Raw genomic sequence first — 288,358 nt, 5'->3', positions numbered from 1 at the left:
CATGTATATATTTTTTTTTTTAGAAGACATCCCAAAGTATTGATCTAGGCCCATTTTGGTATATTTCATGCCACCATTTCACCGCCAAATGCGATCAAATAATAAAAAAAAAATGTTCACTTTTTCACAAACTTTAGGCTTCTCACAGAAATTATTTACAAACAACTTATGCAATTATGGCATAAATGGTTGTAAATTCTTCTCTGGGATCCCCTTTGTTCAGAAATAGCAGACTTATATGGCTTTGGCATTGCTTTTTGGTAATTAGAAGGCTGCTAAATGCCACTGCGCACCACACGTGTTTTATGCCCAGCAGTGAAGGGGTTAATTAGGGAGCATGTAGGGAGCTTGTAGAGTTAATTTTAGCTTAAGTGTAGTGTAGTAGACAACCCAAAGTATTGATCTAGGCCCATTTTGGTATATTTCATGCCACCGTTTCACCGCCAAATGCGATCAAATTTAAAAAAAACTTAAATTTTTTCACAATTTTAGGTTTCTCACTGAAATTATTTACAAACAGCTTGTGCAATTATGGCACAAATGGTTGTAAATGCTTCTCTGGGATCCCCTTTGTTCAGAAATAGCAGACATATATGACTTTGCCGTTGCTTTCTGGTAATTAGAAGGCTGCTAAATGCTGCTGCGCATCACACGTGTATTATGGCTAGCATTGAAGGTGTTAATTAGGTAGTTTGTAGGGAGCTTGCAGGGTTAATTTTAGCTTTAGTGTAGAGATCAGCCTCCCACCTGATACATCAGAACCCTGATCCCTCCCAAACAGCTCCCTTCCCTCCCCCACCCCACAATTGTCCCCGCCATCTTAAGTACTGGCAGAAAGTCTGCCAGTACTAAAATAAAAGGTTTTTAATTTTTTTTTTAGCATATTTACATATGCTGTGGTGTAGCATCCCCCCTTAGCCTCCAGCCTCCCTGATCCCCCCCCAAAACAGCTCTCTAACCCTCCCCATCTGCCTTATTGGCGGCCATCTTGGGTACTGGCAGCTGTCTGCAATTATTTCACAGTCAAAAAAGTGTTTTGTTTTTTTAAATGTACACTACTGTTACACCAGATATGAGTGGTGGTACTGGGCAAGTGGGCACAGTATACGCTGTGAGGCTGACAAACACGCTGGCAGGCAGGCAACTGCAATTAGATTACACAGGAAAAAAAAAAAAGCAGACTGATGTTCTAGCCCTAAAAAGGGCTTTTTGGGGTGCTGTCCTTACAGCAGAGATCAGATGAGTCCTTCAGGACTGTAGTGGACACTGAATACACTAGCCTAGCTGTCGATTTCCCTATTAAATCAGCAGCAGCTACACTGTCCCTCCTCTCACTAAGAATGCAGCTTCCGAATGAATCTAAAATGGATGCTGTCCAGGAGGTGGGAGGGTCTGGGAGGGAGGATCTGCTGCTGATTGGCTGTAATGTGTCTGCTGACTGTGAGGTACAGGGTCAAAGTTTAATCAATGATGACGAATAGGGGGCGGATCAAACATCGCATATGTTCGCCGCCGCAGCGAACGCGAACATGCTATGTTCGCCGGGAACTATTCGCTGGTGAACTATTCGCGACATTACTATCTATAGGTTCATTCCTGTAATGTGAATGTGTAATATTAGGTTCATACCTAAAGTGAGTGTCTTTTTGTAGTCTATCATAATAGGACCTCAAACTTTGAGGTGTGTTTTTATAATTGGTGTTGAGATGCAATTCTTTGTGAATATGTCGCTGGGATCTCCCTTTGTTGTTATTGTAAAATTGTTTTCGATCAGTAGGGGCATTTTCCTAGCTGGAAATCCTCACTATCTCTAAGGTATTTTTTATATTTATTATCTCCCACTCTTTCATGAAATTCTTTTGCATTTTATTTTATTGTATGAAATTTATCTTTACATAATTTACATCTAAATGATATAATCTTCTATTAGAAGCACAGAACCAGAAACTTATCTCTAAAGAAGAGTTTGAATTTTTATATAGGGAAGATTAAAAAAAAAACTATTTTCTATTTCCTCCCTAAAGTACATAAAAATGCTACTAGACCACCAGGTAGGCCTATTATTAGTGGAATTGACTCACTCACCTCCAACCTGTCATCATTCATCGATTGTTTCCTTCAACCATATGCCCAGCATGTGGGTAACGATGGATGTCACCTCCCTTTACTCCATCATAGATCACCAAAAAGGTATAGAAGCAGCCAAATGGAAGCCCTCTAATGACCCACATTTATGACCCAGTCTCCTAGATTTCATTATGAGAGCTATATTTTACATCACAATTTCTTCTGGTACAATAATAAACATTATTTACAGATTTGTGGTACTGCCATGGGCATCAGGTTCGCACCAAGCTATGCCAACATCTATATGTATTTTTTTAAAGATAATAACATCTGGAATGGTGCTGAGCTTGGAGCGGACCTGGTGTCCTGGCATAGATATATTGATAATGTGCTATGTATTTGGAAGAGAGGAGAATCTAACCTCAACCTTTTTGTAGAAAAACTTAATAATAACAATATGTCCATTGTCTTAACCCTGAATATAACATCTGCACAATACATTTTTTAAACTTGACACTCTGGCCTCTAGTTATCAAAGTCTGGCGGACTTGATCCAACAGTGCGGATCAGGTCCGCCAGACTTCGCTGAATACGGCAAGCAATACTCACAAGAGCTGCTGGTGCAACGCCGCCCCCTTCAGACTCGCGGCCAATAGGCCGCCAGCAGGGGGGTGTCAATCAACCTGATCGTACTTGATCGGGTTGTATTGTGGCGCTGTGTGTCTGCCTGCTCAGAGCAGGCGGACAGGTTATGGAGCAGCGGTCTTTGTGACCCTTATGGAGCAGCAGTCTTTGTGACCACTGCTTCGTAACTGCTGTTTCTGGTGAGCCTGCAGGCTTGCCAGAAACACGGGGCATCAAGCTCCATACGTAGCTTGATACATATGCCCCTCTATGTTAAGGATAACACGATACACAGTAAAACTTTCTTTAAGGAATGTGATGCCAACACATAAAACATGACAGTTGCCATCATCCTAACTGGCTGAAAACAGTACCTAAGGGCCAGTTCCTAAGAATACGTAGAAACTGCAGCTATTAGATGATTATGACAGCCAATCAATTATGCTTAAACAAAGATTCTTGGAGAAGGGTTATAAAAATCACACATTAGAATAAGAGAGATTGGATATAAGAGGTAGAGAACGATCCAATCTCCTGAGTCAAACAAAGAAGAACAATCCTATGTCCAATTTCTCAAGATTTGTAGCAACTTTCAATAATGAACATTTCCTATTTAAAAAAAAAATTATAGAGAAACATTGGCATATCCTTAGGGATGATGAATTTTTGGGTCCCAATATACCAACAAAACTTACAATAATATTCAAAAAGGGTCATAATCTAAAACAAAAATGAACACCTTCCATGATAAAAGTTATGACACCCAAAAAACTGATGCAAATGAATGATTTAGTGGGCTTCTATACATGTGGGAGATTCAAGGGATGAAACTACACTAAAAGGACAAAAAAAACTTTTCCCTCTTCAGTTACAGGAAAGGTTTATGAAATAAAAGAGTTTATAACATGTAAAACCAAAAATGTTATATACCTGCTACAATGTGGGTGTAAAAGTCAGTACTTAGGACAAACTTCAAGATTCATTTAGACAAGGATATTAGAACACTTTAATAAAATAGATAAAGAACATACTGGTTCATTGTAACAATTGTCAATTTAAGATAAATTTATGTGGCTGGGAATAGATAAAGTTAAAGGGACACTGAACCCAAATTTTTTCTTTCATGATTCAGATAGAGCATGCAATTTTAAGCAATTTTCTAATTTACTTCTATTATCAATTTTAATTCATTCTCTTGCTATCTTTATTTGAAAAAGAAGGCATCTCAGATAAGGAGCCAGCAAATGTTTGCTTCAGGACCATGGACAGCACTTGTTTATTGGTGCTGACCAATCAGCAAGGACAACCCAGGTTGTTCACCAAAAATGGGCCGGCATCTAAACTTACATTCTTGCTTTTCAAATAAACATACCAAGAGAATGAAGAAAATTTGATAATAGGAGTAAATTAGAAAGTTGCTTAAAAATACATGCTCTATCTGAATCACAAAAGAAAATTTTTGAGTACAGTGTCCCTTTAAGGTACATTGGAGAGGGGGTCAGATATCTAAAGAGTTAGATCAAAGAGAACGTAAATGGATACATACACTCAAAACCTATGCACAGTGGGGCCTGAATAGGGATACAAACATTGCTGCCTTTGTCTAAAATTTACATTTGGAAAAAGATAAGGTAAAATGCATTATACATGTTTTGTTGTATATATATATAAACTGAATACCTGAACCCATAACATTGTACAAAATGCCTGCTAGTAAGGTTAAAAGTGTTTTATAAAACAACATATACATTACCGAAAAGATAAGATAAAATAAATATGTAATGTTACATTTTTTTTGTATTATTTTTTTGTATAAACTTGATAGAGTTATATCTTAACATGGACCAGTATGTCTATTGTCGACTTTATACAGTTGTGAATAATGCTTGTTAACATGCTTTTGTAAAAAAAAGATACATATTAACAAATAAGACAATATATATGAAAGAGTAACTCTGTTATATAAATTTGATACAGTTATATCTTAATATGTACTTTTGTTTGCCAAGTAAGAGTTAAACTCTGTAATGGTTAGAGGGGGAGGATATAAAAGGACGTTTGCTATATTTTTGTCCTCTGTAAAACTTATCTCCTTCTTCTCTGCTTATTAAGTCAGGCAACATGTTCGCATAAAACAAGATTAAAATTATTATCACATCTATTCAAAAATATGTTTTATACATATTTTTATTATGTTACAAATAACTTAACAAATATATTTTTTTCTTTTGGTGAAATTTTTAATGCTCTAGTTCAATACGGGACTCATTTGAAAACATTTTCTGAACTAACAACCATCCGCTTAATTCATTGGATGAACAACATCATGTGATTACGATACACAGAAACGGACCTGTTTGGGAACTCCAATACAGATGACAACTAGAAAGGGAACTGAGTGAGAAACAGAACGGTTCAGGATTGGTTTACACTGTTTATTTGAAATAATGTCATTCTATTGGAAATTTGTTTAATAATTGCTAAGTATACTTTAACTTAGACAAAATATAATAATTGTTTGTTATTTAAAAAAAATATATTCCAAACATGTGTTAATAATTTTTATACTCTGCTTTTATTATTTTTTTATGTCTTAAAATTGCGTGTAAATCTGACCTCAACCAATGAGGTATCAGATATATACTAGTACACTAAGCGCTAGGACTACCCCTAAAGCTTACTCACAGAAGTCCCCTAGTGGACAGCTAGTATCAGGAATAAGAAAAAATGGAATTAGTGAGTAAGCGCTAAAAGCTAAATAGGTTATGGCCACTCTATCTTAAAAGTGTGATTTAATACATACAATTAGATACAATGTAATACAGCAGGTAAATAGATAAAAACAATCCTAAAATCTACTTGGATCCATGATGATAAAATGTCTAATCTAATAATATATAAAACAGACAGATAAAGTCAAATGTGATAAGTCACACAACAATTTTATACAGCAATTTGAAATACAAATTATGGATATAAAGAATATCCTCAACAGGGGATATGTCAAAAATTAAGTGTAGATCAAATGGTGTCTAAATGTTCTCAAAAAAATGATGATGCAATAAATATAATGAACCAAACAGTGTTCAAGAAGATTGGCCAAAAGCAAATGAGTAGTCAAAATGTCTTACTAATATATAGTCCAACTACAATTTCAATAGGTGAGGATAAAGAAAAATGTGGCAATATAAAAATGATCCAAAATTGTGCCTTCAAAAAAATAATTAGCAATCCAACTACAATCCAACTAGGTGAAGATAAAAAAACAATGTGGCTGATGAAAAGTATGTGGCAGATAAAAATATCCAAATGTGCCTTTAAGAAAAATAGTAATCCAAAAGTGTGAAAAAAGTGCAAAATATGTATAGAAATAAAAAATCAGAACTGTTCCATATTTAGAACTTCATAGTGGTAATCCTAAAAATATGATGGTGATAGTTATATCCAATAGGTAATAGTGCGTGAAAAATAATTAAAAAGTAAAAAATGGATGTGAATCCTGTAATTAAACAGAAAAAAACAGAGATGTAGTATCAATCATAAAACCATGAGGTATCAGATACCGCCCAACGCCCATGATTGTGTATTTAAGGTCGCCTGCGAAGCGGTATTCTATATGACTTTTTGCAAGCCATACTGAGTTTTTAATAGCTCTTGAAAAAGACAATAAAGCCATTGAAACGTGTTGAGCCAAATAAACAACTATATTTTATCTAAAGATTTAGCTTTATTTATTCCTGACCGTTTTGTGGAACCCCCTGTGGAGTGTTTGTCTCACATTACAATAGCATGTTATTATTTGTATTTATTTTAAACTGTAATCTCACAGTCTCACATTACAATTGAATTTTCTTATTTTTATTTATTTTAAACTGGAGGGGCATTGCCCCATTTGCCCCTATAGAGGAGCCTCCACTGCATACAATGCCTTTAACATGATCCTTTGTGAGTAATTTATTGTGTGATCTCTAACCTCTCATTAATCTAAGTTTAAATGAGGCGCACCACTAACTATAATTATCTGCTAGTTCTCTCGTAGTTCTGTACTTTTACAAATATCACATAAAAATCTATTTAATTAACAAAGCTGTTAACTTTAATTACCTTCATTTTAGCAAAACTGACATTATTCAATAAAAAAAAAAAAAAAAATATTTTGGTGGTCAAGCTGTGATATGTGGTGAGGTCATTGGCCGGTGAGGCACTGGCTAGCATCAGAGTCAAATAAACACACAAATAAACCGAATAGAGATTCAGTTGTTGGATACCTAAAAATTTGCAGAAATATTCAGGCACACACAAACAAAAACATTCAAAGATACACACACACTTATAGACACAGACACACTCAGTCACACACTAACAAAGCATTCAAAGGTAAACACACACAATTATAGACACCCACTCATAGACACAAAAACAAAAGCATTTAAAGGTACACAAACACTTATGGAGGCCTACTTATCAAGCCGTCAACTATGCTGCATTCGCCAGCACCAATACGCTCACCTAACCACGCCTAACATCACGGCCGCGGACCTGAATACGCTCTCCATATTTAACAAAAAAGCTGTCAAAATGCTGTGCACCAAGTACGGGGCGATGAGCAGCGGACTGTTGTTAACTAACAGTCATCGATCTCACTGCTATTCGGCTTTTTCCCAGCTTTATTTATACCCTGTCACAAAACACCGCCACTATAATAAAATGTTTAACCTCTATCTCACCACTCCTGGACCCCGCCGCAATTAAATCAAGTTATTAACCCCTATCCCGCCACTCCCGGACCCCACCACAACTAAATAAAGTTATTAACCCCTATCCCGCTGCTCCTGGAGCCCACCACAACTCTAATAAAGTTATTAAACCCTATTCTGCTGCTCCCCGACACTGCCGCAACTAACTAAATGTATTAAACTCTATCCCTCTGCCCCCAGAGCCCATCGCAACTAAATAAATGTATTAACCCCTAAACCCCTGGCCTCCTACATCACTACCACTTACTAAACCTATTAACCCCTAAACCGCCAGCCCCTCACATCACCATAAACTAAATTTACTTATTAACCCCTAAACCTAATAACCCACTAACTTTATATTAAAATTATATCATCCCTATCTTATAATAAATTTAAACTTACCTTTAGAATTAAATTAAACTATATTAAACTACTAATTAACCTACCCTATTATACTAAAATTACATTAAACTATATTAAAATACTAATTAATCTACGCTAACTATTATACTGAAATTACATTAAACTATGAATTAAATTAACTATATTATATAGTTGAAAACCTAACCCTACTCAAATAATTTAAATCTACTATTAAAAATTACAAAGTTACAAAAAACTAACAACTAAGTTACACAAAATAACAAACACTAACGCCTAGATTTAGAGTTCTGCGTTAGCCGTCAAAACCAGCGTTAGGGGGTCCTAACGCTGGTTTTGGCCGCCCGCTGGTATTTAGAGTCAGTCAGGAAAGGGTCTAACGCTCACTTTCCAGCCGCGACTTTTCCATACCGCAGATCCCCTCACGTCAATTGCGTATCCCATCTTTTCAATGGGATCTTTCTAACGCTGGTATTTAGAGTCTTGGCTGAAGTGAGCGTTAGAAATCTAATGACAAGACTCCAGCCGCAGCAAAAAGCCAGGAGTTAAGAGCTTTCTGGGCTAACGCCGGTCCATAAAGCTCTTAACTACTGTGCTCTAAAGTACACTAACACCCATAAACTACCTATGTACCCCTAAACCGAGGCCCTCCCACATCGCCGCCACTCTATTAAATTTTTTTAACCCCTAATCTGCCGACCGCACACCGCCGCAACCTACATTATCCCTATATACCCCTAATCTGCTGCCCCTAACATCGCCGACCCCTATATTATATTTATTAGCCTCTAATCTGCCCCCCCCCCCCAACGTCGCCGCTACCTACATACAATTATTAACCCCTAATCTGCCGACCGGACCTCACCGCTACTATAATAAATGTATTAACCCCTAATCCGCCTCACTCCCGCCTCAAAAACCCTATAATAAATAGTATTAACCCCTAATCTGCCCTCCCTAACATCGCCGACACCTAACTTCAAGTATTAACCCCTAATCTGCCGACCGGACTTCGCCGCTACTATAATAAATGTATTAACCCCTAAAGCTAAGTCTAACCCTAAGCCTAACACCCCCCTAAGTTAAATATAATTTAAATCTAATGAAATAAAATAAATCTTATTAAATAAATTATTTCTATTTAAATCTAAATAGTTACCTGTAAAATAAACCCTAATATAGCTACAATATAAATAATAATTATATTGTAGCTATTTTAGGATTAATATTTATTTTACAGGCAACTTTGTATTTATTTAACCAGGTACAATAGCTATTAAATAGTTAAGAACTATTTAATAGTTACCTAGTTAAAATAATTACAAAATTACCTGTAAAATAAATCCTAACCTAAGTTACAATTAAACCTAACACTACACTATCAATAAATTAATTAAATAAACTATCTACAATTATCTACAATTAAAGGGCCACTGTAAGTAAATATTTTCTATGCCTGTTACTAACTAACTACCCCAAATACGCTTTTTATCAATAGCATTTCATTAACATATCTCTACCGTATATCAGAAATCTTGTCTGCAAATTTAATTGTTTTCCAAACCCACTCGGCGGGTATCCTTTGCTCTTTACCAATCCGTTTACAATACCTAGGTTTCAAAATGGCGCTTTAAACACAATTTCATTGGTTTAAGTATTTTGAACATGCAGTGCTGAAAATAGTGGGCAGGATAACGTGACATCATCGGCAAATAAAAGATATAACTTTTAGAACGTTATGAAACTTCGTTTTGGAGAAAATATAGGTCAGTAGGTTTTAATTAATGTTTATTAACTTTAATATGGTAGTTGTTTGGCTTAAAAATTGTAACAGAAAGTAATCCTTTAAATCAACTAAACTAAATTACAAAAACAAACACTAAATTACAAAAAAAAAAACAATCACTAATTTACAAAAAATAAAAAAAGATTACAAGAATTTTAAACTAATTACACCTACTCTAAGCCCCCTAAAAAAAACAAAGCCCCCCCAAAATAAAAAAATGCACTAGCCTATTCTAAAATAAAAATTTAACAGCTCTTTTACCTTACCAGCCCTTAAAAGGGCCTTTGCGGGGCATGCCCCAAAGAAAACAGCTCTTTTGCATTTAAATAAACATACAATACGCCCCCCCCAATATTACAACCCACCACCCACATACCCCTAATCTAACCCAATCCTTGATGGGGCATGTGGAGAGTGGAAAAATCATCATCACTCTTTATAGAAAGCCCATCTCAGGCAATAGTCTTCTACATGCTCATTCTCATCCAGACCGGCAGAAGTCTTTGTCCAGGCGGCATCTTCTATCTTCTTCCATCCGGAGTGGAGCGGGTCCATCTTGAAGACATCCGATGTGGAGCATCCTCTTCCATCCGACGGCGACTGAAGAATGAAGGTTCCTTTAAGTGACGTCGTCCAAGATGGGGTCCCTTCAATTCCGATTGGCTGATAGAATCGGAATTAAGGTAGGAAAAATCCTATTGGCTGATGCATTCAGCCAATAGAATTGAGCTTGCATTTTATTGGCTGATTGGAACAGCGAATAGAATGCGAGCTCAATCCTATTGTCTGATTGTATCAGCCAATAGGATTGAACTTCAATTCTATTGGCTGATTAAATCAGCCAATAGGATTTTTCCTACCTTAATTCTGATTGGCTGATAGGATTCTATCAGCCAATTGGAATTGAAGGGACGTTATCTTGGATAACATCACTTAAAGGAACGTTCATTCTTCAGTCGCCGTTGGATGGAAGAGGATGCTCCGTGTCGGATGTCTTCAAGATGGACCCGCTCCACTCCGGATGGAAGAAGATAGAAGATGCCACCTGGATGAAGAACTCTGCCGGTCTGGATGTCCTCTTCTGGCCAGATCGGATGAAGACTTCTGCCTCTCTGGAGGTCCACTTGTGCCAGGCTGGGTGAAGACAGCTCAATGTAGGGAGATCTTCAAGGGGGTAGTGTTAGGTTTTTTAAGGGGGGATTGGGTGGGTTTTAGAATAGGGTTGGGTGTGTGGGTGGTGGGTTTTAATGTTGTTGGGGGGTATTGTATTTTTTTTACAGGTAAAAGAGCTGAATACTTTGGGGCAATGCTACACAAAAGGCCCTTTTAAGGGCTATTTGTAATTTAGTATAAATAATTTTATTATTTTGGGGGGCTTTTTTATTTTATTAGGGGGATTAGATGTATAATTAGTTTAAAAAACTTGTAATTATTTTTTTTATTTTCTGTAATTTAGTGGGGGGGGGGTTTGTACTTAGTTTATTTAATTTAACTGTAGTTAATTGTAGGTAATTTATGTAATTAATTTAATGATAGTGTAGTGTTAGGTGTAATTGTAATTTAGAACAAAATGCTTTCACACAGGTGGATAGGATCCAGCAGAAAATGGACCGAGTAAATGTGTTTAAAAGTCTCTTTATTTTGTATCCATAAAAAGTATGCTGTGATTAATCACAGAGAATAATATTACAATATCACAGCCACAAGCGTGTCAGCCAAGCAGCTTAAGGTCTAATACTGCAACAGGTTTCGTGCTGTTACAGTGCAGTTACGAAGTGCTGTAACAGCATGAAACCTGTTGCAGCATTTTCTGCTGGATTCCATCCACGGTTGTGGAAGCATTTTGCTCATTTCATTTTTTTGAGCGGTTTTTCCTGGCACAATATCGCTTCCAGCAGCTTTGAAACACTCTCTCTTACTGGACGCCCCAGACACTGGCTACACCGACGGAAGGACAGCTTCCCATTCTCTGCATGTCTGTGACACACAGCATCCAAAGGCGTAAGTAACTGCTGATAAGAGAGCAATTCAGCCCCTGCATCTAATGAAGAAGGGCGAGTGAGTGTTTTGATTTTCATATGTTTGGACTTCCATTACCAATTACACTCTCAAAGACAGCCCTGCAATATTAACTGTGGGACCAGTCCATGTAATTGTAAAAAATTGTTGTGTTGTCAATAAGTTAGGGGGCATAGTTGTTACTAGAACATTTATTTTCTATACATATTACTTAATCTATGTAACCCCCTAATAAGGACAAACACTTCAAAGTATCAGAAGAAACCAAATATATGTTTTACTCCCTTAGGCTTGTATAGGACCGATATTCAAGTTAAGCTTTTTTGAATTATAATTGTAATTTAGGTTAGGATTTATTTTACAGGTAATTTTGTACTTATTTTAGCTAGGTAGCTATTAAATAGTTAATAACTATTTAACAACTATTGTTCCTAGTTAAAATAAATACAAAGTTGCCTGTAAAATAAAAATAAATCCTAAGATGTCTACAATTTAACTATTAGCTATATTGTAGCTATCTTACGGCTAGATTTAGAGTTCTGCGGCCAAAGGGGTGCGTTAGCTACGCATGCTTTTTTTCCCCCGCACCTTTTAAATACCGCTGGTATTTAGAGTTCACAAAATGGCTGCGTTTTCAGTGCGTTAGGCTCCAAAAAGGGAGCGTAGAGCATAATTTAACGCCACTGCAACTCTAAATTCCAGCGGTGCTTACGGACGCGGTCAGCTTCAAAAACGTGCTCGTGCACGATTCCCCCATAGAAAACAATGGGGCCATTTGAGCTGAAAAAAAACCTAACACCTGCAAAAAAGCAGCGTTCAGCTCCTAACGCAGCCCCATTGTTTTCTATGGGGAAAAACTTCCTACGTCTGCACCTAACACTCTAACATGTACCCCGAGTCTAAACACCCCTAACCTTACACTTATTAACCCCTATTCTGCCGCCCCCGCTATCGCTGACACCTGCATATTTTTTTTAACCCCTAATCTGCCGCTCCGTAAACCGCCGCTACCTACATTATCCCTATGTACCCCTAATCTGCTGCCCCTAACACCGCCGACCCCTATATTATATTTATTAACCCCTAATCTGCCCCCCACAACGTCGCCTCCACCTACCTACAATAATTAACCCCTAATCTGCCGACCGAACCGCACCGCTACTATAATAAATGTATTAACCCCTAATCCGCCTCACTCCCGCCTCAATAACCCTATAATAAATAGTATTAACCCCTAATCTGCCCTCTCTAACATCGCCGACACCTAACTTCAAACATTAACCCCTAATTTGCCGACCGGAGCTCACCGCTATTCTAATAAATTTTTTAACCCCTAAAGCTAAGTCTAACCCTAACCCTAACACCCCCCTAAGTTAAATATAATTTAAATCTAACGAAATAAATTAACTATTATTAAATAACTTATTCCTATTTAAAGCTAAATACTTACCTGTAAAATAAACCCTAATATAGCTACAATATAAATTATAATTATATTGTAGCTATTTTAGGATTAATATTTATTTTACAGGCAACTTTGTAATTATATTAACCAGGTACAATAGCTATTAAATAGTTAATAACTATTTAATAGTTACCTAGTTAAAATAATTACAAAATTACCTGTAAAATAAATCCTAACCTAAGTTACAATTAAACCTAACACTACACTATCAATAAATTAATTAAATAAAATACCTACAATTGGGGGCGGAGCTAATCCATGCAGGCTGATGGCGGTGTACTAGGAGAGCTCCTTAACCCACAAGCAGTACATCATGTTTTAATAGCACATTTTGAACTCCCCTACCTGTACCAACACACACCTGGGAACAGCAAACTTACCACCAACCCCCTGGCATAATTAGAGGCTGAGCCGCACAAAATCCCTGCAGACTATAAGAACAAACTTCAGCGGGGCAGACAACTCAGGCCCTGACTGCACTGCGGGGGGAACTTGCAGTAATGGAGCAGTCATCCGACCTTACCTTTACTGAGCATACTAAGAGGAACAGCAAACAGAACTCATCCCCCGACCACTGAAGCAAGCAGCAGTAAGACAGATCAGGCACTCACCAAGCCGCACGGGACAAACAAGTAGACCCCACAACTTGCCGCGCGGCAGCAATGGCCGCAGGGCCTTAGTACGCAGTCTCCTCTCCCTGGCCGCACACAAGTCCCCGGGAGCTACCGAATCACTTAGCTCCAATACAGAGGAGATTACACAGCTCCATTCTCTGCCGCACAGTGCGGTCTATGAAACAAAGCACACGCGCACTTAAACTGCTAAGCCCCATAGAGGAATTAAACACTACCCGGCCATCTTTATAGTGAGGTACACGAGGGGAAATTTAACAGCCACAGCTAACTAACCCAAGGGTCTCCTGGAGGACCACAACACTCCACAGAAAATAAGACAAAGAAACATACATAAAGATAATACAGCAAGGTAAAGACACAGAAAAAAAATAGGAAAAACGAAAAAGGAAAGGAAAGAAGGAGGGGTACAAAAAGAAAAGAGAAGAGAAGTGGGGGTAGACGGAAAGAAACAATAAAGAGACCCCTTGCATAATCTGGCCTCTATAAGTCACCCATACTTCACTCCTGCTTTGAGTGCAACAGAACTAGGCTAATTGGCAGACTGAGATAAATCTCCTCACCAGCCACAGAAATTATAGGACTATTCCCTAACTCTACCATAAATATAAACATACAATAGAGACTTTTACATACTGGAAAGAATTATTTTGGGAAATTAGCTCTTGCTTTCTGCCCTGCAAGCAAGGAAAATAATAAAAAAAAATATATATATAAATAAATAAATACATAAAACAAAATAGGGAAAAAACAAAAAACAAAAAAACAAATAACAAAAACCAAACAGCCGTCACGTGACTTACTTTGCATCCCTTCATAAGCACTCAGCTATATAACGTAACATAGAGAAAGTAATGCCACCCCTATAGATCTGAGTTTGCAACAGACTCTTGATATAGCGGTGAGAGAGCTGAGTGATGCCTTGCAAAAAACAAAACAAGGCTGATAAGAATACCCCAGTACGCACGCTTAACAAATACTTAAAACAAGTTGAACAGACACCTGCACGCCCTACGGACAACATGGAGGCACCCCAGAGTGATCACAATGTACACAAAAAGACCCCAGAAGCGCAGGGACAACATATAATCACAAAGGAAGATCTTCAACATCTCTCATCTAAAGAAGATATCAGAAATGCTGTCCAGGAGATGCGCAACTTATTTAACGACTTGAGAAGGGACATCACTGCCTTAGATTCTAGGGTCTCCCAAGTGGAAGCCAAGCAGCAGGAACACTCCAGTTCTGTCGAAGCAATGAGCTCTGATATCAAGGACAATTCAGAAATAATACAACAATTGTCAGACAAAATTGAAGATTTAGACAACAGGGGCCGACGGAACAACTTACGTCTCAGAGGCATATCAGAAACCATTCACCCCCCTGCCATTGACGGATATCTCCAGAGCCTGTTCCGCACTTTGAAAGACTCTCCTTCCTCGCCAGATATAGTAATGGAGCGCGCTCACAGAGCGCTTAGAACCAAGCCTCCACCTAAGGCTTCCCCAAGAGATATTATTATCCGCTTCTTAAACTACAAAGACAAGGAGGAAATCCTCAGATGTGCCCGACTTAAGCATCCAGTCCATCATGTGGGAGAGGAAATACAAATTTTCTCTGATCTGTCTCCCACCACCCTCCAGAAAAGAAGGGAACTAGGCCACATCACAGCGAAACTGAGGGCTCACAAAATCCAATACCGATGGGGCTTCCCAGTATCCATCATAGCCACCCATCAGAACAAGACAGCGGTATTCCTTCCAGGGACAGACGAAAAGATGTTCCTTGCAGGACTCTCCATAGGACCAGCCCAGACACGTCAAGAACCGATCCACGAATCAGCTCAGTAGGGAACTTGAAAATCCAAACATAGACTTAGATCTCTACAGACACGGGAACCCTGAGGCACTGAACCTCGAACAACTACAACTGTATCCTTTATAATTATGAATGTTACACTGAAAATTATGGGGTCTAAACAAGACCCACAGATTTATCTAACTTTGTGTATATAGTTTACAGGGGAGGCAGAGAAGCATATAAATCTATGTGAGTCCAAAAACTATAGTTTTCCAACAGATTTAGGTGAGAAATAGGGACTCAAAGACTCAAATAGTTATTCAAGTTATCTCAGCCAATAGAATTGTCTTCTCTAATTGTGCAATTGCACTCTGCCTCCTAGATGTCCTCTTGTACCTTGTTTGTTAAGCTAATATGATTGCTAGAATACTGTTTCATTTATGGACTTCCGACTTCATATGACCCTAATACAACTCCCCCTACGGGCAATCCCTGCACCTTACACCACCCCCCTCCCTTACTTCCCATTGCCTTTCCCCTACCCCCTTGTCTCTCCCTGAACACCCCCCTGCCCCTCCTACCTCCCACCTAACCAACCCCACCCTCCCTACTGATCAAAAGCCGCTCATCATTCCCCAACATTCCCAGGACAAAAGACACTAAGACTCTCAGGAGTTCAAAACATACTCTATAACTATTTATTTTCGTACTAGCTTGTGGGTTACTATCCCGTTCAAACTGTTTATTTTGCATCTTGTTGTTTTAGAATTGTTGACACATTTCTGTGATTAGAGGGGTCAGTTTGTTGTAAATGGTAACCCCCTCGTTCCAAATATATACACCGGGTCCGCTTTCCTCTCTGTTAATCTCCACCTCTCTTGTCTTTTCTCCCTAGACCTACCTAGCTACATTCTTCTTACTTTTACTCACACATCTTGCAACTCTTAACCCTTTCTTATACCCTAAGGGTTTCCACTCTTTCCTACCCTACTCCCTCCCCCCCTCCCTTTTTTTTTTTTTTTTTTCCTTCAGAATGAACCAACGGCCTAGCAGGTTCGGCTTGCACAGCCTGACGTTGACCACGGTCAACGCCAAAGGACTGAACAATCCAGGTAAGCGATCTGTCGCCTTTAGAGCCCTAAAAGACTTATACAGCCATGTGCTGTTTTTTCAAGAAACACACTTCCGGAAAGGAAGGGAACCGAAATGGTTCAACTCACAGTATCCCACAGCCTATTTTGCCTCGGGGCAATCAAAAAAAGGAGGGGTGGGCATCCTGATTCACCACTCACTACCCTTAAAAGTCACAAATGCTGTGAACGATCCAGAAGGCAGATATCTGATTGTGGTGGGAACACTATATGAGCACCCAATCACTTTAGCTACCTTGTACTGCCCAAACACTGACCAACACATCTTAGTGACTAAAGTTACAAAACTTCTACTAGACGTGTCGAAGGGCACAGTCTTCCTCTCAGGGGACTTTAACCTTACCATGGATGCCCAGCTAGACACATCAAGTGGTACTGCTAGCACTCCCCCCAGGGTACTTAAATCTGTAAAAAACTCAATCTTGAATGTTCAGCTTCACGACATATGGCGTACACTACACCCAACCGAAAAAGATTTCACATATTTCTCGCCACCACATAGCAAGTACTCTCGCATAGATTATTTCTACACAGACTCGAATGGTCTTGACATGGTCACTGGGTGCTCTATTGGCCCTATAACATGGTCAGACCATGCTCCAGTCACATGCACAGTACAATGGCCCGACCTTCCCCCCACGACTTACATTTGGAGGCTAGACAACTCTTTACTGAATGACCCTATCATCAAATTAGATATCCAAAAAGCGCTAGAAGAGTATCTTACGCATAACAATCCCCAGTACACATCATTCACAAATGTTTGGGAGGCACATAAATGCGTCATAAGGGGTGAATTTCTCAAACATAAAGCACGACTCACCAAGCAACATAGACTAAAACATACACAATTATTACAAACTATAACGCACCTAGAAGAATCACATAAAAAAAAAACGCTAGACACAGCCACCAAGACTAAATTAGACATTGCCAAAAAAGACCTTAATACGCATCTCATTGAAGCTTAACAGCGCAAATATTTACATATGAAACAACAATATTATGAAGAGGGCAATAGGCCTGGGAAATTGCTGGCCAGAGCAACACGAAGAAAGCAATTAAAAACACACGTACACCACATACAAACACCAAACGGAACAGTGATAAAAGGCAGCAAATAGATAGCCAGCTCTTTTCACACTTATTACCAAACACTGTACAATCTATGCCAAGCACGGGTATCACCAGATTCCTTAGGAGACTTGTCCAGTAAGGAACTAATGATAGACCAATGCATAGCTACCTTACAATTACCTCAATTGGAACCAGAGCAGAGAGACACCCTAGACTCCAACATCACTTTATCTGAGCTTAAGCAAGCTATTAAAGATTTCCCTACCGGGAAAAGTCCAGGTCCAGATGGTTTTTCCTTAAAATATTACAAACTTTTTGGCGACACATTAGGGCCCCTGATGATTCAACTCTTTAACAACCTGATAGAAACACCAACACTCCCTAACACAATGCTTGAAGCGCATATAGCTGTCATACCCAAGCCAGGCAAGCCCCCCAACTCCCCAGCGAATTTTAGACCCATCTCTCTGCTAAATCTCGATATAAAAATTTTAGCTAAAATATTGGCAAATCGTCTCAACGAATACCTTGCAGGCCTTGTCTCAACTGACCAAGTAGGTTTTATACCTGGCAGGGAGGCTCGGGATAACACCAATAAAATAATCCAGATTCTGAATTTTGCCCAAGTTGAGGGAGTGCCCATGGCACTTTTCTCGACGGACGCGGAGAAGGCCTTCGACCGGGTCGATTGGCTTTTTCTGCGCCGGGTCATGAAGGCCATGAACTTTGGAGACTCATTTCTTAACATGACCTTTGCCCTTTACTCGTCTCCCAATGCTCGGATTAGAGTTAATGGCACATTATCAAATACTTTCACTATATCAAACGGAACCCGCCAAGGGTGTCCGCTATCACCCTTGCTTTTTGCTCTATCGATCGAAACATTAGCTCAGAAAGTAAGGCTTAACCCTAATATCAAAGGTATCCAGATTGGAGATGTGGAACATAAACAAGCGTTATACGCGGATGATGTTCTCTACACCCTTACCAACATCGATTTGTCGATACCAGAGCTCCTCACGGAACTCGAGACATATGGTAAACTCTCCAATTTCCATCTAAACCTCTCAAAGTCTGAACTCCTCAATATAAATTCCCCGAATGAACACGTCCAATTCCTAGCAACAAATCATGAGGTCCCCATAGCAGTTAACAAACTGAAATACCTTGGTATTAATCTATCTGCAAAATCTTCCGATTTATTTAGAAACAACTACCTCGCCATTCGGAAAGAAATAATTAATGACCTATCTTCTTGGAAGAACAAAACGTTATCTTGGTTAGGCAAGATAGGCCTAATTAAAATGAACATACTGCCTCGAATCCTATATATAATGCAAACCGTGCCAATCCACTTACCAACAGATTTTCTCCCCCATTTAAAAAAGTCACTAGAACAATTTATCTGGTCAGGTGTCAGACCTAGAATACCCAGAAGGACATTATACCTTCCTAGAGATAGAGGGGGACTTGGGTTTCCCGACCTAGCACTATACAGAAGGGCCATACTCTTACAGAGGCTTACAGAGTGGGCACATAACACTAATCAAAAACAGTGGGTCAAAATAGATGGCCGAATTCTTTGTCTGAATAATGTCGCCTCACTGGCCTGGATCCCTGCAGCAAAACGCCCCAAATTACTAAATAAATATCATTTAATGACAGAAACACTCCTTGACTGGGACAGACTGATAGCCACCAGTACACACATATCCACCATCTCTTCACCAATGATGCCAATACTAGAAAATCCGGAGCTGCCTTACTGCGATTTAAGCAGGCGCATGTGCCACCCTTACAGCTTGAGACAGGGCATACTACACTTCGCACTAGCAGAGGGCAGACTACGTACACAGCAAGAGATGACAGAAACACATGGGAACATATTCTCATCCTGGCTAAGATATCATCAATTATCTCATTTTCTATCACATCATAAAAACAAATCTGAATTCCTTAGGACCCTTACTCCTTTTGAAACTCTGTGCACTGGGTTGACTCCACCAAAACGACTGATCTCAAAAATATATAAACTGCTACTCACCCCCCCTGACACACAGTTACGAACATACACCAGAACATGGAACAGAGATCTCAACAACACAATAGAGGAAGAGGAATGGCTTAAATCGTTTAGACTGGTGAGGTGATCTTCAGTATCGGCCACTGTCCAGGAAATACAACTAAAGTTGTCTACTAGATGGTACTACACACCCGCCAGACTCCACCGGTTCTATCTGGCCGCCTCCTCCTTATGCTGGAGGGGGTGCGAGGAGAGGGGCACACTCTTACATATATGGTGGGCATGTTCCAAACTGACAAATTATTGGGAGACTGTTATAGGGGAAAAGTCAAACAAGCTCAACACACATATACCAGTCACACCCGAGACAATACTATTCCTTTACCTTCCCGACACTCTGGGTAAGCACGAGCGGGCCCTTCTCCTAATCATGCTCACTGGAGCAAAGAGGATCATACCCAGACATTGGAAGACGGCGAGGGTACCCACTCTCGCTGAATGGCGCTCTGCTGTAGATGAGCTGCTCGCTCTGGAAAGACTACATTATTACAAGAGCAACCAATTAGACCAGCATGATATGATGCTGGCTACCTGGAACCCCACTCCTCAGCAATCCATATAACACGTGAATTCCACAAACAGATCTGACGCCTATTTAATTAAGACCATTTACCTGCTAAAAGACGCATGTTTTTTTTTGTTTTTTTTTTGTTCTCTTTCCCCCCACACACACCTACCCCTCCCCCTCCTCCCCCTCTATTACTCTCTTCTCACTACTTTTTCTTCTTCTCACAAACATACTACTTCTCTCCTCTTTTCCCGGTGTACGCAAGATGTATTTACTTGAATTCTTTGTTTATAAACAAATAATGAGGTTTGTATAGATGTTTGTTAAAAAATATGTTGAAAAATCAAGCTTTGTCCAATAGAGACCACTGAACTAGTGCCCAGGCGACTCACTCAATACATACCCAGGGGTGCCCCACAGACCTCTTAGAGGGGAATACCCTCACGTCAAGCTCAAGATATGGACATTATCATTTCGTACAAAGAAGGACTTTATCAATATCCCATATGGGTACTAGCTTCACTTAAATTACATGTAACGCATATTGCTCTATTTTTGACCTGTATGTTTGAATTCGCAATAAAGCTTGTTGAAAAAAAAAAAAAAAATACCTACAATTATATACAATTAAACCTAACACTACACTATCAATAAATTAATTAAATAAAATACCTACAATTATCTACAATTAAACCTAACACTACACTATCAATAAATTAATTAAATACAATACCTACAAATAACTACAATTAAATAAACTAACTAAAGTACAAAAAATAAAAAAGAACTAAGTTACAAAAAATAAAAAAATATTTACAAACATTAGAAAAATATTACAACAATTTTAAACTAATTACACCTACTCTAAGCCACCTAATAAAATAACAAAGACCCCCAAAATAAAAAAATGCCCTACCCTCTTTTACCTTACCAGCTCTTAAAAGGACCTTTTGTGGGGCATGCCCCAAATAATTCAGCTCTTTTGCCTGTAAAAAAAAACATACAATACCCCCCCCACCCAACATTACAACCCACCACCCACATACCCCTAATCTAACCCAAACCCCCCTTAAATAAACCTAACACTAAGCCCCTGAAGATCTCCCTACCTTGTCTTCACCTCACCGGGTTCAGCGATCGGTCCAGAAGACGGTCCGAAGTCTTGATCCAAGCGGCGGCTGAAGAACTCCATCATCGGGCTGAAGTCTTCTATCAAGCCGCATCTTCAATCTTCTTTCTTCCGGAGCGGAGCGGAGCCATCTTCTTCCCAGCCGACGCGGATCCAACCTCTTCAAGCGACGCCTACTCGCCAAATGACGGTTCCTTTAAATGACGTCATCCAAGATGGCGTCCCTCGAATTCCGATTGGCTGATAGGATTCTATCAGCCAATTGGAATTAAGGTAGGAATATTCTGATTGGCTGATGGAATCAGCCAATCAGAATCAAGTTCAATCCGATTGGCTGATCCAATCAGCCAATCAGGTTGAGCTTGCATTCTATTGGCTGTTCCGATCAGCCAATAGAATGCGAGCTCAATCTGATTGGCTGATCGGATCAGCCAATCGGATTGAACTTGATTCTGATTGGCTGATTCCATCAGCCAATCAGAATTTTCCTACCTTAATTCCGATTGGCTGATAGAATCCTATCAGCCAATCGGAATTCGAGGGACGCCATCTTGGATGACGTCCCTTAAAGGAACCTTCATTCTTCAGTTGGATGTCGGAAGAAGAAGATTGATCCGCGCTGGAGGTCTTCACGATGGAGCCGTTCCTCATCGGATGAAGATAGAAGATGCCGCTAGGATCAAGATGGTTGCCGGTCCGGATCGCCTCTTCTTCCCGGATAGGATGAAGACTTTGGAGCCTCTTCTGGACCTCTTCAGCCACCGGATTATGGATCGCCAGCCCCCGCTTGGGCTTGGATGAAGATTTCAGAGCCAGGACGGATCGGTGTGATACCCGGCGAGGTGAAGATAAGGTAGGAAGATCTTCAGGGGCTTAGTGTTAGGTTTATTTAAGGGGGGTTTGGGTTAGATTAGGGGTATGTGGGTGGTGGGTTTTAATGTTGGGGGGGGTATTGTATGTGTTTTTTTTACAGGCAAAAGAGCTGAATTCTTTGGGGCATGCCCCACAAAAGGTCCTTTTAAGGGCTGGTAAGGTAAAAGAGCTTTGAACTTTTTTAATTTAGAATAGGGTAGGGCATTGTTTTTATTTTGGGGGGCTTTGTTATTTTATTAGGGGGCTTAGAGTAGGTGTAATTAGTTTAAAATTGTTGTAATATTTTTCTTATGTTTGTAAATATTTTTTTATTTTTTGTAACTTAGTTCTTTTTTATTTTTTGTACTTTAGTTAGTTTATTTAAATGTATTTATTTGTAGGTATTGTATTTAATTAATTTATTGATAGTGTAGTGTTAGGTTTAATTGTAGATAATTGGAGGTATTTTATTTAATTAATTTATTGATAGTGTAGGATTTATTTATTTTACAGGTAATTTTGTAATTATTTTAACTAGGTAACTATTAAATAGTTATTAACTATTTAATAGCTATTGTACCTGGTTAAAATAATTACAAAGTTACCTGTAAAATAAATATAAATCCTAAAGTAGCTACAATATAATTATAATTTATATTGTAGCTATATTAGGGTTTATTTTACAGGTAAGTATTTAGCTTTAAATAGGAATAATTTATTTAATAATAGTTAATTTATTTCGTTAGATTTATATTTAATTTAGGGGGGTGTTAGGGTTAGGGTTAGAATTAGCTTTAGGGTTTAAAAAATGTATTAGAATAGCGGTGAGCTCCGGTCGGCAGATTAGGGGTTAATGCTTGAAGTTAGGTGTCGGCGATGTTAGGGACGGCAGATTAGGGGTTAATACTATTTATTATAGGGTTATTGAGGTGGGAGTGAGGCGGATTAGGGGTTAATAACTTTATTATAATAGCGGAGCGGTCCGGTCGACAGATTAGGGGTTAATAAGTGTAGGCAGGTGGAGGCGACGTTGAGGGGGGCAGATTAGGGGTTAATAAATATAATATAGGGGTCGGCGGTGTTAGGGGCAGCAGATTAGGGGTACATAAGTATAACGTACCTTGCGGCGCCGTGCGGACGGCAGATTAGGGGTTAAAAAATTTTAATAGAGTGGCGGCGATGTGGGGGGACCTCGGTTTAGGGGTACATAGGTAGTTTATGGGTGTTAGTGTACTTTAGAGCACAGTAGTTAAGAGCTTTATAAACCGGCGTTAGCCCAGAAAGCTCTTAACTCCTGTTTTTTTTCTGCGGCTGGAGTTTTGTCGTTAGATTTCTAACGCTCACTTCAGCCACGACTCTAAATACCGGCGTTAGAAAGATCCCATTGAAAAGATAGGATACGCAATTGACGTAAGGGGATCTGCGGTATGGAAAAGTCGTGGCTGGAAAGTGAGCGTTAGACCCTTTCCTGACTGACTCCAAATACCAGAGGGCGGTAAAAACCAGCATTAGGACCCTCTAACGCTGGTTTTGACGGCTACCGCCCAACTCTAAATCTAGCCGTTAGGGTTTATTTTACAGGTAGTATTTAGTTTTAAATAGGAATAATTTAATTAATTGTATTAATTTTATTTAGATGTATTTAAATTATATTTAAGTTAGGGGGGTGTTAGGGTTAGACTTAGGTTTAGGGGTTAATACATTTATTATAGTGGCGGCGATGTTGTGGGGGCAAATTAGGGGTTAATATATAAAATGTAGGGTTCGGCGATGTTGGGGTCATCAGATTAGGGGTTCATAAGTATAATGGCGGCAGCGGTGTCCGGAGCGGCAGATTAGGAGTTAATAATACAATACAGGTGTCTGCGATGTCAGGGGTGGCAGATTAGGGGTTAATAAGTGTAAGATTAGGGGTGTTTAGACTCGGGGTTCATGTTAGGGTGTTAGGTGTAGACATAATATTCCTTTCCCCATAGGAAACAATGGGGCTGCGTTAGGAGCTGAACGCTACTTTTTTGCAGGTGTTTTTTTTTTTTTTCAGCCGATTCTGCCCCATTGTTTCCTATGGGGAAATCGTGCATGAGCACATTCAGCCATCTTAATACTACCGTAAGCAACGCTGGTATTGAGGTGATACGTGCAGCTAAATTTTGCTCAACGCTCACTTTTCTGAGGCTAACGCCGGCTTGCAAAAAACTTGTAATACCAGCGTTGGCTTAAGTGAGCGGTGAGAAAAAAAAGGCTCGTTAGCACCACAGAGCCTTACCGACAAAAACTCGTAATCTAGCCGATTATAATTCATTGTCATGACATCTTTATTTAAAAAAGCAGGAATGTAAGGCAAGCTTAAAGGGATAGTAAACTCAACATTTTTCTTTCATGATTCTGCTAAAGCATTGAATTTTTAATCAACTTTTTAATTTACTCCTATTCTCAATTTGTCTTTGTTCTCTTGTTATCTTTATTTGAAAATGTAGGCTAAGGTAAGGAGCCTGCCCGTTTTACGTTTAGTATCCATTTAAGGGCTTTTCTATTCCTTAGAAAATTAAAGCTAGAAACTTTGTCCAACCAAGACCCAAGTATATTTATTTTTTGTATTATATATATTTTTGTCTTCTCATGATTTGAAAAAAAAAACTTTAACCAACTTTAGCTAATGGGGCACAAAGTTAGATTCAAACTTAAAGGGACACTGAACCAGACTTATTTCTTTTAAGCAACTTTCTAATTTACTCCTAATATCAAATTTTCTTTGTTCTCTTGGTATCTTTATTTGAAAAAACAGGAATGTAAGCCTATGAGCCGGCCCATCTTTGGTTCAGTACCTGGGTAGTGCTTGCTGATTCTTGGCTAAATATAGCCAGCAATCCCTCTCCAAGGTGCTGAACCAAAAATGGTTGAGTTTGTAAGCTTACATTCCTGCTTTTTCAAATAAAGATACAAAACGAACGAAGAAAAACAGATAATAGGAATAAATTAGAAAGTTTCTTAAAATTGCTGCTCTACCTGAATCATGAAAGAAATCAAACTGGGTTCAGTGTGCCTTTAAATATTCAGTTATAGTTTTTTAGTAGACTTTTTAATTTCTGTATATTATCAAATTCACTTCGAGCATCGCCGTCCTCATGCTTGTCTTGCGCAGTCTCCTCTACTCTCTACTGCGCATTCAGCGTTGTTATTTTAAGGCCAGGCATGTTTTTCTCGTGCTGCAGTCTCACTCTCTACTGCGCATGACGGCATCAGCCAAACATACCGGTCCTTTTATAATATAAATATAGGATTATTAAAGGACCGCTCGTGCAGTAGAATAAATAACATAATTAAGAAGTGGCTAATAAAAATACAATGCAATTAAAACACTTCATTTAAATGTATATTTTTTTTATTGTCCCCTGTATTATGTGACAGATATCATCCAATCAAAAACTAGTATGTACGTATGTATACCCTGTGAGCTTCTGCACATGCTCAGGATGATATTGCTTGACCTTAAAGTGTTTATATAAAAAGATTGTGGAAACATTAAGTCAATTATAAAATTAATTGACTTAAAGGGACATGAACCAACAATTTTCTTCCATCATTCATATAGAGAATTCCATTTTCATTAAACAACTTTCAAAATAACTTATATTATTTGTCTTCCTTCTCGTGTTATCCTTTGTTGAAAGGCTTATCTAGGCAAGCTTTGGAGCAGCAGAGAAACTAGTTTCTAGCTGTTGATTGGTGGCTGCATATACATATATATCGATTGTGATTGGCTTACCCATGTGTTCGGTTAGAAACCATTAGTGCATTGCTGTTCTTTTAATAAATGATACCAAGAGAATGAAACAAATTACAAAATAAAAGTAAATTCGAAATTTATTGAAAATTATATCCTCTATCTGAATCATGAAAGAACATTTTTGGTTTTCTTTTCATGACCCTTTAAATTTCAGAGTACCTGATCTGTCTGATTCTGAATCATAAAACTTTATTTTGACTTGATACGTATACATTTCAATGTATAACAGATAAGCAAACACTGTTCTAACTTGTTGGCAAAACAGATTTATTTGTCTCCATACATAAATCTTATATGCATATAAACTATTATAACCTGTGTATTTATCATCAGTAAATATCAGTATATACATATACAGTATACATTTATATTAATCTATACATATCTATATATTTATATATATATATATATATATATATATATATACAGTATACATTTATATTAATCTATACATATCTATATATTTATATATATATATATATATATATATATATATACAGTATACATTTATATTAATCTATACATATCTATATATTTATATATATATATATATATATATATATATATATACAGTATACATTTATATTAATCTATACATATCTATATATTTATATATATATATATATATATATATATATATACAGTATACATTTATATTAATCTATACATATCTATATATATATATATATACAGTATACATTTATATTAATCTACACAAGGCATAGTAATGGAAGGTGTCTATATTCCCTCAAAAGTTTTGCAGTGCTCCACCCCGCAGTTTGCAAGTAGCACATTATGTCAAAAAGTCCAGTCCAGGAATTCTGTCTGACTCAGCTAGCTACTCACCTGCATGTGGTAATTAACAGCAGGTGCTAATAAAATCCCCAATCAGGGGTTGAGATTTAGATTTGCCAGCAGTAAAGGAAAACTGCAAACACTCTCCTGAGAGACTGAGAGGAATTCTCTCTAAAGGACGAAGTTTGAAAGGTCTGTGCAATATTACTTTTGTGAAAAGCTACTTAGTGCAGACAGTTGTACTTGTTAGTAAGTGCTCAGTGGAGCAAGCCTCTTTTGTTTTGTTTATGTTTATTTTGCCTGTTTTTTTGCCAGACCTGATAATAAACAGACTGTATTTTATAAAGTTACAACCTTGTGTGGTGTTTCCAGCTTTGAGGACTGTGTGTTTCCAAGATCCCAGGTCACATATGGTGGAGGTAGCGGGCAACACACTAATAGTCTGTTAAGGAAACAATACCACACTTAAAATGGAGGAAGTTGTAAAGGCTTTACTACAGGCTACGGCCTCACAGCAACAGGCCACTGCCACACAGCAGCAAGCTACTGCCAGCCAGCAAGAAAATATTGCAGTGCTACAAAAACTGGTATTAACACAAAGAGAGGAACAGCAGAATATCACACGTACCATGCAGCAGGAGATTTGAGGCCTAGCTGAAAGACTGGGCAGGTGTGCTGCAGAAATTCCACACAGTTCTAAGACTCTGAGAGTGAGTAACTATTTGCAAAAGATGGTGGCTACAGATGATGTGGAGGCTTACCTGATGGCTTTTGAAAGGACAGCCGAAAGAGAAGGGTGGCCTGCGTCTGAATGGGCAAGTCTCCTTGCGCCATTTCTGAGTGGAGAACCTCAGAAGGCATATTATGATTTGGAGCCTGAGCAGGCCAGTGACTATAAAAAGCTAAAAACAGAAATCTTGGCCCGCCTGGGAGAAACGACAGCAGTAAGGGCCCAGCGATTTCACTCCTGGACTTACAGTCAAGACAAAGCCGTGCGGTCACAGATGTTTGACTTGATACATCTTGCCAGGAAATGGCTACAGCCAGAGGTCAACTCAGCTAGTCACATTGTGGAACAGCTCGTGATGGACCGGTTCCTGCGAGGATTGCCTGTTTCCCTGCGGCGGTGGGTCAGCCAGAGTGAACCTAAAACTGCTGACGGTCTAGTTGCCCTGGTGGAGCGCTATTTGACTGCAGGAGAGTTTCTACAAATCCCCAACCAGGAAAGACCTAGAACCCCGAAGATCCAGAGTCCCAGTAAATTGGGTAAGACTGTTCCGGGGAAAAGGGGGTATCAGGAGGAGCAGATGGGTTTTTACAACCCGAGGGACATTACTGCAAGGGACAAGAGTTTTGTGAGGCAGGAAGGGTCCACAATAGCCTCAAAGATGTTGTCTAATGCTAATATTAAATGTTTTCAATGTAAAGAGTATGGACATTTTGCAAAGGACTGCCCTGAGAATGATGTTGCTATGGAATGTAATGTTGGCAATATGAGAGACAATTATTCATTGTACACTCGCTCAGTATATGCAATTACCAAAAATGATTGTTTAAATGGCCACCCTTGGTGCACTGTAAGGGTGGAGGGAAATGAAATTAAAGCTTTGCTGGATTCTGGTAGCATGGTTACGCTCATAGACAGGGGTCTGTTGAGAAATACTCCTATTGATAATTACCAGAACCTAGATATTGCTTGTGTCCATGGGGACATACACAAGTATCCAACTGCTAAAGTACTTATTGAAACTCAAAATGGCCCTATAAATCATAGAGTTGGTTTAGTGGATAAATTAGTCCATGAAATGATAATAGGCAGAGATTTTCCCCATTTTTTTAATCTATGGGATGCTGCTGAGGAAAATTCACCGGATTCAGTAGAGGGCGCTGTTTGTGACTTTCCCTTTTCTGATTTATTGGGGGATGACTTAGACAAAATAACTCCTGCTAGATGGAAACACTCAACCCCTATGGAAACCCTAGTTGGAGGTAATACTGAACAGAATAATACAGGTCAATCTAATATATCTGAACCTGATGTAGAAATAACTGACCTAGAGGTTAGCCCAAGTAACTTTAGGGCTGCACAATGGGAGGATCCAACTTTAGCTGTGGCTAGAAACTATATTTCCATAAGAAATGGCACCCCCATTAATACTGATAAAGCGCTCACCTATCCATACTTTGAAGTGGAAAATGATTTACTGTACAGAGTTGGGAAAAAGGAGTCTGTCAAACAGCTGTTAGTACCCCAGGCATATCGACACACTGTATTAAATCTGGCACATAGCCACATACTTGGGGGGCACTTGGGGATTTAAAAAACCAGAGAGAGAATTCTTAGGAGGTTTTATTGGCCAGGTGTAATGGCATCTATCACAAACTATTGTTCTTCTTGTCCTGAATGCCAATTAACTGCCCCTCTTACAGCATACCGTAGCCCCTTGGTACCCTTACCCATAATTGAGGTCCCATTTGAACGCATTGGTATGGATTTTGTGGGTCCTCTTGTAAAGTCTGCAAGGGGGCACCAGTATATATTGGTAATAGTAGACTATGCTACACGTTACCCTGAGGCAATATACCCATGCATACTACTTCAGCAAAAGCAATTGCTAAGGAGCTAATGTTAATGTTCAGCCGTGTTGGGATTCCCAAAGAAATATTAACAGACCAAGGCACTCCATTTATGTCGAGAATTACAAAGAAGTTGTGTAATCTTCTTCATATAAAGCATCTGAAAACATCCGTATATCACCCACAAACTGATGGTCTGGTAGAACGATTTAATAAAACACTAAAGGCTATGCTAAAAAAAGTAATTGATAAAGATGGGAAAAACTGGGATTTCCTTTTGCCTTATTTAATGTTTTCCATCCGAGAGGTCCCTCAAGCTTCTACTGGGTTTTCGCCCTTTAAACTTTTGTATGGAAGACACCCCAGAGGGTTGCTAGACATAGCTAAGGAGACTTGGGAACAGGAGTCAACCCCTCACAGAAGTGTGATTGAACATATAACTCAGATGCAGGATCGCATGACAGCCATTATGCCCATGGTTAGAGAACACATGGAAAATGCCCAACAACACCAGCAGAACAGCTATAATAGAAATGCCAGGGTTCGTGTGTTTAATCCAGGAGACAGAGTACTACTACCTGGTTTTGGCAACATGGCCTGGGCCATATGAAGTCATTGACAGAGTGGGGGAAGTAAATTACAAAGTAAGACAGCCTGGGAGGCGAAAGGAGGTACAGATTTACCATGTGAATTTACTTAAACCGTGGAAAGAGAGAGAAACACTTGTGGCTATAAAAACAGCAGACCTCCCTACAATGGAGGAGAATGAACCCGTAGTCAATATCTCAGAAACCCTGACTATCCACCAGAAGAGGGAGGTAAAAGACTTCATCAGATTAAATAAAGATGTTTTCTCCTCAGTTCCAGGAAGAACTACGATAATAGAGCATGACATTGTCACTGAACCGGGAAAAAGGATAAATCTAAAGCCATATAGAATACCTGAAGCCCAGAGGGAAGCAATCAAATTGGAAGTAAAGAAAATGCTGGACCTTGGGGTAATTGAAGAATCCCAAAGTGACTGGAGTAGCCCAATTGTGCTTGTACCAAAGCCTGATGGCACAATCAGGTTTTGTAATGATTACCGGAAGCTGAATGCAATATCCAAGTTTGATGCATACCCCATGCCAAGGGTTGATGAACTTGTGGAGAGATTCGGGAGAGCCAGGTACTTTACCACATTGGATTTGACCAAGGGTTATTGGCAAGTGCCGCTTACAGGACGGGCAAATTAAAAGACTGCCTTCTCTACTCCAGATGGGCTCTTCCAATACAAGGTGTTACCTTTTGGCCTACATGGTGCTCCAGCAACATTTCAAAGAATGATGGACCGGATCTTAAGGCCACATGCTCATTATGCTGAAGCTTACTTAGATGACGTGGTCATACATAGCGAAGATTGGGAGTCTCACTTGCCAAAAGTGCAAGCTGTCCTTAATTCCATAAGAAATGCCGGTCTGACAGCAAATCCGAGTAAATGTACCATTGGCTTGGAGGAGGCCAAGTATCTGGGCTATTCCATTGGAAGAGGAATAGTAAAGCCACAACTTGCTAAAGTTGAAGCCATAAGGAATTGGCCACGACCTATGACGAAGAAACAGGTCAGAACATTTCTTGGGCTTGTTGGTTACTACAGAAGGTTTATCTCCAACTTTACTACTATAGCGGGTCCTTTAACTGACCTCACTAAAGCAAAAGCTCCAGTAATAGTGAAATGGTCCTCTGAAGCTGAACAGGCATTTCAAAATCTCAAGGAAGCCATCTGTAGACAACCAGTGTTAGTCACCCCTGATTTTTCAAAGGAGTTTGTTTTACAGACGGATGCCTCTGATGTTGGGCTTGGAGCTGTGCTTTCCCAGGAAACTCAAAGTGAAGAGCACCCAATACTATACCTGAGCCGGAAACTTCAACCTAGAGAAAAGAACTATTCAATTGTTGAAAAGGAGTGTCTAGCAATTAAATAGGCTGTTGAAACTCTCAAATATTATTTGTTGGGCAGAAAATTTAGACTAGTTTCTGATCATGGTTACTGATCATGCACCTCTCAAATGGATGAGTCAAAATAAGGATAATAATAGTAGAGTTACACGCTGGTTCCTTAGTTTGCAACCCTATCTCTTCTCAGTAGAACACAGGGCAGGAAGTAAACAGGGTAATGCTGATGGCCTTTCACGTATGCATACGCTTTTGGCCATGGTCGCTCACCCCACTAGGTCTGAGCTGGCGGGGAGGATGTGTGACAGAACCCAAGGCATAGTAATGGAAGGTGTCTATATTCCCTCAAAAGTGTTGCAGTGCTCCACCCCGCAGTTTGCAAGTAGCACATAATGTCAAAAAGTCCAGTCCAGGAATTCTGTCTGACTCAGCTAGCTACTCACCTGCATGTGGTAATTAACAGCAGGTGCTAATAAAATCCCCAGTCAGGGGTTGAGATTTAGATTTTCCAGCAGTAAAGGAAAACTGCAAACACTCTCCTGAGAGACTGAGAGGAATTCTCTCTAAAGGACAAAGTTTGAAAGGTCTGTGCAATATTACTTTTGTGAAAAGCTACTTAGTGCAGACAGTTGTACTTGTTAGTAAGTGCTCAGTGGAGCAAGCCTCTTTTGTTTTGTTTATGTTTATTTTGCCTGTTTTTTTGCCAGACCTGATAATAAACAGACTGTATTTTATAAAGTTACAACCTTGTGTGGTGTTTCCAGCTTTGAGGACTGTGTGTTTCCAAGATTCCAGGTCACAATATATATATATATATATATATATATATATATATATATATATATATATATATATATATATATATACACACAGTATACATTTATATTAATCTCTCTATATAATATATATATACAGTATACATTTATATTAATCTATACATATATATATATATATATATATATATATACAGTATACATTTATATTAATCTATACATATTTATATATATATACAGTATACATTTATATTAATCTATACATATATAATATATATATATACAGTATACATTTATATTAATATATATATATATATATATATATATATTATATAACTATTGAAAACTATAAACATCAGGGGTACAGGGCAGGCACTGGCAGTAATTTGCAATATGTTAAGCTCCATTGGTATTCTTTTCACGTTAAGATTCAGATGCTAATTGTAAAAAATCCTTATTTACAAATTTTTCATTTTTTAATTTGCTAACCAAAAAATGTTTTTATTGGATTTCTAAGTATTGTGATTGCAGGGAGCTGGTAAAGAGGGAAATGTCCCTAATGCACTCCACATCCAAGACGGTGCATTTTAACAGTTGGGAGATGCAGGTCCGGGACAAACTACTTCCATAGGGGGGTAGTTATCAACGTGTCAACTTTCCTGCCTTCGCCGGCCCAATACGCCCGCCTAAGCTCGCCTCACATCGCCGCCGCGGACCTGAAAAATTTCGCCTAAGTTATCAAATAAAGCTGTCAAAAAGCCGCGGGGCGATGAGCAGCGGTCTGTGAGAGTTATCACTCATCCGATCTCGCTGCTCTTCGGCTTTTTCCCAGCTTTATTGCTAGCCTGTCACTAAGCACTCACACTAACTACACTGTTCTACCCCCTATACCGGCACCCCCGGAGCCCCCCGCAACTAAATAAAGTTACTAACCCCTAAACCGCCACTCCTAGACCCTGCCGCAACTCTGATAAATGTATTAACCCCTAAACCGCCTCTCCTAGACCCTGCCGCAACTCTGATAAATGTATTAACCCCTAAACCGCCACTCCCGGACACCGCTGCCACCTACATTATACCTATTAACCCCTATCCTGCCCCCCCTACACCGTCGCCACCTATAATACATTTATTAACCCCTATCCTGCCCCCCACTACACCGCCGCCACTGTATTAAATTTATTAACCCCTAAACCTAAGTCTAACACTAACCCTAACACCCCCCTAACTTAAATATTAATTAAATAAATCTAAATAATATTTCTATTATGAACTAAATTAATCCTATTTAAAACTAAATACCTTTAAAATAAACCCTAATATAGCTACAATATAAATAATAATTATATTGTAGCTATCTTAGGATTTATTTTTATTTTACAGGCAAATTTCAATTTATTTTAACTAGTTACAATAGCTATTAAATAGTTATTAACTATTTAATAGCTACCTAGCTAAAATAAAGAGAAATTTACCTGTAAAATAAAAACTAACCTAAGTTACAATTACACCTAACACTGCACTATACTTTAATAACTTATTCCTATTTAAAACTAAATACTTACCTGTAAAATAAACCCTAAGACAACTACAATATAAATAATAATTATATTGTAGCTATCTTAGGATTTATTTTTATTTTACAGGTAACTTTGTATTTATTTTAGCTAGTTAGAATACTTATTAAATAGTTATTAACTATTTAATAACTACCTAGCTAAAAGAAATACAAAATTAGCTGTAAAATAAATCCTAACCTAAGTTACAATTAAACCTAACACTACACTATCATTAAATAAATTACCTACAAATAACTACAATTAAATACAATTACATAAACTAACTAAAGTACAAAAAATAAAAAAAGCTAAGTTACAAAAAATAAAAAAAATAGGTTACAAACATTTTTAAAATATTACAACAATGTTAAGCTACTTACACCTAATCTAAGCCCCCTAATAAAATAACAAACCCCCCAAAATAAAAAAATGCCCTACCCTATTCTAAATTAAAAAAGTTCAAAGCTCTTTTACCTTACCAGCCCTTAAAAGGGCCATTTGTGGGACATGCCCCAAAGAATTCAGCTCTTTTGCCTGTAAAAGAAAAATACAAACCCCCCCCAACATTAAAACCCACCACCCACATACCCCTAATCTAACCCAAACCCCCCTTAAAATAACCTAACACTAATCCCCTGAAGATCATCCTACCTTTAGTCGTCTTCACTCAGCCGAGCCACCGATGGAACTGAAGAGGAGACCCGGACCGGCAGAAGTGATCCTCCAAGCGGCGCTGAAGAAATCTTCCATCCGATGAAGTGATCCTCCAAGCGGCGCTGAAGAAATTTTCCATCCGATGAAGTGATCCTCCAAGCGGCGCTGAAAAAGTCTTCCATCCGGGCGATGTCATCTTCCAAGAGGTGCTGAAGAAGTCTTCTATCCGGCGATGTCATCTTCCAAGCCGGGTCTTGAATCTTCATCCCGCCGACGCGGAACATCCTTCTTTACAGATGGACTACCGACGAATGAAGGCTCCTTTAAGGGACGTCATCCAAGATGGCGTCCCTTCAATTCCGATTGGCTGATAGGATTGTATCAGCCAATCGGAATTAAGGTAGGAAAAATCTGATTGGCTGATTGAATCAGCCAATCAGATTCAAGTTCAATCCGATTGGCTGATCCAATCAGCCAATCAGATTGAGCTCGCATTCTATTGGCTGTTTCGATCAGCCAGTCGGATGGAAGATTTCTTCAGCGCCGCTTGGAGGATCACTTCTGCCGGTCCGGGTCTCCTCTTCAGTTCCATCGGTGGCTCGGCTGAGTGAAGACGACTAAAGGTAGGATGATCTTCAGGGGATTAGTGTTAGGTTATTTTAAGGGGGGTTTGGGTTAGATTAGGGGTATGTGGGTGGTGGGTTTTAATGTTGGGGGGGTTGTATTTTTCTTTTACAGGCAAAAGAGCTGAATTCTTTGGGGCATGCCCCACAAAAGGCCCTTTTAAGGGCAGGTAAGGTAAAAGAGCTTTGAACTTTTTTAATTTAGAATAGGGTAGGGCATTTTTTTATTTTGGGGGGTTTGTTATTTTATTAGGGGGCTTAGATTAGGTGTAAGTAGCTTAAAATTGTTGTATTATTTTTAAAATGTTTGTAACCTATTTTTTTTATTTTTTGTAACTTAGCTTTTTTAATTTTTTGTACTTTAGTTAGTTTATGTAATTGTATTTAATTGTAGTTATTTGTAGGTAATTTATTTAATTTATTTAATGATAGTGTAGTGTTAGGTTTAATTGTAACTTGGGTTAGGATTTATTTTACAGGTGATTTTGTATTTCTTTTAGCTAGGTAGTTATTAAATAGTTAATAACTATTTAATAACTATTCTAACTAGCTAAAATAAATACAAAGTTACCTGTAAAATTAATACAATTCCTAAAATAGCTACAATGTAATTATTAATTACATTGTAGCTATCTTAGGGTTTATTTTACAGGTAAGTATTTAGATTTAAATAGGAATAATTTATTAAAGTATAGTGTAGTGTTAGGTGTAATTGTAACTTAGGTTAGTTTTTATTTTACAGGTAAATTTCTCTTTATTTTAGCTAGGTAAGCTATTAAATAGTTAATAACTATTTAATAGCTATTGTACCTAGTTAAAATAAATTGAAAGATGCCTGTAAAATAAAAATAAATCCTAAGATAGCTACAATATAATTATTATTTATATTGTATCTATCTTAGGGTTTATTTTACAGGTAAGTATTTAGTTTTAAATAGGATTAATTTAGTTCATAATAGAAATATTATTTAGATTTATTTAATTAATATTTAAGTTAGGGGGGTGTTAGGGTTAGTGTTAGAGTTAGGTTTAGGAGTTAATAAATGTATTATAGGTGGCGACGGTATAGGGGGGGGCAGATTAGGGGTTAATAAATTTAATATAGGTTGCGGTGGGCTCCGGGAGCGGCGGTTTAGGGGTTAATATGTATAGAGTAGCTTGCGGTGGGCTCCGGGAGCGGCAGTTTAGGGGTTAATACATTTATTATAGTTGCGGCGGGGTCAGGGAGCGGCGGTTTAGGGGTTAATATGTATAGAGTAGCTTGCGGTGGGCTCCGGTTTAGGGGGTAATAACTTTATTTAGTTGCGGCGGTGTAGGGCGAACAGATTAGTGGTGTTTAGACTCGGGGTACATATTAGGGTGTTAGGTGTAGACAGTTCCCATAGGAATCAATGGGATGTCTGGCAGCAGCGAACTTGTACTTTCGCTATGGTCAGACTCCCATTGATTCCTATGGGATCCGCCGCCTCCAGGGTGGCGGTTTGAAAACCAGGTACGCTGGGCCGGAAAAGTGCCGAGCGTACCTGCTAGTTTTTTGATAACTAGCAAAAGTAGTCAGATTGTGCCGAACTTGTGTGCGGAACATCTGGAGTGACGTAAGAATCGATCTGTGTCGGACTGAGTCCGGCGGATCGATGTTTACGTCACAAAATTCGACTTTTGCCGGTCTCTAGCCTTTGATAACTAAGGCGAAACAGCCTTGCCACAAATGCACTGCGGAATTCCAGCGTATTTGAGGTTGACGGCTTGATAACTAGGCCCCATAGGCTATTGTCACAGGGGTCCGGAGCGTGAGTATGACAGATGAATCTGGCAGGCAACAGAGAGCTGGTGCATAAAATGAAATATACGATTACTAGTATATGCATGAGTGTGGAAATAAAAAAAAATAAATACGAGTAATAAAGTGGAAAAAAGACAATCTATTTCTCCTTTATTACAATTTACTATTCCAGATTTTTTTTTTTTATCCAAATAAAGAAAGACCCATATCTGTAAGGCAACGATCATGTATGATAATGATGGGAGTTGCTTTCTAGCATACATAGTTACATAGGCAATATCATAACTCAACTCCCATCATCCACATACATTCCTTGTTTATGTGATTTATGTATGTGAAAGATGTAAGATGCATTCATCTGGCATAGTTATATATGTCTGAATCCCATTTTATTTATCATCTCTCTCCATCACCATGGCCCTTATTTTGTGTTCCCCTCACTCCCCTATGCCCCGTCCTTTTTTTGGTCCCCAATATCCTTCCTCCTCATGTCACCTCTCTTCTCAGTCCCTCCCAGAGCCCTTTTTTAACACATTTCTTCTCCGTATGACCTTTATTTTCCCTTTCCTTACCTGGCCAATACCTGAACTTTACACGCTGTGGCCTTTGTATCCTTTTGGCTGTAATGTGACTTCAATCATTTAAAATAGCAAATATCGACCGTCACATGTAAATGCCGATTTTGGGCGGCGGCCAATATATTTTATATATATTTCACTACCCTGGATATGGTTGTTTGAAATCACTATGCATTTATCACTAATAACTATTCTTCACTAATACACGTGTTAGACCTACCTGTCTCTTCACCTTGATGCTTTCCAGATCACCAAAAATACTCTGCAGGGAGGTACCTAAATAGGAATAGAAACATGGGTTACTCCCAGAGTATGACAAGCAAATAGTACCCTGTCCCAGTTCCTTGGTAGTGGTCCAATCTGTCTAACCCTGTTACCTGTTTCTTGCCAAGTTTCCATGATCACGTGCTGTTCCTAAAGGGATAACGAACCAACGTTTTTCTTTAATGATTTCTTTCTAGAATCTGATAGAAAGAAACCTACTTTCTACTCAATTTGTCTTTATTCTCTTATTATCTTTATTTTACAAAGCATTAATGTATGCCTGGTACCTGGATATTTTTTTTTGTGTTTCCAAACCCTGCATAGCGGGATAGCACTTGCTTACATTCTTCATTTTTAAACTAACAATAAGAGAACCAAACAAATGTTATGATAGGACTATACATTTATAAAGTTGCTTTACATTTCATGCGCTTTCAAAATAGTGAAAGTAAAATATTTGTTTTTTTATCCCTTGTAGCACGATTTTCATCTACTGACTTTCAGCAGCCTGATGATGATTCTGCCGTCCATGCACTTGCTGAGACTATCAGCTGACCATTCTCAGCCAAATGTATGGCACACTATTCACCTTTTCAAGAAACTACATATCTATTTATTTATTTTTTAATTGCTTTATTACCAAAAATGGTTATTATGCAAAAGAGTATAGACTAATTAACTTTTGAATAAAAACCCTTATGAAGTGACATCAGTAGGTAATGAAAATGATGTAATTAAGATTTGCAAATGCACATGATCAAATAACACGTCATGTATTATAGTATAAATAGGCTGCCTGTGCAATATCTATTCTAAATGCGTCCCACTTTAAAAGTCTTAAAAAAAAAAAAAAAATTCAAATTGATCAAATTTAGTCTCAATTTTGCATTTCTCTCATTTTCATATGAACCTTTATGCACTATTTTGTGAATAGACTTTAATTATTGAATCTAAAGTTGTACAACATATTCAAAATATAACAACTAAGACTCAAATCAATATATTGATCCTAATTTTCATAAAAATAAAATATATACATAAATAAATAGTGGAAATGCAAAAACAATTTTGTAAAATAAAGTAAAATGATATAGTCCTTCAATCGGTTGATATTTCATACATATTATTTTGAGTTCTGTGTTAATCCTTGAAATAGAACTCATGTGAAAAAAAATATTTATCTGGATGAAAAATCAACCGGTCTGATTGAAGGACAAAATGCTTCACCTTTTTTTTTTACACTGTTAAAACTAAATATTGATGTCATCACACAAACTTATGTATAATTTGTTATACCTTGGCTTGGGCTGATTTTATTTTAGCTTTAACAGCAACTCAGATCCAACCAGCAGCAGCCTCTGGAAGTAGAGATGTGTCCACTACTCCTCCACGTAAGTTATGGCGAACTGCAAATATAAACAAACAGGACACCCAATCATTGACTGTACATTATAGTGAAAAAAGGATTTACTTTAGAAGACAACATCTACAATCAATTGATTACACAATATTTCTAAAAAAAATATCGAAAACTTAATATAAATTATGATTCAAAATTGTTTACAATCATCTAATTTTTTAGGTACCTGCTGCCAGGAGGGGTAGCGTAGAATTAGATTTGACAGACAGAACTAAAATATATCCATCATGGATATTAAAATATAATTGAGACTAATGTATAACATTTTGTAGATAGTCTGTTGCTGTGTTTTTTTAGATAGGAAATAAAACTTTTAGGGAGACTCTTTCTCTGTCTGAACAACATGGGCACAAATCCATTGGTTTGCATACAACAAAATAATAACATTTGATTACTGTTTCATCTATTTCAGAACTACAAGGTATGGCTGCAGGGGAAGCCATGCCAGCGAACTTCATTCACCAGTAAGTTCTTTAGAGGAAAGTGATAATGGAGAAGATATTTATCAAACAAGCTTCTCACCATCAACAGGGGGAGTTGTCCAACCGTCTGTCACAGATTATGCCCCCAGTGAGGAGGAGCATGAGCAGAGCTCCGCCTCCTCAACAGCAGCCAGCAGACCAGCCAACAGAACAGGCTACACACCATCCGTATAGCAGGACGGAGGAGTTACTACTTGAAAATGTAATAGCGACCAAGAGGTTGACACAAGCTGTGGAAAATATGAGAAATGATTTACATAGCCACATAGACCTTAGCCCGTGTCAACCAAGAACAGCGCCAGGCGATGGATCTTATGCGTCAATCCATTTTGTATGCTATTCATCGACAACGTCAACACAATGCTCCATCACATGATACATGAATAGAAGTTTTATATTAATAGTTTTTTTATGTCTCCCTCCCACCTTCTATGTACCTCATGTTTGGAGATCAGTGCTATGAAAATTTAAAACTGCACTTACATTGTTTTTGGTGTTAAATATTTGTCAGTTAATATATAATATATATATATTATATTATACATGAATGTTATTTGGATTTGGCAGCCATCTTTCTAATATTTGTAATAAAGCTGTACAATTTCTTGATCCATGTGTGTAATTTCATTTTCACAATTTAAATGGCCACTTATATATATATATATATATATATATATATATATATATATATACATTTATACATATATACTTACATAGTCAATGTAAAGCTTTCTTGACTGGATATATCTTCTGTCATCTTTCCAATGTATTTTAGAGGATGAATTGTGTCCCCTTATATCTACAATACATATGTTTTAAAACAAACAAAAAAAACATTCAGAATGGTTAGGTTCATTAATTAATCTGTCTCTAAAGTAATCAACATTAAAGCGATACTATTACTAAATCATGATTCTGAATAAGATACACTATAGTCCCTTTAAGGTCAAATTCAGTGCTATTTAAATAGGGTACCAACCAGGAGTCTTCAACTGTAAGAACGTATGGGTGCATTCATTGCATACTACATGCTCTTTATGGAACCTATGATAAAGGGCAATAATAGCGAATCGCATGAACAATAAATGTACCTGTAACCATTCTGCCACATGAGGTTTACATATGGGGGTCCATTTATCAAGTTCTGTACGGAGCTTGTGGGCCCGGGTTTCTGGTGAGTCTTCAGACTCGCCAGAAACAGCAGTTATGAAGCAGTGGTCTAAAGACCTCTGCTCCATAGCCCTGTCCGCCTACTCTGAGCAGGCGGACAGGAATCGCCGGAAATCAACCCGATCGAGTATGATCAGGTTGATTGACACCTCCCTGCTGGCGGCCGATTGGCCGCGAGTCTGCAGGGGGCGGCGTTGCACCAGCAGCTCTTGTTAGCTGCTGGTGCAATGCTGAATACAGAGATCGTATTGTTCTCCGCATTCAGCGAGGTCTTGCGGACCTGATCAGCACTGTTGGATCAGGTCCACAAGACCTTTGATAAATAAGCTCAATGGACTCACATATATATCTTCACCTTAATTGTAAACCGTTGCTCTGTTAATGATTTGTTTCCAAGAGAGTTACTGACGGTCTGTACTGCCTACTGCAAAGTTCAAATTCTGAATCTTCCAAATGTTTAACCTACTCAATGCTAATTGCTAATGATAACCCTTATACACATGGATGTACCTTCTGTATTATTGCCTTTTAAATCTTTAGTTTATCATGTATTTGTAATTATCTAATGATGGTGAAATTACTAGCTCTGATACTTATTATTTTACTGAGGTTTCTATTAAAACCTTCTTTAGACACATACGAGCACTCCATTAGCATTTCTTTTTAAAAAGGATGTGTACTGTTCTAATACTACTTACCGGTGAACTGCTTGTATCATCCTCTATGAGATCGTCTGTCTCCTTCTTCATCAACGTACGGTCTCCAGTGTTTCTTTAGTAATCTTTAACAAAACAGAGAAAGAGAGAGAGTAAGATATTAAGAAATGGAAATAAATGATAGAATGTAGATTAAGTGGTCAATTTACAAGTCTCTATTCTTTTCTTTATTCCTTCTTATGAGGAGCGGACTTCCAGAATGACAACACTGTGCTCTAGATATTAACTGTATGGTTTTGCATATGGTAGCAGTAGGCTGCTTGTTAAATCTATATTTGTAGCACTAATATTTGATCTTTGTGCTAAAAATTATTATTTATAATTGTTATTATAATATTTGAAATAAAAAATGAAAAGCCATTAAGTTTGTATCACAGTCTAACATACACCCACAAACAACATTTTTATTAGTGTCTTACCTCTAACTGTACCTAATGTGTGACAATGGTTAACAAAAGAAAGTTTGTATTTTTTTTTTAATAGGAAAAAATACAATTGTAAAATTTTCCTTAAGTTACAGTTTTTAATTCTAAAAGATTGAAAAACTAAATAAAATTTTTGATCAAGCTTGTTTTGGATAAATCAACATATATAAAAAAAAATTAAGAAAGTCATTCTAAAGTGGAAGTTATAACATCAAACATCAAACCCTTGTACAGTAAAATAGCAGTGAAGTAGAAAGGACTTTTTGGTGGGCATTCAATAAAAAATCATCACATAAAATTTCAATGTTTCTTCTAAAATATTCAAAGTTGAAGGTCACGTGATGTTACCTACAAATTACAAATATTAATGAAATGAGTGATATTTTTTGGCCTTAGCTTTTATGTTTAAATTATTTCACATTTTAATTTTTACAATTTTTTGCTACCCTGCTGTAGTAGGAATAATATTATGTTTCAAAGAGGGGTAACAATTTGACTCGGGTAAGTTACTTGATTGATGATATTTTGGTTTGGGAGCCATGTTGATTTGTCATGGAATGACAATCAGGCACACTGCACAAGTGGGTCAGCAGGAGAATATTTTTATTCGGAATCAAAACAGAGAGCACTGGGTAACCCAGCTTTGGTAGGTTTATTTTTAAAAATGTAATCTGCTCCATGAGTTGGGGGGACAACTGTGAACGACGAGGAGAAAGTGTATTTTCTGTGATTGAAAATACACGTTTACTGTGGACGGTAGTTGGGGGGCAGGAAAGTAACTCTTGGGCTACCAGAGGCAGGACAGGTGACAAAAACCTTTGAGGTGTGCTGATGATCCATCACCTCAGCATGTAGGAGAAAGGAGCGGTACCCCTTAGCTACTGCACCAGTCACTGCGTCTGAGGTTTTTGCCCCTGAACTTTTGGTGATATATCTGGTGACAGATTTGGCAGCCACCAATATGTCGTCAAAGACAGGAAGGCATGTTGGCCACTAGGAACACTCCACAGGTCAGTGATGAAGTGCACTGACTGCCCAACAGCCTGTTCCAGCTCCTCCTTCAAAACAACAATGCATGACCATTAAACTGAGGGAATTACAAATCTACTAAATGTGGTATGAGCTGGAACTTTATAATGGGGTGCAACAGTCTCCATAAGTTGTTTAAAGGGGTCCCCTTCCACCATATTAAAAGGAGCCCCTCCAAAGGCTATGAGCTGAGCAATGAGGTGTGTAATTTTTTGCACCTGCTGTCTTGACATCCTACTGGAAAGAAATCCACCAAAATGCTCAATAGTGGGCTGGGTGGATTTCATGTGATGTTGGCTGACACTCGGAGCAGCTGCACCAGAAGAGGCATGATCACCCAGTCCCTTGTGATTCCTACTGGTGGTGACTGTGTCACTGCTACTAGTAGTTTCCCTAGTAGACTCAATGTCAGGGCACAAACTGAGTAAACACAATGTCAGGGCAGATACTGAGTAGACTTAATGTAAGGGCAAAGACTGAGTAGACTCAATGTCAGGGAAAAGACCGAGAAGACTCAATGTAAGGGCAAAGACTAAGTAATCTCAATATCAGGGCACAGACTGAGTAGACTCAATGTCAGGGCACAGACTGAGTAGACTCAATGTCAGGGCACAGACTGAGTAAACTCAATGTAAGGGTAAAGACTGAGTAGACTCAATGTCAGGGCACAGCCTGAGTAGAATCAATGTAAGGGCAAAGGCTGAGTAGACTCAATGTCAGGGCAGATACTGAGTAGACTTAATGTAAGGGCAAAGACTGAGTAGACTCAATGTCAGGGCACAGACCGAGAAGACTCAATGTAAGGGCAAAGACTAAGTAATCTCAATATCAGGGCACAGACTGAGTAGACTCAATGTAAGGACAAAGACTGAGTAGACTCAATATCAGGGCACAGCCTGAGTAGACCCAATGTAAGGGCATTTACTGAGTAGACTCAATGTAAGGGCAAAACTGAGTAGACTCAATCTCAGGGCAAAAACGGAGTAAACTCAATATCATGGCACAGAATGAGTAGACTCAATGTCAGGACACAGACTGAGTAGACTCAATGTCAGGGAACAGACTGAGTAGACCCAATGTAAGGGCAAAACTGAGTAGACTCAATCTCAGGGCAAAAACGGAGTAAACTCAATATCATGGCACAGAATGAGTAGACTCAATGTCAGGGCACAGACTGAGTAGACTCAATGTCAGGGAACAGACTGAGTAGACTCCATGTCAGGGCACAGACTGAATAGACTCAATGTCATGGCATAGACTGAGTAGACTCAATGTCAGGGCATAGACTGAGCAGACTCAATGTCAGGGCATAGACTGAGTAGACTCAATGTCAGGGCAAAGACTGAGTAAACTCAATGTCAGGGCATAGACTGAGTAGACTCAATGTCAGGGCACATACTGAGTAGACTCAATGTCAGGGCAAAGACTGAGTAAACTCAATGTCAGTGCACATACTGAGTATACTCAATGTCAGGGCACAGACTGAGTAGGCTCAATGTCATGGCACAGACTGAGTAGACTCAATGTCAGGGCAAAGACTGAGTAGACTTAATGTCAAGGCACAGACTGAGTAGACTCAATTTTAGGACACAGACTGAGTAGACTCAATGTAAGGGCAAAGACTGAGTAGACTCAATGTCAGGGCACAAAATGAGTAGACTCAATGTAAGGGCAAAGACTGAGTAGACTCGATGTCAGGGCAAAGACTGAGTAGACTCAAGGTCAGGGCACAGACTGAGTAGACTCAATGTAAGGGCACAAACTGAGTAGACTCAATGTCAGGGCAAAGACTGAGTAGACTCAATGTAGGGGCAAAGACTGATTAGACTCAATGTCAGGGAACAGGCTGAGTAGACTCAATGTAAGGGCATATACTGAGTAGACTGAATGTAAGGGCAAAGACTGAGTAGACTCAATGTCAGGGCAAAGACTGGGTAGAGTCAATGTCAGGGCACAGACTGAGTAGACTCAATGTCAGGGCAAAGACTGAGTAAACTCAATGTCAGGGCAAAGACTGAGTAAACTCAATGTCAGGGCGCAAACTGAGTAGACTCAATGTCAGGGTACCGACTGAGTATACTTAATGCCAGGGCACAGACTGAGTGGACTCAATGTCAGGGAACAGACTGAGTAGACTAAATGTCAGGGCATAGACTGAGTAGACTCAATGTCAGGACACAGACTGAGTAGACTCAATGTCAGGGCAAAGACTGAGTAGACTCAATGTTATTGCACAGACTGAGTAGAAAGAATTTCAGGGCAAACACTGAGTAGACTTAATGTCAGGGCACAGACTGAGTAGACCCAATGTAAGGGCATTTACTGAGTAGACTCAATGTAAGGGCAAAACTGAGTAGACTCAATCTCAGGGCAAAAACGGAGTAAACTCAATATCATGGCACAGAATAAGTAGACTCAATGTCAGGGCACAGACTGAGTAGACTCAATGTCAGGGAACAGACTGAGTAGACCCAATGTAAGGGCAAAACTGAGCAGACTTAATCTCAGGGCAAAAACGGAGTAAACTCAATATCTTGGCACAGAATGAGTAGACTCAATGTCAGGGCACAGACTGAGTAGACTCAATGTCAGGGCACAGACTGAGTAGACTCCATGTCAGGGCACAGACTGAATAGACTCAATGTCATGGCATAGACTGAGTAGACTCAATGTCAGGGCATAGACTGAGCAGACTCAATGTCAGGGCATAGACTGAGTAGACTCAATGTCAGGGCAAAGACTGAGTAAACTCAATGTCAGGGCATAGACTGAGTAGACTCAATGTCAGGGCACATACTGAGTAGACTCAATGTCAGGGCAAAGACTGAGTAAACTCAATGTCAGTGCACATACTGAGTATACTCAATGTCAGGGCACAGACTGAGTAGGCTCAATGTCATGGCACAGACTGAGTAGACTCAATGTCAGGGCAAAGACCGAGTAGACTTAATGTCAAGGCACAGACTGAGTAGACTCAATTTTAGGACACAGACTGAGTAGACTCAATGTAAGGGCAAAGACTGAGTAGACTCAATGTCAGGGCACAAAATGAGTAGACTCAATGTAAGGGCAAAGACTGAGTAGACTCAATGTCAGGGCAAAGACTGAGTAGACTCAATGTCAGGGCACAAACTGAGTAGACTCAATGTCAGGGCAAAGACTGAGTAGACTCAATGTAGGGGCAAAGACTGATTAGACTCAATGTCAGGGAACAGGCTGAGTAGACTCAATGTAAGGGCATATACTGAGTAGACTGAATGTAAGGGCAAAGACTGAGTAGACTCAATGTCAGGGCAAAGACTGGGTAGAGTCAATGTCAGGGCACAGACTGAGTAGACTCAATGTCAGGGCAAAGACTGAGTAAACTCAATGTCAGGGCGCAAACTGAGTAGACTCAATGTCAGGGTACCGACTGAGTATACTTAATGCCAGGGCACAGACTGAGTGGACTCAATGTCAGGGAACAGACTGAGTAGACTCAATGTCAGGACACAGACTGAGTAGACTCAATGTCAGGGCAAAGACTGAGTAGACTCAATGTTATTGCACAGACTGAGTAGAAAGAATTTCAGGGCAAACACTGAGTAGACTTAATGTCAGGGCACAGACTGAGTAGACTCAGTGTAAGGGCCAAGACTAAGTAAAAACGGAGTAAACTCAATATCTTGGCACAGAATGAGTAGACTCAATGTCAGGGCACAGACTGAGTAGACTCAATGTCAGGGAACAGACTGAGTAGACTCCATGTCAGGGCACAGACTGAATAGACTCAATGTCATGGCATAGACTGAGTAGACTCAATGTCAGGGCATAGACTGAGCAGACTCAATGTCATGGCATAGACTGAGTAGACTCAATGTTAGGGCAAAGACTGAGTAAACTCAATGTCAGGGCATAGACTGAGTAGACTCAATGTCAGGGCACATACTGAGTAGACTCAATGTCAGGGCAAAGACTGAGTAAACTCAATGTCAGTGCACATACTGAGTATACTCAATGTCAGGGCACAGACTGAGTAGGCTCAATGTCATGGCACAGACTGAGTAGACTCAATGTCAGGGCAAAGACTGAGTAGACTTAATGTCAAGGCACAGACTGAGTAGACTCAATTTTAGGACACAGACTGAGTAGACTCAATGTAAGGGCAAAGACTGAGTAGACTCAATGTCAGGGCACAAAATGAGTAGACTCAATGTAAGGGCAAAGACTGAGTAGACTCAATGTCAGGGCAAAAACTGAGTAGACTCAATGTCAGGGCACAAACTGAGTAGACTCAATGTCAGGGCAAAGACTGAGTAGACTCAATGTAGGGGCAAAGACTGATTAGACTCAATGTCAGGGAACAGGCTGAGTAGACTCAATGTAAGGGCATATACTGAGTAGACTGAATGTAAGGGCAAAGACTGAGTAGACTCAATGTCAGGGCAAAGACTGGGTAGAGTCAATGTCAGGGCACAGACTGAGTAGACTCAATGTGAGGGCAAAGACTGAGTAAACTCAATGTCAGGGCGCAAACTGAGTAGACTCAATGTCAGGGTACCGACTGAGTATACTTAATTCCAGGGCACAGACTGAGTGGACTCAATGTCAGGGAACAGACTGAGTAGACTAAATGTCAGGGCATAGACTGAGTAGACTCAATGTCAGGACACAGACTGAGTAGACTCAATGTCAGGGCAAAGACTGAGTAGACTCAATGTTATTGCACAGACTGAGTAGAAAGAATTTCAGGGCAAACACTGAGTAGACTTAATGTCAGGGCACAGACTGAGTAGACTCAGTGTAAGGGCCAAGACTAAGTAAACTCAATGTCAGGGCACAAACTGAGTAGACTCAATGTCAGGACACAGACTGAGTAGACTCAGTGTAAGGGCACATACTGAGTAGATTCTGTGTAAGGGCAAAGACTGAGCAGACTCAATGTCAGGGCACAGACTGAGTAGACTCAATGTCAGGGCACAGACTGAGTAGACTCAATGTCAGGGCACAGACTGAATAGACTCAATGTAATGGCAAAGACAAAGTAGCAAGGCAGGTTTAAAAACGTCTGTGCTAGATTACAAGTGGCGCACTAAGAATAAAAATAAAAACTTATAAAACTATCACGCCCATGTTAACTTGCGTGCATATTACAAGGGAAAAGGTAACACAACCACACACTAAATTTGCACTCAGCGGGTTAGTGCAACTGAAGACCTTGGAAAAAAAGTGTTAGGGCTAAAAAAAATGACTTTAAACACAACATAAATACATCAAATGTAACAGCTACAGACGTATAAACCAGTGCTAATTCCGTTGACTAAAACTAAATCAAAATTTGCTGTCAAAATTAACACTTTATGCAATGTGTTATAATCAATCAATCCATATGTAATTAGTGCTCTTTTTTTTAAAAAAAAAAGCAAGACTATCTTCTTGTTTTTTTTAAGAAACTTGCGGCTAGTATGCGAGTTTTGCGTTTTACTGAAAAAGCCGCGTTATCACATTATAACGCTGCTTTTTCACTACCGCTGGTATTACGAGTCTTGCAGATTTTGGGGCACCACACACTTTTTGGCCTTACCGCAAATTAACTTACGCAAATTGCGTATATTCTTTTTTCAATGGGACTCACATAGCGCTGGTATTACGAGCTTGTCCTGGGAGACTAAAAAGTGAGCGGTACACCCTCTCCCGTCAAGATTCCTACTGCATTTTAAATTCAGTAGTTATGAGTTTTACACTACAAAGCTGTAGCATAAAACTCATAACTAAAGTGCTAAAAAGTACACTAACACCCATAAACTACCTATTAACCCCTAAACTGAGGCCCTCCCACATCGCAAACACTAAAGTAAAAATATTAACCCCTAATCTGTCGCTCCAGACATCGCCCCCACTAGAATAAACATATTAACCCCTAAACCGCTGTACTCCAGCCTCACAAACACTAGTTAAATATTATTAACCCCTAATCTGCTGTCCCTAACATCACAGCCACCTAGCTACATTTACTAACCCCTAAATCTAAATCTAACCCTAACCCTAACACCCCCTAACTTAAGTATAATTAAAATAAATATAAATAAAACCTACTATTAATAATTAAATAATTCCTATTTAAAAATAAATACTTACCTGTAAAATAAACCCTAAGCTAGCTACAATATAACTAATAGTTACATTGTATCTAGCTTAGGGTTTATTTTTATTTTACAGGCAAGTTTGTATTTATTTTAACTAGGTAGAATAGTTATTAACTATTTACTAACTACCTAGCTAAAATACATACAAATTGACCTGTAAAATAAAACCTAACCTAAGTTACACTAACACTACACTACAATTAAATACAATTACCTGAAATAAATACAATTAACTAAATTCAATAAAATTAGCTAAATTACCACAAAAAATACTAAATTACAGAAAATAAAAAACAAATTACAAGATATTTAAACTAATTACACCTAATCTAATAGCCCTATCAAAATAAAAAAAAGCCCACCCAAAATAATAAAACCCCCTAGCCTAAACTAAATTACCAATAGCCCTTAAAAGGGCCTTTTGCTGGGCATTGTCTCAAATAAATCAGCTCTTTTACCTGTAAATTTTTTTACAAACAACCCCCCAACAGTAAAACCCACCACCCACACAACCAACCCCCCCAAAAAAAACCTAACTATAAAAAACTAAGCTCCTCATTCCCCTGAGAAGGGCATTTGGATTGGCATTGCCCTTAAAAGGGCATTTATCTCTATTGCGGCCCAAAGCCCTAACCTAAAAATAAAACCCACCCAATCCACTCTTAAAAAATCCTAACACTAACCTCCGAAGATCCACTTACCGGGAGAAGTCTTCATCTAAGCAGCAAGATGTCCTCAACGAAGCCAGCAGAAGTGGTCCTCCAGGCGGGCAGAAGTCTTCATCCAGACGGCATCTTCTATCTTCATCCATCCAGTGCAGAGCGGGTCCATCTTCAAGACATCCGACGCGGAGCATCCTCTTCTTCCGACGGACTAATGACAAATGAAGGTTCCTTTAAATGACATCATCCAAGATGGCGTCCCTTAGATTCTGATTGGCTGATAGAATTCTATCAGCCATTCGGAATTAAGGTAAAAAATTCCTATTGGCTGACTGGATCAGCCAATAGGATTGAGCTTGCATTCCATTGGCTGATTGGAACAGCCAATAGAATGCAAGCTCAATCCTATTGGCTGATTGGATCAGCCAATAGGATTGAACTTCAATCCTATTGGCTGATCTAATCAGCCAATAGGATTTTTTCAACCTTAATTCCGATTGGCTGATAGAATTCTATCAGCCAATCGGAATCTAAGGGACGCCATCTTGGATGACATCATTTCAAGGAACCTTCATTCGTCGTTAGTCCATCGGAAGAAGAGGATGCTCTTCTTGGGTGGGTTTTATTTTTAAGGTCAGGGCTTTGGGCCACAATAGAGCTAAATGCCCTTTTAAGGGCAATGCCCATCCAAATGCCCTTTTCAGGGCAATGGGGAGCTTAAGTTTTTATAGTTAGGGTTTTATTTGGGGGGTTGGTTGTGTGGGTGGTGGGTGTTACTGTTGGGGGGTGTTTGTAATTTTTTGTACAGGTAAAGAGCTGATTACTTTGGGGCAATGCCCACTAAATGCCCTTTTAATGGCTATTGGAAGTTTAGTTTAGGCTAGGGGTTTTATTATTTTGGGTGCTTTGTAAAACATTATATAAATGTGGAACTATACAATTTAAAATGTAATTATCTTTCTGTTTTAATACTTAGATTATAAATTACTTGAGAAAACTTCACTTTATGACACCAGGAGGTGAAGAAGTGTATTTTGATGAAAAGGGAAGCGCTTTTGCTAAGTTTGATATTCTAAATAACGTTGTTCTATCAGACATGAATATAAGGAAGATTATAGTTGGAAGTATTTACTTATCTGCAAAACAAGAACTTCAAATCACCATCAACGACAGTGCCATTAAGTGGGGCCCAAACTTTAAAATGGTATGAACAAAAAACTGTATAATTTCCTTTGTTATGAATCAGTTGTCACATGACCCTACAACAAGCAAAACCAATGGCCATCTGAATCATATGAATCAGTTGTCACATGACCCTACAACAAGCAAAACCAATGACCATCTGAATCATATGAATCAGTTGTCACATGACCCTACAACATGCAAAACCAATGACCATATGAATCATATGAATCAGTTGTCACATGACCCTACAACAAGCAAAACCAATGGCCATCTGAATCAAATGAATCAGTTGTTACATGACCCTACAACAAGCAAAACCAATGGCCATCTGAATCATATGAATCAGTTGTCACATGACCCTACAACATGCAAAACCAATGACCATCTGAATCATATGAATCAGTTGTCACATGACCCTACAACAAGCAAAACCAATGGCCATCTGAATCATATGAATCAGTTGTCACATGACCCTACAACATGCAAAACCAATGACCATCGGAATCATCAGGCACTCGGGACATGTTGATAAAATAAGTATTATCCTTTTGAATTAGAGACATAAGATCCTTTCATTATTAAGTGGTAGTTTTGTTTGGACATGACGCAATGTAACTACTTAAGTATAATGGTGATCATAGTTGGAAGTATTTACTTATCTGCAAAACAAGAACTTCAAATCACCATCAACGACAGTGCCATTAAGTGGGGCCCAAACTTTAAAATGGTATGAACAAAAAACTGTATAATTTCCTTTGTTATGAATCAGTTGTCACATGACCCTACAACAAGCAAAACCAATGGCCATCTGAATCATATGAATCAGTTGTCACATGACCCTACAACAAGCAAAACCAATGACCATCTGAATCATATGAATCAGTTGTCACATGACCCTACAACATGCAAAACCAATGACCATATGAATCATATGAATCAGTTGTCACATGACCCTATAACAAGCAAAACCAATGGCCATCTGAATCAAATGAATCAGTTGTTACATGACCCTACAACAAGCAAAACCAATGGCCATCTGAATCATATGAATCAGTTGTCACATGACCCTACAACATGCAAAACCAATGACCATCTGAATCATATGAATCAGTTGTCACATGACCCTACAACAAGCAAAACCAATGGCCATCTGAATCAAATGAATCAGTTGTTACATGACCCTACAACAAGCAAAACCAATGGCCATCTGAATCATATGAATCAGTTGTCACATGACCCTACAACATGCAAAACCAATGACCATCTGAATCATATGAATCAGTTGTCACATGACCCTACAACAAGCAAAACCAATGGCCATCTGAATCATATGAATCAGTTGTCACATGACCCTACAACATGCAAAACCAATGACCATTGGAATCATCAGGCACTGGGGACATGTTGATAAAATAAGTATTATCCTTTTGAATTAGAGACATAAGATCCTTTCATTATTAAGTGGTAGTTTTGTTTGGACATGATGCAATGTAACTACTTAAGTATAATGGTGATATGAAAATGAATGATGATCATCTACACTTTTAGTTGAAGGAGATAACCTAGGGAAATATTGAGAGCTTTGTAAACCCTATACATTTTTCAGCAAATGTTAGAAGTCTATGAGTAAATTGCTATTCAGTAGGGCATCTTCATAGAGATAAGAGCGCATTTAGATGAGACGGTAGAATATACATTTATGTATCAAGTATATAATTTGTGTTAAAACATTTCTGCCAAATTTGTAAAAAAAACAAATGTAAGGTGAGGGACTGATGGCGTAACATCACAAATATTATAAGGTGGTAGATGACAGTGATCTGGGGAGGTAAAGGAAGAGAAACTGCTTGGAATGGGAAAGATACTGGCAAAAGAAAAAGCAAACAGAAGACTCAGAAGGGGAGATTTACCAAGAAGCAGAATCTGCTACTGTAGCTCCCTGCTTAGTTTGCGTATTTGCTGGAAACTGTCGTTAAGAAGCTCATTAATGGCGGACTGCAATCATCCCAATCAGATACGATCTGAATGATTGACACCTGCTGCTAGCGGCCAATTGGCTACTAATGAGCAGGGGGCCACTTTGCACAAGCGGACATGATTCCCTATAGACCCCAGAATATTCACATAACCTTTGGGATAAATAAATACTTCATGCCCAATGATTGAGAGGTCTCAGGGCTGGTGAGATCCCTAAAGATTGCTGTTAGTACTACTATTTCCCTTGTAATACTTTATAAGAATACTTCTAGTACTACTGTTTCTCTTGTTATACTTTATAAGAATACTGCTAGTACTACTATTTCCGTGGTGAGAGTCTATAAGAATGCTGTTAGTACTTCTATTTCTCTTGTAAGAGTCTATAAGAATGCTGCTGGTACTACTATTTCCCTGCTGGGAGTCTATAAGAATGCTGCTAGTACTACTATTTCCCTGGTGAGAGTCTATAACAATGCTGCTAGTACTACTATTTCATTGGTGAGAGTCTATAACAATGCTGGTAGTACTACTATTTCATTGGTGAGAGTCTATAAGAATGCTGCTAGTACTACTATTTCCCTGGTGAGAGTCTATAACAATGCTGCTAGTACTACTATTTCACTGGTGAGAGTCTATAAGAATGCTGCTAGTACTACTATTTCCCTGGTTAGAGTCAATAGGAATGCTGCTAAAACTAATATTTCCCTGATTGGAGTCTATAAGAATGCTGCTAGTACTACTATTTCCCTGGTGAGAGTCAATAAGAATGCTGCTAGTACCACTATTTCCCTGGTGATAGTATATAAGAATGCTATTAGTAATACTATTTCCCTGCTGATATTCTATAAGAATGCTGCTAGTACTTCTATTTCCCTGGTGAGAGTCTATAGGAATGCTGCTAGTACTTCTATTTGCCTGGTGAGAGTCTATAAGAATGCTGCTAGTACTTCTATTTCCCTGGTGAGAGTCTATAGGAATGCTGCTAGTACTTCTATTTGCCTGGTGATAGTCTATAGGAATGCTACTAGTATTACTATTTCAAAAGACATAAAGGGAAGTCTGCCTTAAAAAATCAGACTAAACGTGATTCTGGTTGCACTTTTAGTTTCAAGCACACAGTATATAAAAGAATGCTGCTAGTACTACTATTTCTCTGATTACATTTTATAATATTTCTTCTAGTATTACTATTTACCTGGTTAGAGTCTATAAGAATGTTGCTAGTACTACTATTTTCCTGCTGAGAGTCTATAAGAATGCTGCTAGTACTACTATTTCTCTGTTGAGAGTCTATAAGAATTCTGCTAGTACTACTATTTCCCTGCTGAGAGTCTATAAGAATGTTGCTAGTACTAATATTTCCCTGGTAAGAGTCTATAAGAATGATGCTTGTACTGTTATTTCCCTGGTGAGAGTCTATAAGAATGCTGCTAGTACTACTATTTCCCTGGTGAGAGTCTATAAGAATGTTGCTAGTACTAATATTTCCCTGGTAAGAGTCTATAAGAATGCTGCTAGTACTACTATTTCCCTGGTAAGAGTCTATAAGAATGCTGCTAGTATTAATATTTCCCTGGTGATAGTCTATAAGAATGCTACTAGAACTACTATTTCCCTGGTGATAGTCTATAAGAATGCTGCTAGTACTTCTATTTCCCTGGTGAGAGAGGCTATAAGAATGCTGCTAGTACTACTATTTCCCTGGAGAGAGTCTATAAGAATGCTGCTAGTACTACTATTTCCCTGGTGAGAGTCTATAAGAATGCTGCTAGTACTACTATTTCCCTGCTAAGAGTCTACAAGAATGCTGCTAGTACTACTATTTCCCTGGTGAGAGTCTATAAGAATGATTCTTGTACTGTTATTTCCCTGGAGAGAGTCTATAAGAATGCTGCTAGTACTACTATTTCCCTGGTGAGAGTCTATAAGAATGCTGCTAATACTACTATTTCCCTGGTGAGATTCTATAAGAATGCTGCTAGAACTACTATTTCTCTGGTGAGAGTCTATAAGAATGATGCTTGTACTGTTATTTCCATGGTGAGAGTTTATAAGAATGCTGCTAGTACTACTATTTCCCTGGTGAGAGTCTATAAGAATGCTGCTAGTACTACTATTTCCCTGGTGAGAGTCTATAAGAATGCTGCTAGTACTACTATTTCCCTGGTGAGAGTCTATAAGAATGCTGCTAGTATTACTTTTTCCCTGGAGAGAGTCTATAAGAATGCTACTAGAACTACTATTTCCCTGGTGATAGTCTATAAGAATGCTGCTAGTATTATTACTATTTCCCTGCTGAGAGTCTATTAGAATGCTGCTAGTACTACTATTTCCCTGGTGAGAGTCTATAAAAATGCTGCTAGTATTACTATTTCCCTGGAGAGAGTCTATAAGAATGCTACTAGAACTACTATTTCCCTGGTGATAGTCTATAAGAATGCTGCTAGTACTTCTATAAGAATGCTACTAGAACTACTATTTCCCTGGTGAGAGTCTATAAGAATGCTGCTAGTACTACTATTTCCCTATTGAGAGTCTATAAGAATGCTGCTAGTGCTACTATTTCCCTGGTAAGAGTCTACAAGAATGCTGCTAGTACTACCATTTCCCTGGTGAGAGTCTATAAGAATGATGCTTATACTGTTATTTTCCTGGAGAGAATCTATAAGAATGCTGCTAGTACTACTATTTCCCTGGTGAGAGTCTATAAGAATGCTGCTAGTACTACTATTTCCCTGGTAATAGTCTATAAGAATGCTGCTAGTACTTCTATTTCCCTGGTGAGAGAGTCTATAAGAATGCTGCTAGTACCACTATTTCCCTAGTGATAGTCTATAAGAACGCTGCTATTACTACTATTTCCCTGCTGACAGTCTATAAGAATGCTGCTAGTACCACTATTTCCCTGGTGAGAGTCTATAAGAATGCTTCTAGTACTACTATTTCCCTGGTGAGAGTCTATAAGAATGCTGCTATTACTACTATTTCCCTGCTGACAGTCTATAAGAATGCTGCTAGTACCACTATTTCCCTGGTGAGAGTCTATAAGAATGCTTCTAGTACTACTATTTCCCTGGTGAGAGTCTATAAGAATGCTGCTATCACTACTATTTCCCTGTTGAGAGTCTATAAGAATGCTGCTAGTACTACTATTTCCCTGATGAGAGTCTATAAGAATGCTGCTAGTACTACTATTTCCCTGGTGAAAGTCTATAAGAATGCTGCTAGTACTACTATTTCCCTGCTGAAAGTCTATAAGAATGCTGCTAGTACCACTATTTCCCTGGTGATAGTCTATAAGAATGCTGCTATTACTACTATTTCCCTGCTGACAGTCTATAAGAATCCTGCTAGTACCACTATTTCCCTGGTGAGAGTCTATAAGAATGCTGCTAGTACTACTATTTCCCTGCTGAAAGTCTATAAGAATGCTGCTAGTACCACTATTTCCCTGGTGAGAGTCTATAAGAATGCTGCTTGTACTACTATTTCCCTGGTGAGATTCTATAAGAATGCTGCTAGTACTACTATTTCTCTGGTGAGAGTCTATAAGAATGATGCTTGTACTGTTATTTCCATGGTGAGAGTTTATAAGAATGCTGCTATTACTACTATTTCCCTGGTGAGAGTCTATAAGAATGCTGCTAGTACTACTATTTCCCTGGTCAGAGTCTATAAGAATGCTGCTAGTACTACTATTTCCCTGGTGAGAGTCTATAAGAATGCTGCTAGTATTACTATTTCCCTGGTGAGAGTCTATAAGAATGCTGCTAGTACTACTATTTCCCTGGTGATAGTCTATAAGAATGTTGCTAGTACTTCTATTTCCCTGGTGAGAGAGGCTATAAGAATGCTGCTAGTACTACTATTTCCCTGGTGAGAGTCTATAAGAATGCTGCTAGTACTAATATTTCCCTGGTGAGAGTCTATAAGAATGCTGCTAGTACTACTATTTCCCTGGTAAGAGTCTTCAAGAATGCTGCTAGTACTACTATTTCCCTGGTGAGAGTCTATAAGAATGCTGCTAGTACTACTATTTCCCTGGTAATAGTCTATCAGAATGCTGCTAGTACTTCTATTTCCCTGGTGAGAGAGGCTATAAGAATGCTGCTAGTACTACTTTTTCCCTGGTGAGAGTCTATAAGAATGCTGCTAGTACTACTATTTCCCTGCTAAGAGTCTACAAGAATGCTGCTAGTACTACTATTTCCCTGGAGAGAGTCTATAAGAATGCTGCTAGTACTACTATTTCCCTGGTAATAGTCTATAAGAATGCTGCTAGTACTTATATTTCCCTGGTGAGAGAGTCTATAAGAATGCTGCTAGTACCACTATTTCCCTGGTGAGAGAGTCTATAAGAATTCTGCTATTACTACTATTTCCCTGCTGACAGTCTATAAGAATGCTGCTAGTACTACTATTTCCCTGGTGAGAGTCTATAAGAATGCTTCTAGTACTACTATATCCCTGCTGAAAGACTATAAGAATGCTGCTAGTACCACTTTTTCCCTGGTGAGAGTCTATAAGAATGCTGCTAGTACTACTATTTCCCTGGTAATAGTCTATAAGAATGCTGCTAGTACTACTATTTCCCTGGTGAGATTCTATAAGAATGCTGCTAGTACTACTATTTCTCTGGTGAGAGTCTATAAGAATGATGCTTGTACTGTTATTTCCATGGTAATAGTTTATAAGAATGCTGCTATTACTACTATTTCCCTGGTGAGAGTCTATAAGAATGCTGCTAGTACTACTATTTCCCGGGTGAGAGTCTATAAGAATGCTGCTAGTATTACTATTTCCCTGGTGAGAGTCTATAAGAATGCTACTAGAACTAATATTTCCCCGGTGATAGTCTATAAGAATGCTGCTAGTACTTCTATTTCCCTGGTGAGAGAAGCTATAAGAATGCTGCTAGTACTACTAATTCCCCGGTGAGAGTCTATACGAATGCTGCTAGTACTACTATTTCCCTGCTAAGAGTCTACAAGAATGCTGCTAGTACTACTATTTCCCTGCTAAGAGTCTACAAGAATGCTGCTAGTACTACTAATTCCCTGGTGAGAGTCTATAAGAATGATGCTTGTACTGTTATTTCCCTGTAGAGAGTCTATAAGAATGCTGCTAGTACTAATATTTCCCTGGTGAGAGTCTATAAGAATGCTGCTAGTACTACTATTTCCCTGGTAATAGTCTATAAGAATGCTGCTATTACTACTATTTCCCTGCTGACAGTCTATAAGAATGCTGCTAGTACCGCTATTTCCCTGGTGAGAGTCTATAAGAATGCTGCTAGTACTACTATTTCCCTGGTGAGAGTCTATAAGAATGCTGCTAGTACTACTATTTCCATGCTGAAAGTCTATAAGAATGCTGCTAGTACCACTATTTCCCTGGTGAGAGTCTATAAGAATGCTGCTAGTACTACTATTTCCCTGGTGAGAGTCTATAAGAATGCTGCTAGTACCACTATTTCCCTGGTGAGAGTCTATAAGAATGCTGCTAGTACTACTATTTCCCTGGTAATAGTCTATAATAATACTGCTAGTACTACTATTTCCCTGGTGAGATTCTATAAGAATGCTGCTAGTACTACTATATCTCTGGTGAGAGTCTATAAGAATGATGCTTGTACTGTTATTTCCATGGTGAGAGTTTATAAGAATGCTGCTATTACTACTATTTCCCTGGTGAGAGTCTATAAGAATGCTGCTAGTACTACTATTTTCCTGGTGAGAGTCTATAAGAATGCTGCTAGTACTACTATTTCCCTGGTAAGAGTCTATAAGAATGCAGCTACTACTACTATTTCCCTGGTGAGAGAGTCTATAAGAATGCTGCTAGTACTACTGTTTCCCTGGTGAGAGAGTCTATAAGAATGTTGCTAGTACTACTATTTCCCTGGTAAGAGTCTATAAGAATGCTGCTAGTACTACTATTTGCCTGGTAAGAGTCTATAAGAATGCTGCTAGTACTACTATTTCCCTGCTAAGAGTCTATAAGAATGTTGCTAGTACTTCTATTTCCCTGGTGAGAGAGTCTATAAGAATGCTGCTAGTACCACTATATCCCTGGTGATAGTCTATAAGAATGCTGCTATTACTACTATTTCCCTGCTGAAAGTCTATAAGAATGCTGCTAGTACCACTATTTCCCTGGTGAGAGTCTATAAGAATGCTGCTAGTACTACTATTTCCCTGGTGAGAGTCTATAAGAATGCTGCTAGTACTACTATTTCCCTGCTGAAAGTCTATAAGAATGCTGCTAGTACCACTATTTCCCTGGTGAGAGTCTATAAGAATGCTGCTAGTACTACTATTTCTGTGGTAATAGTCTATAAGAATGCTGCTAGTACTACTATTTCCCTGGTGAAATTCTATAAGAATGCTGCTAGTACTACTATTTCTCTGGTGAGAGTCTATAAGAATGATGCTTGTACTGTTATTTCCATGGTGAGAGTTTATAAGAATGCTGCTATTACTACTATTTCCCTGGTGAGAGTCTATAAGAATGCTGCTAGTACTACTATTTCCCTGGTGAGAGTCTATAAGAATGCTGCTAGTACTACTATTTCCCTGGTGAGAGTCTATAAGAATGCTGCTAGTACTACTATTTCCCTGGTAAGAGTCTACAAGAATGCTGCTAGTACTACTATTTCCCTGGTGAGAGTCTATAAGAATGATGTTTGTACTGTTATTTCCCTGGAGAGAGTCTATAAGAATGCTGCTAGTACTACTATTTCCCTGGTGAGAGTCTATAAGAATGCTGCTAGTACTATTATTTCCCTGGTGAGAGAGGCTATAAGAATGCTGCTAGTACTACTATTTCCCTGGTGAGAGTCTATAAGAATGCTGCTAGTACTACTATTTCCCTGGTGAGAGTCTATAAAAATGCTGCTAGTACTACTATTTCCCTGGTAAGAGTCTACAAGAATGCTGCTAGTACTACTATTTCCCTGGTGAGAGTCTATAAGAATGCTGCTAGTACTACTATTTCCCTGGTGAGAGTCTATAAGAATGCTGCTAGTACTACTATTTCCCTGGTGAGAGTCTATAAGAATACTGCTAGTACTACTATTTCCCTGGTAAGAGTCTACAAGAATGCTGCTAGTACTACTATTTCCCTGGTGAGAGTCTATAAGAATGATGCTTGTACTGTTATTTCCTTGGAGACAGTCTATAAGAATGCTGCTAGTACTACTATTTCCCTGGTGAGAGTCTATAAGAATGCTGCTAGTACTACTATTTCCCTGGTAATAGTCTATAAGAATGCTGCTTGTACTTCTACTTCCCTGGTGAAATTCTATAAGAATGCTGCTAGTACTACTATTTCTCTGGTGAGAGTCTATAAGAATGCTGCTAGTACTACTATTTCCCTGGTGAAATTCTATAAGAATGCTGCTAGTACTACTATTTCCGTGGTAATAGTCTATAAGAATGCTGCTAGTACTACTATTTCCCTGGTGAAATTCTATAAGAATGCTGCTAGTACTACTATTTCTCTGGTGAGAGTCTATAAGAATGATGCTTGTACTGTTATTTCCATGGTGAGAGTTTATAAGAATGCTGCTATTACTACTATTTCCCTGGTGAGAGTCTATAAGAATGCTGCTAGTACTACTATTTCCCTGGTGAGAGTCTATAAGAATGCTGCTAGTACTACTATTTCCCTGGTGAGAGTCTATAAGAATGCTGCTAGTACTACTATTTCCCTGGTAAGAGTCTACAAGAATGCTGCTAGTACTACTATTTCCCTGGTGAGAGTCTATAAGAATGATGTTTGTACTGTTATTTCCCTGGAGAGAGTCTATAAGAATGCTGCTAGTACTACTATTTCCCTGGTGAGAGTCTATAAGAATGCTGCTAGTACTACTATTTCCCTGGTAAGAGTCTACAAGAATGCTGCTAGTACTACTATTTCCCTGGTGAGAGTCTATAAGAATGCTGCTAGTACTACTATTTCCCTGGTGAGAGTCTATAAGAATGCTGCTAGTACTACTATTTCCCTGGTGAGAGTCTATAAGAATACTGCTAGTACTACTATTTCCCTGGTAAGAGTCTACAAGAATGCTGCTAGTACTACTATTTCCCTGGTGAGAGTCTATAAGAATGATGCTTGTACTGTTATTTCCTTGGAGACAGTCTATAAGAATGCTGCTAGTACTACTATTTCCCTGGTGAGAGTCTATAAGAATGCTGCTAGTACTACTATTTCCCTGGTAATAGTCTATAAGAATGCTGCTTGTACTTCTATTTCCCTGGTGAAATTCTATAAGAATGCTGCTAGTACTACTATTTCTCTGGTGAGAGTCTATAAGTATGCTGCTAGTACTACTATTTCCCTGGTGAAATTCTATAAGAATGCTGCTAGTACTACTATTTCCGTGGTAATAGTCTATAAGAATGCTGCTAGTACTACTATTTCCCTGGTGAAATTCTATAAGAATGCTGCTAGTACTACTATTTCTCTGGTGAGAGTCTATAAGAATGATGCTTGTACTGTTATTTCCATGGTGAGAGTTTATAAGAATGCTGCTATTACTACTATTTCCCTGGTGAGAGTCTATAAGAATGCTGCTAGTACTACTATTTCCCTGGTGAGAGTCTATAAGAATGCTGCTAGTACTACTATTTCCCTGGTGAGAGTCTATAAGAATGCTGCTAGTACTACTATTTCCCTGGTAAGAGTTTACAAGAATGCTGCTAGTACTACTATTTCCCTGGTGAGAGTCTATAAGAATGATGTTTGTACTGTTATTTCCCTGGAGAGAGTCTATAAGAATGCTGCTAGTACTACTATTTCCCTGGTGAGAGTCTATAAGAATGCTGCTAGTACTACTATTTCCCTGGTAATAGTCTATAAGAATGCTGCTAGTACTTCTATTTCCCTGGTGAGAGAGGCTATAAGAATGCTGCTAGTACTACTATTTCCCTGGTGAGAGTCTATAAGAACGCTGCTATTACTTTTATTTCCCTGGTGAGAGTCTATAAGAATGCTGCTAGTACTACTATTTCCCTGGTAAGAGTCTACAAGAATGCTGCTAGTACTACTATTTCCCTAGTGAGAGTCTATAAGAATGCTGCTAGTACTACTATTTCCCTGGTGAGAGTCTATAAGAATGCTGCTAGTACTACTATTTCCCTGGTGAGAGTCTATAAGAATACTGCTAGTACTACTATTTCCCTGGTAAGAGTCTACAAGAATGCTGCTAGTACTACTATTTCCCTGGTGAGAGTCTATAAGAATGATGCTTGTACTGTTATTTCCTTGGAGAGAGTCTATAAGAATGCTGCTAGTACTACTATTTCCCTGGTGAGAGTCTATAAGAATGCTGCTAGTACTACTATTTCCCTGGTAATAGTCTATAAGAATGCTGCTTGTACTTCTATTTCCCTGGTGAAATTCTATAAGAATGCTGCTAGTACTACTATTTCTCTGGTGAGAGTCTATAAGAATGCTGCTAGTACTACTATTTCCCTGGTGAAATTCTATAAGAATGCTGCTAGTACTACTATTTCTCTGGTGAGAGTCTATAAGAATGATGCTTGTACTGTTATTTCCATGGTGAGAGTTTATAAGAATGCTGCTATTACTACTATTTCCCTGGTGAGAGTCTATAAGAATGCTGCTAGTACTACTATTTCCCTGGTGAGAGTCTATAAGAATGCTGCTAGTACTACTATTTCCCTGGTGAGAGTCTATAAGAATTCTGCTAGTACTACTATTTCCCTAGTGAGGGTCTATAAGAATGCTGCTAGTATTACTATTTCCCTGGTGAGAGTCTATTAGAATGCTACTAGAACTACTATTTCCCTGGTGATATTCTATAAGAATGCTGCTAGTACTTCTATTCCCCTGGTGAGAGAAGCTATAAGAATGCTGCTAGTACTACTATTTCCCTGGTGAGAGTCTATAAGAATGCTTCTAGTACTACTATTTCCCTGGTGAGAGTCTATAAGAATGCTGCTAGTACTACTATTTCCCTGGTGAGAGTCTATAAGAATGCTGCTAGTACTACTATTTCCCTGGTGACAGAGTCTATAAGAATGCTGCTAGTACCACTTTTTCCCTGGTGATAGTCTATAAAAATGCTGCTATTACTACTATTTCCCTGCTGACAGTCTATAAGAATGCTGCTAGTACCACTATTTCCCTGGTGAGAGTCTATAAGAATGCTGCTAGTACTACTATTTCCCTGGTGAGAGTCTATAAGAATGCTGCTAGTACTACTATTTCCCTGCTGAAAGTCTGTCTATAAGAATGCTGCTAGTATCACTATTTCCCTGGTGAGAGTCTATAAGAATGCTGCTAGTACTACTATTTCCCTGGTGAGAGTCTATAAGAATGCTGCTAGTACTACTATTTCCCTGGTAAGTGTCTATAAGAATGCAGCTACTACTACTATTTCCCTGGTGAGAGAGTCTATAAGAATGCTGCTAGTACTACAAATTTCCCTGGTAAAAGTCTATAATAATGCTGCTAGTACTACTATTTCCCTGGTGAGAGTCTATAAGAATGCTGCTAGTACTACTATTTCCCTGGTAAGAGTCTATAAGAATGCAGCTACTACTACTATTTCCCTGTTGAGAGAGTCTATTAGAAATCTGCTAGTACTACTGTTTCCCTGGTGAGAGAGTCTATAAGAATGCTGCTAGTACTACTATTTCCCTGGTAAGAGTCTATAAGAATGCTGCTAGTACTACTATTTCCCTGGTGAGAGTCTATAAGAATGCTGCTAGTACTACTATTTCCCTGGTAAGAGTCTATAAGAATGTTGCTAGTACTACTATTTCACTGGTGAGAGTCTATGGGGCCCATTTAACAAGCTCTGTATGGAGCTTGTGGGCCCGTGTTTCTGGCGAGTCTTCAGACTCGCCAGAAACACAAGTTATGAAGCAGCGGTTCAAAGACCACTGCTCCATAACCCTGTCTGCTTGCTCTGAGCCGGCGGACAGACATCACTGCAAATTAACCCGATCGAGTACGATCGGGTTGATTGACAGCTCCTTGCTGGCAGCCGATTGGCTGTGAGTCAGCAGGGGGCGGCGTTGCACCAGCAGCTCTTGTGAGCTGCTGGTGCAATGTTAAATGTGGAGAGCGTATTGCTCTCCGCATATAACGAGTCTTGCGGACCTGATCCGTACTGTCTGATTAGGTCCGCAAGTCCTTTGGTAAATATGGGCGTATATAAGTTTACTGTTAGTACTAATATTTCCCTGGCGAGATTCTATAACAATGCTGCTAGTACTACTATTTTAATGATGAGAGTCTATAAGAATGCTGCTAGTACTAATATTTCCCTGGTGAGAGTCTATAAAAATGTTGCTAGTACTACTATTACCCTTTTGATACTCTAAAAGAATGCTGCTAGTACTACTATTTCAATGGTGAGAGTCTATAAAATTCTGCTAGTATTACTTTTTCCCTGCTGAGAGTCTATAAGAATGCTGCTAGTATTACTATTTCCCTGGTAAGAGTCTATAAGAATGTTGTTAGTACTACTAATTCCCTGGTGAGAGTCCATAAGAATGTTGCTATTACTTCTATTTCCCTGATGAGAGTCTATAAGAATGCTGCTAATAATACTATGTCAGTGATGAGAGTCTATAAGAATGCTGCTAGTACTACTATTTTCCTGGTGAGAGTCTATAGGAATGAGCTAGTTCTTCTATTTCTCTTATTAGAGTCTATAAGAATGCTTTTAGTACTTTTAGTACTAAAAGTACTAAAATCAAATCTATGAGCAAGGTTTAGATAATTGGCTCTTAGAGAGAAAGACTCTCAATATCAGCATTGAGCAGTTGCAGATTAATAGAACCAAATCTGAGCGAGGGTTAGATCATCTGTCCTTTGAGGAAAAGACTCTCACTATCAGCCTTGAGTAGTTACAGCCTAAGGGAACCAAATCTATGAGCTAGGTTTAGAACATCGGTCCTTTGAGAGAAAGACTCTCACTATCAGCCCTGAGGATTGAAACTCAATCCTATTGGCTGATTGCATCAGCCAATAGGATTTTTTACCCTTTAATTCCGATTGGCTGATAGAATTCTATCAGCCAATCGGAATTCAAGGGGCGCCATCTTGGATGTGGTTCCTTTAAAGAACCTTCATTCTGGAAGAGACGTCGATTGAAGAGGATGCTTTGCGCCAGGGTCTTGAAGATGGAGTCACTCCGTGCCCGATGGATGAAGATAGAAGATGCCGTCTGGATGAAGACTTTTGCCGGCTTGGATGAAGACTTCTCCTGGCTTCGATGAGGACTTCTGCCGCTTCATTGAGGATGGATGTCGGGTCTTCAAAAACTGCAAGTGGATCTTCGGGGGTTAGTGTTAGGTTTTTTTAAGGGTTTATAGGGTGGGTTTTATTTTTAGCTTAGGATTTGTGCAGAAAAAAAAGCTAAATGCCGTTTAAGGGAAAATGCCCATAAAAATGCTATTTTCAGGGCAATGGGGAGCTTAGTTTTTTTTAGATAGGATTTTATTTGGGGGGTTTGGTTGTGTGGGTGGTGGGTTTTACTGTTGGAGGTTGTTTGTATTATTCTTTTACAGGTAAAAGAGCTGATTTCTTTGGAGCAATACCCCGCAAAAGGCCCTTTTAAGGGCCATTGGTAGTTTATTATAGGCTAGGGTTTTTTTATTTGGGGGGGGGTTATTTTGATAGGGCTATTAGATTAGGGGTAATTAGTTTAAATATTTGATCATTTCTTTTTTATTTTGTGTAATTTAGTGGGTTTTTTTTTGTAATTTAGTTAATTGTATTTAATTAATGTAATTTAATTGTAGTGTAAGGTTAGGTGTTAGTGTAACTCAGGTTAGGTTTTATTTTACAGGTAAATTTGTATTTATTTTAGCTAGGTAGCTAGTAAATAGTTAATAACTATTTATTAACCAGTCTACTTAGTTAAAAAAATACATTGTAACTATTAGTTATATTAGTTTTAAATAGGAATTATTTAGATAATGATATTAATTTTTATTTAGATTTATTTTAATTATATTAAAGTTAGGGGTGTTAGGGTTAGACTTAGGGTTAGGTTTAGTGGTTAATAACTTTAGTATAGTGGCGGCTATATTAGGGACAGCAGATTAGGGGTTAATAAAAGTAATGTAGGTTGCGGCAATGTTAGGAACAGCAGATTAGGGGTCAATAATATTTAACTAGTTCTGAAGCTAAAAAGAGGGTTCCAATGGCACTGCCTGGTCGGTAGTTATGACTACACCCTTGATTGATTTCTTGTTATAATACATATAATCACAGGGTAGTTGGTGCTGTGTATTTATTTTAATTTCAGAAAGAAACATGGACACAAATGACCATTGAAGAATACACTATTAGCACTCATGTAGACTTTTTTGACACAAATTGTGAATATTTATTATGAAAAGATTGAATACCAAATGGTAAAGAGAGTTCGCTTGGATCATTTAAACATAACTTTTATTAAATATGCAAAACACAGGAGATAAAATAAAGGGATGTGCAATTAAAAACAATAGCTTACTGGGGTGTGATAGAAGACGATCTCTTATATCACATTAAATGCCTGGGTATGATGGCTAAAAGTTGTTGTGCATTATTGGGTATTCGTAATTTAACCTGCAAGTGTGTGTTAGCACTCTGCAGATAAAAATGATTAAGTTAACCAGTGTTATGTAAATAAACACAAGATAAATAATTAGCATGCAGAGCTTGTATTTAGCATCTATGCCTTGTAGGTTCAGAATGTGTGTCTAGTATCCTCTGAGTGTTACCAGAGTATATGCTAGCACAAATTACTGTTAATTTAGTTTAGCATCACGGTGCATAGAGCATAAATATTGTTCTGTTAAGAGATCAATGTTATAGTGCATACTTAGGTATCCATGTTAAATAATTACAGGCAACGCTGGGTTAAACAATATGGGGGGTAGTTATCAAGCCGTCTACTTTTCTGGCTTCGCCGGCCCAATACGTCCGCCTAAGCTCGCCTACCTTCGCCGCCGCGGACCTTGAATACGTTCGCCTAAGTTATCAAATAAAGCTGTCAAAAAGCCGCGGGGCGATGAGCAGCGGACTGTGACAGTTATCACTCATCCGATCTCGCTGCCCTTCGGATTTTTCCCAGCTTTATTGCTAGCCTGTCACTAAGCACTCACACTAAACTACACTGTTCTACCCCCTATACCGGCGCCCCCGGAGCCCCCCGCAACTAAATAAAGTTACTAACCCCTAAACCGCAGCTCCTAGACCCCGCCGCAACTCTTATAAATGTATTAACCCCTAAACCGCCGCTCCTAGACCCCGCCGCAAGTCTTATAAATGTATTAACCCCTAAACCGCCGCTCCCGGACACCGCTGCCACCTACAGTATACCTAGTAACCCCTATCCTGCCCCCCCTATACCGTCGCCCTCTATTATAAAATTATTAACCCCTATCCTGCTGATCCCGCACCTCTCCGCAACTAAATAAATAGTTTAACCCCTAAACCGCCGCTCCCTGAACCCGCCGCAACCTATATTAAACCTATTAACCCCTATCCTGCCCCCCCTACACCGTCGCCACCTATAATAAATTTATTAACCCCTAATCTGCCCCCCCTACACCGTCGCCACCTATAATAAATTTAGTAACCCCTATCCTGCCCCCCACTACGCCGCCGCCACTGTAATAAAATGATTAACCCCTAAACCTAAGTCTAACCCTAACCCTAACGCCCCCCTAACTTAAATATTAATTAAATAAATCTAAATAAATTAACTCTTATTAAGTAAATGAATCCTATTTAAAACTAAATACTTACCTTTAAAATAAACCCTAATATAGCTACAATATAAATAATAATTATATTCTAGCTATCTTAGGATTTATATTTATTTTACAGGTAACTTTCAATTTATTTTAACCATGTACAATAACTATTAAATAGTTATTAACTATTTAATAGCTTACCTAGCTAAAATAAAGAGAAATGTACCTGTGAAATAAATCCTAACCTAAGTTACAATTACACCTAACACTACACTATACTTTAATAAATTATTCCTATTTAAAAATAAATACTTACCTGTAAAATAAACCCTAAGATAGCTACAATGTAATTAATAATTATATTATAGCTATCTTAGGATTTATATTTATTTTACAGGTAACTTTGTATTTATTTTAGCTAGTTAGAATAGTTATTAAATAGTTATTAACTATTTAATAACTACCTAGCTAAAAGAAATACAAAATTACCTGTAAAATAAATCCTAACCTAAGTTACAATTAAACCTAATACTACACTATCATTAAATTAACTAAATAAACTACCTACAAATAACTACAATTAAATACAATTACATAAACTAACTAAAGTACAAAAAATAAAAAAAGCTAAGTTACAAAAAATAAAAAATTAAGTTACAAACATGTTACAAATATTACAACAATTTTAAGCTACTTACACCTAATCTAAGCCCCCTAATAAAATAACAAACCCCCCCAAAATAAAAAAATCCCTACCCTATTCTAAATTAAATAAATTTCAAAGCTCTTTTACCTTACCAGCCCTTAAAAGGGCCATTTGTGGGGGCATGCCCCAAAAAGTTCAGCTCTTTTGCCTGTAAAAGAAAAATACAACCCCCCCCAACATTAAAACCCACCACCCACATACCCCTAATCTAACCCAAACCCCCCTTACAAAAACCTAACACTAATCCCCTGAAGATCATCCTACCTTGAGTCGTCTTCACTCAGCCGAGCCACTGATGGAACTGAAGAGGACATCCGGAGCGGAAGAAGTTAATCCTCCAAGCGGCGCTGAAGAAATCTTCCATCCGATGAAGTCATCATCCAGGCGGCGCTGAAGAGGTCTTCTATCCGGGCGAAGTCATCTTCCAAGCCGGGTCTTGAATCTTCCTTCCGCCGACGCGGAACCACCTTCTTCACCGACGGACTACGACGAATGACGGCTCCTTTAAGGGACGTCATCCAAGATGGCGTCCCCTCAATTCCGTTTGGCTGATAGGATTCTATCAGCCAATCGGAATTAAGGTAGGAAAATCTGATTGGCTGATGGAATCAGCCAATCAGATTCAAGTTCAATCCGATTGGCTGATCCAATCAGCCAATCAGATTGAGCTTGCATTCTATTGGCTGATCGGAACAGCCAATAGAATGCGAGCTCAATCTGATTGGCTGATTCCATCAGCCAATCAGATTTTTCCTACCTTAATTCCGATTGGCTGATAGAATCCTATCAGCCAATCGGAATTGAGGGGACGCCATCTTGGATGACGTCCCTTAAAGGAGCCGTCATTCGTCGTAGTCCGTCGGTGAAGAAGGTGGTTCCGCGTCGGCGGAAGGAAGATTCAAGACCCGGCTTGGAAGATGACTTCGCCCGGATAGAAGACCTCTTCAGCGCCGCCTGGATGATGACTTCATCGGATGGAAGATTTCTTCAGCGCCGCTTGGAGGATTAACTTCTTCCGCTCCGGATGTCCTCTTCAGTTCCATCGGTGGCTCGGCTGAGTGAAGACGACTCAAGGTAGGATGATCTTCAGGGGATTAGTGTTAGGTTTTTGTAAGGGGGGTTTGGGTTAGATTAGGGGTATGTGGGTGGTGGGTTTTAATGTTGGGGGGGGGTTGTATTTTTCTTTTACAGGCAAAAGAGCTGAACTTTTTGGGGCATGCCCCCACAAATGGCCCTTTTAAGGGCTGGTAAGGTAAAAGAGCTTTGAAATTTATTTAATTTAGAATAGGGTAGGGATTTTTTTTATTTTGGGGGGGTTTGTTATTTTATTAGGGGGCTTAGATTAGGTGTAAGTAGCTTAAAATTGTTGTAATATTTGTAACATGTTTGTAACTTAATTTTTTATTTTTTGTAACTTAGCTTTTTTTATTTTTTGTACTTTAGTTAGTTTATGTAATTGTATTTAATTGTAGTTATTTGTAGGTAGTTTATTTAGTTAATTTAATGATAGTGTAGTATTAGGTTTAATTGTAACTTAGGTTAGGATTTATTTTACAGGTAATTTTGTATTTCTTTTAGCTAGGTAGTTATTAAATAGTTAATAACTATTTAATAACTATTCTAACTAGCTAAAATAAATACAAAGTTACCTGTAAAATAAATATAAATCCTAAGATAGCTACAATGTAATTATTAATTACATTGTAGCTATCTTAGGGTTTATTTTACAGGTAAGTATTTATTTTTAAATAGGAATAATTTATTAAAGTATAGTGTAGTGTTAGGTGTAATTGTAACTTAGGTTAGGATTTATTTCACAGGTACATTTCTCTTTATTTTAGCTAGGTAAGCTATTAAATAGTTAATAACTATTTAATAGTTATTGTACATGGTTAAAATAAATTGAAAGTTACCTGTAAAATAAATATAAATCCTAAGATAGCTAGAATATAATTATTATTTATATTGTAGCTATATTAGGGTTTATTTTAAAGGTAAGTATTTAGTTTTAAATAGGATTCATTTACTTAATAAGAGTTAATTTATTTAGATTTATTTAATTAATATTTAAGTTAGGGGGGCGTTAGGGTTAGGGTTAGACTTAGGTTTAGGGGTTAATCATTTTATTACAGTGGCGGCGGCGTAGTGGGGGGCAGGATAGGGGTTAATAAATTTATTATAGGTGGCAACGGTGTAGGGGGGGCAGATTAGGGGTTAATAAATTTATTATAGGTGGCGACGGTGTAGGGGGGGCAGGATAGGGGTTAATAGGTTTAATATAGGTTGCGGCGGGTTCAGGGAGCGGCGGTTTAGGGGTTAATACATTTATTATAGTTGCGGTGGGCTCCGGGAGCGGCGGTTTAGGGGTTAATATGTATAGAGTAGCTTGCGGTGGGCTCCGGGAGCGGCGGTTTAGGGGGTAATAACTTTATTTAGTTGCGGCGGTGTAGGGGGGACAGATTAGTGGTGTTTAGACTCGGGGTACATGTTAGGGTGTTAGGTGCAGACAGCTCCCATAGAAATCAATGGGATGTCTGTCAGCAGCGAACTTGTACTTTCGCTATGGTCAGACTCCCATTGATTCCTATGGGATCCGCCGCCTCCAGGGGTGGCGGATTGAAAACCAGGTACGCTGGGCCGTAAAAGTGCCGAGCGTACCTGCTAGTTTTATGATAGCTAGCAAAAGTAGTGAGAATGTGCCTCACTTGTGTGAGTCCGGCGGATCGAAGCTTACGTCACAAAATTCTACTTTTGCCGGTCTCTAGCCTTTGATAACTAAGGCGAATCAGCCTCGCCACAAATACGCTGCGGAATTCCAGCGTATTTGAGGTTGACGGCTTAATAACTACCCCCCTATGTCTTGTCCAGTTAGAGTTAACTGAGTATTACCCAGAGTGTTAAGTTAACCCAGAGTACCATGTATTCAGTTTAACACAGGATTGCATAGAGCATGGTTTGCATTTGGTTTATAAGATCAGTGTGATTGGTACATACTTAGGTATCCATATTTATCGATTCACAATAACACAGAGTTAAACATTTTGCCTTGTCCAGTCACAGTAATGGAGTGTGTAACCATTGATGAGGTATAATGCTATGACTCTTTAAGCAAAAATAGTTTCTTTGCAAGATGTTCTTTAATGATCTGGTGTAAATTCTCTTGCAAAGAGTTGCAAAGGATTTGCAAAGAACATTAATGCATTTGGCATATGTGATATATTGTGATTTATTTAATTACAGATATCCTTAACAGTAATTGGATTTGCACAGTACTGCTTCAAAGACAGCTATATTTATACCACAAACATATGTTCATTTAAAGATGGCTGACCTCAGCATAAATAGCGAGAATAATTGCCTTGCTATATCTCATATAGTAAGCATAAACCAGTATCTGGTACTGCGCTGTATTTAGTTACAACTAAAGTCTGTGTACACTATTAGGCATAAATAAACCCTTGCCCAGTTGATTTTTAGCGGTATAAATAGTGTCCCAGATTAATCTGTATTTCCACAACAGAGTATAATGTTTGTCTATAGATAATTAGTTAGCTGTGTAATGCAGTATGTGGTGCTTCACTGATCTTATTATCTGTTTAGCTAAATCGCACACTTAACCAAAGTAAACATATTACTATTACTATTATAATATTTTACTTTCCTAGCTACAGAGGGCCAATATTCAAGCTCAATACTGCCTGTATCACCGATTCACATGTGGTACAGAGACAAGCCATTAGCAATTCTTGTAGCAATTCATTTTATAATTTGCAACATACTAGGTCAGTAATATGTTTACTTTGGTTAAGTGTGCGATTTAGCTAAACAGATAATAACTGCATTACACAGCTAACTAATTATCTATAGACAAACATTATACTCTGTTGTGGAAATACAGATTAATCTGGGACACTATTTATACCGCTAAAAATCAACTGGGCAAGGGTTTATTTATGCCTAATAGTGTACACAGACTTTAGTTGTAACTAAATACAGCGCAGTACCAGATACTGGTTTATGCTTACTATATGAGATATAGCAAGGCAATTATTCTCGCTATTTATGCTGAGGTCAGCCATCTTTAAATGAACATATGTTTGTGGTATAAATATAGCTGTCTTTGAAGCAGTACTGTGCATATCCAATTACTGTTAAGGATATCTGTAATTAAATATTTTATCACAATATATCACATATGCCAAATGCATTAATGTTCTTTGCAAATCCTTTGCAACTCTTTGCAAGAGAATTTACACCAGATCATTAAAGAACATCTTGCAAAGAAACTATTTTTGCTTAAAGAGTCATAGCATTATACCTCATCAATGGTTACACACTCCATTACTGTGACTGGACAAGGCAAAATGTTTAACTCTGTGTTATTGTGAATCGATAAATATGGATACCTAAGTATGCACCAATCACACTGATCTTATAAACCAAATGCAAACCATGCTCTATGCAATCCTGTGTTAAACTGAATACATGGTACTCTGGGTTAACTTAACACTCTGGGTAATACTCAGTTAACTCTAACTGGACAAGACATATTGTTTAACCCAGCGTTGCCTGTAATTATTTAACATGGATACCTAAGTATGCACTATAACATTGATCTCTTAACAGAACAATATTTATGCTCTATGCACCGTGATGCTAAACTAAATTAACAGTAATTTGTGCTAGCATATACTCTGGTAACACTCAGAGGATACTAGACACACATTCTGAACCTACAAGGCATAGATGCTAAATACAAGCTCTGCATGCTAATTATTTATCTTGTGTTTATTTACTTAACACTGGTTAACTTAATCATTTTTATCTGCAGAGTGCTAACACACACTTGCAGGTTAAATTACGAATACCCAAGTATGCACAACAACTTTTAGCCATCATACCCAGGCATTTAATGTGATATAAGAGATCGTCTTCTATCACACCCCAGTAAGCTATTGTTTTTAATTGCACATCCCTTTATTTTATCTCCTGTTTTTTGCATATTTAATAAAAGTTATGTTTAAATGATCCAAGCGAACTCTCTTTACCATTTGGTATTCAATCTTTTCATAATAAATATTCACAATTTGTGTCAAAAAAGTCTACATGAGTGCTAATAGTGTATTCTTCAATGGTCATTTGTGTCCATGTTTCTTTCTGAAATATTTAACTAGTGTTTACGATGCGGGAGTGTGGCTGTTTAGGGGTTAATATGTTTATTATAGTGGCGGCGATGCGGGAGGGCCTCAGCTTAGGGGTTAATAGGTAGTTTATGGGTTTTAGTGTACTTTTTAGCACTTTAGTTATGAGTTTTATGTTACGGCGGTGTAGCATAAAACCCATAACTACTGAGTTTCAGTTTGCGGTATGGATCTTGATGGTATAGGTTGTAATGCTCACTTTTTGGCCTCCCAGGCAAACTCGTAATACCGGCACTATGGAAGTCCCATTGAAAAAGGACTTTTGGAAAGCTGCGGTAGTTACGTTGCGTTACGGCAAAAAAAGTGTGTGGTGCAGCTAAACCTGCAAAACTCGTAATAGCAGCGGTAGTGAAAAAGACCCTTAACACTGCTTTTTCACTCATACCGCAAAAGTAGTAATCTAGCCGTTTATTAATTAATTTAACAGATTAAGAACAGGGAAAAATTACCACCAAATACAATTTTATTTTTTATTTTTCATGCAGCACAGTCACTTTATTTCCATCCTCAGTTCTTGTTCTTGTGAGATTTCAGTGATATCCCATAAGATCACAATGTGAAATCAGCACTGATTGCTGATTGCAGGCTCCACCTGCTGACAGACTCCTGCAATGCAGCTACATTGAGAATGTGCTAAAGAAAAAGCACTCTACTGAACATGCAATCAGCACTGATTGCTGATTGCAGGCTCCATCTGCTGACAGACTCCTGCACTGCAGCTACATTTAGAATGTGCTAAAGATAAAGCACTCTACTGAGCATGCAATTAGCACTGATTGCTGATTGCAGGCTCCACCTGCTGACAGACTCCTGCAATGCAGCTACATTGAGAATGTGCTAAAGAAAAAGCACTCTACTGAGCATGCAATTAGCATTGATTGCTGATTGCAGGCTCCACCTGCTGACAGACTCCTGCAATGCAGCTACATTGGGAATGTGCTAAAGAAAAAGCACTTTACTGAGCATGCAATTAGCACTGATTGCTGATTGCAGGCTCCACCTGCTGACAGCCTCCTGCAATGCAGCTACATTGAGAATGTGCTAAAGAAAAAGCACTCTACTGAGCATGCAATTAGCACTGATTGCTGATTGCAGGCTCCACCTACTGACAGACTCCTGCACTGCAGCTACATTGCGCTAAAGAAAAAGCACTCTACTGAGCATGCAATTAGCACTGATTGCTGATTGCAGGCTCCACCTGCTGACAGCCTCCTGCAATGCAGCTACATTGGGAATGTGCTAAAGAAAAAGCACTCTACTGAGCATGCAATTAGCACTGATTGCTGATTGCAGGCTCCACCTGCTGACAGACTCCTGCACTGCAGCTACATTGAGAATGTGCTAAAGAAAAAGCACTTTACTGAGCATGCAATTAGCACTGATTGCTGATTGCAGGCTCCACCTGCTGACAGACTCCTGCACTGCAGCTACATTGAGAATGTGCTAAAGAAAAAGCACTTTACTGAGCATGCAATTAGCACTGATTGCTGATTGCAGGCTCCACCTGCTGACAGACTCCTGCAATGCAGCTACATTGAGAATGTGCTAAAGAAAAAGCACTTTACTGAGCATGCAATTAGCACTGATTGCTGATTGCAGGCTCCACCTGCTGACAGACTCCTGCACTGCAGCTACATTTAGAATATGCTAAAGAAAAAGCACTTTACTGAGCATGTCCGGTGGTGACATAACTGTGCAATTGTTAAGTATAGCATGTGCTTACTAACATTGTTTTCTTTAGATTAGTTTACCTATATATAACAACTGATATTGAGCATTTAGGAGACAAATATTTTAGCAAATACTGACTTTTTATTTTGCTCAGAAAACGTATTTATAGACAGCTCTAATCTATATCTCAGACAAATGTCTTGCAAGTTGGTTTAACTGTTAAACATTAGCTGTGATTAAAGTTTTTCACAGCGATCAAAAATCATCCTTTGCTCTAGCAAATATCTCAGAAACTATATAAAGAACGTTATACTTTATATTAGGCAGTTGAGAAGATATTGTAAAAATATAAAAACACACATTGAAGTAATTCTGAGGTTGATCACATTAAGGGTGTAAGTAACCTATTTCTAAAAAGTATTTCTAAGGTATCTATACAGGGGTAGTATGGGTACTGTTGACCTCAGCTATGATTGCACTAAATGTATACTACTAGTTTGTGATAGTCTTTAAACTTTGTTGTTTAGTTGTTTGCAATGGAAAGTTTTTGCGTTACGGAATATTATGCATTTTAGAATGGAATAATTGTTTTAGTTAGATATCACTTCAGAATAAGACTGATGACCTTCTCTTCTCTCCCCAGATCCCTCAGTCTATGTGTACTGACAGCTGCCGTCCTGGTTACAGAAAAGCCACTATAGAAGGACGGCCTAAGTGCTGCTATGACTGTGTCCCATGTTCTGAAGGAGAGATCTCCAATGGCACAGGTTATTACTCTTATTTTTATTTATAAAGCACCCATGAATGGGTAGAGGGCCCTGACATGAGTTGACAACTGTTGTAGATCAGCAGATAATAGAAAAGTTAATATAGATTGTATGCATCCCTGAACTGTGGAGTTTTTAAGAAACACTTTAAAGCTAAGGGAAGAGTTATGGAGTGAGGTGAAGATTTCCACAAGATTATGAGACATCTGGAAATTCTTTGTATCAGTAATATAAGGAGCCAACAAATGAGGAGGAGAGAATGAGGTAATGGGCATCTGGAGACAAAGGAACAAATATAGGAGGGAGCAGTATTATTGAGGGCCTTGAATGTTAGGGTCAGGATGTAGGTTTTTGTATCTGGAGGATAGGGCAGGGATTTGCATAGAGACGCAGCAGATGAGAAGTAAGGAATGAGTGTAAGGAAGAGGACAGAGAGGATGCAGTTGCAATAGTCAGGGTGAGAAATGAGGACAAAGTGGATTAGAAGTCTAAGTAGTGTCTTGTGTCAGTGTTTGTCAACTGCAGTCCTCAAATACCCCCAACCGGTCAGGTTTTCTTTATAGCTGAACTAGAGCAAAGGTGAAATAATCAGCAGACCAGTAACCACAGTAAGTAACCTGCTCTCACCCATCAGCTGATTATTTCACCTGTGTTCTAGTTCAGCTATAATGAAAACCTGGTCTGTTGGGGGTATTTAAAGACCACAGTTGAGAAACACTGTCCTGTGTGATGAAATTATGAATAAAAAAAAAAAGTGCAAACGACAGATATTAGTGAAGGATTGGATGTGAGCAGTTGATGAAAGATCAGTCAAGTGTGACCCCAATGTAATGGGCATCAAGGGTTGGAGTGATTATGCTATTTTCAAAAATTATAAAGCTGAGTGTAGCAATGAAGCCCATAGGGGTTAACTCCAAGGGACAGTCAACACCAGAATTTTTGTTGTTTTAAAAGATAGATAAACCCTAAATTACCAATTCCCTAGTTTTGCCTAACCAACACAGTTATAATTATACACGTTTTACCTCTGTGATCACCTTGTATCTAAGCCTCAGCAGACTACCCCCTTATTTCAGTTCTTTTGACAGACTTGCATTTTAGCCATTCAAAGCTGACTCCATGGTAAATTCACCTGCATGAGCTCAATGTTATCTATATGAAACACATGAACTTATGCCCTCTAGTGGTAAAAAACAATCAAAATGCATTTAGATTAGAGGCTCTTGTGAGCTGCTGGTGCAACGCTGCCCCCTGCAGATTCGCCGCCAGGAGGGGGGTCAAACAACCCGATCATATTCGATCGGGTTGAATTGCGGCGATGTGTGTCTGCCTGCTCAGAGTAGGCTCACCAGAAACACGGGCCCCATTGTGTAGTTCATTAACAAATCTAGACAGGTCACAAGGCTTGTTTTTCCCACAGAAAACCTCAGAATTAAATTGTTTCCTATGCAGCAAAGGATTCTGGGTAAGATATGCAAATTAGGTTCACAATGAAACATTTTTTTACTTCAAGTCTGCTTTTACGCCAAAGCATCGCTGTTCACACAGCTTATAATCTTATCTAGGGTTAGTGCAGTGATTCAGAACAATTCCAGGACAGCCTGTTCCGTGGTGTTTGCCTTTCGTGGTCCTTTGCTGCATTGGAAAAAATGTAATTCAGAGGTTTTCTGTGGGAAAAACAAGCCTTGTGGTCTGTCTAGATTTGTTAATTAACTACACAATGAGTTATTTTCTCTATATTTTAAATGTTGTTGTATTTTGCCCAGAAATCAACTTCACCCAGCAGTGATTCAAACCTTCTCCCAGCTGATGAGTGGCAAACACCATGAAACAGTCTGTCCTGGGATTGTTCTGATTCACTGCACTAACCCTAGCAAAGCTTATAAACTGTGTGAACAGCGATGCTTTGGTGTAAAGGGAGTCTTCGTAAAAGCAAAGTAAAAAAGTGTGTCATTGTGAACCTCATTTGCATATCTTACCCAGAATCCTTTGCTGCATTGGAAACATTGTAATTTAGAGGTTTTCTGTGGGGAAAACAAGCTTTGTTATTCTCTATATTTTGTGCATAGTGGAGGAATTTAAACTCACTTTTTGCCTCCCCCTAATTTTAAATGTTGTTGTATATATATATATATATATATATATATATATTTATAAATATTTCATCAATGACTCACAACTTTTCTTCTTTTTAAAAGCATTTATTTTCTAACATTTTGGCCCTAATTTGGGCCTTTGTCAAGTTAACGTATAACAAACTGTGCACACTTTGGGACATGATCCGATATAGCTGATCATGTCCGCCGCACATCGATAAATGCCGACAGCATATGCTGTCGACATTTATCATTGCACCAGCAGTTCTTGTGAACTACTGGTGCAATACCACCTCCTGCAGATTTGCTGCCAATCGGCCGCTATCAAGAGGTGTCAATCTGCCCGATCATATTCGATCAGGCGGATTGCTGTCCTCCAGTACAGAGGTGGCAGACGAGTTAAGGAGCAGCTGTCTTAGGACCGCTGCTTCCAAACTTCTGCTTCAGCCGGAACTGAAGCGGAGTGGGTCCCCCTTTATACCATATAGGTAAACTAAACCACACCCATAACCCAGGCTCATTACATCTATGCCATCTAGTGGAAAACTGTAGGTATTGCAAACGTTTGCTTCTTTAGGTAAACTTCCTGTATAAACTTCCTACTTCATTCGTTTTTTTCTTTCAAGATTTTTTGTCTTTCTAGCAAGATTAATGAATCAGTCTGTAAAAAGTGCACTCACATCGTCCGGGGTGTTAAGTGTGACGAAAGACAGTGTAGGGGTATGGACACACCTTCAGAAACCAAGACCACTTCACCTATACTCAGTGCTTCACTTCAATTACCGTGAGTATAGGTGAAGCGGTTTCGAAAAAGTCTTTATGGACTTATGAAGAAAGATATGATTATGTTACAGGTGTGATGGCTTAATATCTGTTTTCTCTTCTTGTAAGCGACCATCCCCAGATTGGAAGTGGTTCCACATCTATCACCTATTACCACTAAGTATCCTAAAGGGATTTTCTGCATATGTGGAGGTTACATTGGGTTGCCCCAGCAAGACATAGCTTCCTCTTTTTCAGTATACACAGAACTTTCCTTGGGCTCTATTAATCATTATTTTCTGAAATACGACTTTCAATTCTCCTATCAGTTCTCCTCAACTCACCCTTGGAGAGGCGCACAGGTGCGCCATTATTTATCATTAAAACGGTAGTATTTTAATGCCGATTTCAATTGGCGAGATGCGGCGGATTAATGATAAATCTTGTCATCATTGTTTAGAATGCGCCTTATTTATCATTAAAACAGCTTTGAATTTCGACTATTTGGATTCAATTTAATGTTTATTACATTTAAATCTTATTGTTTCTATTAACCTTTGCCCTGTTAAATCCCGAGTTTTGATACCAAATATATTTAAATCTAAATATTGAAAACCAAGACTTTCATAATGATTAATGTATATTTTTAAATATTGTTAAATACCACTTTTTGCATTGTTAATAAAGCTTCTGAATTAAATGTTTTTGTGGGTTTTAAAACAAAATACCTTTGACTTTTAACAAACCCCCTGAAGACTTATGCAATAGATAATAAAATCTCCCTTGCGTTAAAGACATTACAGCCAAAATTTGAATTGACATGTATGCATTTTGTTTTTTAAATAATCATTTTTTAAACATACATCTATTATCAATAATGCCTCTAATAAAAGCTCTAGCTGTTTAAAAAGTGTATTTAAGTATGCACCGTGCACCAGCATTTTATACACAACACTTGTTCAGAAAGCCGAAGGTGCTTTTACCATCTGGTAATGACTCATTTTGTAAATTGCTGATATGATACAGTCCCCACTGGCACTGTTGCAGCTGCAGTATTAAATGAGACTATCTAGCTGTGCTTCACATGCACATGCAGAGAAAAATGCTAACACTAAAACAGTGATTACTTTTACTAGAAGCATTTTTGAAAATACATGTATATTGTAAATATGTTTCTATTGAAATATGTAATTCATCTATGGACATTTAAATTTTGTCCGTACTGTCCCTTTAACTATCTTACGCCTAGATTTAGAGTTCTGCGTTAGCCATCCAAACCAGCGTTAGGGGGTCCTAAAGCTGGTTTTTACCGCCCGCTAGTATTTAGAGTCAGTCAGGAAAGGGTCTAACGCTCACTTTCCAGCCGCGACTTTTCCATACAGCAGATCCCCCTACGCCAATTGCGTATCCTATCTTTTCAATGGGATCTTTCTAACGCCGGTATTTAGAGTCTTGGCTGAAGTGAGCGTTAGAAATCTAACGACAAGACTCCAGCCGCAGGAAAAAGCCAGGAGTTAAGAGCTTTATGGGCCAACGCCAGTTGATAAAGCTCTTAACTACTGTGCTCTAAAGTACACTAACACCCATAAACTACCTATGTACCCCTAAACCGAGGTCCCCCACATCGCCGCCGCTCTATTAATTTTTTTTAACCCCTAATCTGCCGACCGCACACCGCCGCAACCTACATTATCCCTATGTACCCCTAATCTGCTGCCCCTAACATCGCCGACCCCTACATAATATTTATTACCCCCTAATCTGCCCCCCACCCCAACGTCGCCGCCACCTACCTACACTTATTAACCCCTAATCTGCCGACCGGACCTCACCGCTACTCTAATAAATGTATTAACCCCTAAAGCTAAGTCTAACCCTAACACCCCCCTAAGTTAAATATAATTTTATTCTAACGAAATAAAATAATTCTTATTAAATAAATTATTCCTATTTAAAGCTAAATACTTACCTGTTAAATAAACCCTAATATAGCTACAATATAAATTATAATTATATTGTAGCTATTTTAGGATTTATATTTATTTTACAGGCAACTTTGTATTTATTTTAACCAGGTACAAAAGCTATTAAATAGTTAATAACTATTTAATAGCTACCTAGTTAAAATAATTACAAAATTACCTGTAAAATAAATCCTAACCTAAGTTACAATTAAACCTAACACTACACTATCAATAAATAAATTAAATAAACTATCTACAATTATCTACAATTATATCAACTAAACTAAATTACAAGAAAAAACCCATATACAATACCCCCCCCCAACATTACAACCCACCACCCACATACCCCTAATCTAACCCAAACACCCCTTAAAAAACCTAACACTAAGCCCCTGAAGATCTTCCTACCTTGTCTTCACCACGCCGGGTATCACCGATCCGTCCAGAAGAGGCTCCGAAGTCTTCCTCCTATCCGGCAAGAAGAGGTCCAGAAGAGGGTCCAAAGTCTTCATCCTATCCGGCAAGAAGACGAGATCCGGACCGGCAAACATCTTCATCCAAGCGGCATCTTCTATCTTCTTCCATCCAGCGTGGAGCGGGACCATCTTGAAGCAGCCAATAGTTCCGATCAGCCAATAGAATGCGAGCTCAATTTGATTGGCTGATTGGATCAGCCAATTGGATTGATCTTGAATCTGATTGGCTGATTCAATCCGCCAATCAGATTTTTCCTACCTTAATTCCGATTGGCTGATAGAATCCTATCAGCCAATCGGAATTCGAGGGACACCATCTTGGATGATGTCCCTTAAAGGAACCTTCATTCATCGGAAGTCGCCGGAAGAAGAGGGTGGATCCGCGTCGGCTGCTTCAAGATGATCCCGCTCTGGGCCAGATGGAAGAAGATAGAAGATGCCGCTTGGATGAAGATGTTTGCCGGTCCAGATCTCCTCTTCTTGCCAGATAGGATGAAGACTTTGGACCCTCTTCTGGACCTCTTCTTGCTGGATAGGAGGAAGACTTCGGACCCTCTTCTGGACGGATCGGTGATACCCGGCGTGGTGAAGACAAGGTAGGAAGATCTTCAGGGGCTTAGTGTTAGGTTTTTTAAGGGGTGTTTGGTTTAGATTAGGGGTATGTGGGTGGTGGGTTGTAATGTTGGGGGGGGTATTGTATGTTTATTTAAATGCAAAAGAGCTGTTTTCTTTGGGGCATGCCCCGCAAAAGGCCCTTTTAAGGGCTGGTAAGGTAAAAGAGCTTTACAATTTTTATTTTAGAATAGGGTAGGGCATTTTTTTATTTTGGGGGGCTTTGTTATTTTTTTAGGGGGCTTAGAGTAGGTGTAATTAGTTTAAAATTCTTGTAATCTTTTTTTATTTTTTGTAATTTAGTGTTTGTTTTTTTTGTAATTTAGTTTAGTTGATATAATTGTAGATAATTGTAGATAGTTTATTTAATTTATTTATTGATAGTGTAGTGTTAGGTTTAATTGTAACTTAGGTTAGGATTTATTTTACAGGTAATTTTGTAATTATTTAACTAGGTAACTATTAAATAGTTATTAACTATTTAATAGCTATTGTACCTGGTTAAAATAAATACAAAGTTGCCTGTAAAATAAATATTAAAGGGACAGTCAAGTCCAAAAAAACCTTTCATGTTTTAAATAGGGCATGCAATTTTAAACAACTTCCCAATTTACTTTTATCACCAATTTTGCTTTGTACTCTTGGTATTCTTAGTTGAAAGCTAAAACTAGGAGGTTCATATGCTAATTTCTTACACCTTGAAGACTGCCTCTAATCTGAATACATTTTGACCACTAGAGGGCATTAGTTCACATGTTTCATATAGATAATATTGAGCTCATGCACGTAAAGTGACCTAGGACTGAGCACTGATTGGGTAAACTGCATGTCTGTCAAAAGAACTGAAATAAGGGGCAGTCAGCAGAAGCTTAGTTACAAGATAATTACAGAGGTAAAAAGTATATTTATATATAACTGTGTTGGTTGTGCAAAACTGGGGAATGGGTAATAAAGGGATTATCTTTCCTTTTAAACAACAACAATTCTGGTGTAGACTGTCCCTTTAATCCTAAAATAGCTACAATATAATTATTATTTATATTGTAGCTATATTAGGGTTTATTTTACAGGTAAGTATTTAGCTTTAAAAAGGAATAATTTATTTAATAAGATTTATTTTATTTCGTTAGAATAAAATTATATTTAACTTAGGGGGGTGTTAGGGTTAGGGTAAAACTTAGCTTTAGGGGTTAATACATTTATTAGAGTAGCGGTGAGGTCCGGTCGGCAGATTAGGGGTTAATAAGTGTAGGTAGGTAGCGGCGATGTTGGGGGGTCAGATTAGGGGGTAATAAATATAATATAGGGGTCGGCGATGTTAGGGGCAGCAGATTAGGGGTACATAGGGATAACGTAGGTTGCGACGCTGTACGGAGTGGCAGATTAGGGGTTAATAATAATATGCAGGGGTCAGCGATAGCGGGGTCGGCAGATTAGGGGTTAATAAGTGTAAGGTTAGGGGTGTTTAGACTTGGGGTTCATGTTAGAGTGTTAGGTGCAGACTTAGGAAGTGTTTCCCCATAGGAAACAATGGGGCTGCGTTAGGAGCTGAACGCTGCTTTTTTGCAGGTGTTAGGTTTTTTTTCAGCTCAAACTGCCCCATTGTTTCCTATGGGGGAATTGTGCACGAGCACGTTTTTGAAGCTGGCCGCGTCCATAAGCACCTCTGGTATTGAGAGTTGCAGTGGCGGTAAATATGCTCTACGCTCCCTTTTTGGAGCCTAACGCAGCCCTTCAGAGAACTCTCAATACCAGCGTTGTTTAAAAGGTGCGGGGGAAAAAAAGCATGCGTAGCTAACGCACCCCTTTGGCCGCAGAACTCTAAATCTAGCCGGTATATTGTTATTATATTGCTGTATTTACAATGAGAATCTGTTATCTTAATAAAAATGTATTAGGACACCGATACACCTTTAAACAATATATTTTTATTATTTACAAAAAAAATATCATGTTGTCTTCACATTCATAAAAAGATTATTAATATAATTTTTTTTTTTTTTTTTAAGCCACATTGCATGCAATATCGAGTAGTTCTCCGTGAGTCCTTTGTCAGCTTTAATTAACACCTCCAATAATTGTTTTGTATTAATCAAAATGTTTTGATCTTAAGGAACTGTAAAAAAAAATATATATATATTGAAATAGGAACATGATTTATAAAAACAAAAACATTTTTTTACATTGCATAACTATTTAAATAAATAAAATGAATCATTAAATGTAATAAACTGCCAATATACACAGTTATGAACATAGAAATATTTTAAAGCTTATTGGATTTGTTGTCATCATGAACCTCTCTGGCCACTGCTTCTTCTTGCATAGCTGTGAAATATAAAATTATATATTTTACTACCTTACAATCATTTTGTCTGATTGATATATATTTGTCTCCTTTTTTCACATATCTATCATTCACATATGAGAGAGAGAGAGAGAGAGAGAGAGAGGAGAGAGAGAGGAGAGAGAGAGGAGAGAGAGAGGAGAGAGAGAGGAGAGAGAGAGAGAGAGAGAGAGAGAGAGAGAGGAGAGAGAGAGGAGAGAGAGAGGAGAGAGAGTGAGTGAGAGAGAGGAGAGAGAGAGGAGAGAGAGAGGAGAGAGAGAGGAGAGAGAGAGGAGAGAGAGAGGAGAGAGAGAGAGAGAGAGAAAGCGAGAGAGAGTGAGTGAGAGAGAGGAGAGAGAGAGGAGAGAGAGAGGAGAGAGAGAGGAGAGAGAGAGAGAGAGAGAGAGAGAGAGAAAGCGAGAGAGAGTGAGTGAGAGAGTGGAGAGAGAGAGGAGAGAGAGAGGAGAGAGAGAGAGAGAAAGCGAGAGAGAGTGAGTGAGAGAGAGGAGAGAGAGAGGAGAGAGAGAGAGAGAGAGAGAGAATAACTCATTGGGTAGTTCATTAACAAATCTAGGCAGGTCAGAAGGCCTGTTTTTCCCACAGAAAACCTCTGGAATACACTGTTTCCAATGCAGCAAGGAATTCTGGGTAAGATATGCAAATTAGGTTCACAATGACAAACCTTTTTACTTCATGTCTGCTTTTCAGCAGATTCCCTTTACGCCAAAGCATCGCTGTTCACACAGCTTATAAGCTTAGCTAGGGTTAGTGCAGTGATTCATAACTATCCCAGGACAGACTGTTTCGTGGCTTTTGCCACTCATCAGCTGGGAGAAAGTTTGAATCACTGCTGAGTGAAGTTGTTTCCGGGCAAAACACAACAACATTTTAAATTAGGGGGAGGTTAAAGGTGAGTTTAAAATCCTCCACTACACACAAAATATAGAGAAAATAACTCATTGTGTAGTTCATTAACAAATCTAGACAGGTAAGTAGGCCTGTTTTTCCCACAGAAAACCTCTGGAATACACTGTTTTCAATGCAGCAAGGAATTCTGGGTAAGATATGCAAATTAGGTTCACAATGACACACCTTTTTACTAGTGATGTTGCGAATTGTTCGCCGGCGAATAGTTCCCAGCCAACATAGCTTGTTCTCGTTCGCAGTGGCGGGTGAACATATGCGATGTTCGATCCGCCCCCTATTCGTCATCATTGCGTAAACTTTGACCCTGTATCTCACAGTCTGCAGACACATTTCAGCCAATCAGCAGCAGACACTCCCTCCCAGACCCTCCCAGCTCCTGAACAGCAGCCATTTTAGATTCATTCTGATCCTGCATTCTTAGTGAGAAAAGGGATAGTGTAGCTGCTGCTGATTTTATAGGGAAATTGATAGCTAGGCTAGTGTATTCAGTGTCCACTACAGTCCTGAATGACTCATCTGATCTCTGCTGTAAGGACAGCACCCCAAAAAGCCCTTTTTAGGGCTAGAAAATCAGTCTTTTTTTTCTTTTTTTTTTGCCTGTGTAATTTTGACTGTGAAAAATCAGTCTGCTAGTGTAATCTAATCGCAGTTGCATGCCTGCAGTGCCACCATTCATATCTGTTGTAACACTAGTGTAAACTTAAAAAAAAAAAACTTTTTTGACTGTGAAACATCAGTCTGCTAGCTTAATCTAATAGCAGGTGTCTGCGTGCCAGCGTGTGTGCCAAGCCAACTTGCCAACTAGTGCCACCACTCATATCTGTTGTAACAGTAGTGTAAATTTAAAAAAAAAAACTTTTTGGACTGTGAAACATCAGTCTGCTAGTGTAATCTAATTGCAGTTGCCTGCCTGCCAGCGTGTGTGTCAGGCCCACTTGCCAACTAGTGCCACCACTCATATCTGTTGTAACAGTAGTGTAAATTTTGTAAAAAAAAACTTTTTGGACTGTGAAACATCAGTCTGCTAGTGTAATCTAATTGCAGTTGCCTGCCTGCCAGCGTGTGTGTCAGGCCCACTTGCCAACTAGTGCCACCACTCATATCTGTTGTAACAGTAGTGTAAATTTAAAAAAAAAACTTTTTTGACTGTGAAACATCAGTCTGCTAGTGTAATCTAATTGCAGTTACCTGCCTGCCAGCGTGTGCCAGGCCCACTTGCCAACTAGTGCAACATCTAATATCTGTTGTAACAGTAGTGTAAATTTTGTAAAAAAAAACTTTTTTAACTGTGAAACATCAGTCTGCTAGTATAATCTAATTGCAGTTGCCTGCCTGCAGTGCCACCACTCATATCTGTTGTAACAGTAGTGTAAATTTAAAAAAAAAAAACTTTTTTGACTGTGAAACATCAGTCTGCTAGTGTAATCTAAAAGCAGGTGCCTGTCTGCCAGTGTGTGTGCCAGGCCCACTTGCCAACTAGTGACACCACTCATATCTGGTGTAACAGTAGTGTAAATTTAAAAAAAAAACTTTTTTGACTGTGAAACATCAGTCTGCTAGTGTAATCTAATTGTAGTTGCCTGCCTGCCAGCGTGTGTGCCAGGCCCACTTGCCAACTAGTGCCACCACTCATATCTGTTGTAACAGTAGTGTAAATTTAAAAAAAAACTTTTTTGACTGTGAAACATCAGTCTGCTAGTGTAATCTAATTGCAGTTACCTGCCTGCCAGCGTGTGCCAGGCCCACTTGCCAACTAGTGCAACCACTAATATCTGCTGTAACAGTAGTGTAAATTTTGTAAAAAAAAACTTTTTTAACTGTGAAACATCAGTCTGCTAGTGTAATCTAATTGCAGTTGCCTGCCTGCAGTGCCACCACTCATATCTGTTGTAACAGTAGTGTAAATTTAAAAAAAAAAAAACTTTTTTGACTGTGAAACATCAGTCTGCTAGTGTAATCTAATAGCAGGTGCCTGCCTGCCAGTGTGTGTGCCAGGCCCACTTGCCAACTAGTGCCACCACTCATATCTGGTGTAACAGTAGTGTAAATTTTAAAAAAAACTTTTTTGACTGTGAAACATCAGTCTGCTAGTGTAATCTAATTGCAGTTACCTGCCTGCCAGCGTGTGCCAGGCCCACTTGCTAACTAGTGCCACCACTCATATCTGTTGTAACAGTAGTGTAAAATTTAAAAAAACAACTTTTTTGACTGTGAAACATCAGTCTGCTAGTGTAATCTAATTGCAGTTACCTGCCTGCCAGCGTGTGCCAGGCCCACTTGCTAACTAGTGCCACCACTCATATCTGTTGTAACAGTAGTGTAAAATTTAAAAAAAAAACTTTTTTGACTGTGAAACATCAGTTTGCTAGTGTAATCTAATTGTAGTTGCCTGCCTGCCAGCGTGTGTGCCAGGCCCACTTGCCAACTAGTGCCACCACTCATATCTGTTGTAACAGTAGTGTAAATTAAAAAAAAAACTTTTTTGACTGTGAAACATCAGTCTGCTAGTGTAATCTAATTTCAGTTACCTGCCTGCCAGCGTGTGCCAGGCCCACTTGCCAACTAGTGAAACCACTAATATCTGTTGTAACAGTAGTGTAAATTTTGTAAAAAAAAAATAATTTCACTGTGAAACATCAGTCTGCTAGTATAATCTAATTGCAGTTGCCTGCCTGCAATGCCACCACTCATATCTGTTGTAACAGTAGTGTAAATTTAAAAAACACAAACTTTTTTGACTGTGAAACATCAGTCTGCTAGTGTAATCTAATAGCAGGTGCCTGCCTGCCAGTGTGTGTTCCAGGCCCATTTGCCAACTAGTGCCACCACTCATATCTGGTGTAACAGTAGTGTAAATTAAAAAAAAAAACTATTTTGACTGTGAAAAATCAGTCTGCAAGTATAATCTAATTGTAGTTGCCTGCCTGCCAGCGTGTGTGCCAGGCCCACTTGCCAAATAGTGCCACCACTCATATCTGTTGTAACAGTAGTGTAAATTTAAAAATAAAAACTTTTTTGACTGTGAAACATCAGTCTGCTAGTGTAATCTAATTGCAGTTGCCTGCCTGCCAGCGTGTGTGCCAGGCCCACTTGCCAACTAGTGCCACCATTCATATCTGTTGTAACAGTAGTGTACAATTTGTAAAAAAAAAACTTTTTTGACTGTGAAACATCAGTCTGCTAGTGTAATCTAATGGCAGTTGCCTGCCTGCCAGCATGTGTGCCAGGCCCACTTGCCAACTAGTGCAACCACTAATATCTGTTGTAACAGTAGTGTAAATTTTGTAAAAAAAAAACTTTTTTAACTGTTAAACATCAGTCTGCTAGTGTAATCTAATTGCAGTTGCCTGCCTGCCAGCGTGTGTGCCAGGCCCACTTGTCAACTAGTGCCACCACTCATATCTGTTGTAACAGTAGTGTAAATTTTTTAAAAAAAAACTTCTTTGACTGTGAAACATCAGTCTGCAAGTGTAATCTAATTGCAGATGCCTGCCTGCCAGCGTGTGTGCCAGGCCCACTTGCCAACTAGTGCAACCACTAATATCTGTTGTAACACTAGTGTAAATTTTGTAAAAAAAAACTTTTTTGACTGTGAAACATCAGTCTGCTAGTGTAATCTAATTGCAGTTGCCTGCCTGCCAGCGTGTGTGCCAGGCCCACTTGCCAACTAGTGCCACCACTCATATCTGTTGTAACAGTAGTGTAAATTTAAAAAACACAAACTTTTTTGACTGTGAAACATCAGTCTGCTAGTGTAATCTAATAGCAGGTGCCTGCCTGCCAGTGTGTGTTCCAGGCCCATTTGCCAACTAGTGCCACCACTCATATCTGGTGTAACAGTAGTGTAAATTTAAAAAAAAAACTATTTTGACTGTGAAAAATCAGTCTGGAAGTATAATCTAATTGTAGTTGCCTGCCTGCCAGCGTGTGTGCCAGGCCCACTTGCCAAATAGTGCCACCACTCATATCTGTTGTAACAGTAGTGTAAATTTAAAAATAAAAACTTTTTTGACTGTGAAACATCAGTCTGCTAGTGTAATCTAATTGCAGTTGCCTGCCTGCCAGCGTGTGTGCCAGGCCCACTTGCCAACTAGTGCCACCATTCATATCTGTTGTAACAGTAGTGTACAATTTGTAAAAAAAAAACTTTTTTGACTGTGAAACATCAGTCTGCTAGTGTAATCTAATTGCAGTTGCCTGCCTGCCAGCGTGTGTGCCAGGCCCACTTGCCAACTAGTGCCACCACTCATATCTGTTGTAACAGTAGTGTAAATTTAAAAAAAAAAAACTTTTTTGACTGTGAAACATCAGTCTGCTAGTGTAATCTAATGGCAGTTGCCTGCCTGCCAGCATGTGTGCCAGGCCCACTTGCCAACTAGTGCAACCACTAATATCTGTTGTAACAGTAGTGTAAATTTTGTAAAAAAAAAAAACTTTTTTAACTGTGAAACATCAGTCTGCTAGTGTAATCTAATTGTAGTTGCCTGCCTGCCAGCGTGTGTGCCAGGCCCTCTTGTCAACTAGTGCCACCACTCATATCTGTTGTAACAGTAGTGTAAATTTTTTTTAAAAAAACTTCTTTGACTGTGAAACATCAGTCTGCAAGTGTAATCTAATTGCAGATGCCTGCCTGCCAGCGTGTGTGCCAGGCCCACTTGCCAACTAGTGCAACCACTAATATCTGTTGTAACACTAGTGTAAATTTTGTAAAAAAAAACTTTTTTGACTGTGAAACATCAGTCTGCTAGTGTAATCTAATTGCAGTTGCCTGCCTGCCAGCGTGTGTGCCAGGCCCACTTGCCAACTAGTGCCACCACTCATATCTGTTGTAACAGTAGTGTAAATTTAAAAAACACAAACTTTTTTGACTGTGAAACATCAGTCTGCTAGTGTAATCTAATAGCAGGTGCCTGCCTGCCAGTGTGTGTTCCAGGCCCATTTGCCAACTAGTGCCACCACTCATATCTGGTGTAACAGTAGTGTAAATTTAAAAAAAAAACTATTTTGACTGTGAAAAATCAGTCTGCAAGTATAATCTAATTGTAGTTGCCTGCCTGCCAGCGTGTGTGCCAGGCCCACTTGCCAAATAGTGCCACCACTCATATCTGTTGTAACAGTAGTGTAAATTTAAAAATAAAAACTTTTTTGACTGTGAAACATCAGTCTGCTAGTGTAATCTAATTGCAGTTGCCTGCCTGCCAGCGTGTGTGCCAGGCCCACTTGCCAACTAGTGCCACCATTCATATCTGTTGTAACAGTAGTGTACAATTTGTAAAAAAAAAACTTTTTTGACTGTGAAACATCAGTCTGCTAGTGTAATCTAATGGCAGTTGCCTGCCTGCCAGCATGTGTGCCAGGCCCACTTGCCAACTAGTGCAACCACTAATATCTGTTGTAACAGTAGTGTAAATTTTGTAAAAAAAAAACTTTTTTAACTGTGAAACATCAGTCTGCTAGTGTAATCTAATTGCAGTTGCCTGCCTGCCAGCGTGTGTGCCAGGCCCACTTGTCAACTAGTGCCACCACTCATATCTGTTGTAACAGTAGTGTAAATTTTTTTTTAAAAAACTTCTTTGACTGTGAAACATCAGTCTGCAAGTGTAATCTAATTGCAGATGCCTGCCTGCCAGCGTGTGTGCCAGGCCCACTTGCCAACTAGTGCAACCACTAATATCTGTTGTAACACTAGTGTAAATTTTGTAAAAAAAAACTTTTTTGACTGTGAAACATCAGTCTGCTAGTGTAATCTAATTGCAGTTGCCTGCCTGCCAGCGTGTGTGCCAGGCCCACTTGCCAACTAGTGCCACCACTCATATCTGTTGTAACAGTAGTGTAAATTTAAAAAAAAAAACTTTTTTTGACTGTGAAACAACAGTCTGCTAGTGTAATCTAATTGCAATTGCCTGTCTGCCAGTGTGTGTGCCAGGCCCACTTGCAAACTAGTGCAACCACTAATATCTGTTGTAACAGTAGTATAAATTTTGTAAAAAAAAATAATTTTTGACTGTGAAACATCAGTCTGCTAGTGTAATCTAATTGCAGTTGCCTGCCTGCCAGCGTGTGTGCCAGGCCCACTTGCCAACTAGTGCCACCACTCATATCTGTTGTAAAGGTAGTGTAAATTTAAAAAAAAAAAACTTTTTTGACTGTGAAACATCAGTCTGCTAGTGTAATCTAATAGCAGTTGCCTGCCTGCTAGCGTGTGTGCCAGGCCCACTTGCCAAATAGTGCAACCACTAATATCTGTTGTAACAGTAGTGTAAATTTTGTAAAAAAAAAAACTTTTTTAACTGTGAAACATCAGTCTGCTAGTGTAATCTAATAGCAGTTGCCTGCCTGCCAGCGTGTGTGCCAGGCCCACTTGTCAACTAGTGCCACCACTCATATCTGTTGTAACAGTAGTGTAAATTTTTTTAAAAAAAACTTCTTTGACTGTGAAACATCAGTCTGCTAGTGTAATCTAATTGCAGGTGCCTGCCTGCCAGCGTGTGTGCCAGGCCCACTTGCCAACTAGTGCAACCACTAATATCTGTTGTAACACTAGTGTAAATTTTGTAAAAAAAACTTTTTTGACTGTGAAACATCAGTCTGCTAGTGTAATCTAATTGCAGTTGCCTACCTGCCAGCGTGTGTGCCAGGCCCACTTGTCAACTAGTGCCACCACTCATATCTGTTGTAACAGTAGTGTAAATTTTAAAAAAAACTTTTTTTGACTGTGAAACAGTCTGCTAGTGTAATCTAATTGCAGTTGCCTGCCTGCCAGTGTGTGTGCCAGGCCCACTTGCCAACTAGTGCAACCACTAATATCTGTTGTAACAGTAGTGTAAATTTTGTAAAAAAAAAAACTTTTTTGACTGTGAAACATCAGTCTGCTAGTGTAATCTAGTAGCATTTGCCTGCCGGCCAGCGTGTGTCCCAGGCCCTCTTGCTAACTAGTGCCACCACTCATATCTGTTGTAACAGTAGTGTAAATTTAAAAAAAAAAACTTTTTTGACTGTGAAACATCAGTCTGCTAGTGTAATCTAATAGCAGTTGCCTGCATGCCAGTGTGCCAGGCCCACTTGCCAACTAGTGCAACCACTCATATCTGTTGTAACAGTAGTGTAAATTTTAAAAAAAACTTTTTTTGACTGTGAAACATCAGTCTGCTAGTGTAATCTAATTGCAATTGCCTGTCTGCCAGTGTGTGTGCCAGGCCCACTTGCAAACTAGTGCAACCACTAATATCTGTTGTAACAGTAGTATAAATTTTGTAAAAAAAAAAAACTTTTTGACTGTGAAACATCAGTCTGCTAGTGTAATCTAATTGCAGTTGCCTGCCTGCCAGCCAGCGTGTGTGCCAGGCCCACTTGCCAACTAGTGCCACCACTCATATCTGTTGTAACAGTAGTGTAAATTAAATAAAAAAAAACTTTTTTGACTGTGAAACATCAGTCTGCTAGTGTAATCTAATAGCAGTTGCCTGCCTGCTAGCGTGTGTGCCAGGCCCACTTGCCAACTAGTGCAACCACTAATATCTGTTGTAACAGTAGTGTAAATTTTGTAAAAAAAAAAACTTTTTTAACTGTGAAACATCAATCTGCTAGTGTAATCTAATTGCAGTTTGCTGCCTGCTAGCGTCTGTGCCAGGCCCACTTGTCAACTAGTGCCACCACTCATATCTGTTGTAACAATAGTGTAAATTTAAAAAAAAACTTTTTTTGACTGTGAAACATCAGTCTGCTAGTGTAATCTAATTGCAGTTGCCTGCCTGCCAGTGTGTGTGCCAGGCCCACTTGCCAACTAGTGCAACCACTAATATCTGTTGTAACAGTAGTGTAAATTTTGTAAAAAAAAAACTTTTTGACTGTGAAACATCAGTCTGCTAGTGTAATCTAATTGCAGTTGCCTGCCTGCCAGCGTGTGTGCCAGGCCCACTTGCCAACTAGTGCCACCACTCATATCTGTTGTAACAGTAGTGTAAATTTAAAAAAAAAAAACTTTTTTGACTGTGAAACATCAGTCTGCTTGTGTAATCTAGTAGCATTTGCCTGCCGGCCAGCGTGTCTCCCAGGCCCTCTTGCTAACTAGTGCCACCACTAATATCTGTTGTAACAGTAGTGTAAATTTTGTAAAAAAAAACCTTTTTTAACTGTAAAACATCAGTCTGCTAGTGTAATCTAATTGCAGTTGCCTGCCTGCCAGCGTGTGTGCCAGGCCCACTTGTCAACTAGTGCCACCACTCATATCTGTTGTAACAGTAGTGTAATTTTTTTAAAAAAAAACTTCTTTGACTGTGAAACATCAGTCTGCTAGTGTAATCTAATTGCAGGTGCCTGCCTGCCAGCGTGTGTGCCAGGCCCACTTGCCAACTAGTGCAACCACTAATATCTGTTGTAACACTAGTGTAAATTTTGTAAAAAAAACTTTTTTGACTGTGAAACATCAGTCTGCTAGTGTAATCTAATTGCAGTTGCCTGCCTGCCAGTGTGTGTGCCAGGCCCACTTGCCAACTAGTGCCACCACTCATATCTGTTGTAACAGTAGTGTAAATTTAAAAAAAAACTTTTTTGACTGTGATACATCAGTCTGCTAGTGTAATCTAATTGCAGTTGCCTGCCTGCCAGTGTGTGTGCCAGGCCCACTTGACAACTAGTGCAACCACTCATATCTGTTGTAACAGTAGTGTAAATTTTGTAAAAAAAAAACCTTTTTGACTGTGAAACATCAGTCTGCTAGTGTAATCTAATTGCAGTTGCCTGCCTGCCAGCGTGTGTGCCAGGCCCACTTGCCAACTAGTGCCACCACTCATATCTGTTGTAACAGTAGTGTAAATTTGAAAAAAAAAACTTTTTTGACTGTGAAACATCAGTCTGCTAGTGTAATCTAATAGCAGTTGCCTGCCTGCTAGCGTGTGTGCCAGGCCCACTTGCCAACTAGTGCAACCACTCATATCTGTTGTAACAGTAGTTTTTTAAAAAAAACTTCTTTGACTGTGAAACATCAGTCTGCTAGTGTAATCTAATTGCAGTTGCCTGCCTGACAGCGTGTCTGCCAGGCCCACTTGCCAACTAGTGCCACCACTCATATCTGTTGTAACAGTAGTGTAAATTTTTTTAAAAAAACTTTTTTGACTGTGAAACATCAGTCTGCTAATGTAATCTAATAGCAGTTGCCTGCCTGCTAGCGTGTGTGCCAGGCCCACTTGCCAACTAGTGCAACCACTAATATCTGTTGTAACAGTAGTGTAAATTTTGTAAAAAAAAAAAAACTTTTTTAACTGTGAAAGATCAGTCTGCTAGTGTAATCTAATTGCAGTTGCCTGCCTGCCAGCGTGTGTGCCAGGCCCACTTGCCAACTATTGCCACCACTCATATCTGTTGTAACAGTAGTGTAAATTTAAAAAAAAAACTTTTTTTGACTGTGAAACATCAGTCTGCTAGTGTAATCTAATTGCAGTTGCCTGCCTGCCAGTTTGTCTGCCAGGCCCACTTGCCAACTAGTGCAACCACTAATATCTGTTGTAACAGTACTGTAAATTTTGTAAAAAAAAAACCTTTTTGACTGTGAAACATCAGTCTGCTAGTGTAATACTAGTGTAAATACTAGTGTAAATTTTGTAAAAAAAACTTTTTTGACTGTGAAACATCAGTCTGCTAGTGTAATCTAATTGCAGTTGCCTGCCTGCCAGTGTGTGTGCCAGGCCCACTTGCCAACTAGTGCCACCACTCATATCTGTTGTAACAGTAGTGTAAATTTTAAAAAAAACTTTTTTGACTGTGATACATCAGTCTGCTAGTGTAATCTAATTGCAGTTGCCTGCCTGCCAGTGTGTGTGCCAGGCCCACTTGACAACTAGTGCAACCACTCATATCTGTTGTAACAGTAGTGTAAATTTTGTAAAAAAAAAACCTTTTTGACTGTGAAACATCAGTCTGCTAGTGTAATCTAATTGCAGTTGCCTGCCTGCCAGCGTGTGTGCCAGGCTCACTCACCAACTAGTGCCACCACTCATATCTGTTGTAACAGTAGAGTAAATTTAAAAAAAAAAACTTTTTTGTCTGTGAAACATCAGTCTGCTAGTGTAATCTAGTAGCATTTGCCTGCCGGCCAGCGTGTGTGCCAGACCCTCTTGCTAACTAGTACCACCACTCATATCTGTTGTAACAGTAGTTTTAAATAAAAAAAAAAAAAAATTTCACTGTGAAACATCAGTCTGCTAGGGTAATCTAATTGCAGTTGCCTGCCTGACAGCGTGTGTGCCAGGCCCACTTGCCAACTAGTGCCACCACTCATATCTGTTGTAAAAATAGTGTAAATTTTTTTAAAAAAACTTTTTTGACTGTGAAACATCAGTCTGCTAGTGTAATCTAGTAGCATTTGCCTGCCGGCCAGCGTGTATGCCAGGCCCTCTTGCTAACTAGTGCAACCACTAATATCGGTTGTAACACTAGTATAAATTTTAAAAAAACTACTTTATTGACTGTGAAACATCAGTCTGCTAGTGTAATCTAATTGCAGTTGCCTGCCTGCCAGTGTGTGTGCCAGGCCCACTTGCCAACTATTGCCACCACTCATATCTGTTGTAACAGTAGTGTAAATTTAAAAAAAAAACTTTTTTTGACTGTGAAACATCAGTCTGCTAGTGTAATCTAATTGCAGTTGCCTGCCTGCCAGTGTGTGTGCCAGGCCCACTTGCCAACTAGTGCAACCACTAATATCTGTTGTAACAGTAGTGTAAATTTTGTAAAAAAAAAACCTTTTTGACTGTGAAACATCAGTCTGCTAGTGTAATCTAATTGCAGTTGCCTGCCTGCCAGCGTGTGTGCCAGGCCCACTTGCCAACTAGTGCCACCACTCATATCTGTTGTAACAGTAGTGTAAATTTAAAAAAACAAACTTTTTTGACTGTGAAACATCAGTCTGCTATTGTAATCTAATTACAGTTGCCTGCCTGCCAGCGTGTGTGCCAGGCCCACTTGCCAACTAGTGCCACCACTCATATCTGTTGTAACAGTAGTGTAAATTTTTTTAAAAAAACTTTTTTGACTGTAAAACATCAGTCTGCTAGTGTAATCTAGTAGCATTTGCCTGCCGGCCAGCGTGTGTTCCAGGCCCTCTTGCTAACTAGTGCCACCACTCATATCTGTTGTAACAGTAGTATAAATTAAAAAAAAAAAAAACTTTATTGACTGTGAAGCATCAGTCTGCTAGTGTAATCTAATTGCAGTTGCCTGCCTGCCAGCGTGTGTGCCAGGCCCACTTGCCAACTAGTGCCACCACTCATATCTGTTGTAACAGTAGTGTAAATTTAAAAAAAACAAAACTTTTTTGACTGTGAAACATCAGTCTGCTAGTGTAAACTAATTGCAGTTGCCTGCCTGCCAGCGTGTGTGCCAGGCCCACTTGCCAACTAGTGCCACCACTCATATCTGTTGTAACAGTAGTGTAAATTAAAAAAAAACAACTCTTTTGACTGTGAAACATCAGTCTGCTAGTGTAATCTAATAGCAGTTGCCTGCCTGCCATTGTGTGTGCCAGGCCCACTTGCCAATGCCAACTAGTGCCACCACTCATTTCTGTTGTAACAGTAGTGTAAATTTAAAAAAAAAACTTTTTTGACTGTGAAACATCAGTCTGCTAGTGTAATCTAATTGCAGTTGCCTGCCTGCCAGCGTGTGTGCCAGGCCCACTTGTCAACTAGTGCCACCACTCATATCTGTTGTAACAGTAGTGTAAATTTTGTAAAAAAAAAACTTTTTTGACTGTGAAACATCAGTCTGCTTGTGTAATCTAATTGCAGTTGCCTGCTTGCCAGCGTGTGTGCCAGGCTCACAGCGTATAATGTGCCCACTTGCCCAGTGCCACTACTCATATCTTGTTTAATAGTAGTGTAAGTGTACATTTAAAAAAAATAAACTTTTTTGACTGTGAAACATCAGTCTGCTTTTTTGTGTCAGGCTCACAGCGTATACTGTTCCCACTTGCCCAGTGCCACCACTCATATCTTGTTTAATAGTGGTGTAAGTGTACATCTAAAAAAAAAAAAAAAATCTTGACTGTGAAACATCAGTCTGCTTTTTTGTCTCAGGCTCACAGCGTATACTGTGCCCACTTGCCCAGTGCCACCACTCATATCTTGTTTAATAGTAGTGTAAGTGTACATTTAAAAAAAATAAACTTTTTGGAGTGTGAAACATCAGTCTGCTTTTTTGTGTCAGGCTCACAGCGTATACTGTGCCCACTTGCCCAGTGGCACCACTCATATCTTGTTTAATAGTAGTGTAAGTGTACATTTAAAAAAAAATGACAGGCAGAGGCAGGCCACCCCGCAGGTGCCGTCGTGGTCGTGGTGCTGTGATTCCCTTTGACCCTACAATAATGCCCAGTGTTCAGAGGCCACGTACCATGAACGCGAAAAGTTCTGAGGAGGACCTAGTTGACTGGCTAACACAGGACACCCAATCTTCTACAGCTTCCGCTCGGGACCTTGACGCACCATCCACCTCCAGCTTAGCTTCGGGCACCTCTCAAGTGACCAATCGCCCACCTGGCGCCACCACCAACACTAGCACCACAGCCGCTTCACTTGATCTGTCAGAGGAGTTATTGACACATCAGTTTGAAGAAATGAGTGATGCGCAACCATCATTGATAAAGGATGCAGATAACAGTGATATGTCTCAGTCAGGCAGCATTACAGACATGGACGTACGGTGTGATGATGATGATGTTGTACCCGCTGCTGCTTCCTTTGTTGATTTGTCAGATACAAATGAAGCGGTTGATGATGACGATGCGTCCGTGGATGTCACGTGGGTGCCCGCTAGAAGAGAAGAAGAAGAGGGGGAAAGTTCAGATGGGGAGACAGAGAGGAGGAGACGAGTTGGAAGCAGGGGGAGGTCGTCGCAAGGAGCTAGTGGCACAGTCAGACAGCATGCATCGGCACCCGGGGTCAGCCAGACAGCACGCCAATCAATGCATGCTGTTGCCACCACCAGAATGCTGTCATCGCAGAGCTCAGCAGTGTGGCATCTTTTTGTGTGTCTGTCTCTGACAACAGTGATGCCATTTGCAACTTGTGCCAAAAGAAACTGAGTCGTGGGAAGTCCAACACCCACCTAGGTACAACTGCTTTGCGAAGGCACATGATCTCACATCACAAACGCCGATGTGTGTCAGGCCCACTTGCCAACTAGTGCCACCACTCATATCTGTTGTAACAGTAGTGTAAATTTTTTAAAAAAAAACTTTTTGACTGTGAAACTTCAGTCTGCTTGTGTAATCTAATTGCAGTTGCCTGCTTGCCAGCGTGTGTGCCAGGCTCACAGCGTATACTGTGCCCACTTGCCCAGTGCCACCACTCATATCTTGTTTAATAGTAGTGTAAGTGTACATTTAATAAAAAAAAACTTTTTTGACTGTGAAACATCAGTCTGGTTTTTTGTGTCAGCCTCACAGCGTATAGTGTTCCCACTTGCCCAGTGCCACCACTCATATCTTGTTTAATAGTAGTGTAAGTGTACATCTAAAAAAAAAAAAAAAATCTTGACTGTGAAACATCAGTCTGCTTTTTTGTCTCAGGCTCACAGTGTATACTGTGCCCACTTGCCCAGTGCCACCACTCATATCTTGTTTAATAGTAGTGTAAGTGTACATTTAAAAAAAATAAACTTTTTGGAGTGTAAAACATCAGTCTGCTTTTTTGTGTCAGGCTCACAGCGTATACTGTGCCCACTTGCCCAGTGGCACCACTCATATCTTGTTTAATAGTAGTGTAAGTGTACATTTAAAAAAAAATGACAGGCAGAGGCAGGCCACCCCGCAGGTGCCGTCGTGGTCGTGGTGCTGTGATTCCCTTTGACCCTACAATAATGCCCAGTGTTCAGAGGCCACGTACCATGAACGCGAAAAGTTCTGAGGAGGACCTAGTTGACTGGCTAACACAGGACACCCAATCTTCTACAGCTTCCGCTCGGGACCTTGACGCACCATCCACCTCCAGCTTAGCTTCGGGCACCTCTCAAGTGACCACTCGCCCACCTGGCGCCACCACCAACACTAGCACCACAGCCGCTTCACTTGATCTGTCAGAGGAGTTATTGACACATCAGTTTGAAGAAATGAGTGATGCGCAACCATCATTGATAAAGGATGCAGATAACAGTGATATCTCTCAGTCAGGCAGCATTACAGACATGGACGTACGGTGTGATGATGATGATGTTGTACCCGCTGCTGCTTCCTTTGTTGATTTGTCAGATACAAATGAAGCGGTTGATGAAGACGATGCATCTGTGGATGTCACGTGGGTGCCCGCTAGAAGAGAAGAAGAAGAGGGGGAAAGTTCAGATGGGGAGACAGAGAGGAGGAGGAGGAGACGAGTTGGAAGCAGGGGGAGGTCGTCGCAAGGAGCTAGTGGCACAGTCAGACAGCATGCATCGGCACCCGGGGTCAGCCAGACAGCACGCCAATCAATGCATGCTGTTGCCACCACCAGAATGCTGTCATCGCAGAGCTCAGCAGTGTGGCATTTTTTTGTGTGTCTGTCTCTGACAACAGTGATGCCATTTGCAACTTGTGCCAAAAGAAACTGAGTCATGGGAAGTCCAACACCCACCTAGGTACAACTGCTTTGCGAAGGCACATGATCTCACATCACAAACGCCGATGTGTGCCAGGCCCACTTGCCAGCTAGTGCCACCACTCATATCTGTTGTAACAGTAGTGTAAATTTTTTAAAAAAAACTTTTTTGACTGTGAAACATCAGTCTGCTAGTGTAATCTAATTGCAGTTGCCTGCCTGCCAGTGTGTGTACTAGGCCCACTTGCCAACTAGTGCAACCAGTAGTGTAAATTTTGTAAAAAAAAACTTTTTGACTGTGAAACATCAGTCTGCTAATGTAATCTAATTGCAGTTGCCTGCCAGCATGTGTGCCAGGCCCACTTGCCAACTAGTGTCACCACTCATATCTGTTGTAACAGTAGTGTAAATTTAAAAAAAAAAAACTTTTTTGACTGTGAAACATGTCTGCTAGTGTAATCTAATAGCAATTGCCTACCTGCTAGCGTGTTTGCCAGGCCCACTTGCCAACTAGTGCAACCACTAATATATGTTGTAACACTAGTGTAAATTTTGTAAAAAAAAAAACTTTTTTGACTGTGAAACATCAGTCTGCTAGTGTAATCTAATTGCAGTTGCCTGCCTGCCAGCGTGTGTGCCAGGCCCACTTGCCAACTAGTGCAACCACTCATATCTGTTGTAACAGTAGTGTAAATTTAAAAAAAAAAAAACTTTTTTGACTGTGAAACATCAGTCTGCTAGTGTAATCTAATTGCAGTTGCCTGCCTGCCAGCATGTGTGCCAGGCCCACTTGCCAACTAGTGCAACCACTAATATCTGTTGTAACAGTAGTGTAAATTTTGTAAAAAAAAACGTTTTTAACTGTGAAACATCAGTCTGCTAGTGTAATCTAATTGCAGGTGCCTGCCTGCCAGCGTGTGTGCCAGGCCCACTTGCCAACTAGTGCAACCACTAATATATGTTGTAACACTAGTGTAAATTTTGTTAAAAAAACTTTTTTTGACTGTGAAACATCAGTCTGCTAGTGTAATCTAATTGCAGTTGCCTGCCTGCCAGCGTGTGGGCCAGGCCCACTTGCCAACTAGTGCCACCACTCATATCTGTTGTAACAGTAGTGTAAATTTAAAAAAAAACTTTTTTTGACTGTGAAACATCAGTCTGCTAGTGTAATCTAATTGCAGTTGCCTGCCTGCCAGTGTGTGTGCCAGGCCCACTTGCTAACTAATGCAACCACTAATATCTGTTGTAACAGTAGTGTAAATTTTTAAAAAAACTTTTTTGACTGTGAAACATCAGTCTGCTAGTGTAATCTAATTGCAGTTGCCTGCCTGCCAGCATGTGTGCCAGGCCCACTTGTCAACTAGTGCCACCACTCATATCTGTTGTAACAGTAGTGTAAATTTTGTAAACAAAAACTTTTTGACTGTGAAATTTCAGTCTGCTTGTGTAATCTAATTGCAGTTGCCTGCTTGCCAGCATGTGTGCCAGGCTCACAGCGTATACTGTGCCCACTTGCCCAGTGCCACCACTCATAGCTTGTTTAATAGTAGTGTAAGTGTACATTTAAAAAAAATTAACTTTTTTGACTGTGAAACATCAGTCTGCTTTTTTGTGTCAGCCTCACATCGTATACTGTTCCCACTTGCCCAGTGCCACCACTCATATCTTGTTTAATAGTAGTGTAAGTGTACATCTAAAAAAAAAAAAAAAATCTTGACTGTGAAACATCAGTCTGCTTTTTTGTCTCAGGCTCACAGCGTATACTGTGCCCACTTGCCCAGTGCCACCACTCATATCTTGTTTAATAGTAGTGTAAGTGTACATTTAAAAAAAATAAACTTTTTGGAGTGTGAAACATCAGTCTGCTTTTTTGTGTCAGGCTCACAGCGTATACTGTGCCCACTTGCCCAGTGGCACCACTCATATCTTGTTTAATAGTAGTGTAAGTGTACATTTAAAAAAAAATGACAGGCAGAGGCAGGCCACCCCGCAGGTGCCGTCGTGGTCGTGGTGCTGTGATTCCCTTTGACCCTACAATAATGCCCAGTGTTCAGAGGCCACGTACCATGAACGCGAAAAGTTCTGAGGAGGACCTAGTTGACTGGCTAACACAGGACACCCAATCTTCTACAGCTTCCACTCGGGACCTTGACGCACCATCCACCTCCAGCTTAGCTTCGGGCACCTCTCAAGTGACCACTCGCCCACCTGGCGCCACCACCAACACTAGCACCACAGCCGCTTCACTTGATCTGTCAGAGGAGTTATTGACACATCAGTTTGAAGAAATGAGTGATGCGCAACCATCATTGATAAAGGATGCAGATAACAGTGATATGTCTCAGTCAGGCAGCATTACAGACATGGACGTACGGTGTGATGATGATGATGTTGTACCCGCTGCTGCTTCCTTTGTTGGTTTGTCAGATACAAATGAAGCGGTTGATGAAGACGATGCGTCTGTGGATGTCACGTGGGTGCCCGCTAGAAGATAAGAAGAAGAGGGGGAAAGTTCAGATGGGGAGACAGAGAGGAGGAGGAGGAGACGAGTTGGAAGCAGGGGGAGGTCGTCGCAAGGAGCTAGTGGCACAGTCAGACAGCATGCATCGGCACCCGGGGTCAGCCAGACAGCACGCCAATCAATGCATGCTGTTGCCACCACCAGAATGCTGTCATCGCAGAGCTCAGCAGTGTGGCATTTTTTTGTGTGTCTGTCTCTGACAACATTGATGCCATTTGCAACTTGTGCCAAAAGAAACTGAGTCATGGGAAGTCCAACACCCACCTAGGTACAACTGCTTTGCGAAGGCACATGATCTCACATCACAAACGCCGATGTGTGCCAGGCCCACTTGCCAACTAGTGCCACCACTCATATCTGTTGTAACAGTAGTGTAAATTTTTTTTAAAAAACTTTTTTGACTGTGAAACATCAGTCTGCTAGTGTAATCTAATTGCAGTTGCCTGCCTGCCTGCCAGTGTGTGTGCTAGGCCCACTTGCCAACTAGTGCAACCAGTAGTGTAAATTTTGTAAAAAAAAACTTTTTTGACTGTGAAACATCAGTCTGCTAATGTAATCTAATTGCAGTTGCCTGCCAGCATGTGTGCCAGGCCCACTTGCCAACTAGTGTCACCACTCATATCTGTTGTAACAGTAGTGTAAATTTAAAAAAAAAACAAACTTTTTTGACTGTGAAACATGTCTGCTAGTGTAATCTAATAGCAATTGGCTACCTGCTAGCGTGTTTGCCAGGCCCACTTGCCAACTAGTGCAACCACTAATATATGTTGTAACACTAGTGTAAATTTTGTAAAAAAAAAAAAAATTTTTGACTGTGAAATTTCAGTCTGCTTGTGTAATCTAATTGCAGTTGCCTGCTTGCCAGCATGTGTGCCAGGCTCACAGCGTATACTGTGCCCACTTGCCCAGTGCCACCACTCATATCTTGTTTAATAGTAGTGTAAGTGTACATTTAAAAAAAATTAACTTTTTTGACTGTGAAACATCAGTCTGCTTTTTTGTGTCAGCCTCACATCGTATACTGTTCCCACTTGCCCAGTGCCACCACTCATATCTTGTTTAATAGTAGTGTAAGTGTACATCTAAAAAAAAAAAAAAAATCTTGACTGTGAAACATCAGTCTGCTTTTTTGTCTCAGGCTCACAGCGTATACTGTGCCCACTTGCCCAGTGCCACCACTCATATCTTGTTTAATAGTAGTGTAAGTGTACATTTAAAAAAAAATAAACTTTTTGGAGTGTGAAACATCAGTCTGCTTTTTTGTGTCAGGCTCACAGCGTATACTGTGCCCACTTGCCCAGTGGCACCACTCATATCTTGTTTAATAGTAGTGTAAGTGTACATTTAAAAAAAAATGACAGGCAGAGGCAGGCCACCCCGCAGGTGCCGTCGTGGTCATGGTGCTGTGATTCCCTTTGACCCTACAATAATGCCCAGTGTTCAGAGGCCACGTACCATGAACGCGAAAAGTTCTGAGGAGGACCTAGTTGACTGGCTAACACAGGACACCCAATCTTCTACAGCTTCCGCTCGGGACCTTGACGCACCATCCACCTCCAGCTTAGCTTCGGGCACCTCTCAAGTGAGCACTCGCCCACCTGGCGCCACCACCAACACTAGCACCACAGCCGCTTCACTTGATCTGTCAGAGGAGTTATTGACACATCAGTTTGAAGAAATGAGTGATGCGCAACCATCATTGATAAAGGATGCAGATAACAGTGATATGTCTCAGTCAGGCAGCATTACAGACATGGACGTACGGTGTGATGATGATGATGTTGTACCAGCTGCTGCTTCCTTTGTTGATTTGTCAGATACAAATGAAGAGGTTGATGATGACGATGCGTCCGTGGATGTCACGTGGGTGCCCGCTAGAAGAGAAGAAGAAGAGGGGGAAAGTTCAGATTGGGAGACAGAGAGGAGGAGGAGGAGGAGACGAGTTGGAAGCAGGGGGAGGTCGTCGCAAGGAGCTAGTGGCACAGTCAGACAGCATGCATCGGCACCCGGGGTCAGCCAGACAGCACGCCAATCAATGCATGCTGTTGCCACCATCAGAATGCTGTCATCGCAGAGCTCAGCAGTGTGGCATTTTTTTGTGTGTCTGTCTCTGACAACAGTGATGCCATTTGCAACTTGTGCCAAAAGAAACTGAGTCATGGGAAGTCCAACACCCACCTAGGTACAACTGCTTTGCGAAGGCACATGATCTCACATCACAAACGCTGATGGGATGAACACATGAGTAGAAGCAGCACGCAAACTCAAAGCCGCCATCCTCCTCCTGGTCCAACATCTTCAGCCACATCAACCACTGCTGTCCTCCTTGCCCCCTCTCAACTTCCGTAGCAGTTCCTGCTCATCTGCCCACAGTCAGGTGTCTTTCAAAGACATGTTTGAGCATAAGAAGCCAATGTCCAAAAGTCACCCCCTTGCCCGGCGTCTGACAGCTGGCTTGTCTGAACTCTTAGCCCACCAGCTTTTACCATACAAGCTGGTGGAGTCTGAGGCGTTCAAAAAATTTGTAGCTATTGGGACACCGCAGTGGAAGGTACCCGGCCGAAATTTCTTTGCACAAAAGGCAATCCCCAACCTGTACTCTATTGTGTGAAAGGAAGTAATGGCATGTCTGGCACACAGTGTTGAGGCAAGGGTCCATCTAACCACTGATAGATGGTCTGCAAAGCATGGTCATGGCAGGTATATCACCTACACTTCACATTGGGTAAACCTGCTGACGGCTGCCAAGCATGGAATGCGTGGCTCTGCAGAGGAGTTGGTGACACCGCCACGACTTGCAGGCAGGCCTGCTGCCACCTCCTCTACTCCTCCTACTCCATCCTTTTCCATAACTTCCTCGGCTGAGTCCTCTTCTGCTGCTGCATCTTGCTCCACATCAACGGCACTCCCCCAGCTCCACAGGTACTATTCCACATCCCGGATACGGCAGTGTCACTCCGTCTTGGGGTTGACTTGCCTGAAAGCAGAGAGTCACACCGGAACAGCACTCCTGTCCACCCTGAATGCACAGGTGGATCAGTGGCTGACTCCACACCAACTGGAGATCGGCAAAGTGGTTTCTGACAATGGAAGTAATTTGGTGGCGGCATTGACATTGGGCAAGTTGACACATGTGTCGTGCATGGCACATGTGTGTAATCTGATTGTACAATGCTTTGTGCATAAGTACCCAGGCTTACAGGATGTCCTGAAGCAGGCCAGGAAGGTGTGTGGCCAATTCAGGCATTCCTACATGGCCATGGCGAATTTTGCAGATATCCAGTGGCGAAACAACATGCCAGTGAGGCGCTTGATTTGCGACAGCCCGACACATTGGAATTCAACACTCCTAATGTTCGACCGCCTGCTCCATCAAGAAAAAGCCGTTAACGAGTATTTGTATGACCGGGGTGCTAGGACAGCCTCTGCGGAGCTGGGGATTTTTTTGCCATGTTACTGGACGCTCATGTGCAATTTCTATAGGCTCATGCGTCCTTTTGAGGAGGTGACAAACCTAGTCAGTCGCACCGAAGGCACCATCAGCGACATCATACCATTTGTTTTCTTCCTGGAGCTTGCCCTGCGAAGAGTGCTAGATCAGGCCGTAGACGAGCGTGAAGAGGAAGAGGAAGAGTTGTGGTCACCATCACCACCAGAAGCAGCCTTATCAGCATCGCTTGCTGGACCAGCGGCAACGCTGGAAGAGGATTGTGAGGAAGAGGAGTCAGAGGAGGAATGTGGCTTTGAGGAGGAGGAGGAGGAGGAGGAAGACCAACCACAACAGGCATCCCAGGGTGCTCGTTGTCACCTATCTGGTACCCGTGGTGTTGTACGTGGCTTGGGGGAAGAAGATACGAGGAACGGGACATGAGTAGCTCGGCATCCAACCTTATGCAAATGGGGTCTTTCATGCTGTCGTGCTTGTTGAGTGACCCTCGTATAAAAAAGCTGAAGGAAAACGACCTGTACTGGGTGTCCACACTACTAGACCCCCAGTATAAGCATAAAGTTCCTGAAATGTTACAAAATTCCCGCAAGTCGGAAAGGATGCAGCAGTTCCAAAATAAATTAAAAAGTATGCTTTACAAAGCATATAAGGGTGATGTCACAGCACAACGGGAATCTAACAGGGGAAGAGGTGAAAGTAATCCTCCGACTCCCACGACCACGCTGGCAAGGACAGGGCACTTTACAGACGTGTGGTTGATGGAGGACATGCTCCTATGCATCGCCACAGCCCTTCGGGGTCTACCCTCAGAGAACGACTCGACCGACAGGTAGCAGACTATCTGGCCTTAACTGCAGATCTCAACACTCTGAGGAGCGATGAACCCCTTGACTACTGGGTGTGCAGGCTTGACCTGTGGCCTGAGCTATCCCAATTTGCGATAGAACTTCTGGCTGCGATAGAACTTCTGGCCTGCCCCGCTTCAAGTGTCCTGTCAGAAAGGACCTTCAGTGCAGCAAGAGGTATTGTCACCGAGAAGAGAAGTCGTCTAGGTCAAAAAAGTCTAGATTACCTCACCTTTATTAAGATGAATGAGCGATGGATCCTGAAGGGACTGACATTGGGCGATACATTCGAGTAAAAAAGGCCTGATGAGATGATCTGCCTTGGGCTATAAATGGTCCACAAGCTGCTGTATGTTATCTTCGAATGCTGGATGACTTGCGTGACTTATCCGCCACCAACTAGGGTTCAAGCCGCAATGTTTTAGGGCACTTTCTGCCATGGAAACAAACATCAATTTTTCTGGCTACAGCAGCAGCTGCAACAATACCTAATTTTTCAGGCATGTGTACCCGCCAAATTTTTCTGGCCTCTGGTGCTGCACTGTGGCTTCAAAAAACAAAACAAAAAAAAGGCACATAAAAGGGATTAAAGTGATAGAAATAGTACTACTTAACACACCACTCCTATCTGTTGGCACAGTAGATTGCACGTGCAGTGCCCCAATATTTGAAGTAGGAGGACCGACCAATCATCTTTTTCCATCTCCCGGTTCCTAAAATCCATGCCATATACACGTCCCCTGATAGGGGATGTAACAGGGATTAAAGTGATAGGAATAGTACTACTTAACACACCACTCCTATCTTGTGGCACAGTAGATTGCACGTGCAGTGCCCCAATATTTGAAGTAGGAGGACCGACCAAGCATCTTTTTCCATCTCCCGGTTCCTAAAATCCATGTCATATACACGTCCCCTGATAGGGGACACCGCAGTGGAAGGTACCCAGCCGAAATTTCTTTGCACAAAAGGCAATCCCCAACCTGTACTCGATTGTGCAAAAGGAAGTAACCTTACCATGGGTCTCAGACCGCACGTCTTGTAATTCTCTGTCTGGGAAATTATCTATCTATCAAATCTATCTATTGATCTATCAAATCTATCTATCTATCTATCTATCTATCTATTGTATCCATCAAATGTATCTATTGCATCTATTGATCTATCTATCTAATCTATGTTTCTATCTATCAAACCTATCTATCTCGTGGCCGGACCGACCAAGCATCTTTTTCCATCTCCCGGTTCCTAAAATCCATGCCATATACACGTACCCTGATAGGGGACGTGACAGGTATTAAACTGATAAGAATAGTACTACTTGACAGACCACTCATATCTGTTGGCACAGTAGATTGCACACGGTGCTCTGACAAAATGCAGAAGGACATTTGGCAGATGGACATTTGGCAGACGGACATTTGGCAGACGGACATTTGGCCAACAGATAGAAAGCTAAAGAATGTTCTGATTTCGGCCGAGGGCAGATACGTTCCAGAGTGCTCTGTTCTAATCAGAGCCTCTGGCACTGCAACTGCCTCTGGGAACCTTACCATGGGTCACAGACCGCACGTCTTGTAATTCTCTGTCTGGGAAATTATCTATCTATCAAATCTATCTATTGATCTATCAAATCTATCTATCTATCTATCTATCTATTGTATCCATCAAATGTATCTATTGCATCTATTGATCTATCTATCTAATCTATGTATCTATCTATCAAATCTATCTCTTGGCAATGGGGAGTTTGCGGTTGTGCAAATGGACTGTTTGCGGTTGTTTGCGGTGCGTTAAACGGGGAGTTTGGTCTGTCACTGTGAAGTGGGCATAACCCTTACACTACCCGATCGATACAACATCATACCTGATGTTTTAAAGCACGTTATTCCAAACAATTTAAGAATGTTAGGTGATTTATGCCCTTTATGGATTAAAACCAGACTCTGCATCAACTATGTAATTTTCCGTGGGAGTTTTGCCATGGATCCCCCTCCGGCATGCCACAGTCCAGGTGTTAGTACCCTTGAAACAACTTTTCCATCACTATTGTGGCCAGAAAGAGTCCCTGTGTGTTTTAAAATTCGCCTGCCTATTGAAGTCAATGGCGGTTTGCCCGGTTCGCCCGTTTGCGAACAGTTGCGGAAGTTCGCGTCCGCCGTTTGCGAACCAAAATTTTTAGGTTTGTGACATCACTACTTTTTACCTCATGTCTGCTTTTCAACAACTTCACCAGCTGATGAGTGGCAAAAACCACAAAACAGTCTGTCCTGGCATAGTTATGAATCACTGCTTTAACCCTAGCTAAGCTTATAAGCTGTGTGAACAGCGATGCTTTGGTGTAAAGGGAATCTGCTGAAAAGCACACATGAAGTAAAAAGGTGTGTCATTGTGAACCTAATTTGCATATCTTACCTAGAATTCCTTGCTGCATGGGAAACAGTGTATTCCAGAGGTTTTCTGTGGGAAAAACAGGCCTACTGACCTGTATATATTTGTTAATGAACTACCCAATGAGTTATCAGGGCCTATGATTACCCAAAAAATGAACTCGTTCACCGGGCGAGTAACTGAAAAAAATTACCAGCCCGCAAGAAAATTTACTCGCCCGTGCGCATCTGCATATGTGTACATTACACATTAAAAAGGACAAAAGACACCTCTTTGCTATAATCTCACAAACCTGTCTTCTTTATTTTTGTATACATTACTGACATTGGTACAATTATACAAAAATTAGACTTTTAGTGAACTAGTATTGATATATTTTAAGCAAATATTGAAAATAAAATATAACTAACTGAGCCTCAGTCATTGTATTGAAGTCAACACAGAAAGTACCTGATCTATGCTGCACATTAAACATTGTTGAAACTGTTAACAGATGTCAATCTGAGTCAGAGTGCTCTGGGAAGTTCAACTCACAATCATAAACCTCAGTCTTGACACCTCAAACTCTTCTGCTTGCTTCTCATCATTATCAAGATGATCAAAAGGGATTGGAACCTCTGCAACCTCAGCAATTACTAAATTTGATGTTTCATTTGTAGACCTTTTGTATGTGACATTTCTCTTTCGTGGTCCTGCTGTTGCCCAATGCCTTACTGCATCACTTGGATCAAATTGATCTACTGGTGCAGAATGAAGGTTTACAATCTTTAAATCTGACAATGTTGAAGTTATGAGGGAGGAGCACCAGTCACTTTTGATCATCTTCATTTTGGAAAAGCCTCTTTCACATTCTGATGTGCACTCCACAGATGCCCTGATGAAAGCTCATGTGATCGAATACCTTCAAGTTTCATTGGGCTGGTACCTTCCACAAATGCATTCCGTTTGTTTGAATATGCCTGGCATACACTACATAGCATAACCTGTTTCCAGCTGTTGTACACAAGCCACACTCTCTTTTCCCCCTTATCATTAATCATCCAGCTGTCTTTGAATTGTCTCTCTCTCTTTTCCTTTTCATATTGTCTGGCCCTTTCTCTCTTTTCTGCATCATCTACCTTCTTCTTCTTTGACGGTTCACTGACATTATTAAGATAGCGCCACATCATATAACCATCACTTTGAAATGTAACAGGAATTATCAGTAAGTCTGCAAAATATAGATTAATGTAAACCTGAGCAGCAGTGTCTGCTACTGGTATTCTGCTCCCCAAAAAATAGTGTGTATGTTGTGACATTGCTAAAGTAACTTCCAGAAGCATGGTCGATATGTCAGAAAAATATAGACTAAAACAAACCTGAACAGCACTTTCTTTCATTATTTCCGCTGGTATTGTAGTCCATACAAAATTGTGCATCAGCTACAACATTGCTAACAAGGTGCCCCACAAAACATAAAGCGTCTGCCGTTAACGAGGAGGTTTGCTGTGACATCAATGTGATCCAGAACACAAGCTTGTATCAATGCTCCCAAATAAAAGTGCGTATGCTCCCTAAAAAATATAGTGCGCCCTGATGTGACATCACTAACAACGGACAAGCTAAAATTAAGGCGCTGCGCTAGTATTAAGGCGCTGCTGTAAACAAATAGTGCGGCTGCAGTATTATGCAAAAAAAAAAAGCTAGGACACAATATTATGCCCCCCCAAAAAATAGTCCAAAGCTGCCAATGGTGAGATCGCCAGCCGGGCTGGTAAATTGAAAATTTTACTTGCCCGCAGGAATTTTTACTCGCCATTGGTGACCAGACCGGTCTATTCATATGCGCTGAGTTATTTTCTCTATATTTTGTGCGTAGTGGAGGATTTTAAACTCACCTTTTACCTCCCCCTAATTTTAAATATATATAAATATATATATATATATATATATATATATATATATATATATATATATATATAGATATATATATATATATAATATGCATAAAGTCATCAGCTATTTGTAATCTAATTAAGTAAATTCATTTTTTTTTTAAATATATTTCATATAGGTGCTACTAGCCTAAAATTGCAGTACTCATTTTTATATTATTACTTACTATATTGTAAATTTTCTTCTTGCACAACCACTTCCTCTATTTCATCCTCAAAATCTTCATCCTCTTGTAGTCTCTCATCGTTATTATTGTCCACTCCATCATGATTTGAATCCTCCTTCTGAATTTCTGCTTCATCTAAAATGTATCCAGCAAATGTTATTGTTAATTAAAAAATAATTAAAATCACAAAAGAAACATTAAAAAAATATTAATGATTACCTTCCAAAGCTGGCAATTCAACATCTTCTTCTTCATTCGAATCCTCTTCTGTCCTGAAATACGCCTCACTCTTCTCACCATTTCGCACAGGATATTATTTCTCCTATCCTGATCCAGAGTATAAATTCCCCTTCTTTTGGAAAATATTTTTCCATGGTATAGGAAATAATTAACAATTCCCCAATTGATAATTTCTTGGATCGTGCCATCTTGCTCTTAAGATTTCAATTTCTAGAATGCTGTACCAAAATAACGGAACTAATTTCTATTTAAAAATGTGCAATTGCGCGTAATAAAATAATTCAATATCTAAAAGTAATACTGCTATAATTTGTTACATTTCAAACTTTACATTTATGTGCTAATATGTATTATAAACTAATTGTAACTTGTATTAGCACCCTATGCTTTTATAAGCTTTATTTTATCAGTATCTAGTCGTGTTTATGGAAATGGTAACTTTTTACTTACGCTCGTGCTACAAACGGATTCTTTTATGATAGTATTATGTACACAATTTGTTAAGATTAATGATCACAGATATAATTTTAAAATTGGTACTTTTGGATAAAAATATAAAATTGAATTGTAAGAATATACATTAATATTTATTCAAATGGCAATCTTAAACCCAAAGAGATCACATGACCGGTAATTAATAAAAAACACTTTACTGTGACATACTAATGCGACATAGGGATCTTTCCAGAAATATAAAGTTTTCTACCCTTTTTTATCAAGTTTACAGATACAATTGTTTATAACTGTGCTTATAACGGAAAGTTAACTATTGAAGAACTAGTCGATAAGCCTGCCAAGAGGGCTGTCTAATTATTTTTTAAGCTACAGATGTAGAAACAATGTAATTTGTAACTCTTTTTTTATATAAAAATTTAAGCTACAGGTGTAGCAATACTATAATTTTAATGGACTACTATCTTAAATATATAAAAAATACTTTCTATATAATAAACTACAGATATAGCCACACTCTAATTAGACAAACTACTGTCCTAAATAAATACAAATGGAGTTGTGTGTTAGGGTTAAAAAGCAGTGTTGAGAGATCCCAACGCTACTTTTTAGTGCCCGCTGGTATTACGAGTCTTGAAATGACAGGCTCACCGCTCGCTTTTTTGGCCAGACTCGGAAATACCGCAAATCCACTTACGTCAATTGCGTATCCTTTATTTTCAATGGGACTTGCATAGCGCCGGTATTACGAGTCTCAACAAAAGTGAGCGGTAGACCCTCTCCTGTAAAGACTGGTACCGCATTTAAAAGTCAGTATTTAAGAGTTTTACACTACAATGCCGTAGCATAAAACTCTTAACTAAAGTGCTAAAAAGTACACTAACACCCATAAACTACCTATTTATCCCTAACCGAGGCCCCCCCCCCACATCACAAACACTAAAATAAAAATTTTAACCCCTAATCTGCCGAACCGGACATCGCCACTATTATAATAATTATATTAACCCCTAAACCGCCGCACTCCCGCATCGCAAAAACTAGTAAAATATTATTACTCCCTAATCTGCCTGCCTACCTACATTTATTATCCCCTAATCTGCCTACCCCAACGTCGCCACCACTATATTAAATGTATTAACCCCTAAATCTAAGTCTAACCCTAACACCCCTAACTTAAATATAATTACAATAAATCTATATAAAATTACTATAATTAGCTAAATTATTCCTATTTAAAACGAAATACTTACCGATAAAATAAGCCCTAAGCTAGCTACAATATAACTAATAGTTACTTTGTAGCTAGCTTAGGGTTTATTTTTATTTTACAGGCAACTTTGTATTTATTTTAACTAGGTACAATAGTTATTAAATATTTAATAACTTCCTAGTTAAAATAAAGACAAATTTACCTGTAAAATAAAAACTTACCTAAGTTACAATTACACCTACAATACACTATAATTAAATAAATTACCTAAACTAAATACAATTAATTACAATTTAAAATAAATATCTAAAGTACGAAAAAAACCCCACTAAATTACAGAAAATAATAAAATAAATACAAGAATTTTAAACTAATTACACCTACTCTAATCCCCCTAACAAAATAAAAAAGCCCTCCAAAATAAAAAAGTCCTACCCTACACTAAATTACAAATAGCCCTTAAAAGGGCCTTTTGCGGGGCATTGCCCCAAAGTAATCAGCTCTTTTACCTGTAAAAAAAAATTACAAATACCCCCCCAACATTAAAACCCACCACCCACACAACCAACCCTACAGAAGTCTTTGGACAGAAGAGGTCCTCCAGACGGGCAGAAGTCTTCATCCAGATTACATCTTCTATCTTCATCCATCCGGCGCGAAGCGGGTCCATCTTCAAGACATCCGATGTGGAGCATTCTCTTCTTTCTTCGTACGATGACTGAATGAAGGTTCCTTTAAATGATGCCATCCAAGATGGCGTCCCTTTAATTCCGATTGGCTAATAGAATTATATCAGCCAATCGGAATTAAGGTAGAAAAAATCCTATTGGCTGATGCAATCAGCCAATAGGATTGAACTTCAATCCTATTGGCTGATCCAATCAGCCAATAGGATTGAGCTGGCATTCTATTGGCTGTTCCAATCAGCCAATAGAATGCAAGCTCAATCCTATTAACTGATTTCATCAGCCAATAGGATTTTTTCTACCCTAATTCCGATTGGCTGATAGAATTCTATCAGCCAATCGGAATTGAAGGGACGCCATCTTGGATGACAGGTCTGGGTGCAAGAACCATAGGGAAATTACAAAACAAATTAATACAACACAAAGAGAAAGTCCAGCACTCACTTACAAGCTCTCAGCTAAGATTTAAAAGTCTGGGGTTAACTGAAAGATTTCAAACAGCCAATAGGATTAGAGCTGCTAAAATCCTATTGGTTGTTCCAATCAGCCAATAGGATTAGAGCTGCTAAAATCATATTTGCTGTTCCAATCAGCCAATAGGATTCGAGCTGCTAAAATCCTATTGGCTATTGCAATCAGCAAATAGAATTGAGCTCTCATCCTATTGGCTGAATGGAACAGCCAATATGATTTTAGCAGCTCTAATCCTATTGGCTGATTGGAACAACCAATAGGATTTTAGCAGCTCTAATCCTATTGGCTGTTTGAAATCTTTCAGCCAATAGGAATGCAAGGGGTGCCATCTTGGATGACGTCACTTGCATTGAAGTTCCAGTGTATGGTGGAGACCGTATGAAGAGGATGCTTTGTGCCGGTTGTCTTCAGGATGGACCCGCTCCGTGCTGGATGGATGAAGATAGAAGATGCTGTCTGGATGAAGACTTCTTACCACCTGGATGAGGACTTCGCCGGCTGGATGGAGATGAAAGAGGTCACTCTAGTTGAAGACTTCTTGCCGCCTGGATGAGGATTTCACTGGCTGCATGGATCCTTCAAGCGGGACTTCAAGAACTGTAAGTGGATCGTCGTGGGGATAGTGTTAGGTTTTGTAAGTTTTTTGGGTGGGTTTTATTTTTAGTTTAGGGTCTGGGCATGTAAAAGAGCTAAATTCCCTTTTAAGGGCAATGCCTTAAAAAGGTTTTTTAGATAGTTATTTTATTTGTAGGGGTTTGTTGTGGGGGTGGTGGGTTTTACTGTTGGGGGGGAGTTTGTATTTTTTTTTACAGGTAAAAGAGCTGTTATCTTTGGGGCAATGCCCCACAAAAGGCCCCCTTTTTTTTAATTCCTTTTTATTGAGGATTATTAGAGAAATAACAAATACAGATAGTCTCGCCACAAAGGTTACAATGAGACTGTGCAAAGAGTCAGTTAGCATAAACAATGGCAAAACTACAGCTTCAAAAGAGAAAAAAAATATTATAATAATTATATTAACCCCTAAACCGCCGCACTCCCGCATCGCAAAAACTAGTAAAATATTATTACTCCCTAATCTGCCGGCCTACCTACATTTATTATCCCCTAATCTGCCTACCCCAACGTCGCCACCACTATATTAAATGTATTAACCCCTAAATCTAAGTCTAACCCTAACACCCCTAACTTAAATATAATTACAATAAATCTATATAAAATTACTATAATTAGCTAAATTATTCCTATTTAAAACGAAATACTTACCGATAAAATAAGCCCTAAGCTAGCTACAATATAACTAATAGTTACTTTGTAGCTAGCTTAGGGTTTATTTTTATTTTACAGGCAACTTTGTATTTATTTTAACTAGGTACAATAGTTATTAAATATTTAATAACTTCCTAGTTAAAATAAAGACAAATTTACCTGTAAAATAAAAACTTACCTAAGTTACAATTACACCTACAATACACTATAATTAAATAAATTACCTAAACTAAATACAATTAATTACAATTTAAAATAAATATCTAAAGTACGAAAAAAAAAACACTAAATTACAGAAAATAATAAAATAAATACAAGAATTTTAAACTAATTACACCTACTCTAATCCCCCTAACAAAATAAAAAAGCCCTCCAAAATAAAAAAGTCCTACCCTACACTAAATTACAAATAGCCCTTAAAAGGGCCTTTTGCGGGGCATTGCCCCAAAGTAATCAGCTCTTTTACCTGTAAAAAAAATTACAAATACCCCCCCAACATTAAAACCCACCACCCACACAACCAACCCTACAGAAGTCTTTGGACAGAAGAGGTCCTCCAGACGGGCAGAAGTCTTCATCCAGATTACATCTTCTATCTTCATCCATCCGGCGCGAAGCGGGTCCATCTTCAAGACATCCGATGTGGAGCATTCTCTTCTTTCTTCGTACGATGACTGAATGAAGGTTCCTTTAAATGATGCCATCCAAGATGGCGTCCCTTTAATTCCGATTGGCTAATAGAATTATATCAGCCAATCGGAATTAAGGTAGAAAAAATCCTATTGGCTGATGCAATCAGCCAATAGGATTGAACTTCAATCCTATTGGCTGATCCAATCAGCCAATAGGATTGAGCTGGCATTCTATTGGCTGTTCCAATCAGCCAATAGAATGCAAGCTCAATCCTATTAACTGATTTCATCAGCCAATAGGATTTTTTCTACCCTAATTCCGATTGGCTGATAGAATTCTATCAGCCAATCGGAATTGAAGGGACGCCATCTTGGATGACAGGTCTGGGTGCAAGAACCATAGGGAAATTACAAAACAAATTAATACAACACAAAGAGAAAGTCCAGCACTCACTTACAAGCTCTCAGCTAAGATTTAAAAGTCTGGGGTTAACTGAAAGATTTCAAACAGCCAATAGGATTAGAGCTGCTAAAATCCTATTGGTTGTTCCAATCAGCCAATAGGATTAGAGCTGCTAAAATCATATTTGCTGTTCCAATCAGCCAATAGGATTCGAGCTGCTAAAATCCTATTGGCTATTGCAATCAGCAAATAGAATTGAGCTCTCATCCTATTGGCTGAATGGAACAGCCAATATGATTTTAGCAGCTCTAATCCTATTGGCTGATTGGAACAACCAATAGGATTTTAGCAGCTCTAATCCTATTGGCTGTTTGAAATCTTTCAGCCAATAGGAATGCAAGGGGTGCCATCTTGGATGACGTCACTTGCATTGAAGTTCCAGTGTATGGTGGAGACCGTATGAAGAGGATGCTTTGTGCCGGTTGTCTTCAGGATGGACCCGCTCCGTGCTGGATGGATGAAGATAGAAGATGCTGTCTGGATGAAGACTTCTTACCACCTGGATGAGGACTTCGCCGGCTGGATGGAGATGAAAGAGGTCACTCTAGTTGAAGACTTCTTGCCGCCTGGATGAGGATTTCACTGGCTGCATGGATCCTTCAAGCGGGACTTCAAGAACTGTAAGTGGATCGTCGTGGGGATAGTGTTAGGTTTTGTAAGTTTTTTTGGGTGGGTTTTATTTTTATTTTAGGGTCTGGGCATGTAAAAGAGCTAAATTCCCTTTTAAGGGCAATGCCTTAAAAAGGTTTTTTAGATAGTTATTTTATTTGTAGGGGTTTGTTGTGGGGGTGGTGGGTTTTACTGTTGGGGGGGAGTTTGTATTTTTTTTTACAGGTAAAAGAGCTGTTATCTTTGGGGCAATGCCCCACAAAAGGCCCCCTTTTTTTTAATTCTTTTTTTTTTGAGGATTATTAGAGAAATAACAAATACAGATAGTCTCGCCACAAAGGTTACAATGAGACTGTGCAAAGAGTCAGTTAGCATAAACAATGGCAAAACTACAGCTTCAAAAGAGAAAAAAAATATTATAATAATTATATTAACCCCTAAACCGCTGCACTCCCGCATCGCAAAAACTAGTAAAATATTATTACTCCCTAATCTGCCGGCCTACCTACATTTATTATCCCCTAATCTGCCTACCCCAACGTCGCCACCACTATATTAAATGTATTAACCCCTAAATCTAAGTCTAACCCTAACACCCCTAACTTAAATATAATTACAATAAATCTATATAAAATTACTATAATTAGCTAAATTATTCCTATTTAAAACGAAATACTTACCGATAAAATAAGCCCTAAGCTAGCTACAATATAACTAATAGTTACTTTGTAGCTAGCTTAGGGTTTATTTTTATTTTACAGGCAACTTTGTATTTATTTTAACTAGGTACAAAAGTTATTAAATATTTAATAACTTCCTAGTTAAAATAAAGACAAATTTACCTGTAAAATAAAAACTTACCTAAGTTACAATTACACCTACAATACACTATAATTAAATAAATTACCTAAACTAAATACAATTAATTACAATTTAAAATAAATATCTAAAGTACGAAAAAAAAACCCACTAAATTACAGAAAATAATAAAATAAATACAAGAATTTTAAACTAATTACACCTACTCTAATCCCCCTAACAAAATAAAAAAGCCCTCCAAAATAAAAAAGTCCTACCCTACACTAAATTACAAATAGCCCTTAAAAGGGCCTTTTGCGGGGCATTGCCCCAAAGTAATCAGCTCTTTTACCTGTAAAAAAAAATTACAAATACCCCCCCAACATTAAAACCCACCACCCACACAACCAACCCTACAGAAGTCTTTGGACAGAAGAGGTCCTCCAGACGGGCAGAAGTCTTCATCCAGATTACATCTTCTATCTTCATCCATCCGGCGCGAAGCGGGTCCATCTTCAAGACATCCGATGTGGAGCATTCTCTTCTTTCTTCGTACGATGACTGAATGAAGGTTCCTTTAAATGATGCCATCCAAGATGGCGTCCCTTTAATTCCGATTGGCTAATAGAATTATATCAGCCAATCGGAATTAAGGTAGAAAAAATCCTATTGGCTGATGCAATCAGCCAATAGGATTGAACTTCAATCCTATTGGCTGATCCAATCAGCCAATAGGATTGAGCTGGCATTCTATTGGCTGTTCCAATCAGCCAATAGAATGCAAGCTCAATCCTATTAACTGATTTCATCAGCCAATAGGATTTTTTCTACCCTAATTCCGATTGGCTGATAGAATTCTATCAGCCAATCGGAATTGAAGGGACGCCATCTTGGATGACAGGTCTGGGTGCAAGAACCATAGGGAAATTACAAAACAAATTAATACAACACAAAGAGAAAGTCCAGCACTCACTTACAAGCTCTCAGCTAAGATTTAAAAGTCTGGGGTTAACTGAAAGATTTCAAACAGCCAATAGGATTAGAGCTGCTAAAATCCTATTGGTTGTTCCAATCAGCCAATAGGATTAGAGCTGCTAAAATCATATTTGCTGTTCCAATCAGCCAATAGGATTCGAGCTGCTAAAATCCTATTGGCTATTGCAATCAGCAAATAGAATTGAGCTCTCATCCTATTGGCTGAATGGAACAGCCAATATGATTTTAGCAGCTCTAATCCTATTGGCTGATTGGAACAACCAATAGGATTTTAGCAGCTCTAATCCTATTGGCTGTTTGAAATCTTTCAGCCAATAGGAATGCAAGGGGTGCCATCTTGGATGACGTCACTTGCATTGAAGTTCCAGTGTATGGTGGAGACCGTATGAAGAGGATGCTTTGTGCCGGTTGTCTTCAGGATGGACCCGCTCCGTGCTGGATGGATGAAGATAGAAGATGCTGTCTGGATGAAGACTTCTTACCACCTGGATGAGGACTTCGCCGGCTGGATGGAGATGAAAGAGGTCACTCTAGTTGAAGACTTCTTGCCGCCTGGATGAGGATTTCACTGGCTGCATGGATCCTTCAAGCGGGACTTCAAGAACTGTAAGTGGATCGTCGTGGGGATAGTGTTAGGTTTTGTAAGTTTTTCTGGGTGGGTTTTATTTTTAGTTTAGGGTCTGGGCATGTAAAAGAGCTAAATTCCCTTTTAAGGGCAATGCCTTAAAAAGGTTTTTTAGATAGTTATTTTATTTGTAGGGGTTTGTTGTGGGGGTGGTGGGTTTTACTGTTGGGGGGGAGTTTGTATTTTTTTTTACAGGTAAAAGAGCTGTTATCTTTGGGGCAATGCCCCACAAAAGGCCCCCTTTTTTTTAATTCCTTTTTATTGAGGATTATTAGAGAAATAACAAATACAGATAGTCTCGCCACAAAGGTTACAATGAGACTGTGCAAAGAGTCAGTTAGCATAAACAATGGCAAAACTACAGCTTCAAAAGAGAAAAAAAATATTATAATAATTATATTAACCCCTAAACCGCCGCACTCCCGCATCGCAAAAACTAGTAAAATATTATTACTCCCTAATCTGCCGGCCTACCTACATTTATTATCCCCTAATCTGCCTACCCCAACGTCGCCACCACTATATTAAATGTATTAACCCCTAAATCTAAGTCTAACCCTAACACCCCTAACTTAAATATAATTACAATAAATCTATATAAAATTACTATAATTAGCTAAATTATTCCTATTTAAAACGAAATACTTACCGATAAAATAAGCCCTAAGCTAGCTACAATATAACTAATAGTTACTTTGTAGCTAGCTTAGGGTTTATTTTTATTTTACAGGCAACTTTGTATTTATTTTAACTAGGTACAATAGTTATTAAATATTTAATAACTTCCTAGTTAAAATAAAGACAAATTTACCTGTAAAATAAAAACTTACCTAAGTTACAATTACACCTACAATACACTATAATTAAATAAATTACCTAAACTAAATACAATTAATTACAATTTAAAATAAATATCTAAAGTACGAAAAAAAACCCACTAAATTACAGAAAATAATAAAATAAATACAAGAATTTTAAACTAATTACACCTACTCTAATCCCCCTAACAAAATAAAAAAGCCCTCCAAAATAAAAAAGTCCTACCCTACACTAAATTACAAATAGCCCTTAAAAGGGCCTTTTTGCGGGGCATTGCCCCAAAGTAATCAGCTCTTTTACCTGTAAAAAAAAATTACAAATACCCCCCCAACATTAAAACCCACCACCCACACAACCAACCCTACAGAAGTCTTTGGACAGAAGAGGTCCTCCAGACGGGCAGAAGTCTTCATCCAGATTACATCTTCTATCTTCATCCATCCGGCGCGAAGCGGGTCCATCTTCAAGACATCCGATGTGGAGCATTCTCTTCTTTCTTCGTACGATGACTGAATGAAGGTTCCTTTAAATGATGCCATCCAAGATGGCGTCCCTTTAATTCCGATTGGCTAATAGAATTATATCAGCCAATCGGAATTAAGGTAGAAAAAATCCTATTGGCTGATGCAATCAGCCAATAGGATTGAACTTCAATCCTATTGGCTGATCCAATCAGCCAATAGGATTGAGCTGGCATTCTATTGGCTGTTCCAATCAGCCAATAAAAAAAACACTTAAAGGGACAGTCTACACCAGAATTTTTATTTTTTTAAAAGATAGATAATCCCTTTATTACCCATTCCCCAGTTTTGCATAACCAACACAGTTATATTAATATATGTTTAACCTCTTTGATTATCTTGTATCTAAGCCTCTGCAAACTGCCCCTTTATTTCAGTTCTTTTGACAGACTTGCAGTTTAGCCAATCAGTGCCTGCTCCCACTTAACTTCAAGTGCACGAGCCCAGTGTTATCTATAGGAAATACATGAACTAACACCCTCTAGTGGTGAAAAACTGTTGAAATGCATTCTGAAAAGAGGTGGCCTTCAATGTCTAAGAAATTAGCATATGAACCTCCTAGGTTAAGCTTTCAACTAAGAATACCAAGAGAACAAAGCAAAATTGGTAATAAAAGTAAATTGGAAAATTGTTTAAAATTACATGCTCTATCTGAATCATGAAAGTTTATTTTGGCCTAGACTGTCCCTTTAATTAGAAGACCTGTATCAGAATAAGGCATTGCAAAAGCATCGAACTGTAATCCTCATTTTTGTAATATAATAACACACTAGACTGACTAGTTAGGAGCCAAACTTTAGACCAAATGGTCTAGGAATGTAAAATATAACTGATAGTCAAATGAGCAGCTCTTTATGAGATTCAAGGAAATTCTTTTTATAACTGAGTATATAGTAAGGGGGGGGATCTCAAAATGATCAATAACAATCAGCGGGTAAGCACCGCTCAAAATATAAGTTATTGAGCTAGAATATATAAACTATAAACTAAGAGGGCACAATATAGTTGGAAGGAGGGACATCACATGGAAAGGCTTTTAGATTCATGGGCCATTTACATTTCTAAATGTTCAAAACAACCAGGGCTATTAAATAAGGCAGTTGAACAGATGTTATGACATAAGGTGGACCTGCGGGAAATATACCCGTATGATATAGGTAAAGCAAACAATACATTATATCCAAACAACAAAACTTTTTTACCTTATATGTATACAATTTAATGTAATGTAGCATTGCTGGAGGCTTCCTGTTACCATTATATGTCTAATAGCTTTTCTCTCCTAATTAAACCTCTAAAAAACTCAACTGGCAACAAGCTAATTATGCTATTAACCCTTTCTTCAATGGCATTTAAAAGAGGAAATGGTATTATGTTACACATACTTGTTAAACACATATAGCTGTACATGCAGGGGATGGGAGGCGAGTAATGGCCTAATTTATATAACCTCCAATACCTAGGTTTGACAAAATATAATCACTACCCAAGTAGATCAATCTATAAGTTCGTCAATTAAGCATGAGCTGTTAGGTAGGCTCAGGGTCTATAGATGCATAGGGCGATTTGCACATTAAACATATAGTAGTACGTTTGCTGTGGTTGCCTATACTAGGGAAATTACTCTATATGTAACTTTACTGTTGCCTCTAAATGTATGTCTGGCAGGATAGTTTTTTTTTTTTTTTTTTTTTGCAAGATAAATACTGTACATTGCAGTGTTTTTTTTTTTTTTTGTTTTTTGTTTTTTAAAGTTTCAAAGCTTTATTCGAGTTCCAAAATAACAGTACAGAAATATAAAATGAGAATGCAATTACATAGTGAAAGACAAATGTCAATATCTTAACATTCTCAATAACAAATATGGTTGATAATAAATTGCTTATCGTTAATGAATGGTGTTTTGACTCACACCTTTCCTTATGCTCATATCCTGCTATGCGCCAAATCCTTAGCACTTAACAGTCAGTTGTGTGTAAGAGTAGGGAATGAGAGAGAAGAAGAAAGGGAAGAAGAAGGAGGGAGGAGGGGGGAGGAAGGAGAGGGAGAGACAAAAAAAAAAAAAAAGGGAGGGGGAGAAAAGGGAAGAGGAATGGATATGTTTGCCGCCAGAGTATGGGCTTCAAATCGGTTGATGAGCTATGTTGCTTCAGTGTTTTAAGAACACACGTGTTTCCAGAGTTCTAGCATGTATTCGTGTATCTCAATTTTGTCCTCCCTCAAATATCTGAAGCGTTCTAGCTGCAAGTGTCTACTTGTGAGGTTTTTCCAATCAGAGAGTGTGGGCACTACAATGGATTTCCAGTTTTTGGGGACAAGTGATTTGGCACTGTTTAGCATTATATATAGGAGTTGCTTTTTGGGTTTATCAGCCACTTTAGGGAGACCGTGAAAAAGCAGAAGGCCAGGCCCCCTGTTTAGTGTAATACGCAAATTGGTGTCTATGGTGTCCAGAACCCCCTGCCAAAAAGGTTTGATCAGCCCGCAATGCCACCAGATGTGGGAAAGGGTTCCCTGTTCCCCACACCCCCTCCAGCACAGTCCGTCGGTCTGTTTATATATCTGCTTTAATCTGTAAGGTGTAAGGTACCACCTGGATAGAAATTTATAATTAGATTCTAAAAGTCTGGCTGATACTGAAGCTTTTGTGTGGTTAAGGAATATTTTCTGCCATTCTTTGTCAGTAGGGTGTGGGACCAATTCCTTGTCCCATTGTCTAGTGTAGGATGGTAAAGGCGTCTCTTTGTATGATAACAATATACGGTACATGCTTGATATTAGATGATCTGGTGATTTAGGTAGTAGACAATATGTTTCAAGTAAAGTTAACGGCCTAGTCAGATGCTCTGTATGCTTATATGTTGACAAAAAATGTTGCAATTGTAAATGAAAGTACCACGAGATCTGCAGACCTGAGTCTGCCAGATCCTCTATTTTTTTTTAGTTTTTTGTTTGAGAACCGTCTATGGAACATTGTCTGTTCCATGAGTGCTCTATTTAGGGGTAAAGTTTGTGTATTTGTGAAAGGTATGTCCGGGTTCTGTATGAAAGAGGCTAATGGGGAGGGGTTTGTGGAGATGTGCGGGTGTTCCACCAATGTCCTATCCCATTGTGAAAAGAATTCCCTTAAAAATACGTAAGAGCCTGCGACTTTAGGTCTAGACTTTGGTGAGATCCACCCCAAGGATCCCACATTGCAAGTCTCAAGGATTGCTCGCCCAATCTGGATCCATGTTGTTTGGCTATCATTGTTACTCCATTCTATTTGATGTTGCAGATTGATGGCTTTCTTGTATAGGAGTAGGTTGGGAATCCCTAAGCCTCCTTGTTCTTTTGTTTGATATAGTGTGTTCTTTGCTATACGCGGCCTTATACCCCCCCCAAATAAACTCCTCGACTATACCCTGTAACTTTTGCAAATAGGAGGCTGGGAATGGTAGTGGGAGAGTTTGCAGGTAATATAACACTCTTGGAAGAATGTTCATTTTAATAATTCCGATTCTTCCCAGCCATGAAACTTTTTTATTCCTCCATGAGGATAGGTCACACATAATCGAGTGTAGCAAATGTGTATAATTAGCTTCAAAGAGGGATTCAGGTGTTGGAGTTATGTTAACCCCGAGGTATTTAAGTTTCTTGGTTTGAATATGCAGCCTGCAAATCCCCACTAGCTGACTCAGCTCTGCTTGGGGGAGGTTTATATTAAGAATTTCTGATTTACTCTGGTTTAAATGAAAGTAAGATACTTTGCCATAGTCCTCAAATTCCTTCAAAGATTCTGGAAGTGAGGTCAGGGGGTTTGTTAATGACAGTAGGACATCATCTGCATATAACGATAATTTATGTTCTTGTTGGCCTATCCTAATCCCTGAAATGTTTTTGTTGTCCCTTATCTTTTGTGCAAGTACCTCTATCGCCAATGCAAAGAGTAGAGGTGATAACGGGCATCCCTGTCGGGTGCCATTGTTAATTTGGAAGGGGTCCGATAGAATATTGTTTACTTTAATTTGTGCTGTAGGCATCGTATAAAGAGAAAAGACTTTGTTTATAAAGTGGTTTCCAAAGTTCATCTTCGACAGGGTGGCCCAAAGAAATGGCCAGCTCACCCTGTCGAAGGCCTTTTCAGCGTCTGTAGACACTAGTATGGAGGGGATACTGTTACATTGTGCGTAGTTTACAAGGAGGGTGGCTTTTATAGTATTGTCCCTAGCTTCACGTCCGGGGACAAAGCCCACCTGGTCAGGGGAGATTAATCTGGGCAGGAGTTTGTTCAGTCTGGTTGAGAGAACTTTAGCAAAAATCTTTAGGTCCACATTGAGGAGCGAGATTGGTCTAAAGTTCTCCGGCTGATTTGGCGGTTTACCCGGTTTCGGAATAGTGGTAATATGCGCAGCAAGCATTGTAGGGGGAAATTCCTGTGTGTTACCAATTACATTAAACAAGTTTGCCAAATGTGGGGCGAGAATAGGCTTAAACATTTTATAATATTTAGTACTAAACCCATCTGGGCCTGGGCTTTTACCTGATGGTAATTCATCAATAATATGAGCTACCTTGTCTACTGAAATAGGAGATTCTAAGCCCTCTGCCTCCTCTTGAGACAGAGATGGAAGTGTCAGGGAGTCAAGATAGGAATCTATGGCAAGCAGGTGCGCTTTTTTATCTTCCTCATGTTGGTTAGACCCGCTGTTCTGTATGTTATATAACTTATAGTAATATGCTCTCAGTACCTCTGCGATTGCTGGGCTGTCAGAGCAGGTGTGGTGTTGATGATCAAGTATGGTATGTATATGTGTTTTTAATTGTTTTCTCTTCAAGGCCCTTGCTAATAATTTGCCCGGTTTATCTCCAAATTCGAAATATTTTTGTTGGAGTTTTAAAGCTGTCGTTTGATGCTCTGCAGAATGAAGATTTTGTATTTCTTCCCTTACACCCTGTAGGTCCAATTTAATTAAGTTATCTGCTGGCTTTTTCTTATGGAGTTTTTCTAAGTCACGAATTCTAGCTAAAAGGGAAGTGTATTTAAGTCTAGTTTGTTTAGAGAGGAAAGATTTTTGCTTAATGAGTTCCCCCCTGATTACACACTTATGAGCCTCCCAAATAACATGCATAGGTGACTCGGGTATGTTGTTGTACTGGAAGTATTCCTTAAGCGAGTTTTCCATTTGGTTCCTAATTACCTGATTGTTTAACATATAGTCATCAAATCTCCATATGTAAGGGTGATCCGGAATGGTAGGCCAGTTTAATTTACAAACCACAGGGGCATGATCAGACCATGTCATGGGAAGAATTTGCGTGTCTATTACTAGTGCAAGTGTCAATTGGTCCGTAAATATATAGTCAATTCTGGTGAAGAGGCTGTGGGGATGTGAGAAAAATGTATAATCTCGTCTCATTGGGTACAAAAATCGCCATGTATCGTGGACTGCCTGTTCTTCAAGCCTGGCGTTGCATTGTTTTATTACTTTTTTGGGGGCAGAAGCTGCGGCCCTAGAGGTGTCTAAGGTAGGGTCTAAGGGGATGTTAAAATCCCCACCAATGATTAATGCTCCTTTGCGCAATTCCAATATTTTGTTTGTGAGTAGGGTCATGAAGCTATGCTGACGTTGATTTGGGAAATACGCATTCACCAGAGTGACCATTCTATTATGTAGCATACCCACCACTATAATATATCGTCCTTCAGGATCCCTCTCTATGTGTGTGGTAGACAGAGGAGAAGAGTGTTTAATCAGTATCCCCACCCCGTTTTTTTTCTGGGTGTGTGAAGCGAAGTAAGAGGTGGGAAACTTAGACTTAAACCAGCGTGGTTCCTTGCCCTTCTTAAAATGAGTTTCCTGCACAAATAAAATATCACAATGTAGCCTGTTAGCATCCCTTATCAAGTGGGACCTCTTCTCTGGGATATTCAAACCTTTAGTGTTCAATGACATCAATGTTAGGTTATGTATGTTGTGAGACGGCATTTTGGTAGAAGGTGGGTGGGGGGAAAAAAAAAAAAAAAAAAAAAGGGGGGGAGGGGGGAGGAGGTGAAGGGGGGTTAAGATAAGGAGAGGGAGGAAAGAGAAAGTTAGAAGAAAGAGACGAAAGGAAATGTAAGATAACTCGTATAGCTCTGTCAGCCAAAAAGAAAAAACGTTATAAAGATTTCAGTATCCTTAGCTTCTATGCTTTAAAAGCTAATCAGAGTAGCGAAGATAGAAAAAATAGGGACCAGTAGGTCCAGGAATTAACAGTCAAACCAATCCGGTCTGATGAAGTAAGGAAAAGATTAATGTAATAAAGTGTGGGGTCAGTATCCCCACATCCGAACTTAGTAATTGTATGAAATGTAAAATGTAAAATGTTAGGGTCACAATAATCTGACCCAGTCAGACATTAAGAATAAATGAAAAAACTTAGACAATTTAGTAATGGCAGAAGTGTATAGATCAAAGTACATACTCAGTCATTGTGTTACACACATAACATAATTAACAATGGACTCTTCAACAATGCAATTTAACTTTAGGAGAACAAAAGGTTAAGGTACAACTATAGCATTAATATAAAGCGGGTCATTATGCAATTAAATCATGCGCCTGTGAATATTATCTAAGAGTAACGTAAAAAGGGGTACCCCTCCTCCCTCCCTGAATTTATTTTGTTCAATTACAAGTCCCTATGACTCTCCTGGCCTAATAGTACCTACCAGAGTTGAACTCAAACCCGCTCTGGGGAGATGACAATATTATAGATCTGCAGTGTAAGGCACTAAGTTAGAAAATATAAACATGTGCATAGGGTGAGGTACATGGGACCAATCAGCGATAAGGCTTCAGAAGCTATGGGGGCCATGTCTTGGCATGAGCAACTTTGTTTTCACAGCATACAATGATATGTGCTATCTAATTGGGCTATTAAGTACTTGGTCTGCAGAGAATCATATCCGCATAGGCGCTATATGGGGGGGGGGGAGGAAACACCCGGGGTAGATTGCTAACATCACGAGCATACTGGTTGAAACACATATTTAGAGAACTTAATACTTATATAATATGAGACATTGTAAATATGTCAACAGAATAATATAACATCTGCAAAAGCTATTATATCAGGTAAACATTCTTATTTTCAAGTCTTTCTTTGTTATCTGTAGGTGACAACCAGAAGCTCAACTTCTTCCTTCCACTGGTTCCCCCTGAATCTAATATATCTACTGATAACTGTTCCATCTCAATAATATAAACCTCATATATATCCCATCGCAGTTGCTTGCAACCCCCTCACAATACCCTTCATATGCACTCAGTCCCAGCAACAGTATAGATGACCTTATGGAAAAATAATACAGTCATACCCATCAGGAGAGTCGATCGTGGCTCCTTGTGCGTGAACTAAGGCATCAAAAGTACAGACCTGACAAGTATTGTTTAAAATAGCAGTTCCTTTATGTTTCTTGGTCCTGTGAGGACATTGATTCTTGTTCTGGCGGTGGTATGTCCACTTCCAAAATTTTGCAGAAGTCAGGTAGATCCGCTGGTGATCTGTATACAGCTTGCTTTCCACTCCTAGTAGCGATGACGCACACCGGAAAGCCCCATTTGTACTGGATACTGTGTTTTTGCAGTGCACTAGTGAGAAATTTGAGATCCCTTCTTTTCTGCAGTGTGATTTGGCTTAAATCAGAAAAAAATCTGTATTGGTATTCCTGCATGAGTCACATTTTTAAGATTTCTTGCTTTCTGTGAGATAGAGTCCTTATCTTTGTAACTGAGGAACTTTACTATAATATCCCTCGGGGGTGCTTTAGGTGATGGTCTTGGACGAAGAGCCCTGTGCGCCCTTTCTAGAGGGACCTCAGGCGAACTCGGTGTCCCTTTTATTGTACGAAACAAATCCTGCAGGTAACCTTCAATTGCAGTGCCTGAGATTGTTTCCGGTACCCCTCTCACCCTCATGTTGTTTCGCCTTCCTCTGTTGTCCAGGTCTTCGACTCTGGACAACAGGAATTGTATATCCTCCTCCTGGGACCGGATTTGATGAGTGTTGGTGGTAGAGAAAAGAGGTTTAGTAAGGGCGCTAATAGCTAAAGATACTATGTGGATTTATTAAGTGTATTTATGTGATAAGAGTTTAAAGTGTCAAAAAATGTGTAAAAAACATACAGTTAATTTATGTGTAAAATACAGTTTATTTGGTTACAATATGATTAAAGAACTTATAGAGACGTCTCTAGTACAAATCAATAAAATTTAAAAACAGACAAAAATACAGAAAAAATAAATCAATAAAAGATAAGATAAAAGCAAGTAGTACTATTAGAGAATATTCGTATGCTACTTTTTATGTTGGTCACTCAGAAATATCACATGTAATGTGACTAGGCAGTTTGCCAAACTTTCCGTGAGTATTTTAAAGTTCATAAAATTTCTTACATACTTTCATTTAAAATTCGTTTACCAACTGGATAAAAACTTTGAAAGAAGATGGAGCTTAAAGCAGAGCTGTGCATAAAAAATGTTTTGTATAGAGTTGTATCTTTCTGTCAAAATATACCAGACCTTTGTATTAGTTTCAAAGCAAACTTTCAGGGATAATTATCATGTCCATATATATGAACCAAGAGAGATGTCCCATAAACTTATTTTGCTAATGGTTTGAGATTGCAGTTTGCGACTCCCATACAAATTGTACCTTATCGTATACGTGAGCTATAGCAGGGTATCCTGTGCATCCTGCAGCTCGGTTCCTCCGATAGTGTCCTCGTGTTGCTGGCGTCTGACGTCACATCCAATGTGTGGGGGCCCGCCTTGCGTCCGCCAATCAATGCTTAGCCAGTTTCAGGATACCTTTTTGCATCCGATACAAGGTGTACAATTTTCTTCTTATTTCTGATACTTGCTTGTACCGGTCAGCAGAGATGTGTTTGAATGAAAGAAATTTTCCTGCACTTAGTGCTTTTAAGCACGCAGGTTCCGATGATATATAATTTCAATGTCTTTTGTTGACAATCAACCCGGGTTGGTTCATTCAGTTCAAACGATAGTGGAGTCAAGGATACAGTCTTTAGCTTCTACGCGTTTCACTCCCTCTAGGAGCTTTATCAAGAATGATTCTGACTGTTTGACTCCTCTCTTTAATAGGTGTATCCAGTGTCTCATTGGTTCAAAGAAATCTCGTAGTTAAGGTGGTATCCATGGTTTGCACTTGCTCCTAATACATTGCTCTATCATAATATTTATCACAAGTTTGACCAAACATATTTCAGACCAATTTATTTTAAAACAATTTCATTGTCGTGTTACCTTAAGACAATTCAATTTATTTAAACCTATTATGTTAAGGATAGGTGGAGATGTGGAGAAACATATAATAGGATTGTTAGGTTAAGGGTGCACTAAAAATACGTGCACTAAAAAATACGTTCTTTAATCTAGAAGAAATGGTGAGATGTCCAATTCTGAATTTAACCCTTTGGGGAATAGCGTGTCGAATTTAAAGATGTACTCTGCCTCTTTAAGGAGCAGTTTCTTCTGTATATCCCCGCCTCTCCAGTGTTTTTCTACTTTGTATATACCCCAAAAGGATAGATCTTTTGTGTTGCCCTTATGTGTGGTTTTGAAATGTTGATAGAGGTGTGTGTCTTCCATTCCATTCTCTATATTATTGAGATGTTCCCTGATTCTATCTCTCAGAGTTCTCTTAGTTTCTCCAAAATAAAAAAGATTGCAAGTGCATTTTAGGACATAGATAATACCTTTGTGTGAGCATCTTATAAGTTCTTTGATTGGTATGGTATTGTTAGGACCTATCTGTATTATATTGGATTTATTGCTGTGTTTACATGACTTGCATGTGTAACATGGGAAGAAGCACTGTTAATTTTTGTCCATGGAGGTCTTTTTGTATTAGTTTGTTTTTATTGGGTTTTTTTTAGGTCACTAGGTGCAAGGGTTGATTTTAAATTACTAGCTTTTTTGAAAACAAAACTGGGGTTATCTGTAACTTTTTCTCCCAGGATATTGTCTTCCTTGATGAGATGCCAATGCTTTTTTATGATTTTTTTCACCATATTATGATCAATGTGATAATCTGTTATGAATGGAATTTTTATTTTATTTTCATCTATATTTGTTTTTTCTTTGTATGTTAATAATGATTCCCTATTGGTGTTTTTGGCCCTTTCTAATGCTTTTTTGGTATGTGTTGTGTTGTAACCTCTTGAGTTAAATCTTTCTATTAGTGTTCCGGCCTGAATTTCAAAGTCTGCCATCCTAGAGCAGTTTTTTCGAACTCTAAGGCACTGCCCTATTGGTATGTTATCCTTCCAAGCATCCAGATGACAACTTTTAGCGTGCAAATAATTGTTACAGTCAACTTGTTTAAAGTATGTTTTTGTCTCTATCTTATTGCCCAATACCATCATTTCTAAATCAAGGAAGGTAATTCCTTCTTTACTTTGGTTATGTGTGAAATGTAAACCTAAAGTATTTTGGTTCATCTTTTCAAACATTTTGATTAGATCTGTCTCCTGCCCTTTCCAAATTATTAACAGGTCATCTATGTACCTTTTGTAGAGTACAAGGTTTGCACCGTAGCCGCCAGACCCAAAGAAATTCTCTTCCCAAAGGCCCATAAAAAGATTGGCATAGCTAGGTGCAAACCTTGTACCCATGGCTGTTCCTTCTGTTTGGAGATAGAACTTATTATCAAAGGAGAAATAGTTGTTCTCTAAAATGAATTTGATGCTCATTAAAATGAATTCCTTATGTATTTCTGGCATATCTGTGTCTTTTGATAGATAGTGGTTAATTGCCTCCATTCCCTTTTTATGGTCTATTATTGTGTAAAGTGACGTTACATCACATGTCGCTAGGTACATATCATCTTCCCACTGAAAGGTATTTAGGATGTTGAGTACTTGAGTGGAATCCCTCAAATAAGAGTTTAGATTTGTTACATATTTTTGTAAGTATCCGTCTACATATCGTGAAAGATTGGAGGAGATGGAATCGATCCCTGATATGATGGGCCTACCAGGGGGATCGATTAGGCTCTTGTGAATTTTTGGTAGAAAGTAAAAGATCGGTATTCTTGGATTGTGCGGAGTTAAGAATTGAAATTCTTTATCATTTAATACACCTGATCTCTTACCCTCTACCAGTAATTTATTCAATGTTTGTACATATTTATTAGTAGGATTGAGATCCAATTTTTTATATGTTGTGATATTGTCTAATAGTCTGTGGGCTTCAATGAGATATTTGGCGGTGTCCATCACGACTATACCGCCGCCCTTATCTGCAGATTTTATGGTTAGTTCTTTATTGTTCTGTAAATTGTTTATGATGGATTTTTCTTTCAGGCTCAAATTAAATTGTTTTGGTTGTTGGGGATTACATCTTTTGATGTCTTTCAGTACTAATTTTTCGAAAGTATCTAGATAATTCCCTTTTGATTGTATAGGGTTAAATTTCGATTTGGGTTTTAAATTGGAATGATTAATTTTCACGGGTGCTTGTATACTTAGCTGTCTCTCTGTAGGGTTTTTTAAGAAATGTCTTTTCAAAGTAAGATTTCTCACGAATTTTTTTACATGTATAAAAGTATTGAATTTATTGAGTCTAGCAGTGGGGGCATATGTAAGACCTAAGCTCAGGACTTTTTCTTCCTCTTTGTTTAGGGGAGTGCTGCTTAAATTATATATTCCTTGCGTGTTATTAGTTATCTCCCTCTTTTTGCTACTTTTTCTGGATAATCCCCTTCCTCTCTTTCCTCTAATCCCCTTTTTCTTCTGGGATTTGTTGCTGTTTCTGGTTGGAAGAGTTCTCTTGAGGTGCCCTCTCTCAGAGGGCTTTTCCCTAAAAAAAGGGGGGAATCATTATGTGTTTGGTATTCTCTTCTTTGCTCTAGGTCTCTTAGGGGTTCAAACCTATTATGGGTCGGGGTTCTCCAAGAGTCCCATTGTCTATTTTCTCTCCTATAAGTTCTTGGGTGCTCCCACTCACTGGGTTTTTCATTGTATGTTCTGGAATGGGTATTATCTATCCTATTATGTGGATGATATTGTTCTCTTGCTCTATGCCATGATTGTTGGTTGTGATGGCGGTCTCTATTATAGTTAAATGATCTTTCAGTTTGATAGTTATTCCTATTGGATGTGTTTTGATACCTATAATTATCATAATGATGATAAGTGTTATGTTGTCTCTTGTTATTATAAGTATTACCATGTGGAGGGTAATAGGTGTGGGTCTTAAATGTGTCTGGGTTAACTTCAGAGATTTCTTCTATTTGCTGAGACTGATTGTTATTTTTAATGTCTCTTTCCATCTTTCCCCATTTTGTTCTTAATAAATCTTTATTCAGATTATTTAATTTATCCATTATTACTTTTTGTCTTTCTTTATATTCATTTTCATTTTTCCTATCCTTTAATTTCTCTTTAATTTCTAAGATATTTTTCTCAATAATTAAAAGTGTTTCTTTTCTAGATCTTTTAAGAATCTCAATTAGTGTATTAGAGGCTTTAGTTAGTGTGTCTTTCCATTCTGTTTGTAGAGTTTCGCTTAAAGTGAAAGTGCAATTTTTCTTTAAAAGTAATCCTTTTGGTATAATGCCTTTTTTTTGTGTATCTGTTAAGAAAAACTAATTCCATTTGTTGCTTTAATTCTTTTGTGAGTTCGTGTTCTAAGCTTTGCATTAGGTCTAAGGTTTTATCTGAGCTGATCTGATTTATTAAAGGGATATTTTCCTCTCTCATATCTAGAAATATTTTGTCCCTAAAATCAAAAATGTCCTCCATATTGGGTTAGATGGTGTTACAACACAACACATACCAAAAAAGCATTAGAAAGGGCCAAAAACACCAATAGGGAATCATTATTAACATACAAAGAAAAAACAAATATAGATGAAAATAAAATAAAAATTCCATTCATAACAGATTATCACATTGATCATAATATGGTGAAAAAAATCATAAAAAAGCATTGGCATCTCATCAAGGAAGACAATATCCTGGGAGAAAAAGTTACAGATAACCCCAGTTTTGTTTTCAAAAAAGCTAGTAATTTAAAATCAACCCTTGCACCTAGTGACCTAAAAAAACCCAATAAAAACAAACTAATACAAAAAGACCTCCATGGACAAAAATTAACAGGCTTCTTCCCATGTTACACATGCAAGTCATGTAAACACAGCAATAAATCCAATATAATACAGATAGGTCCTAACAATACCATACCAATCAAAGAACTTATAAGATGCTCACACAAAGGTATTATCTATGTCCTAAAATGCACTTGCAATCTTTTTTATTTTGGAGAAACTAAGAGAACTCTGAGAGATAGAATCAGGGAACATCTCAATAATATAGAGAATGGAATGGAAGACACACACCTCTATCAACATTTCAAAACCACACATAAGGGCAACACAAAAGATCTATCCTTTTGGGGTATATACAAAGTAGAAAAACACTGGAGAGGCGGGGATATACAGAAGAAACTGCTCCTTAAAGAGGCAGAGTACATCTTTAAATTCGACACGCTATTCCCCAAAGGGTTAAATTCAGAATTGGACATCTCACCATTTCTTCTAGATTAAAGAACGTATTTTTTAGTGCACGTATTTTTAGTGCACCCTTAACCTAACAATCCTATTATATGTTTCTCCACATCTCCACCTATCCTTAACATAATAGGTTTAAATAAATTGAATTGTCTTAAGGTAACACGACAATGAAATTGTTTTAAAATAAATTGGTCTGAAATATGTTTGGTCAAACTTGTGATAAATATTATGATAGAGCAATGTATTAGGAGCAAGTGCAAACCATGGATACCACCTTAACTACGAGATTTCTTTGAACCAATGAGACACTGGATACACCTATTAAAGAGAGGAGTCAAACAGTCAGAATCATTCTTGATAAAGCTCCTAGAGGGAGTGAAACGCGTAGAAGCTAAAGACTGTATCCTTGACTCCACTATCGTTTGAACTGAATGAACCAACCCGGGTTGATTGTCAACAAAAGACATTGAAATTATATATCATCGGAACCTGCGTGCTTAAAAGCACTAAGTGCAGGAAAATTTCTTTCATTCAAACACATCTCTGCTGACCGGTACAAGCAAGTATCAGAAATAAGAAGAAAATTGTACACCTTGTATCGGATGCAAAAAGGTATCCTGAAACTGGCTAAGCATTGATTGGCGGACGCAAGGCGGGCCCCCACACATTGGATGTGACGTCAGACGCCAGCAACACGAGGACACTATCGGAGGAACCGAGCTGCAGGATGCACAGGATACCCTGCTATAGCTCACGTATACGATAAGGTACAATTTGTATGGGAGTCGCAAACTGCAATCTCAAACCATTAGCAAAATAAGTTTATGGGACATCTCTCTTGGTTCATATATATGGACATGATAATTATCCCTGAAAGTTTGCTTTGAAACTAATACAAAGGTCTGGTATATTTTGACAGAAAGATACAACTCTATACAAACATTTTTTATGCACAGCTCTGCTTTAAGCTCCATCTTCTTTCAAAGTTTTTATCCAGTTGGTAAACGAATTTTAAATGAAAGTATGTAAGAAATTTTATGAACTTTAAAATACTCACGGAAAGTTTGGCAAACTGCCTAGTCACATTACATGTGATATTTCTGAGTGACCAACATAAAAAGTAGCATACGAATATTCTCTAATAGTACTACTTGCTTTTTATCTTATCTTTTATTGATTTATTTTTTCTGTATTTTTGTCTGTTTTTAAATTTTATTGATTTGTACTAGAGACGTCTCTATAAGTTCTTTAATCATATTGTAACCAAATAAACTGTATTTTACACATAAATTAACTGTATGTTTTTTACACATTTTTTGACACTTTAAACTCTTATCACATAAATACACTTAATAAATCCACATAGTATCTTTAGCTATTAGCGCCCTTACTAAACCTCTTTTCTCTACACATTACTTTTAGATTGAAGGATCTAAAAACACTGTAAGGAGTTTGATACTTTATTCCACCAGCGCACTATTTACCCACACTTTTGCACTTTACGATTTTCCTTCACTTAAATAGTTGCAGCAGGTTTTTTTACACCATCTAACCCAATATGGAGGACATTTTTGATTTTAGGGACAAAATATTTCTAGATATGAGAGAGGAAAATATCCCTTTAATAAATCAGATCAGCTCAGATAAAACCTTAGACCTAATGCAAAGCTTAGAACACGAACTCACAAAAGAATTAAAGCAACAAATGGAATTAGTTTTTCTTAACAGATACACAAAAAAAGGCATTATACCAAAAGGATTACTTTTAAAGAAAAATTGCACTTTCACTTTAAGCGAAACTCTACAAACAGAATGGAAAGACACACTAACTAAAGCCTCTAATACACTAATTGAGATTCTTAAAAGATCTAGAAAAGAAACACTTTTAATTATTGAGAAAAATATCTTAGAAATTAAAGAGAAATTAAAGGATAGGAAAAATGAAAATGAATATAAAGAAAGACAAAAAGTAATAATGGATAAATTAAATAATCTGAATAAAGATTTATTAAGAACAAAATGGGGAAAGATGGAAAGAGACATTAAAAATAACAATCAGTCTCAGCAAATAGAAGAAATCTCTGAAGTTAACCCAGACACATTTAAGACCCACACCTATTACCCTCCACATGGTAATACTTATAATAACAAGAGACAACATAACACTTATCATCATTATGATAATTATAGGTATCAAAACACATCCAATAGGAATAACTATCAAACTGAAAGATCATTTAACTATAATAGAGACCGCCATCACAACCAACAATCATGGCATAGAGCAAGAGAACAATATCATCCACATAATAGGATAGATAATACCCATTCCAGAACATACAATGAAAAACCCAGTGAGTGGGAGCACCCAAGAACTTATAGGAGAGAAAATAGACAATGGGACTCTTGGAGAACCCCGACCCATAATAGGTTTGAACCCCTAAGAGACCTAGAGCAAAGAAGAGAATACCAAACACATAATGATTCCCCCCTTTTTTTAGGGAAAAGCCCTCTGAGAGAGGGCACCTCAAGAGAACTCTTCCAACCAGAAACAGCAACAAATCCCAGAAGAAAAAGGGGATTAGAGGAAAGAGAGGAAGGGGATTATCCAGAAAAAGTAGCAAAAAGAGGGAGATAACTAATAACACGCAAGGAATATATAATTTAAGCAGCACTCCCCTAAACAAAGAGGAAGAAAAAGTCCTGAGCTTAGGTCTTACATATGCCCCCACTGCTAGACTCAATAAATTCAATACTTTTATACATGTAAAAAAATTCGTGAGAAATCTTACTTTGAAAAGACATTTCTTAAAAAACCCTACAGAGAGACAGCTAAGTATACAAGCACCCGTGAAAATTAATCATTCCAATTTAAAACCCAAATCGAAATTTAACCCTATACAATCAAAAGGGAATTATCTAGATACTTTCGAAAAATTAGTACTGAAAGACATCAAAAGATGTAATCCCCAACAACCAAAACAGTTTAATTTGAGCCTGAAAGAAAAATCCATCATAAACAATTTACAGAACAATAAAGAACTAACCATAAAATCTGCAGATAAGGGCGGCGGTATAGTCGTGATGGACACCGCCAAATATCTCATTGAAGCCCACAGACTATTAGACAATATCACAACATATAAAAAATTGGATCTCAATCCTACTAATAAATATGTACAAACATTGAATAAATTACTGGTAGAGGGTAAGAGATCAGGTGTATTAAATGATAAAGAATTTCAATTCTTAACTCCGCACAATCCAAGAATACCGATCTTTTACTTTCTACCAAAAATTCACAAGAGCCTAATCGATCCCCCTGGTAGGCCCATCATATCAGGGATCGATTCCATCTCCTCCAATCTTTCACGATATGTAGACGGATACTTACAAAAATATGTAACAAATCTAAACTCTTATTTGAGGGATTCCACTCAAGTACTCAACATCCTAAATACCTTTCAGTGGGAAGATGATATGTACCTAGCGACATGTGATGTAACGTCACTTTACACAATAATAGACCATAAAAAGGGAATGGAGGCAATTAACCACTATCTATCAAAAGACACAGATATGCCAGAAATACATAAGGAATTCATTTTAATGAGCATCAAATTCATTTTAGAGAACAACTATTTCTCCTTTGATAATAAGTTCTATCTCCAAACAGAAGGAACAGCCATGGGTACAAGGTTTGCACCTAGCTATGCCAATCTTTTTATGGGCCTTTGGGAAGAGAATTTCTTTGGGTCTGGCGGCTACGGTGCAAACCTTGTACTCTACAAAAGGTACATAGATGACCTGTTAATAATTTGGAAAGGGCAGGAGACAGATCTAATCAAAATGTTTGAAAAGATGAACCAAAATACTTTAGGTTTACATTTCACACATAACCAAAGTAAAGAAGGAATTACCTTCCTTGATTTAGAAATGATGGTATTGGGCAATAAGATAGAGACAAAAACATACTTTAAACAAGTTGACTGTAACAATTATTTGCACGCTAAAAGTTGTCATCTGGATGCTTGGAAGGATAACATACCAATAGGGCAGTGCCTTAGAGTTCGAAAAAACTGCTCTAGGATGGCAGACTTTGAAATTCAGGCCGGAACACTAATAGAAAGATTTAACTCAAGAGGTTACAACACAACACATACCAAAAAAGCATTAGAAAGGGCCAAAAACACCAATAGGGAATCATTATTAACATACAAAGAAAAAACAAATATAGATGAAAATAAAATAAAAATTCCATTCATAACAGATTATCACATTGATCATAATATGGTGAAAAAAATCATAAAAAAGCATTGGCATCTCATCAAGGAAGACAATATCCTGGGAGAAAAAGTTACAGATAACCCCAGTTTTGTTTTCAAAAAAGCTAGTAACTTAAAATCAACCCTTGCACCTAGTGACCTAAAAAAACCCAATAAAAACAAACTAATACAAAAAGACCTCCATGGACAAAAATTAACAGGCTTCTTCCCATGTTACACATGCAAGTCATGTAAACACAGCAATAAATCCAATATAATACAGATAGGTCCTAACAATACCATACCAATCAAAGAACTTATAAGATGCTCACACAAAGGTATTATCTATGTCCTAAAATGCACTTGCAATCTTTTTTATTTTGGAGAAACTAAGAGAACTCTGAGAGATAGAATCAGGGAACATCTCAATAATATAGAGAATGGAATGGAAGACACACACCTCTATCAACATTTCAAAACCACACATAAGGGCAACACAAAAGATCTATCCTTTTGGGGTATATACAAAGTAGAAAAACACTGGAGAGGCGGGGATATACAGAAGAAACTGCTCCTTAAAGAGGCAGAGTACATCTTTAAATTCGACACGCTATTCCCCAAAGGGTTAAATTCAGAATTGGACATCTCACCATTTCTTCTAGATTAAAGAACGTATTTTTTAGTGCACGTATTTTTAGTGCACCCTTAACCTAACAATCCTATTATATGTTTCTCCACATCTCCACCTATCCTTAACATAATAGGTTTAAATAAATTGAATTGTCTTAAGGTAACACGACAATGAAATTGTTTTAAAATAAATTGGTCTGAAATATGTTTGGTCAAACTTGTGATAAATATTATGATAGAGCAATGTATTAGGAGCAAGTGCAAACCATGGATACCACCTTAACTACGAGATTTCTTTGAACCAATGAGACACTGGATACACCTATTAAAGAGAGGAGTCAAACAGTCAGAATCATTCTTGATAAAGCTCCTAGAGGGAGTGAAACGCGTAGAAGCTAAAGACTGTATCCTTGACTCCACTATCGTTTGAACTGAATGAACCAACCCGGGTTGATTGTCAACAAAAGACATTGAAATTATATATCATCGGAACCTGCGTGCTTAAAAGCACTAAGTGCAGGAAAATTTCTTTCATTCAAACACACCTCTGCTGACCGGTACAAGCAAGTATCAGAAATAAGAAGAAAATTGTACACCTTGTATCGGATGCAAAAAGGTATCCTGAAACTGGCTAAGCATTGATTGGCGGACGCAAGGCGGGCCCCCACACATTGGATGTGACGTCAGACGCCAGCAACACGAGGACACTATCGGAGGAACCGAGCTGCAGGATGCACAGGATACCCTGCTATAGCTCACGTATACGATAAGGTACAATTTGTATGGGAGTCGCAAACTGCAATCTCAAACCATTAGCAAAATAAGTTTATGGGACATCTCTCTTGGTTCATATATATGGACATGATAATTATCCCTGAAAGTTTGCTTTGAAACTAATACAAAGGTCTGGTATATTTTGACAGAAAGATACAACTCTATACAAACATTTTTTATGCACAGCTCTGCTTTAAGCTCCATCTTCTTTCAAAGTTTTTATCCAGTTGGTAAACGAATTTTAAATGAAAGTATGTAAGAAATTTTATGAACTTTAAAATACTCACGGAAAGTTTGGCAAACTGCCTAGTCACATTACATGTGATATTTCTGAGTGACCAACATAAAAAGTAGCATACGAATATTCTCTAATAGTACTACTTGCTTTTTATCTTATCTTTTATTGATTTATTTTTTCTGTATTTTTGTCTGTTTTTAAATTTTATTGATTTGTACTAGAGACGTCTCTATAAGTTCTTTAATCATATTGTAACCAAATAAACTGTATTTTACACATAAATTAACTGTATGTTTTTTACACATTTTTTGACACTTTAAACTCTTATCACATAAATACACTTAATAAATCCACATAGTATCTTTAGCTATTAGCGCCCTTACTAAACCTCTTTTCTCTACACATTACTTTTAGATTGAAGGATCTAAAAACACTGTAAGGAGTTTGATACTTTATTCCACCAGCGCACTATTTACCCACACTTTTGCACTGAGTGTTGGTGGTAACCTGACCCTGCAAATCTTCATGTTTAGTTGTAAGTACCTGAACCCGTTGATTGACATTGTGTAGATCTTTTTTAAGATCCCCAAACAATGATCTCATCTCAGTTAAGACAACCTTAATGTCCGCCTTTGAAGAGATAGTGTTCAAATCCTCTCTTGTGAGTAAATCCTGTGCAGGTGTATCTGGAGAGGATCTACCCTCTGTATCTGATGGGGTGGCTAGAGAGGGGTCCATATCTGTCTTATCTACTGACTGTGTTGCCACCCTGAGATAACTAGTGAGAGTGGTGTTCTTAGGACCCTTTTCAGCTTTGCTTTGTCTCCTGTTTGACATGTCTCTCAGGAAGTCAGCCTATGTCTCTATATGTTTATGTTTAGCGAGAAAGATTGTCAGCTGTATATACTGCGTCAATTCTTTTATATGATAGTTCCAGGGGCAATAAACTGAAGATGCTCTGCAAATCACAGCTGTTGTCTGAGATCTCTTGTACTTTTAACACAGCTGTACCTATGCTGTTATTATTGAGCAAGCGATCCCCTCTGTCTAGCTGCAGCTCCTATGTCTATGCAGCTTGTGCTGTGACGCAGCATTAATAAGGAAAATAAAGAAGAAGGGAGATAGGGGCCCTGCTTAGACTAATTTGGCGCTATTTAAGGGGCTAATAGGTAGTGAGTAAGGGCTTTGTCCACCAACTGCACTTTATACAGAAAATTGTCTTCCAAGTGACCGCAAACAGCCGCGAGGCCTGTTGTCGGCTGCGTGCGGCGTGGCTGCGTGTAAGGTGCGCTCCTGCCCCACGTGTGAAAGTTCTTAGGGCCCAATCTAATAGTGTCCCAGGCCTTCCCCTTGCCTGTTACCCGCTCTCACCTACTCCGGGTATCTTGTAGCGGTGTCAGTCCCTTAATGCAGAGCTCCGAGGTGTAGTCCCCTATCTTACAGGATGGCCTTTAAGTATGTCCGCTCTCTCTCCCCATTCAAATTAAAACTGCGGTGTATTATAAGGCTCGGTCAGAAAGTGTTGGGTGTTACCTCTTGCAGACAGGGTGTCGCTGATTTTATTGTCCCTGCAAACCTGTCAGACAGCCGCGTCTGTATTGCACAGTAGTTTGATGTGTGTCTCAGAGCCTCCGGTATACACACGATGCTCAGTGCCCCACTGTGCTTCTTTTCAGCCCCTCTCCCTCTCTCCTTTAGTTGTAGCCCTTTAGTTGAGTACTTGTAGTCCAAGTTAAGAGGCAATTTTAGTCATTTGGTGACCCTTTTTTGATAAAGTTCGGATGTGGGGCTTGAGAGCCAGGAATCAAGCAGCCATCATCCTGCACGGCCAGGCTCCGCCCCCCTGGCAGGATAGTTTAACCAAGAGACATATGCAAGTGTCTCCATATAGGAGTTCCAGCTTTCCCAGAAACAGAAATGCCTTAAGAATCAGAATTAACACCTTGTGTGTAATAAGAGGAATAACATAAAGTGAGATATAATACAGCAGGGTTCATAGTGCTACTTGTGCTGTGCTACTTGTGCTACTTGTGCTGTGCTACTTGTGCTACTTGTGCTGTGCTACTTGTGCTACTTGTGCTGTGCTACTTGTGCTACTTGTGCTGTGCTACTTGTGCTGTGCTACTTGTGCTACTTGTGCTACTTGTGTTACTTGTGCTACTTGTGCTACTTGTGCTGTGCTACTTGTGCTACTTGTGCTACTTGTGCTACTTGTGCTGTGCTACTTGTGCTACTTGTGCTTGAAGAGATGCACGTAATTATGTCTAAAGGGTATATTTCCATACTGGATTTAAGAGTGTTTACATAACTTATAAGTACCCAGGCAGTCCCTATATGTAACTCTTTAGCAGGGGGGCTTACACAGTGAATATAAAATATTGATATATTTAGCCTGACACGCTATGGGAGTAAAAAAGAAACAAATGAAAAATCTGTAGCTTAAGCAGGATGAGCTAAAATAGTGAATGGATCCTCAATTAGGCATTAAGCGAAATAGTTATCATTGGTAAATGGAGGGCTATAAAGAAAAACAATACAGCCCACATTCTTGCACTAGAGATGAATAAAATGTCCAAAACAGTATAACTAAGTGAGATAAGCTTTAAGTTATAGGACCTTAATTTTAATAGGGTAAGCAAGTTCGTCTAGTCATTTCCATAGCTAGGCATAGGACTAAAGGGCAAACAATCTCCCACATGTTACTGAAGAAGACTGGGATCGTCCATATCAGGGTAAGACTATCCAACCCCCTTTCGAGTGCTACCAATCTTGCCTCTATTACAGCCAGGACTAAAAATGAAGTGTATTGTATTTAGGTGCTGTCTAAAGCGACTCTCAGTCCGGATTGGAGCTATCAGGAATGGAGACTGCAGGTACATGGCAGAGTCCAAAGCAGTGTCCTTCAAGTGAGGGCTTCATAAAAAAAGTTGAAACTCTAGCCGGCATCAGAATGCAGGGTATGTCGATGCAAAGTGACAGGTGCTCAGCCGAATCCATCCACCCCGGTGTCTGCTGCCGCTGAACTGTGCTCTCGATGCCCAGAGCAGTTAAGATGAGTAGTTCTTCCAGACCGCCATCTTTGCTGCATTGTAGTTGTGCTTCCTGCGGCGCTGAAGCGGGTAGATCTATCTCGGTCACACTTAGAGGATGCCTAGAGCGGCTAGATTGTAAGTCAGTAACCTCTACAGTTGCCATTTGTGTCTCCATACATAATTGTCTGTGAGGGCGGGCTTTCAGGGCTGAAAGTAGATGCGCAAAATTCCTGTCCATTTTACTGTATAATGCGGCCAAGAGGGCCTGTATCTCGCCGTGTGATGTCTTCTCCATATTAAAAAATAGCCTTGCCTCTTAATATTAATGATGGGATTGTTCTGCTTAACCCAGCAGACCGGGGGGGGGGGGGAACAGATGATAGTAGGCCACTGCCGTTTCTGTCCAAGCTTCACAAACCCAGTATTTTAGTAGCGATTTTCACAAAATGGATATCAGTAGATTCAGCTCAGTCATATGTGTCCAGTACTCCAAAGTGTGAAACGGACTTTCCGATTGTAGTACTAATAAATAGTATCCTGACTTTAGAAAGGCTAAAGCTTCTTAGTTTTGCGTCCGGACCCGGCAGCTGCTAGGACACGCCCCCCACAAAAGGCCCTTTTAATGGTCATTGGTAGTTTATTGTAGGCTAGGGCTTTTTTTTATTTGGTGGGGGCTTTTTTATTTTGATAGGGCTATTAGATTAGGTGTAATTCTTTTTTTTATATATAATTTGTTTCTTTTTTTTGTAATTTAGTGTTTGTTTTTTATGTAATTTAGTTATTTTTATTTTTAGTAATTTTTGAGTTTATTATTTTTTGTAACATTAAGTTTTAGTGTAAAGCAGGTTAGGTTTTTTTTCACAGGTAAGTTTGTATTCATTTTAACTGGGTAGTTAGTAAATAGTTAATAACTATTTACTAACTATTCTACCTAGTTAAAATAAATACAAACTTACCTGTGAAATAAAAATAAAACCTAAGCTAGATACAATATAACTATTAGTTATATTGTAGATAATTTACGGCCAGATTACGAGTTTTGCGTTAGAGGCTATGCGGTGCTAACAATCAGTTTTCTCTCACCACTCACTTACCTACAGTGCTGGTATTATGGGTTTTTACAAACCCGGCATTAAAAAGCAAGAAGTGAGCGTTGAGCAAAATTGTACTCCTTACCGCACTCCAATACCATCGCTGCTTAAGTCAGCGGTGAGCTGCTGGTCGTATGTGCTTGTGCACGATTTCCCCATAGACAGCAATGGGGAGAGCTGGCTGACAAAATGTCTAACACCTGCAAAAAAGCAGCGTAAAACTCAGTAACGCAGCCCCATTGATTCCTGTAGGGAAATAAAAGTTATGTTTACACCCTAACATGAACCCTGAGTCTAAAAGCCCCTAATCTTACACTTATTAACCCCTAATTTGCCGCCCCCAACATCGTCGCCACCTACATTATATTTTTTAACCCCTAATCTGCCGCTCCGGACATTGCCCACACTATAATAAACATATTAACCCCTAAACCGCCGCACTCCCACATCGTAAACATTAGTTAAATATTATTAACCCCTAATTTGCCATCCCTAACATCGCCGCCACCTACCTACATTTATTAACCCCTAATCTGCCACCCCCAACGCCGCAGCCACTATACTAAATGTATTAACCCCTATACCTAAGTCTAACCCTAACCCTATTTAAAACTAAATACTTACCTGTGAAATAAACCCTAAGCTAACTATTAAACCCTAGTAACTATTCTACCTAGTTAAAATAAATACAAACTTGCCTGTAAAATTAAAATAAACGCTAAGCTAGATACAGTGTAACAATTAGTTATATTGTAGCTAGCTTAGGGTTTATTTTATAGGTAAGTATTTAGTTTTAAATAGGAATTATTTAGGTAATGACAGTAATTTTATTTAGATTTATTTAAATTATATTTAAGTTATAGGGTGTTAGGGTTAGGGTTAATACATTTAGAATAGTGGCAGCGACATTGGGGGCGGCAGATTAGGGTTAATAAGTGTAGGTAGGTTGCGGCAACATTGGGGGCGGCAGATTAGGGGTTAATAAAATAATGTAGGTGTTGGTGATGTTGGGGGCAGCAGATTAGGGGTTAATAAGTATAATGTAGGTGGCGGCGATGTCCGGAGCGGCAGATTAGGGGTTAATAAGTATAATGTAGGTGGCGGCGATGTTAGAGATGGCAGATTAGGGGTTAATAATATTTAACTAGTGTTTGCGAGGCGGGAGTCCGGCGGTTTATGGGTTAATACGTTTATTCTAGTGGCGGCGATGTTCGGAGCGGCAGATTAGGGGTTAAAAATATTGGTATAGTGTTTGTGATGCGGGAGGGCCTCGGTTTAGGGGTTAATAGATAGTTTAAGGGTTTTAGTGTACTTTTTAGCACTTAGTTGTACCATAAAACTCTTAACTACTGACTTTAAAATGCATTAGGGATCTTGGAGGTAGAGGGTGTACCCAGGACAGACTCGTAATAACGGCGCTATAGTCCCATAGAAAAAAGACTTTACGAAGTTTACGTAAGTAGTTTTGTGGTAAGGCCAAAGAAGTGTGCGGTGCCCCTAAACCTGCAAGACTCGTAATAGCAGCGGTAGTGAAAAAACAGCGTTAGGACCTGTTAACGCTGCTTTTTCAGCCTAACGCAAAACTCGTAATCTAGCCGTTAGGTTTTATTTCACAGGTAAGTTTATATTTACTTTAAAATAGGTATTATTTAGTTAATAATTGTAATTTTAGTTTAGCTGTATTTTAATTATGTTAAAGTTAGAGGGTATTAAGCTTAGGGTTACGTTAAGGTTACGTTAGGGTTAGGTTTAGGGGTTAATGGATTTATTCACTGGTAGTGATGTAGGAGGCCAGAGTTTTAGGGGTTAATAGCTTGTATAGTGGCGGCGACATTGGGAGCGGCAGATTAGGGGTTAATATTTTTATGTAGGTGGCGGCGATGTTGGGGGTGGCAGATTAGGTGTTAATAACTGTATGTAGGTGGCAGCGATATTGGGGGCGCAAGATTAGGGGTTAATAACTGTATGTAGGTGGCTGTGATATAGGGGCGGCAGATTAGGGGTTAATAACTGTATGTAGGTGGCTGCGATGTTAGGGGCAGCAGATTAGGGTTGTTTAGACTCAGGGTTTATGTTAGGGTGTTAGGTTTAAATGAAACTTTTTATTTCCCCATAGACAGCAATGGGGCTGCGTTACGGAGCTTTTGTTTCCGCAATCGCAGGTGTTAGGCTTTTTTTTTTGCCGGCTCTCCCCATGGATTTCTATGGGAAAATTGTGCACAAGCACGTCAAAGCAACGCTTGTTTTCGGTGCGGTATGGAGTTCAACGCAACCATTTTGCCCGCACAAGCCTGCTTTTTTAAAACTCGTAAAGTTAGAGGGTATTAAGCTTAGGGTTACGTTAAGGTTACGTTAGGGTTAGGTTTAGGGGTTAATGGATTTATTCACTGGTAGTAGTAATGTAGGAGGCCAGAGTTTTAGGGGTTAATAGCTTGTATAGTGGCGGCGACATTGGGAGCGGCAGATTAGGGGTTAATATTTTTATGTAGGTGGCGGCGATGTTGGGGGTGGCAGATTAGGTGTTAATAACTGTATGTAGGTGGCAGCGATATTGGGGGCGCAAGATTAGGGGTTAATAACTGTATGTAGGTGGCTGTGATATAGGGGGCGGCAGATTAGGGGTTAATAACTGTATGTAGGTGGCGGTGATATAGGGGCGGCAGATTAGGGGTTAATAACTGTATGTAGGTGGCTGGGATGTTAGGGGCAGCAGATTAGGGTTGTTTAGACTCAGGGTTTATGTTAGGGTGTTAGGTTTAAATGAAACTTTTTATTTCCCCATAGACAGCAATGGGGCTGCGTTACGGAGCTTTTGTTTCCGCAATCGCAGGTGTTAGGCTTTTTTTTTTGCCGGCTCTCCCCATGGATTTCTATGGGAAAATTGTGCACAAGCACGTCAAAGCAACGCTTGTTTTCGGTGCGGTATGGAGTTCAACGCAACCATTTTGCCCGCACAAGCCTGCTTTTTTAAAACTCGTATTACCAGTGCTATAGGAGGGTGAAATAACGCCGCTTTTGTGGTGGTCGTTAAAATCCCTATAGCGCTCAAAACTCATAATCTAGCTGATTATTAAATACTAGTACTAAAGCCCGTGTACACGGGCCATTTTTTGCAGTACAGCGGTCCCACCCCTTGCCCTCTCCCCCCTCTCTTTTGCTCTCTCTTCCCCCCTTTCTTTTGCTTTCTCTCCCCCCTCTCTTTTGCTTTCTCTCCCCCCTCTCCTTTGCTCTCTCTCTCTCCCCTCATTTGCTCTCTCCCTCCTTTCTTTTGCTCTCTCTCCCCCCCTCTTTTGTTCTCCCCCCCTCTTTGGCTCTCCTCCCCCCTCTTTGGCTCTCTCCCCCCCTCTTTGGCTCTCTCCCCTCTTTTGCTCTCTCTCCTCTTTGGCTCTCTCTCTCCCCCCTCTTTGGCTCTCCCCCCCTTTGGCTCTCTCCCCACCCCCTTTGGCTCTCCCCCCCCCCTTTGGCTCCCCCCCCCCCCTTTGACTCTCTCCCCTCTTTTGCTCTCTCTCCTCTTTGGCTCTCTCTCTCCCCCTTCTTTGGCTCTCCCCTCCCCTTTGCCCCCCCCCCCCCCCCCCCCTCTTTGGCTCTCCCCCCCTCTTTTGCTCTCTCTCTCCCCTCTTTGGCTCTCTCCCCCCCTCTTTTGTTCTCTCCCCCCTCTTTGGCTCTCTCCCCCCCCCTCTTTGGCTCTGCCCCCCCCCCTCTTTGGCTCTCCCCCCCCTCTTTGGCTCTGCCGCCCCCTCTTTGGCTCTCTCTCCCCCCACTTTGGCTCTCTCTCCCCCCCTCTTTGGCTCTGTCTCCCCCCTCTTTGGCTCTCTCTCCTTTTTGGCTCTTTTTCCTCTTTGGCTCTCCCCCCCTTCTCTTTGGCTCTCCCCCCCCCCTTCTCTTTGGCTCTCCCCCCCCTTCTCTTTGGCTCTCCCCCCCCCTTCTCTTTGGCTCTCCCCCTTTGGCTCTCCCCCCCCTTCTCTTTGGCTCTCTCTCCCCCCCTTCTCTTTGGCTCTCTCTCCCCCCTTCTCTTTGGCTCTCTCTCCCCCCTTTGGCTCTCTCTCCCCTCTTTGTCCCTTCTCCCCCCCTCTCCTTTTCCTTCTCCCCCCCTCTCCTGCTCCCTCTCTTGCTCTGTCTTGAAGTCTTCACATCGCGGGACCCCGCCCGACCACGACCCATCGCGGCGGCACCCGCTCGGCCACGCCCATCGCGACACCCGGCCACGCCCTATCGCGGCGGCACCCGCCCAGCCACGCCCATCGCGACGCCCGGCCACGCCCCCATCGCAACGCTCCCGTCGGCCACAAACAGCTGTGAGGTCTGGGGAGCGTGTGGCCGCTTCTCACGCACTACACCTCACAGCTGTTGAGTAGCTCGCGCTCCATATCTCTTGCCACAGGCTGTTTCAATCAGCTTACCTCGCGCTCCCCAGACCTCACAGCTGTTTGTGTACCTCGCGCTCCCTATCTCAAGGCCAAGTGTTTGTCTCTACTGCGCATGACGGCTTCAGACAAACACTTGGCCTTTTATAAAATAGGATTATAATTATAAATATTATAGTCCTTTGCATTTAAATATATGTATGTTACATATTGGTATAATAAGCTAGACAATGATCTCAAATCAACATGGGTAAGAGATTGATGCCATTAATATCTTGCTGAATGTTTACTTTATGTCTAATTAATCTGATTGTACATGCCGAAATTTGTTATGCATAACCTGTTATGAAAAACCTAATAAAACTTTTTTCAAAATAAATATATGTCCATGTACCATATACCTTTGAACCCTTATTAATACTTTTAATGAATATTTATATAAATACTTTTTATCAGATATTGTTTATGGGAGTGAAACATTTTATTTTAGTGCATTTATGTTGTGTTTGGTGCAACTTTTTTTAACTCTCTTTATCCAAGGTTTTCAGTCTGACCCAACAATCGTAAATTGTGATTGCGCTTTCGCATTTACATTTACTTTCAACCTGTAATATGAGCGCTATTTTGGTTCTGCGCAAAAAGCTGAGAAAACACGATATCGATTGCACACAAGTTATCGTGCTGCTTGTAATAATATTTAATATATTATACATGTGTTTTGCATATATCCAAGAATTAACAATTTTACTTCAGGTCTCCAAAAGTGCTAAATTTCCCAGCACTATTTAGTGTTGCTCTCAAGCACAACTTAACGCACCACTTGCAATTTGAGCGATAATAACGCACCCTGCGCTATCAATATAAAGAATAGGGAGTGCTAAAAAATAGTGTAGGCAGCATTAAGATTCTCCTTTTTTATCATTCACTTGTCTAACACCTGCAATAAAGCAGCGTAAAGCTCCTTAACGTAGCCCCATTGATTCCTATGGGGAAACACATTTTACGTTCACACCTAACACCCTAACATGAACCCCGAGTCTAAACACCCCTAATCTTACACTTATTAACCCCTAATCTGCTGTCCCTGACATCGCCGACACTTACATTATATTTATTAACCTCTGATTTGCAACTCCGGTCATCGCCGCCACCTACATTATATTTATTAACCCCTAATCTGCTGCCCCCAACATCGCCGACAGATACATTATATTTATTAACCCCTAATCTGCCGCCCCAACGTCACTGCCACTATTCTAAATGTATTAACCCCTAAACCTAAGTCTAACATACTCTAAGCCCCCTAACTTAAATATAATTTAATTAAGTATAAATAAAATTATTATCATTAACTAAATTATTCCTATTTAAAACTAAATACCTGTAAAATAAACCCTAAAATAGCTACAATATAACTAATAGTTACATTGTATCTATATTAGGATTTATTTTTATTTTACAGGCAACTTTGTATTTATTTTAACTAGGTAGAATAGTTACTAAATAGTTATTAACTATTTAATAACTACCTAGCTAAAATAAATGCAAATTTACCTGTAAAATAAAACCTAACCTAAGTTACACTAACACCTAACACTACACTACAATTAAATAAATGACCTAACTGAAATACAATTAAATAAATCAAATACAATTAGCTAAATTTCACAAAAATAAAAACACTAAATTACAGAAAATAAAAAACAAATTACAAGATCTTTAAACTAATTACACCTAATCTAATAGCCCTCTCAAAATAAAAAAGCCCTAGCCTAACCTAAACTACCAATAGCCCTCAAAAGGGCCTTTTGCGGGGCATTGCCCCCAAGAAATCAGCTTTTACCTGTAAAAAAAAATACACACAACCCCCCAACAGTAAAACCCACCACCCACACAACCAACTCCCAAAATAAAACCCTAACTAAAAAAAAATAAGCTCCCCATTGCCCTGAAAAGGGCATTTGAATGGGCATTGCCCTTAAAAGGGCATTTAGCTCTATTGCAGCCCAAAGCCCTAACCTAAAAATAAAACCCACCCAATACACTCTTAAAAAATACTAACTTTAACCCCCGAAGATCCACTTACCGGGAGAAGTCTTCATATAAGCGGCAAGATGTCCTCAATGAAGTCGGCAGTAGTGGTCCTCCAGACAGGCAGAAATCTTGACGGGAGAGGGTGTACCGCTCACTTTTTGGCCTCCCAGGACAAGCTTGTAATACCGGCGCTATGGAAGTCCCATTGAAAAAAAGACTATACACAATTTGCGTAAATTGGTTTGCGGTAAAGCCAAAAAAGTGTGTGGCGCCCCTAAACCTGCAAGACTCGTAATAGCAGCGGGCGTGAAAAAGCAGCGTTAGGACTTGTTAACTCATCTTTTTCACCTTACCGCAAAACTCCTAATCTAGGCGTTAGTTTAATTGTAAGTTTAAACTTACAGCTGCTACTTTTTTCCTACTGCCAGTATTACGAATCTTGTAGGTATAGCTGTACCGCACACTTTTTTGACAGTCACGCAACTTAACTACCGCAGCTTTCAAAAAGTCCTTTTTCAATGGGACTCCCATAGCGCCGGTATTACGAGATTGCCTGTCCAGCCAAAAAGTGAGCGGTACAGCCCATAACTACAAGATCCATACCATAAACTGAAAGTCAGTAGTTACGGCTTTTACGTTACAAGTCCGTTACATAAAACTCATAACTAAAGTGCTAAAAAGTACACTAACACCCATAAACTACTTATTAACCTCTAAACCGAGGCCCTCCCGCATCGCAAACACTAAAATAAAATTATTTACCCTTAATCTACTGCTCCGGACATAACCGCTACTATAATAAACATATTAACCCCTAAACCGCCGTATTCCCGTATCACAAACACTAGTTAAATATTATTAACCCCTAATCTGCTGCCCCTAACATCACCGCAACCTACATTAATGTTATTAACCCCTAATCGGCTGCTCCCAAAATCGCCGCCACTATACTAAAGTTATTAACCCCTAAACCTAACCCTAGGTCTAACCCTAACCCTAACGTAACCCTAACCCTAACACCCACTAACTTTAACATAATTTAAATTATTCCAAATAAAAATTACAATTCATACCTAAATTATTTAAAACTAAATAAATACTTACCTTTAAAATAAAACATAAGCTAGCTATAATATAACTAATAGTTATATTGTATCTAGATTATGTTTTATTTTTATTTCACAGGTAAGTTTGTATTTATTTTAACTAGGTAGATTAGTTATTAAATAGCTATTAACTATTTACTAACTAACTAGCTAAAATAAATACAAACTTACCTGTGAAATAAAACTTAACCTGTCTTACACTAAAACCTACCATTACACTAAAATTAAATAAATTAAATTACAAAAAAACATTTATCTAAATTACAAAAAATAATAAACTCTAAATTACAAAAAATAATAAAAACTAAATTACACTAAATAAAAAAGAAATGATCAAATATTTAAACTAATTACACCTAATCTAAAAGCCCTATCAAAATAAAAATCCCCTAGCCTACACTAAACTGCCAATGGCCCTTAAAAGGGCCTTTTGCGGCATTGCCCCAAATAAATCAGCTCTTTTACCTGTAATAAAAAAATATTAAAATCCCCCCAACAGTAAAACCCACCACCCACACAACCAACCCCCCAAATTAAAAACCTACCTAAAAAAACCTAAGCTCCCCATTGCCCAATCAGATTGAGCTCGCATTCTATTGGCTGTTCCAATCAGCCAATAGAATGCAAGCTCAATCTGATTGGCTGATTGGATCAGCCAATCAGATTGAACTTGAATCTGATTGGCTGATTCAATCAGCCAATCAGATTTTTCCTACCTTAATTCCGATTGGCTGATAGAATCCTATCAGCCAATCGGAATTGAAGGGACGCCATCTTGGATGACGTCCCTTAAAGGAGCCTTCATTCATCGGTAGTCCGTCGGTAAAGAAGGATGTTCCGCGTCGGCGGGATGAAGACTGAAGACCCCGCTTGGAAGATGACATCGCCCGGATAGAAGACTTTTTCAGTGCTTCTTGGAAGATGACATCGCCCGGATGGAAGACTTCTTCAGCGCCGCTTGGAGGATCACTTCTGCCGCTCCGGGTCTCATCTTCGGTTCCATCGCTGCTCGGCTGAGTGAAGACGACACAAGGTAGGATGATCTTCAGGGGATTAGTGTTAGGTTATTTTAAGGGGAGTTTGGGTTAGATTAGGGGTATGTGGGTGGTGGGTTTTAATGTTGGGGGGGTTGTATTTTTCTTTTACAGGCAAAAGAGCTGAATTCTTTGGGGCATGCCCCACAAATGGCCCTTTTAAGGGCTGGTAAGGTAAAAGAGCTTTGAACTTTTTTAATTTAGAATAGGGTAGGGCATTTTTTTGTTTTGGGGGGTTTGTTATTTTATTAGGGGGCTTAGATTAGGTGTAAGTAGCTTAAAATTGTTGTAATATTTTTTAAATGTTTGTAACCTATTTTTTTATTTTTTGTAACTTAGCTTTTTTAATTTTGTGTACTTTAGTTAGTTTATTTAATTGTATTTAATTGTAGTTATTTGTAGTCAATTTATTTAATTAATTTAATGATAGTGTAGTGTTAGGTTTAATTGTAACTTAGGTTAGGATTTATTTTACAGGTAATTTTGTATTTCTTTTAGCTAGGTAGTTATTAAATAGTTAATAACTATTTAATAACTATTCTAACTAGCTAAAATAAATACAAAGTTACCTGTAAAATAAATATAAATCCTAAAATAGCTACAATGTAATTATTAATTACATTGTAGCTATCTTAGGGTTTATTTTACAGGTAAGTATTTAGTTTTAAATAGGAATAATTTATTAAAGTATAGTGTAGTGTTAGGTGTAATTGTAACTTAGGTTAGTTTTTATTTTACAGGTAAATTTCTCTTTATTTTAGCTAGGTAAGCTATTAAATAGTTAATAACTATTTAATAGCTATTGTACCTAGTTAAAATAAATTGAAAGATGCCTGAAAAATAAAAATAAATCCTAAGATTGCTACAATATAATTATTATTTATATTGTAGCTATATTAGGGTTTATTTTAAAGGTAAGTATTTAGTTTTAAATAGGATTAATTTAGTTCATAATAGAAATATTATTTAGATTTATTTAATTCATATTTAAGTTAGGGGGGGTGTTAGGGTTAGTGCTAGACTTAGGTTTAGGGTTAATAAATTTATTACAGTGGCGGCGGTGTAGTGGGGGGCAGGATAGGGGTTAATAAATGTATTATAGGTGGCGACGGTGTAGGGGGGGCAGATTAGGGGTTAATAAATTTAATAAAGGTTGCGGCAGGGTCCGGGAGCAGCGGTTTAGGGGTTAATACATATATTATAGTTGCGGTGGGCTCCGGGAGCGGCGGTTTAGGGGTTAATATGTATAGAGTAGCTTGCGGTGGGCTCCGGGAGCGGCGGTTTAGGGGTAATAACTTTATTTAGTTGCGGCGGTGTAGGGGGGGACAGATTAGGGGTGTTTAGACTCAGGGTACATGTTAGGGTGTTAGGTGCAGACATCTCCCATAGGAATCAATGGGATGTCTGACAGCAGCGAACTTGTACTTTCGCTATGGTCAGACTCCCATTGATTCCTATGGGATCCGCCGCCTCCAGGGTGGCGGTTTGAAAACCAGGTACGCTGGGCCAGAAAAGTGCTGAGCGTACCTGCTAGATTTTTGATAACTAGCAAGAGTAGTCAGATTGTGCCGCACTTGTGTGCGGAACGTCTGGAGTGACCTAAGAATTGATCTGTGTCGGACTGAGTCCAGCGGATCGAAGTTTACGTCACAAAATTCTACTTTTGCCGGTCTCTAGCCTTTGATAACTAAGGCAAATCAGCCTCGCCACAAATACGCTGCGGAATTCCAGCATATTTGAGGTTGACCGCTTGATAACTAGGCCCCCAAGTGCTTACAGAGTCGTATTGTTCCCCTGGTTATAAATACTTATTGATTGTCCATGTCTTAACTATTATTCGCTAATGATCCACATTCTGAATGTCTCTTTCAATTTTTCCTCGTTAATACAACAGAATTAACATAACTAAATATCTAATCAAGCAAAATAATAAAAAAAATACATAGGTTACAGGATTTTGAATTTCAAGTTGTTCTGTTTATTTCTCCCGGTCTGAGGGCAATTATCGCGTACAGGCTAAGGTGTGTGTGCGACACAGATTAAATTTAATGTAGATCACATTAGAGTGCCTTGAAGGCCCAGCATGTTCCATTTGGGTACTAGTGAGACTGGCAAAGACCTTGTTTATGAGTGTCATATTTAGGAGTGCAACGTCTTTTGTGTACATAATTCCCACAAAAACACCATATCGTGAAAGAGGCTTATGTTCCCTGTCTTAAGATAATAAAAGCGCTCCATCGTAAGGGAATGTTCTACTAACACTCTCCACTCTTGTTCAGAGGGAATAGTGGGGAATTTCCAATTTCTTGGGATCAATTGTTTCGCTGAATTAAGTAAGATTTGAAAAAGGTGTTTCCTGATTCTACAGATAACTTTCGGTCGTTTATTAAGCAGTGCAATATCTGGAGTCAGAAGCATTTGAATGTGTAGAATTGAGTTAATGTTGTTTGTTATCATCTCCCAAAAGGACTTTATCTCTTTACACTGCCACAAAATATGTAGGAAGTTCTCTCTTTGTCCACACCTCTCCTGCATTTATCACTGGCATTTGTAAACATGTATTGGATTCTTGTTGGAGTCAAGTACCAACGCATCATGACCTTAATGGTTGTTTCTAGTGCTTTGTACGAGTGTGCTGATTTTGCTAGTGTTTTAAGTTTTGCCTTCCAGACTATTCTGGAGGATTGGGAGCCCAATTCCCTATCCCACCCTCTTATGTAACTAGGTAATGTGGGGTTTTTACAGCTTAATAGCAATTTATATAAAATAGATATGAGTTTTTTGGGGACCATGTTACTAGCACATATTATTTCAAAAGCAGTGAGATTGCGTGTTTTTGTGCTTGTGCATAAATATAAAATGAGACATTTGATGGTATCTTATCCAGGGTTTTAGAAAACCGTTGCCTAACTGGTCTATCTGGCTTTTGAGTAGGGGTTTCCCATTTTGGGTTAAAAGATAAATGGGAAGTGCACTTAAGAAATCAGGCTTGTTTGTTTTCTGAGATTCTTTGCCTGCTGGGAAATCTCGCAGATTGAGCAGAGTAGTTAAAGGGGATAATTTAGTTGATAGTGTTGGATATTTGTTGCGCAGGTGAGTCCAATCTATCCATGTCATGTTTACAGTTGAAGAAAGGGAAATTGTGGATTTGTTTGCTACTTCTGTATTCCAACAAAGGATACCTATATTTTTTGTGTTTGTCAAGTCGGTCGCAAGCTGTACCCAACTTTTACAAGAATCACTGTTAGAAGTGGTCCATTCAACCACTTTTTGCAAGGATATGGCTTGCTTATATGTCAGCAGGTCTGGTACCCCTAGGCCGCCCTCAGTTGTCAGTTTATATAAGGTTTGTTTGGATATCCTGGGGGGTCTATGCCTCCAGATATAATCATTAATAATGGCTTGTAAGGTATGAATATCATGCAGTGCACCTGTTAGAGGCAAGGTTTGTAGTAAGTTTAGTGCTTTTGGTAAAAGCATCATTTTTACAGCATGAATTCTCCCCAGCCAAGAAAGGTGCTTAGGCATCCATTCTAAGGTAAATTGTTTAAATTCTTCTACTAGCTTACCATAATTGAGCTTACGTAAGACTGGGTCCGGGGATAAGTGAAGCCATAAGTATTTTAGGGAGGATTTTTGTATATTGAATGGGCAAATTTGTAAGATATAATTTATTGTTTTAGGAGATAAGTTCAATGTAAGCAGTTCTGATTTCTTAAGATTTATTGAGAAGTTGGACACCCTTCCAAATCTGGTGAGTTCTTCTAGTACCGCAGAAAGGGATGTCATTGGGTTAGTGAGCGTCATTAGGACATCGTTGGCGAACATTGCTAATTTGTATGATCTTTTGTTTATGTGCAGACCACTTACACTAGGATTGAGTCGCAGGGGTAATAAGGATAAGATAAACAATAGAGGGGACAGGGGGCAACCCTGCCTTGACCCATTTTGAATTTCAAATTAATCCGAAAGGCATTCATTGACCTTGATCTGGGCAGATGGGTTCTGGTATAGGGCCATGATTTGTCTTATGAATTTGTCAGGGAAAGCAAAATGAAGGAGGGTCTAGTGTAAAAATGTCCAATGCCTTTTCGGCGTCAGTAGATAAGTATATAACTGAGATATTATTGGACTTTATGTGTTCTAGTAGGTTTAGCACTTTTATAGTGTTATCCTTTGCCTCTCTCTGTGGTACAAAAAGAACCTGATCCTGGTGGATAATAAGAGGAAGAATACGATTCATTCTTGTCACCAATATCATATAACTTTAGGTCAACATTTAGTAAAGATATCAGCCTAAAGTTTGCAGGAGTGTTGGGAACTTTGCCCGGTTTGGGCAATAATGAGACATGTGCCTGCAGCATTGTGTCTGGGAATGACAACTGTTCCGGAATTTGATTAAATAGGTGTAAAATGTATGGAGTGAGGAGATCAGAGAAAGATTTATAATATAGACCCGAGAATCCATCTGGGCCTGGGGCCTTGTTAGTTTTCAACTTTTTAATGGCTTCTTTAACCTCCAATTCCGAAATTGGGTGGGAAAGTGTGTCTATCAGATCTGTAGGTATCTGTGGGACAGGGATGTCCCGCAAATATTCTTTGCATACCTTCTCGTGTGCTTCCTTGTCCCTTTCAGGGAGTAAATTATATAGATGGTGATAAAACTGTTTAAATAGTTCTTCAATATTGTTAGTATTTTTAATAGACTGTCCTGTATTGCTGGTAAGTGTGTGTACATATGTTTTCAAATTTTGTTTTTTCAGAGTTTTTGCTAGCAACTTACCTGCTTTGTTCCCTTCACTATAAAATCTGTGTTGTGTGAAAAGGTGTTGCTGTTGTGCCTTTATGTGAAGATGTTTGTTTAATTGGGTTCTGTAATCTTTGAGTTGAGTTAGAATATTCTCATTAGTTGGTTGCGTTTTATGAAGATAATCAATTTCCACTACTTTTTGGGCTATAGAGGTATATTCAAGCCTGTCTCGTTTGTTTTATGTGTTTTCATTTTTATAAGTTCCCCCCTCATGTAACTCTTGTGAGCTTCCAATACAGTCTCCAGGTCCACCTGCTGGTTATCATTAATTGTGAAAAAAGTGTCAAGATGCTGTTTTAGCAGGTCTATATCTGGAAGGAGTGATTCATCTAGTCTCCAATTGAATGCTTTAAGGGGCATAGATATCCAGTGCAGGTCACAAGTGGTCATGGAGTGATCGGACCAAGTGGTGTGTTTGATGTTTGCACTAGTCACTAGTGAGAGCTAGGTGGTCAACTAGTATGTAATCTAGCCTAGAGTAGGTTTTCTGAGGGTGGGAGAAGAAGGTGAAATCTCTTTTTTGTGGATGCAGGTATATCCACGTGTTGTGTAGTGTTAATAATTTAAGGTTTTGACAAATGGAATTTAATGAGTTCTGGGGAACCCTGGAAATAGAAGTGGAGCAGGCCATTTGTGGGTTTAGTGTGACATTGAGGTCCACAGCCATTATTAGAGGGCCTTTTATTAGAGGAATTTGTTTGGAAGTGATTATTTGTATGAAGGAGTCTTGGTTTTTATTAGGTGCATACAGATTTACCAGAGTAACTAGTTTACCAAAAAGGAGGCCAACAAGACATAGAAATCTACCTTCCCTATCTCCATCGGAACGCAACATGGAAAAGGGAATGGAATTACTAATGATAATACTGACTCCGTTGATTTTTTTAAGTGCATTGGGGCTGTGGTAGTGTTGGGTATAGTGTGAAGAAAAGTATTTAGGTAAGCTTCCTAATTTGAAATGAGTCTCTTGCAGCATCACTATGCTTCCCCCTCTCTCTTGTAGGTCTCTTAGTGCCAGTCTTTTTTTAGACGGACAGTTAAAGCCTTTCACGTTTTGTGATATTATGGTTATTGGCTTTTGTTGCATGTCATGCATTTGGGGACATACAGAATTGGAAGTGTGTAACCTTTAGGAGAAATTTGAAGCTACAAACTGAACAAAATAACAAAAAATTATAACTAAACAAATTTAAACTACCAAATAACAAATTGGTATGGAATGAACTTAAAAAGAGCATTAAGTAGTTGAGGATAAAAATCCTCCTCACCAGGTATAAACATATAAGACAATAGGAGTAACAGTGAAGTGTCTAAAGATAACATACAAAGTCCCCCCCTCACTTCTACTTAGAGGTAATATCGGTCATGTCTATTCAGTATGTTTAGGTATTAGGCTCACCTAAGAGACTGTTACCTGGTCCTTATTTTAAAGGGCCCCTCTAAATATTCCTAGAAGGAAAAAGAAAGCAAAATGCATACAATATCAACCTTTATGCAATACTAATATTCTGGAAAAAAAGGATATTGGGAAATTCCTTTCATGTTCCATCTCCTGGAGCTGGGATAGACTTTGTGGCCTGTCTGCAGGATTTTTTAGGTTGAGATTGATGCCACTCTGGTCTCTATGGGAGAGGTTCTATGAACCGCTGAGAAGAGTCACGACCCGCTGATTGTTGATTGACAGCAAGCTGTGGCACCAGCAGGTCCAGTTTCTTACAAATTTCTGGGAGGTCCTCTGTGGATTTACAGATTAGTCGGCTTCCTTTCCAGTTAATCAGCATGTGGAATGGATATCCCCACCTATAAGCAATGTTCTGTTTTCTAAGCATGGTAGTGAGGGGGGATAACTCCTTTCTTTTTTGTAGTGTCCTAACAGAGAGGACAGGAAATATTTGTAAATCAGAGTTGTCATATCTGATCGGTTGTTTTAATCTGGCCAGTCTCATAATTTCTTCCTTGACTACATATTTTGTAATCTTTGCTATAACATCCCTTGGAGGCTGGGAGTCAAGGGGTTTAGGGCGGAGGGCTCTGTGAACCCTATCTATTTAAACTATTTCCACAGAGTAATTTTCCCTAAGGAAGTTAAATAAGCCCTGTAGATATCTTTCAAGGTCAGATGCCATTATGCTTTCAGGGATCCCCCTTACTCTGATATTCTGTCTCCTACTTTGATTTTCAATGTCATCAATTCGATTTTCAAGATCCTGTATGTATTCATCTTGTTTTTGCATTTGTGAATGCACTTCAGTGATAGTTGTTGCGTACATATCCAGTTTCTATTTTTTCAATCCTATGCCCCATATCAGAGATGTCTTTTTTCACCTCCATAAGCTCATCCCTTATGCATTGCTTCACTTATGATACTAAGGATGAAAAATCCTTTTTAGATCATGTGAGTGAGTCAAATAGAACCTTTGGAATAGTGATTGGCGCCATAGTGATATCTTCCTTTGACTCTGTAGCGGGAGCTGTGTCTTCCAGGCTAGCTGCCAAATGCTGCTTATTGGATGGGGTTGTGTGTTCTAGGGCTTTAAAGAAATTATTGACCGAGGGTGTTTTTAAGGGAGTAGTTTTCCCCTGCGAGTCCTTTTTGTTACTCCTTTTAGGAGACATTTTGTTCTTCCCCTTCACCTCTATTTCTTTCTGTTTAATTATTTATTGTAGCTTTAGATAATATAGAATATTAAGCTAGAGTCTGCTGCTTAAGTGAGGTTGGCGATGAACAGAAGTTCATCCTATTGTACAATTAGCACCCCTCCAGCTCTGAGTGAGATCGTAGTGAGGTGCAGGCCTGCTGAATAATTTTGATGCGCTGTCAGCTTATGGTGCGGTGCGTACCTTAATTATCCTGAGGTGATTCAGCTGTTAACCTCAGCGAAGGAGTACAGTTTCACAGTGCTGCAAGCCCCGCCTGACAGGCAAAGTTGTTCTCGTGCAGTTTTAGATGCAGTGAATTAGCCTTGCCGAGTCTAGAGACACGCGTCTACAACTGAAGGTGCGTCCGTGTGCGGCCTATTCACAGCCTTCTCAGGTGTAGGAAATCTACTGCCGTAAGTTCTTCTCGCCTGGACCGGATGCGATGTGCAGACCTGCTTGATGAAAAGCTACTGTGATAAGAGCTGGAGTCGGGTGTAAATAGCAATTTGGGTCAAACTACAAGGCTCAGAAGCGAGAGCTCATTTAAAGTGCAGCTGCCATCGTGAAGTGCTGGCTCCGACTCCTTCAGAGTTTATTACTTTTTGTAATTTAGATAAATGTTTTTTTGTAATTTAATTTATTTAATTATAGTGTAATGTTAGGTTTAACTGTAAGACAGGTTAGGTTTTATTTTACAGGTTAATTTGTATTTATTTTAACTAGGTAGCTAGTAAATAGTTAATAACTTTAGTTATGAGTTTTATGTTACAGCATTGTACCATAAAACTCATAACTTCTGACTTTAGAATGCACTAAGATCTTGACAGGGTAGGCTGTACCGCTCACTTTTTGGCCTCCCAGGACAAACTCGTAATATCAGCGCTATGGAAGTCCCATAGAATAAAGACTTTACAAAGTTTCCGTAAGTCGTTTTGCGGTAAGTCCAAAGAAGTGTGCGGTGACCCTAAACCTTCAAAACTTGTAATGCCAGCGGGCATAAAATGTATACTTTTATAACTCCCCAGTACTGACGTAGCACTGACATAGCAAGTTGTAAATATTGTTATATTAAAAACTAAAACATAAATATTTCAATGATCTGTTTTTTTCTAGATTTTGAAAATTGCCTGCAGTGTCCTGAGGACCTATGGCCTGATAAAGACAAGGTGATGTGTATTCCAAGAATCATAGAATTCCTCTCCTATCTGGATCCACTTGGTGAAGTCATGTCAGTCCTGGCAATTTTCCACTCTGCTGTAACAGTTGCCGTTTTAGGTGTATTTATAAAGCACAGACAGACTGCAATTGTTAAAGCCAATAATGAGAATCTCAGCTACTCGCTACTAATTTCACTCGCCATGTGCTTCCTCTGCTCTTTGCTTTTTATTGGACGTCCTGTAACAGTGACCTGTATGGTTAGACAAGCTGCCTTTGGAATTATTTTCACTCTTGCTGTTTCCTGTATTTTGGCAAAAACAGTCACTGTAGTCATTGCCTTTAATGCTATGAAACCCAACAGCAAATTAAGAAAATGGATAGGGAAAAGAATACCCTACTGCATTGTAGTCTTCTGCTCCCTTGGAATGATGGTGATATGTGTCATTTGGTTGCTCATCTTTCCCCCTTTTCAGGAATACGACACCCATACAAAGCATGACAAAATCATACTACAGTGTAATGAAGGGTCAGACGCTATTTTCTATATTGTCGTTGGTTACATGGGGGTTTTGGCTTTTCTAAGCTTTGTTGTGGCTTTTTTTGCCAGAAAACTGCCGGACACTTACAATGAAGCTCAGTACATTACCTTCAGCATGCTGGTCTTCTGCAGTGTTTGGGTCACATTCATCCCAGCCTACCTCAGCACCAAAGGCAAATATATGGTGGCTGTGGAGGTCTTCACGATCTTGGCATCTGGTGCTGGACTTCTCTTCTGTATCTTTATTCCTAAATGTTATATTATACTAATGAGACCTGACCTTAACTCTCGAGCTTATGTTACAAGAAAAGTTCATTAGTAGAAATTATTACATTCTTGTTTTAGATTTTTACTGAAATATATTTGAGTTAGACAGTTCAATAATTGTGAGGCTGAATCATCAATGCATTGACATAAATCCCCCCAAAAATTAAAGTAAAAAAAATAATTTTTCATATGTTTTCTTTAAAATCATATACTGTAATGTGTTTTATGAGAATACAGGAAATAAAATACAAATATATATCCTATAGAAGGTGCTAGAACAGATATAATGAGTATATTGATAATAAAACAGTGTATATATGTATTGCTTACAATAAACAAATGACAACATGCATATAATGCAATGCAGAATAGACAAATATTATTGAAGGAGCAACAATGAATAAATGAGGTGGCTAAGTGTGGGCCAAGAAAAACCCACAAAATGAAATGTAGGTCTTATTGTCTATATACTTATAGCTTCCCAAAAGGTATTTAGGGAAAAAGTCCTTGATAGAGGAACACCGGATTTTCAACTTGTTTGAGGAGGGAGGCAGCACTCTAACTTCTCCAGGGGCGGTGAGGAGACTATTCAGCAAAATGACAAGACAGAAAGAGGCACGCATTTGTGAATCAGTAACACAAGATGTATAAGGCACGGTTAGGAGACACAGGGTACTCGTATGTGACAAAGATACTCTACTGTGTCTGTAGGGGCAGGCTGGTTTTTTATCAGCATTCCAGCTAGCTGAACTCTGGCATATCTGGAACTCCAGAAGCATAGGAACACAGAATCTGCAGCAGAATATAGTGGGAGGGCAAACAGCCCTCTCTGTAGCGTAGGCTAAGAGATAGACACTGAGCACTGAGAGTTTAAAACATACCAAATGCATTTATTAAACTATATATATAAAAACAACTCATGCTGATTCCAGTGTAATCTCTAGCATAAGATTAGAGAAACTATACAATGTATTTCTCGGTAGAACCGTTTAATCAGGCATATTGAATTTATATGAATAGACTCATTATATAGGGCTATGCAACCAGAAGGTGAAATATGACCCCTCCCCTTCCAATGAGTAGATAGCCCAATCAGAACCTTTCGTCTCCAAACATAAGGGATAAACCTCCTATTACGTCTTTCCTGTACCCACATGACTTAAATGAAATACTATACTTAACAATAGTTTACCTGAAATAAAGACACTCGACAACAGGTTAAATGGGCAAAAGACCGGTCACGGTCACATTTATTATCACATAAGCCTTTAAAACTAGGCCTATGTAAATATGCCAACTAGGCAACCAAAGTACTTCAAAATAGGAGAACTGTAACAGTTCTTTGCTGGTGGCGGCAATGAACTAGCTAAAATTAACCCCTACTAACAGACGGTCAAAGCCCTACACGGTGTGTGCAGTGTGACACGATTGCCACACCCAATTGGCAGAGAGAGAGAGCTGTAAGTTGAAAGAGGTGTTTGCCTAAGATTCGTAGGGGGGAGGAACCCCTAGGTCGGCACCTAGTGAGTGTCACCTCCCCCATCCCATGACATCACTCATCTCTCTCCCTGCCCGCTCTCTGGGCCCTGACCGACTGCCAGCTAGGGCACATACGACCAGCCCAGTAAGGCGACCCCCCCCGGTACGAGTCGTAAAACACGCTCCAAGAGGGTGGAAGACTAAATTACCCCCTGGTCTTAATGAGCTAGTTCAATTAAACCTACCCAAGCCAGGGTGAGCCCTCAACATTACCCTAAGCCGCCACATCTTCATCCAGGGTCGGGTGGGCGGGAAAAATTCTTCCTTGAAGTCTGGAACCAGGAACAAAAGAGGGCTGGATTCACTGCAGTCAGGACCTATAAAGGTAAGCAGAAACACCCGCCCCCCCACTTGCAACAATGTAACATCTAGTACCTTCCAGACTTCAACTCAGTTATCCCTTAATTTTGTTACAGGCCCAGTAGAGGGCCCTCCACTTCCATAAGGGATAAACCTCCTATTACGTCTTTCCTGTACCCACATGACTTAAATGAAATACTATACTTAACAATAGTTTACCTGAAATAAAGACACTCGACAACAGGTTAAATGGGCAAAAGACCGGTCATGGTCACATTTATTATCACATAAGCCTTTAAAACTAGGCCTATGTAAATATGCCAACTAGGCAACCAAAGTACTTCAAAATAGGAGAACTGTAACAGTTCTTTGCTGGTGGCGGCAATGAACTAGCTAAAATTAACCCCTACTAACAGACGATCAGAGCCCTACATGGTGTGTGCAGTGTGACACGATTGCCACACCCAATTGGCAGAGAGAGAGAGCTGTAAGCTGAAAGAGGTGTTTGCCTAAGATTCGTAGGGGGGAGGAACCCCTAGGTCGGCACCTAGTGAGTGTCACCTCCCCCATCCCATGACATCACTCATATCTCTACCTGCCCGCTCTCTGGGCCCTGACCGACCGCCAAAAGAGTCAACCGCCTCTTGCCGCCACAACTGACAAGCTCTTACCATATATATTAACACTATAAAAATACAACCTTAAACTTTAAAACATATACAATCAAACAACCAATAACAACGATTTTCTAAAATCCCCCAGAAAAATGTCCAAGCCCACCTCCATCAGGTGAACACCATCAGGGCGATAGAGAGCTTTGTTGTCAGCCGTCAACTCGTCATGCCTAATGGCAAAACCACCTAACGCCGTGACCGTCCGCCCCATCTCCCTATTCAGCTTCTTCCTCACGTTATACGCTGCCCTCTGATTCACAATATGCCTCCAACGCAGTCATGCAACTACGTTGGACCAACCAATCTGTACCTCGGGAAGCCAAGCACAGATCCAGCGTATGTCAGAAGCCATCTTCCGAATCAAATCCAAAACGGGAACGGACCCCATGTCGTTCCCCCCCCAAATGCAGCACAATAATGTGAGGCTTTCCCCACCTCCTGTGCGCATCCTGGAGCAAGGTGGGCAACTCATCCCAAATGGAATTTAATACGTGGAGTGTAGGTGGCGCTAGAAGTACACTAGGTATACCAAGCAATGGGTTAATAAACTGATTTTCTAAGTCTGTATTTTACTAATGCCCTCAAATGCATTGGGTGATGATAAAAAAGGAATCTAAAACTGAGTGGATATTAACTCAAATTTATTCAATAGTGTGAACATAGAAATCAACAAGATCAATCATGCATGTGGCCCACACTAATCAATCACAACACCTTTCAAATCACAATTAAAATATCAACATTAAAAAATCAAACTTTGTCATTAAAATGTAAAAATATAGCAGCAATCATCTTTAAATAAATAAATTCCAGTAAGGCAATAGTAAGGCAATACAAATGCAATAAGAATGCAATAAAAAATGCCGTAAAAATTGTTGAGGCAATTAGATTTTTGTTCTATGTGCCTTATAAAGGTTCCTATTCGTTTTGGTCTTATGAGATGGTTTTGTCCATAGATATGTTCCTTATCACAGTCAGATTCAGATAAACCTTATCTTAAGTGGGTAGGGCAAAACTCTGGTAATTCAAGTCTCTTTCGTACTATGCCCTATTAAAAGGTAATTCTTGTTTACACTTCTTTGAAAGGATCCCAAAGTATTGAACAACAGTTAAAGGTAGGTCTTTCTTTTAAAAAGGATTCCCAAACTGGATCAACTATTACAGAAGAGTCTTATTTCAAGTAAACTCCAACGGACTGCCGTGGCCCGGTCTAGATGTGACTTAGCAGGGGGACCTGATATCAGTACAGACACTCTCACCTGCTTCTCCTTGTCCGAGTATATCGGCTTCTGTGTGGATTTGATGTTATGGATGAGTCACGGACCTCCGGGTCCCAACACGTAACTGTCTTCACTTGCGCAAGTCTTACCTCAGTTACCTTTGTATCCGGACTTACAGCCTGAAGCGATTCTCTGCTCTTTAAGTACTCTGTACGCAGAGTTGGTTAGCGCTGTGTGTCCCCCAGAAAAATGTCCAAGCCCACCTCCATCAGGTGAACACCATCAGGGCGATAGAGAGCTTTGTTGTCAGCCGTCAACTCGTCATGCCTAATGGCAAAACCACCTAACGCCGTGACCGTCCGCCCCATCTCCCTATTCAGCTTCTTCCTCACGTTATACGCTGCCCTCTGATTCACAATATGCCTCCAACGCAGTCATGCAACTACGTTGGACCAACCAATCTGTACCTCGGGAAGCCAAGCACAGATCCAGCGTATGTCAGAAGCCATCTTCCGAATCAAATCCAAAACGGGAACGGACCCCATGTCGTTCCCCCCCAAATGCAGCACAATAATGTGAGGCTTTCCCCACCTCCTGTGCGCATCCTGGAGCAAGGTGGGCAACTCATCCCAAATGGAATTTAATACGTGGAGTGTAGGTGGCGCTAGAAGTACACTAGGTATACCAAGCAATGGGTTAATAAACTGATTTTCTAAGTCTGTATTTTACTAATGCCCTCAAATGCATTGGGTGATGATAAAAAAGGAATCTAAAACTGAGTGGATATTAACTCAAATTTATTCAATAGTGTGAACATAGAAATCAACAAGATCAATCATGCATGTGGCCCACACTAATCAATCACAACACCTTTCAAATCACAATTAAAATATCAACATTAAAAAATCAAACTTTGTCATTAAAATGTAAAAATATAGCAGCAATCATCTTTAAATAAATAAATTCCAGTAAGGCAATAGTAAGGCAATACAAATGCAATAAGAATGCAATAAAAAATGCCGTAAAAATTGTTGAGGCAATTAGATTTTTGTTCTATGTGCCTTATAAAGGTTCCTATTCGTTTTGGTCTTATGAGATGGTTTTGTCCATAGATATGTTCCTTATCACAGTCAGATTCAGATAAACCTTATCTTAAGTGGGTAGGGCAAAACTCTGGTAATTCAAGTCTCTTTCGTACTATGCCCTATTAAAAGGTAATTCTTGTTTACACTTCTTTGAAAGGATCCCAAAGTATTGAACAACAGTTAAAGGTAGGTCTTTCTTTTAAAAAGGATTCCCAAACTGGATCAACTATTACAGAAGAGTCTTATTTCAAGTAAACTCCAACGGACTGCCGTGGCCCGGTCTAGATGTGACTTAGCAGGGGGACCTGATATCAGTACAGACACTCTCACCTGCTTCTCCTTGTCCGAGTATATCGGCTTCTGTGTGGATTTGATGTTATGGATGAGTCACGGACCTCCGGGTCCCAACACGTAACTGTCTTCACTTGCGCAAGTCTTACCTCAGTTACCTTTGTATCCGGACTTACAGCCTGAAGCGATTCTCTGCTCTTTAAGTACTCTGTACGCAGAGTTGGTTAGCGCTGTGTGTCCTCTTTGAATACCTTCCAAACCTTTCTACGCATTTCACCCCTAAGGTGTGGGGCTTTTTCAAGATCCAGTGTAAGAGTCAGGTCTGCCTTATATCGCCCCTACCTGCATTTGATTTGTTGTTAATTTTTTCACTTCCTCCGGTTACTCTGGAAGTGAAACTTTAAAAGGTGGGATCCTCATGTCCACACGGACAAACGTATCGTTTATAGATTTCTTCCTTATAATTACGCTTATCTCAAATGGGTAATTTGTAAAAAACTCCTGTATTGCCTTGATAAAAAATCCCTGTATTGCCTTGTTAAAAAAATATATATAAGAGAACCATACATATAAATTGCATTTATCAAATATAAAATGTATTATTCAGAAAGGTAATAATACATATATATATATATCCCTCCTAGGGAATCGAACCTAAGATCCCCATGGCTAAGGGATAAGACGTTATCTCCATACCATTCACTGCTCATACAACTAGACCATACTCCCAATTTGTATATGAACCAACATATTCATAACACAGGCTTTTCTAAATTTCTTTGTTTTCTTTTGACTATATTTGATATTAGCTAAGGTAGCACAGTTTAGTGTATCCAAATAGTGGAATCCTTAATTTCGGGCTTCTAGCTTTATTACTGTCTGGGAGTGGCTAAAATATGTGTTTATAAACCTCATTCTATAATTCTACAACAAATATTTGATTCGCTACCATTAAATAAAAATTAAAAACCTTAAATTAATTTTTCCACAGTTAAGCTCCAGCTAAATTTTAATTATTACTAGATACCGATCTAGTCTATGGGGAATTGAACTCGGGGACTCTGGTTGCTAAGCTGGAATTTTACCGCTATGCTATAGAGGCGTACAATAATCTTGTTATAATCTTTTAAAATATAATCTTTTTAAAATAAAGTATGATTATATCTACAATCCTAGACTCACAGTACAGTTTTAAATCAAAGTGGTCAAGTGTTATTTAATTACAAAAAATAAATATAATATTTTTGAATATGATATTTTTAAAAAAAAATTTGTGTATATATAATAATTAAAATAGTAATAATTTTTTGGGATGGTGAAAATTTAACAGAAACATGTGAATTTATAAGTGGGTGCTTTTTTATGATAAAAATGGATTTAAATCCAGTTCGGAATTTAAGCCGTTTGGGTGCAGGGTATTAAAATTATAAATCATCTCAGCCTCCTTTTTCAGGAGCAAAGTGTCCAGATTTCCCCCTCTCCAATTACCTTTTATTTTACATAAGCCCCAAAATTTAAGGTCTTTTGTGCTGTTTTTATGTACCTCTCTAAAGTGCTGATATAAGTGCGTCTCTAAGATACCTTTTTCAATGTGCCAGAGGTGCTCACGGATTCTATCACGTAGCATTCTTGATGTTTCTCCTATATAAATCAAACCACATGAGCATTGTAGCATATATATAACACCTCTACTGCTACATCTTAGGACATCTTTAATTTTATATTGAATATTTAATCCTGGAATATTGATGTTTTTCTTCTTTGTACTATGCTTACACGATTTACATGAAATGCAAGGGAAAACCCCATTTAATTCTTTGCCCCATAAGTCCTTTTCTTTACCTTTCTGAAACATTTTTCCTTTTTTAAACTCGCATGGGGCTAGCATAGATTTCAGATTTTTTGTTTTTTTAAAAACCATTCTAGGGAACGGTGGTAGTTTGTTCCCTACTATAGGGTCACTTTTAACAATATGCCAGTGTTTCCTTAATATTTTCCTTATCCTATTGTGGTCATCACTAAATTCTGTTATGAATGGTACGTCATATTCGTCTCTGTTTGAATTAACTTTAGTTTTGTATGTAAGTAGTGTCTCCCTTTCTGTTTTTCTGGCTCTTGTAACAGCATTATTTATAGTCTCCTCTTTGTAGCCTCTATCTACAAATTTCTTCTCTAATAATTTAATTTGGTCCTCAAAGTCATCTATTTCAGTGCAATTTTTCCTGATTCTCAGGCATTGTCCTACTAAAATATTATTTTTCCACTTTGAAAAGTGGCAACTGGATGCATGGATATAGTTGTTAGAATCGGTTGGTTTGAAGTGGGTCTTTGTTATCAGTTTATTATTTTCTACCCTAATATCCAAGTCTAGAAATGTTATAGTATCCTTACTTATTTGATAGGTAAAGGATAATCCTTTATCATTGTTATTCATTATTCCAAAAACATTCTTCAGATCTTCTTCACTTCCTTTCCATAGGATGATAATATCATCAATATACCTTTTAAAAGTCAACCCCCAAGTCAACCCCCTGCGCCCTAGCCACCGTACATTAGCTCTGGATGCCGCCAATCCCAATTGCTGCCCATCCGGCCGCTGCGACGCCCTGATGGACGCCCAGTGCACAAAGGAATGCCCCACTATCCATACTCGTTTTGCGGGGGCATTCATGCCTGAAAACATAGGATACAAAAACTGAGCCAACCATGACCTACCGTTGCATCCCAAACACCACAACTACCAAAAGTCAAGACCCCTTTAAGCAAACTTGCGAAACCCAGCCTAAATGGATTCGCCCCCCAAAGGGCGTGTATATGCTTTAAAACGACCTGACTTCCAACGCCCTAATTTCTTGATACCCGCTTCAGAAACACCACTGGTCTCCGCGCTAGTGGCAGCCCCAATCCTAAAGGAATGGGACGCAATTCTCAAAGGGTCCAGCCTGGCAGCAGCCGCCGCCTTGGCCAGGACCCTTTTAAATTGAAACAACGATAACGCCATTGTATCCCGCCATCCTTATCCCTCTTCGATGCAGCCACAAGTTCGCCGACCCTCAATGCCCGAGCCAGGGCAAACGAGAAGGCTGCCCTAAACAGTGCCACCTCAAACAATGATGAGCACACTGACTGCAGCGTACCCACCAGTTCGCGCGATCTTAGAGGTGTAATGGGTTCTCTGCTGTCTTTTTCACGTGGGGACATCTGCCCCCAACCCTTCATTACTTGTTTCACTAGAAATGACCGGGAAAAATCCGCAATGCCGAACGCCTTATTGAAAAATGCCACGGCCGTAAGCCTGCTCTGAGCAGCCAGCCTAGTTACTCCCTGACTATGTAACCCCGCAAGCCAGTCAAGCACCTGTACCTGTGTAGCCATCTGTACTGTAAACCCCTGTTGGCTGACGAAGCAGACCCACGATCTCCAGTGCTTCTCATATGCACACCATGTCTTGGGAGCCAAGGACGCCCTTACCAGGGGGAGGACACTTTCCCAACCCCCGCCATCTGCCAAAGAAAAGGGGGGGCAATTTAGACCGGTTCTCGCGGCCCCCGGCGCCACCCTCCTAAACTGATCCCATTGAAATCTGGACAGGGCATCTGCTACGATGTTCCTAAAGCCTGGCACGTGTCACGCCGTGAAACGCACATTCAACTGTAAACAACGCAACACCAGGTGTCGTAAGTATGTAACCACCCTGGGAGAAGAAGCCGATAGCCGGTTTATGGCAAAGACAACGCTCATGTTGTCTGACCAAAAAATCACCGCCCGATTGGCCAGCTTCTGGCCCCATAGTTCGACCACCACAATGATCGGGAAAATTTACAACAACGTTAGGTTTCTGGTTAAACCAGCGGAGACCCAATCCACCGGCCAAGGAGCCGCGCTCCATTCGCCATTGAAATAAGTCCCATACCCAAAACCACCCGCCGCATCAGTAAAGAGATGAAGCGATTGATTGGACATAGGGCCTTCCTGCCAAATGCAGACACCGTTGAATTTCTTTAGAAATTCTTCCCACACCCCGAGATCTTCTCTGATCTCCGCAGACACCCTAACCCTGGAACCCCTCCCCTTCGGGCCTTGCAGTTGGCTCTCCAGCCTCCTGTTGAATACCCTTCTCATGGGTATAGCCCTGCCAGCAAAATTAAGGAGGCCCCTAAGTGACACCCTAAGTGAAATCGAGTCCACAGACAAAACCACCTGCAACAGGCGGTCGACTTTGTCCTGTGGCAACCTACAAACTGCAGCCTCAGTATCTATTTCGATACCAAGGAAAGTAAGGCACGGACAGGGACCCTGTGTCTTATCCTCTGCCAGAGGCACCCCAAATCTACCCATCATGCCTTGCATGATAACCATCATGCGTCAGCATTCGTCCGAATCTGCCCCACCTACCAGCAGGAAGTCATCCAGGTAGTGGGCCACGGCCCCACCACCAGATCCCCTCTGCACCACCCAGTGTAGAAAGGAACTAAAACACTCGAACAAGGCGCATGATAGCGAGCATCCCATGGGAAGACATTTGTCCACATAGAACGCCCCATCAGCCTTCATACCCATCAGCCTGAATGCAGATGGGTGCAGGGGCAGTAGACGAAAAGCTGACTCAATGTCCAGTTTCGCCATTAGAGCCCCGGCTCCCTTACCCCTGACGATCCCCAAAGCATCATCAAATGACTGGTAGCGGACCGAGCTCATGTCCGGGTCGATGGCATCGTTCACCGACCCCCCTTTTGGAAACGACAAGTGGTGAATAAGTCGAAACTTGCCAGTATCCTTTTTGGGGACTACCCCCAAAGGGGACACCACTAAGTCGGGCAGTGGCCTGGCCCCGAATGGGCCAGCTACCCTGCCCAACGCCAGCTCCTTATTCAGTTTTTCCCGCACCACGTCCGGGAATTCGTAAGCCGACTTAAGGTTCCTGTGAACCACAGAACCCATGACCTCACCCGCCACCGGGATCCTAAACCCCTCCCGCAACCTGGACCTAAGCAGCTGAGCAGCTTCTTGGTCAGGGTAATGAGCCAGCCAAGGCTCCATGGCTGGTAATCTAAGTGGGGTTGGGGCCCTTGTACCCAGGACCCCCTCTGGATGCCGGCTTGTCATTGCCAGGCTCCTTCCGCTTAATGCAATCCGCCCCTGAATGCGGTCCGCTACAGAATTTGCAGATGTGACGAAAGGAACAACTAGCCCCTCTGTCACATTGTTTATCCTGGAATTTCCAGCATTCTCTGCCACGCCGCTTCTGCCTCTGGGCCACCCTACTAGCCCCTTACCCCAGTTTGGACCACAGGTCAATATCCTTAGTCCCAAAGTGCAGGAGGGGGTTACCCACCATTTTCCTGTGGAAGGCCATGTCGTACTCCCGCCACGCACCTTCCTTAAACCTAGACCGTATATCGTCAATGGTATCTTCGTATTTAAATAAGTTATGCCCCTGTGAGGGCCACTTATCTACAAAACACGTGGCCAGTACCCTAAAGCAACGATGCCACTCCTCGAACGTCTCTGGCCTCTGGACCTTCTTTGGTCCGGTGCCATCCGCCGCGCGTTCTCTAGCCCTACAAGACTCGGGGGACAATTAAAAAATGTTGACATAATGTCCATCTTGAATCTTTTTGACCACCTTAGATTTTAGGTGTCCATATAAGGAGTGCACCAAACACGGGTATGTGTCCCCGTGAGACGGGAACCCCAGGGGGGCGCCCCCATGGCCGGGAACCCCATGGGGGGCTCCTGCGCTAACGGAACTATGTGACTACTCTCCGCTCTAGGAAGTTTCCCTTTCACCTGCGCAGCAACCAGCTTTTTTATCATCTTAAACATCTCCTTCTGGCCTTTTCCCACTAAGCCCAAATCACCCTCACTCTCAGATCCTGACCCACTAGAGGATGAACCCAGATCTACGTGTGCAGATGTGTGTAAGAGAAACTCACCACTGGGGGCCAGTGGTGGCGCAGCTCCTGCAGGCGACTGCTGATGTCTGTCCTCTGTGGTAGCTAGCGATGAAGCAGCAAGCGGTACCGTCCCTTGCCGTGACCCAGATGCCATAGCTGGAACTGCCGGATCCATCTGGAAACCCTGCGAAAACAAGATATTTTGGGGAGTACTCCGCGTGGATGACTGGACCCCTGGGGGGTTCCCACCCTGATCCCCATGCAAACATACATCAAGCGCCGCTGCCACCGCCCTCCTTATGATCTCCTCAGTCCCACTGGCAATCTGGCCCTGTGGCCCAATCACATTCTCACTGATGGCCGCCCGCCTTAGGCCTGGAGTCACCTGCCTTTTGCTATCCCTTGCAATGGGTCCCCCTGAAGCTGTGCCTGCCACATCCAGATATTCAGTATCCCCAGCTGGATCTCCCTGTCTAGCCACAGTTATCCCCCTGTGGACCCCCGTAAGCAATCTGGCCTGAGTAGAACGACCTGCAATAACACTTCTCCCCCTTTGTCGTAGCGCAGTAGCTCTCCTGCCTCCAGGCATTTTACCCAGAGCCTTACCACACATACCCCCAAAGCTCCCTCTCGCACGCGCCCCAGGTGCCCCTTCACCCGCACGGAGCCTCCCCAACACACTAGTGTGTGCTCCGTGCGGTGACCTGCTCCTGACTTCGCCGCGAACTCTGCCGCGCCCGCGCTCCTCCCTGTCTGAGACATCACTCAGGGAGGATGCGCGCGACGCGACGCCGGAAGGGGCGGGGCTACGGCCCGACGCACGCGCGGGCTCATGGAGAGCCCTGACCACGTGGGCACCCTGTTCTCCGGCCTGCACCGCCGATCCACCGCCCAGTACTCCCGGGGCAAGTTCCCCACAAGCACCTGGGCCAGTGTAAGGACCGATGCCAAGGCCTCAGGCGGAAGGGCCGTAAGCTGCTGCCATGACACCTGCCCGGCAGCAGCTTGGTCCGTTAGCGCCCGCTCCCCCAGAGGGGGACCGGTAGGTGTAGCAGTCTCATCTAGTTGTGGGTAAAGGGATGGGGAGGAAACCGCATGCGCTAATGGGCCCCTGGGAGGGGTATGTAATACAGGCCCCATAACCACCCGACTGGAGGAAGGCACAGGCTCATCAACCAACTCAGAGACCAGGACCCCAGTAATCCCAGGGGGGTCAATCTGAGTGGGGTGAGGGCCTGAGGGAGGGCCCTGCGATCCATAGCCCACAGCAGTGGCCCTGGCTCCCAGCTCCCCCCTCGTGTTAGGCTTGCTCTGGGCCCTGGGGGCTGACTTTGATTTTTGAACCGGGGAAGGGGGTACCACATCCTCTGATGCTGATTCTCTTGGCACGCTCCATCTCCACAGAAAAATTCTTCCTTGAAGTCTGGAACCAGGAACAAAAGAGGGCTGGATTCACTGCAGTCAGGACCTATAAAGGTAAGCAGAAACACCCGCCCCCCCCACTTGCAACAATGTAACATCTAGTACCTTCCAGACTTCAACTCAGTTATCCCTTAATTTTGTTACAGGCCCAGTAGAGGGCCCTCCACTTCCAACAAAACTGTTACACCTGTGTCTAGTCATTGGTACAAAACTATGCAACAAAATAAAGGAAAGAAGTGACATTGTGTGTGGTTCTATATTAATCACTCATATGGTGTAATGTATTATTAATAGAGCAACTGACAAACTGCTCGTAGATGCCGCTATATAAATAACTAAATATCCAGTATCGCCAGTTATTTGCCCATAAAAACAGACACCTTACAATCAAAGGCAACATACGCTTAAAGTATCATGTGTTTTTACAAGAAGTGCCTTGCCAGGGTGGAGTACCTGAATGCTGGAGAATACTTGCTTGTTACTTGTTGTATAAAAGAATAGTTATTATATGATCGCAATTATATGTGTATTTTATTCCGTTGCCGGTTTCGGATCGGACATACGTAGGAAAACTCTGCTCACTAAATCCGTAATGATTGGTTGCAATAAATACTTAGTGATTGGTGCAATACCTATGATGCATCAATATGTGTATGTATTTACGTTGCCGGTTTCAGGTCAGACATACGTAGGAAAGCTCCACCCACTGGGTGATTAATGATTGGTTGCAATAGATGCGTAATTATTGATGCAATGTCTATAATGCATCAATCTGTGTCTGTATCTACGTGATTGACCAATAGATTGCACAAAAATAAGATAATAGCGTATATCCAATTTATACGTATAAGACACAACGTAATCCAATGCTATGTGAGGATGATATGTTATGATGAGATGATTAATATTCTGTGAATTTGAACTAATGATATACTAAAGAGATAACTGTGATGTGAATAAACTACATACCGATCCTAAAATGGTCTGTGATATGTGATCAAGAAATAATATAGCATATATGTGGAGAACAGAAAATATATACAAATGTGTATGATGTAATGAGGAGTGAGTGACTGCCTAAAAGTGTGAAAATAATATGTGAAAAGGGAATGACTTATACTGGATGATGGAAAAAGGGAAAAGTATTACAAAAAGGACCAATATGTGTTAAAATATGACTGTAGTGATATTTGTGCTAGTGTAAGTGAGATCATAAATTATGCAAAAAATTAGACATAGACTAAAGGCATAATACTGTGATTAGTAGTAAGGTTAACAATATAAAAATACTATTAAGTGGAATATAAGACCTGTATTAAACAGAAAGTGGGAATAAAAAAAAACCTTAAACTATTTATGTGATATTGATATAATAATAATCCTAAAAAACGGCATATAGGTGTAAACAGGTTTATATAAATAAGTAAACCCCATACGTAAAGGGAAATGAGATATGACAGATGGCGAATCGAACCATATATTAGGAGCCCCAATAGTAGATGTATGTATTTTTGATTTCTAAAATATTTACCAGGAAGGAAACATTCGGCTAGATTTAGAGTTGGGCGGTAGCCGTCAAAACCAGCGTTAGAGGCTCCTAACGCTGGTTTTTACCGCCCTCTGGTATTTGGAGTCAGTCAGGAAAGGGTCTTACGCTCACGTTGCAGCCGCGACTTTTCCATACCACAGATCCCCCTATGCCATTTGCGTATCCTATCTTTTCAATGGGATCTTTCTAACGCTGGTATTTAGAGTCCTGGCTGAAGTGAGCGTTAGAAATCTAACGACAAAACTCCAGCCGCAGAAAAAACCCAGAAGTTAAGAGCTTTCTGGGCTAACGCCGGTTCATAAAGCTCTTAACTGCTGTGCTCTAAAGTACACTAACACCCATAAACTACCTATGTACCCCTAAACCGAGGGCCCCCCACACCGCCGCCACTCTATTACATTTTTTAAACCCCTAATCTGCCGCTCCGTACACCGCCGCCAGCTACATTATCCCTATATACCCCTAATCTGCTGCCCCTAACATCGCCGACACCTACATAATATTTATTAACCCCTAATCTGCCCCCCCAACGTCGCTGCTACCTTACCTACACTTATTAACCCCTAATCTGCCGACCGAACCGCACCGCTACTATAATAAATGTATTAACCCCTAATCCGCCTCACTCCCACCTCAATAGCCCTATAATAAATAGTATTAACCCCTAATCTGCCCTCCCTAACATCGCGGACACCTAACTTCAAACATTAACCCCTAATCAGCCAATCAGATTGAGCTTGCATTCTATTGGCTAATCTGAACAGCCAATAGAATGCAAGCTCAATCTGATTGGCTGATTGGATCAGCCAATCGGATTGAACTTGAATCTGATTGGCTGATTCCATCAGCCAATCAGAATATTCCTACCTTAATTCTGATTGGCTGATCCTATCAGCCAATCGGAATTCGAGAGACGCCATCTTGGATGACGTTATTTAAAGGAACCGCCATTCGGCGAGTAGGAGTCGGTTGAAGAGGTTGGATCCGCGTCGGCTGGGAAGAAGATGGCTCCGCTCCGCTCCGGAAGAAAGAAGATTGAAGATGGCGCTTGATAGAAGACTTCATCCCGATGATGGACTTCCGACTTCAGCCCGATGATGGAGTTCTTCAGCCGCCGCTTGGATCAAGACTTCGGACCCTCTTCTGGAGCGATCAGTGAACCTGGCATGGTGAAGACAAGGTAGGGATATCTTCATGGGCTTAGTGTTAGGTTTATTTAAGGGGGGTTTGGGTTAGATTAGGGGTATGTGGGTGGTGGGTTGTAATGTTGGGGGGGGGGTATTGTATGTTTTTATTTACAGGCAAAAGAGCTGAATTATTTGGGGCATGCCCCGCAAATGGCCCTTTTCAGGGCTGGTAAGGTAAAAGAGCTTTGAACTTTTTTAATTTAGAATAGGGTAGGGCATTTTTTTATTTTGGGGGTCTTTGTTATTTTATTAGGGGGCTTAGAGTAGGTGTAATTAGTTTAAAATTGTTGTAATATTTTTCTAATGTTTGTAAATATTTCTTTATTTTTTGTAACTTAGTTCTTTTTTATTTTTTGTACTTTAGTTAGTTTATTTAATTGTATTTAATTGTAGGTATTGTATTTAATTCATTTATTGATAGTGTAGTGTTAGGTTTAATTGTAGGTAATTGTAGGTAGTTTATTTAATTCATTTATTGATAGTGTAGTGTTAGGTTTAATTGTAACTTAGGTTTATTTTACAGGCAATTTTGTAATTATTTTAACTAGGTAACTATTAAATAGTTATTAACTATTTAATAGCTATTGTACCTGTTTAAAATAATTACAAAGTTGCCTGTAAAATAAATATTAATCCTAAAATAGCTACAATATAATTATAATTTATATTGTAGCTATATTAGGGTTTATTTTACAGGTAAGTATTTAGCTTTAAATAGGAATAATTTATATAATAAGAGTTAATGTATTTCGTTAGATTTAAATTATATTTAACTTAGGGGGGTGTTAGGGTTAGACTTAGCTTTAGGGGTTAATCCATTTATTAGACTAGCGGCGAGATCCGATCGGCAGATTAGGGGTTAATTATTGTAGGTAGCTGGCGGCGACGTTGTGGGGGGCAGATTAGGGTTAATAAATATAATATAGGGGTCAGCGGTGTTAGGGGCAGCAGATTAGGGGTACATAGGTATAATGTAGGTTGCGGCGGTATACGGAGCGGCAGATTAGGGGTTAATAATAATATGCAGGTGTCAGCGATAGCGGGGGCGGCAGATTAGGGGTTAATAAGTGTAAGGTTAGGGGTGTTTAGACTCGGGGTACATGTTAGAGTGTTAGGTGCAGACTTAGAAACTGTTTCCCCATAGGAAACAATGTAGCTGCGTTAGGAGCTGAACGCTGCTTTTTTTTTCAGCTCAAACAGCCCCATTGTTTCCTATGGGGGAATCGCGCACAAGCACGTTTTTGAAGCTGGCCGCGTCCGTAAGCACCGCTGGTATCGAGAGTTGCAGTGGCGTTAAATATGCTCTACGCTCCCTTTTTTGGAGCCTAACGCAGCCCTTCTGTGAACTCTAAATACCAGCGCTATTTAAAAGGTGCGGGGGAAAAAAAGCACGCGTAGCTAACGCACCCCTTTGGCCGCAGAACTCTAAATCTAGCTGATTGAGATTTCACTCCTTTTCAAGTATGTCCTGGGTCCACAAAACATTGCATTGATACTATAGGGTACAATAAAATACAAAAACAATAATAATACACAATATTTGCAAAATTTAACATAGAACAGGTAGGAAATATATAATCAACCATGACAGGAGCATTCTGTGTTGAGATATGTAGACAGGGATCTCGGATATTAGGCTTGGGGAAGGTTTGAAAGTGTGCGGGAGGTTGTTCCATAATTGTAGTGCTCTGTAGGAAAAGGAGGATCGAGCTGCTTTCTTTTTGTATTGAGGCACGCTAAATAATGTGCTGGTACTGGATCGGAGGTTATAGAAGGTGGGAATAGCCGGGGAGAGCATTCTGCTCAGGTAGGGTGGGAGCTTCCCAGAAATGCTCTTAAACACAAGGCAAGAAAGATGGAGGGAGCGTCTGTATTCCAGTGACAGACAGTTTAGTTCTTTTAGCATGTCACAATGGTGGGTCCTGTAGTTACATTGTAGCACAAAGCGTCAGAATGAGTTACGCAATGTATTACGTTTATTAAGGTGAGTTTGCGGTGCAGGTGCATATACTACGTCCCCATAATCCATGATTGGCATCAGCATTTGCTGTACAATCTTTTCCTTTACTGTAGGGCTGAGGCAGGATTCGTTTCTGTACAGGGCACCTACTTTTGGATAAAGATTAGATGCAAGTTTTTCTATGTGGAGGCCAAGATAGATTGGGGTCTAACAACATACCCAAGTATTTAAAAGAGTGGACTGCAGTCAGTGTGCAATTTGATTTTGTTTTGATGCATAGATGGGAATTTTGTATTTTGTGTAATTTACGCCCCATTCCAAAGATCATTGTGACAGTTTTGTCAGTGTTTAGGAAGAGTTTGTTTTTTGAGATCCACTTTTCTACCTCTGTGAATTAGTCTTGGAGCACTGCTTCAAGCTGCGGGATATTGGATTTGCTTGCATATATTACTGTGTCATCTGCGTACATGTGTACAGTTGAGGATTTGCAGACATTAGGCAGATCATTTATAAATAATGTAGGAGGCCGATAATGGAACCTTGGGGAACACCACACGTGTTTAATTCCTGTGTTTGGTCTGTCCTCCTACTTCAAATTTGTCCAAAACACAAGTGGCTGTCTCAAAACAGTCTGGACAGAAGATAGATAGATAGGATAGATAGATATACATAGAATGATAGTTAGATAGAATCGATAGAAGAGAAATAGATAGATTTGTTAAATATATAACTACCCTGACAAAGTATAATAATTAAACATGCGGTCTGGGACCCATGGTAACTAGGTTATTTAAAGTAGTACTATTCTTAGCACTTTCATCCCTGTAACTCCTCCTATCGGGGGAGGTCTATATGGCCTGCATTATTACCATGACAAAGTATAACAACAAGACACGCGGTCTGGGACCCATGGTAACTAGGTTGTGTTATGTAGTACTTTTCTAAGCACCTTAATCCCTGATGCTGATTCTCTTGGCACGCTCCATCTCCACAGAAAAATTCTTCCTTGAAGTCTGGAACCAGGAACAAAAGAGGGCTGGATTCACTGCAGTCAGGACCTATAAAGGTAAGCAGAAACACCCGCCCCCCCCCCACTTGCAACAATGTAACATCTAGTACCTTCCAGACTTCAACTCAGTTATCCCTTAATTTTGTTACAGGCCCAGTAGAGGGCCCTCCACTTCCAACAAAACTGTTACACCTGTGTCTAGTCATTGGTACAAAACTATGCAACAAAATAAAGGAAAGAAGTGACATTGTGTGTGGTTCTATATTAATCACTCATATGGTGTAATGTATTATTAATAGAGCAACTGACAAACTGCTCGTAGATGCCGCTATATAAATAACTAAATATCCAGTATCGCCAGTTATTTGCCCATAAAAACAGACACCTTACAATCAAAGGCAACATACGCTTAAAGTATCATGTGTTTTTACAAGAAGTGCCTTGCCAGGGTGGAGTACCTGAATGCTGGAGAATACTTGCTTGTTACTTGTTGTATAAAAGAATAGTTATTATATGATCGCAATTATATGTGTATTTTATTCCGTTGCCGGTTTCGGATCGGACATACGTAGGAAAACTCTGCTCACTAAATCCGTAATGATTGGTTGCAATAAATACTTAGTGATTGGTGCAATACCTATGATGCATCAATATGTGTATGTATTTACGTTGCCGGTTTCAGGTCAGACATACGTAGGAAAGCTCCACCCACTGGGTGATTAATGATTGGTTGCAATAGATGCGTAATTATTGATGCAATGTCTATAATGCATCAATCTGTGTCTGTATCTACGTGATTGACCAATAGATTGCATAAAAATAAGATAATAGCGTATATCCAATTTATACGTATAAGACACAACGTAATCCAATGCTATGTGAGGATGATATGTTATGATGAGATGATTAATATTCTGTGAATTTGAACTAATGATATACTAAAGAGATAACTGTGATGTGAATAAACTACATACCGATCCTAAAATGGTCTGTGATATGTGATCAAGAAATAATAATATAGCATATATGTGGAGAACAGAAAATATATACAAATGTGTATGATGTAATGAGGAGTGAGTGACTGCCTAAAAGTGTGAAAATAATATGTGAAAAGGGAATGACTTATACTGGATGATGGAAAAAGGGAAAAGTATTACAAAAAGGACCAATATGTGTTAAAATATGACTGTAGTGATATTTGTGCTAGTGTAAGTGAGATCATAAATTATGCAAAAAATTAGACATAGACTAAAGGCATAATACTGTGATTAGTAGTAAGGTTAACAATATAAAAATACTATTAAGTGGAATATAAGACCTGTATTAAACAGAAAGTGGGAATAAAAAAAAACCTTAAACTATTTATGTGATATTGATATAATAATAATCCTAAAAAACGGCATATAGGTGTAAACAGGTTTATATAAATAAGTAAACCCCATACGTAAAGGGAAATGAGATATGACAGATGGCGAATCGAACCATATATTAGGAGCCCCAATAGTAAATGTATGTATTTTTGATTTCTAAAATATTTACCAGGAAGGAAACATTCGGCTAGATTTAGAGTTGGGCGGTAGCCGTCAAAACCAGCGTTAGAGGCTCCTAACGCTGGTTTTTACCGCCCTCTGGTATTTGGAGTCAGTCAGGAAAGGGTCTAACGCTCACGTTGCAGCCGCGACTTTTCCATACCACAGATCCCCCTATGCCATTTGCGTATCCTATCTTTTCAATGGGATCTTTCTAACGCTGGTATTTAGAGTCCTGGCTGAAGTGAGCGTTAGAAATCTAACGACAAAACTCCAGCCGCAGAAAAAACCCAGAAGTTAAGAGCTTTCTGGGCTAACGCCGGTTCATAAAGCTCTTAACTGCTGTGCTCTAAAGTACACTAACACCCATAAACTACCTATGTACCCCTAAACCGAGGGCCCCCCCACACCGCCGCCACTCTATTACATTTTTTAAACCCCTAATCTGCCGCTCCGTACACCGCCGCCAGCTACATTATCCCTATATACCCCTAATCTGCTGCCCCTAACATCGCCGACACCTACATAATATTTATTAACCCCTAATCTGCCCCCCCAACGTCGCTGCTACCTTACCTACACTTATTAACCCCTAATCTGCCGACCGAACCGCACCGCTACTATAATAAATGTATTAACCCCTAATCCGCCTCACTCCCACCTCAATAACCCTATAATAAATAGTATTAACCCCTAATCTGCCCTCCCTAACATCGCGGACACCTAACTTCAAACATTAACCCCTAATCAGCCAATCAGATTGAGCTTGCATTCTATTGGCTAATCTGAACAGCCAATAGAATGCAAGCTCAATCTGATTGGCTGATTGGATCAGCCAATCGGATTGAACTTGAATCTGATTGGCTGATTCCATCAGCCAATCAGAATATTCCTACCTTAATTCTGATTGGCTGATCCTATCAGCCAATCGGAATTCGAGGGACGCCATCTTGGATGACGTTATTTAAAGGAACCGCCATTCGGCGAGTAGGAGTCGGTTGAAGAGGTTGGATCCGCGTCGGCTGGGAAGAAGATGGCTCCGCTCCGCTCCGGAAGAAAGAAGATTGAAGATGGCGCTTGATAGAAGACTTCATCCCGATGATGGACTTCCGACTTCAGCCCGATGATGGAGTTCTTCAGCCGCCGCTTGGATCAAGACTTCGGACCCTCTTCTGGAGCGATCGGTGAACCTGGCATGGTGAAGACAAGGTAGGGATATCTTCATGGGCTTAGTGTTAGGTTTATTTAAGGGGGGTTTGGGTTAGATTAGGGGTATGTGGGTGGTGGGTTGTAATGTTGGGGGGGGGTATTGTATGTTTTTATTTACAGGCAAAAGAGCTGAATTATTTGGGGCATGCCCCGCAAATGGCCCTTTTCAGGGCTGGTAAGGTAAAAGAGCTTTGAACTTTTTTAATTTAGAATAGGGTAGGGCATTTTTTTATTTTGGGGGTCTTTGTTATTTTATTAGGGGGCTTAGAGTAGGTGTAATTAGTTTAAAATTGTTGTAATATTTTTCTAATGTTTGTAAATATTTCTTTATTTTTTGTAACTTAGTTCTTTTTTATTTTTTGTACTTTAGTTAGTTTATTTAATTGTATTTAATTGTAGGTATTGTATTTAATTCATTTATTGATAGTGTAGTGTTAGGTTTAATTGTAGGTAATTGTAGGTAGTTTATTTAATTCATTTATTGATAGTGTAGTGTTAGGTTTAATTGTAACTTAGGTTTATTTTACAGGCAATTTTGTAATTATTTTAACTAGGTAACTATTAAATAGTTATTAACTATTTAATAGCTATTGTACCTGTTTAAAATAATTACAAAGTTGCCTGTAAAATAAATATTAATCCTAAAATAGCTACAATATAATTATAATTTATATTGTAGCTATATTAGGGTTTATTTTACAGGTAAGTATTTAGCTTTAAATAGGAATAATTTATATAATAAGAGTTAATGTATTTCGTTAGATTTAAATTATATTTAACTTAGGGGAGTGCTAGGGTTAGACTTAGCTTTAGGGGTTAATCCATTTATTAGACTAGCGGCGAGATCCGATCGGCAGATTAGGGGTTAATTATTGTAGGTAGCTGGCGGCGACGTTGTGGGGGGCAGATTAGGGTTAATAAATATAATATAGGGGTCAGCGGTGTTAGGGGCAGCAGATTAGGGGTACGTAGGTATAATGTAGGTTGCGGCGGTATACGGAGCGGCAGATTAGGGGTTAATAATAATATGCAGGTGTCAGCGATAGCGGGGGCGGCAGATTAGGGATTAATAAGTGTAAGGTTAGGGGTGTTTAGACTTAGAAACTGTTTCCCCATAGGAAACAATGTAGCTGCGTTAGGAGCTGAACGCTCCTTTTTTTTTCAGCTCAAACAGCCCCATTGTTTCCTATGGGGGAATCGCGCACAAGCACGTTTTTGAAGCTGGCCGCGTCCGTAAGCACCGCTGGTATCGAGAGTTGCAGTGGCGTTAAATATGCTCTACGCTCCCTTTTTTGGAGCCTAACGCAGCCCTTCTGTGAACTCTAAATACCAGCGCTATTTAAAAGGTGCGGGGAAAAAAAAGCACGCGTAGCTAACGCACCCCTTTGGCCGCAGAACTCTAAATCTAGCTGATTGAGATTTCACTCCTTTTCAAGTATGTCCTGGGTCCACAAAACATTGCATTGATACAATAGGGTACAATAAAATACAAAAACAATAATAATACACAATATTTGCAAAATTTAACATAGAACAGGTAGGAAATATATAATCAACCATGACAGGAGCATTCTGTGTTGAGATATGTAGACAGGGATCTCGGATATTAGGCTTGGGGAAGGTTTGAAAGTGTGCGGGAGGTTGTTCCATAATTGTAGTGCTCTGTAGGAAAAGGAGGATCGAGCTGCTTTCTTTTTGTATTGAGGCACGCTAAATAATGTGCTGGTACTGGATCGGAGGTTATAGAAGGTGGGAATAGCCGGGGAGAGCATTCTGCTCAGGTAGGGTGGGAGCTTCCCAGAAATGCTCTTAAACACAAGGCAAGAAAGATGGAGGGAGCGTCTGTATTCCAGTGACAGACAGTTTAGTTCTTTTAGCATGTCACAATGGTGGGTCCTGTAGTTACATTGTAGCACAAAGCGTCAGAATGAGTTACGCAATGTATTACGTTTATTAAGGTGAGTTTGCGGTGCAGGTGCATATACTACGTCCCCATAATCCATGATTGGCATCAGCATTTGCTGTACAATCTTTTCCTTTACTGTAGGGCTGAGGCAGGATTCGTTTCTGTACAGGGCACCTACTTTTGGATAAAGATTAGATGCAAGTTTTTCTATGTGGAGGCCAAGATAGATTGGGGTCTAACAACATACCCAAGTATTTAAAAGAGTGGACTGCAGTCAGTGTGCAATTTGATTTTGTTTTGATGCATAGATGGGAATTTTGTATTTTGTGTAATTTACGCCCCATTCCAAAGATCATTGTGACAGTTTTGTCAGTGTTTAGGAAGAGTTTGTTTTTTGAGATCCACTTTTCTACCTCTGTGAATTGGTCTTGGAGCACTGCTTCAAGCTGCGGGATATTGGATTTGCTTGCATATATTACTGTGTCATCTGCGTACATGTGTACAGTTGAGGATTTGCAGACATTAGGCAGATCATTTATAAATAATGTCGGAGGCCGATAATGGAACCTTGGGGAACACCACACGTGTTTAATTCCTGTGTTTGGTCTGTCCTTTTACTTCAAATTTGTCCAAAACACAAGTGGCTGTCTCAAAACAGTCTGGACAGAATATAGATAGATAGGATAGATAGATATACATAGAATTATAGTTAGATAGAATCGATAGAAGAGAAATAGATAGATTTGTTAAATATATAACTACCCTGACAAAGTATAATAATTAAACATGCGGTCTGGGACCCATGGTAACTAGGTTATTTAAAGTAGTACTATTCTTAGCACTTTCATCCCTGTAACTCCTCCTATCGGGGGAGGTCTATATGGCCTGCATTATTACCATGACAAAGTATAACAACAAGACACGCGGTCTGGGACCCATGGTAACTAGGTTGTGTTATGTAGTACTTTTCTAAGCACCTTAATCCCTGTTACTCCCCCTATCGGGGGAGGTCTATATGGCCTGCATGATTACCCTGACAAACTATAATAACAAAACATGCGGTCTGGGACCCATGGTGGTTCTGGTATAACTAGGTTTTCTTAAGTATTACTATTCTTCCCAGTTTAATCCCTGTGATTGGTCTGTCCTCCTACTTCAAATTTGTTCAAAACACAAGTGGCTGTCTCAAAACAGTCTGGACAGAAGATAGATAGATAGATAGATAGATATACATAGATTGATAGTTAGATAGAATTGTTTGAAGAGAAATAGACTACTACCTTTCTTAGCACTTTAATCCCTGTTACCTCCCCTATTGGGGGAGGTCTATATGGCCTGCCTGATTACCCTGACAAAATATAATAATAAGACATGCGGTCTGGGACCCATGGTAACTAGGTTGTGTTTTAAGTAGTACTATTCTTAGCACTTTAATCTCTGTAACTCCCCCTATCGGGGGAGGTCTATATGGCCTGCATGATTACCCTAACAAAATATAATAATAAGACATATGCTCTGGGACCCATGGTAAGTTTGTGTTACGTAGTACTGTTCTTATCATTTTAATACCTGTTACTCACCCTATCGGGGGAGGTCTATATGGCCTTCATGATTACCCTTACAAAATATAATAACGAGACATGCGGTCTGGGACCCATGGTAACTAGGTTGTGTTAAGTAGTACTGTTCTTAGCATTTTAATACCTGTTACTCACCCTATCGGGGGAGGTCTATATGGCCTTCATGATTACCCTTACAAAATATAATAACAAGACATGCGGTCTGGGACCCATGGTAACTAGGTTGTGTTAATTAGTACTGTTCTTAGCATTTTAATACCTGTTACTCACCCTATCGGGGGAGGTCTATATGGCCTTTATGATTACCCTAACAAAATATAATAACAAGACATGCGGTCTGGGACCCATGGTAACTAGGTTGTGTTAATTAGTACTGTTCTTAGCATTTTAATACCTGTTACTCACCCTATCGGGGGAGGTCTATATGGCCTGCATGATTACCCTAACAAAATATAATAATAAGACATAAGCTCTGGGACCCATGGTAAGTTTGTGTTAAGTAGTACTGTTCTTAGCATTTTAATACCTGTTACTCACCCTATCAGGGGAGGTCTATATGGCCTGCATGATTACCCTTACAAAATATAATAACAAGACATGTGGTCTGTGACCCATGGTAACTAGGTTGTGTTAAGTAGTACTGTTCTTATTAGTTTAATACCTGTTACAACACCAAATGGTGGGAGGTCTATATGGCCTGCATGATTAGCCGCACCAAACCAAAAAAAAGGCATGCGGTCTTGGACTAAGACCTATGGCTAACTCGGTTGTTTAAAGTAGTACTATTCTTAGCACTTTCATCCCTGTTACTTCCAGGCCTCTCGGGGGAGGTCTACATGGCCATCATGATTATCCTAACAAAGTACAACAACAAAACATTCGGTCTGGGACCCATGGTAACTCGGTTGTGTTAAGTAGTACTGTTCTTTTTAGTTTAATACCTGTTACAACCCCTAATGGTGGGAGGTCTATATGGCCTGCTTGATTATTAGCCGCACCAAAACCAAAAAAAAAGACGCGTTCTTGGACTAAGACCCATGGCTAACTCGGTTGTTTAAAGTAGTGCTATTCTTAGCACTTTCATCCCTGTTACTTCCAGGCCTCTCGGGGGTGGTCTACATGGCCATCATTATTAGCCTAACATAGTACAATAAAACCTTGGCTCTTGAAAGCCTGTTAATTGGCTTTATTTTGGTAGTACTGTTCTTATTAGTTTAATACCTGTTACAACACCAAATGGTGAGAGGTCTATATGGCCTGCATGATTAGCCGCACCAAACCAAAAAAACAAAAAAATGCGGTCTTGGACTAAGACCCATGGCTAACTCAGTTGTGTAAAGTAGTACTATTCTTAGCACTTTCATCCCTAATACTTCAAAGCCTCTCAGGGGTGGTCTATATGGCCATCATGATTATCTTAACAAAGTACAACAATAAAACCTTGGCTCTTGAAAGCCCGTTAATTGGCTGTATTTTGGTAGTACTGTTCTTATTAGTTTAATACCTGTTACAACACCGAATGGTGGGAGGTCTATATGGCCTGCATGATTAGCCGCACCAAACCAAAAAAAAAGACATGCGGTCTTGGAATAAGACCCATGGCTACCTCGGTTGTTTAAAGTAGTACTATTCTTAGCACTTTCATCCCTGTTACTTCCAGGCCTCTCGGGGGTGGTCTACATGGCCATCATGTTTAGCCTAACAGAGTACAATAAAACCTTGGCTCTTGAAAGCCTGTTAATTGGCTTTATTTTGGTAGTACTGTTCTTATTAGTTTAATACCTGTTACAACACCGAATCGTGGGAGGTCTATATGGCCTGCATGATTATTAGCCTCACCAAACAAAAAAAAAGGCATGCGGTCTTGGACTAAGATCCATGGCTAACTCGGTTGTGTAAAGTAGTACTATTCTGAGCACTTTCATCCCTGTAACTTCCAGGCCTCTCGGGGGTGGTCTACATGGCCATCATGATTATCCTAACAAAGTACAACAATAAAACCTTGGCTCTTGAAAGCCTGTCAATTGGCTTTATTTTGGTAGTACTGTTCTTATTAGTTTAATACCTTTTACAACACCGAATGGTGGGAGGTCTATATGGCCTGCATGATTATTAGCTGCACCAAACCAAAAAAAAGGCATGCGGTCTTGGACTAAGATCCATGGCTAACTCGGTTGTTTAAAGTAGTACTATTCTTAGCACTTTCATCCCTGTTACTTCCAGGCCTCTCGGGGGTGGTCTACATGGCCATCATGTTTAGCCTAACATAGTACAATAAAACCTTGGCTCTTGAAAGCCTGTTAATTGGTTTTATTTTGGTAGTACTGTTCTTATTAGTTCAATACTTGTTACAACACTGAATGGTGGGAGGTCTATATGGCCTGCATGATTATTAGCCGCACCAAACAAAAAAAAAAGGCATGCGGTCTTGGACTAAGACCCATGGCTAACTCGGTTGTTTAAAGTAGTACTATTCTTAGCACTTTCATCCCTGTTACTTCCAGGCCTCTCGGGGGTGGTCTACATGGCCATCATGTTTAGCCTAACATAGTACAATAAAACCTTGGCTCTTGAAAGCATGTTAATTGACTTTATTTTGGTAGTACTGTTCTTATTAGTTTAATACCTGTTACAACACCGAATGGTGGGAGTTCTATATGGCCTGAATGATTAGCCGCACCAAACCAAAAAAAAAGGCATGCGGTCTTGGACTAAGACCCATGGCTAACTCAGTTGTGTAAAGTAGGACTATTCTTAGCACTTTCATCCCTGTTACTTCAAGGCCTCTCGGGTGTGGTCTACATGGCCATCATGATTACCCTCAACAAAATATAACAACAAGACGTGCGGTCAGGGAACCATGGTAAGGTTACTTCCTTTCGCAAAATCGAGTATACCAGTTGCAGGCAGAGGTTCTGACCCTGCATTATGGCTGCACCTCTCCCTAAAAGAGGCATCCGTTACAGAGTCTGTGGGCATGTATGCAAAGAGCTGGCCTGCCTAAAAGGAGCAGCAAGGCAGTACAGGTCGTTCTCCTTCAGCCGTTTTATACGATGGCCCACAACCCTCAACAGCCACAACAGAATGATACACCACATATGCCATCATTTGAACAATAGAGTACAGGTATGGCATTGATTTTAGGAACACTAAGATCATTTTTAGGAACCGTTAAATTGAACAAAAAATTATGCTTGGACACCCAGTACAGTACAGGTCGTTCTCCTTCGGCCTTTTTATAAGAGGGTCCCGGACCCTCAACAAAAACAACGCAGGAAAGAGGACATATGGCATCCTTTTGAACAATAGAGTACAGGTAAGGCATTGATTTTAGAAACCCGGAGATAATTTGTTGGAACCGGGAAATTGAACCAAAAAAATTATTGGACACCCAGTACTTCTTTCTACTTCAGCCTTTTTATGAGAGGCTCCAGGACCCTCATCAGAAACAACAGCAGGAAAGAGGACATATGGCATCCTTTTGAACAATAGAGTACAGGTAAGGCATTGATTTTAGAAACCCAGAGATAATTTTTAGGAAACGGAAATAGAAAAAAACATTGATTGGACACCCAGTACACTTCTTTCTCTTTCGGCCTTTTTATAAGAGGGTCCAGGACTCTCAACAGAAACAACAGCCGGAAAGAGGACATATGGCATCCTTTTGAACAATAGAGTACAGGTAAGCCATTGATTTTAGAAACCCAGAGATAATTTTTAGGAAACGAGAAATAGAAAAAAACATTGATTGGACACCCAGTACACTTCTTTCTCCTTCGGCCTTTTTATAAGAGGGTCCAGGACCCTCAACAGAAACAACAGCCAGAAAGAGGACATATGGCATCCTTTTGAATAATAGATTACAGGTAAGGCATTGATTTTAGAAACTCGGAGATAATTTGTTGGAACCGGGAAATTGAACCAAAAAAATTATTGGACACCCAGTACACTTCTTTCTACTTCAGCCTTTTTATAATAGGGTCCAGGAACCTCAACAAAAACAACAGCAGGAAAGAGAACATATGGCATCCTTTTGAACAATAGAGTACAGGTACAGCATTGATTTTAGAAACCCAGAGATAATTTGTTGGAAGCAGGAAATTGAACCAAAAAAATGATTGGACACCCAGTACACTTCTTTCTACTTCAGCCTTTTTATAAGATGGTCCAGGACCCTCAACAAAAACAACAGCAGGAAAGAGGACATATGGCATCCTTTTGAACAATAGAGTACAGGTACAGCTTTGATTTTAGAAACCCAGAGATATTTTTTAGGAAACGGGAAATTGAACCAAAAAAATGATTGGACACACAGTACACTTCTTTCTCCTTCAGCCTTTTTATAAGAGGGTCCAGGACCCTCAACAGAAACAACAGCAGGAAAGAGGACATATGGCATCCTTTTGAATAATAGAGTACAGGTACAGCATTGATTTTAGAAACCCGGAGATAATTTGTTGGAAGCGGGAAATTGAACCAAAAAAATGATTGGACACCCAGTACACTTCTTTCTACTTCAGCCTTTTTATAAGAGGGTCCAGGACCCTCAACAAAAACAACAGCAGGAAAGAGGACATATGGCATCCTTTTGAACAATAGAGTACAGGTACAGCATTGATTTTAGAAACCCAGAGATAATTTGTTGGAAGCGGGAAATTGAACCAAAAAAATGATTGGACACCCAGTACACTTCTTTCTACTTCAGCCTTTTTATAAGAGGGTCCAGGACCCTCAAAAAAAAAAAACAACAATAAGAAAGAGGACATATGGCATCCTTTTGAACAATAGAGTACAGGTACAGCATTGATTTTAGAAAACCAGAAATAATTTTTAGGAAACGGGAAATTTAACCAAAACAATGATTGGACACCCAGTACACTTCTTTCTCCTTCAGACTTTTTATAAGAGGGTCCAGGACCCTCAACAGAAACAACAGCAGGAAAGAGGACATATGGCATCCTTTTGAATAATAGAGTACAGGTAATGCATTGATTTTAGAAACCCGGAGATAATTTGTTGGAACCGGGAAATTGAACCAAAAAAATGATTGGACACCTAGTACACTTCTTTCTACTTCAGCCTTTTTATAAGAGGGTCCAGGACCCTCAACAAAAACAACAGCAGGAAAGAGGACATATGGCATCCTTTTAAACAATAGAGTACAGGTACAGCATTAATTTTAGAAACTCAGAGATAATTTGTTGGAACCGGGAAATTGAACCAAAAAAATGACTGGACACCCAGTACACTTCTTTCTCCTTCAGCCTTTTTATAAGAGGGTCCAGGACCCTCAACAGAAACAACAGCAGGAAAGAGGACATATGACATCCTTTTGAATAATAGATTACAGGTAAGGCATTGATTTTAGAAACCCGGAGATAATTTGTTGGAACCGGGAAATTGAACCAAAAAAATGAGAGGACACCCAGTACACTTCTTTCTACTTCAGCCTTTTTATAAGAGGGTCCAGGACCCTCAACAAAAACAACAGCAGGAAAGAGGACATATGGCATCCTTTTGAACAATAGAGTACAGGTACAGCATTGATTTTAGAAACCCGGAGATTTAATTTGTTGGAACCGGGAAATTGAACCAAAAAAATGATTGGACACCCAGTACTTCTTTCTACTTCAGCCTTTTTATGAGAGGCTCCAGGACCCTCATCAGAAACAACAGCAGGAAAGAGGACATATGGCATCCTTTTGAACAATAGAGTACAGGTAAGGCATTGATTTTAGAAACCCAGAGATAATTTTTAGGAAACGGAAATAGAAAAAAACATTGATTGGACACCCAGTACACTTCTTTCTCTTTCGGCCTTTTTATAAGAGGGTCCAGGACCCTCAACAGAAACAACAGCCGGAAAGAGGACATATGGCATCCTTTTGAACAATAGAGTACAGGTAAGCCATTGATTTTAGAAACCCAGAGATAATTTTTAGGAAACGAGAAATAGAAAAAAACATTGATTGGACACCCAGTACACTTCTTTCTCCTTCGGCCTTTTTATAAGAGGGTCCAGGACCCTCAACAGAAACAACAGCCGGAAAGAGGACATATGGCATCCTTTTGAATAATAGATTACAGGTAAGGCATTGATTTTAGAAACTCGGAGATAATTTGTTGGAACCGGGAAATTGAACCAAAAAAATTATTGGACACCCAGTACACTTCTTTCTACTTCAGCCTTTTTATAATAGGGTCCAGGAACCTCAACAAAAACAACAGCAGGAAAGAGAACATATGGCATCCTTTTGAACAATAGAGTACAGGTACAGCATTGATTTTAGAAACCCAGAGATAATTTGTTGGAAGCGGGAAATTGAACCAAAAAAATGATTGGACACCCAGTACACTTCTTTCTACTTCAGCCTTTTTATAAGAGGGTCCAGGACCCTCAACAAAAACAACAGCAGGAAAGAGGACATATGGCATCCTTTTGAACAATAGAGTACAGGTACAGCTTTGATTTTAGAAACCCAGAGATATTTTTTAGGAAACGGGAAATTGAACCAAAAAAATGATTGGACACACAGTACACTTCTTTCTCCTTCAGCCTTTTTATAAGAGGGTCCAGGACCCTCAACAGAAACAACAGCAGGAAAGAGGACATATGGCATCCTTTTGAATAATAGAGTACAGGTACAGCATTGATTTTAGAAACCCGGAGATAATTTGTTGGAAGCGGGAAATTGAACCAAAAAAATGATTGGACACCCAGTACACTTCTTTCTACTTCAGCCTTTTTATAAGAGGGTCCAGGACCCTCAACAAAAACAACAGCAGGAAAGAGGACATATGGCATCCTTTTGAACAATAGAGTACAGGTACAGCATTGATTTTAGAAACCCAGAGATAATTTGTTGGAAGCGGGAAATTGAACCAAAAAAATGATTGGACACCCAGTACACTTCTTTCTACTTCAGCCTTTTTATAAGAGGGTCCAGGACCCTAAAAAAAAAACAACAACAATAAGAAAGAGGACATATGGCATCCTTTTGAACAATAGAGTACAGGTACAGCATTGATTTTAGAAAACCAGAAATAATTTTTAGGAAACGGGAAATTTAACCAAAACAATGATTGGACACCCAGTACACTTCTTTCTCCTTCAGACTTTTTATAAGAGGGTCCAGGACCCTCAACAGAAACAACAGCAGGAAAGAGGACATATGGCATCCTTTTGAATAATAGAGTACAGGTACAGCATTGATTTTAGAAAACCAGAAATAATTTTTAGGAAACGGGAAATTTAACCAAAACAATGATTGGACACCCAGTACACTTCTTTCTCCTTCAGACTTTTTATAAGAGGGTCCAGGACCCTCAACAGAAACAACAGCAGGAAAGAGGACATATGACATCCTTTTGAATAATAGATTACAGGTAAGGCATTGATTTTAGAAACCCGGAGATAATTTGTTGGAACCGGGAAATTGAACCAAAAAAATGAGAGGACACCCAGTACACTTCTTTCTACTTCAGCCTTTTTATAAGAGGGTCCAGGACCCTCAACAAAAACAACAGCAGGAAAGAGGACATATGGCATCCTTTTGAACAATAGAGTACAGGTACAGCATTGATTTTAGAAACCCGGAGATTTAATTTGTTGGAACCGGGAAATTGAACCAAAAAAATTATTGGACACCCAGTAAACTTCTTTCTACTTCAGCCTTTTTATAAGAGGGTCCAGGACCCTCAACAAAAATAACAGCAGGAAAGAGGACATATGGCATCCTTTTGAACAATAGAGTACAGGTACAGCTTTGATTTTAGAAACCCAGAGATATTTTTTAGGAAACGGGAAATTGAACCAAAAAAATGATTGGACACACAGTACACTTCTTTCTCCTTCAGCCTTTTTATAAGAGGGTCCAGGACCCTCAAAAAAAATAACAGCAGGAAAGAGGACATATGGCATCCTTTTGAACAACAGAGTACAGGTAAAGCATTGATTTTAGAAACCCGGAGATAATTTGTTGGAACCGGGAAATTGAACCAAAAAAATGATTGGACACCCAGTACACTTCTTTCTACTTCAGCCTTTTTATAAGAGGGTCCAGGACCCTCAACAAAAAAAACAGCAGGAAAGAGGACATATGGCATCCTTTTGAACAATAGAGTACAGGTACAGCATTGATTTTAGAAACCCGGAGATCATTTTTAGGAACCGGAAAATGGAAAAAGATACTTGGACAACCAGTACACTTTGTTCTCCTTCAGCCTTTTAATAAGATGGCCCACGAACCTCAACAGGCACAACAGCATGAAACACCACATATGCCATGCTTTTGCACAATCAAGTACAGGTATGGCATTGATTTGAGGAACCCGGAGATAATTGAGAGGAACCGGGAACATTTAACAAAAAATGTGCTTGGACACCCAGTACAGGTCGCTCTCCTTCAGCCTTTTTATACCATGGGCCATGACCCTCAACAAGCACAACAGCATGAAACACCACATATGCCACCCTTTTTCACAATAAACTACAGGTATGGCATAGCTGGAACCCGGAGATAATTTAGAGCAACTAAGAGACGGATAAAGATGCTTGGTCGGTCCTCCTCCTTCAAATTTGGGGCACTGCGTGTGCAATTTAATAGTCCACCAGATATGAGTGGTGTGTTAAATTGTACTATTCTTAACAGTTTAATCACTGTTATGTGACTTTTTTTTTGCTTTGAGTTTTGTAGCCACAGAGCAGAAGCAGAGGCCATAAAAATTAGGCATGTACAAATGACTGAAAAATTGGGTATTGTTGCAGCCACTGCTGTAGCAGCTGCCAGAAAAATTGATGTTTGTAAAACATTTAGAAAGTGCCTTAAAAGCTTGCGGCTTGAACACTAGTTGTTGGCGGATAAGTCACGCAAGTCATCCTGCATTATAAGAAAAAAAAAGCCAGCGTGTGTACCAGTTGTAGCCCAAGACAGCTCATCTCATCATCAGGCCTTTTTTACTCAAATGTATCGCCCAATGTCAGTCCCTTCGCAATCCATCCCTCATTCATTTTAATAAAGTTGAGATAGTCAAGACTTTTTTCACCTAGGCGACTTCTCTTCTCAGTGACAAAACCTCCTGCTGCACTGAAGGTCCTTTCTGACAGGACACTTGAAGCGGGGCAGGCCAGAAGTTCAATTGCAAATTGGGATAGCTCAGGCCACAGGTCAAGCCTGCACACCCAGTAGTCAAGGGGTCCATCGCTCCTCAGAGTGTCGAGATCCACAGTTAATGCTAGGTAGTCTGCTACCTGTTGGTTGAGTCTTTCTCTGAGGCTGGATCCCGAAAGGCTCTGGCGATGCATGGGAGTTAAAAAGGTCTGCATGTCCTCCATCAACAAGATGTAAGGAAAGCATCCTGTCCTTTCCGCCGTGGTCGTGGGAGGAGGAGGAGTAGGATTACTTTCATCTCTTCCCCTGTTACATTCCCGTTGTGCTGTGACATCACCCTTATACGCTGTGTAAAGCATAGTTTTTAATTTATTTTTAAAATTCTCCATCCTTTCCGACTTGCAGGAATTTGGAAACATTTCAGGCACTTTATGCTAATACCGGGGGTCTGGTAGCGTGGACACCCAGTACAGGTCGTTCTCCTTCAGCTTTTTTATACGAGGGTCCCTCAACAGGCATGACAGCATGAAAGAACCCATTTGCACAAGGTTGGATGCCGAGCTAATCATGTCCCGTTCCTCCTCCTCACTGATCTCACTGAGGGTATCTTCTTCCCCCCAGCCACGTACAACACCACGGGTACCAGAGAGGTGACAACAACGAGCACCCTGGGATGCCTGTTGTGCTTGGTCTTCCTCCTCCTCAAAGCCACATTCCTCCTCTGACTCCTCTTCCTCACAATCCTCTTCCTGCGTTGCCGCAGGTCCAGCAAGCGATGCTGATAAGGCTGTTTGTGGTTGTGATGGACACCACAACTCTTCCTCTTCACGCTCATCTACGGCCTGATCCAGCACTCTTCGCAGGGCATGCTCCAGGAAGGAAACAAATGGTATGATGTCGCTGACGGTGCCTTCGGTGCGACTGACAAGGTTTGTCACCTCCTCAAAAGGACGCATGAGCCTACAGGCATTGCACATGAGCGTCCAGTAATTTGGCAAAAAATTCCCCAGCTCCCCAGAGGCTGTCCTAGCACCCCGGCCATACAAATACTCATTAACAGCTTTTTCTTGTTGGAGCAGGCGGTCAAACATTAGGAGTGTTGAATTTCACCGTGTCGGGCTGTCGCAAATCAAGCGCCTCACTAGCAGGTTATTTTGACGCTGGATATCGGACAAGTGCGCCATGGCTGTGTAGGAACGCCTGAAATGGCCACACACCTTCCTGGCCTGCTTCAGGATGTCCTGTAAGCCTGGGTACTTATGCACAAATCGTTGTACAATCAGATTACACACATGTGCCATGCACAGCACATGTGTCAACTTGCCCAATTTCAATGCCGCCACCAAATTACTTCCATTGTCAGAAACAACCTTGCCAATCTCCAGTTGGTGCAGAGTCAGCCACTGATCCACCTGTGCGTTCAGGGCGGTCAGGAGTGCTGGTGCGGTGTGACTCTCCACTTTCAGGCAAGTCAACCCCAAGATGGCGTGACACTGCCGTATCCGGGATGTGGCATAGTACCTAGGGAGCTGGGGGGTGCCATTGATGTGGAGCAAGATGCAGAAGCAGAAGAGGACTCAGCCGAGGAAGAGGTTATGGAAGAGGTTATGGAAGAGGATGGAGTAGGAGGAGTAGAGGAGGTAGCAGCAGGCCTGCCTGCAAGTCGTGGCGGTGTCACCAACTCTTCTGCAGAGCCACGCATTCCATGCTTGTCAAACGTCAGCAGGTTTACCCAATGCGCAGTGTAGGTGATATACCTGCCCTTACCATGCTTTGCAGACCAGCTATCCGTGGTCATATGGATCCTTGCCCCAACGCTGTGTGCCAGACATGCCATTACTTCCTTTCGCACAACAGAGTACAGGTTTGGGATTGCCTTTTGTGAAAAGAAATTTCTGCCAGGTACCTTCCACTGCGGTGTCCCAATAGATACACATTTTTTGAAAGCATCAGACTCCACCAGCTTGTATGGCAAAAGCTGTCGGGCTAAGAGTTCAGACAAGCCAGCTGTCAGATGCCGGTCAAGGGGGTGACTTTGAGAAATTGGCTTCTTACGCTCAAACATGTCCTTGACAGACACTTGACTGTGGGCAGATGACCAGGAACTGCTACGTAAGAGAGACTCAGTGGAGGATGGTTGAGAGGGGGCAAGGAGGACAGCAGTGGTTGACGTGGCTGAAGATGCTGGAGCAGGAGGAGGAGGGCGGCTTTCAGTTTGTGTGCTGCTTCTACTCATGTGTTCTTCCCATCGGCATTTGTGATGGGAGACCATGTGCCTTCGCAAAGCAGTTGTACCTAGGTGGGTGTTGGACTTCCCACGACTCAGTTTCTTTTGGCACAGGTTGCAAATCGCATCGTTGCTGTCAGAGGCAGACACACAAAAAAATGCTACACTGCTGAGCTCTGCGATGACGACATTCTGGTGGTGGCAACAGCATGCGTTGATGGGCGTCGGCGTGCTGTCTGGCTGACCCCGGGTGCCAATGCATGCTGTCTGACTGTGCCACTAGATCCTTGCGATGACCTCCCCCTGCTTCCAACTCGTCTCCTCCTCCTCCTCTCTGTCTCCCCATCTGAACTTTCCCCCTCTTCTTCTTCTCTTCTAGCAGGCACCCACGTGACATCCACCGACACATCATCATCAACCGCTTCACTTGTATTTGACACATCAAGAAAGGAAGCAGCAGCGGGTACAACATCATCATCATCATCACACCGTACCTCCATGTGTTTAATGCTGCCTGACTGAGACATATCACTGTTATCTACATCCTCTGTCAATGATGGTTGCGCATCACTCATTTCTTCCAACTGATGTGTCAATAACTCCTGTGACAGATCAAGTGAAGCGGCTGTGGTGCTAGTGTTGGTGGTGGCGACAGGCGGGCGAGTGGCACTGGTCACTTGAGAGGTGCCCAAAGCACAGATGGACGTAGATGGGGCATCAAGGTTAGGAGGACTAGGAGTGGAAGCTGTAGAAGATTGGGTGTCCTGTGTTAGCCATTCAACTAGGTCCTCCTCAGAACTTTTCGCGTCCCCCCTGGCACCCGGCGTCTGAGCAATGTGCATATTTGTAGGGTCTAAAGGAATCACAGCACCACGACCACGACGGAACCTGTGGGGTGGCCTGCCTCTGCCTGTCATTTTTTTTTTAAATGGACACTTACAATACTATTACACAAATTATGAGTGGTGGCACTGGGCAAGTGGGCACAGTATACGCTGTGAGACTGACAACAAGAAAAAAGACTGATGTTAGAGGCGGGGCGAGCGGCTGACAAAGATGGTCGCACTTCATTGAAGCTCTCTAAGCGAGTTGGACATATAAGTATGCAACAACAGCATTTTGGAAGATATCTCTATGTAGAACCTATATATTTGCTCCTGAACACCCGGCGAACACCCTGCACCGAATATGACAAGAAAAGTTTGGATTTAAAGGTGATGCCTAGACCGCTACTGCGACAGCCATGCTGGTTTGATGCTGCGTCACAGAACTTAGCAGACTCAGGGATCTGTGAAAATAACTACCTTTGCCAAGCATACATAGGAATCTTCTATAAGCTCTCTAAACGAGTTGGACATATAAGTATGCAACAACAGCATTTTGGGAGATATCTCTATGTAGAGCCTATATATTTGCTCCGGAACACCCGGTGAACACCCTGAACCGACTATGACAAGAAAAGTTTGGATTTAAAGGTGATACCTAGACCGCTACTGTGACAGCCATGCTGGTTTGATGCTGCGTCACAGAACTTCGCAGACTCGGGGATCTGTGTAAGTAACTATCTTTGCCAATCCAACACAGAAATCTTCTATCAATTGATTACTCACTGTATCTTGTATTACGGGACATTTGCACTCCAAAAAAAGAAGCCGTTAAACAGCTACACACTTATGTTATACACTCACTTGGAATATTATTCACACTCCCCCTCCCTTTCCCACTGCTCCTGGTAGCAGTGGGTCATATCCATTGCCCTTCTCCGTAATCGCTCTGTGAGAGCAAAATCCCTGGGGAGCTGTGTCTTATTAGAGCTAAGTGCAGGCTGTTCTCTAAACACTGGTACCTCTAATCATCTTTTTACCCCTCAATAATGTCACAAAGAAAATTAACACGGAGCGATAAATCTCAGAAAACGGTCCCTGCATCCCAGGGTGCAATGAGCTCCTTTTTCAAGCAGACAGATAAACAGAGATCTAACAAGGATCCAGAACCTCTGCAAATACCTCAAGATGAAAGCTCTTGTGAGGCTACAGATGCAACAACGGAAGAACAAGCACAAAGTATTGAAATAGGAAAAGATGACATTATCACTTATGGAGCTATGGAAGCCCTAATTGAACAAGTTAAAGCGTGCATTAAAACTGAATGCGCGGACCTAAAGAAAGACATTTCTGACCTTCGCTATAGAGTGGATACATTGGAAGAACATGAGTATATAGCAGCTCAAAAAATAGCAAACCTTTCTACAAAAGCCTTCCAACACCACCAACGTATGGTAGAATTAGAAGACAAATTAGACGATCTGGAGAATCGCTCTAGAAGAAGTAACTTAAGATTCAGAGGAATTCCTGAAACGGTTCTCGGGCCAGAAATTCAGGGCTATCTACATTCATTATTTGCAGATTTAATGAAAAATAGTTCTGATGATCCTCCTGAAATCATCCTCGATAGGGCCCACAGATCACTCCGCCCTAAGCCCCCTGAAGGTTCACCCCCCCGAGATGTAATTGTACATTTCCAGAACTTCCAGCATAGGGAGCTTATCTACAGCCACTCCAGAAAACAACTGGCTTTCATGTTCCAAGGTCAGCGTATACAAGTATTTCAAGACCTCTCAGCTCGTACACTCCAAAAGAGAAAAGATTTTTCATTCTTGACCTCCCATCTACGCACCCTAAAAATCCCATATAGGTGGGGTTTCCCAACCTCTATCATTGCAGTCCAGAATGGAAGAAAATTTGAGTGTCTCTTTCCACCAGACGCTGAACAGTTCTGTCAACAGCTGGGATTACCTCCCCCAGATTTGGCTGATTCCTCCATTCAACCATCAGCACCAGCTAAACAAGAACCCCCCAATCCTCAGAGACGTCTTTGGCAGGACTCTACAATGAAGCAGAATAAAAGAAGACAACTTAACCCTGTCAATACAGCCGATGATCCACCTTGAGAAAGGACACGTAAATATATAATCTGATTGTTAATAACTTTATTCTATTAACTTGATATTCCTTTCTCCCAGTTTTACAGAGACTTTGGCTAGAGACTTTTTGGACTATTTGTTTCAAGATTTTGCTGTTGTGAGAAATAACTGCTCTTATTATAGTTTTCTAGGTTGCTGGGACCCAGCTAGAACTGTTATGGTTACGGATCTGTTGAATGTTTTCTTATCTGTTTCACTTCACCTTTTGTGAAATGACAAATTCCATAGCATGTCTTTTGTTATTTGTTATATGCTGATCATTGCAAAGTTACACCAGTTTATTTTGTGTATGTTTGAAGTGTTTACTCCAAACAATCCCATTATCAAAACAAAGATAATACCTCCTTTTTATGTGTCTATACACCATATACCCGTGGCGTATGCCCCCTAATGTGATAACTGAAGATACACCCTATAACTCTTTCAATGTGGTCCAGATATTCTCATGATCCCGCACGTGACTAATATACTGTATACCGTGACCTTCCTAACAACCCTCCCCCTTATATCATGCTTTCTAGTTAAGATCAAACTTGATGAAAAACAGGGCAGCACAACTCCATACTGTAGATATAGTTACATTTACCGGTACAAACCTATATGGACCTTTATTTAGACCCTACATAAGTCAGTCTGAGAAATGCTGTAGTCATAATACTCTCACTGTCACTCAGCCAGCACCAACACACGTAACACTTAATATAATAGTACATTTACCCCATAGTCATGTTGCCGTACCATACTTCAAGGTCTCCAATTGCTCAAATGCCTGCCCGGGGTAAAAACAAAATTCAGATTCTGTGTCCTTATGTTATTGCATATTATCTTTGAATATCTGCTCTCTAAATGAGTTGAACGAAGTTGCTTTATTCCATTTGTTGTATTTTAGCTAAAGACACTACTACCTCGGTTAGATGTCATAATTGAGATGTGGCCGTATTGTTAAAGGTTCACAAATATCATAGAACTGTTTAACCCTCTTGCTGTTCCAATCTCACTTCATGTAGATTCCATGTCCAACTGGCCTAACAGCCTCTTTTTTTACTTTTGCCTGTGTTATACTTACACCAGAGCCTACACTTAAACTTTCTATACCAGATTAAACCAGATCTGGTCTACTCTTTAACCTTCTTTCTGAAATCTCAATCCTCCTATCTACACAACCCCTTCTCAACTTCCCCACACTTACTACTGGTTTTTCTTGTTGTCATTTCATAATATATAGTACTGACAATGAAACCACAGAATTTTGATGGGTCATTCACTATTGCCACTCAAAATGTAAAAGGTTTCCTTTCGGCAGAAAAGAGGTCAATCGCCCTATATGACTTTCATAAAAAGAGTCTGGATATTGTGATGATCCAGGAAACTCACTTTAAAAAACTCATGAACCAAAGCTCCCTTCTAGATACTACAACCAATGTTACCTTAGCTCGGGCCCGACCAGATATAACAGTGTGTGAACCCTCTTTAAACGTAATGCCCCATTTGACTTACTGCAAAAATACTGCGACACTGAGGGTAGGATTTTGATCTTGGTGGGTCTTTACTACGGTAAACCCATCACTCTAGCAAATATTTATGCCCCAAATAAACCGACCCCTAGTTTCTTCCGCAAAGTCACTAACAAGCTCCTTGACATAGCCAAAGGCCCTATCCTTTTAGGAGGAGACTTTAATTTCCCATCAAATCCTTCCCTGGATACATCGACAGGCCGATCCTATCTGAGACTTTCTCAGATCAATAAAAACAACACTCTACTACAATCACTTACATTATTTGACACATGGAGAATGGTGCATACAACTACCAAAGATTACACTTTCTTTTCCCACCCTCAACGCTCATACACACGCCTTGACTACATATTCTGTGATCAGGCCTTCCTTACAAATCTAATAGACTCCAAGATTTCACACACCTCCTGGTCCGATCATAGTCTAGTTAGATCTAGGTTTAGATGGACATCCAAACCCAATCACAGACTGAACTGGAGACTAAACGAATATATCCTCACAGATACCGATATCATTGACCAATTAATAAAACACACAGATGAATTCTTTGAGTTCAATATTTCTTCTGACACTACCGCTGCCAATAATTGGGAATCCTATAAGTTTTTTATTAGGGGGATCATTATACAGCTAACTGCAAAACTCAAAAAACAGAGATCTACCCAGTTTGACTCTCTATCCAGCATTCTCCTAGCTAAAGAAAACTCTCATAAACAAGAACCTCAATCCTTGCAAAAACTAAATGAAGTTAAGGAAGCAAGCGACACTCTTAATAAATTTCTGATTGAAAACGTGCATATGCGTGCCATGACCTCTAAGGCGAAATTTTTTGCAGAGTCTAATAAAGCGGGGCGAATGCTGGCGAGATACCTAAAAAAACAGAGACTCAATTCATATATTCAATCCATCAAAAACTACTGAGGTACAATTAGCTCAAAAAATGAAGACATATCAGAAAGCTTTGTCTCATACTACACTTCCCTATATAATATTAAAAACAAAATGAACGAAATGGAGAGGAGAGATAAGATGAAGTCATTCCTTTACTCAATTGCTGTCCCCACGATCCAACAAGAGGACCTAGATATACTAAAAGCACCCATCTCGTTACAGGAAGTAATACGCACAATCAAATCTCTCCCAGGTAGTAAATCCCCTGGTCCGGATGGCCTTTCGTCCAAATTTTATCAACTTTTAACTAGTAAAGTCAGCCCTCATTTACTCGAACTCTTTCAGTCTATAGACCAAGGTCTTTCTTTCACCCAGCCTCTATTAGAAGCCATGATTACAGTAATCCCTAAACCTGATAAACCTAAGGACAACGTAGGCAGTTATAGACCAATCTCCTTAATAAACGTTGACATCAAGATCTATGCTAAGATCCTAGCAAACCGCCTTAATCCTATCCTTCCGAAAGTCATCCATCTAGACCAGGTTGGATTCATCAGGGGCCGTGAGGCAAAAGATAATACCACCAGACTACTTCATGCTCTCTTTGCTTCTCACAACTCTAACAGCTCCCTTGTTCTCCTCTCCACGGACGCCGAGAAGGCCTTTGACAGGGTCGACTGGCATTTTATGTGGTCGGCCCTGTCAAGGTTTGGTTTCCCAGACAAATTTATAGCTAGAGTGCAAGCACTATATAATAACCCCCGTGCTAGGATAAAAGTTAATGACACAATTTCCCAAACTTTCCCAATATCTAATGGCACCCGACAGGGGTGCCCATTATCTCTTCTGCTGTTTGCCATTACTGTGGAAATACTTGGAACTCAAATTAGAAACAACCCTAATATCACTGGCATCCAGTTTGGCAATATCCGTCAGACCTGTCTTCTTTTTGCAGATGATATTATCTTTACATTACAGGCGCCTAAAACCTCTCTCCCTGCCCTCATACAAGTCTTGGAGTTATATAAACAGTTCTCTAATTACTCTATAAACATGGAGAAATCAAGCATCATTCCCATTCACATAAATCCCACAGAAATAGACTTCCTCCATAACGACACCCCTTTTGCTGTCACAAGCTCTCTAAGATACTTGGGACTTACTATTCCTACTAACCCTCAGGATTTGTTCCACGAAAACTTTCTAAAGCTTCAAACCGTAATTTTCCCATTACTAAATACGTGGCACAAACAGGGCCACCTATCCTGGACAGGCCGAATAAATGCCATAAAAATGATGATTATCCCTAAGTATCTATATTTATTTCAGGCTCTACCTAGCTCAATACCAAAACAATTTTTATGCACCCAACAAAAAATGTTAGAATCTTTTATCTGGTCCTATAAAAAACCAAGAGTGTCTCGCCTAACGTAATACTTGAGAAAAGTTGAAGGAGGTCTCAATATCCCAAATTTGTCATTATATTATAGGGCAGCACACCTCGCTCGAATATTGGCGTGGAATCATAATTCTTCATTTAAAATCTGGGTACAAATCGAGGCAGCCCTTCTCCAGGAAACCTCGATGCGAGACCTCTGTTGGCTTCCCAAACCCCACAGACCCCCCATGATCAAACTTAACGAAAGTATTAACACTACTCTTGCTATTTGGGACTCCCTTATCCAGCATCCCAATAACCTTTCTACCCCGATCTCACCCATGACCCCAATATTAGGTAATACACTCTTTTTTCGACAACACCAATTTAAATTTGAGATTGAAACAACGAGCCACAAAAATCTGCCTATATTTCTACTTATGGACTCTTCTTTGGTTAAAGACAGAATCTCTTTAAGAGACTCCTTAGGCTCTCCATTTCACAGCTGGTTTTCTTATCTCCAAATCCGACAGGCTATCCTTGACTGTCCTCAAAGAACTGACTGCCTTCGTACACTTAAACCTTTTGAAAAACTATGCCTTAATCTGGACATACATAAATCCCACTTATCCATCACACACAAACTTCTTAGGATCCCACCTGCAACTAGGTACCCTCCTTCACTAATAAATGGGAGACAGAACTCCAGCTCAGACTTCCAAAAGAGGATTGGTCAAGATGTTTTCATATGACACATTCCGCTTCAACATCCTTAGTATTGACTGAAATCAATTATAAAATCATCTCCCGATGGTATCTTACCCCCCAAAGATTGTCTGAAATATTTCCAGGGGCCAATCGGTTCTGTTGGCGACAGTGTGGGGAGGTTGGCACTTTAGCCCATGTCTGGTGGTCCTGTGATAAATTGTCGAACTTTTGGGCCCAAATAGAACAATGTATTAACACTACCCTGAGTACTCAAATTTCTATTACTGCCCCAATGATTTTATTAAACTCAGTCCCAGATATACAATGCGCCTATTGCACAAAATTGCTGCAGTTGATGCTTACATGTGCCAAACGACTCATACCTCGGTTGTGGAAACAACAACATCCCCCCACCTTTCATCAATGGGAAATGGAGCTTACTTATATACTATCCCTTGAGAAGAGACACTACTGTTTTATAGGGAAACAGGATTTCATACTTGACGTTATATTTCTTTGGGAACAAAGAACTCCATAATATGTAACAGAGGTTGCTACTGTACCATATCACTGACCATTTACATCTACACATAAGTCAGTACACTATCTTCTAACCAAGTTGGACATACATAGTGCGAGGGAAGATTTTTTCTCTCTTTTCTCTGCTTCTCCCTTCCATTCTCTTCTTTTCCCCCTCTGCTTCTTTTTTCTCTCTCCTTCCCTTAAAACAGGTCCCTTATCACTATCTCCACTTCCTCCATTAACTCAAATGCTGAATACTCTTAGGTTTATACAGAATATTTAATATGTTGATATTTACCATATTTTGCACCGTATAATAACTGTCTGTTTGAGTTATGTATTTTTTCTGAAAAATTATTAATAAAAACTATTTGAAACAAAAAAAGACTGATGTTTCAAAGTCAAAAATGTTTATTTTTTAAATATTAGAAGTACTGTGACAACAAATATGATTGTTGGCACTAGTTGGCAAATGGGCCAGTCTGGCACACACGCTGGGAGTAAGGCAACTGCAATTAGATTAAACTAGCTGAGTCATGCTTCTTAGTCCAAATTTTTATTTATTTTTTTTAATTGACAATACTGTTAGAACAAATATGATTGGTGGCACTAGTTGGAAACGGCAAGTGGGCCTGGCACACAGGCTGGCAGGCAGGCAAATGCAATTCAATGGCACTAGGAGACTGAAGATTCACAGTAAAGAAAGTAATGATTTAAATTTTTTTCAATACTGTTACAAGAAATATGATTGGTGGCACTAGTTGGCTAGTGGGCCTGGTACACACGCTGGCAGGCAGGAGGAAACTGCAATTCAATGGCACTAGCAAACTGATGATTCACAATCTAACAATTTTTTATTTTAAATATTAACAATACTGTTACAACAAATATGATTGGTGTAACTAGTTGGCAAGTGGGCCTGGCACACAGGCTGGCAGGCAGGCAACTACAATTCAATGGCACTAGGAGACTGAAGATTCACAGTAAAAAAGTTATGATTTAAAAATGTTTCAATACTGTTACAAGAAATATGATTGGTGGCACTAGTTGTCTAGTGGGCCTGGCACACATGCTGGCAGGCAGGAGGAAACTGCAATTCAATGGCACTAGCAAACTGATGATTCACAATCTAACAATTTTTTATTTTAAATATTAACAATACTGTTACAACAAATATGATTGGTGTAACTACTTGGCAAGTGGGCCTGGCACACAGGCTGGCAGGCAGGCAACTGCAATTCAATGGCACTAGGAGACTGAAGATTCACAGTCAAAAAAGTTATGATTTAAAAAAAATTCAATACTGTTACAAGAAATTTGATTGGTGGCACTAGTTGTCTAGTGGGCCTGGCACACACGCTGGCAGGCAGGAGGAAACTGCAATTCAATGGCACTAGCAAACTGATTCACAATCTAACAATTTTTTATTTTAAATATTAACAATACTGTTACAACAAATATGATTGGTGTAACTAGTTGGCAAGTAGGCCTGGCACACAGGCTGGCAGGCAGGCAACTGCAATTCAATGGCACTAGGAGACTGAAGATTTACAGTAAAAAAGTTATGATTTAAAAAAATTTAAAGACTGTTACAAGAAATATGATTGGTGGCACTAGTTGGCTAGTGGGCCTGGCACACATGCTTGGAAGGCAGGAGGAAACGGCAATTCAATGGCACTAGCAAACTGATGATTCACAATCTAACAATTTTTTATTTTAAATATTAACAATACTGTTACAACAAATATGATTGGTGTAACTAGTTGGCAAGTGGGCCTGGCACACAGGCTGGCAGGCAGGCAACTGAAATTCAATGGTACTAGGAGACTGAAGATTCACAGTCAAAAAAGTTATGATTTAAAAAAAATTCAATACTGTTACAAGAAATATGATTGGTGGCACTAGTTGGCTAGTGGGCCTGGCACACAGGTTGGCAGGCAGGAGGAAACTGCAACAATGGCACTAGCAAACTGATGATTCACAATCTAACATTTTTTTATTTTAAATATCAACAATACTGTTACAACAAATATGATTGGTGTAACTAGTTGGCAAGTGGGCCTGGCACACAGGCTGGCAGGCAGGCAACTGCAATTCAATTGCACTAGGAGACTGAAGATTCACAGTCAAAAAAGTTATGATTTAAAAAAAATTCAAGACTGTTACAAGAAATATGATTGGTGGCACTAGTTGGCTAGTGGGCCTGGCACACACACTGGCAGGCAGGAGGAAACTGCAATTCAATGGCACTAGCAAACTGATGATTCACAATCTAACAATTTTTTAATTTTAAATATTAACAATACTGTTACAACAAATATGATTGGTGTAACTAGTTGGCAAGTGGGCCTGGCACACAGGCTGGCAGGCAGGCAACTGCAATTCAATGGCACTAGGAGACTGAAGATTCACAATCAAAAAAGTTATGATTTAAAAAAATTTCAAGACTGTTACAAGAAATATGATTGGTGGCACTAGTTGGCTAGTGGGCCTGGCACACACGCTGGCAGGCAGGAGGAAACTGCAATTCAATGGCACTAGCAAACTGATGATTCACAATCTAACATTTTTTTTTAAATATTAACAATACTGTTACAACAAATATGATTGGTGTAACTAGTTGGCAAGTGGGCCTGGCACACAGGCTGGCAGGCAGGCAACTGCATTTCAATGGCACTAGGAGACTGAAGATTCACAGTCAAAAAAGTTATGATTTCGGCACGAGACAGGGGTGTCCATTGTCCCCGCTCATCTTTGCCCTTATGATGGAGCCCTTGGCCGAGACTATCCGGTCTTGCCCTCTGATTAAAGGAGTCTACATACATCGCACAGAGCAGAAGACTGCTCTATTCGCAGACGACCTCACAGTACTTGTATCGGACCCTCTTGCCTCTCTCCCCCATCTATTCTCGCTGCTGGACAACTTTGCCTTAGTTAGCTACTATAAATTAAATGTTCTTAAAACAGAGGCTTACGCAATCAATATTTCAGAAGAGACTCTCGGTACGCTAAAACGTACCTATAAATTTTCATGGTCCACGACCCATATTAAACATCTCGGAGTTTACCTCTCCCATAGTGTTTCGGAGATGATTGACTTGAATTTTACTCCTCTGCTATCAAATATCGAAAAGTCTACCGACACATGGAATGTTCCATCACTCTCATGGCTGGGCCGGATAGCAGCTTTTAAAATGAGCCTATTACCGAAACTTACCTATCTGTTTCGTTCGCTCCCTATTCCGATTCCTAGGTCGAAAATTTACAAATTCCAGCAACTGTGCAATAAATTTATATGGCGCAATAAAGTCCCGAGATTAGCTACCAATATCTTGCAACAGCCCTTACTGGCTGGCGGTGCAGCTGCCCCTAATATCTTGAAATATCACGAAGCAGCCAGACTCTCCCATGTAACTCAATGGAACTCGACACTGGTCAGCCGGTGGTCAGAGATTGAACAAGCGTCTCTTCCGGCTGGGTATACCTTGAGAGATCTTCTGTGGATCCCCAAGCACTCTAGACCGTCTGCCCTCCTGGCTAACCCTATTATAAAGTCGAATTTGAGATTCTGGGATAAGGTTCGTAACCTTCCGTCCATAGCGCCTCACCCCTCACCGTCACACTCCTTAAGAGGATTACTACTGTCGCTACCAGATTCTCATCCTAACTTATGGCTTGCTTTGGGCTTGACCAAGATAGCAGACCTCTATGCAGGAGACAAATTACTCACTTATCAAAGTTTCCTTCGGAAATTTAGCCCACCCCCTCTTTTACACTTTGAATTTTGGAGACTACGTAGCCTCCTCATATCATGGGGCTTTGATACAAGCTCTTTGAGAACAAAAACTACCTGGGAGGTGAGATGGGACTCTCAAACCCCACCTATCAAACTCCTATCCATTTCGTATCTTGTACTCATGAAACCCCCAGTTTTCTACAAATCTCCCCCGATTCGGCACTGGGAATCTTCCCTGGCGGTCTCACATGAACCACAGCACTGGCGGACTGCAGTCCAACTCACTAAGAAAGCGATACACTGCACAACTCTGTATGAGTTGTTTCTCAAGGTCATGCTTCAATGGCATATGACTCCCATTCGCTTGTTTAAGATTTCGCCAGTCAACTCACCTAAATGCTGGAGGGGTTGCGAGGACATGGGAACCCCTCAACATATCTGGTGGTCTTGCCCACAGATTCAGCCGCTCTGGCAGAGAGCAATCCGGTATTGCTCTTCGGGGGGTATTTCAGTACCTCTGTCCTCAAGTTCATGTTTGTTTCACATCTTGCCCGGTAAGCTGACCTTACCTCAAAAACTGTTCTGTATCTACCTGTTCCTGGCCGTTAAACTGGCTGTGGCCCGTATGTGGCTAAAACGTGTTGCACCCTCTTGGGAGCAAGTGACCGACATTTTGGACTTTGTTAAGAAAATGGAGTCCTACGTCTCTCACATCCATGGATCAGTGGACCTTCAGATCAAAACTTGGGCATATTGCCCAAAGTAATTCTCTCTGCAAATAATACGGGGTGATTGTGGTTCTTTGGTGTTGGACCGACTTAGCGCTATATGAACACTTCTACCCCTCCTCATCCCCCCCCCTTACTGAACCCTCCCTAAAATTCCATCCCTATACCTTTTTCTGGTCTTTGTGTGTTTTTTTTTTTTTTTTTTTTTTTCTTCTCCCTTTTTCCCCTCCCCCGCCTATTAAATAGCTCGGCACAGCCTGCATTTGTTTTGACTAATATACCTGATCTGTAATGTTTTATGGTTAAGTTATGATATTAGTATGCACAACTATGATAAAACATCTATACTCTCTTTTATTATCTGTGATTGCTTTACATATTGTAATTTTCTGTTAATATTGTAATATGTATTATTGATATGTATGTACATGCTTTTGATGCTCTTATGTTCATACATTTTTTCAAAAACAATAAAAATTATTCTCAAAAAAAAAAAAAAAAAAAGTTATGATTTAAAAAAAATTCAAGACTGTTACAACAAATATGATTGAAAACAAAGCAGAGAGAAAGGGCGCCTCCTAGTGTAGCCAATAAATCACAGATGGAGTATAAGAGGAAAAAACATACTCACAGTGTAGAGAGGCAGAGGTAATGACTAGGAGACTGGTCTGGGAACTTGACAGTGTCCCAGTAAACTGTGCACCGTGCAGTGGCTGCTCCTCCCAAAATCAGAGAAAGGATCTGTAGTAGGAAAAGATGTGGAAAGAAGAGGGCGACCCCTAGTGCAAATTGTTACGGTACCAATAGTGTACCAAGGGTTAATACCAGATGAACAATGTCCTGCATAGGGAATCAGCAATTTACAACCCAGCCAGTTTCCCTGCAAACATGAGACCAAGCTCCACATTTCAGGTTTAAAAAAAGAATAACTACTTTATTTGAAGGCAGCACACAGATTTATACACCCTGGCTTCAGGTTACAGAGGGCATTGGTTTAACAGTAAAGCAAACATATGAACAATGCATCAAACCTCTAACAATTGTCTATTCACAGGTAAAACAGATTAACATATTAAGTTAATTAACTAGGGAAGAACGTTTACTCAGACAATCTGATGTTGGGCAGTCTAGTTAACATAATCACACAAGGACACAATCAGTTTACCCAGACAGACTCCTGAGACACAATCAGATCTGAAACATACATAGAATACATCTTATTACAGAATATAGGAACAGTTCTTATTAGCTATAAAGTCTTTTATGCCCACTTGGCTTATAGAGTCACAATTGCTCCCAAAAGGTGCACTCACACCCTGTACCCATCCTGTATTTATGGATACAGGGTGACATAGACATAAGACAGAGTTATGAAAGTACATGGGGTGTCCAGCATATAAAATTCCATATTTTCATGCAGTCTCTGGGTATCCTTAAGCCCATGTACCTCCAGCCCAAAGAATGTTCCATAACAGGCCCTCCAATGTACAGTGGCGAGATTGGTTTCGTCACATCTCTCCCCTTTTCCAAACAGACTAACAGGGTATCTGACCTCCTGCCGGTCAGTGCCCTGGTTAGTCCAGCAACCCACCCATAAAACACAATTAGTAGTACAGCCCACCCACAATAAATGGTTACTACACCTGAGTACGGGGAAAACTTGTCCATGTCCAGGTGCCTCACCACAGCTGTGTGGGGGACTGGTACGCTGAATTGGTGGGTTGCGAGGTGGGCAGAGACCAGCTGTACTCTGCCCGGGTGCCAGCACTACAATGGAAGTAGCCTGGTGGGAGCCTGGTTGCTGGAGGGGGAGACCGACTGTCTCCCCTTTGGATACATAGCTGTGCTGCTGGAGGGGGAGACCAATCGTCTCCCCTTTGGCTAAACAGCCGTGTTGCTGGGGGACAGGACCATCAAACTCCTCTCCCTCTGGTTTGTCATGCTCGGCTGTCCAGGGTATGTACTGTGCCATATACCACCAGAGCGCCTGGTAGGCATGTCAGTTTGCTGGGACAATCCATCTGTATTCCCGTTATGAGAGAGAATTCCTGTCCATACAAACAAGGGTTCAAATTCCTCAGTGCCCAGACCAGGGCCAAACAGTCCTTCAAAATCACATCAGCTTCTTTACGAGTTTTCTGTACCTGCTCTTTATAGGTATCCACAATCCCTTCATACTGACATAGGGTGCCCTTGAGTTGCAGCACCTCACTATGAGCCAGCGTCAGCTTCTCCTCCAGTGTCACTAAGTTTTTCTTTAATGTTTCATGTTCCACTCTCAAGCTGGTGTTTTCTGCAGTCTGTCGGTGCAGCTTGTCTAGCAGAGATTCCTGTTCTAAACGTGCTTTTTCCTCTGCGCTCCTCTTCTCCTTCATCAGCGCATTGTAACGGGACCTCCACATATCAATAGCGGATAGAGATTTACTGAGCTCAGCGTCCTGGGGCTTAGCAGCAGGTGGGTCAGTCTCTGCTGCACGGATCTGGGCACGGGTAGTCACAGAGTTAACATCAGCGGGACCCATAGGAGCGTAGGCAGAAACAAGGGGGGCCAAGTCATTTCCAAGAAGAACATCAGCAGGTAAGTCCTTCTTGACCCCCACATTCACAGGTCTAGCGCCCACTCCCCAATCCAAATGTACCCTGGCAACAGGTAGGCTGAACACATCGCCCCCTGCTACCCTCACAGCCACAGTGTCTCCAGTGTACTGTTTCTCAGACACCAAGTTCTTTTGAAGCAAGGTCATGGTAGCACCAGTATCCCGTAGACCACTGACCTTCTTCCCATTCACTTTAACCAGTTGCCGGTTATTCCGGTGGGCAGCTTGCACAAGGTCTGCCTCATGTAGGATGCTCCAGCATTCTTGCGCCTCTACGTAGCGGGCCGCAGGCTGAGGATTACGTGGGATTCCGCCGGCTGGTCTTCTCCAGGACTGCGCTTGGTTCGCTGCGTTTAGGGGACACTCTGGTCTTTTGTGCCCTAGTTGCTTACATCTAAAGCACCGAATAGGTTGTGAGTAGCACCGCAGGGCTCTCTGAGGGTAGTTTGTGGCCGGAGGCCGTGTGGTATAGTGGTGCGCCGGGGTTTGGTAACTGGCAGCTGCTGGGGTGACTGGGGGTCTGTACTCCACTCTAGCAGGGGGCTTAGTGGTAGCAGTGTCCAGTTTGCGGGCATCCGTATACTCATCTGCCAAGCGAGCCGCTTCCTGCAGGGTGGAGGGTTTACGGTCCCGAACCCACTCTTGAACTCCTGCGGGTAATTTGTCGAAGCAATGTTCCAACAGGAATAGCTGCAGCACCTCTTCCCCAGATATGGCTTGGCACCCCGCTATCCAGTGAGCTGCTGTGCGGTGCACCTTACATGCCCACTCAAGGTAGGAATCTCCAGCTAATTTAACAGTGTCTCTGAACCGCCTCCTGTATGCCTCCGGTGTAACCGCATACCTGGAGAGCAGAGCCTCTTTTACAGTATTATAATCCCTGACTTCCTCATCTGGAATGGCCCGAAAAGCCTCTCTGGCCCGGCCGGATAATTTTCCAGATAATATCGTGACCCAGTCCTCTGCGGGTACCTTGTGTAGTGCACATTGCCTCTCAAAATCCGCAAGGTACCCATCAATCTCTCCTTCTGTTTCCAGGAAGTTTTTAAAAGCTGCAAAATGTACTTTTCTCTTTTCCATCTTAGTCAGTATTGTAATAATCCCCCTCTTCCTGAGGTTACTGGCTTGTGTAGTTGCTCTTCTGGGCGATAAGGTTCATTCCGTCGCTGCCACCAATGTTACGGTACCAATAGTGTACCAAGGGTTAATACCAGATGAACAATGTCCTGCATAGGGAATCAGCAATTTACAACCCAGCCAGTTTCCCTGCAAACATGAGACCAAGCTCCACATTTCAGGTTTAAAAAAAGAATAACTACTTTATTTGAAGGCAGCACACAGATTTATACACCCTGGCTTCAGGTTACAGAGGGCATTGGTTTAACAGTAAAGCAAACATATGAACAATGCATCAAACCTCTAACAATTGTCTATTCACAGGTAAAACAGATTAACATATTAAGTTAATTAACTAGGGAAGAACGTTTACTCAGACAATCTGATGTTGGGCAGTCTAGTTAACATAATCACACAAGGACACAATCAGTTTACCCAGACAGACTCCTGAGACACAATCAGATCTGAAACATACATAGAATACATCTTATTACAGAATATAGGAACAGTTCTTATTAGCTATAAAGTCTTTTATGCCCACTTGGCTTATAGAGTCACAATTGCTCCCAAAAGGTGCACTCACACCCTGTACCCATCCTGTATTTATGGATACAGGGTGACATAGACATAAGACAGAGTTATGAAAGTACATGGGGTGTCCAGCATATAAAATTCCATATTTTCATGCAGTCTCTGGGTATCCTTAAGCCCATGTACCTCCAGCCCAAAGAATGTTCCATAACAGGCCCTCCAATGTACAGTGGCGAGATTGGTTTCGTCACACAAATCAATTATGGAGATATATTGAGTATCAACTTAGTAACAAGGGAATACTCACAAATTGTATTGCACACTGTAGTGCAAATGGAGCATACTAGGTATATTATGGTGACCTAGTGCACATTTAAACCAAGGTAGTGCTGCTGCAGTGGGAGATGAACTCCAAGTAAGCTGCTGATGAACGTCAGGACCAAAAAGAAGAAGACTCCAGTATAAAAGTGGATATAAAAGATTTAATAAAAACAAATGGTTTTAAAAAAACACAGATCAGACAATAAACCTGTGTTAAAAACAATGCTACGCGTTTCTAAGCGCTGACCGCGCTTTTTCCACAGGCAAATTATACTAACTGAACTGGAGTCTCCTATATATATATACCCATACACATTTGGTGATAGGCAGCTGTGTTCAATTGAACAGGTGTTACATTAATTAGCCACAGTGGTTGTTGACAACAAGTTGGAAATTTGCAAACACATTTTTTTGAAAAACTAATACATATTCAAAACTGTAATGTAACGAAGTAACAATATGATAAAAATAATACAAGGAATAAAATACAAATATTATGAACCGTCTAACTTTCAAACATATAGTATTATCATGTAGTGTTCAATGCGAAAAATATGTATAAATTATATCAACATGGTAAGCTATAATGTTTCACAGATACCAATACTTGGTGGAATGACCTCAGAAAAAATATATTAACATTGCTATAAGATATATCGCGAAAACATCAAATTAGAAAATTACGGGCAAAAAATATTCATGAATGAAAAACAGAGGGGGTGTGTGGAACTCAACCAATGAGAACAAGCTAGTGAATTCCTCTGAACTTGATCATTTCTACAATAAAACATTCTGCTTAAATTGATCGTTCTCTATATATATTTAACTTGAGCACATTATAACTTTTTTACTGTTGCAATGAATTAATGGGGGATCGGTAATTATACCAGATGTGGCGATATTATCAATTTTCGTCTTTATCAGTGATGTAATAGAATGCTATGATCCTAATACTATATGTACTGAATTTATAAGGGAAATGAATCTAATCTAGGATGTTTAAAAAGCTGAATAATAAGAGAGAAATAACTGAAAGATGACTGATTTAAACTATATACTAGCATTGGTATAATGGAGTATGTAACTATAAAATGTGAAAGACTGCAATGGAATATGTGTCTATAGAGTGTGAAAGGCTCATCTATTAGTTAATAGAGAGTGTGTGTCCAGTGACGTATGAGCTGCAGCAATGGACTTTGGAGTGTAAGAGGCTCATCTATTAGTTAATAGAGAGTGTGTGTCCAGTGACGTGTGGGCTGCAGCAATAGGCTAATGAAGTATGTACATAAAATGTGGACTAATATGTTGGGAATTTGAAATAGAAGAAATAAAACCTGTGAATTTAGATATGAAAATGTGCTGGATAAATGTGAATGAAGGCTGTGCATAACTAAAATGTAATGCGTGTATGATTGACTGTTATATAAACAGAACTAGTGACTGAAATGAAGTGCTGAGATACTAGGAGATGTAGTATAGAGAGTGATCCTATATTGTTAAACCAACTATGTCGGTATATGTGAATGTTATACTTATAACTAAACTATGTGTAATGAATATGATTCTAAATCTAAAATGCATGTTGCGTGTGGGGGAAAAACGCTAATAATTATGAAGTGTTCTATGAATAAGTGCTCCGGAATAGAAACTAAAGGCAAAAAACAGTATAAATGTGTACTAAGACTAAGGCCTAGATTTGGAGTTCGGCGGTAAAAGGGCTGTTAACGCTCCGCGGGTTTTTTTCTGGCCGCACCATAAATTTAACTCTGGTATCGAGAGTTCAAACAAATGCTGCGTTAGGCTCCAAAAAAGGAGCGTAGAGCATTTTTACCGCAAATGCAACTCTCGATACCAGAGTTGCTTACGGACGCGGCCGGCCTCAAAAACGTGCTCGTGCACGATTCTCCCATAGGAAACAATGGGGCTGTTTGAGCTGAAAAAAAACCTAACACCTGCAAAAAAGCAGCGTTCAGCTCCTAACGCAGCCCCATTGTTTCCTATGGGGAAACACTTCCTACGTCTGCACCTAACACCCTAACATGTACCCCGAGTCTAAACACCCCTAACCTTACACTTATTAACTCCTAATCTGCCGCCCCCGCTATCGCTGACCCCTGCATTACACTTTTAACCCCTAATCTGCCGCTCCGTAAACCGCCGCAACCTACGTTATCCCTATGTACCCCTAATCTGCTGCCCTAACATCGCCGACCCCTATGTTATATTTATTAACCCCTAATCTGCCCCCCACAACGTCGCCGACACCTACCTACACTTATTAACCCCTAATCTGCCGAGCGGACCTGAGCGCTACTATAATAAATGTATTAACCCCTAATCCGCCTCACTAACCCTATAATAAATAGTATTAACCCCTAATCTGCCCTCCCTAACATCGCCGACACCTACCTTCAATTATTAACCCCTAATCTGCCGACCGGAGCTCACCGCTATTCTAATAAATGTATTAACCCCTAAAGCTAAGTCTAACCCTAACACTAACACCCCCCTAACTTAAATATAATTTACATCTAACGAAATAAATTAACTCTTATTAAATAACTTATTCCTATTTAAAGCTAAATACTTACCTGTAAAATAAATCCTAATATAGCTACAATATAAATTACATTTATATTATAGCTATTTTAGGATTAATATTTATTTTACAGGCAACTTTGTAATTATTTTAACCAGGTACAATAGCTATTAAATAGTTAAGAACTATTTAATAGTTACCTAGTTAAAATAATTACAAATTTACCTGTAAAATAAATCCTAACCTAAGTTATAATTAAACCTAACACTACCCTATCAATAAAATAATTAAATAAACTACCTACAATTACCTACAATTAACCTAACACTACACTATCAATAAATTAATTAAACACAATTGCTACAAAGAAATACAATTAAATAAACTATCTAAAGTACAAAAAATAAAAAAGAACTAAGTTACAGAAAATAAAAAAATATTTACAAACATAAGAAAAATATTACAACAATTTTAAACTAATTACACCTACTCTAAGCCCCCTAATAAAATAACAAAGACCCCCAAAATAAAAAATTCCCTACCCTATTCTAAAATACAAAAATTACAAGCTCTTTTACCTTACCAGCCCTGAACAGGGCCCTTTGCGGGGCATGCCCCAAGAAGTTCAGCTCTTTTGCCTGTAAAAGAAAACATACAATACCCCCCCCAACATTACAACCCACCACCCACATACCCCTAATCTAACCCAAACCCCCCTTAAATAAACCTAACACTAATCCCCTGAAGATCTTCCTACCTTGTCTTCACCATACCAGGTTCACCGATCCGTCCTGGCTCCAAGATCTTCATCCAACCCAAGCGGGGGTTGGCGATCCATAATCCGGTGCTGAAGAGGTCCAGAAGAGGCTCCAAAGTCTTCATCCTATCCGGCAAGAAGAGGACATCCGGACCGGCAAACATCTTCTCCAAGCCGCATCTTCTATCTTCTTCCATCCGGTGCGGAGCGGGTCCATCTTGAAGCAGGCGACGCGGATCCATCCTCTTCTTCCGATGTCTCCCGACGAATGACGGTTCCTTTAAGGGACGTCATCCAAGATGGCGTCCCTCGAATTCCGATTGGCTGATAGGATTCTATCAGCCAATCGGAATTAAGGTAGGAATTTTCTGATTGGCTGATGGAATCAGCCAATCAGAATCTAGTTCAATCCGATTGGCCGATCCAATCAGCCAATCAGATTGAGCTCGCATTCTATTGGCTGATCGGAACAGCCAATAGAATGCGAGCTCAATCTGATTGGCTGATTGGATCAGCCAATCGGATTGAACTTGATTCTGATTGGCTGATTCCATCAGCCAATCAGAAAATTCCTACCTTAATTCCGATTGGCTGATAGAATCCTATCAGCCAATCGGAATTCGAGGGACGCCATCTTGGATGACGTCCCTTAAAGGAACCGTCATTCGTCGGGAGACATCGGAAGAAGAGGATGGATCCGCGTCGCCTGCTTCAAGATGGACCCGCTCCGCACCGGATGGAAGAAGATAGAAGATGCGGCTTGGAGAAGATGTTTGCCGGTCCGGATGTCCTCTTCTTGCCGGATAGGATGAAGACTTTGGAGCCTCTTCTGGACCTCTTCAGCACCGGATTATGGATCGCCAACCCCCGCTTGGGTTGGATGAAGATCTTGGAGCCAGGACGGATCGGTGAACCTGGTATGGTGAAGACAAGGTAGGAAGATCTTCAGGGGATTAGTGTTAGGTTTATTTAAGGGGGGTTTGGGTTAGATTAGGGGTATGTGGGTGGTGGGTTGTAATGTTGGGGGGGGGGGTATTGTATGTTTTCTTTTACAGGCAAAAGAGCTGAAATTCTTGGGGCATGCCCCGCAAAGGGCCCTGTTCAGGGCTGGTAAGGTAAAAGAGCTTTTAACTTTTTTAATTTAGAATAGGGTAGGGAATTTTTTATTTTGGGGGTCTTTGTTATTTTATTAGGGGGCTTAGAGTAGGTGTAATTAGTTTAAAATTGTTGTAATATTTTTCTTATGTTTGTAAATATTTTTTTATTTTCTGTAACTTAGTTCTTTTTTATTTTTTGTACTTTAGATAGTTTATTTAATTGTATTTCTTTGTAGCAATTGTGTTTAATTAATTTATTGATAGTGTAGTGTTAGGTTAATTGTAGGTAATTGTAGGTAGTTTATTTAATTATTTTATTGATAGGGTAGTGTTAGGTTTAATTATAACTTAGGTTAGGATTTATTTTACAGGTAAATTTGTAATTATTTTAACTAGGTAACTATTAAATAGTTCTTAACTATTTAATAGCTATTGTACCTGGTTAAAATAATTACAAAGTTGCCTGTAAAATAAATATTAATCCTAAAATAGCTATAATATAAATGTAATTTATATTGTAGCTATATTAGGATTTATTTTACAGGTAAGTATTTAGCTTTAAATAGGAATAAGTTATTTAATAAGAGTTAATTTATTTCGTTAGATGTAAATTATATTTAAGTTAGGGGGGTGTTAGTGTTAGGGTTAGACTTAGCTTTAGGGGTTAATACATTTATTAGAATAGCGGTGAGCTCCGGTCGGCAGATTAGGGGTTAATAATTGAAGTTAGGTGTCGGCGATGTTAGGGAGGGCAGATTAGGGGTTAATACTATTTATGATAGGGTTAGTGAGGCGGATTAGGGGTTAATACATTTATTATAGTAGCGCTCAGGTCCGCTCGGCAGATTAGGGGTTAATAAGTTTAGGCAGGTGTCGGCGACGTTGTGGGGGGCAGATTAGGGGTTAATAAATATAACATAGGGGTCGGCGATGTTAGGGGCAGCAGATTAGGGGTACATAGGGATAACGTAGGTGGCGGCGATTTGCGGTCGGAAGATTAGGGGTTAATTATTTTAAGTAGCTTGCGGCGACGTTGTGGGGGGCAAGTTAGGGGTTAATAAATATAATATAGGGGTCGGCGGGGTTAGGGGCAGCAGATTAGGGGTACATAAGTATAACGTAGGTGGCGGTCGGCAGATTAGGGGTTAAAAATTTTAATCGAGTGGCGGCGATGTGGGGGGACCTCGGTTTAGGGGTACATAGGTAGTTTATGGGTGTTAGTGTACTTTAGGGTACAGTAGTTAAGAGCTTTATAAACCGGCGTTAGCCAGAAAGCTCTTAACTCCTGCTATTTTCAGGCGGCTGGAATCTTGTCGTTAGAGCTCTAACGCTCACTGCAGAAACGACTCTAAATACCGGCGTTAGGAAGATCCCATTGAAAAGATAGGCTACGCAAATGGCGTAGGGGGATCTGCGGTATGGAAAAGTCGCGGCTGAAAAGTGAGCGTTAGACCCTTTAATCACTGACTCCAAATACCAGCGGGCGCCAAAAACCAGCGTTAGAAGCCTCTAACGCTGGTTTTGACGGCTACCGCCGAACTCTAAATCTAGGCCTAAGTGATGTGTCTGTTATTAATGGTGACATGTATTGAACAACTATTTAAATGGTGTAATCCCAAAGTGATAATATGACTATATAATGTGCTAAATAAAAATACATATGATCTAGGTGACTGACTAAAATGTGAAAAAGATATGAGGAAGGGAGGAAATAATATATATGTGAAGTGTATCTATATTATGTGAATCACCGTAGGAGATATGGAATTAGAAGGCAGCGGAGTCAATAACTTCATTCAGACCTTCAGGATGTAGGGATTTGAACTTGTATATCCAAAAAGTCTCCCTCTGACGTAACTTAGTCATCCTATTCTGGGAACTAACGGCAGGGATAATTTCTAATGGAGTAATGGTCATGACACATTTGTTTTTGCCATGTATAGAAAAATGGTGTCTGGAAGTGCTATATTTGTCAGATCCCCTCAAGATGCATCTCAAGTGTTCTGACCATCTCTGTCTGATTTTTCTACAAGTGCGGCCTATGTATTGTAGGCCACACAAGCATGTTATGCAATAAATAACATAGTTGGAATTGCATGTTATTCTTTGTTTAATCTCAAAGGATTCCCCTGTACTGTTAGATATAATATTTTTTGAGCAATTAGTAATATACTTGCACATGTTGCATCTATTTTTGTTACATCTAAAGGTGCCTATATTAGACGTCATTAGAGTTGATACATTTTTATTGGAAGTTTTCAATATACGTTTGCACATGACCACCTTACTTGGTGCCAATTTTTCTTTGATTGTAGGTGCTCTTTTAAAAGTGCACTTAGGCTTATCTTGTAGAATAGATTTAAATATAGGATCTATTTTGAGTAATGGCCAATGTTTTGACAAAATTCTTTTAATTTCTTTGTTATTATTGTTATATCTAGTGATGAATGAGGATTCATAATTTACATCATCATTAGTTGTCTTATTAATAACTTTGGATTTCAATAGGTCCTCTCTATTGAGAGAACGTGCTTTTTGGAAACCATATTCTATTAGTTCATCTGGGTAATGTTTTTCTTTAAACTTATTCATAAGAATAAGGCTTTGTGAATCATATGTGTTAATATCGGTGCAGTTACGCCGGATTCTTCGAAACTGACTATATGGAATATTTATTTTTCAACTTGTGTAATGATTGCTGTAGAAATCTAGAAAATTGTTGCTGTCTACTTTTTTTAAAAAAAGTACACGTCTGGACACAATTATCCTCACCCCACATTAGGGTGACATCTAAAAAGTCAATTCTATCTTTTTGGATATTCCAAGTGAATTGGATGCCCATGTTGTTATTGTTGAGTTTATTTTGAAAAGAGGTAAGAGAATCCAATGATCCCCTCCAGACAAATAGCAGATCATCTATGTAACGGCCATAGAAGACCAGATTTTGCTCCCACTCAGCATTGTAGATGTATCTGGATTCAAAAGTTCCCATGAATAAATTTGCAAAGCTGGGAGCAAATCTGGTCCCCATCTTTTGTATATCAGGCATATATGGATCATCACTTAAATAGTTGTTTATGGAATTGATACCTATATTTTGTTTAATATTTGAATATAGTGAGCTTACGTCACAAGATACCCCAAAAAAATGTTGTTCTTTCTTAATATTAGATAATTTAAGCAAAAGATCAGTAGTATCTTTGATATAGGATTTTAATTTAATTACATATCGTTGAAGAAAAAAATCAATGTATAGTGAAAGATTATCGGTTAGACTATTCATCCCTGCGATGATCGGTCTACCGGGTGGGTTCTGGATCTGTTTATGAATTTTTGGTAAGTGGTAGTAATATGGAATATTAGGGTTTGTTGGAATCAAAAATTTTCTTTCCTTATTTGTCAAAATGCCATGGTCATACCCATAAGTGATTAGTTTTTTAAGCTCCTTAGTAAATGAATCAGTGGGATCAATTCTAAGTTTTTTATAATAATCCTTATCCAATAGTATTCTGTTTGCTTCACCTATATAATCCTCATAATTTTGTATTACAAGGCCACCGCCTTTGTCAGCCTGGCGAATTATAATCGTGTTATCTTTTGTGAGATTACGTAAAGCCTTTTGTTCATTTGGCAGCAGCTTACTTGGAGTTCATCTCCCACTGCAGCAGTACTACCTTGGTTTAAATGTGCACTAATAATATACCTAGTATGCTCCACTTGCACTACAGTGTGCAATACAATTTGTGAGTATTCCCTTGTTACTAAACAAATATGATTGGTGGCACTAGTTGGCTAGTGGGCCTTGCACACACGCTGGCAGGCAGGAAACTGCAATTCAATGGCACTAGCAGACTGATGATTCACAATCTAAGAATTTATTATTTTAAATATTTATAATACTGTTAGAACAAATATGATTGGTGTAACTAGTTGGCAAGTGGCCTGGCACACACGCTGGCAGGCAGGCAACTGCAATTCTAAGGCACTAGCAGACTGATGAATCACAGGCAAAAAAATATTTATTCTAAATATTTACTATACTGTTATAACAAATATGATTGGTGGGAATAGTTGGCAGCAAGTCTGCCTGGCACACACGCTGGCAGGCAGGCAACTGCAATTGGATTACACTAGCAGACTGATCTTTCAGAGTCAAAAATTTATTATTTTTAATATTTAAACTACTGTTGTAACAAATATGATTGGTGGCACCAGTTGGCAAGTGGGCCTTTGCACACACGCTGGCTGGCAGGCAACTGCAATTCAATTGCACTAGCAGGCTGATGATTCACAGTCAAAAAATATTTTATTTTAAATATTTACACTACTGTTATAACAAATATGATTGGTGTAACTAGTTGGCAAGTGGGCCTGGCACACACGCTGGCAGGCAGGCAACTGCAATTAGATAGCAATAGCTGAGTGATGTAACAGTTTGTTTTTACAAAAGTTATAAAAATGTTACGACAGATAGGAGTAATGGCACTCAGGATAGAACTAGGCACAGTATGTGCTGGCAGCCTGACACACAGGCTGGCACTAGTGGTGGCAGGCTGGCCTGTGAACTAAGATTAAATAACACTCGAAGAGTGATGTAAAAGTTTTTTTTTTTTTAAATTTAATATTATGTTACACAAGATAGGAGTCGTGGACTGGCACTGAGGATGGAAGTAGGCACAGTATATGATGGCAGCCTGACACACAGTCTGGCACTAATGGCAGCCTGGCTGGCCTGGCAACTAAAATTAAATAACACTAGAAGAGGACTGATGTAAAAAAAAAATTTACATAAAATTTACACTAATGTTGTTACACCAGATATAAGTGGTGGAAAAAAAAAATAATCTGTGTCACACTATATGATGTGGGCCAGAAACACACAGGCCTGATGGAAAAAGAAATTAAATTACACTAGCAAAATGATTTTAATTATTTTTTTTACTTTAAAATAATGTAAATCAGATATGAGTCGTGGCTGGTAGGTTGGGCAGCAATTTACCACAGTATGCTGTGTAAGTAAGAAAGACACAGGCCTGATAGAAAATGAAATTAGATTACACTAGCAAAATTATTTAAAGTTTTTTTTTGGAATTTAAAAAAAGGTTAAGCACATATGAGTCGTGGCTGATAGACTAGGGAGGGCAGCAATTAAACACAGTATGCTCTGTAAGTCAGCAAAACACACATGCCTGATAGAAAATAAAAATAGATTACACTAGCAAAATGATTTAAAGGTTTTTTTTTTAATTTAAAGAAAAAGGTTAAGCACATATGAGTCGTGGCTGCTAGCCTTGGTAGGGAATCAATTAACCACAGTAGGCTCTGTAAGTCACATACACACAGGCCTGATAGAAAATAAAATTAGATAACACTAGCAAAATGATTTAAAGTTTTTTTTTTTTAATTTAAAGAAAAAGGTTAAGCACATATGAGTCGTGGCTGCTAGCCTTGGTATGGCATCAATTAACCACAGTATGCTCTGTAAGTCAGATAAACACACAGGCCTGATAGAAAATAAAATTAGATTACACTAGCAAAATGATTTAAAGGTTGTTTTTTTTTTTTTTATTTAAAGGAAAAGGTTAAGCACATATGAGTCGTGGGCCGGCTGCTAGCCTTGGTAGGGCAGCAATTAACCACAGTAGGCTCTGTAAGTCAGATACACACAGGCCTGATAGAAAATAAAATTAGATTTCACTAGCAAAATGATTTAAAGTTTTTTTTTTTGGAATTTAAAAAAAAGTTAAGCACATATGAGTCTTGGCTGATAGACTAGGGAGGGCAGCAATTAAACACAGTAAGCTCTGTAAGTCAGCAAAACACACAGGCCTGATAGAAAATGAAATTAGATTACACTAGCAAAATGATTTAAAAGTTTTTTTTTAAAATTTAAAATAATGTTATAAGCAGATATGAGTGGGGGCTGGCACAGAGCAATGAACCACAGTTTATGCTGTGTGAGCCTGAGACACAGGCCTGATAGAAAATGAAAATGAATTACACTAGCAAAATATTTTCAACTTTTTGTTGGTTAAATTTAAACTAATGTTAAGCAGCTATCAGTGGTGGCACTAATCACAGCATATGCTGTGAGCCTCACACACAGGCTGAAAGCCGGGCAAATGCAAATAAAAATACGAAGAAAAAAAAGCAAAAAATGACTGAAGTTATAGCCCTAAAAAGGGCTTTTTGGGGTGCTGTCCTTGCAGCAGAGATGAGATGAGTCCTTCAGGACTGTAGTGGACACTAAATACACTAGCCTAGCTATCTATTTCCCTATAATGTCAGCAGCAGCAACACAAAAGGCCCTCTCACTAACAAAGCAAGGTCGTAATGAGTCTAAAATGGCTGCTGCCAAGAAGCTGGGAGGGTCTGTGAGGGAGTGTCTGCTACTGATTGGCTCTAATGTGTCAGAAGGCTGTGACATACAGGGTCAAAGTTTCCTCAATGATAACACATAAGGGGCGGATCGAACATCGCATATGTTCGCCCGTAGCGGGGAACGCGAACAAGCTAAGTTCGCGGTGAACTGTTCGCGGGCGAACAGTTCAGGACATCACTACCAGTTAGGTCTCCTTGTTCCATGCCAGTTTGGATGCTGTTGCAAACTTTTAGGAGGGCAGTTGTAGTAGAGTAATTCGGGCGAAAAACTGATTGAATAGGGGTCAAATAGTTAGGTTGTTGGTAATACTCGCATAATTGCATATGGATACCTTTTTCTACTTTTTTTTGGCAATACTGGGAGCAATGATATTGGCCGATTGTTAGAAACCAAGGTTATTTCACCACTTTTATGGATAGGCCCTATTCTTGCAGTCTTCCAAAGTTTGGGTATGTATCCAGACACCAGTTATTTGTTAATTATGGTTGTGACAGGTTTAGCAATTGCCCGCACACTGAGCTTCAACAGCATTGCTGGGATTTGATCAGGTCCAGACTGGTTTTTCATGTTTTAGATTATTAAGGTGTTTTTTAATGACATTGATGGGTACAGGGCTAAAATTGAACTTCTCTATATTGGGTCTTTGAAGATTTAGTGGGGCCTGATCCACATTTGTAGTTTCAGGATGTGCTTCATTTATTAGTTTGTCAATCAAGATGGTGGAGCATCTGATAAAATAATTGTTAAAGGCATTTTCTATTTCTAAGGGAAGTTGCAGGGTTTGGTTGACAGGGGGGTAATTGGAAGTGGATTGGTGGAGTTTGTAAGTTATTTATGACTTTCCAAAACTTTCTAGGGTTTGATATGTCATTGTTCAGATTTTCACAGAAATATTGGGCCTTGGCCAATTTTGTTTCTTTAGTGCATATATTTCACCATTGTCTATATACACAGTGATCGTTCATAGAGCCAGTATGCTTGAATTTTGACCACAATGAATCCGAAAACTGGTACATTTGAATGAGGTCAGCTATGATCCAATTCAGGTGTGCTCCTTTTACTCTCACCTTAAGCAGCAGGGCATGCAAATTCAAAACTTGTAGGAGTTCAGACTGAAAGAATTCAACTGCAGGGTCTAAAGTTTTAATCTGTGCAGGGGAGGTTCTTGATGTCATTTAGAAATGATTGAAGATTCAATTTTATGAAGGACCTGGTGATTTTAACCTTGGGAGAGGATTTAGGGCTAGATTTATTAAAGCCCTACGGGTGCAAGTTCTCACAAGAACTTGCTCGCCGTCATTTATCAAGCAGCGGTCACCAGACCGCTGCTTCCCTAACCTCTTCGCCACCTGTAAGGTGGCAAAATTCAATCTCCTCAGTCTAATCAGACTGAGGAGATTAACAGCTCCTGCCCGCGCGTGATTGGCTGTGCGCGGGCAGGGGGTGGGATTGCCCGCAAGCGCAAAATTGCGCTCATGTTCAATGGCGAATACCTGCAGGTAATTTCACCCCGCCACAGGCGAGCTGAGGCATACAGGGGCACGTATACGTGCCCCTGTCCGCCTCAGCTTTAATAAATCTAGCCCTAAGTTGCCTCTATTTTGCGCACGCAGTGCACTAAGCAGTAGTCACTGAAATTGTTAGGGAGAACACCTGCATGCTGGATTCTGTCACAAGGATTGGAGAGAATCCAATCGAGCAGGGTGTGATTATGGCTTTTGCTGTTTATGCGAGTTGGGGAGGAGATTAATTGTGTTAGCTGCAAAGTCTTAAACAGCGAGCAAGAACTATTTTTTTAGCCAATCAATATAAAAATCTCCAAAATCAAAATTTCATTTTTTGGGTTTTGAGCTATGGTTTCACTAAGGAGTTGTGCTATGTCAGAAAGGGAATGCACAGGGGAGCTAGGTGGGCGGCAGATTCCTTCAACAATGATTGATTTACTGCATGGGATCTCAATTGTGCCAAAAAGGAAATCAAAGGTGGCAGGAGAGCTAGATTTTTGTAAGGGGTTGTACTTTGTGGAGTTGTCAACATAAATTACAATGCCGCCTTCTCTCTTTGCTCTATGACATGAATATTTTTGTGGTTAGCCACGATTCAGAGATAACAATGATTTTGGGTTTGTATTGTAAACACCATGCTTGCCATGCATCAATTTTTGGTAGTAAGCTGCGGATATTACAGTGCACAAAGGAGAAGCCTTTTTTAGCTGGAAGGCTAGGAATGGAGTTTGTTGGAGGACCATGGTTAGGCTGTTCAACATTTGCAAGGTGAGGTGGGGTAAGAGGGTTATTTTTTATTACTCTCCACCAGCACTCAGCAGATAAGTTACAGCAACAGAGCAGGCCATGGTGTATGATAATTTGTTTTCCAGTTTGAGGTGTGTGCTTATGGCGGTAGTGATGTGAACAAAATTGGAGTGAGAAAAGGGTTATCATGAATAACAGTATGGTCATATTTGGATTCATGTTAGTGGTATGAGGTGTGTAGATGAAAATAAAACAAAAAATAATAAAAAATTAAAGTGTAAAAAAAGAAATAAAAGTATACACTATCGATGTGTGATGTATAGCTATTTGTAGGGAGAGAGGGTATTTATTCTATAGTGTTAAGTGAAATAGAAGGATGTGCTGATCAGTGTATGCAGCTGTCATTTTAGGAGAATGAAAGTTATGTGGGAGACTATCTATAAATGAGAAAATGAGCTTGGGGTGGGTGGGGCGAGGGGTAGGGTGGGAGGGAAACTATCTTCCAGAGGCTACCTGTTTTCAGAGAGCAGTGGGACAGCGGAGCCAATTGATGGTGTAACAATTTGGTCTTGAGATTCTGGTGTACAAAAAAGGTAAGATAAAATAATGAAACAAGGGGTTGATATGAACATATATATATATATATAATAACATAAAGAGTAATGCATAGGGCCGGACTGGGACCATAAATAGGCCCGGGCATTTTAAGGCAAAGCAGCCCACCCCTCCCATATACTTGCACACACACTACACATACACGCACTCATATGCATGCACACCACACATACACACACTCATATGCATGTACACCACACATACATGCACACCACACATACACACACTCATGTTCACGCACACCACACATACACGCACTCATATGCACACACACCACACATACACACACTCATACCACACATACACGCACTCATATGCATGCACACCACATATACATGCACTCATAAGCATGCACACCACATAGACACGCACACCACAAGAAATTCAAGATTTTTATTTACTACCAGAGTTAAAATTATCTTAGAACCTTTTTTTGCTAATATTTTTCTTTTCAGGTCTTTTGGGAATTTGTCACTTTTTTAGTGAGTATTATAACTGAACTAGTTGAACTTGACATTCAGAGCACACTGACCAGAGGTTACTAATAAAGAAGCATGAGGTGTGCTTGCCTGCCAGTGAGCTTGAATGCAGCACCAGGAATAGGGCCTTCCTGGCAGCAAGCACAAACATAAAAATATGCACTTTCCATACCTGACAGGGAGCACCATAAGGACTGACGCTCTACTTGGTAGCTACACCCCTTTTAACAAAAATGACCTACTTTAAACTTATACTTCATAATAAAGACACAGACACAGAGAGCTGGGTATAAAACCATATCATGGTCACATTTATTTAACTCTTAAATAAACCCAACTTCAACTGAAGTCATTAACTTGTGGCAGCATTCAAGGCCTAGCAAAAATATTAACTCCATATGACTAGAGGTCGAAGCCAGCTGTTACTGGAATTATAAGAGTGAAAGGGGAAGCCGAAAAATGAGGCTCCACCCCATTCTGTCTAGGAGGCGCAAATGTTTTAAAGGATCTTCAGCCAGCAGTCCCACAGGGCAGGGGACCCCCTGGTCACAACCTGGGGACATCCCTCCACCCATTAGCCTGACTGTCACCCCTAAAGACTCTGCCCTCAGATATTTATAGCCACAGCCTCCCGCTTTTAGGAGATTCAAAAACTGTATCTCAGCTTCAACCTATAAGGCACTGGAAAGAGAAAAGCCCTGCAGCAATATATTCCAGGAAGACCCACTAACCTTGTCCCCATATTCAGCCTAAAAGACCAGCAACCTTTAGGAAGCCATCTCCCTGAATGATGCCACTTATCTTCGAACACAAACATTTTTCAAGGGGAGGGAGGGACAGAGAACTTTCTTTGTTGAAAATCCCAGAAAGAAGAGGCTGAATCCTTCTAGAACTGGCCTTATAACTGGTGAGTCTGGGCCCTCTCCTTACTTTTCAACAATGTTGCTATCACACACTGAACCAGGGATTTTCCCTACCTAAGATTGCACAGGCTCTTAATTCTGTTACAGGAGACCTTGCTACCATACACTCCCATAAGGACTGATGCTCTACATGGTAGTTACACCACCTTTAACAAAAATTACCTACTTTAAACTTACACTCTATAATAAAGACACAGACACAGATTGCTGGGTAGAAGACCATATCATGGCCACATTTATTTAATTCTTAAATAAACCCAACTTCAACTGAAGTCATAACTATAAACATTCATTTGTGGTGGCATTCAAGGCCTAGCAAAATTATTAACTCCAAATGACTAGAGGTCGAGGACAGGTGTTACTGGAATTATAAGAGTGAAAAGGGAAGCCCCAAAATGAGGCTCTACCCCATTCCGTCTAGGAGGCGCAAATGTCCTAAAGGATCTTTAGCCAGCAGTCCTGCAGGGCAGTGGACCCCCAGGTCACAACCTGGGGACATCCCCCGCCCATTAGCCCGACTGTTACCCCTACAGACTCTGCCCTCAGATATTTAAGGCCACAACCTTCCGCCTTTAGGAGATTCAAAAACTGTATCTCAGCTTCAACCTATAAGGCACTGGAAAGAGAAAAGCCCTGCAGCAATTTCTTCCAGGAAGCATCACATTTTAACGCCAAGGTCTTACAACGATTAGACCCACTAACCCTATCCCTACTTCCAGCCTAAAAGACCAGCAACGTTTAGGAAGCCATCTGCCTGAATGACGCCACTTATCTTCGCACACAAAGATTTTTCAAGGCCAGATTTATCATGGCCACGTTTATTTAACTCTTAAATAAACCAGACTTCCACTGAAGTCATAACTATAAACATTATTTTGTGGCGGCATTCAAGGCCTAGCAAAATTATTAACTCCATATGACTAGAGGTCAAGGCCAGGAGTTACTAGAATTATAAGTGTGAAAGGGGAAGCCCCAAAATGAGAGTCTACCCCATTCCGTCTAGGAGGCACACATGTCCTAAAGAATCTTCAGCCAGCAGTCCCGCAGGGCAGGGGACCCCAAGGAAATGACTTGGGGACATCCCTCTGCCCATTAGCCCTACTGTCACCCCTACAGACTCTGCCCTCAGATATTTATGGCCACAACTTCTCGCCTTTAGGAGATTCAAAAACTGTATCTTAGCTTCAACCTATAAGGCACTGGAAAGAGAAAAGCCCTGCAGCAATTTCTTCCAGGAAGCATCAAATTTTAACGCCAAGGTCTTACAATGATTAGACCCACTAACCCTATCCCCGGTTTCAGCCTAAAAGACCAGCAACGTTTAGGAAGCCATCTGCCTGAATGACGCCACTTATCTTCGCACACAAACATTTTTCAAGGGGAGGGAGGGACGGGAAACTTTCTTTGTTGAAAATTTCAGGAAGAAGAGGCCTTATAACTGGTGAGTATGGGACCTCCCCTTACTTTGCAACAATGTTGCTATCACACACTGAACCAGGGATTTTCACTACCTATGATTGTACGGGCTCTTAATTCCGTTACAGGAGACCTTGCTACCTTACACTCCCATAAGGACTGATGCTCTACATGGTAGTTACACCACCTTTAACAAAAATTACCTACTTTAAACTTACACTCTATAATAAAGACACAGACACAGATTGCTGGGTAGAAGACCATATCATGGCCACATTTATTTAACTCTTAATTAAACCCAACTTCAACTGAAGTCATAACTATAAACATTAATTTGTGGCGGCATTCAAGGCCTAGCAAAATTATTAACTCCATATGACTAGAGGTCGAGGACAGGTGTTACTGGAATTATAAGAGTGAAAGGGGAAGCCCCAAAATGAGGCTCTACCCCATTCCGTCTAGGAGGCGCAAATGTCCTAAAGGATCTTCAGCCAGCAGTCCAGCGGGGCAGGGGACCCCCAGGTCACAACCTAGGGATATCCCCCCGCCCATTAGCCTGACTGTTACCCCTACAGACTCTGCCCTCAGATATTTATGGTTAAAACCTTCCGACTTTAGGACATTCAAAAACTGTATCTCAGCTTCAACCTATAAGGCACTGGAAAGAGAAAAGCCCTGCAGCAATTTCTTCCAGGAAGCATCACATTTTAACGCCAAGGTCTTACAATGATTAGACCCACTAACCCTATCCCCACTTCAAGCCTAAAAGACCAGCAACGTTTAGGAAGCCATCTGCCTGAATGACGTCACTTATCTTCACACACAAAGATTTTTCAAGGCGAGGGAGGGATGGGAAACTTTCTTTGTTGAAAATTCCCAGAAGAAGAGGCCAAATCCTTCTAGAACTGGCCTTATAACAGGTGAGTCTAGGCCCTCCCCTTACTTTGCAACAATGTTGCTATCACACACTGAACCAGGGATTTTCACTACCTAAGATTGCATGGGCCCTTAATTCCGTTACAGTAGACCTTGCTACCTTACACTCCCATAAGGACTGATGCTCTACTTGGTAGCTACACCACCTTTAACCAAAATTACCTACTTTAAACTTACACTTTATAATAAAGACACAGAGAGCTGGGTATAGGATCATATCATGGCCACGTTAATTTAACTCTTAAATAAACCAGACTTCCACTGAAGTCATAAATATAAGCATTATTTTGTGGCGGCTTTCAAGGCCTAGCAAAATTATTAACTCCATATGACTAGAGGTCAAGGCCAGGAGTTACTAGAATTATAAGTGTGAAAGGGGAAGCCCCAAAACGAGAGTCTACCCCATTCCGTCTAGGAGGCGCACATGTCCTAAAGAATCTTCAGCCAGCAGTCCCGCAGGGCAGGGGACCCCAAGGACATGACTTGAGGACATCTCTCTGCCCATTAGCCCTACTGTCGCCCCTACAGACTCTGCCCTCAGATATTTATGGCCACAACTTCTCGCCTTTAGGAGATTCAAAAACTGTATCTTAGCTTCAACCTATAAGGCAATGGAAAGAGAAAAGCCCTGCAGCAATTTCTTCCAGGAAGAATCAAATTTTAACGCCAAGGTCTTACAATGATTAGACCCACTAACCCTATCCCTGGTTTCAGCCTAAAAGACTAGCAACGTTTAGGAAGCCATCTGCCTGAATGACGCCACTTATCTTCGCACACAAACATTTTTCAAGGGGAGGGAGGGACTGGAAACTTTCTTTGTTGAAAATTTCAGGAAGAAAAGGCCTTATAACTGGTGAGTATGGGACCTCCCCTTACTTTGCAACAATGTTGCTATCACAAACTGAACCAGGAATTTTCACTACCTAAGATTGCATGGGCTCTTAATTCCTTTACAGTAGACCTTGCTACCTTACACTCCTATAAGGAGTGATGCTCTACTTGGTAGCTACACCACCTTTAACCAAAATTACCTACTTTAAACTTACACTCTATAATAAAGACACAGACACAGAGAGCTGGGTATAAAACCATATATTGGCCACGTTTATTTAACTCTTAAATAAACCCAACTTCAACTGAAGTCATAACTATAAACATTAATTTGTGGCGACATTCAAGGCCTAGCAAAATTATTAACTCCATATGACTAGAGGTTGAGGCTGGAATTATAAGAGTGAAAGGGGAAGCCCGAAATGAGGCTCCACTCCATTCCATCTTGGAGGTGCAAATGTCCTAAAGGATCTTCAGCAGGAGCGTATTAAGGCATAGGCCAACGAGGCCGGTGCCTAGAGCGTCAGATTTTGAGGGGCGGCACTTGCCATGGCTGCACTAAATATGCGGCTGATCATTTAAAGAAAAAAAAATTAAACTTGAAAGTGCCGCTTCATAGACTCTAGCAGAATTTTGAGTGCCTAGGGCAGCACAAAACCTAAATACACCACTGATCTTCAGCCAGCATTCCTTCCCTCCACTACACTAAGTATGGGTAACTAAGACCCTTTTGAGGTCCACCAGGAAGATTAACAGCCCCTCCTCGGACTGGTGTACTCCATCTGGGTGATAAAGCTGTTTCCTGCCTGCTGAAATCCCTTTGTGGTGGACCACAAAACCACCTGCTGCCATTATTGCCCTACCCAGCTCTTTGTTGACTTTCTTACTGACTCTATAGGCTGTCTTGTGCATAGGGTAACCCCTGGAAAAGTGGCACAGATCCATCTCACATCAGACCTCACAATATTAATGAGGTCTAATGCCGATGTTGAACCTACGTCATTGCCCTCCATATGGAGAAGGATAACATGGGGCTGGCCCCACCTGCGTCTGGCATCTTGAAGGAGGGAAGGCAAGCCATTCCACTGTAAGCCTCTGTGACCCAACCATCTCACAGAGGCCCTTGTCACCGAAAACCCCAGCTGTTGCCTATCAGGAGATAGCCTGCAAAGCTGCCCAGTGCACGTAAGAGTGCCCTACTATCCATATTCACGTAGGGCCCCTATTAATACCTACAACAGATTAAAATAGTTATGAACTAGAACCATTAAACTTGTCAAGGACAACTGGGGCAATATTAACAACTGAACCCACACACTTAAGCCTCCAATGGGTGGCGGACATACAATCTGTAATGCTGGGACTTCCATCTGCCTAACTTTTGAATAGATTCTGTCACCCATCCTAACGCTTCAGCGCTGGTGGCCGCTCGTATGTGAAATGAATGTGGAGGGATTCTACAGTCCCCCATACCCGCTGATGCTACCGCTTTCCTCAAGACTGCAGCAAACTGATACTTAGACAGGTTTGCCCCGTCCGCATGCATTAAGAATTGTAATTGCGCAGGTGGTCGCAGTGCCACATCTGCCCTGGACAGTTGTACTTTGCAAGTCCCCGAGGATGAGGGGCTAAGGGTCACCCAAGCCCCATTCCCATCCTGATCCATTTTAGAATGTGGGATGAACAAAAGCATGTTATCCCCCGCTCACTTGACATGTGCAGTTTGGATCCCTGTTTTGCCCGCCTGCTTAGAGGCCACGACCATCTCTCCCAGCCGCAGAGCACCAAAAAATGCTAATGCAAAGGCGCAGCTAAAAATTACCCTTTCGTATGTATCTGTGCACACTGATTCCAGGGCTCCAAGCAGTTTGGATAGCCACTGCAATCTAACAGGTTCTCGGGCATCAGTGGTACTCTGTTCTAATCTGCCCCAGCCTTTGATAATATGCCTAACCATGAAACCTTTAGTGAGGTTGGGGTATTCCAAGAGGTTGCTAAAAAAAGGATATTGTTGCTAGTTTACCTGACACGGCTCCCTTTTTGACCCTCTGCTTGCTCATACCAGCTAGCCATTCTAGAAACAATGCTTGAGGGCCTTCCACTTTGGCTGCTCCATGCGCCAAGCAGAAACCCTCCCACTCCCACCAGTGTTGGGAGTAGGCTTTCCAGGTGGTCGAGGCCAGCGACGCCCAGACTAGGAGCTCTATGGAATTCCATGCCCCGCCAACAACCAATAGAAGGTGGACAGGATAAGTCATTTGCCGATGCATTGGGAGCTAACTTATGAAGCTGTTTCCATTGAAATCTTGATAACGCGTCCGCTAAGGTGTTATTCACCCCTGGGACATGCCGCGCTATGAATTGGATGTTATATTGCAAACATCTCAAGACTAGGTGACAGATGTAGCTAACTAAAACTGGTGAAGAAGCTGACAGTCTGTTAATTGAAAAGGTGACACTAGTGTTTTCCATTCAAAACACAATAAACTAGTTCCTCAGGGTCGACCCCCACAGTTCCACTGCTACAACTATAGGAAAGAGCTCTAACAGCATTAGATTCCTAGTCAGCCCCAACTGGATCTGAGATAGGTGCCATAGCCAAATGCCCTGGCTGCATCCGTGAAAAGGTGCAAAGCCTGACTTGATGCTTGTGGGGAACGCCATAGTAAAGTCCAGTTGAAGTTAATGAGAAATTGTTCCAAGACCCTCAGATCTGCGCGCATGTCGTCTGACACCCTAATCAACCGTGTTTGCTAATGGGCGGTAAGCTTAGTTTCCATCCTCCTATTGAACACACGCCCCATGGGTATAACCTTGCACACAAAATTGTGGAGACCCAATACCGATTGCAATTCTTTCACGGTCATGCATGACGCTGCAGTCGCTCTTTTAACAGCGGCAAGCATCATATCCACTTTTTCTTCTGGGAGGTGACAGAGCCTTGCAACAGTGTCTATCTCGATGCCCAAGAATGTTAACCACCTTCACAAGGGGTACCCCGAATTCTGCCATCAACTCCCTCATTACAGCCATGAGTTTAGCACATTCCTGGGACTCAACAGGAAGTCATCCAGGTAATGCGCCACAGCGACCCCTCCCGCTGCTGTGACTATTGCCCAATGCAGGAATGTGCTAAAAGCCTCAAGTGCATGAGATTGAGCACCCCATTGGGAGGCATTTGTCAACATAAATATACCCTTCAGGAAAGCTTCCGGTGGGCGGGCAGACGTAGAGAGCACGAAGTGTAACTGCTCCAGCCTCTGCATCATGAACGCCACATAGCAGACCCTAGGCCGTAGCAAGCCAGGACAAACCACGCTGCTTGAATTCACTAGCCTAGGAAAGAACAGGACCGGGCTGCAGGGCCAGCGTGCTGGCGAAAAATCTTCTTTTGGGAAAGCGCTTAGTGAACAAGCAGCTAGATGGTGACATCAGTGCGAGAGTGAGTCTCTCCCCGGGAAGCAATATATCCGCGACAAGCAGGTATCGTAGCGGATACCCCGTTTTCTGTTTGACGAATAGTCACTAGCAGAATCCCTCTGTGCTGTGGACATAACCATAAAAGCTGGAGAGAAGAGAGCCTGAAAAGCAACAAAAAGATAAGTGCCGCTGAACTCTATTTAATTTATATTGGCTGGATGTTTGACAGGAGCACTTTTGCAGAAAGCAGGCTAATTGGCTTGGAAGTCTGGGGTAAGTGTGAATGAGGATTTATAGCTGTGACTTTTTTTTTATCGGTTGTTAATACACTATCCCAGTGAAGAAGCCTGTCTCTATACCTAAGTTAAAAGCTTCTCTGACAAGTAAAAATTCTGTCGTGGTTATGTTCTGAAAAATTTGAAGTGAGAAATGAATGTGAGTCCCCGGCTGGGGAGAGATGCATGAGGATAACGGTGGATTTATTATATGATCTGTAAGTCTGGGGAAATTGAGCAATGAAACTGTCAGCAATTGTTATACCCCAGTGAAGAAATCTGTATTAAAGAGATATTGCTTGATAGGGGGTCTCCCGTAGAAGGCATGTTAATTGGCTTTGAAGCTTGGGGAAGCAGGTTAAGTGGCCTGGAAGTCTGGGGTAGGTGTGAATAAGGATTTACAGCTATGACTTTTTCTTACTGGATGTTAATACACTATCCCAGTGAAGAAGTCTGTCTCTATATCTAAGTTAAAGATCTTTTGACAAGTAAAAATTCTGTCGTGGCCATGTTCTGGAAAATCTGAAGTGAGAAATGAATTGCATACAAAGAGAGAAGCGCTCTACCAGGAACGAACAACAGCTCAGTGGCTTGTTCTATGGCGATTTACCACCCGGAAGCAGCCTCTTTTAGACCAGTGTGCTTTTCACAGAAGAAAACTTTCCTGAAGTATATCAGTCTGATCCTGCCAAGTAAGGTCAGTCCAGCCTCGAAATACCAGGCAATTCTACTCTGAACAAGGAACCTGACAACCCCAGCCGATCGTTTCGGCCTCCTATGGGCCTCGTCAGTGAGGTGCAGCCACATTCCTCTAAGCACACTGGGCAAGGAGTCCACGTCTGGTTTCCCCCATCACCCATAGGGAGACTTCCCCAGGGTCATAATAATTTGCATACAAAGAGAGAAGCGCTCTACCAGGAACGAACAACAGCTCAGTGGCTTGTTCTATGGCGATTTACCACCCGGAAGCAGCCTCTTTTAGACCAGTGTGCTTTTCACAGAAGAAAACTTTCCTGAAGTATATCAGTCTGATCCTGCCAAGTAAGGTCAGTCCAGCCCCGAAATACCAGGCAATTCTCCTCTGAACAAGGAACCTGACAACCCCAGCCGATCGTTTCGGCCTCCTATGGGCCTCGTCAGTGAGGTGCAGCCACATTCCTCTAAGCACACTGGGCAAGGAGTCCACGTCTGGTTTCCCCCATCACCCATAGGGAGACTTCCCCAGGGTCATAAAAATTTGCATACAAAGAGAGAAGCGCTCTACCAGGAACGAACAACAGCTCAGTGGCTTGTTCTATGGCGATTTACCACCCGGAAGCAGCCTCTTTTAGACCAGTGTGCTTTTCACAGAAGAAAACTTTCCTGAAGTATATCAGTCTGATCCTGCCAAGTAAGGTCAGTCCAGCCCCGAAATACCAGGCAATTCTCCTCTGAACAAGGAACATGACAACCCCAGCCGATCGTTTCGGCCTCCTATGGGACTCGTCAGTGAGGTGCAGCCACATTCCTCTAAGCACACTGGGCAAGGAGTCCACGTCTGGTTTCCCCCATCACCCATAGGGAGACTTCCCCAGGGTCATAATAATTTGCATACAAAGAGAGAAGCGCTCTACCAGGAACGAACAACAGCTCAGTGGCTTGTTCTATGGCGATTTACCACCCGGAAGCAGCCTCTTTTAGACCAGTGTGCTTTTCACAGAAGAAAACTTTCCTGAAGTATATCAGTCTGATCCTGCCAAGTAAGGTCAGTCCAGCCCCGAAATACCAGGCAATTCTCCTCTGAACAAGGAACATGACAACCCCAGCCGATCGTTTCGGCCTCCTATGGGCCTCGTCAGTGAGGTGCAGCCACATTCCTCTAAGCACACTGGGCAAGGAGTCCACGTCTGGTTTCCCCCATCACCCATAGGGAGACTTCCCCAGGGTCATAAAAATTTGCATACAAAGAGAGAAGCGCTCTACCAGGAACGAACAACAGCTCAGTGGCTTGTTCTATGGCGATTTACCACCCGGAAGCAGCCTCTTTTAGACCAGTTTGCTTTTCACAGAAGAAAACTTTCCTGAAGTATATCAGTCTGATCCTGCCAAGTAAGGTCAGTCCAGCCCCGAATTACCAGGCAATTCTCCTCTGAACAAGGAACATGACAACCCCAGACGATCGTTTCGGCCGCCTATGGGCCTCGTCAGTGAGGTGCAGCCACATTCCTCTAAGCACACTGGGCAAGGAGTCCACGTCTGGTTTCCCCCATCACCCATAGGGAGACTTCCCCAGGGTCATAATAATTTGCATACAAAGAGAGAAGCGCTCTACCAGGAACGAACAACAGCTCAGGGGCTTGTTCTATGGCGATTTACCACCCGGAAGCAGCCTCTTTTAGACCAGTGTGCTTTTCACAGAAGAAAACTTTCCTGAAGTATATCAGTCTGATCCTGCCAAGTAAGGTCAGTCCAGCCCCGAAATACCAGGCAATTCTCCTCTGAACAAGGAACATGACAACCCCAGATGATCGTTTCGGCCTCCTATGGGCCTCGTCAGTGAGGTGCAGCCACATTCCTCTAAGCACACTGGGCAAGGAGTCCAAGTCTGGTTTCCCCCATCACCCATAGGGAGACTTCCCCAGGGTCATAATAATTTGCATACAAAGAGAGAAGCGCTCTACCAGGAACGAACAACAGCTCAGTGGCTTGTTCTATGGCGATTTACCACCCGGAAGCAGCCTCTTTTAGACCAGTGTGCTTTTCACAGAAGAAAACTTTCCTGAAGTATATCAGTCTGATCCTGCCAAGTAAGGTCAGTCCAGCCCCGAAATACCAGGCAATTCTCCTCTGAACAAGGAACATGACAACCCCAGCCGATCGTTTCGGCCTCCTATGGGCCTCGTCAGTGAGGTGCAGCCACATTCCTCTAAGCACACTGGGCAAGGAGTCCACGTCTGGTTTCCCCCATCACCCATAGGGAGACTTCCCCAGGGTCATAATAATTTGCATACAAAGAGAGAAGCGCTCTACCAGGAACGAACAACAGCTCAGTGGCTTGTTCTATGGCGATTTACCACCCGGAAGCAGCCTCTTTTAGACCAGTGTGCTTTTCACAGAAGAAAACTTTCCTGAAGTATATCAGTCTGATCCTGCCAAGTAAGGTCAGTCCAGCCCCGAAATACCAGGCAATTCTCCTCTGAACAAGGAACATGACAACCCCAGCCGATCGTTTCGGCCTCCTATGGGCCTCGTCAGTGAGGTGCAGCCACATTCCTCTAAGCACACTGGGCAAGGAGTCCACGTCTGGTTTCCCCCATCACCCATAGGGAGACTTCCCCAGGGTCATAAAAATTTGCATACAAAGAGAGAAGCGATCTACCAGGAATGAACAACAGCTCAGTGGCTTGTTCTATGGCGATTTACCACCCGGAAGCAGCCTCTTTTAGACCAGTGTGCTTTTCACAGAAGAAAACTTTCCTGAAGTATATCAGTCTGATCCTGCCAAGTAAGGTCAGTCCAGCCCCGAAATACCAGGCAATTCTCCTCTGAACAAGGAACATGACAACCCCAGCCGATCGTTTCGGCCTCCTATGGGACTCGTCAGTGAGGTGCAGCCACATTCCTCTAAGCACACTGGGCAAGGAGTCCACGTCTGGTTTCCCCCATCACCCATAGGGAGACTTCCCCAGGGTCATAATAATTTGCATACAAAGAGAGAAGCGCTCTACCAGGAACGAACAACAGCTCAGTGGCTTGTTCTATGGCGATTTACCACCCGGAAGCAGCCTCTTTTAGACCAGTGTGCTTTTCACAGAAGAAAACTTTCCTGAAGTATATCAGTCTGATCCTGCCAAGTAAGGTCAGTCCAGCCCCGAAATACCAGGCAATTCTCCTCTGAACAAGGAACATGACAACCCCAGCCGATCGTTTCGGCCTCCTATGGGCTTCGTCAGTGAGGTGCAGCCACATTCCTCTAAGCACACTGGGCAAGGAGTCCACGTCTGGTTTCCCCCATCACCCATAGGGAGACTTCCCCAGGGTCATAAAAATTTGCATACAAAGAGAGAAGCGCTCTACCAGGAACGAACAACAGCTCAGTGGCTTGTTCTATGGCGATTTACCACCCGGAAGCAGCCTCTTTTAGACCAGTTTGCTTTTCACAGAAGAAAACTTTCCTGAAGTATATCAGTCTGATCCTGCCAAGTAAGGTCAGTCCAGCCCCGAATTACAAGGCAATTCTCCTCTGAACAAGGAACATGACAACCCCAGACGATCGTTTCGGCCGCCTATGGGCCTCGTCAGTGAGGTGCAGCCACATTCCTCTAAGCACACTGGGCAAGGAGTCCACGTCTGGTTTCCCCCATCACCCATAGGGAGACTTCCCCAGGGTCATAATAATTTGCATACAAAGAGAGAAGCGCTCTACCAGGAACGAACAACAGCTCAGGGGCTTGTTCTATGGCGATTTACCACCCGGAAGCAGCCTCTTTTAGACCAGTGTGCTTTTCACAGAAGAAAACTTTCCTGAAGTATATCAGTCTGATCCTGCCAAGTAAGGTCAGTCCAGCCCCGAAATACCAGGCAATTCTCCTCTGAACAAGGAACATGACAACCCCAGATGATCGTTTCGGCCTCCTATGGGCCTCGTCAGTGAGGTGCAGCCACATTCCTCTAAGCACACTGGGCAAGGAGTCCAAGTCTGGTTTCCCCCATCACCCATAGGGAGACTTCCCCAGGGTCATAATAATTTGCATACAAAGAGAGAAGCGCTCTACCAGGAACGAACAACAGCTCAGTGGCTTGTTCTATGGCGATTTACCACCCGGAAGCAGCCTCTTTTAGACCAGTGTGCTTTTCACAGAAGAAAACTTTCCTGAAGTATATCAGTCTGATCCTGCCAAGTAAGGTCAGTCCAGCCCCGAAATACCAGGCAATTCTCCTCTGAACAAGGAACATGACAACCCCAGCCGATCGTTTCGGCCTCCTATGGGCCTCGTCAGTGAGGTGCAGCCACATTCCTCTAAGCACACTGGGCAAGGAGTCCACGTCTGCTTTCCCCCATCACCCATAGGGAGACTTCCCCAGGGTCATAATAATTTGCATACAAAGAGAGAAGCGCTCTACCAGGAACGAACAACAGCTCAGTGGCTTGTTCTATGGCGATTTACCACCCGGAAGCAGCCTCTTTTAGACCAGTGTGCTTTTCACAGAAGAAAACTTTCCTGAAGTATATCAGTCTGATCCTGCCAAGTAAGGTCAGTCCAGCCCCGAAATACCAGGCAATTCTCCTCTGAACAAGGAACATGACAACCCCAGCCGATCGTTTCGGCCTCCTATGGGCCTCGTCAGTGAGGTGCAGCCACATTCCTCTAAGCACACTGGGCAAGGAGTCCACGTCTGGTTTCCCCCATCACCCATAGGGAGACTTCCCCAGGGTCATAAAAATTTGCATATAAAGAGAGAAGCGATCTACCAGGAATGAACAACAGCTCAGTGGCTTGTTCTATGGCGATTTACCACCCGGAAGCAGCCTCTTTTAGACCAGTGTGCTTTTCACAGAAGAAAACTTTCCTGAAGTATATCAGTCTGATCCTGCCAAGTAAGGTCAGTCCAGCCCCGAAATACCAGGCAATTCTCCTCTGAACAAGGAACATGACAACCCCAGCCGATCGTTTCGGCCTCCTATGGGACTCGTCAGTGAGGTGCAGCCACATTCCTCTAAGCACACTGGGCAAGGAGTCCACGTCTGGTTTCCCCCATCACCCATAGGGAGACTTCCCCAGGGTCATAATAATTTGCATACAAAGAGAGAAGCGCTCTACCAGGAACGAACAACAGCTCAGTGGCTTGTTCTATGGCGATTTACCACCCGGAAGCAGCCTCTTTTAGACCAGTGTGCTTTTCACAGAAGAAAACTTTCCTGAAGTATATCAGTCTGATCCTGACAAGTAAGGTCAGTCCAGCCCCGAAATACCAGGCAATTCTGCTCTGAACAAGGAACATGACAACCCCAGCCGATCGTTTCGGCCTCCTATGGGCCTCGTCAGTGAGGTGCAGCCACATTCCTCTAAGCACACTGGGCAAGGAGTCCACGTCTGGTTTCCCCCATCACCCATAGGGAGACTTCCCCAGGGTCATAAAAATTTGCATACAAAGAGAGAAGCGCTCTACCAGGAACGAACAACAGCTCAGTGGCTTGTTCTATGGCGATTTACCACCCGGAAGCAGCCTCTTTTAGACCAGTTTGCTTTTCACAGAAGAAAACTTTCCTGAAGTATATCAGTCTGATCCTGCCAAGTAAGGTCAGTCCAGCCCCGAATTACCAGGCAATTCTCCTCTGAACAAGGAACATGACAACCCCAGACGATCGTTTCGGCCTCCTATGGGCCTCGTCAGTGAGGTGCAGCCACATTCCTCTAAGCACACTGGGCAAGGAGTCCACGTCTGGTTTCCCCCATCACCCATAGGGAGACTTCCCCAGGGTCATAATAATTTGCATACAAAGAGAGAAGCGCTCTACCAGGAACGAACAACAGCTCAGTGGCTTGTTCTATGGCGATTTACCACCCGGAAGCAGCCTCTTTTAGACCAGTGTGCTTTTCACAGAAGAAAACTTTCCTGAAGTATATCAGTCTGATCCTGCCAAGTAAGGTCAGTCCAGCCCCGAAATACCAGGCAATTCTCCTCTTAACAAGGAACATGACAACCCCAGATGATCGTTTCGGCCTCCTATGGGCCTCGTCAGTGAGGTGCAGCCACATTCCTCTAAGCACACTGGGCAAGGAGTCCAAGTCTGGTTTCCCCCATCACCCATAGGGAGACTTCCCCAGGGTCATAATAATTTGCATACAAAGAGAGAAGCGCTCTACCAGGAACGAACAACAGCTCAGTGGCTTGTTCTATGGCGATTTACCACCCGGAAGCAGCCTCTTTTAGACCAGTGTGCTTTTCACAGAAGAAAACTTTCCTGAAGTATATCAGTCTGATCCTGCCAAGTAAGGTCAGTCCAGCCCCGAAATACCAGGCAATTCTCCTCTGAACAAGGAACATGACAACCCCAGCCGATCGTTTCGGCCTCCTATGGGCCTCGTCAGTGAGGTGCAGCCACATTCCTCTAAGCACACTGGGCAAGGAGTCCACGTCTGGTTTCCCCCATCACCCATAGGGAGACTTCCCCAGGGTCATAATAATTTGCATACAAAGAGAGAAGCGCTCTACCAGGAACGAACAACAGCTCAGTGGCTTGTTCTATGGCGATTTACCACCCGGAAGAAGCCTCTTTTAGACCAGTGTGCTTTTCACAGAAGAAAACTTTCCTGAAGTATATCAGTCTGATCCTGCCAAGTAAGGTCAGTCCAGCCCCGAAATACCAGGCAATTCTCCTCTGAACAAGGAACATGACAACCCCAGCCGATCGTTTCGGCCTCCTATGGGCCTCGTCAGTGAGGTGCAGCCACATTCCTCTAAGCACACTGGGCAAGGAGTCCACGTCTGGTTTCCCCCATCACCCATAGGGAGACTTCCCCAGGGTCATAATAATTTGCATACAAAGAGAGAAGCGCTCTACCAGGAACGAACAACAGCTCAGTGGCTTGTTCTATGGCGATTTACCACCCGGAAGCAGCCTCTTTTAGACCAGTTTGCTTTTCACAGAAGAAAACTTTCCTGAAGTATATCAGTCTGATCCTGCCAAGTAAGGTCAGTCCAGCCCCGAATTACCAGGCAATTCTCCTCTGAACAAGGAACATGACAACCCCAGACGATCGTTTCGGCCTCCTATGGGCCTCGTCAGTGAGGTGCAGCCACATTCCTCTAAGCACACTGGGCAAGGAGTCCACGTCTGGTTTCCCCCATCACCCATAGGGAGACTTCCCCAGGGTCATAATAATTTGCATACAAAGAGAGAAGCGCTCTACCAGGAACGAACAACAGCTCAGTGGCTTGTTCTATGGCGATTTACCACCCGGAAGCAGCCTCTTTTAGACCAGTGTGCTTTTCACAGAAGAAAACTTTCCTGAAGTATATCAGTCTGATCCTGCCAAGTAAGGTCAGTCCAGCCCCGAAATACCAGGCAATTCTCCTCTGAACAAGGAACATGACAACCCAGATGATCGTTTCGGCCTCCTATGGGCCTCGTCAGTGAGGTGCAGCCACATTCCTCTAAGCACACTGGGCAAGGAGTCCACGTCTGGTTTCCCCCATCACCCATAGGGGGACTTCCCCAGGGTCATAATAATTTGCATACAAAGAGAGAAGCGCTCTACCAGGAATGAACAACAGCTCAGTGGCTTATTCTATGGCGATTTACCACCCGGAAGCAGCCTCTTTTAGACCAGTGTGCTTTTCACAGAAGAAAACTTTCCTGAAGTATATCAGTCTGATCCTGCCAAGTAAGGTCAGTCCAGCCCCGAAATACCAGGCAATTCTCCTCTGAACAAGGAACATGAGAACCCCAGCCGATCGTTTCGGCCTCCTATGGGCCTCGTCAGTGAGGTGCAGCCACATTCCTCTAAGCACACTGGGCAAGGAGTCCACGTCTGGTTTCCCCCATCACCCATAGGGAGACTTCCCCAGGGTCATAATAATTTGCATACAAAGAGAGAAGCGCTCTACCAGGAACGAACAACAGCTCAGGGGCTTGTTCTATGGCGATTTACCACCCGGAAGCAGCCTCTTTTAGACCAGTGTGCTTTTCACAGAAGAAAACTTTCCTGAAGTATATCAGTCTGATCCTGCCAAGTAAGGTCAGTCCAGCCCCGAAATACCAGGCAATTCTCCTCTGAACAAGGAACATGACAACCCCAGCCGATCGTTTCGGCCTCCTATGGGCCTCGTCAGTGAGGTGCAGCCACATTCCTCTAAGCACACTGGGCAAGGAGTCCACGTCTGGTTTCCCCCATCACCCATAGGGAGACTTCCCCAGGGTCATAATAATTTGCATACAAAGAGAGAAGCGCTCTACCAGGAACGAACAACAGCTCAGTGGCTTGTTCTATGGCGATTTACCACCCGGAAGCAGCCTCTTTTAGACCAGTGTGCTTTTCACAGAAGAAAACTTTCCTGAAGTATATCAGTCTGATCCTGCCAAGTAAGGTCAGTCCAGCCCCGAAATACCAGGCAATTCTCCTCTGAACAAGGAACATGACAACCCCAGCCGATCGTTTCGGCCTCCTATGGGCCTCGTCAGTGAGGTCCAGCCACATTCCTCTAAGCACACTGGGCAAGGAGTCCACGTCTGGTTTCCCCCATCACCCATAGGGAGACTTCCCCAGGGTCATAATAATTTGCATACAAAGAGAGAAGCGCTCTACCAGGAACGAACAACAGCTCAGTGGCTTGTTCTATGGCGATTTACCACCCGGAAGCAGCCTCTTTTAGATCAGTGTGCTTTTCACAGAAGAAAACTTTCCTGAAGTATATCAGTCTGATCCTGCCAAGTAAGGTCAGTCCAGCCCCGAAATACCAGGCAATTCTCCTCTGAACAAGGAACATGACAACCCCAGATGATCGTTTCGGCCTCCTATGGGCCCCGTCAGTGAGGTGCAGCCACATTCCTCTAAGCACACTGGGCAAGGAGTCCACATCTGGTTTCCCCCATCACCCATAGGGAGACTTCCCCAGGGTCATAATAATTTGCATACAAAGAGAGAAGCGCTCTACCAGGAACGAACAACAGCTCAGTGGCTTGTTCTATGGCGATTTACCACCCGGAAGCAGCCTCTTTTAGACCAGTGTGCTTTTCACAGAAGAAAACTTTCCTGAAGTATATCAGTCTGATCCTGCCAAGTAAGGTCGGTCCAGTCCCGAAATACCAGGCAATTCTCCTCTGAACAAGGAACATGACAACCCCAGATGATCGTTTCGGCCTCCTATGGGCCTCGTCAGTGAGGTGCAGCCACATTCCTCTAAGCACACTGGGCAAGGAGTCCACGTCTGGTTTCCCCCATCACCCATAGGGAGACTTCCCCAGGGTCATAATAATTTGCATACAAAGAGAGAAGCGCTCTACCAGGAACGAACAACAGCTCAGTGGCTTGTTCTATGGCAATTTACCACCCGGAAGCAGCCTCTTTTAGACCAGTGTGCTTTTCACAGAAGAAAACTTTCCTGAGGTATATCAGTCTGATCCTGCCAAGTAAGGTCTGTCCAGCGCCAAAATACCAGGCAATTCTCCTCTGAACAAGGAACATGACAACCCCAGATGATCGTTTTGGCCTCCTATGGGCCCCGTCAGTGAGGTGCAGCCACATTCCTCTAAGCACACTGGGCAAGGAGTCCACGTCTGGTTTCCCCCATCACCCATAGGGAGACTTCCCCAGGGTCATAATAATTTGCATAGAAAGAGAGAAGCGCTCTACCAGGAACGAACAACAGCTCAGTGGCTTGTTCTATGGCGATTTACCACCCGGAAGCAGCCTCTTTTAGACCAGTGTGCTTTTCACAGAAGAAAACTTTCCTGAAGTATATCAGTCTGATCCTGCCAAGTAAGGTCAGTCCAGCCCCGAAATACCAGGCAATTCTCCTCTGAACAAGGAACATGACAACCCCAGCCGATCGTTTCGGCCTCCTATGGGACTCGTCAGTGAGGTGCAGCCACATTCCTCTAAGCACACTGGGCAAGGAGTCCACATCTGGTTTCCCCCATCACCCATAGGGAGACTTCCCCAGGGTCATAATAATTTGCATACAAAGAGAGAAGAACTCTACCAGGAACGAACAACAGCTCAGTGGCTTGTTCTATGACGATTTACCACCCGGAAGCAGCCTCTTTTAGACCAGTTTGCTTTTCACAGAAGAAAACTTTCCTGAAGTATATCAGTCTGATCCTGCCAAGTAAGGTCAGTCCAGCCCCGAAATACCAGGCAATTCTCCTCTGAACAAGGAACATGACAACCCCAGCCGATTGTTTCGGCCTCCTATGGGCCTCGTCAGTGAGGTCCAGCCACATTCCTCTAAGCACACTGGGCAAGGAGTCCACGTCTGGTTTCCCCCATCACCCATAGGGAGACTTCCCCAGGGTCATAATAATTTGCATACAAAGAGAGAAGCGCTCTACCAGGAACGAACAACAGCTCAGTGGCTTGTTCTATGGCGATTTACCACCCGGAAGCAGCCTCTTTTAGATCAGTGTGCTTTTCACAGAAGAAAACTTTCCTGAAGTATATCAGTCTGATCCTGCCAAGTAAGGTCAGTCCAGCCCCGAAATACCAGGCAATTCTCCTCTGAACAAGGAACATGACAACCCCAGATGATCGTTTCGGCCTCCTATGGGCCCCGTCAGTGAGGTGCAGCCACATTCCTCTAAGCACACTGGGCAAGGAGTCCACATCTGGTTTCCCCCATCACCCATAGGGAGACTTCCCCAGGGTCATAATAATTTGCATACAAAGAGAGAAGCGCTCTACCAGGAACGAACAACAGCTCAGTGGCTTGTTCTATGGCGATTTACCACCCGGAAGCAGCCTCTTTTAGACCAGTGTGCTTTTCACAGAAGAAAACTTTCCTGAAGTATATCAGTCTGATCCTGCCAAGTAAGGTCGGTCCAGTCCCGAAATACCAGGCAATTCTCCTCTGAACAAGGAACATGACAACCCCAGCCAATCGTTTCGGCCTCCTATGGGCCTCGTCAGTGAGGTGCAGCCACATTCCTCTAAGCACACTGGGCAAGGAGTCCACGTCTGGTTTCCCCCATCACCCATAGGGAGACTTCCCCAGGGTCATAATAATTTGCATACAAAGAGAGAAGCGCTCTACCAGGAACGAACAACAGCTCAGTGGCTTGTTCTATGGCAATTTACCACCCGGAAGCAGCCTCTTTTAGACCAGTGTGCTTTTCACAGAAGAAAACTTTCCTGAGGTATATCAGTCTGATCCTGCCAAGTAAGGTCTGTCCAGCGCCAAAATACCAGGCAATTCTCCTCTGAACAAGGAACATGACAACCCCAGATGATCGTTTTGGCCTCCTATGGGCCCCGTCAGTGAGGTGCAGCCACATTCCTCTAAGCACACTGGGCAAGGAGTCCACGTCTGGTTTCCCCCATCACCCATAGGGAGACTTCCCCAGGGTCATAATAATTTGCATAGAAAGAGAGAAGCGCTCTACCAGGAACGAACAACAGCTCAGTGGCTTGTTCTATGGCGATTTACCACCCGGAAGCAGCCTCTTTTAGACCAGTGTGCTTTTCACAGAAGAAAACTTTCCTGAAGTATATCAGTCTGATCCTGCCAAGTAAGATCAGTCCAGCCCCGAAATACCAGGCAATTCTCCTCTGAACAAGGAACATGACAACCCCAGCCGATCGTTTCGGCCTCCTATGGGACTCGTCAGTGAGGTGCAGCCACATTCCTCTAAGCACACTGGGCAAGGAGTCCACATCTGGTTTCCCCCATCACCCATAGGGAGACTTCCCCAGGGTCATAATAATTTGCATACAAAGAGAGAAGAACTCTACCAGGAACAAACAACAGCTCAGTGGCTTGTTCTATGACGATTTACCACCCGGAAGCAGCCTCTTTTAGACCAGTTTGCTTTTCACAGAAGAAAACTTTCCTGAAGTATATCAGTCTGATCCTGCCAAGTAAGGTCAGTCCAGCCCCGAAATACCAGGCAATTCTCCTCTGAACAAGGAACATGACAACCCCAGCCGATTGTTTCGGCCTCCTATGGGCCTCGTCAGTGAGGTGCAGCCACATTCCTCTAAGCACACTGGGCAAGGAGTCCACATCTGGTTTCCCCCATCACCCATAGGGAGACTTCCCCAGGGTCATAATAATTTGCATACAAAGAGAGAAGCGCTCTACCAGGAACGAACAACAGCTCAGTGGCTTGTTCTATGGCGATTTACCACCCGGAAGCAGCCTCTTTTAGACCAGTGTGCTTTTCACAGAAGAAAACTTTCCTGAAGTATATCAGTCTGATCCTGCCAAGTAAGGTCAGTCCAGCCCCGAAATACCAGGCAATTCTCCTCTGAACAAGGAACATGACAACCCCAGTGAGAAATGAATGTGAGTCCCCGGATGTGGAGAGATACATGAGAATATCGGTGGATTTATTATATGATTTGTAAGTCTGGGGAAATTCAGCAATTAAACTCTCAGTAATGGTTATAATACCCCAGTGAAGAAATCTGTAATAAAAAGATATTGTTCGCTAGAGGGTCTCCCGCAGATAGTATGTTAAATGGCTGTTAAATTGGCTGTTAAATGGCTGTGAAGCCTGGGTTAGGTCTAAATATGGATATATAGCTGAGATCTGTGGCTGATTAAGCGCTTTCCCAGTGAAGAAGCCTGCCTCTATAACTAAGTAAAGCAAATTTATGATTATCCTAGTAAAGAAGGCTGTAATGAAGAAGATTCAGTGCCTTTCTGTCTGAACTGAATGCAAAATCAGGGACAAAGTCACCTGGAAATATATGAATAAGTCTTCTATCTGGGTTAAAATAGAAGTTTAGTCCTTTATCTGGATGAAAGAACTGTGCCCTAACCTAAGGGAGAATAGGAGGTATCTGAGGAGAGATGCTGTCTGTAACTCCTATTTAAACAGGAACTGAGTAAATATGACTTTGTAAACGGCTGAAGTTGTTATTGAAAGGCCCTAAATACTTATTAAATAGAAGATTTAAGAGGACTTGAGAAATTGAATTGCTGGGTTTGTTTAAGCCCTAGTAATTCTGTACTGGGACACACTGTAATAACAATTTTAAGCTTAGAAGAAGAGTGGATTTCTTCTGTTTAACGATTAATGTTTTAGTCGAATGCGTTTAACTTGATCTGGACTTTGAAATTCTCTTATCATTTACTTGCTCTCTGTTTTGTTTTGTTTTTTGCTTCTTTCCCTTTAAAGTGGTTTTATATACCAGGAGTAATCGGGACTGTCATTCTAGTAAAAATCTAGATTTCCACACACCTCCTTTTCATTCCATTTTTCACATATATACACACTTTTTGCACTATTCACAGTGTCACTCTCTAATATATGGAGAAATATGTTTATAATTTGAAGGACAAATCTCCTATGATGGCGGCTAAAAATAGGGAGAGAAACAAAAATAAAAATATTGCAGAAAGTAGTACTACAGAAGCAGGGGAGCAGGCGACCCCAAGTCTTGAATCTCATTTAATTATCTCCCAATTATCGAATCTAATGTTACCTCAGTTTGAAAATATAAGGAAAGATATCTTAGAGATATCTACTGACCTAAAACAGTTTAGTGCTAGAATGGAAGAGGCTGAAAGTAGAATCTCCAATTTGGAGGACCAATTGGGGGAAAAAGAATTAACTATTACAAGGCTAGTCTCACAAACTAGTAAGCTTCAGGAAAGGCTAGATTCAATGGAGGATAGGATGAGACGGAGTAACATTCGAAAACTTGGGGTTCCAGAGAAAATCTTAAATGAGGACTTAGAGAAAGTAGTGGCAAGGAAAATTCCAAAATGCCTGCAAATGTCATTAACGCGAGAAATAATAGTGGAAAGAGTCCATAGGATTGTATATATAAGTCCTGAGCTTCAGACTAGACCCTCAAATAGAACTTATCCTAGACCTGTTATAGCAAAGCTCTTAAACTACCAAGACAAGGTAGCAATTATGAAGGCCTTCAAAAGATTGAAAGAACCCCTGATACTTGATGATTCAAAAATCCTGATATTTCAGGACTTTTCAACAGAAACAGCCTTTAAAAGAAAGAACATGTCTCAGATTTGTGGTCAAATGATTCAGAAAGGACTAAAGGCATATGTTGTGTACCCTGCAATATTAAAAGTTGAATATAAGGAAGGCATTAAAATAATGTCGAATGTACAAGAAGCAAAAATTTTCTTAGATAGGATATCACAAGAATAAGTAGCATGGAGATTAGGCGAGATACATGGCTTTATATCTCTTATGTATGAAGGCCAGTGACATGTTAGAGAAAGTTATTAATATAAACAGGAAATGTTCCTTTTTTGTAGTCCCCACCACACCTGGTCCTAACGATCTTCTTTTTTTTTTTTTTTCTTCTTTCCTTTCTTTTTTTGTTTGCTTGTTTGTTTGTTGTTTATTTGTGTGTATGTGCCCTGCTGACCTTATCTCACTTAAAGGTTATGGTCATAAGAAAGGAGAAAGAAAATGAGTAATACAGTGTCTTTAACATCTTGGAATGTGGCGGGTATTACCTCACCAATAAAAAGAAAAGCAATTATTAAACATTTTTAAAAATTAAATACTGATGTGGCTCTTTTGCAAGAGATTCAGCTAAAAGATAAGGAAATTTGTAAATTAAAAATTAATTGGGTTGGTGAGGTATATGCGACACCGTGCTCCAAGAGACAGAAATGAGTAGCTATATTAATTAATAAAAATCTGGATTGTAAGGTCTTGGAGACAGTCATAGATGAAAATTCAAGATTCCTGATATTAAAATTAGAAATAAAGGGGGCAGTGCTCGTGATATGTAACATCTACGGCCCGAATGAAATCGATGTTGTTTTTTGGTCTAGAATTCAAGTACGCTTAATAGAATATATGGATTATAATTTAGTTGTGGCAGGAGAATTAATCTGTACAACAGATATCTCCAAGATACATCTAAAAGTAATTGGCAAAAAAATATTAATGAGAAACGTGAGAGGGATGTATTTTTTTTACAAAAGGCATATACAGAAGATTTAAAAAATAAAGCAAACTTCATGACATATGGAAATAAGACGGGCAAATATCTTGCAAAACTCACTAGGTCCCTTAAAAAATCTACCCAGGTGGAGGCTATAAGACAGGACCAAACTAGAGTGATAAATCCTGAGCACCTTTCTCAAATTTTTTATAAGTTTCAAGATTTTTATTATGGCAGGCCAATTAACGAGCAGAATAAAAAAGAGTTCTGGGAAAATATAGTTTTACCTAAAGTAAATAATGAAGAATTGGAAGTTTTGAATAAAGCCCTTACTGAGGATGAAGTAGAAACGTCAATTAAAAAATCAGTAGACAATAAGGCGCCAGGCCCAGATCAGTTGCCAGCAGAATTTTATAAAATGTTATGTGAAGACCTGGTCCCTATCTTAACCAAGCTATTTAATGCCTATTATATTAAAAATAACCCAATCTCCAAAAATTTTACAAAAGCAATAACAATACGGTTGAAACAAAAATATTGCTCTATGCGGATGACGTTCTTTTATTTATTAGAAATACACAGAGAAATATACCATTGCTAATTGATTATCTGGATAGATATAGCTCATTTACGGGTTATAAAGTTAACATGTCGAAGTCTGATCTGATGTGGTTAAGGAAAACTAAGGATTCACCAAAAGAAATTATCTTTACGGTGGTAAATACAATTTTATATCTGGGCATATGGCTAAATAAGAACCCAAATGAATGGTATAAAGAAAATTATGAGAAGCTTTTTGTAAAAATAAGGGGATTATTAGAAATTTGGAGAAATTTACCACTGTACCTTACAGGGAGAATTAATATAGCTAAAATGATATTGTTCCCAAAAATGTTATACAAACTTCAAAATTTGCCTCTTATAATTAAATAAAAGGATGTTCAATTATTCAATAGTTGGTTGACATCTTTTTTCTGGGGGAAAAAGCGAATAAGATTCTCATTAAGGAAACTAACTCAATTAAAGAGTTTTGGAGGTTTTGCACTCCCCTCTTTACAGGATTATAATATATCGTGCCTAGTCAAAATAGCGGCAGAATGGCTGATAGAGGCAGAATATTTTACAGACAAGCAGTTTGAAGAGATATTGGTAAAACATGACAAAAGCATTATTACATGTGGATAATAGATTACTACCCAAGGAATGTAAAAAAATTAGAACGATTTCCACAGTAATAAGGGCTTGGCAAATTTTTTGTAAAAAAGTGGGGTTATCTTATGAGTTTTCCAAATATTGCACAATAACAGGGAATCCATTATTCCCAGAAGGATTGAAAGCTGAAGTATTCCACAGATGGAGAAGAGCAGGGCTGAATTATATAGAATCTGGATTGGATGAGACTCTTAAGCGCTTGTGCTTAATTACCCAATAAGGAAAGATAGTCTTACTATGTAGTTGGATTCAATGAGATCTATTTATTTTTAGAATTATAAATACATACAATAAAATTTAAAACAATAGAAATTGATTCTTAAAACAAATCTAACTGGTTGGCCAACCATACAGTGTGAATAAAATGTTATAATATGTTTTCCAATCCCTGTTACTTAGTGTGTTATACAAACATATCTGTATATTTGAATTTTTGAATTTTGGTTTAATTGCAGATATTTTTTATGGATTTGATATAGTGGACTTGTGAAGAAGTATGGTATCCACAAAGAATATTCGCAATATTAATTCTTAATTACCATATTTACCATATTCGTTTGTTTAAAGCTGAACATACATAATTAAAATAGCGTCAATGGTATCAACAATATAATTAAAATAGCGTCAATGGTATCAACAATAGTAACAAATAATAAAAGTGAAACAAAAATAAAGTGATACAGTAAAAATCGTATAAGTTATGAAAGATAAAGTCTTTCTGCCGTGATCGTTAGAGTAATTGTTAATTGCTTTTTGTTAAAAGCGCTGTTGTTAAGTCCTCCGTGGGGATAGTATGTGCGGGCGTGCTGCAACACGTTTTTATCTAATTGCTATATATATTGCGATTATAAGTCACTGTTAAGTAGTTTTGGTTATCTGTCCTTCACATTAACTTCCTTAGTTGGTGTAGGTATAATAAATCTTACCCGTTGTTTCTTTTGGGATACTTTGTTTCTGGTCTAGTTTCTTTTTGTACCCAATTCAATCTTTACTGTGATGAATGTGGATCGGAAGCCGGGATAGCCGCTGCCGGTGTTGTAGTGGTTTCAGTATGTCGAGTTGGTTTGTCTCTGCGATTACACACACTTGAAGAAGTAGATGCTGGGGTATTGTGGTAGTGTGCTTTAACCGTTAATCCTTTTGTCAGATGGCTGGGCTTTTTGCCTGGTTCAGGTTTTCAAAACCTCTTGAATTGTTGCGAATGTGTTCTGTTTAGATCCGTACTCTATTTGTTTCAGAGTATCCGATCTGCAGGTGTCCACAGGTTTCTTTAGGCCCAATTATTAGGTAAGGTATTTCAGTTGTTCTTGGCGGTCCTTTGAAAGGAGGACTAGGTGCTTTGAAGGTTGTTCTTGAACGCTTCAGAATATCTTTCAAGCGTATTTGTTGGTCCGTGGTTTGATGTAGTCTTGGCGGTCCACTTCGAAAGTGGACTATGAAAATGTTCAGTGTAGCAAGGAGTAGGCAACGCGTTTCAGCTGATTAATACAGCCTTTATCAAGCATATCCTTGCAGTTGTAAACAGTGGGTTTTTGTATTCTGTGATTTGATTCTATTGGATCCCCTAGGTAGTTGTATCTTTACAATCTGGTGATCCTATTGGTTGTTGTGTCGGTGCTTTTGATTGGTCATTCCTTAGCATGTGACCTATTAATGGTTCAGTTTATCACGGTGATGGGGGAATTTTCACTTATTTGTATCAGATGACCAAGTAAATGCATAAAACGTTATGAAAACTTGTTCCAGTAGTAAACACAAATACGAATGTATTGTTATAATAAAAACATAAATAACTTTTTGTACGTCAGAGAATCTGTCCTTACAGGGTTTGTGAGTCAGTATAAGGTTTTTGGTATATGCCAATTTGAATATTTATTATGTTCTATTTAGTCCTTTAGTGCAAGAATTCATATTTTATTGTTGGTTCAATTCTAGGGTTGGTAAATTAGAGGTTTAGTCATTTGTTTTGATGATGCAATTTAATATAACAGTGGAATGGGAAATTTCAATTTTGCGTGTTCTTGTTTGATCTTTAGTAATCGTTTGTTAAAAAGCAGTTTTTTTATTAATAATCGTTATTTCCATTATTATTGCTTTGGTGCAAGTATATGAAACATGCATTATTGGTTCTGGAATTTTTATTCCTATTTTTGTAATTTATTTATTTTTAGTGTTCGTTCTTTTATAATCTTTTGTTGAAGAGCAGGTTAATCTTTTGGTATTCATCATTTCAATTGTATTGGTTCAAGGATATAAAACATCCATTATTAATAGTTGTGTATCAATCTGTTGGGTTTCTCTTCCGAATTTGGAGTGTTTGTTCTCTTTTAGCCTTTGTTGAAAGAGGGTATCATAAAACGATTTCTTAAAATTTGGTGAAATTTTGAATTGTTTATGAAGTGTTGTTATCAGATGCATTATTATTGGTTCTGGAATTTTTATTCCTATTTTTGTAATTTATTTATTTTTAGTGTTCGTTCTTTTATAATCTTTTGTTGAAGAGCAGGTTAATCTTTTGGTATTCATCATTTCAATTGTGTTGGTTCAAGGATATAGAACATCCATTATTATTAGTTGTGTATCAACCTGTTGGGTTTCTCTTCCGAATTTGGAGTGTTTGTTCTTTTTTAGCCTTTGTTGAAGGAGTGTGTCATAAAACGATTTTTTAAAATTTTTGGTGAAATTTTGAATTGTTTATGAAGTATTGTTATCAGATTGGGTTTTTGGTAAAACATGCATTATTATTGGTTCTGGAATTTTTATTCCTATTTTTGTAATTTATTTATTTTTAGTGTTTGTTCTTTTATAATCTTTTGTTGAAGAGCAGGTTAATATTTTGGTATTCATCATTACAATTGTATTGGTTCAAGGATATAGAACATCCATTATTATTAGTTGTGTATCAACCTGTTGGGTTTCTCTTCCGAATTTGGAGTGGTTGTTCTCTTTTAGCCTTTGTTGAAGGATTGTATTATAAAACGATTTTTTTAAATTTTTGGTGAAATTTTGAATTGTTTATGAAGTGTTGTTATCAGATTGGGTTTTTGGTGTTGGCATGCAGGATTTTTTGTGGTTCAAGTATTCAAGAAACAGTTTAGACTGAAGTCTATATTCAGACCTTTTGGTCTTAAGGTTTGCATTTCGAAGATCCATTTTGCTTCTTTTTTAAGTAGGTTGTTTGCCTGGTTACCACCTCTTATATTTTGTTTAATTTTTTGTATAGCTGTGTAGTTGAAATATTTTAGATTGCTGTTATTGCAAGTTCTGAAGTGTTTGGGAACTGGCAGGTCTTTATTTCTTTCTAGTTCCGATTTTTCTATTGATAATATGTGTTCCCTTATTCGTTCTTTTATCATCCTTTCCGTTTCACCTATATATTGTTTGTCACATTTTGTGCATGTTATAAGATATATTATGTTTGTGTCTGTACATCTTATAGTCTCTTTTATTTTATATTCCTTGTTTGTGATGCTGGATTTGAATGATTTAGCTTTTTTTGCATGTCTGCATGCTTTGCAGAAACCGCAGGGATAAAATCCCTGTAATGTTTCACCTTGAACTCCTTTTTGGATTTTCGGTTTGTTATGTTTTATGGTTGGAGCTAGTGAACTTTTTAGGTTTTTGGCCTTTTTGTAAATGAATTTTGGGTTTTGTGGTAATTTCTCTCCTAAGTGTGGATCTTGTTGTAGTATTTTCCAGTGTGATTTGATAATTTTTTCTATTTCACCTCTATCCTCACTGTACTCTGTGATGAAAGGGATGAACCATTCTTTAGATTCTTCTATAGTGTTAGTTTTATCTTTGGGTTTATATTTGAGTATGTCCTTTCTGTTGGTTTTTTGTACTTGAAGTCTTTCCACTTCTATTTCTTCCTCTGTGTATCCTCTTTCTATGAATTTCTCTTTAAGTCTCTTTGATTGGATTTCAAAATCTGTGTCTTTTTTACAGTTTCTTTTGAGTCTAAGGAACTGACCCTTTGGTATATTTTGTTTCCACCGCTTGAGGTGACCACTTGTTTCGTGTATGAAGTTGTTGGCATCGACCTCTTTGAAATAGGTTTTTGTGAGAAGCTCGTTATTTTCTATGCTAATTTCTAGGTCTAGATAATGTATTTTCTCTGTACTGTAGTCTGCAGTGAATTTTAGATTAAGTTGATTGTTGTTCATATGTTCTAAGCAGGTATTTAAATCTTGTGTTGTGCCTTTCCAGACAAAGAAGAGATCATCAATAAATCTTTTATACATGATGAAATTATTTTTGAAGGGGCTCTCTTGTAGGAATTGTGTTTCCCATATTCCCATGAACAGATTTGCGTAACTAGGGGCAAATTTAGTGCCCATAGCTGTTCCGCAAATCTGTTCATAGTATGTGTTTTCGTACATAAAAAAGTTATGGGTTAGAATAAATTCTATACAATCTATTATGAATTCTCGTTGTTCTTTTAACATAGTTGGGTCATTTCTTAAATATTTATTGATGGCATGGAGGCCATCTTCGTGTCTAATGGAGGTATACAGTGCCTGAACATCGCATGTCACTAGTATATATTCATCAGTCCATTTGAAATTATCTAACATTATTAATAGGTTTGTTGAGTCTCTTAAATATGAGTCTAAGTTTATGACGTATTTTTGAAGATATTTGTCGATATAGGCTGATAAATTTGACGTTAGTGAGTCAATCCCTGAAATAATTGGTCTGCCTGGTGGGTTAGTAAGTGATTTGTGGATTTTTGGAAGGACGTATATGACTGGAATAATAGGGTGGTTAGGGAGAAGGTAGTTGTGTTCTTTCTCATTAAGAATACCTATATTAGATGCTTTATCCAGAAGGTGTTTTAGAAATACTTTGTAAATGATGGTTGGATTACACCGTAATTTTTTGTAGGTGTTCACATCTTGTATAAGTGAATGTACCATTTCTTTGTATTTGTTTGTATCTAAGATGACTATCCCTCCTCCCTTATCCGCTGGCTTTATTGTGATTTCGTTGTTTTCTTCTAGTTCTTTTATAAGGTTTTTTTGTTTTAGTGTGATGTTATGTTTTATTTTCTTTTGTGCGATGTTGCTTATATCTTCTAAAATCAGTTTCTCAAAGGTTTCTATGTAGTTGCCTTTTTCATGTTTAGGATAAAAGTTTGATTTTTCTTTTAGCCCTGAGTGTATGAAGTTGTCTGTTTGGGTGTTTGTGATGTCATTAGTTATTTCTCTTTCGAGAGAGGTCTTCTGGAAATATTTTTTGAGGGTTAATTTCCTAATAAATTTGCTGGCGTCTATATATGTTTCAAATTTATTTAGTTTTCTTGTTGGTGCAAAAGAGAGGCCTTTATTCAAGATTTCTATTTGGGATGTATTTAGAGTGACTTTGCTAAGATTAAAGATGCCATTTTGCTTTATCTCATTCTTTTCGCTTGTTGGTTTTGGTATTGGGGCTCTCCTCTTTCTCCTCTCTGTTCCCCTCCCTCTGATACACAGAGGAAGAAATAGAAGTGGAAAGACTTCAAGTACAAAAAACCAACAGAAAGGACATACTCAAATATAAACCCAAAGATAAAACTAACACTATAGAAGAATCTAAAGAATGGTTCATCCCTTTCATCACAGAGTACAGTGAGGATAGAGGTGAAATAGAAAAAATTATCAAATCACACTGGAAAATACTACAACAAGATCCACACTTAGGAGAGAAATTACCACAAAACCCAAAATTCATTTACAAAAAGGCCAAAAACCTAAAAAGTTCACTAGCTCCAACCATAAAACATAACAAACCGAAAATCCAAAAAGGAGTTCAAGGTGAAACATTACAGGGATTTTATCCCTGCGGTTTCTGCAAAGCATGCAGACATGCAAAAAAAGCTAAATCATTCAAATCCAGCATCACAAACAAGGAATATAAAATAAAAGAGACTATAAGATGTACAGACACAAACATAATATATCTTATAACATGCACAAAATGTGACAAACAATATATAGGTGAAACGGAAAGGATGATAAAAGAACGAATAAGGGAACACATATTATCAATAGAAAAATCGGAACTAGAAAGAAATAAAGACCTGCCAGTTCCCAAACACTTCAGAACTTGCAATAACAGCAATCTAAAATATTTCAACTACACAGCTATACAAAAAATTAAACAAAATATAAGAGGTGGTAACCAGGCAAACAACCTACTTAAAAAAGAAGCAAAATGGATCTTCGAAATGCAAACCTTAAGACCAAAAGGTCTGAATATAGACTTCAGTCTAAACTGTTTCTTGAATACTTGAACCACAAAAAATCCTGCATGCCAACACCAAAAACCCAATCTGATAACAACACTTCATAAACAATTCAAAATTTCACCAAAAATTTAAAAAAATCGTTTTATAATACAATCCTTCAACAAAGGCTAAAAGAGAACAACCACTCCAAATTCGGAAGAGAAACCCAACAGGTTGATACACAACTAATAATAATGGATGTTCTATATCCTTGAACCAATACAATTGTAATGATGAATACCAAAATATTAACCTGCTCTTCAACAAAAGATTATAAAAGAACAAACACTAAAAATAAATAAATTACAAAAATAGGAATAAAAATTCCAGAACCAATAATAATGCATGTTTTACCAAAAACCCAATCTGATAACAATACTTCATAAACAATTCAAAATTTCACCAAAAATTTTAAAAAATCGTTTTATGACACACTCCTTCAACAAAGGCTAAAAAAGAACAAACACTCCAAATTCGGAAGAGAAACCCAACAGGTTGATACACAACTAATAATAATGGATGTTCTATATCCTTGAACCAACACAATTGAAATGATGAATACCAAAAGATTAACCTGCTCTTCAACAAAAGATTATAAAAGAACGAACACTAAAAATAAATAAATTACAAAAATAGGAATAAAAATTCCAGAACCAATAATAATGCATCTGATAACAACACTTCATAAACAATTCAAAATTTCACCAAATTTTAAGAAATCGTTTTATGATACCCTCTTTCAACAAAGGCTAAAAGAGAACAAACACTCCAAATTCGGAAGAGAAACCCAACAGATTGATACACAACTATTAATAATGGATGTTTTATATCCTTGAACCAATACAATTGAAATGATGAATACCAAAAGATTAACCTGCTCTTCAACAAAAGATTATAAAAGAACGAACACTAAAAATAAATAAATTACAAAAATAGGAATAAAAATTCCAGAACCAATAATGCATGTTTCATATACTTGCACCAAAGCAATAATAATGGAAATAACGATTATTAATAAAAAAACTGCTTTTTAACAAACGATTACTAAAGATCAAACAAGAACACGCAAAATTGAAATTTCCCATTCCACTGTTATATTAAATTGCATCATCAAAACAAATGACTAAACCTCTAATTTACCAACCCTAGAATTGAACCAACAATAAAATATGAATTCTTGCACTAAAGGACTAAATAGAACATAATAAATATTCAAATTGGCATATACCAAAAACCTTATACTGACTCACAAACCCTGTAAGGACAGATTCTCTGACGTACAAAAAGTTATTTATGTTTTTATTATAACAATACATTCGTATTTGTGTTTACTACTGGAACAAGTTTTCATAACGTTTTATGCATTTACTTGGTCATCTGATACAAATAAGTGAAAATTCCCCCATCACCGTGATAAACTGAACCATTAATAGGTCACATGCTAAGGAATGACCAATCAAAAGCACCGACACAACAACCAATAGGATCACCAGATTGTAAAGATACAACTACCTAGGGGATCCAATAGAATCAAATCACAGAATACAAAAACCCACTGTTTACAACTGCAAGGATATGCTTGATAAAGGCTGTATTAATCAGCTGAAACGCGTTGCCTACTCCTTGCTACACTGAACATTTTCATAGTCCACTTTCGAAGTGGACCGCCAAGACTACATCAAACCACGGACCAACAAATACGCTTGAAAGATATTCTGAAGCGTTCAAGAACAACCTTCAAAGCACCTAGTCCTCCTTTCAAAGGACCGCCAAGAACAACTGAAATACCTTACCTAATAATTGGGCCTAAAGAAACCTGTGGACACCTGCAGATCGGATACTCTGAAACAAATAGAGTACGGATCTAAACAGAACACATTCGCAACAATTCAAGAGGTTTTGAAAACCTGAACCAGGCAAAAAGCCCAGCCATCTGACAAAAGGATTAACGGTTAAAGCACACTACCACAATACCCCAGCATCTACTTCTTCAAGTGTGTGTAATCGCAGAGACAAACCAACTCGACATACTGAAACCACTACAACACCGGCAGCGGCTATCCCGGCTTCCGATCCACATTCATCACAGTAAAGATTGAATTGGGTACAAAAAGAAACTAGACCAGAAACAAAGTATCCCAAAAGAAACAACGGGTAAGATTTATTATACCTACACCAACTAAGGAAGTTAATGTGAAGGACAGATAACCAAAACTACTTAACAGTGACTTATAATCGCAATATATATAGCAATTAGATAAAAACGTGTTGCAGCACGCCCGCACATACTATCCCCACGGAGGACTTAACAACAGCGCTTTTAACAAAAAGCAATTAACAATTACTCTAACGATCACGGCAGAAAGACTTTATCTTTCATAACTTATACGATTTTTACTGTATCACTTTATTTTTGTTTCACTTTTATTATTTGTTACTATTGTTGATACCATTGACGCTATTTTAATTATATTGTTGATACCATTGACGCTATTTTAATTATGTATGTTCAGCTTTAAACAAACGAATATGGTAAATATGGTAATTAAGAATTAATATTGCGAATATTCTTTGTGGATACCATACTTCTTCACAAGTCCACTATATCAAATCCATAAAAAATATCTGCAATTAAACCAAAATTCAAAAATTCAAATATACAGATATGTTTGTATAACACACTAAGTAACAGGGATTGGAAAACATATTATAACATTTTATTCACACTGTATGGTTGGCCAACCAGTTAGATTTGTTTTAAGAATCAATTTCTATTGTTTTAAATTTTATTGTATGTATTTATAATTCTAAAAATAAATAGATCTCATTGAATCCAACTACATAGTAAGACTATCTTTCCTTATTGGGTAATTAAGCACAAGCGCTTAAGAGTCTCATCCAATCCAGATTTTACCCCCACTTTGAAGTTTGTGAGATTACTTCTTCGAGACTCCCTAGCTTTTACCCCCACAGCGCATAGTTTATTAACCCAACACACCAATACACCTGAATTATATAGATCAAGCACTAGAGCAAGAGGAAGGGGTGAGAAGGATGAAATCTTTTGAAAATTTAAAAAGAGAATTTGGACTTATGAATAAAGATTTGTTTGCCTATTTGCAGCTAAGGCATTGGGTTGATAAATCTTTTAGAGTTAGCAAGACAGAGGAGAGCTGGGATAAAATAGATGCCGGCTTAGGTATATGCAAAGAGGAAATTCTTCAATAAAGAAATGGTATCATATTATTATGAAGGAAGAAGGAAGGGCTGCTCTGAATCAGTTAGTTTTAAAATGGCATCTTAAAGGAATATCTGAAGTAAATACAGAGATGATCCAGAATAGTATAGATAGTGCACAAGGTGCAGCCAAAGCTACTAATTTTAGAGAAGCACATTTGAATATTCTGCATCAAGTCTGTCTTACACCATCACTATTACATAGGTGGAATGTAACAAGATCAGATAAATGTAGTAAATGTCATTGTCCTTCGGCCGAGATGTTGCATTATTTCTGGCACTGCCCCAAAATTAAACAATTCTGGATGAAGGTAAACTACTGGTTACAGAAAATAATAACTGAAAATATACAAATACGATTAGAGCTAGTGATATTTTTATTGCCAAAGAATAATAGATATAGAAACAAAGAATTTATTAATTATATGATAATGATAGGAAGACTCCAACTATTGCAGAATTTTGTAATAATGTATATAACTATATGATTATCGAACATTGTGCAATAGACTCTGTGGCAAACCTAGCCACTTCTGGACTATAATGTAAGAACGAGTTAACTTTGTTCAGCTTTCAGAAGCTATTTTCTAAATACAAGGTGGCTAGCATCAGCTCTAATTAAGTTTAGTGATAAACATTCCCATTGTCTAATCATCTCCAGAGTCAGACTGCTAGTTGATAAGATGGACTGCATTGTTTTCTTGTGTTTAAATTGCTATCTGCTTAAGTAATGTAATTTCTATTGTGGCATGTCAAAGGGCGTTTGCTCTCTATCTAATGTACAATATTCTTTCAACCCCCCAGCTGGGGTCAGACCTGCATAAATACTAGGCATATAGCCTTTAATAAATATCATTCTGTTTTAAACCTGAAAACTGTCTGGATTGTGAGTTGTTGACTCCCAAACTGTGTTTCGTCCGGTTATTGGGAGTATTGGGATATTGACTTACTTTTCAGCGCTGACTGTGGATTTACCGGTTATACCCGCGGAGATCGTAGATTGTAATATTGCCCTCCGCTGCAATTGGTGGCAAGCGGTGGGATTCGACCTTACAGCCGAAAAGCGCAATTCGTGCAATTGTAACTGCCGAATAAGAAAAGGGAATGGCAAGCAGAATACAGCGAAAGAACCAACTACCGAAGTGAATGGAGACAGATTATTCAAAGCTAAAGAGACAAACGTTAAAGGAACTGCTAGAAGCCAGGGGAAAGATAGCCAGCAGCAAACCCAAGGCTATATTAATTGCCGAGCTGATGGAGGGAGACAGAGCTTGCAGTGCTACGCCTCCAGCAGCCATGGAGGAGACCCTATACCAGAGGGAAATGAGGACCAGGTTGGAATTTTTACCAGAACCTGTACCACGGGACATGCTATCCGTGGTAATGGCAGATGTGCAGGAGTACGTGATGGCACACAGTCCGCGGAATGCATCCTCCCGAGCAGAATCCATTTCAAAAGCACTCAGCAACCCAGTAAGACCCAAAATCACATATCATGCCTTTAAAATGTTTTGTGAGGAGAAGGATGAGATCGATGGGTATTTACAGGATTTTGAGAGATTGTGCAAGTTACATGATTTGGAGCAGTCCGTATGGGTCAGGACAGCAAGGATTACGCTAAAGTGAAGAGAGCGATCTTGGAAAGATATGCCATTACCCCAGAGGCATACCGGCGCAAGTTTAGAGGCCTGCGCAAGCCAGAAAGAGATTCCCATGCAGAGTGGGCCCACAAGCTGGATCAAGCATCTCAGGGGTGTATACAGGCCAGCCAAGCTACCACCATGGAAGAATTGCGACAACTGATGCTGTTGGAGCAATTCTTTAACGGCTTGTCCCCAGAAGCCCAAGAGTGGGTTCGGGACCGAAAACCCTCCACCCTGCATGAAGCTGCTCGCCTGGCAGATGAGTATATGGATGCCCGCAAACTGGACACTGCTACCACTAAGCCCCCTGCTAGAGTGGAGTACAGACCCCCAGTCACCCCAGCAGCTGCCAGTTATCAACCCCCGGCGCACCGCTATACCACACGGCCTCCGGCCATGAACTACCCTCAGAGAGCCCGGTTCAATTCGCGGGGCTACTCACAACCTATTCGGTGCTTTGGATGTAAGCAATTAGGGCACAAAAGACCAGAGTGTCCCCTAAACGCAGCGAACCAAGCACAGTCCTGGAGAAGACTCGCCGGTGGAATCCCACGTAATCCTCAGCCTGCGGCCCGCTATGTAGAGCCGCAAGAATGCTGGGGCAGCCTACATAAAGCAGACCCAGTGCAAGCTGCCCACCGGAATAACCGGCAACTGGTTAAAGTGAATGGGAAGGAGGTCAGTGGTCTACGGGATACTGGTGCTACCATGACCTTGCTTCAAAAGAACTTGGTGTCTGAGAAACAGCACACTGGAGACACTGTGGCTGTGAGGGTATCAGGGGGCACTGTGTTCCGCCTACCTGTTGCCAGGGTACATTTGGATTGGGGAGTGGGCGCTAGACCTGTGAATGTGGGGGTCAAGAAGGACTTACCTGCTGATGTTCTCCTTGGAAATAACTTGGCCCCCCTTGTTTCTGCCTATGCTCCCATGGGTCCCGCTGATGTTAACCCTGTGACTACCCATGCCCAGATCCGTGCAGCAGAGACTGACCCACCTGCTGCTAAGCCCCAGGACGCTGAGCTCAGTAAATCTCTATCCGCTATTGATACGTGGAAGTCCCGTTACAATGCGCTGATGAAGGAGAAGAGTCACGTTAAATAATCATGTAACAGTGCTAGCGGGAGAGAAGAGGAGTGCAGAGGAAAAAGCACGTTTAGAACAGGAATATCTGCTAGACAAGCTGCACCGACAGACTGCAGAAAGCACCAGCTTGAGAGTGGAACATGAAACATTAAAGACAAACTTAGTGACACTGGAGGAAAAGCTGACGCTGGCTCATAGTGAGGTGCAGCAACTCAAGGGCACCCTATGTCAGTATGAAGGGATTGTGGATACCTATAAAGAGCAGGTACAAAAAACTCGTAAAGAAGCTGATGAGATTTTGAAGGACTATTTAGCCCTGGTCTGGGCACTGAAGAAGTTGAACCCTTATTTATACGGGCAGGAATTCTCTCTCATAATGGGAATACAGATGGATTATCCAGACAAACTGAACTTGAAAAGTGATCTGTGAGTACTTCCCCGGACATCCCCAAGCCGATCCGTTGGGATCAGACTGTGTATGCCGGCTTGGTTCTGGGGGAGCATTGTGGCAAACCTAGCCACTTCTGGACTATAATGTAAGAAAGAGTTAACTTTGTTCAGCTTTCAGAAGCTATTTTCTAAATACAAGGTTGCTGGCATCAGCTATTGTGTGCTCTAAATAAGTTTAGTGATAAACATTCCCATTGTCTAATCATCTGCAGAGTCAGACTGCTAGTTGATAAGATGGACTGCATTGTTTTCTTGTGTTTAAATTGCTATCTGCTTAAGTAATGTAATTTCTATTGTGGCATGTCAAAGGGCGTTTGCTCTCTATCTAATGTACAATATTCTTTCAACCCCCCAGCTGGGGTCAGACCTGCATAAATACTAGGCATATAGCCTTTAATAAATATCATTCTGTTTTAAACCTGAAAACTGGCTGGGTTGTGAGTTGTTGACTCCCAAACTGTGTTTCGTCCGGTTATTGGGAGTATTGGGATATTGCCTTACTTTTCAGCGCTGACTGTGGATTTACCGGTTATACCCGCGGAGATCGTAGATTTTAATATTGCCCTCTGCTACAGACACAGAGAAAGAAATGGATATTACCCGCTTCTTTCAGAAATGGGTTGATATAATTAAAATTTATCCAGCGGAAATGATGAGAGGTGAAATAACTGCAAATGTCTTCAATATAAGATAGAGGATGTCAGTGAGGGAATTTTTTTTTTTTCTTTCTTTTTTCTGTTGGGACCGGGGGGTGGATAGGATGAGGTATGGTCAGTAATACTGATCTAAGGTGAAATGTAGGAATAGGAAAATACGAATAAAACCTGACAATGTATGTTTTATTTTATGTACTAAGAAAAGGAGGAGAAAAGCAGAATTAGTTGTTTGAAGGTGTATGGTAAGGAGGCATATGTTATATATGAGATGTATATGCTATTGTATATGCCTTTTTTTGTGTTTGCTATTTATCCTCTTGGCTTTTTGTTTGACTTGTCGTGGAAATAAAGATATATATAAAAAAAAAAAATACCCTTCAAATTTGCAATCCATCAGGCTGAACAATATGGGCTGTATGGGAAGTAACCTGAATGCTGACTTAATGTCAAGCTTGGCGAGCAGCGCCTGCGGCCCTGCTCCCCGAACCAGCTCCAATGCCTGGTCGGATGACTGATATTTGACCGAACTAACCTCCGGGTCGATCGTATGATTCACTGATACGCCTTTCGGGTAAGATAGATGTTGGATCAGCCTGATCCTTCTTAGGTACCACCCCCAATGGGGAGATCACCAAAGAAGGAAGCGGCGGCTCACTAAATGGACCCGCGGCATACCCGAATAGGGAGGCTGCTGACCTGCTTCTAGAGGGTATCGGGTTCGGGTTCAGGATTCCCACACAGGGGGCGGTGCTGAGGTCTACCTCACAAAGAAATTTAAAGTCAGCATACGAGATGAACCGACCTAGGGAAATTTCTTTAGCCAGCTTTGTTCTAACTTCCCACAGCCTGAGCCTAATTGCGTCCAGCTTCAGCTGCGTTGGAGCCCTTCTGGATATCTCCCCCTTTTTGTGGTCCCCGATTGGCGCCACCCTCTTTCTTCTTTGGGCAGTCCATACCCGATTGCTGTCCACTGCAGTACATGCAGGGATGACGACAGGAGCAGAAGCCCCTTTATCACACTGCTTCACATTGTACAGCCAGCATTCCCTGCCCCTGCGTTTAACCATGCCCTGTTGCTTGGTAAACCCTATGCATGCGGGGACACCCACTGAAGTGCCCTTTTCCGGCCCAAGTTGAGACCACAGGTCCAGTTCCTTAACCCAGAAATTAAGGATGGTGTTGCCCACCATCTTACGCCTAAACTCACTGTTGTAGGCTCTCCACATCCCTTGTCCAAAACCTGTTATATATATATATATATATATACTCGATGATATCAGTATATTTAATGATATCTACCACCGACACAGGTCTCTACGCTACATAACAGGAGGAGAAAACAACGCCTCCATTCCTCGAATGTGTCTGGGCGTTGGATCTTTTTGGGCCCTGTCCAGTCCTCGCTATGCTCTTTTTCTCTATGAGCCTCCAGGGACAGCTTAAACATATTGACATATCTATGGTCCCTAATTTTTTGGACCGTTTTCGCTTTCAAGTGTGCATGAAGGGAATGAACCTTGCAGGGGTAGGAGTCCCCCTGTACCATTACCCTCCCAGTGCTAATTGTACTATCCTGCGTGAGATGGCTAACAGTGGTCACAGCCTCCCTATCCACGCCAACTGGTACCTTGCTTTGCGCCACTACCGTGAGTGAATCCCCAGCTGGCACTAAACCCCTACTTTAGTTACGGTCCACCACTAGCAATTTCAGCATTCTGAACATGCGTCTCTGACCTTTGCTCTTTTTGCCCCATCAGAGTCTGAATCTGTGCTAGAATCCCCACTAAATGTGTGCGTGAGGTGCAATAAGGATGTCTCACCAGCCGTAGAGGTGGAAGGGCCTGCACTTGCCGCAGCTGATCTCGACGTCCCTGCTGCTGGCCCGTCCGTTGTAGCTGATCCGGCTCTTCCTGATGACTCAGTCTCCCCTAAGGGGTTCATCATTTCCTGTGAAGGAGAGATAAAAGAGAGGGGAATATCCAGGCCGGCCACAAATGAACCCCTGCCACATCCACAGGAGGGGGTAGACATTCTAGGCTCATTGTACACTGTCATCCCACTCATATCCACAGAATCCCCTTCAAATTTAACCTCACTCATCGCCACATCCGTGGCTTGCTAGTGACTTTTGCTAAAACCTTGCACGGCATCAATATTGCCATTTTTGAGCTCCATATCCCGCACCATGCTCATATGCTGTCCCACTACCACCTGCACCCACACTGAATTGATCCGCTCTCGCTATTCCCCTGTAAGGTCCAGACATGCATAAACCCCTGGCCCTGATGGGCCTTGTACCCCTTTCAAGACCTGTGCTACTGCCAAGCCCTCTTTTTAGCAACGGAACTATGGCGCCTCTTGTGGCATTTGTATTGCACAGTGGATACCCCCCACTCACCTGTGGACAAGTCACCGATTGTGCCTCCTCCGCACCGCCATTGCTCGCACCACTGGTCCCGACTCTCCCGACCTTTGTGCGTCACTTCCGGAAGCGACTTCATATGCATCAGGCCCCGGCATCGTGTGACTAGAAGTGGGAGCGTCCGATGCTAGGCTGCAAATGAGGCCTTTGGTAAGTGTTTGAACCTGCACTAATTGGCCTGATGTGGGAGGAGGTACGGGGACCCCAGATGCTACTGGACCTAGACCAGGGGCCGAGCCAGTAGGCCCACTAATGCGTGTAGGCCTGACAGACACAGGCATCATCGCTGCTAACAGGGCCATGAATAGGCCCACAGCTGCGGCCGCAGCCTCCTGGGAAAGTTCGGAGGATGTGAGGGCCCCAACATCCGCCTCCTTTGCCCTCTCTAAGTTCGGGGATGCCGGCTCCTCCCACCTACGTTACCCAGCTCCTATTACCATAACAGTACTAGGCCCCGGGGACACATTTGCAGGGGGAGGTGGGTCAGCCAATGGATTGGGCCTTGGGGGAGAGCTGAGGATACAGGTCTGTCCTTGGTGGGTGTTGGAGGCACGAAATCCACATTCTCTTCATCCTGTCACCCCTTAGGTGCAGTCCTGCATGAAGATGTCGCAGCCTCAAATCACTCATATGGTGTAATGTGTTATTAATAGAGCAACTGACAAACTGCTTGTAGATGCCGCTATAAAAATAACTAAATATCCAGGATATGATATAGATAGAAAGAATTAAAATCTATACCCTTGCTTGTTTGAGCAGATAGCCACTCCAGAAGTCATGATGAATGTATCCACTACAACTATGTTAAGATGCACTTAAAGGGGCAGTAAAGTAAAAAATAATCTTTAATGATTCATACAGAGCAGCTATTTTAGGCAACTAATTTACTCCTATAATCAAATTTTCTTTCCTCTGTTGGTATCTTTATTTGAAAAGCAAGAATGTAAAGCTTAAGTGCTGGCCCATTTTTGGTTCAGAACCTGGGTTACTCTTGCTTATTAGGGGCGCGATCCGATATACAGCGTAGTTTTCGGCGCAAGCGAGGGAACCCGCGCTGCCCATAATTTCACTGCCAGTTCTAAAAGATGCGCCACATAATTACGCCATTCAAAATTCATACATAAACCCATGCGCAGCCGCCATTTTCTTTAGTGTGTTTGGTTGGTTCTTGGAGCTACAGCACACTACAGGGAGTATAGTGAATATTAGTAAGAGCAGTGAGAGAGGTGCAATTCATCAGTTAGTTAGGTCGGATTTTTGGATTTGTGTTTGGTTAAGCCTGTACATTTACTTACACTTTTTTTTACATATTGCACACATTTAGCATACATACATATACAAAATATACAACACTTTTTTTTTCTAACACCTCAGACATTTTATTTATCTTTTACAGTGATAGGCTGAGTGTTTGGTTGTGATTGTGTGTGATTGAAGTGGGAGTGAGTGTGGTGTGAGTGTGTGAGTGTTTGTAGTTTGAGGATGACAGGAAGAGCTAGGGTGGAGGGGAGGAGGGGAGGGGAGTTGCAGGGAGAGGATTATGGACAGGAGGAGCAGCAGGGTCCCCGTCAGGGAGTAAGTGGAGTGGGGAGAGGGAGAGCCAGAAGGGATGATGGGAGTGGGGCTGCCCCGAGACCAGGCACACTTAAAAGAGGGATAGAGGGTGCACATGGGGACAGAAGGGGAGAGGATAGTGAGGAACCCACACCAGGGACATCCCAGGGAGGAAGCCAGGCGGCCACGGACAATGAGCGCATGAGGTTCCCAAACTTCTCTTTCGCTGAAAATCTAGCGCTAGTCCAGGCCGTCATGGAGAACCACACTGCCCTCTTTGGCCAAGAGAAGGGCAAAGGAGTTGCCCGAAGGCGTAGGGATGCATGGCTGTTGGTCGAGGAGGCAGTCAACAGCGTGGCCCAGCAGAGGAGGAATGTCGATGGACTAAAGAAAAGATGGAACGACTGTCAGAGGCGGGTGAAGGAGAAAATGGGCCAAGAAGCCATGTACCAGAGGGGAACAGGCGGTGGTCCTCCCCAGGAGGCTGAATACAATGAATGGCAGGAGATAATACGCAGGTCCCTGAGTATCAAAGCAGTCCGTGGACTTCCAGGGGCTCGTGACTCAGGGGCTGCAACATCAGCACAGCATGCTGGTGAGTAACATCCCACACACCAGTATTATATGTATTTGAGATATAACATCCTATAATGTCACACAGTCATGTACACAATGAGGAGCATGGTATTTGGCCTACTAACAAAAACATCTACAATTAGATTTCACATTAAAGGGACATTAAACCAAATCTTTTAATTTCATTATTCAGATAGAGAATACAGTTTTAAACAACATCCCAATTTACTTATATTATCTAATTTGCTTCATTATTCTGATATTCTTTGTTTATTAAATATCAATGCACATGGGTGAGCCAATCACATGATGCATTGATGTGCAGCCACCAATCAGCAGCTTCTGAGCATTTCTAGATATGCTTTTCAGCAAAGAATATCAAGAGAATGAAGCAAATTAGGTAATGGAAGTAAATTAGAAATTTGTTTAAAATTACATGCTCTAGCTGAATAATGAAAGAATAAAAATGGGTTTAATGTCCATTTAATGCTACTTAACACATTGAAATTCATGATATGAGGTGGAATAGTTCAATACTAACATGTCTCGGAGTAACACAGGCCACAAGCCACATGTAGAGTTTTCCGTAAATGGACACTATAGCCATCACAATACTTTTAGCTCAAGAAAGCACGTTATGTGCCTACATCAGGCTAAAGGAAATTGTGTGACCATAGTGTCACTTAAAGAACACATTTTCTCCATCACTGACATGTACACATAACTATTGTATGAAACACATACATGTATACTTTGCATATTAAAATCCCTCATATCACAAATCACAATGTGCACATGCATGTTATAGTTTGACATGAGAATGAGTATAGGCCCTAGCATGTATCAATGTATATTGTATGCCAACATGGATATATATATGATTGTACTAATACCTCTCATCATTTGACTCATCCACAGAACCTCCTGTCACCAGGGTGCAAACGGGCATGCATCCACCGCAACCACCAGGTAAGAGAATGTCTCCACCGCAACCACCAGTCTAGAGAATGCCTCCACCGCAACCACCAGTCCAGAGAATGCATCCACCGCAACCACCAGGCCAGAGAATGCCTCCACCGCAACCACCAGTCCAAAGAATCCATCAATAAGGACAGTATGCTCCCAGGCATGAGCTGGGTTGGATTGCTCTGTTGAGGAGCCAGACGTCATGCCACCAACATTGGCAGACGAGCCCTGGCAGGATCCCTGGCCGGAGGATTGTTCTATTGACTTTGAGGGGGAGCCAAGTCAGCCCCAAAGGGTACATGTCTTTACCCCCCCCCCCCCCCCAATATCAGGCCATTCAGGGTTTTTACATACAGGACATGCAAACTGGACAGGCTGAGTGGTCGCACACCAGTCTGCAATGGGACTACCAGTCCAACCGGAGAGCTCCATCATCCGCTTCCCTTGGAAGAGCTCCAGCATCTGAAGAGGAGCATATAGCTGTATTTTTCCCTGATGCAGCACCAGCTGTAATAGTTCCTCAGGCAGCACCAGCTGTAGTAGTTCCAGATGCAGCACCAGCTGTAGTAGTTCCTCAGGCAGCACCAGCTGTAGTAGTTCCAGATGCAGCACCAGCTGTAGTAATTCCAGTTGCAGCACCAGCTGTAGTAGTTCCTCAGGCAGCACCAGCTGTAGTAGTTCCAGATGCAGCACCAGCTGTAGTAGTTCCTCAGGCAGCACCAGCTGTAGTAGTTCCAGATGCAGCACCAGCTGTAGTAGTTCCTCAGGCAGCACCAGCTGTAGTAGTTCCAGATGCAACACCAGCTGTAGTAGTTCCTCAGGCAGCACCAGCTGTAGTAGTTCCTCAGGCAGCACCAGCTGTAGTAGTTCCAGATGAAGCACCATCTGTAGTAGTTCCTCATGCAGCACCAGCTGTAGTAGTTCCAGATGCAGCACCAGCTGTAGTAGTTCCAGATGCAGCACCAGCTGTAGTAGTTCCAGATGCAGCACCAGCTGTAGTGGTTCCTCAGGCAGCACCAGCTGTAGTAGTTCCAGATGCAGCACCAGCTGTAGTAGTTCCAAGTGCAGCACCAGCTGTAGTAGTTCCAGGTGCAGCACCAGCTGTAGTAGTTCCAGATGCAGCACCAGCTGTAGTAGTTCCAAGTGCAGCACCAGCTGTAGTAGTTCCAGGTGCAGCACCAGCTGTAGTAGTTCCAAATGCAGCACCAGCTGTAGTAGTTCGAGATGCAGCACCAGCTGTAGTTGTTCCAGATGCAGCAGAAGCTGAGGATGATCCAGATGCAACAGCAGCTAGAGGTGAACCTGCGCCTATAATCCCTGCTGGACAACAGCCTGTAGATCCTCTGTATTCTCCCATGGGCGACAAATACATTTCCTTCCAGAGGAGGCTCGTAGCAAGCAGCGAGAAAATACAGAGAGACCAACGCAGGTTTTACAGGAGCCAACAGACCTTACTCCAGCATCTGAAGAGGAGCATATAGCTGTATTTTTCCCTGATGCAGCACCAGCTGTAGTAGTTCCAGATGCAGCACCAGCTGTAGTAGTTCCCCAGGCAGCACCAGCTGTAGTAGTTCCAGATGCAGCACCAGCTTTAGTAGTTCCAGATGCAGCACCAGCTGTAGTAGTTCCTCAGGCAGCACCAGCTGTAGTAGTTCCAGATGCAGCACCAGCTGTAGTAGTTCCTCAGGCAGCACCAGCTGTAGTAGTTCCAAATGCAGCACCAGCTGTAGTAGTTCCTCAGGCAGCACCAGCTGTAGTAGTTCCAGATGCAGCACCAGCTGTAGTAGTTCCTCAGGCAGCACCAGCTGTAGTAGTTCCTCAGGCAGCACCAGCTGTAGTAGTTCCAGATGCAGCACCAGCTGTGGTAGTTCCTCATGCAGCACCAGCTGTAGTAGTTCCAGATGCAGCACCAGCTGTAGTAGTTCCAGATGCAGCACCAGCTGTAGTAGTTCCAGATGCAGCACCAGCTGTAGTGGTTCCTCAGGCAGCACCAGCTGTAGTAGTTCCAGATGCAGCACCAGCTGTAGTAGTTCCAAGTGCAGCACCAGCTGTAGTAGTTCCAGGTGCAGCACCAGCTGTAGTAGTTCCAGATGCAGCACCAGCTGTAGTAGTTCCAAGTGCAGCACCAGCTGTAGTAGTTCCAGGTGCAGCACCAGCTGTAGTAGTTCCAAATGCAGCACCAGCTGTAGTCGTTCGAGATGCAGCACCAGCTGTAGTAGTTCCAGATGCAGCACCAGCTGTAGTTGTTCCAGATGCAGCAGAAGCTGAGGATGTTCCAGATGCAACAGCAGCTAGAAGTGAACCTGCGCCTATAATCCATGCTGGACAACAGCCTGTAGATCCTCTGTATTCTCCCATGGGCGACAAATACATTTCCCTCCAGAGGAGGCTCGTAGCAAGCAGCGAGAAAATACAGAGAGACCAACGCAGGTTTTACAGGAGCCAACAGACCTTACTCCAGCGTTCCATTGAGCTGCAACGGGACATGGCAGCATCTTTAAATGGTATAGTCCAGAACCAATCTCAGATGATGAGAGTTATTTCGGATATGCAGATGCAGACTGACAACAGATGGCGGGAACAAAACCAACTGTTGGGTGTGTTGGTGGAGCATTTCACACACCAGCAGGACACTGCCTCCAGCCTCTCATCTGTGGCCAGCACTCCTGCAGAATCCTCTGAATCCACACAACCCAGGAGAACCAGGAGAGCCACTCCAGGCCCCTCAGCCCCCTCATCTAAGAAGCCTAAAAAAAAAATATTGTTATATTTCAGCATAAATCGTGTCCTCTGTTATTTACCATATAATTGTCATCCACATCCATGTGAGGGGTGTTTTAGTACACTAATATTGTTATATTTCAGCATAACCCTTGTCCTCTGTTATTTACCATATAATTGTCATCCACATCCATGTGAGGGGTGTTTTATACACTAATATTGTTGAAACATATAATAAGGCCTGTGTGGAAATGGCCCAAAAAAGGTAATATTATCATGTTTCTGACATATTCTTGTTCTATAAAGTTTAAACCCCATCACATAGTTATTCTGAGAGCTAGAAGGGTGCAAACTCACTACACAAATATTTGGGGAATGCCAGTAAAACGCCTACTGTCGGTAGACTTTATTTGTTGGCTGTTGTGCTTATGCATAAGACAATGGTTTTGAACACTATTAGTTAAAAAAGGAATTGTAACTCGCTGCAGGGTGCATTTTGATAGCACTTCCTTCTCCCCGGGGAGAAGGAAATGCTATAAAAAGGCATCCTGCAGCGAGTTAAAATTCCTTTTTTTAACTAATAGTGTTCCACATCACATAGTTGTGTATGAAGGGTACATATAGTGATATTCAATTATGAGATGTAAATCAAGGTTTCTCACATCCAATAGATGTGCAGGGATAGGCACGAGCCAAGGCTGTGGCGGACATTTTCTAAGGTAAAGAACTTTTGTGAAGGACACCTTGTATATCCCTGCACATGGGTATATATATCCTAATAATAATGTTTTTACAGAAGGTGTGAACAGAAGGTATAAACATACATTTTCATTCTTCTAAATGATAGTCAATAAATCATAGTGACCAAAACATGAATTAAACTAATGATATATTTTCAGTAATTAGGGTGGTTAAGGGAATGGGGGTGGGATGTAGTAGTTTCACTTAAATGCAGTGGAAATCCGCAGTATGTAATTCGATGACCAGTTGCAGCAGGGGCAGCACCATGACCAGGGACCTCAGCAGCAACTATAGAATCAGCATGTGTAGAGGGAACAACAGGGGATTGTAGGGCTTCCATCACCCCTTGTGCCCCATGATGTCCCCTTGTGCCCCATGATGCACCCTTGTGCCCCATGATGCACCCTTGTGCCCAATGATGCACCCTTGTGCCCAAGGATGCACTCCTTGTGCCCAATGATGCACCCCTTGTGCCCAATGATGACCCCCTTGTGCCCAATGATGCACCCCTTGTGCCCAATGATGACCCCTTGTGCCCCATGATGACCCCTTGTGCCCCATGATGCACCCCTTGTGCCCAATGATGCATCCCTTGTGCCCAATGATGCACCCTTGTGCTCCATGATGCACCCTTGTGCCCCATGATGACCCCTTGTGCCCCATGATGACCCCTTGTGCCCCATGATGCACCCCTTGTGCCCCATGATGCACCCCTTGTGTCCAATGATGCACCCTTGTGCCCCATGATGCACCCCTTGTGCCCCATGATTCACCCCTTGTGCCCCTTGATGCACCCCTTGTGCCCAATGATGCACCCTTGTGCCCCATGATGCACCCCTTGTGCCCCATGATGCACCCCTTGTGCCCAATGATGCACCCTTGTGCCCAAAGATGCACCCTTGTGCCCCATGATGCACCCCTTGTACCCAATGATGCACCCCTTGTGCCCCATGATGCACCCCTTGTACCCAATGATGCACCCTTGTGCCCAAAGATGCACTCTTGTGCCCCATGATGCACCCCTTGTGCCCCATGATGCACCCCTTGTGCCCCATGATGCACCCTTGTGCCCCATGATGCACCCCTTGTGCCCAATGATGCACTCTTGTGCCCCATGATGCACCCCTAGTGCCCCATGATGCACCCTTGTGCCCCATGATGCACCCTTGTGCCCAATGATGCACCCCTTGTGCCCCATGATGCACGCCTTGTGCCCAATGATGCACCCCTTGTGCCCCATGATGCACGCCTTGTGCCCCATGATGCACCCCTTGTGCCCCATGATGCACGCCTTGTGCCCCATGATGCACACCTTGTGCCCCATGATGCACCCCTTTGTGATTGGTTTGACACACTTGCAGGGGCAGGAATAATAAATGCTTTGAAAAGGTTAACTATTTGTGATCAAGCTGCTGATATGTATGTTGTTAAGCATGCATTTGTTAGCCCTTCAGAGAGTTACGTTGGTTTCTAAGTCAGTGCAAGGGCTCCTGCGCCTGCAATTTGTGGCGAGATGAGAATGGAGTAGATTTTCTGAAATCTGCGCGTGTAAGGTCTTACGCTGTATATTGGATACCAAACTGCGCGTGTTTTGTATGTCAGTCTATGGGCCAAAAAACTACGAGCAAAGGCAGAAATATACGCGCGTAACTTCTAAGTTACGCCGTATATAGGATACCAAACCCGCGCAAAATTTGGCATCGCCGGCTTTTGCGGGCGCCGATTTTTATCGGATCGAGGCCTAGATGGCTAAATGTAGCCACCAATCACGAGCGCTAGCCAGGGTGCTGAACCAAAAATGCGCCGTCTCCTTAGCTTATATTACTACTTTTTCAAATAAATATACCAAGAGAACAAATAAATAATAATAATAGGAGTAAATTAGAAAGTTGATGAAAATTGCTGCTTTGTCTGAATCATGAAAGAAAAAAAAATGGGTTTACCATCCCTTTAAGTGAAAAGTTATGTGGCAACAGAGAAATAATAGCAAGTGTCCCAATATAAAAAAGAGTTTTATTTAAAAATATAAAAACAAAGCTACGCGTTTCTCAGCTCAAGGCTGTTTCATCAGCCTTGAGCCTTGAGCTGAGAAACGCGTAGCTTTGTTTTATGTTTTTAAATAAAACTCTTTTTTATATTGGGACACTTGCTATTATTTCTCTGTTGCCACATAACTTTTCGCTGAGAGGAGCCCCTTGCACTAGGCCTTTCTCTGATTCACTGGAGGTTCCAGGATTTCCTGGTATCCAGCAAGCCCTTGATTAAGTCTGGTGGGTGACCGTATTGATCCCATCCTGCCTCTATAGCATCAAGGGAGATGCTACAACAAATGTGAGTACCTTATTCAATAACTCACTGACTCATATGTGTCAAGACAATACTAGGCCATATAGGCACCTTTGTCCCTTTATGTTGTTTATCTAGACATCACATCTATACCGGAATTTGGTCTCCTGGGTGACTAATAGAAATCCCAGACTGCTGTGATAGCACTACTTGAAGTGCTTTCTTAAATGTGAGTTTATATTGTATATTCACACATATCTATCTTCTGGACCAGACAATATTGGGCATTGTGGCGCTTCTGTTTCTTCTTGTCTTTTTAGATTGCTGCTTTGGATCCTGGCCTGGATCTTCACAGATAGCTGCCTGTGCTCATCCCAGTGACTTTCCATCACCACTACTATTATTACCAATATAGGACCCACTGTCCTCTACAAGCTTGTAACACAGTGCATTGGACTAATCAATTTACACAGTGGTAACTCCCCATTAGAGTGTTGATTATTTGTATACTCCTGTATTCTGGTTGTTGATACTTCTATCCTATTTCTTTCTCTTAGGAGGTATATAGAATTTTTGCTACCACTAATATTGTGTTGTTATATATTTTATATAGACTACCATATCTATTCTTTCTCTTAGGAGGTACATATATATATATATTTTCTATTATATATTAACACTAGTCTTTTACTAGTATAGACATAATATCACTCTCCACTGAGGTTTTTACACTAATTGGTTAATTAATATTACCCTGACAAGACCTTGGTTATATTCCTTGATAGGGCGCCTCCTACCTATTTTTGCATCTCTGCTGCTTTGCAGCTCTGCTCCATATTTGACTGTTCTCTTCAAACAGCACTTTGCTCTGGATGCATTGTATTAGGGAAGACTTACACGGTGCAGCCAGAGCAAAGCTCTGTTTGAAGAGAACAGTTTTATGTGGATCATTGCTGCAAAGTGAATGCTAACAGTCCCTGCATGTGTCCCATTCTTTCTGCAGACATGCTGCATTTTCTGCGATGACATCTCAGATGACAGAATGTTCTGCCCTGGGGTGATTACTAACCATATGTAAATTAAAAATAAAACATTTATTACATATGATATTTAATATTCACCTTCATGGACATCTTCAGCTGGCAGTGATGTGTCCATTGTCCTTTGCATCCCAGGACAGCTTCACCAGAGATGACATTAGACAGCATCTTCTCCCGTGACTTCAGATGAATCCACTTACTAGAACCACCACCTGTCCCACGTGCATATTTAGCTTGCTGTGCCATCTTTACCGTGGTTTCACTCCTGCAGTCATGGTATCGATGCTTTATGGTAGCAGTAGAACGATTGCGGCCTAAGCAGCTGACTGCCACTCGTATCTCCTCCCACAACTTATTCCGGAGACTCGCCCAGCTGAGGTGCCCTCTACTCTCTTGCAGAACACTTTATAGAGAAACATAAAGGCCATGATGGCTGGTTATAGACAAGGTTAGGACTCCAGAAAGATGTGGAAACCTTGATAGCCTCTTATACAGAAGGAAAGCTTTCTGGATTTTTGTCTTACGCACCAGAGAGCCTCATGGGTTTAACATAGAGGCAGACATTATCAATGTCTGGAAATAAACATCCCCGGCTTATACGATTAACCTCTTATTTCCCTTATATTAGTATTTAGACTCACTAACTGAAACCCAATGTCATTTTAACAGTATTATAAACAAATATGGATCTACTGTTGCATGTCAATAAAATCATACTATCTCCTAGAAAAACTGTTTGTGAGTGTTCTTCTAATTCTGATGTATAATATAGCCAAAATCAGGTTTATTGCCTTAGTGCATTTATATAATATTACAGAATATTTTGAACAATAAAAATTATGGGCATGCAAATGTATATTTATTTCACTATATAGGTTTAACTACATAGGGCTCAAGAATGTGTTACATAATGACAGTGTTTGTTTTATAAATATGTGCACTAAGTAGAAAATGTTCAAGTGTTATCTTCATACTTAGTGCAGTATTAGGGATGTTAAGGGGTTAAGGGGGGTTTCACAATGGTGACTGTACGTATCCAAGCAGCACTAACAGATGCTTATAAAAGGCTACAAGTGTGAGAGAACTTTAAGGTATCTGATGACGGCAACACGTCATACCCTCTATCTTGTACATGCAAGTATATTTTTACTTTTGTATTTTTTATCCTGCTGCTTAAATACATGATAAAATTGTGTGCTTTACCTATGCTCCCCTTTTTTTTCTCGTTGTGCCCTCTCCAAGTAGGCCTCAACAAGAGCCTCCTTCTCCTCCTCAGAGTACCTCTCCTCTATTAGCCTGCCCTTCACACCTAAAGGGCTAGCAGACACAGACTCTCCCTCCTGTGACTGGGGACCAGCCCTCTCTCCCTCCTCTGTCCCTGCAGGCTGTGATAGGCTACCACCAACCCCACCCCTCTTGCCACAGTCTGCCCCACTCTCCCTCTTCTTTGTGTTCCTAGTTGAGGCTGACTCCTCCTATCTCCGCCCACCTCCACTCTTCCACCCACTCTCCTTCCCTCCTCTGCCAGGGTTTGAGGAAGGACAAATCCTCCACCCAAACCTCGGCCCCTAGACCTGCCCATACTACTCCCAATCTCCCCTCCCCCTCACTCTACCCCCCCTCCACTGCCCTCCCCCCTAGCCACCCTCCTCCAAACTTCACTAGGCCTATGCATCCCTTTCGCCTTCTTCCCTAACTTTAACCTAACACTAAAGTTCCTAGCTTATCTAACTACACTAATTCACCTAACTAAATCCTAAATTAAATATTCCCAAAATGAACTACCCAACCTATCTAGACCCTAACTATCTCTAATCTATATCCCTGCAAATACAAATAAAAAGGTGGGGGATGTAAAAGAAAATGTAAAAGAATGTATGGATGTAAAAGAAAAAAATAAATAAATAAAAAATAGAAAATATTTGAGATTAGAATGGCGCCGACTGGAGCCCGCCCATGCGTTGCTCTGTTATCCGTTGTCCACTTTCAGGCATTATGGCAGCCGCCCGCCCAGGCTGATCCTGCTGCCGTGGTTGATCCTGAAAAACAGCAGAACATGAACACATATCCAGGGGAGGAAAACCTCTATGTTAATAAATCCCTTAAAGCGTACCCCAGAATGGCACTGAGCCCCAGGGGAGGGGGGACATATTCTTCCTCAGATGAATTTAAATATAAGTTCACCACACCTGCATCTAACTCAAATTCCTCCTCATCACCAGACCCATATTCTTCATCAACCAATCTCCTATCAGACACAACCCCACTATCCCTAAAGAGGCATCCCTCAAGAGCCCTTCTGCTACTACCCCCCAACGCAGGGGTTGCAATACCACCACTCCCTCACTAACCTCAAAGGCTTGGCCGGGACCCCAAACAACCTCCCCCTCACTCCCGCTATCCTCAACCACCCCCCAAAAATCAAAAGTAGGCCCAGCTGGACTGTAACTCCCCTGCTGCCCAGAAGGCCCTTCCTCCACAGGATCAGGCCCACACGGGCCATGCGCCACCTTAGGATCACCCTGTTTACCCTTGGTGGACCACCTGGAATAGGCTCTCAGCTCTGGATCACCGTTGCTCATCATCTCTGCTGACGTCACCACCAGAGGCACCACTTGATCAGCCGCCTCAGAGGACTCCGGACGAACCGAACTCCTACCAGAACCGGAGCTGCTCTTCTTTCCGCCTCCCTGTTGCCTATCAGGACTAAGCCGGACGGGAGGCCTGGAATGCCTGAACGACTTCTGCCAGGTCACCATTTGCTCCTGGACCGGATCCGAGCGGACTTCAAGCAATGCCCAGACCTGCAATTCTAACCAGTTAGGTCCCCTGGACTCTGCCGCCTCCTTCAGCTGCGCCAGCAAATCCTCAACAGAAGCCATGGACTGGGCGGGAAAGACACGCAGTCACAGATGCTTCCAATAATTTTTAATAACAAACTGCTGTCCTTCCAACCCAGATCAGTTTTATATACTGGCCTCTAAGCTCCACCCACATCCCCTTCTCACCCAATCACAAGGGCCTCTTCCTCTATGGTCAAAGCTCCCTACAGCAAGGCTCTGCCCGCTTCCAGGAGCAACTGAATTGTTAGCAGAAGGCAGTGTAACAGCTGAGTGGAAGTCTGTGTCTTTGCTTGCAAGTCTGGGGAAGAATATATTTTAAATCAGGCTGAGGGAGAGAGATATATTAGGGTCAGATGGACCTGCAAAAAAGTTAAGGAATGGGGAGGGTGCATTTATGGACACTTGAGCTAAGGGTCATTCAAGCAAAAACAAAAGTTCAAAAATTACAGAGATAAGACAGAGGTATCCATGTGGGGAAATAAAACCATTAGCAAATAATAAGAAAGATATATGGGCCTGATCTGATTAAACTAACTTTAACATGATGGGCAGACATAAAGGTGATAAAATATGCAATGTATGACTAGCACAGGCTGCAGTTACAAAGTCATGGTAATATGTGACATTCTTTGTCTAATTCTTTGTCTAATTACTTTATTCCTCATCGAGTCACTAGAAGAGAAGTAGGGGTTTAACTCTGTAATGTGCTAAATATAAAGACACTGTATGATTAATATAAAGCAGCAAAGTGTCATTAAACAAATATACATAATAGGGATTGTTTACACTAACCCTCATATTACACAGGTAACTTGTTATTGTACAAATTCACATGAACCTTCACCTTGTGGGTAAGGTATCCAGTAGAGCAGGAGGCGCAGGATCATACAGCAGATTAGATAGCACAAAACTTCAGGGCATTATGGTTCCTGTTCAGCAGCTTTATACACATGTGACCTACGGCTAATGTATGTGACCTACGGGCTAATGTATGTGACCTACGGGCTAATGTATGTGACCTACAGGCTAATGTATGTGACCTACGGGCTAATGTATGTGACATTCTTTGTCTAATTACTTTATTCCTCATCGAGTCACTAGAAGAGAAGTAGGGGTTTAACTCTGTAATGTGCTAAATATAAAGACACTGTGTGATTAATATAAAGCAGCAAAGTGCCGGTAACAAGTAAACAAATATACATAATAGGGATTGTTTACACTAACCCTCATATTACACAGGTAACTTGTTATTCTACAAATTCACATGAACCTTGTGGGTAAGGTATCCAGTAGAGCAGGAGGCGCAGGATCAGACAGCAGATCAGATAGCACAAGACTTCAGGGCATTATGGTTCCTGTTCAGCAGCTTTATACACATGTGACCTACGGTTAATGTATGTGACCTACGGGCTAATGTATGTGACATTCTTTGTCTAATTACTTTATTCCTCATCGAGTCACTAGAAGAGAAGTAGGGTTTAACTCTGTAATGTGCTAAATATAAAGACACTGTGTATGATTAATATAAAGCAGCGAAGTGCCGGTAACAACTAAACAAATATACATAATAGGGCTCCATTTAAAGTGATGATAAATCCTTGCATTTGTGAAACTCTAGGATTTACCACTGGAACAAATAAAGGGGACTTTCAGTCATGAAGTATAAAATACTTTCGCCTAGATTACGAGTTTTGCGCTAACAGGGGTGCGGTGCTAATGAGCAGTTTATGCTCACCGCTCACTTACAGACAGCGCTGGTATTACAGGTTTTTACAAACCCGGCGTTAAAAAAGTGAGCATAGAGCAAAATTTAGCTCCACATCTCACCTCAATACCAGCGCTGCTTACGTTAGCGGTGAGCTGGCTAAACGTGCTCGTGCATGATTTCCCCATAGGAGTCAATGGTGGAGAGCAGGCTGAAAAAAAAACTAACACAAAAAAGCAGTGTAAAGCTCCTAATGCAGCCCCATTGATTCCTATGGGGAAAATACATTTATGTCTACACCTAACACCCTAACATGAACCCCGAGTCTAAACACCCCTAATATTACACTTATTAACCCTTAATCTGCCGCCCCCGACATAGCCGACACCTGCATTATATTATTAACCCCTAATCGGATGCTCCGGACACCGCCGCCACCTACATTATACTTATGAACCCCTAATCTGCTGCCCCCAACATCGCCAACACCTACATTATATTTATTAACCCCTAATCTGCCGCCCCCAATGTCATTGCAACCTAACTACATTTATTAACCCCTAATCTGACGCCCCCAACGTCGCCACCTAAGTCTAACCCTAACCCCCCTAACTAAAATATAATTTAAATAAATCTAAATAAAATGACTACAATTAACTAAATAATTCCTATTTAAAACTAAATACTTACCTATAAAATAAACCCTAAGATAGCTACAATATACTAATAGTTACATTGTAGTTTAGCTTAGGGTTTATTTTTATTTTACAGTCAACTTTGTATTTATTTTAACTAGGTACAATAGTTATTAAATAATTATTAACTATTTAATAACTACCTAGTTAAAATAAAGACAAATTTACCTGTAAAATAAAACCTAACCTAAGTTACAATTACACCTAACACTACACTACAATTAAATTAATTACCTAAATTAAATACAATTAATTACAATTAAATAAAATTATCTAAAGTACAAAACCCCCCCACTAAATTACAGAAAATAATAAACAAATTACAAGATTTTTAAACTAATAACACCTAATCTAATCCCCCTTTCAAAATAAAAAATCCCCCCCAAAAATAAATAAAAGCCCTACCCTACACTAAGAAGATCACCTTACCAGGAGACGTCTTCACCCAACCGGGCCGAAGTCCTCAACGAAGCCGGGAGAAGTCTACATCCAAGCCGGGCGAAGTGGTCCTCCAGATGAGCAGAAGTCTTCATCCAGACGGCATTTTCTATCTTCATCCATTCGGCGCGGAGCGGGTCCATCTTCAAGACATCCGACGCAGAGCATCCTCTTCAAACAGCGGCTAAACACAGAATGAAGGTTCCTTTAAATGACGTCATCCAAGATGGCGTCCCTTCAATTCCGATTGGCTGATAGAATTCTATCAGCCAATCGGAATTAAGGTAGGAAAAATCCTATTGGCTGATGCAATCAGCCAATAGGATTGAAGTTCAATCCTATTGGCTGATCCAATCTGCCAATATGATTGAGCTGGAATTCTATTGGCTGTTCCAATCAGTCAAAAGAATGCCAGTTCAATCCTATTGGCTGAATGCATCAGCCAGTAGGATTTTTTCTACCTTAATTCAGATTGGCTGATAGAATTCTATCAGCAATTGGAATTGAAGGGACGCCATCTTTGATGACATCATTTAAAGGAACCTTCATTCTGTCTTTAGCCTTCGTTTGAAGAGGATGCTCCGCGTCGGATGTCTTGAAGATGGACCTGCTCCGCGCAGGATGGATGAAAATAGAAGGTGCTGTCTGGATGAAGACTTCTGCCCGTCTGGAGGACCTCTTCGCCCGGCTTAGATGAAGACTTCTCCCGGCTTCTTTGAGGACTTTGGCCCGGTTGGGTGAAGATGCCTCCAGGTAAGGTGATCTTCAGGGGGTTAGTGTTAGTTTTTTTTAAGGGGGGATTGGGTGGGTTTTAGAGTAGGGTTGGTTGTGTGGGTGGTGGGTTTTAATGTTGGGGGGGATTGTCATTTTTTTCCGGTAAAAGAGCTGATTACTTTGGGGCAATGCCCCGCAAAAGGCCCTTTTAAGGGCTATTTGTAATTTAGTGTAGGGTAGGGCTTTTTTATTTTAGGGGGGCTTTTTTATTTTATTAGTGGGATTAGATTAGGTGTAATTAGTTTAAAAATCTTGTAATTTCTTTATTATTTTCTGTAATTTAGTGTTTTTTTTAACTTTAGATAATTTTATTTCATTGTAATTAATTGTATTTAATTTAGGTAATTAATTTAATTGTAGTGTAGTGTTAGGTGTAATTGTAACTTAGGTTAGGTTTTATTTTACAGGTAAATTTGTATTTATTTTAGCTAGGTAGTTATTAAATAGTTAATAACTATTTAATAACTATTGTACCTAGTTAAAATAAATACAAAGTTGCCTGTAAAATAAAAATAAACCCTAAGCTAGCTACAATGTAACTATTAGTTATATTGTAGCTAGCTTAGGGTTTATTTTATAGGTAAGTATTTAGTTTTAAATAGGAATAATTTAGTTAATTGTAGTAATTTTATTTAGATTTATTAAGTTAGGGGGTGTTAGGGTTAGACTTAGATTTAGGGGTTAATAACTTTAATATAGTGGCGGCAACGTTGGGAGCGGCAGATTAGGGGTTAATAAATGTAGGTAGGTGTTGGTGATGTTAGGGATGGCAGATTAGGGGTTAATAATATTTAACTAATGTTTGTGATACGGGAGTGCGGTGGTTTAGGGGTTAATATATTTATTATAGTGTTGGCGATGTCCGGTTCGGCAGATAAGAGGTTAAAAATGTATTTTAGTGTTTGCAATGTGGGAGGGCCTCGGTTTAGGGGTTAATAGGTAGTTTATGGGTGTTAGTGTACTTTTTATCACTTTAGTTAAGAGTTTTATGCTACGTCATAACTACTGACTTTGAAATGCGGTACCAGGCTTGACAGGAGAGGGTCTACCGCTCACTTATTTGAAGACTCGTAATACCGGCGCTATGCAAGTCCCATTGAAAATATAGGATACGCAATTGACTTAAGTGGATTTGCGGGATCTCCGAGTCTGGCCAAAAAAGTGAGCGGTGAGCCTGTACCTGCAAGTCTCGTAATACCAGCGGGCATTAAAAAGAAGTGTTAGGACCGGCCAACGCTGATTTTTAAGGCTAACGCAAAACTCGTAATCTAGGCCTTTATTTGTCCGAAGCGTTCCCCACAATGAGCTCCTTAGGCATTTCACGGCAGAAAGCTATTTTGCTGTGAGGTGACGTTTCCAGGTGAACCTCATATCACACATGTAACTTGCTATTGTCATTATACACTGTACACAGTGATTGTTTACACTAACTCTCGCTGCACACAGTAATACTGAAATATAGAACATTCTGCTACTGATAGAGAACCCTCATATCACACCTCTAACTTGTTATTGTCATTACACGCTGTACACAGTGATTGTTTATACTAACCCTCATATCCCACCTCTAACTTGTTATTGTCACTACACACTGTACATAGTGATTGTTTATACTAACCCTCATATCACACCTCTAACTTGTTATTGTCATTACATGCTGTACACAGTGATTGTTTATACTAACCCTCATATCCCACCTCTAACTTGTTATTGTCACTACACACTGTACATAGTGATTGTTTATACTAACCCTCATATCACACCTCTAACTTGTTATTGTCATTACACGATGTACACAGTGATTGTTTATACTAACCTTAATATCCCACCTCTAACTTGTTATTGTCATTACACGCTGAACATAGTGATTGTTTATACTAACCCTCATATCACACCTCTAACTTGTTATTGTCATTACACACTGTACACAGTGATTGTTTACACTAACCCTCATATCACACCTGTAACATTTTATTGTCATTACACACTGTACACAGTGATTGTTTACACTAACCCTCATATCACACCTGTAACTTGTTATTGTCATTACACGCTGTACACAGTGATTGTTTACACTAAACCTCATATCACACCTGTAACTTTTTATTGTCATTACACACTGTACACAGTGATTGTTTACACTAACCCTCATATCACACCTGTAACTTGTTATTGTCATTACACACTGTACACAGTGATTGTTTACACTAACCCTCCTATCACACCTGTAACTTGTTATTGTCATTACACAAGGTACACAGTGATTGTTTACACTAACCCTCATATCACACCTGTAACGTGTTATTGTCATTATACACTGTATACAGTGATTGTTTACACTAACCCTCATATCACACCTGTAACTTGTTATTGTCATTACACAAGGTACACAGTGATTGTTTACACTAACCCTCCTATCACACCTGTAACTTGTTATTGTCATTACACAAGGTACACAGTGATTGTTTACACTAACCCTCATATCACACCTGTAACTTGTTATTGTCATTATACACTGTACACAGTGATTGTTTACAATAACCCTCAT

At 40.5% G+C, this 288,358-nt stretch overlaps 1 protein-coding gene across 1 annotated transcript; it reads left to right on the top strand.

The window, feature by feature from the left end:
• The first annotated feature begins 51,456 nt into the window (after window positions 1-51,456).
• On the top strand, window positions 51,457-162,333 carry LOC128656812 (vomeronasal type-2 receptor 26-like). The gene is made up of 4 exons (XM_053710974.1): window positions 51,457-51,582; window positions 51,625-52,245; window positions 75,783-75,906; window positions 161,432-162,333. Exons 1-4 carry the CDS (start codon window positions 51,457-51,459, stop codon window positions 162,331-162,333), a joined length of 1,773 nt encoding a protein of 590 aa, XP_053566949.1.
• The last annotated feature ends 126,025 nt before the right edge of the window (window positions 162,334-288,358 follow it).

The sequence above is a fragment of the Bombina bombina genome, chromosome 4 (assembly GCF_027579735.1).
Source record: "Bombina bombina isolate aBomBom1 chromosome 4, aBomBom1.pri, whole genome shotgun sequence".
Taxonomy (NCBI): domain Eukaryota; kingdom Metazoa; phylum Chordata; class Amphibia; order Anura; family Bombinatoridae; genus Bombina; species Bombina bombina.
The sequence above is the reverse complement of the archived record's forward strand: the minus strand, read 5'-3'. Positions and strand labels throughout refer to the sequence as shown.

Coding starts and splice junctions, on each gene's coding strand:
- LOC128656812 (XM_053710974.1), top strand. CDS start 51,457: ATGACGCAATGTAACTACTTAAGTATAATGGTGATCATAGTTGGAAGT. Junction 51,583..51,624: donor GGGGCCCAAACTTTAAAATG/GTATGAACAAAA, acceptor GTTATGAATCAG/TTGTCACATGACCCTACAAC. Junction 52,246..75,782: donor ATGACCATTGGAATCATCAG/GCACTGGGGACA, acceptor TTCTCTCCCCAG/ATCCCTCAGTCTATGTGTAC.